General features: G+C 38.3%; 4 protein-coding genes and 1 long non-coding RNA gene across 20 annotated transcripts; 4 read left to right on the top strand and 1 right to left on the bottom strand.

Annotated features, from left to right (window-relative positions):
• Positions 1 to 39121: 39121 nt before the first annotated feature.
• On the top strand, positions 39122 to 89631 carry SCYL3 (SCY1 like pseudokinase 3). 9 transcript variants are annotated; one of them, XM_004464155.5, is made up of 14 exons: positions 39122 to 39579; positions 44896 to 45110; positions 68995 to 69180; positions 71071 to 71184; positions 73083 to 73139; positions 74384 to 74486; positions 75650 to 75761; positions 77645 to 77722; positions 80075 to 80214; positions 81471 to 81655; positions 84691 to 84862; positions 86734 to 86895; positions 87749 to 88431; positions 88961 to 89631. In XM_004464155.5, the coding sequence occupies exons 2-14, from the start codon at positions 44946 to 44948 to the stop codon at positions 89015 to 89017; spliced, it is 2214 nt and encodes a 737-aa protein (XP_004464212.1). In that variant the 5' UTR covers positions 39122 to 39579; positions 44896 to 44945; the 3' UTR covers positions 89018 to 89631. The 9 variants fall into 9 exon arrangements, with proteins under 9 accessions (XP_004464212.1, XP_004464215.1, XP_012382880.1 ...); XM_004464156.5 differs by lacking the exon at positions 39122 to 39579 and adding an exon at positions 39760 to 39867; XM_004464158.5 differs by lacking the exon at positions 86734 to 86895.
• Positions 86707 to 156694, bottom strand: FIRRM (FIGNL1 interacting regulator of recombination and mitosis). 2 transcript variants are annotated; one of them, XM_004464153.5, is made up of 24 exons: positions 156392 to 156694; positions 153120 to 153159; positions 151802 to 151890; positions 144469 to 144573; positions 143100 to 143240; positions 141737 to 141902; positions 135261 to 135345; positions 133537 to 133675; positions 127449 to 127529; positions 126054 to 126118; positions 121052 to 121200; positions 120670 to 120799; positions 119353 to 119539; positions 117769 to 117851; positions 117329 to 117380; positions 115727 to 115816; positions 113016 to 113201; positions 104210 to 104332; positions 95849 to 95944; positions 94112 to 94225; positions 93546 to 93650; positions 92420 to 92500; positions 91186 to 91308; positions 86707 to 89969 (listed from the first exon to the last, which is right to left on the bottom strand). In XM_004464153.5, the coding sequence occupies exons 1-24, from the start codon at positions 156500 to 156502 to the stop codon at positions 89769 to 89771; spliced, it is 2742 nt and encodes a 913-aa protein (XP_004464210.1). In that variant the 5' UTR covers positions 156503 to 156694; the 3' UTR covers positions 86707 to 89768. The 2 variants fall into 2 exon arrangements, with proteins under 2 accessions (XP_004464210.1, XP_004464211.1); XM_004464154.5 differs by lacking the exon at positions 151802 to 151890.
• On the top strand, positions 156661 to 159137 carry METTL18 (methyltransferase 18, RPL3 N3(tau)-histidine). Its single transcript, XM_058310102.2, has 2 exons — positions 156661 to 156794; positions 157793 to 159137. The coding sequence occupies exon 2, from the start codon at positions 157983 to 157985 to the stop codon at positions 159132 to 159134; it is 1152 nt and encodes a 383-aa protein (XP_058166085.1). The 5' UTR covers positions 156661 to 156794; positions 157793 to 157982; the 3' UTR covers positions 159135 to 159137.
• Positions 159138 to 214036: 54899 nt separating this feature from the next.
• LOC111765522 (uncharacterized) lies at positions 214037 to 230639 on the top strand. Of its 6 annotated transcripts, none has more exons than XR_011645489.1 (6): positions 214037 to 214194; positions 218044 to 218186; positions 220897 to 220975; positions 221745 to 223888; positions 226227 to 226339; positions 228194 to 230639. It is a non-coding gene; the product is annotated as an uncharacterized lncRNA (long non-coding RNA). The 6 variants fall into 6 exon arrangements; XR_002797835.2 differs by having other exon boundaries at positions 220897 to 222029; positions 222617 to 223888; XR_002797834.2 differs by having other exon boundaries at positions 220897 to 222029; positions 222591 to 223888.
• Positions 230640 to 239501: 8862 nt separating this feature from the next.
• Positions 239502 to 249616, top strand: SELE (selectin E). Of its 2 annotated transcripts, XM_004464162.5 has the most exons (14): positions 239502 to 239609; positions 239942 to 240025; positions 240648 to 241034; positions 241522 to 241629; positions 242043 to 242228; positions 243004 to 243189; positions 243292 to 243480; positions 244437 to 244625; positions 244735 to 244923; positions 245139 to 245315; positions 245857 to 245967; positions 246576 to 246597; positions 246702 to 246774; positions 247725 to 249616. In XM_004464162.5, exons 2-13 carry the CDS (start codon positions 239968 to 239970, stop codon positions 246757 to 246759), a joined length of 1860 nt encoding a protein of 619 aa, XP_004464219.2. In that variant the 5' UTR covers positions 239502 to 239609; positions 239942 to 239967; the 3' UTR covers positions 246760 to 246774; positions 247725 to 249616. The 2 variants fall into 2 exon arrangements, with proteins under 2 accessions (XP_004464219.2, XP_023446193.2); XM_023590425.3 differs by lacking the exons at positions 246576 to 246597; positions 246702 to 246774; positions 247725 to 249616 and having other exon boundaries at positions 239518 to 239609; positions 245857 to 246339.
• The last annotated feature ends 475 nt before the right edge of the window (positions 249617 to 250091 follow it).

Raw genomic sequence — 250091 nt, 5'->3', positions numbered from 1 at the left:
GGCTGTTTCAGGGGCTTGCAGGGTGGGAGGCGTCTGGAAGCTGATTAGTGAATCTTTTGCAAGGCGTGGAATTTTGGGTTTCTGACACTGATATCAGTGCTTCCGGCTACAGCCCCGCCCCCTAGGCCTGGCTGCTGATTTGCAGCCTCGTTAAATTGGCTGCAATATAGAGGCGCCCCCAGCAGGCTGTTTCGGGGGATTGCAGGGTAAGAGGTGTCCTGAAGGCGAATTGGTGATACAGTGACAGAAGAGACTCTAGTGAGAGGGGGAATTTTGTGTTTCTGACACATAGGTCAGAGTTTGCGGATGTGACCCCCCCCCATAGGGCTGGCACCCAGCTGCGGTGATCCCTGAAGGCTGTGTTGCACTGCGGTGCTCCCAGGCTCCCTGTTAACCAGATTTGAGGTTGCCAGGTCTGTGTCCCCTAAACCCTGGTGACCCACACCCCAGAGACTCACACCTCTTGAGTCTGCAATAGCACAGACTTCCCATTCCTGAATCCACCCACCCCGAGGTCCATCTGAGGTCCTTGATTGTCCTAGCCCTCAATGTTTGCATTTTTTTAAAATTTTTTTAAATTTTTCATTGTCCTGGTTGCTAATATTGCATTATCTCCTAGTCTTTTCTTCCATTGTATCCCCCAAGGTCTTTTTTTTCATTTATTTAGGGGTTTTTTGTTGTTGCTGTTGTTGTTGTTCTCTTTCTTCTTTTCTTTTCCTTACTTGTTTCCCTCCCTTTTCTTTATCCACCCCCCTTTTTCTTTCTTTCTTTCTCTTTTTTTTTCTCTTTTCCCTCTTTTTCTTCTTATTTTATTTTATCTTAATTATACAATAGATGCTGCAGGGAGCACCGCACATTTGTTGGGTTTCCTCATCCTCTGTTGCCTCATTTCTGTGTGAATTGATTTTGGCCACCTACACTATTCCCTTTTCCCCACATCTTGATATCCTCCATCATCTACTGTCTCTCCTATATTCCACCTCCCTTTCTTTGATCCCCAAATTGTCTAACGTTTAATTTCTAATACCTTTGTTTTGTTTTCTGTCTTTTATCCACTCTTGAAACTACTGCCTTTCTTTTCTCTTTCCCTCTCTCATGAAAACACTAGCTTTTTAATTATACTATATTCCTCTCATATTCAGTCGACTACCTCATTATAGGTACTCTACTTACTGCTATAACTCTACACAACTTACATGAATCTAATATCCATCCTCCCAGATCTCATATTGTTGCTCTGTTAACATTTATTACCAATACTACTTTACACATTTTCCTTTCTTTCACAATTGCCTTTCCCTGGCCCTAATATTTTCCTTCAAAGTGAACTCAGCCAGCAACAAGAAATTAGAATAAGAAGAACAAAGTGACAAAGAGAAGATATAACACTTACACAAGAATAACAGCTAATTAATCCCCAAGACTAGACAAAGAAGCTAAGGAACTGATTAAACCCATCAAGATAAAATGATGACCAGACAGCAACAAAAAACTACAAACCAAACCAGTAATCAGGAAAACATGGCTGAATCCAATGAACAAACTAAAAACCAGGACAGGGAGCAGAACTTCACACAATTAATTAAAGATCTCAGAATATTTATCAGAGACAAACTTAATGAAGTAAAGGAAGAGTTTAACAATATGAAGAAAACACTTGGAGAGGAAATTGCAGGCATACACAAAAAGATAACAGATATGATGGGAATGAACACCACAGTTCAAGAAATCAAAAATACACTCAGCAAATAGCAGCAGATTGGGTAAGGCAGAGGAGAGAATTAGCAATGTGAAAGACAGTACATCAGAAATCAAACAGATAGTAGAATCGATCGATAAAAAGATAGAAAAAAATCCAGCTAGGACTTAGGGACATGAATGACAATGCAAAATGCACAAACATACATATTATAGGCATCCCAGAAGGAGAAGAGAAGGGAAAGAGGTCAGAAGGAGTGTTGCAGGAAATAATGGCTGAAAACTTCCCAAATCTACTGAAAGAGACAGATGTACATATCCAAGAAGCACAATGCACCCCAAACATCATAAACCCCAACAGGCACACCCCAAGACATATACTTGTCAAATTATCCAATGCTCAAAACAAAGAGAAAATTCTAAAAGCAACAAGAAAAAAGAAAACCATCACATACAAGGGAAGCTCCATAAGTTTAAGTGCTGATTTCTCATCTGAAACCATGGAGGCAAGAAGGCAGTGGTATGATATGTCAAAGTACTAAAAAAAAAAAAAAAAATTTTCCAACCAAGAATACTCTATCCAGCTAAACTAGCATTCAGAAATGATGGAGAGTTCAAAATATTCACAGATAAACAGAAATTGAAAGAGTATGCCAACAAGAAAACTCCCCTTCAAGAAATTCTAAAGGGAGTTCTGCAGGAAGAAAGGAAAAAACAGGACAGGCAGAGTTGGAGGAGAGTGTGAGAGCAACAAAAAAGACAAAAAGAGAAGAAGAAAAAACCAAACAAAATATGACAAACACAAGTCCAATCAAAATATGGCTAACATAAATAATTCCTTGGAAGTAATAACACTGAATGTCAATGGATTACCTCACCTATCAAAAGATTCAGACTGGGACATTGGATAAGGAAATGTGACCCATCTATATGCTGTCTACAAGAGACACATCTTAGACCCAGAGATTCATGGAGGCTGAAAGTGAATGATTGGAAAACAATCTTACAAGCAAACAATAACCAAAAAAAGGCAGGAGTAGCTATATTAATATCAGACAAAATAGACTTTAAATGTGAAACAATTGTGAGAGACAAAGAAGGATACTTCATATTAGTGAAAGGAACAATCTCTCAAGAAGAATGAACAATCATAATTATTTATGCTCCTAACAAGGGCGTCTCTAAATACATGAGGCAAACACTGGAAAAACTAAGTGAAAGAATAGATTCATCTACAATTATAGCAGGAGATTTTAATACACCACTATCAACTCTGGACAGAACATCTCAAAAGAGAATCACAAAAGAAACAAAATATTTGAAGAGTATATTAGAGGAGCTGAATCTAATAGACATATACAGATCATTACACCCAAACACAGCAGGATATACATTTTTCTCAAGTGCACATGGATCATTCTCCAAGATAGACCATATGGTAGGCCACAAAGAAAGGCTTAATGAATTCAGAAAGATTGAAATCATACAAAATAATACCTCTGACCACAGTGGAATGAAGCTGGAAATCTGCAGGGGCCAAGGGCCCAGATCTCACTCCAAGATATGGAAATTAAACAGCACACTCTTAGAAAAAGAGTGGGTCAAAGAGGAAATCACAAAAGAAATCAATAACTACCTTGAAACAAATGACAATGATAACACAACATACCAAAATGTATGGGATGCAGCAAAAGCAGTACTGAGAGGGAAATTTATAGCCAGAAATTCATACAGCAAAAAAGAAGAAAGAGCAAAAATTGAAGAACTAACTGCACATTTGGAGGAATTAGTAAAAAAAACAACAAAGTAATCCCACAAGAAGAAGAAAGAAAGAAAGAACAAAGATAAGAGCAGAACTAAATGAAATAGAAAATAAGAAAGCACTTGAAAAGATGAACAAGACCAAGAGCTGGTTTTTTGAGAAGATCAATAAAATTGACAAACCTTTAGTGAGACTAACAAAGAAAAAAAGAGAGAAGATGCAAATACACAAAATAAGAAATGAGAAAGGAGATATCACCACTGACCCCACAGAAATAAAGACTATCATAAGAGGATACTTTGAAAAACTATATTGCAACAAAAATGACAATTCAGAGGAAATGGACAAATTCCTAGAAAGACATAAGCAGCTTATATTGATGAAAGAAGAAATTGATGATCTCAACAAACCAATCACAAGTAAAGAGAATCAGTCATTAAAAACCTCCCAACTAAGAAGAGCCCAGGCCTAGATGGCTTCACAGGTGAATTCTACAAAACATTCTGGAAAGAACTAACACCAATCCTGCTGAAACTCTTCCAAAAAAATCGAAACTGAAGAAACATTGCCTAACTCATTCTATGATGCCAACATTACCCTAGTACCAAAGCCAAACAAAGACACCACCAGAAAGGAAAATTACAGACCAATTTCTCTAATGAAGCTTGATGCAAAAATACTTAACAAAATACTTGCTAATCATATGCAACAACACATTAAACGAATTATACACCACGACCAAGTGGGATTCATTCCAGGTATGCAAGGATGGTTCAACATAAGACAATCAATCAATGTAATACACCATATAAACAGATTGAAGGAAAAAAATCACATGATTATATCTATAGATGCAGAAAAAGCATTTGACAAAATACAGCACCCTTTCTTGATAAAAACCACTCCAAAAGATCGGAATACAAGGAAAGTTTTTGAACATGATAAAGAGTATATATGAAAAACCCACAGCCAACATCATTTACAATGTTCCTAAAATCCTTCTAAAGTCAGGAACAAGAAAAGGATGTCCACTCTCTCTCCTTCTATTTAACGTTGTCTTAGAAGTACTTGCTCGAGCACTGAGGCAAGAACCAGATATAAAAGGCATTCAGATTGGAAAGGAAGAAGTCAAAATTTCATTATTTGCAGATGACATGATCCTATACGTAGAAAACCCTGAGAGGTCTACAATGAAGCTTCTAGAACTCATAAATGAGTTTAGTAAAGTCACAGGTTATAAGATCAATGCGCAAAAATCAGTAGCATTTCTGTACACCAATAATGAGCAAGATCAGGAGGAAATCAAGAAACAAATACCATTTACAATAGTAAATAAAAAACTCAAATATTTAGGAATAAATTTAACTAAAGATGTAAAAAACTTATACACCGAGAACTATACAAGACTGTTCAAGGAAATCAAAGAAGGCCTAAATAAATGGAAGAATATTCCCTGTTCATGGATAGGAAGACTAAATATTATTGTCTATCCTACCAAAACTGATCTACACATTCAATGCAATCCCAATAAAAATCAACACAGCATTCTTTAAGGAACTAGAAAAACTAACTATGAAATTTATTTGGAAAGGAAAGAGGCCCTGAATAGCCAAAGACATATTGAAAAAGAAAAATGAAATTGGAGGAATCACACTACCTGACTTCAAAACATACTACAAAGCTACAGTAGTGAAAACAGCATGGTATTGACATAAGGAGAGATACACAGACCAATGGAATTGAATTGAAAGTTCTGATATAGAACCTCATATATATAGCCATATAACATTCAATAAAGCCACCAAACCCTCTCAACTGGGAGAGAATGGCCTATTCAACAAATGGTGCCTGGAGAACTGGATATCCATATGCAGAAGAATGAAAGAGGATTACCATCTCACACCTTATACAAAGATCAACTCAAGATGGATCAAAGACCTAAATATAAGAGCCAAGACCATAAAGACTTTGGAAAGCAGTGTAGGGAAACATCTACAAGACCTTGTAATAGGAAATGGCTTCATGAACATCACACCAAAAGCACAAGCAGCAAAAGAACAAATACATAAATGGGACTTCCTCAAAATTAAAGCCTTCTGCACCTCAAAGGAGTTTGTCAAGAAAGTAAAGAGGGAGCCTACACAATGGGAGAAAATATTTGGCAACCATATATTCGATAAGAGACTTATAACTTGCATATATAAAGAACTCCTATATCTTGAAAATAAAAAGATAAACAACCCATTTAAAAAATGAGAAAAAGATTTAAACAGACACTTCTCCAAAGAAGAAATACCAATGGCTAAAAAGCACATGAAAAAATGCTCAAATCTTTAGCTATCAGGGAAATGCAAATCAAAACTGCAATGAGATACCATCTTACTCCCATAGATTGGCAGCTATGAAAAAAACAGAAGAATACAAATGCTGGAGAGGATGTGAAGAAATGGGAACACTCATCCACTGCTGGTGGGAATGCAGAAGGATCCAACCATTCTGGAGGATAGTTTGGCGGTTTCTCAAAAAAGTAACCATAGATTTGCCATATGACCCAGCAATTCCACTGCTGGGTATATACCCAGCAGAACTGAAGACAAGAACACAAACCGATATATGCACACCAATGTTCATAGCAGCATTGTTCACTATTGCCAAAAGTTGGAATCAAACCAAATGCCCATCAACAGATGAGTGGATCAATAAAATGTGGTATATACACACAATGGAATACTACTCGGCTTTAAGAACAAATACTCTACAAACACACTTGATAACATGGATGAATCTTGAGAACCTTATGTTGAGTGAAGCAACCTAGACATTGAAGGACAAATACTACATGACCTCAATGATATGAAATAAGTAAACCAAGCTGCCTCAGAGAGCTAGAGACTGGAAGATAGGCTTACAGGAAATCGGGGGGTAGAGGAAGGATGTAAGCTGACATCTACATGGGTGAAATCTATGATAAACTGGAGGTAAGTATATGTACAAGGAAGGGATAAAATGGGGGCATAGTGTTACCTTTGAGTGGGGCTTTGTGGGATTGAGGGGGGTAGGGATGGAAGGATGGGAAATATTGCCCAAGAAATTGGGGTGAGGGTGGGGCAACATAAGAACATAGGAGATTGTCAAGTGTTGGTTGAGAATATAATGCTGAGAAAACCTTTTCAAAATATGATTAGGAAAGTTACCTGTTTAAGATACTTAAAGGAGATAATCGAATGTAGGACAGACTCCTAGGGAATATGTGAATGCTCATTTTGCCAGAGTGGGTTATACCATTGGGTAGAGACCCATATAATGAGAGTGAAGGTAGACCCACATCCTGGGGAGGACTAATGACATCAAATAGAGGGAACTGTATCTCTCAAGAGAAATGGTGGCTCCCAGGGCATTAGGGCAGTTGAGCAAGTCAAGCCCTCAAAACTGTTGCAAGTATCTCTGAACATGTCTCCTCAAGAAATGAAGATTGACTGTCACTGTGGGCCCCAAGGGGGGGGGGGGGAATAGATATTGAATAGATGGAAGCAATGTAACTGTGAGGGCAATAGAAATGTTTCACAAGAGTACACAAGGATGGATATAAAACATGTAATATTACACCAAAAACATATAGGGGACAACAGACTAATAATGTAAACCATAATGTAAAACATAGAATAACTAAAAATTTAGAAAACTGTATAGCCTAAAGTATAAACCACAATGTAAACACAAATGTTACCTTGTTTGAAAGCTATTGTCTCAATATCTGTACATCAGTTTCAGTAAATATGATATGAATAAGTTAAAAGATTATCACTGTGGAAGGGAAAAGGTTTTATATTGGATATGTGGGAGTACTCTATTGTATATATGAATTACTGTGATCTATGGCTCCTGTGAAGAGAAGCTCAAAAATTAGGAAAAAAGAAAAGAAAAAGATAGGAGGTAGAATTTTTCCAAATCAATATGTATTCTATATCTAACCTTTAAATGCATCACTATATTCCATTTTACTATTAAGGGAACTTGGCATTATATTGGGCTTCACTTTTCAGGAAGTTTTGGATCACAGAGTCATTCAACAATGGCAGCAGAGGAATACTGGTATGGGATGTTATTGACAGGGGACATATGGTTGACAGGGAGTTATACAGGGCATGTGTCCGGGGTGCATGGGAATGTTTGGATATACTCATAGTGGAAACAAAAACAACAGCTGGGGGGTAGTGGGATCCTGGCTGGGGGGGCTCTGTCATGGTCCCTAGGAGAGCAGCGGCAGTCCCCTGGGTTCAATGGCAAGGACCAGGAAGGAATGAGGGTCCAACAGTGAACCCCTGATACTAATGACTATGCTTGTGAGCCTATACACCTGAAATAAGAACAAGGCCTAGAGCAGCACTATGACTAAGAGTTCCCTCCTGATACCCTCTGTGTTACTCAAATGTGGCCAGTCTCGAAGCCAATCTCAGCATGTAAATGCACTGCCTTCCCCCCAGCATGGGACATGACACCCAGGGATGAGCCTCCCTGGCGCCGAGGGATCACTACCAAGTACCAACTGATGACGTAACTAGAAAATGACCTTGAATTAAAGGTTCAACAGGGACCAACAGAATATCCCTGCCTACATATAATAACAGGAGTTAAAAATGCTTTTTGACCTAAACTAAGGGGGAAATGGAAAGGACAAATGAGTTCATATGGCTATGAGTCTCTAAAAAGAGTCTGGAGGTTGTCAGAAGGATTGCCCTTATGCACACCTGAGCAGAGTCTCAGGGACAAATAAAGTAGATACAACCCCAGGTATTGGTTCTTCTGAGGGCTAAAGAGACCCACAGGTTCTATGGTCATGGCAGATGGAGTTCACTGCCATGTCAGTTGGCCCTTCTCTGGATTTGGTGTTTCTGCATGATGGAGCTGGACTCAGCTGTGATCTCTTTTCACAAGCCTTTCCTGCTACTTTACTGGAATTGTAGTTGGTGCTGGGGTTTAAGATGTATCTAGGGGATCTGAATCTCTGGACTGACAATATGATAGCCTGAGCCTCAACAGACTTTAGCTCCTACACTCTGGTTTATTGGACTTACTCCACTCAGCTAACATGGAGTTGAAGAATGTCAACCACCACACCATGGAGCCTAGAGTGCCTACAACTGAAAGCAGGAGGATTGCATCCAGCATCCATGTGGAATCTAAGCCCCCTCTTGACATAGATGTGGAATGGACACAACCAAGCCAAGGTCCACAGGAAGGAGGAATACAGTAAGGATTAGAGTGGACTTACTGATATTCTATTCATGAACTATTGTGGTTAGTAATCGAGAAAATGTGGCATTGGTGTGGAAAAAGTGGCCATGGTGACTGCTGGGTGTGGGGAATGGGAGGAAGAGATGAGATGTGGAGGCGTTTTTGGGACTTGGAGTTGTCCTAGTTGGTGCTGCAGGGACAATTACCAGACATTGTAGATCCTCCCATGGCTCACTGGATGGAACGTGGGAGAGTATGGGCTATGATGTGGACCATTGACCATGAGGTGCAGCAATGCCCAGAAATATATTCACCAAATGCAATGGATGTGTCATGATGATGGGGGAGAGTGTTGCTGTGGGGGGAGTGGTGGGGTGGTGGTGGTGGGGGTGAATGGGGACCTCATATTTTTTGAATGTAATATTTTGTAAAAAATGAATTAAAAAAACAAAACAAAACAAAACAAAATAATCATGTCATCTTCACATAGTGAAATTTTTACTTCTTCCTTTCCAATTTGGATGCCTTTTATGTCTTTCTTACCTAAGTGCTCAAGCAAGTACTTCTAATACAGTGTTAAATAGGAGCGGATTGTGTGCATCCTTGTTGTCTTCCCAACTTTAGAGGGAAAGCTTTTAGGATTCCACCATTGCATGTGATGTTAGTTGTGGGTTTTTCATATATATCCTTTATCATGCTGAGAAAGTTTCCTTCTATTCCTATCCTTTGCATTATTTTTATCACGAAAGGGTGCTGTATTTTGTCAAATGTTTTCTTCTGCATCTGTAGAGATGATCATGTTATTTTTTCCTTTTGATCTGCTTATGTGGTGTATTACATTGATTGATTTTCTTATGTTGAACTATCCTTGCAAACCAGGGATATGAAACCTACTTGGTCATGGTGTATAGTTGGTTTGATGTGTTGTTGAACACAATTGGCAAGTGTTTGTTGTGGGTTTTAGCATCTAGATACATTAGAGACATTAGTCTGTAATTTTCCTTTCTTGTGGTGTCTTTGTTTGGCACTGGTATTAAGGTAATGTTGGCATCATAGAATGAGTTAGGCAATTGTCCTTCTACTTCTATTTTTTGGAAGAGTTTAAGCAGGATTGATATTAGTTCTTTCCAGAATGTTTGGTAGAATTCATGTGTGAAGCCATCTGGTTCTAGGCTCTTCTTAGTTGGGAGGTTTTTGATGACTAATTCAATCTTGTTACTTGTGACTGATTTGTTGAGTTCATCAATTCTTTCATCAATGTAGGCTGCTTGTGTGTTTCTAGGAATTTGTCTATTTCCTCTAAATTATCCTTTTTATTGGCATATAAGTTTTCAAACTATCCTCTTACAATACTCGCTATTTCTCTGGGATCAGTGGTGATATCCTTTCCTAGTTTCTTATTTTGTGCATTTGCATCTTCTCTCTTTTTCTCTTTGTTAGTATAGGCTTGTCAATTTTATTGATCATCTCAAAGAACCAGCTTTTGGTTTCTTTTCTTTTTTCTAGTGCTTTTTTATTTTCAATTTCATTTAGCTCTGCTCTCATCTTTTTATTTCCTCCTTTCTATTTCCTTTGGGGTTAGTTTGTTGTTCTTTTTCTAATTCCTCCAGAAGTGCAGTTAGGGTTTTGATTTTAGTTCTTTCTTCTTTTTCAATGTAGGCATTTATGGCTGTAAATTTCCCTCTCCGCACTGCTTTGCTTCATCCCATAGGCTTTGATTCACTGTGTTGTCATTTTCATTCATTTCATTTGTTTTGCAGTTTCCTCCTTGACCCACTGATTTTCTAAGAGTGTGCTGTTTATCTTCCATATTTTAGGTGCCTAATCTGCTGCTCTGCCCCTTACTGATTTCCAGCTTCATTCCATTGTGATCAAAGAAATTACTTTGTATAATGTCAATCTTTCTGAATTTGTCAAGAGTTGTTCTGTGGCCTAACATGTGGTCTATTTTGGAAAATGATCCATATGCACTTGAGAAGAATGTATATCCTGCTGTATTTGGGTGTATTGTTCTTTATATGTCTATTAGGCCCAGATCCTCTAATGTATGATTCAAGGTCTTTTTTTCTTTATTGATTCTCTGTCAAGATGTTCTGTCTAATGGCAATAATGCTGTATTAAAATTCCCCACTGTAACTGTAGAGGCATCTATTTCTCCATTTAAATTTTTCAATATTTCCCTTATGTATTTTGAGATGCCCTGGTTAGGTGCATAAATGTTTATGATCTTTCTTCTTGATAGATTTTCCCTTTTATTAATATATAGTATCCTTCTTTGTCTCTTACAGAAGTTCTGAATTTAAAGTCTATTTTGTCCAATATTAGTATAACTACTACTGCCGTTTTTTGGTTATTGTCTGCATGTAAAATTGTTTTCCAACCATTCAGTTTCAGCCTTTTGTATCTCTGGATGTAAGAGGAGTTTCTTAGAGATGGCATATAGCTGGATCATATTTCCTTATCCATTCTGCCAATCTGTATCTCTTGACTGGATGGTCAACATTAACATTCAATGTTATATTACTGTCAAGGAATTACATTAGCCATATTTTCTTTAGGTTTATGCATGCCATATATTGTTTTTATTTCTCTTTTCATCTTTTTAGTTGTTCTTACACTCTCCTCCAACTCTCTTCTGTTTTTTTTTCCTTTCAACCTGCAGAACTCCCTTTAGTATTTCTTGGAGGGCAGGTTTCTTATTGACAAACTCTCTTCATTTCTGTTTGTTTTTTTTTTTTTTTGTGAATATTTTGAGTTCTCCATCATTTTTGAATGCCAGCTTTGCTGGATATAGAATTCTTGGCTGGAAGTTTTTTTTTCTTTTAGCACCTTAGCTATATCACACCACTGTCATCTTGCCTCCATGGTTTCAGATAAGAAATCAGCACTTAATCTTATCAAACTTTCCTTGTATATGATGGATCTTGCTGCTTTCAGTATTCTCTCTTTGTCTTGAGATTTGGACAATTTGACAAGTATATGTCTTGTGGTAGGCCTGTTAGGATTTTTTTGTTTGGGGTGTGCTGTGCTTTCTAGACATGTATGTCCATGTCCTCAATAGGATTTGGAAATTGTCAGCCATTATTTCCTCCTACACTCCTTCTGCCCCCTTTCTCTTCTCTTCTCTCTCTGGGATGCCTATAATGTGTATGTTTGTGTCATTCAAGTCCTAAGTCCCTGCTGGATTTTTCCTATCTGTTTATCTAGCTCTTCTACTATCTGATTTCAAACATACTGTCTTCCACATCACTGATTCTTTCCTCTTCCTGATCAAATCTTCTGTCATGTGCTTCCAGTGTATTTTTTATTTCTTGCACTGTGCCATTCATCCCATCATATCTGTTATCTTTTTATATATGTTTACAATTTCTTTGGTATGTTCTCCCAGTGTCTTCTTAATATCCTTAATCTCTTCCTTCCCTTCATTAATTTGATTCATGATATTTGTTTGGATATCTCTGATTCATTGTTCCATGTTCTGCATCTCCTCCTGTTTTTTTAGTTTGTTCATTAGACTGGGCCATGTCTTTCTGTTTCTTAGTATGGCTTCTAATTTTTTGTTGTTATCTAGGCTTCTGTTTATCTTGATGTGTTTGTTTGTTTGGTTGGTTAGCTTCTCTTTCTACTCTAGGGTTTTATTTCATTGTTGTTTTTGTGTGTGGGGTAAGGTTTCACTTTGACACTTTGTTCCTCTTATTCTACTTCCTTGCTGTTGAGTTCCCTTGAAAAAAATTAGGGCCAGAGAAAAGGAAATTGGTAAGAAGAGAAAAAATAATAGAAATAATAATTTTTAAAAAGATTGAAGAGGAGCCATACAAGACCTAGGAAAATAAATAATTAACACAAGTATAAAATCATAAGTACAGAGGAATAAAAATTAAAAAGTAGAATATAAAAAATGAAATGAGAAGCAAAATAGAGAAAAATATATAGAATGAATTAAAAGGCTGGAATGTTGAAAAGAGAGGAACAGAAAAAAAGAGAAAAAATAGAGAAAAGAGTAAGAGTGAGAGAGAAATAAAAGCAAAAAACTATTGGAGACCAAACAAAAAGGTGAAATGAATGAAAAACAACAGAAATCAGAAAGTCGAAAAATGAAGGAAAGAAAAGAAATAACAAAGGTAGAAAAAATTGTTAAAAGAAAAAAGGGGGGAAACACACACGCAAGAAACAAATCAGCAGCAACTGAAAAAAACAGAACAAAACAAGGAAAGAACAGCCTTCCCTCTTAGACCCCTATGGAGCTTCTCAGGCTGCCAGTGTTCATCAGTCAATCACCCCACAGCATGCCCTTTGCAGGTGATGTATTGGGTTTTACAGAGTAAAATAAGAAAAAGAAAAAAAAGGAAACTTAAAAAAAATAACAGTTCCAAGAAAGCCTAAAACAAAAAGAATGTCTATATATTTCCTCTCATAAGGTCAGCTGGATGCCTGATAACCAGGTGGATCACTCTCTTGACCAATTCTCTAACGAGAATTGGGAGTTGAACCAGGATACTGGTATATGCAAGGCAGGAATTCCTCCACTGAGCTAAATTGTCTCTTTAGGTTAATTAGTCTTCAGAGAGCTACCTGTCCCCTTTCCCCCAGGGATTTTAGACTTCGACAGCTTGCTAGAATCCTGCTGATTAGGCTCCTATCCCTACCCCCTCTCTATTCTAGTTGTTCTCTCTCCCCCAGCAACTGGGCATGACACCCTGCCTGAGCATATCCCCCCTCCCCTCTTCCCATCAGGTCAGGGTCCCTTCTGAGATTCAAAGGGGGCTCAGCTGACCAAACTCACCACAAATAAGTCACTCTTCACCCTCTTCCAGACCCCTCTTCCTCCCAGGGAATGCTCCCTGCCAGTCTGTTGGTAGCAGTGAACCAGCAACACCAAGGCTACTTGCCCTGAGAGTGGGGTATATGTGCAGTTTTCAGCCACAGGGGCAAGCAACTCATGTTTTTCCTTTAGCTTATCTTTCCAGTACCCTCCTTGATTACTCAGAGCACCTTCCTATTCTATATATATCCAAAGCAGCTCCTTTAGATAGCTTCCTGCCTTCTCTCCATTTTGTGTGTGTGTGGGGGGAGGGGCGGGGAGGTCAGACTGCCTACCTACTTCAGGGCCATTTTCCTGGAAGTCTCGTCAGAATTGACATCCTAATATTTAGTCTTCCAATTCACGAACATGGAATATCCTTCCAGTTATTGAGGTCTTCTTTAATTTCTTTTAACAATATTTTGCAATCTTTCATGTACAAATCCTTTATATCCTTGATTAATTTTATTCCTCTCTATATATAGAATGTATATTTCTATTTTATATGTGTGTGTGTGAGTGTGTGTGTTTTTTCTAAATACTGGGACCAGTACTGATGGGAAGCTGACAGTCAACCACTAAGCCACATCAGCTCCCTTGAGTTGGTTTTTTCATTTTTGTTTGCTCATCATTTGTTTTTGTATTTAGGAGGCACTTGGGCCTGAACCCAGGACCTCCCATTTGGGAAACAGGTGCTCAACTGCTTCAGCCACCTCTGCTCCCTAATAGTACATGTGTTTTTTGTTTTTGTTTTTGTTTTTGTTTTGTTTTTGAGGTGCCAGGCCAGGGATTAAACCTGGGACCATATTCAGGGAAGCCATGGCACTCCACCACTGAGCTATATTGGCTCCCCAATTTTATTCCTATGTATTTGACTTTTAGTTTCTATTGGAAATGTATTTTTTCCTTTGATCTTCTCTTTGGATTGTTCATTACTAGTGTATAGAAACTACTCTTTCTCGCATGTCAATCTTCTATCCTGTCACTTTGCTGAATTTGTTTATTAGTTCTAGTAGATTTCTTGTGTAATTATATATATATAGGATCATGTCATATGCAAATAGGGGAAGTTTTACTTTTTTCCTTCCTATTTGGATGCTTTTTTTAGGTGTAATTTATTTCACAGTTTGACACAAAGTTGTATTTTTTTTAAAGATTTATTTATTTATTTATTTCTCTCCCCTCCCCCCCTCCCCCTGCTCCGGTTGTCTGTTCTCTGTGTCTATTTGCTGCATCTTCTTTGTCTGCTTCTCTTGTTGTCAGCGGCAGGGGAATCTGTGTTTCTTTTGGTTGCGTCATCTTGTTTCATCAGCTCTCCATGTGGGCGGCACCATTCCTGGGCAGGCTGTACTTTCTTTCGCTCTGGGCGGCTCTCCTTATGGGGTGCACTCCTTGCACATGGGGCTCCCCTATGCGGGGACACCCCTGCGTGGCACTGCTCTCCTTGCGCGCATCAGCACTGTGCATGGGCCAGCTGCACACTAGTCAAGGAGACCTGGAATTTGAACCACGGACCTCCCATGTGGTAGACAGACACCCTAACCACTTGGCCAAGTCTGCCACCACAAAGTTGTATTTTTAAGAATTACACATTCAATCTTCTATCTCAAGAACTGACTATGTGTATTTCAGTACTTTTTAAAAAATAAATTCAGGTATACAAATACTTAAAGTATAAACAGTACAGAAAGTATATACGGTCTTAACAAAATATTTTTACAGTCATTTACTATTCTTGAATTGAGTCATGTTTCTGTAATCTGCTTTGAAATCAAGACAGTCTTACTTTTAAAAAAAACTATCCTGTATTTTTTCAGCAGAAAGCCCTTGTACATTTTTAAAATTAGATCTTGGTGTATCATATTGTGAAATTATTAAAATCCAAACTTGGTAATTTAATAAAACTGTCACATGCAAGGACTTCTGAATTAACTCAAATTATTTCTTTTGCTGTCAAATTTGTTTTTATACAGATAAATAAAGAATGGAAAATGACAGGTGGTAAAAACTGAATAACAGCTCGTGTTTTCAGATGTACAGGTCTTATAGAGTTTGTGGCTAAGTCCAGACTTTTCTCTGAAAACACAACAACAAATCTCATAGTATCATAATTGAAAGAAAGATCTGAAAGAAGCCTACCCAGAGGTAATGCTTATGCACATCTCAGCATGATCTTATAGACTGCCAAAGTGATACTACACCAAATAGTGGGGCTCCTGACGGCTCTGGGGACACCCAGGTCCTATGGTCATGGCAGATAGCTCCAGAGTTTGGCGCCTTGCCATTGGGCCCTTCCTTAGAATTTGTGCTCCCAAGAGTGACAGAGTTGGACTCAGTTGTGACTTCTCTACACATGCCTCTTCTGTCCCTTCTATTTGAACCTATAGTTGGTGCAGGAGTTCGTAGGTTTACATCCAAGAGACTTGAATCTTTGGGCTGTCCATTTGCCAGCTGGGCCCTGAGCCTCAGTTGAGTTGTAACACTTACTCTCCAGTTCATTGGACTCACCCAGGACAACAAACAATAGAATGATGATGGACAACCACCATACCAAGGAACAGAGATAGTATACAACTGCAAACAAGAGAGTCCCAGCCATCACCCATACAGGATCAAGGCACTCTCTCAATTAGAGGTGAAGTGAACATCACCATCCCAGAATCCGCAGAATTGGGAAATGGAATGTGGACTGGAGTGAACTTGCTGGTGTTCGTGGACTTGTTGTGATTCTAGCAGGAGGAAATTGTGTCCTTGATGTGGAGCCAGTGCCCACTGGAGATGCTGGTGTGGGAAGGGGAGGCATGATATGGGGGCATTTTGGGGACTTAGAGTTGTCCTGGGTGACATCGCAGCAACTGATACAAGCCATTGTGTTCTGCCATGGCCTGCAGAGTTGAGTGGGAGAGAATGTGAACTACAATGTAGACTATGGTCCATGCTTGCTGGCAATGCTCCAAGTGTGTTATCACTTGGATGATGAAGGTGCCACACTAATGAAGGACATTGTTAGTGTGGGGAAGAGTGGGAGGTATGGGGAGTGGGGCATGTGGGAATCCCTTATTTTTTTGTGTGCAACATTTTGTGTAATATAAGCATCTTTTTGAAAAATAAAAAATATATCAAAATAAACAGTATATAACACTTAAAAAAAAGTTGCCTCAAAACTGGCATATCATGAACTAGATGCAGGACCCCCACTGCTTTGTATTTCTTTTTCTTGCCTAATTGTTCTGGCTAGAATTTCTAGAACAATGTTGATTAACAGTTGCAACTGTGGGCATGCTGTCTTCTTCCTAATCTTAGGGGAAAACGTTCGGTCTTTCCCCATTGAGTATGATGTTAGCTGATGGGTTTTTCAAATATACCCTTTATCATGTTAAGAAAGTTGCCTTCTAGTCCTACTTTTTTAGTGTTTTTATAAGGAAGGAGGGCTGAATTTTGTCAAATGCCCTTTCTGCATCAATTATATTGGATGATCATGTGGGTTTTTTCCCTCATGACCTCATGTTATACACCTCACATGATGTATAATAATTCTTTGAACGCTTCATAAAATCCTCCAAATTCATCTAGTCCTAGGCCTTTCCTTGTTGGGATGATTTAAGTTACTGATTTAATGTCTTGTTATTAGTCTGTTAAAATCTTCTAATTCTTCATGAGTCAGTGTAGGTAGTTTGTATGCTTATAGGCATTTGTCCATTTCATCTAAGTTATCTAATTCATTAGCATATATTTGTCCATAGCAACCTATTATAATCATTTTTATTTCTGTGAGGTCAGTAGAAATGTTCTACCTTTCATTTCTTCTTTTAGTGATCTGTGTTCACTTTCTTTTTACTTGTCAATCTAGCTAAGGATTTGACAATTTTATTGATCTTTTCAAAGAACTAAATTTTTATTTCATTGATTCTCTTTATTGTGTTTTTTTCCCTCTATTTCATTCCTCTCCACTCTAATCTTTGTTATTCTGTTCCTCTACTCACTTTGGGTTTAGTTTGATTTCTTTTTCTAGATCCTCCAGTTATGAGGGTAGGTCTCTGATTTGAGATCTTTCTTCTTTTTAATGTAAGCAATTAGAGCTATAAGTTTCCCTCTTTGCACTGCCTTTGCTGCATCCCATAAGTTTTGGTACATTGTGTTTTAATTTTCATTTATTTTATGTGCTTTATGTATCTTTTTTTTAAAAAAATTAGAAAAAAAGAAAAAAATTTTTCATTTGCCTCTAATATTTCCTAGTTTCCTTGGGGATTTCTTCTTTGACCCATTGGTTGTTTAATTGTGCATTGTTTAATTTCCACATATTTGCAAATTTTCCAGTTCTTCCTCTGCTGTTGATTTCTAGCTTCATTCCAGGGCTAGTTATATATATTAAAAATATTGTATGATTCCAATATTTTTAATTTATTGAGACTGGTTTTGTGACCTAATATATGGCCTATCCTTGAGAATGATCCATGTGCACTAGAGAAAAATGTCAGTGTTCTACATATAGCTGTTAGGTCTAGTTGGTTTAGAGTATTATTCAAGTCTTATATTTCCTTACTGATCTTCTGTCGGATGTTCTATCCATTATTGAGGGAGATGTATTGAAATATTCTACTATTATGTAGAACGTCTATTTCTCCTTTCAAATTTGTCAATATTTGCTTCACATATTTTGGGGCTCTGCCATTCAGTGCATATATATTTAAATTTTTATGTCTTCTTATATGAATTGACCCCTTTATTAGTATACAGTGAATTTCTTTGTCCCTCAAATAGTTTTTGACTATATATCAGATATAGCTACCTGAGCTCTCTCTTGGTTTCTATTTGCATGGTATGTATATATATATATATTTTTTTTTTAAGATTTATTTTTTATTTATTTCTCTCCCCTTCCCCCTATCCCCCCAGTTGTCTGCTCTCTGCGTCCATTTGCTGCATGTTCTTCTGTGTCCACTTGTATTCTTGTCAGCAGCACCCAGAATCTGTGTCTCATTTTGTTGCGTCATCTCGCTGTGTCAGCTCTCCATGTGTGCAGCACCATTCTTAGGCAGGCTGCAGTTTCTTTCATGCTGGGTGGCTCTCCTTACAGGATTCACTCCTTGCGTGTGGGCACCCCCTATGTGGGGGACACCCCTACGTGGCAAGGCACTCCCCGCATGCACCAGCACTAAGCATGGGCCAGCTCCACACGGGTCAAGGAGGCCCGGGGTTTGAACCGCAGACCTCCCATGTGGTAGGCGGATGCCCTATCCATTGGGCCAAGTCTGCTTCCCAGTATGTATTTTTTTCTATCCTTTCTCACAAAACAAAACCCCATATTCTCCCATATTCTTTTTTTTTTTTTTTTTTTAGAACAAAGTTCTTAATCTTTTATGTTCCACAGACCCCTTTGTCAGTCAGGTGAAAACCATGGATTCCTTACTAAGTCCACACTATACTCTGTATTTTTTAATAAATATATCACACCCACACCAACACATCCTCACAGGAAAAGTGTTTTTTTGAATTTTAGTTCAAGCTCACAGACCCTTTAAGAACCCCTGCTTTAGAATTAATATAGTACCAACTTTACTTTTGCTACAAAAACTTTACAATGTTGTTGTTAACTACTGTCTGTAAATTACATTGTTATATTTTTCCCATGTATCATCACATTCTTAACACCCTGTAGAAGAACATACGTTTATTTATATTATTAACCACAATCCTCATTTACCTCCAAAATCATTGTTACACATTCCTAATGTTATACTCCAGCTGTCCTCAACTAACATTAATCTTCCCAGGCTACTCATCTCAGTCATAATCACATCCATAAATGAACCATGTTTGTTGCAATCATTATAATGTGTTACCATCAAGTCTAACTATTACCACATATTTACATTTGACCTTATTAAACATGATACATACATCTAGCATCTTCTCTCCGTTCTTATCCCACATTCCATCTCCCTCCAACCTACATGTCATAGTCTAACTCCACAAGTCTACTCATCATATTTAGGTGATAAGGGTGAGCCCAAGCAGTACTTGTCCTTTTATGTCTGGCTTATTTGACATAATATCCTCAAGGTTCCTCCATGTTGTCATGTGCTTTCCCAATTGATTTCTTCTCACAGCTGAATAATATTCCATCATATGAATATAACACATCTTGTTTATCCATTCTTGGGTGATGGATAATTAGGTTGTTTCCATCTTTTAGCAATTGTGAATAATGCACTGTGAACATCAGTGTGCAAATATCTGTTTGTGCCCTTGCTCTCTGTTCTTCTGAATATATTCCTAGTAGTGGGATTGCTGGATTATACGGCAGTTCTATATTTATTTTCCTGAGGAACAGCCAGATTGTCTTCCACAGAGTTTGCACCATTTTATAATCCCACCAACAGTGAAGGAGAGTTCATATTTCTCCACATCCTCTCTAGTACCTGAAGTTTTCTGCCTTTTAATAATAGCCATTCTGTATGGTGTGAGATGATATCTCATTGTAGTTTTGATCTGCATTTCCCTAATAGCTAGTGATGCTGAACATCTTTTCATGTGTTTTGGCCATTTGTATTTCTACCTCAGAAAAATGTTTGATACTTTTGCCCATTTTTAAATGGGGTTGTCATTTTGTCATTGTTTGATTTCTTTCTATAACATGGAGATCAATCCCTTATCAGATATATGGTTTCCGAAGATTTTTTCCCATTGAGAAGCAGCAGTGGTGCTATCTCTTGCACTTTTGTGACACAGGTATCTTTCTTTTCTAATTGGTTGTAACACTGTTGTGGTCTTTACTGCTGATAGACCACTGGACTGATGAATTCAGGCCAAATGAACTCTGGTTACAACATTAAGTGTGGCAAAATGGGGTCAAAAAGAGGTCGAACTTAGACTGGATTGGGGGAGTTGCAGGGAGGAGGGAAGTAAATTAGAAAAGATGGTGACCTGGGAAAGACTCGTGGAGAGTGGCATGATCAACAAGGAATTTTTTTAAGGAAACAAAGCAAATAGCTTTTATTTTTTTATTTTATATTTTTTTTTAGTAAATTTTTTAATTGACTTTGTAATAATATTACATTAAAAATATATATATATGAGGTCCCATTCAACCCCACCACCCCCACCCCACCTCTCCCCCCCCCCCCCCCCCCCAGCAACACTCACTCCCATCATCATGACACATCCATTGCATTTGGCAAGTACCTCTTTGGGCACCTCTGCACCTCATGGTCAATGGTCCACATCATGGCCCATACTCTCCCCCATTCCATCCAGTGGGCCCTGTGAGGATTTACAATGTCAGGTGATTGCCCCTGAAGCACCATCCAGGGCAGCTCCATGTCCCAAAGGTTTTAGATTGTCCTGAGCTAGCAGAGAACTTAGAAACAAGAGGATCACAAGTCACTATTTCTTAGCATAAGTTTGTAACTTTATCTCAACTGCCACTGCATCTCATCAGGAAATGTGCACATGCTGTGCCCCTTGGTCTTTCCTATCAAGTGCTTTGTAGCTGCAATTACATGGCCCCCAAAACTGTCAACACATATTATGTGCAATTATGGACACATGGATGTAAGACTACAAGTTCCAATCAAGGCTTACATTTTTGTTTCTAGTTCCATTATTAAATTATCTTTAAAATTACCAGTAATATATGCTTACTTAAACATAAAAAACATATATAAAGGGAAAAAAGAGCACCCCTGCCCCAATACCAGTGAATAGCTTTCCACACTTCTGTCACTCATTAATAAATATTTTCTGAGCACCTAGAGTGTGCCAGGTGTTGTTCTAGGCACTTTGGATCAATGACCAAAAATACACAGAGATTAATTTCCTTGTGGAACATACATTCTAGCATGGGGGAAAGAAGCCATTAAAGTATAATTTTTTAATAAGATAAAAACAGGCCTCTCAGGCAAATACAAAATGAACACATGTCAAAGATTCCGTTTAAATCCTTCATTAATGAGGGAATCTGTGAAGTGTTAAAACCAGTCCAAAAAGCATTTGAGAAGTTAGACATATTTGTAGACAATTTAATAAAAACATGCTAGGTTCAGTATGCTGGGTTAGATAGAAAACTGGTTAATGACTAAGGAAGCAATAAACTTAACTTTTAGGGTTATTTGTTAAGCCAGACAGAAATATTTATATCTTTGCTAGATGTACATCAAAACGCCTGCCCTTACAAACATAGTAGGGGGCAGAAATAGTACAATAGCCCAGTCAATAAAAAGTCAATTCAACACTGGCCTAAAGGAAAATGCAGAAATCTAGCTTTGCCTATTTCAAAGTGTCAGATAACTTTTCTGACAAAAATAAACAAAAAGCATAAGTAAATTACCACATTTTATTGAAATGATGATGCCATTACTCTCAAGGAGCAGCAGTACATTTGGCACCACTAAAAATCCATATTGACAACTAGATTATGATATAATTGTGCAAGGCATTCTGACTTTAGGGATATCAAAGTGTGGGGGAAAGTGTAGAATTTACAATCCACAAAATGCTGTATCTGACTGACAGAAGGTGGTAAGTGCTGTGGAAAAAGGAAAAGTAAACCAGGGTAAGAGGGGTCAGGATTGTAGCAGGTGAGAAGGTACAGGTTGTGGTCTGAATAGGGTGGTTCAGAGTCGATTTCAATGAGAGGATGGGATTTGAGCAAAAAATGGAAAGAAGTGAGAAACTTAGCCAAATAGTTGTTAGGGAGAGAGAACTGCAGGCAGAAGGAAGAGCTAGGGCAAAGGTCCTAACGTAGAGCATGTCCGGCATGTCAAAGGGACAGCAAGGAGGCCAGTGCTGCTGCACTGGGGAGAGGCCAGGGACAAGAGCAGTCTATGAGGTCAAAAGAGAGAGGGCCAGATCTTGGGGATAGTGCTTCTCAGACTTTCCTGTGCAGGAAAATCACCTGGGGTCTTGTTAAAATGCAGATTCTGACTGTAATTCAAGTGTGGGGCCTGAGATTCTGCATTTGTAGCAAGCCTCCAAGTGATACCTGTATTTCCCTTTTAATGTTAATTTACTAACCCTAAGGGGTAGAGCTAAATTAACAATCTTCTGTATCCCTCTCTAAGAGGAAGTATTTTAAAGAAGATATAGACAACATAATGGACCTATTGTTTGCCCAAAATCTGTCTCTAGACGGGGACCAAGATTACAGGGTGATTCATATGGACTTTAAAGTTGAGAATTCACATTTCAGAGGATGTTAGCATCTGAAAGGTTTCCATCAGAAACCTAAACTACAGTTCAACTGTCTCTAACTCAGATCAATGCCAGTGGCTTTAAGGATACAGAAGTGTATTTTCATTGCCAAAATGAGTCATTTCCAGGTGAATAAAATGGTCAGAATTATTGTCAAGCACTAGCCTCACATGATCAGAACACATGAATCCATGAGCCTAGTAATCTACACACTTTGAAAAGATGCTATAAATTTAGGATTTCAAGCCAATCCCATATCAAGATGATAATTAAATGAATTTGTCATCCAATTTTAATTAGGATAGCTGACTCTGCTCTTAGAATACTAACCAGGGAAGCGGACTTGGCCCAGTGGTTAGGGCGTCCGTCTACCACATGGGAGGTCCGCGGTTCAAACCCCGGGCCTCCTTGACCCATGTGAAGCTGGCCCGTGTGCAATGCTGATGTGCTCAAGGAGTGCCCTGCCATGCAGGGGTGTCCTCCACATAGGGGACCCCACGCACAAGGAGTGCACCCGGTAAGGAGAGCCAAAAGAAAGTGCAGCCTTCCTAGGAGTGTGCCGTACACAGGGAGAGCTGACCCAACAAGATGGCGCAACAAGGGGAAACGCGGTTTCCCCTGCCACTGACAACAACAGGAGTGGACAAAGAAGACACAGCAAATAGACACAGAGAACAGACAACTGGGGTGGGGAGGGGCGGGGGCGAAGGGGAGAGAAATAAATAAATAAATAAATCTTAAAAAAAAAAAAAGAATACTAACCAATCCTCTTGTAGTGAATCTTGGATGCAAGGTGCTGTCCAAGCACATGCAGTACAGAAATAGAACCTCATTGAGTCTCCAAACCAGGGTCTCCAACTGCTTTTAAGCCTTGCTAAATAATGTTTGCACATGCAGCAGAATCCCACCTGAGACTTGCACTGTATCACTGTAGTTATGTATCACTGTATCATTTCACTGTTTCACTGTAGTGGTAACAAGGTGATGGTAGAAACATTTTTAAACACTCATCTACTTCTCACTACAAGAATTTACTGATATCCATACAAAGTTCCTTAAAAAATGTGGAAGACCAAAGTGGCTTAGGTTAAGTCAGTCTTTTATAAAAAGTCTACTACATATATATAATATGCATTTAACTGAAATATTCTTGAAGGAATATTTGAGTTGCAATGAAAGAAATCTCCCCATTTTCATATCCAGATTCTAACTGCAATGGCATAAAAGCAAATATACAAATTACTGAAGTAGTATTGTCACCAGATTTTGTCTATGTTCTTGACTATGCTGCAGAAATGAATTTCAAGAGCACATCAGGTGAGTTAGGCCAGTAATTCATTCTGGTAGGGAAAGATGAAAAACGGTAGAAAATAACAGAGAAGGGGTCCCAGGTAGAGAGGAAGGGGTTGAAATGTGATAAAGAGGGCTGATTTACAGACTACAATTCCCCATTATAGATTATAAATGCCCAGATTTTACTTGTGTGGCCACATGGCAGAGGAAATACCATGAGAGCAGTGAGCAGAGGGAAGGAACAGGCGTCCACAGGTGAGAGAGAGTGCTCAGGCTTCATGCCTGCTTTTTGAATTGTTCATTATTCCACCCCTTTGCCTATGGTAGGGGAGGAGTCCCACCTGTTTGCTGTTTTGATTGATTACCTCATGCATCAATCCTATGAGAGCCCAATGATAAAGTCCTTCAGAAATATCTGGGGGCTTCATCTGGTTTCCAGAAGAAGTCATAGCTCTGAGTGACAGAATCTTGGGGAGGGTCTTCCAGCAGCCATCTGGGGAGGGGGGGAGGTATTGATGTCCATGTGGACTCTGCCAGGTTCCAGATCCATCTATCGATTCCTTATCTTACTAGTCAGCTTCATTCCCAACACAGAGAGTTTACACCTTTATTTTTAAAAGGGTGCTGAAGGGAGATGATCATTCTTCTGTAGCTACTTCCTGCTGGTTAGAGGCAGTAGGCCTACCTGACAAGGTGTAAAACCCTCCTGCTATTCTATCTCAGTCAGAGGAAGATGGATCTGGCATCCTGGGCAAAGCTGGATGAAGTTCTCATATGGCTAACAAGATGTTGATTCTGGAAGAAATAAACTTAATTAGAATTTTGAAAATATACGGTCCTACTAAGAGGACACTGGACCACAGAAGTAGAAAAGGCCAGATGCCTGCAAAGGCTGCATTTTCCTAAAGCTGGTGGGAAAGAGAATGGGAAGAAGTATTGCCTTTTTCAGATAAGTTAAAGGAGATGAAAACAGACAAGGTTTTTTAAGGGATGTTGGGTTTGCCCTCCCCCTAGCAATAGGAATTTGAGCTAGAGTTTGAGGGAACAGCTGACTTTGACATAGACACTACTTAGCTTTTTTTCTTGAAGAGGTATTTTTGACCCTCCAGGGACTAGCATTTGTACATCCCATCAGATGCTTCTGGTAAGCTGGCACTTTTTGGGGTAACTGGCTTCACTTAGGATTAATGCACCAAGCTGGAAATTCCTTTATCTTTAATAGCTGGATCAGAACTACAGAGTAAAGTTCCTTAAATTTTGGCTCTAATTGAGAGTGAGGCCTGTTTTCTTGCCCAATTGTAATTGGTTTGTGGGTCCTGGGTGAGGGAAGATTGTCCATGGACCATCTCAAAGAGGCTAAACTGAAGTGGGTCTTAGCCACCTTATTTGCTTCTGGTGAGAAATGCACTGGGAAACTCCGTCTCTTTTTTGTTGCATCATCTTGCTGCATTAGCTCTCCATGCATGCAGTGCCACTCCTGCATGGGCTGCACTTTTTTTTCACATGGGACGGCTCTCCCTGCAGGGCACACACCTTGCACGTGGGGCACACCTACACAGGGGTGCCCCTGCATGGCATGGCACTCCTTGTGCACGGCAGCACTGTGTGTGGGCCAGGTTACCACACAGGTCAGGAGGCCCTGGGGATCAAACCCTGGACCTTCCATATGGTAGACAGATGCTCTACCAGTTGAGCCATGTCTGCTTCCCTATTCTTTTACCTTATAGGCACAATTATTAACTACTTAGAAAATGAAGTTTTCCAGGACTTTTAATATGTTTAATATTTCTCTGCATATGATCTAATAGAAATATCACCATAATTATCAGGCAAAAATCTAGAATAGTATATAGGTACAGTATTTAATACTAATTAATGTACTACCCAATGCATAGGTTTTTTGTTTTGTTTTGTTTTGGTTTTGAGATGCAATTAATAGATTTAAGTTTCAGGTTTCCAATACCTTACATTTTATCTCTCCATGGGAGCAGGCCATAATGCCAATTGTGTTTAAGTTCTACTCACAGTATCCTTGTGATCATTGCTCCACTTGGTTATGTCCTTCACACAGCCAGCACGCTGTAGCATCGTTGACCCTGGAGGAAAGCTAGGAAAGTAGGCTCCAGTATTTCACTGGCCTGGTGCATAGCACTGTTCAGCACTACAAAACAGTGCCAGTCTGGCGGCACTATCCCTTGTACATTTGGCTGTATCAAGCCATCATGGGCTGCTGCAGAAGTTTGAAATTGTAATATAGTTTTCATTGACTTCAGGAGCACAACCAGAGATGTAGTAGATACCTTTATTGTTTTAGGGTCAGTGATTAACCTAGGCAATACCTCATATGGAGAGGCAACCTGCAGTGTATTGAAGGCCTGGTATGAATGCACAAGAGAGTTTGACAATGCTAGAATCTATCTCTTGACTTTTACACACCTTTTAAACACTTGCAATGCAATGTACAACATATCAAATGGACATTTTTGTACTTTGCTTCTTACTTCTACACTTTTACCATGAAGACATTAATTAGCAGGTATTTTACTTTAGCAGTAGAGGAAAACCTTTTTCCATTTTTAAAATGAAAATGGAAGATTCCCAATGGAATCAAGGTAACTTTTTATTACTTCCACTTGAATATGAACATGAGGTGACTTTTAGAAAGTTTTCACTGCTATTAAGTTACTTTTTGTCATTAATATCAATTTAGGTTTCTAGTTAATAATGGCTTCATAGAATTAGTTATTTAAATGCTTCAGTTTAGAAGATGCTTTTATAAACTCTTTATAATTGACAACAGCCACACAAACTGGTTAATTTACCTTAGATTACAATTAGCAAACAATGGAATTTACTTTGTGTATTTAAAAGAGGGCAGGTCTACATTTCTTTAATTTAATTTCATTAGATACAAACTAGAATTTTCATTTGTTAATTTGATATTATCATCCTGACGTATGAAGTTATGTACTGAGCAAATAGGCAGACATGAATAGAGTTTGACACAGAAACACAGGACTCACTGTTATAATTTTCATTCTCTTACAAAATAAGTTTAGCCATAAGATAACATTTAAAAGATTTGAAGACTCCTTTTAATTTCTCTAATTTGCACTGTGACCGTGCAGTTTTGCACAAGAATTTTGTTCCTTAATGGCTTATAACCAAAATGTCCCCCAATGCTTCTTTAATACAATTCTCCTTTGCTTCAGAACTTTTTTTTTTTCACTTTGACTTTAGCAGACTTTGGATGAGCAAGGCTAATTCTATATATATTCATTGAGGCTATTGAAGTCTCAGGGTAACTTGTTTCTCTCAGAATTGCCCCTTTTAGGAACCCTGACAGTCAAGGCAGGAGGCCTCCTTCACTTCCCAGTCCTCAGACATAACAGGACTCTGGTGGCCACTCGACTGGAAGAGAGGACATTCAATTCCAAGAACCAAGAATTCTACCAGGCAGCAACTTAGTCCACACTTGGAGCCATCAGAGAAAGCAGGGTCACTAATACCAGTAGGGCAGGAGACAGGGATGTCTGAAGTTTGCTTTCCCCTGAGACATAGGCGTGGAAGCTGTTATGAAATAACCATAAGCAAAGGCAAGGCTTGAATTGACCATAAATGAAAGTAAGGTCAGTTTAGAATTTGCACTTACAATAGTATGTTTAGGCTCAATTTACCCAATTATAATTTCAGTTATTATCATTCTATTTCATTATATAAAGGTATTTCTAAATGATCTTAACTCTTAGTTATAGTTTCTAGAAAGTTTTTACCTTTAGGTGAATTGGGTACTTTTATTAACTAAGCCACAAGAATTTTATCAGTAACAACTTTGTGAAGTTTCCCTGCTTTTCTAGCTATTAAATAAATTCCACTTTTCATTTATACATTAAATCCACTCACAAGACTGTATGGACATTTAAAGACTCCTTTTTAGGTTACCTTTCACTGTTATCCATTTGTAACAGGTGAATCCCAAGTCTGATTTTCTAGGCACAAGCAAACTGACAATGTTAAATACAGCTTTCAAAGTTGAACACAAAGTTAAGCACAGATTAAAATAGAAGAATTTTATACCTTTAGCATCTCCAGGAACTCTTTGATGTTAACTGATGGCACATGAGGTTTCTTGTTTTCTAGGGGAGGTTTCGTAACCAGTCTGGATCTTGATCTCTATTCACACCTTTTATAGGCACAACTGAGTTTAAACTAATGGAAGTTTGAGGTTTATTTCATCATTTCTTTAAGGAGATGTGACATGAGGTTTCTGGACCTCAGAAACCTTTTCTCTTCTCACACTGGTGTAATTGGAATTCAGGGTTCTATACAGATGCTCTGTTCCCAGTGTCCTGGGAATTTTAATTTTTAGAGCCTGCCTGGGCTACTAGGTCTTGGGGAATATCTGATTCTGGATATTAGATCAATGTGTCAAGCCAAATTGGTAGGAGACTGAGCAGTTGCCCCAAATCAAAGAGCCTGATATGTCTGTCTCAGGGGATATTTGATTGCCCTCTGAATGGATGGGCCCAACGAATGGGGGCCATTTGAAGTTTACTGCTCTGGTTCTCAGCACCCCTACATTCCAGGGTCTGAGTCTGACTGCACTGTTACCCAAACAGAAGTTCCTGACTTAACACTCAAGAAATGTTTGGCTGCTCTCTGAATTGAAGTGCCCAAGTCTTTAAGTCTTGGGGGGCATTCAGAATTATTTCTCTGGTTCCTGCCACCCCAGGAATCAGAGACCCTGCTACCGGGCATTTCTGGGGCTGTCCTGGTCTTGGAAGACAGATCAAATAGAGCAGATGCACTCCAAGCCAAACACTGCTCCTTCCTTGGAGAAGGGGCAGAAAGCTTCTTTTTCCCATCCTTCCAGAAGTCTTAGTCACAGTCCTAGTTTTATGACTTTCCTGTCTGATAGTTTCCCAGTTAGACCAGCCATCAAATGCCATTAAGTGATCGATTGTTCTAGCTAAGAGGCCTTGGAGCCCTGAGACAATAGCTTCCTTGCTAGCAAAGGTATTTTCCCACAGTTATTAAAACAGTCCAAAGCATTCTAACCCAAACCCATAAAGAAAAATTCAGTAGCAAAAACTAGGAAGGTAAAACATGGGTAAAGTTTAATTATACAAGGGTATCCTGGCCTGTGACTGCCCTGGGGAAAGGATAAACTATGGCATTCATCTTGGCCCTGCATGCCATTTGGAGGGTGTGCAAAGGCATGGCAGTGGGAGGGGCAAGCCCCCAGCTCTTTGCTATTGCTGTGCACCCCCTAGGGGAGAGGGTGAGAGAAGGTGGCAGTCACCAGCCCTGAGGGCAGAGACAATGGCTGTTAAAAGGGACTGAAAGAGTGGCACAATGAGCTCCTGTCCTGTGCCCCAGCCCTCCTGCCTGGGGTCAGATCTAACAAGACTAGGTGCATGGTGTGGATCTAACAAGCCTAGATGCATGATGTGGATGCGGAGAATTCCCGTGCCCCAGCCCCTCCCCTCCTGGGATTACATCCTGTGGGGGCTCGTAGGCAAACCCGTTAAATATGGAGAAGCAAAGGAAGGCATTAAATAAGCTGAAGGCCATAGTTTGACTCACCAATAAGTTCCTTCCTGACTCACCAAATACGTTACTGGATTTTGTCTAGCTTCTTGGCTATGCTGCAGAAATGAATTTCAAGAGCACATTGGATGAGTTAGGCCAGTAATTTATTCAGGCAGGGAGGGATGAGACATGGGAGAAATACCAGATCAAGGGGCCCAGGTAGAGAGAAAGGAGTTGAAAAGTGATAAAGCAGGTTGATTTACAGATTAAAATTTCCCATTCTAGATTATAAGTGCCCAGGTTTACTTGCATAGTGATCCAAGCGGGGGAGAAGGCAGCCAGAGTAGGGATCCAGAGGCAAGAGAGAGTGAATTCAGGCCTCACGCCGGCTTTTTAAACTGTTAATTGGGAAACGGACTTGGCCCAGTGGTTAGGGCGTCCGTCTACCACAGGGGCGGTCCGCGGTTCAAACGCCGGGCCTCCTTGACCCGTGTGGAGCTGGCCCATGCACAGTGCTGATGCGCGCAAGGAGTGCCCTGCCACGCAGGGGTGTCCGCAGCGTGCGCCCGTAAGGAGAGCCGCCCAGCGCGAAAGAAAGTGCAGCCTGCCGAGGAATGGCGCCGCCCACACTTTCCGTGCTGCTGACGACAACAGAAGCGGACAAAGAAACAAGACGCGGCAAATAGACACAGAAAACAGACCACCAGGGGGAGGGTGGGGAATTAAATAAATAAATAAATCTTTAAAAAAATAATAAATAAATAAATAAAATAAACTGTTAATTATTCCACCCCTTTGCTAATGGCAGGGGAGGAGTTCCAGCTGTTTGCTGTTCTGATTGATTACCCCACCCATCAATCCTCTGGGAGGGCCCAATGTTAAAGTCTTTGGGGAATATCCGGGGTTTCTCCTGGCTTCCAGAAGAAGTCTTTGTTCTGAATGACAGAATCTTGGGGAAGGTCTTACAGCAGCCATCTTGGGGTTATTGATGTCCACATGGACATGGACTCTCAGCCAGGTTCCAGATCCATCTATTGATTCCCTATCTTATTAGCCAGCCTCAGTATATTAAATAGAAATCATGGCCATAATTCTTACTAGCCTTATTGGTTCTCAGGAAGAGCTTGTGAAAACTTAGTACAAGTTGGGTGGTTAATGTTTTTGAAGAGTGTTAGGTCTGCCAGGTGCTCACAGTCTTACCTGTGTGCTTAAGTGAGAAACATGAATGAAATTGTATTAGTCAGCCAAAGGGGTGCTGATGCAAAATACCAGAAATTGGTTGTTTTTATAAAGCGTATTTATTTGGGTAGGAGCCTACAGATACCAGGCTATAAAGCATAAGTTACTTCCCTCACCAAAGTCTATTTTCACATGTTGGAGCAAGATGGCTGCCGATGTCTGCGAGGGTTCAGGCTTTCTGGGTTCCTAAATTCCTGGGGCTTGCTTTTCCCTAGGTTCAAGTTTCCTTTCTTCTGGTGCTGGCTTCTCTTTCCTCCGGGCTCCACCTTAAGTCTTCAGCATTAAACTCCAACATCAAAACTCCAACATTAGAAATCGTCAACTCTGTTCTTTGCCATGTCTTTCTTTTTCTTTTTTTTTTTTTTTTAATAATGCTGAGGGAGATTGCTTTCATCCTATTTTTTAAAAATTGATTTTGTAAAAATATTACATTAAAAAAATATGAGGTCCCATTCAACCCCACCACCCCCACCGCACTCCTCCCCCCCCCCAGCAACACTCACTCCCATCATCATGACACATCCATTGCATTTGGTAAGCACATCTCTGGTTATCTCTGCACCTCATGGTCATTGGTCCACATCATGGCCCACACTCTCCCCCATTCCATCCAGTGAGCCCTGGGAGGATTTACAATGTCCGGTGATTGCCCCTGAAACACCATCCAGGGCAACTCCAAGTCCCAAAGGCACCTGCACATCTCATCTCTTCCTGCCATTCCCCATACCCATCAGCCACCATGTCCACTTTTCCCACTCCAATGCCACCTTTTCTCTGTGGTCCTTGGATTGGTTGTGTCCGTTGCACCTCTATGTCAAGAGGAGGCTCAGATTCCACATGGTTACTGGATGCAATCCTCCTGCTTTCAGTTGTAGGCACTCTAGGCTCCATGGTGTGGTGGTTGTCCTTCTCCAACTCCATCTTAGCTGAGTGAGGTGAGTCCAATAAATCAGATTGTAGGAGCTGGAGTCTGTTAAGGCTCAGGGCCTGTTTGCCATGTCTTTCATCTGTGAGTCCCTACCCACCAAGGGGTGGGGACTCAACATCCTAATCATAACTCAATCATGCCCAGATCAGATTACAAGCATAATCCAATATTTCTTTCCCGAATTCATCAATAATATCATACTGCTACAGAAATTAAGCAAAAGAAAATGTAAAAATTAAGCTATAATAAATTTGCATGTCAAATTTATTATAGCTAAATTTTTACATTAAACTATTAACATACTGTCACAGGGAAAATTTATTTGTAATAGAAAACAAAAATTACTTGTTTATACTTGACCAGCCACGTACTAAGTAGAGTGAATCCAGGTTTCTGAAGATTCTTTTCTTTCCTGGCCTTGGACATATTTGAAATGAGTACTGAGGGATCAGTGAGGAATGCAAGATTACTCTGCAAAAGAAAGAAAGAAATGCATAAAGAACTCAGGAGGGGACTCCAGGGGACACAGAACTAGAACCAGAACAAGATAGTGATATAAAACTATTGTAGGGTAGGGTTAGGAAGGGGAGAAATTCAGGACAATGCGACCTGAAGAGTTCTGACAGCAGGCTCCCAATAAATTAATTCATCTGTTTAATATTTACTGAGTTCCTACTCTGCTCCAGGACCCTGTGCCATGTGTTGGAGATACGGCAGTAAACAGAAACAAGGAGGAATTCCTGTTCTCAGGGGGCTGACAGGCAAGCTCTGGGAATAGATACTGAATAGAAAAATAAATATGTGAACTAGCAATAAGTGTTTAAAAGAAAAATCAGGCAGTCATAAGACAGGAAGTGGTAAAAAGGTGCTGTTTTAGTTTCTTAGACTGCTCAAGCAGATTCCATGAAATGGTTTCAGCTTAAACAATGGAAATTTATGAGCTTATAAGCTTTCAGTTTTAAGGCTGTGAAAATGTCCAAACAAAACCATCACCAAGGGGATGCTTTCTTCCCCAAGACTGGCTGCTAGCAATCTTTGGCTTCTCTATCACGTGGCAAGGCATATGGCAGCATCTGCTGGTCTCTCCTTTCCCTTCCAGGTTTTGTTGCTTTCAGTTTCTAGTTTCCATGGCTTTTTCTCTCTGCATTCATCCCATTTATAAAGGACTCCAGTAAGGATTAAGATCATCCTGAATGAGGTGGGTCATACCTTAACTGAAGCAGCCCCTTCAAAATATCCTACTTATAATCAGTCCACACCCACAGGAATGAATTCACCCTAAAGACATGCTTTTCTGGGGTACATACAGTTTCAAATCACCACAGGTGCTATGTTGCCAGGGAAGCTGTTCTCTGACAAGTTGTTTTAAAGTAGAAACTTCAAAAAGTAATCATCACTCTTAGGCAAATATGAAACTAGTTCATTATTTAATGAGGAAATTAAAAAAGATGTTAAGACAGGTTTAAAGAGCATTTGAGGAGGTAGGTATTTATAGGAAATTTAATGAAGAAATATTAGGGTAAGATTAGAGTAGGATTAGAAACAAAAATGAATAATGTCCTCTAGTGCAATAACAATAACCTTTGGGGTTATCTTTTCCACTAGACAGAAATTTTGCTTCCCTATTGGATAAAAATCTACAAGTTAACCTGCGACTTCATTAAGTCTGGAATCTCTAACAACATTCTTAACAGATGACATTTGTTCAGAGACCTGAATGACATCAGGAGCACATAAATGAACTGATGAATGGTGAAGAGGGAAGTGCTGAAGTGCTCTCTCCTACTAAATAAGCAGTAACATATTCTTTTCTCATTAATATTTGGGGAAGTAGGTTTACCTGGGGTAATGAGAAGTATAAGTTCTGCCCTCCAAGTTGGGGAAGAGAGGACACATGCTATTCAGGAGCATCTCTGTACAACGTTAGATAAGGGAGCAAGGAAAGGAATGGTGTGACAGTTTGAATTTTGTGAATCCCAAAAAGATTATGTTCTCTTTTTTTTAAGATTTATTTTTTATTTATTTCTCTCCCCTTCACCCCTTACCTCCCACTCCCCCCAGTTGTCTGCTCTCTGTGTCCATTCGCTGTGTGTTCTTCTGTGTCTGCTTGTATTCTTGTCAGCGGCACCCGGAATCTGTGTCTCCTTTTATTGTGTCATCTTGCGTCAGCTCTCTCTGTGTGTGGCACCATTCCTTGACAGGCTGCACTTTTATCATGCTGGGTGGCTCTCCTTATGGGGCACACTCCTTGTGTGTGGGGCTCCCCTACGCAGGGGACACCGGTGTGTGGCAGGTCACTCCTTGTGCGCATCAGCACTGCGTGTGGGCCAGCTCATCACATGGGTCAGGAGGCCCTGGGTTTGAACCCTGGACCTCCCATGTGGTAGGTGGATGCCCTATCTGTTGGGCCAAATCAGCTTCCCAGATTATGTTCTTAAATTAATCCATGCCTGTGGGTGTGAGACCCTTTTGATTGAACTACATCAGTGAGGCGTGCCTCAGCTTGGTTCTTTGCCCTCTTGCTGGGTCTGATATAAATAGATACACAGAGAAGGGAAACTGCCATATTTGATCTGACCATGTGAAAGAAAGGACTCCAGGTTTGCCCACAGCTGTGTGCAAGGAGAGAAGCACTGAGAAGCTCAGGGAGCTGAGGCCCAGGGAGAGATGACTGATTGGCCACAGCTGAATTCAAGGAGAAAGGTGACCAGCAGACCCATCATCTTGCCTGATCACCACATGGCAGCATGCTAGGATCACGAGTAGCTGATTTTGGTGAGAAAGCATCTTTTAGCCTTGATTTGGACATTTCACGGCCTCAGAACTGTGAATTTTTACCCGAATAAGTTTCCTATTATAAAAGCCAACCCATTTCTGGTACTTTGCATTGGCAGTCCATCAAACTAAGATAGGAATGCTAGCAAGAACTCAGGAAAGAATACTGGGCAGATAAGAGAGAATACTTCTGCTAGGTTGACTGCAGAAGATGTTATATACTGGATAAGAAGACTCCATCTCTACTTCTATAAAAGGAGGCAAGAAAAACATAATCAAGAAATCTCTAGGGACAATGTGAAATGAATTGAGAGTATACATTCCTTTTCTCTTTCAATTCTACATCCTTGGCCTCTTGGCTTTGTCTCATGGTCATTTAGAATAGCTGCTGCTATCTCCACCACATTCATTTGTTTTACCAGAAAGGCAAAGGTCTCCCTAATGCGTGCTCATACAAGCAAAGAAAGGCAATTTATTAGTTTACAATGAGAACTAGAACCAGAAAATATGAATCGTTGGTTGGCTTGTGCAGATTCTGAAAGAATGTCTCCTTTTGAAGAAAAGGAACAGGGAAGAAAACATTGTACAAATCCTTTTGTCAAGTCTTATAAAAAGGAATCATGGTTCAGACGAACTCACAAGAGCTTAGTACTAACTTCAGGAATTTTGCAGGCCACTTATTAAACACAGCCATTATTAAAATTTAAATTATACAAACATAATTAACTAGTCTATATTTTAAAAGGTAACAAAAACTAAAAACTCATCACTTTTAATTATTTCACTACATTTTAATATATCTATGCTCACAAGATTATTTATGTAAATTGTACCTGTATGGTGGAAATACTAAGTAATTATGGAGACTGCACATCTCCTAACTCTACTTTCAGTGACATCGCATTGGTATCTTGAAATCAGTCACGATGGGAGAATTTACAAACAGATACCTGCAAATGTTACAGGTTTGTTTATTGTTTGATTGGTTGCCTAGACTTCAGAAAGTGATGAAGAAATGTTCATAATAATGCAGATTAAACTTAAAATTGCTTCTTGCCAATAGCTGTTACATTGCGATTGCACAAAAAATTTGAGGAAATACTCTTCCAGTATTTGAAATCTGTTACTAGATCAGCATGGGAATCACTCATGTCACTGATGAATGAGTGAAATTCCAACATATATCTTTGAAACTTCATATTTGTCTTGTTAATACAAATGAAAATATTAACCAGCATTCATGTCAGAAAATACACTTATATGTCAATTGCAACCATAGGTTGGCCACGGATGCAAAAGCATGGCAAGAATTCACAAAAGCATTCTCTAAGAACCAGTGGGCTATATATGTAATTTACAATAAAGAATATTAAATGTTTCATCATATTAATAAATTGTATGATTGCATTTTACAGCCTGCATATTCTTTATATCAGTAAAGTTTATAATAAAAACACATACATGTATACACACATACTTTTTTTCACTACAGAGGCAATTGTTAAACATTTATCAGCACATCAGTGAATAACAAAGAATCTTGCACAGAAAATAATCTCTAAAGATAATTTATTCAGATACTGTGTTGTAACTGTTTTTCCCTGCGTTGATGATGAAGCTGAAGGATAGAGGATATTTACAACCTTGTGAGTCCTGCAGCACCTAAATTTATATCTCCTGCCTGACCAACCGAACTTTAGACTTTCTTTTAGCCATCAACTGACTTGATAACTCCACTTGGATGTGTAACAGGTTCTACAAACCTGATATGGTTTATAACAAACACCGGATTGCTCAAGCCAAAAACCAAAGCAGCAAACTTGATTCTTCACTTCACTTCTTATCAACAAATCCCCTTAACTCTATTGCCAAAATATCTTTCTGTCCACCTAACTCCATTCCTACCCCTTCTCTCCTAATCCAAGTCACTACTACCTTCTGCATAAACTATTGCTAAAGTCTCCTAGCTGGACTGCCAGTTGCCATTCTCACTTCTTTATGATTCCCTATATACTAGCTGGTGCGGTTTTTAAAAAAAGTCAATTAGATATTACTCGTTGGGTTAAAATCTTAAATGGCCTCTGAATGCCTTCTCAGAGGCATCCTTGTGAACCACTCCGTCCTTCACTTCCTATACTCTAGCCACACTGACTTCGTTATTCCTTAAATGGATCAAGCGAGCTACTGCCGTAGGGCCTTTGCAGTTGCTTTTCCGTGTGCCAGGAATGCTTTGCCTATAGTTCTTCATATAACCGACTCCTCCTTCTTGTCATTCAGTTTTCAGATCCAATATTATCCTTTCTGCAAGGTCCTATTTGGAGGTCCACTAAAGGAGTAATACCTTCCCCTCCCCTGCCTTTCTTCCCTCCCTTTCTTTTGCTCTCTATCAGAATGGTGTGACACTAAGGCATAGTGAGTAAGAACATGGAATCTACTGGTAAATTCCTCTGTCTCATTACCAGCTGTGTGACTTTGGTCAACTTACCAAATCTCTCTGTGTGCCAGTTTCCCCATTGGTAAAATAGAGTTGCTGTACAGCTTAAATGAATCAACACATATAAAGTGTCTGACGTAGTAAGTATTCAATATGTGTTAGCTGCTATTATTATTTTCAAGTTACCCTGTTTTATTTTTTCACAGCATTTACCATTATCTGAATTAATCTTTGTTCAGTTATATGCTTGGTGTCTATTCCTTTAGCTCCCAACTAAGATGTGAGAGCAGAAAAACTGGTCTTTTTCTTCACTGGTACTCCCCTAGTTTCTGTTCCAGAGAACGGAGACTCGAACATCGCACCTATATAGAATTTGTTGACTTAAGTGAGTAAACAAGGAACTAATGTCAGAGAGTCCTGAGAAGACCCAGGGAAGTGTAGTCATTTAATTCACATCCAGCATCACACACAGTGGTTTGGAACTTATATGTTGGGGTAGGGCACTTTGCAAAATCAAAATAAAATTCCTAGTACTAAGTTATTTACACATCCCAGTCACTTAAAAAAAATTAAGCCACATTTGGGCCCCTCAAAGAACCCCATTTTCTGCAATGATTGTGTCTTCTTCCTTTTCTTATTGTGCAGCACAGTGCCTGACGTGGAAAAAGTGTGCATTAAGTATATGTGGAATAAACACTGTCTCCAACATGAAATTGAAAAAAAACATGAGTATGGTGTTTTACAGTTTACAAAGTAGGCCAGTATTCCTTAGAATAATCACATGGTGTCATCATGTCTGTGACTGTTTTCAAATTACTTCTGCATCAACAGTGAGAGATTCAGTGTGGGTTAACTGGTTGAAACTATGCCCTCAGAGCAACATGCATTCTAGTAAACAGAAGTCAGTTGGCATCATGCCAGAAAGGCCACATTCTGGAAATGGACCTACAAATACTTCAGCCAATTTGATCTCTGATGCCACTAAATGTTTTGCTATTTATCATGGTAGGTGTTGGAAATGGGTTTTTATTGGTTAAAATATCAGCTTAATAATTTACATGCTGAATGTTAGAAATGGGTTCTCACATAAAAGACAGGTGGATTCGTTAAAATAGTTTTAGAGAATGGTCTCCATTCTTGAATAAACTGGGACTGAAAATTCAAGGACGTCTCAGCCTTTCTTTGGGGGATTCCATCCATTGGGGATTTCCATTGGGCATTCCTTCATCCCTGAATAGTCTGGAGGACTTTTGGTTGCTGGATGCTGATGCTATGATGGTAAGAGAATCTTGACTATGCAGCACTTTACCTCTGCTCTCACTTTTTTAATGCAAGGCAGTGGTCAGACCACCCAGAACTACTCACTTCAATATGGTAGTCACTAATCATATGTGGCTACTGAGCATTAAAATGTGACTTGTCCAAACTGTAAAATATCTAGATTGGATTTTAAACACAGTACCAAAAAAGAATTCTAATAGCTCATCAATTATGTTCATATTGTCTCCATGCATCCTTTGGATATATTGGTTTAAATATGAAAACCAACTTCTTTTTACTGCTCATCTTTTTCATTTTACTATTTTTAGTGTGGCTAAAATTTGAATTACATTTTATTTCTGTAGGACAGAAACCTTGGTTAAATTAACCATTGTGCCTATCTTCTAATTAATATTTAATACACTTATGATTAAAATGTAAATTTGGGCTGAAATTTGCTTTCATTTAACCTGGTGAGGAAATTGTAGAGTCCTTATTCCATCTTAAACTTTCCCAGCAACTGTTATCTGCCAGAAAGGACCTAAAAGTTGTACTAGACCAAAAGATTTGGGTCAGTTGTCAACTCCAAGGTGGTAGCAGCATTAAATAATAATCATGAGGACTGCCACAAAGATCCTGAAAATAACAGCTATCATCATCTCTTGGAAGGCTTACTGGGTTCCACGTACTGCTTTAAAACCATTACGCATATTCATTTAATTTTCACAGCACCCTATTAAGTAGGTATTATTAATAGTAATAAGTACTATTAATATTCCCAATTTGACGTTTTGCTAAATGAGGAGTGACTTTGAACCTCCCAGTCTCAGTGTGGTTCAGCCGAATCACCACGGGCTGTGACTTCCGACTTCCAGCGCACCCAGCGCGGCGAATCAGGGACACGGAGGTGAGTAACTTCAGTCCTAACAAAATCCTCGCCAATTTCCTTCTTTTTTTTTTTTCCTCCGCCCCGCCCCTTTGCTTCTTATGAAATGGCGACTGGCGGACATTTTTGCTTAGGGCGGAAATCAAATTAAAACTGCGCTGCTAGGCCTATAGATTGAAAATCAGGACAAATTTTTGCATTCAACTGAAGGCTAGCGAGGAGAAATCTTCACAGACTAACTAGGCTGCTGGAGGAAGTGAGCGAAACCCGGGGTCCTCGCCGGCGCCCTCACTCAAGATGGCACCTGCCTGAGAATCACCTGTGCGGCCGCTCTAGCTCGGTTCCGGGTTCGTTCGCCTTCGAGGTGCGAAGGCTGGCCTTCTGTCCCGTTTCCGGACCCGTCTCTATGGTGTCGGAGGGACCAGAGCCCAGAAGATTGTGGTTGTAGTGACTACAGTCTCGCAGGGGAGGCGAGGGTGGATGGTGTCAGCTGGGGGACCGGAGTCGAGACCCTCCGCCGCCTCCCCCTGCCACCCTCCCGCAGGTAACCGGGCACCCTGCGCTGCGTCCTCCGACAGTGCGGGCCTGGGCGGCGGGGAAGCGAGCTGGAGCCGGGAGAGGAGGCGGGGAGCGCGCCCGGCTCGCGGGGGCGCGCGGGGGCGCGCTCGGCGCGGCGCTCGCCGCCGGTTGGGTTCTGCTCTCCGCCCTCGCGCGCCCTCCCCCTGCTTGATTTCGGGGGCTCCCTTCTAACCTGCGCGTTGCCGGGTGCGGCGCTGGCTGCGGGTCTGGTGGTGGAAGCCGCCGAGTCGGGCCTGGCTTGGAGACGTGGAAGGTGAGGGGCCGGCCGAGCGGGAGCGTGGTCTCCGCCCTTCAGCCGCCCGGGTGGTCGCGGTTAGCCCCGCCGCCGCCGCCGCCCGCCCCGCGCCGCCCTTCCAGCTGCGGCTCCGGCGCTTTTGCGCGCCTTGGCCCCAGCCGTGGGGAGCCGAGGGTCGCACCAGTCCTGGGAAGGCAGCTTCAGCCGGGGGGGGGCTTCATTCTTGCTCCAAAACCCGTGCCAACCCCCACTCTTTGCCGCCACCATCTCCCCCACCCCCTTCCCGGCCAGCTGGCTCTTGACTTTGCGTAATGCCTTTTATTTAGAGTAAAGATGAAATACATTTTTCGGAAGGTCGTATTTAGGAAACCATACGCATACTGAGAGTCGAGCCCTGCGTGTTGGAGTAACTGTTACTGCTGTTTTGAAAGACCCCGTGCATATCCACATAAACTCTCATGTCTTAGCAGAGATCATGCTTAATTCTTTTGATCCATAAAGCCTTCATTATGTACTGCTTGCCATCTAGCAATGCTAGACTAAGTTCATACAGGACGGTACACCTGAAAAGGATCAGAATAAAGGCCCGGGAGTATAGTTAGTAACGGATCACCAGATAAAGTATCAGTCCTTAGAACTCACAGTACAAGCCATTATCTTTGCTACTTCCGGGGTAAGTGAGCTAGGACCTAGACAGTCAAGATTAATTGCTGGGGGAAAGACCTGTATTTCTCCTATAGAAAAGGGGTTTCTTAGTTGAACATGTGAGTTACCCAGCCACCTGGACAAGGGTATTTGGAATGCACAATGGTCAGGAAACTTCATGTGTTCATGTGTGTCCTCCCTCCCCCCCAAGGAAGCAAAAGGATGGAGGGAGTAGACGAACAAAATTTTTAAAGGTAAGGTTGTAATGTCCATTCAAGTTGAAGACTGCCAACTCACTGTTTTTTTTTTTTTAAAGGAGGTACCAGAGATTGAACCCAGGATCTTGTTCTAGGGAAGCAGGCACTAAACCACTGAGCGACACCTACTCCCACTACTGTATTAGAGTGAGATGATAAATTCTGCAAAATACCTATATTATGGTATTAGAATATCCTTTTCTACTTGTGACTTAATTCTAAAGTCAATAGGCAAGATTTGCATTTCCGCCCTCAAAGCAACAAGAAAGAATGCATTTTGGAAGTCCAAGTGTTAGTATCAGTGTTATATTTTAGCAAGTTTATTGTAACTGAATTCTTTTTAAAGCATTGTTTATGTCAACGTGTTTGTTCCTCTTTAGGTACAGTGTGTGACAAAGAATTAAGAATTATTGCTTTTAAAACGTTCTCAAGTTGCAATCATCACCACATGTTTTTATCTCCCCCAATAAAGGCAAAGTTTGCGAAAACAGAAAATAATCCTTCTGCTCTGTCACTGACACTTGTGTTATCAGTGGTTTTCTGTCACCATCAGCCGTACTTTCAGAACAATAAAATGATCCCTTTTCTATCGAACTATCAAGTTCTCTTAAGAAACTGTTTCCCTTTTTAATTTTTAAGTGCTTTTTTAGTATTAGGGTATTCAACAAAATACACTGCAGAGAAAATTTACCAATTTTAACTTCTTCCTAAAGCTTTCATAACCCTAACTTAATTATCTTATTGTAGAATTCATAATATTAAATCAAAGGTTAATAATTACAAGACACATTGTTCCCACAAGGAAGTATTTTGCAGCTTAGAAATGACTAAGTAAATTAAATGCCCTGTGTTGCCTTTTTCTGCCTGCCTTCCATCTTTCCAGATCCTGGTAACCATCTTATCTCCTTTGGGAACTAATACAGGTAGAGTAGAACTAAATAAGTTGGTTTTCTGCCAACAGGATTTTTCGTTTACTTGCAGTTCCTTATTCTTCAATTTTCCTTTGTTGTCTGTTGATTTTGGAAAGCTGTTTTTGTGGCTAAGAGAGAAAAGGAAGTTAGACTAGCTTCAGATAAAAACTTTTCAAAGTAACACTTCTGTAACTCATTCCTCTAGTCTGCCTAGTTTTTCAGGGAAGTGGAGCTAAAGAAGAGTTCAGTTTTTTGCTTATGAAGTAGTAATTGGTTTCAAGGAACTAGACCCTCTCAAGCTACTTCAGATAAAGGGCTAATTTTAAGGTGTCAGGGCAGCAGTGAGGGAAATGAATTTAAAGCAGTGCTTCCTGTGGCCTTGAGATGGAGCGTGATAAATGTGTCCTATAAATGTGACTAAGCCTCACTTTCCCAGTTTTGCTTTTCTTCTGCTACCAGCTGGCTTCTGCTTGCACATGGCTTTGGCTTGCTGTAGCACCAGCTCTATTTCATCCTTTTGCCTTCAGCTATGCTAATAGACAAAAATATCTCCTTATTTGAAATTCCTGGGAGACACAATGCTGTGGCCCATTAGCTCTTCACACCCAGGCCGTGGGTCCTATAAATGTTCATTCTGTGGATTAATTGCCTTTAGCCCAGGGATGGCATCTGACCCATTGACCCTGCCCAAGAAGGAGGGGACATCGGAGTACTAAACAGGAGCCTCCCTCCGCAGCAGGGGGCTGTTGTAGGCCAGGCAGGCATCACATCTCCACAATAGGGGCATTAACAATAGTTTCTCTTACAAATCCTACATGAGACTAACTGGTAGCTCTGTAGTCTCAGTAGAAAGGTGAATGTTTCATATAGTTGACTTTGTGATGGTTGCTTCCTTCATAGTGCAAGCCTCCGCAGGAGGTGGCCTTGCACACACAGTAGGCCCTTTGCTACTTTACAAATACCAGTGGACCCCTGTGCATTACCTGCTCTAACCATGAGTTTGTACCCCCAGATATAAAGAAAGACATGTTTGTTTGTAGAAAACTTGGGTTATCCAGACAAATCTACATATATATGTATGTATATATTTGTATGTCTGTATCTGAAGAAAAATTGCCTATAATCTCACCACCCACAGCAAACTCTGTGTATTAGTCAGCCAAAGGGGTGCTGATGCAAAGTACCAGAAAGCTGTTGGCTTTTATAAAGGGTATTTATTTGGGGTAGAAGCTTAACAGTCACAAGGCCTTACAGAGTCCAACTCCATGTTACTTCCTCACTGAACTCCGTTGCCATGTGTTACAGCAAGATCAGTTAGAGCTGGAGTGGGCATCACCATCCCAGAATGCTTCAGAATTGGGGAATAAAATATGGACTAGAGTGGACTTACTGTATTCTACTATAGACTTACTGGGATTCTAGCAATGGAAGAAATTACATCATTGATGTGGAAACAGTGGCCACTGGAGGTGCTGAAGGCAGGGAGAGGGAAAAAGAGGTGTAATATGGGGGCATTTTCAGGACTTGGACTTGCCCTGAATGACATTGCAATGACAGATACAGGCCATTATATATCCTGCCATAACCTACAGAATTGTGAGGGAGAGAGTGTAAACTACAATATAAACTATAATCATGCTTAGTGGCAGTGCTCCAAATGTGTTCATCAATTGCAGTGAATGTACCAAACTAATGAAAGAAGTAGTTAACGTGAAGAAGGATGGGAGGTATAGGGAGTTGGGCATATGGGAATCCATTATTTTTGTGTGTGTAACATTTTGTGTAATCTAAGTATCTTGTAGAAAAATATGTATATATATTTAAAAAAAGCTAGATGGCGGGCATTGTCTGCAGGGGTTCAGCCTTCCTCTTCCCTCTTAGGGCTCTACGGGTCTGCCTTCTGATCTCAGCTGTAGGCTGGCATAGGGCTAGTCTCTCTTCCCAGGCTTGTTTCTGTCCTGGCTCAGCTGCTGTGGTCTCCTCACAAGATCAGCTGTAGACTTATCAGGTGAATGCTCAACTCTCTTCCTGTTTATTTATATAGCCCACAAAGGGGGTAGGGACTGTTACACTCTATAGACATGGTTGAATCAAGCCCTAATCTTAATAATTTAATCAAAGATGTCTCTTTTGAATCTAATACAGTAAAGGGTATCACACCCAGAGGAATAGACCAGTTTACAAACATAATCAAGTATATCTTTTTGGAATTCAAAAATAATGTCAAACTGCCACAGGCTGTTAACACTTTAGCATTTTTCTTTCATATCTTTGTGTATTTTTTTTATGTGTGCATATACTTGTAAAACAACTATATTGAGGTATAATTGACATGATAAACTGAATATATTTAAAGTGTACAGTTTTATGTTTTGATGCTTGTAATCACCCATCCTCCCCCTCCACCTTCCCTTCCTCCTCCTCTTCCTCAGAAAGATAATGAACCTGTTCATTTCCCCAAAAGTTTCCTCACACCCCTTTGTAATCCTTCCCTCTCTCTTGGTCTTTCCTTCTCTGACCCCTAGATACCTACTGAGCTGCTTTCTGTGTATTTAACTTTTGAGGTCATTCAATATTGCAATTGGCCTTTTCTCTTTAGTCTTACTTGGAAGGGTAGTGAGACTGTACTTTTTAATCTACTTGTTTTCTTATGGTCACTGTCATTTTTATTTCTTCAATGACTTGTCTGTTTCCCTTCCCATTATTCTGGTGTTTTAGTGTTTTACTTGGTGTATATGCACTCTCCATTTATTAAACATGTTTTTCTTAATGATTACAAATATTTTTCAGTTTGTGTTGCTTTGCTTTATAATTTTAAGTTATTTTTAAAATACAGGAGTTTTAACATTTTTGAATAAACAAGTTTTGCAACATTTTCCTTTGTGGAGCAGAGGTGTGAGTGGTATACATGACCGTATTCTCTCTTGATTGACTTTTCTCACTTAAAGTTATAAGTGTGTGTGTGTGTGTGTGTGGGGCAGGGAGTTGGGGCAATAACTGCATGTGACTATTTGGTTGAACGCATCTTCTGGAGCTGTTACTTGATAGTATTGGTGGTAACTTGCTGAACATTTATCAGTTCTGTCGTCAACTTTCCTAGTTTATGAGCATTGCAGAAACTAGTAGGTTAAAATGGCTATGTGTTAGATATAAAATGGCTGAATCTTAGATATATTTCTCTTGGTCATGTTGCAGGCAGATTTAATGTTTGAACATTTTAATATTTTCACTAGGTCTGCTTGGCTTTGAAGAAGAGCTTCAGTATTGCCTTACTGCATAAGTGATGGGATCAGAGAACAGTGCTTTAAAGAGCTATACACTGAAAGAACCACCATTTACCTTACCCTCTGGACTTGCTGTTTATCCAGCTGTTCTGCAAGATGGCAAATTTGCTTCTGTTTTTGTATATAAGAGAGAAAATGAAGACAAGGTTAATAAAGCAGCCAAGGTACCGTAATAGGTGACTACTTTATAGTTATACCTTTTACTCTCTTGTTTTCTGTAAAAAATATGAAATCAATAAAGGTCAAATAGGTAAGGTCATGAGGAGTAGTTTTTATTTATGTCCTTTAGAAAGAGATATTCTTACTTCTTGGGAATATCTCCAGATTCTATGGCATAGTCAAGTCTTCTGAAGCCTGTAACCAAAAGGCTTCTTATAACCCAATGTGATGACTTTTATCACATTTTATTTTTTAGAGGGAAAGTTAGGGAACCTGATTTAAAATGGCTCATATAAGGTAAAGGAAGGTAATCTGGCTTAGCAAAAATGCTGTAAGAATTAACATTTTAATGTTTAATATTTATGGTGGGCATGAAAATGAAGTATTTTCTAGGAACTTTATATTATTTTTTTCTTTGCCTGAGACATTGTGATGCCCTATAAAGAATGTTGGACTGGAAACCAAGGGACTTGGGCTCTAGTTCTTGCTGAGGGACCTTGGAAATTCACTTCTGGAGGCCTCAGTTTCCTTGTCCTTCTGGGTCTCACCTTCTAATTACTGCTTATGGCACAGGGTACCAGTGCATTAGCATGTTTTCTAACATGGCAGGGGATGGTGATGTCCTCTTAGAATGATTCTATGTTGGAGTATAACTCAATGAAATGACCCCAAGTGTCTTTGAATTAGAGAAAAAGGAGGTGTTTGTTCATATTCCCTTAGATAGCTAGCACCTTGGATATTGGGCCATTCAACTCATCTTAAGAAAGTTTCTGAAATAGTAAGTAGGGTTGTATTAGTTAATTCTGCAGTGTTCACCATGGCAAGCACATGAATTTTAGGTAAATTTGTTATCCTTTTTTTTTTTGAGAGTTATGATCTGTATGGAACAAGTATGGAACATTGATATTTATTTCATAGGTTTCTTTAAATGCTTTTCTTTTTTACTTTAAAAAAATGATTATACAACGTTAAACTAGTAATATAATTTTGGCATTTCATTGGTCATACCAGTTAATTTTTTGATACTGTAGTATCTTTAATGAGGCATAAAGTTAACAGTTCTAAGGTGGTTCCTAAGAAAAAATATATCTATAACAGTCCTTTCTGGATGTGTTTTCCAGTAAAGCATTGTGGTAAAGTGTAGTGCGTGTTTTATTGCTGGGTAATTTTGCTTTTTGGTGAAACCCTGTGTTTTGTCTCTTTTCCACCCATCTAGGTATTGTTAAGAATTTCTGTTGTGATATTGCAAAAGATAGAGTGTTAGGGTCATATCCTTATGTGAAGTTAATGTTTGATATAATTCCTGTCTTTTTTCATCTAATAATATTGCACATAATGTTTTTCATAATAATTTAGAATGGCTTTTATCAGCAGAGCACTAGAGATATGTAATCTTTCTTAGTTTTTTTTCCTCAGGAGTATAAGACTTTGTAAACTGTATTGCCCTTTATGGCACATGTACCAAGAAAGTTAAATAACCACGATTATAAAGTTTTTAAAGGAAAAAAACAAAGATTCACTCCCAATGTTTGAGGATTTTTGTGCTGTAGAAATTGCAAAGCTTGAAAGGGAACAAATTTCACCCTCTGTTAAGACATGACTGAGTCTTTTCAAAGCATCCAAACTTGTCTCTTCATGTTCTTCAGGCCATCCTGAAAACCTCAGGCATGAGTCTAGGAAATTTGAAATGCTAATAAGGTGATGAGTTTAGATTATCAGAACTAGGTCTGATGCCATTTGATGCATCAGATTTTGGAACCATGATTTCCTAAATAGGTGAAATACTAAAACGTATAGAGAGTTTGCTTCTCCTTCTCTAGAATGTTTGGACATATTATGCTCTTCTTCATTGTAAATTCATGCTGCTATTAGAAGGGTTGGAGAACCCACATTGGGCATGCCAGAGAAATAGAAAAGGTAATTAATTGCTATGCTCAAAGGAGCTTGCATTTTGTTTGGGGAATGATGTTCTTCATAGTGACGTTTTCTTAGCTCTTTCCTATATTATTTACATTCCTTATTACATTGTAAATCAACTTCCCTACATTCTTCACTTGTTTAGAAATTATTTCCTTCACCTTGTAATAAAAAGAGGTCCTCTTACAAGGACCCTGAGAGTTATCCATGCAGGAGAACTTCAGAAATAGTCCACCATCTCTCTGGTTTGATGGGGTCACCAGATGGTAATGGCCATCTCCCAGGCAATCACCATAGTTTTTAGACTTCACTCTATCATCCTTTCTCTTTTAATGCTCATAACCATCCAGTCATGTCACCTTCTACCCCAAACTAAATATCCACCAAAAGACTTTGTCTGAGCTCCAGATCTGTATTTCCACCTGCCTATTGTATATCTCCACCCAGATGTTCTCCCAGCATCTCAAACACAGGCACTCCAAATGGAGTTCTTTATCCCTTCTCCGTTTTGCATTCATTCCTAGTTTATGGTCCAGTCTCCAGACAGTGGGTGTTTAAAAACAGCATGTGCTTCCTGTGTTCAGATTTGTGTCCTCAGGGAAGAAGGAAGAATACTTCTCCCTGAACCTTTGGGCATCTTGGCTATTTTGTTATATTTGCTTGATAGAATGAAATCATAGTGAAATCTTTACTGTTAAAAGCTTGTGAGTGAGTGTGAGCTATAGATAAGAACATTGAGCCAGTTAACTTTGTGTAGTTAAGTCAAATAGAAAAGCAGGCAGGACAGCAATGAAAAGTTAACCTCTGACTCGAGTTAATTCTTTAGATAGCTGAGTCATAACTGATTCCTGGAAAGTGGGAAAAGTTTATATTCAGGGCTAGAATCTCACAGGGTGTTTGTGTGAGCATAGATTAGCATAACCGTTGATGTATTATATAGTACTATTAATATATAACAGTAAATGACCTTAGAATGTTCTTTCAAAGAGGATTCTTACAAGGGCACATAATACGGTGTATGATATGTACTAGGTATTCAGTAACTTTGGGACAAATATTTTCAAGGCATTCTCATTCAACAACAGTCACCTTTCTCTGTTAGAACACCAGTCATTTATTTGTTCAAACTGATGCTTTTTGAAAAAATATCTGAGTTACGCTTAGCAAGTACATCTTATTGCTCCCTTGTTCTTTTGAGCAGCAGAAGCTTGAACCAAGAAATGTTTCTATTTGATTCTTAACCACTAGCCTTTCCTGTTCATATTTATGTATAATTAGACATAATATTGAGCATGCCAAAGAGGAATGACAGATAAGTTTCTTGCTAAGTTAGTGTCTTATATCAGAATGATGCAATGACTCATTCCTTCTCTCCTTCCCTCGTTAAACAAATTAAAATTTACTTTGTACCAAATATTTTGCTGGGCATGTAAGTTAGAAAAAGTAAGTAGAATAAAAAATGAAGTTTATTATTTCATTTATTAATTCAAGTAAATATCTACTGACTCCATATTTCCTTACCAGCACTGAAGGAGGTAGCATTTCTTCTGATTTACTTGTCTGCTATGGATACTAGATGGCAAATTAAAGAAGGTACATACAACCATAAGAGCCCAAAGACATAAAAGCTAATTGAAGAGTTTTTCCTGAGCGATCAAAAGTGAAATCTATCATGTTTTGTTTGATAATTTGAAATGGTTCTTAAAATGAAAACCTGAAGGCAGTTGAATACTTTTTACACACTTGTAAGAAGTTCTCTCCATTAATCACACTTATTTAACCAACCTGCTAGCACAGTTCTTGCCTTGTGTATCTATGCTCTATTTATTTGCATATATATGGATTATTTAAATGCACATAAACAAATTAATAGTTCATAATTCTAGATTAAGACTTTTGCTCAACATTTTCTTAAATTGTTTTTTGTTTATTGGAACAGTCTAGGGGAGGGGAACAGTTTCCCTTCATAAGAACAATCAACCTGTTAGAACTATTCCTAGAGTTAGCAAAATTTGTGATTCTTAAAAGAAAAGAAATTGGAGAAACTTTAGAAGATCCTCCTATAAACCCTGCCTGAAGTTTGATAGACAAGTTTGAGGTGAACAGATAGAAAATTGTGCCAGTGCTGGGGTTCTGCCTCTATTTTTTCCCAAAGATTTATTTATTCCCCCCCCCCGTCTGTTCTCTCTGTCCATTCACTGTGTGTTCTTCTGTGTCCGCTTGCATTCTTGTCAGCAGCACCCAGAGTCTGTGTCTCTCTTTGTTGCATCATCTTGCTGCATCAGCCCTCGTGTGTGTGGTGCCAGGTAGGCTGTGCTTTTTTCCCGTGGGGTGACTCCCCTTGCAGAGCTTACTCCTTTCTCATGGGGCTCCCCTACGCGGGGGACACCCCAGCGTGGCACGGCACTCCTTGGGCATATCAGCACTGCGCATGGGCCAGCTCACTACATGGGCCAGGAGGCCCTGGATTTGAACCCTGGACCTCCCCATATGGTAGACAGACACTCTGTCAGTTGAGCCAGATCTGCTTCCCAAACTTTTTTTGTCCTGGGACCTTGTATATGGGAAGCCTGTGCTCAAACCACTGAGCTACATCTTCTCCCCTGGACTCTTATACCATAATCTTCTAAGGACGTGTTTTGGAAGGTTCAGTACTACCTGCTTATCTGTGAAAATGAAACTTTGTGTTATATTGAGGGTTATTCCCTTAATGAGATCTTTCTTCTTGTGATTGGTTTAGAAGACTTGCCCAGTGGCCACAGGGTAGACCCTAGAGATTTAAGAAAGACTGAGTGATTTGTAAAAAGCCACCATTCCAGCAATCTTAAGTTTTGTTGAAAATAAATAATAAAATTATTATCTGGAGTGAGAATTTTGGACTATAGAGCTGCCAAGTTACTCAGGTCAAATTTTTCAGAATATGCAGTATGGGTGGGAATTGGGAAATCAGGGGTCTGGTCTGGTTGTTACAGGACCAAGCAGAGAAGAGGGAAACCACACAGATTTAACCTCCCATGTTCAGATACAAAATTGTCTTGTATTTGTCATCCACCTGCATAAACTGTCTGTCTGCCAGGAAAACAGGACAGAGACAAAAGGTGGGAGGAATATTCTATATTAGGGCTTTTATATATATATATGTGTGTGTGTGTGTGTGTGTGTGTGTGTATGTTTGTGTGTGTATAAAGTATAAGCTACTTGTCAAACTTTATTGGTTAGATGTTTGAGCAGAAACGTTTGACGGTCACTGTTTTAGATAATAGAAAGATAAAAGTTAAAAGATGGATTAAAACTGTTTTTAAGGGGATTAAAAAGATAAAAGTGAGAAAACAAGATAAACATTAAAGTTGAGATATTCTGTAAAAGTGAATATTGCACATGTATTAATGGTCTGCAATGAGTCGGCAAACTTCAGTGTGATGACCCATGGGCTAAGAACAGTTTGTACATTTCCAAAGGTTGTAAAACAAAATAGGTTTGCTGAAATTAGTATTTTAATATAGGACAAAAGTTATCTCTGCAGGATCAAGATCAATTTAAAGCTTACTGAGCATGTTTTCAGTCAACAGAGTACAGGAAGTGGGGAGGCTCACAAATCATGCTGTTTTTCCTCTCTATTTTGGAATCAACTGAGAGTGAGAGATAGATTGAGAAAGAAATCTCTGTCCTATTACTGATAAAACCTGGATGGTAGGGTGTGATTACACTTCACCCTGCATTAGAAAGACCTAACCTTCCAGTTTCCAGGCAGTCCAGTTCAGAGATTTCTCCTGGAGCTTCCTCCAGGTTGGGTAGGCTGTTGAACCTGGTCCGGCTGAACTCTTCAGTCAGATCAGCCCCGCCGCTTCCTGCGAGGGGTAACCTGAAGCCTCTGCGTAGCGGCGTGAGGCCAGGGATCAGCACAAACAACAGACTTTCAAAAGGAAAGCGGAGGTCCAGGGATGAAACTTTGCTAGAGTCCAAATGTGTAAAGCAGTATTTTAAATTTAGGGTATGGTATAGGAAATTTCAGAGTTTACAGGCTAGTCCACATGTGACAGATAATTACATGTCCTGTCCCATACTGGTTATTAACTTGGAAACTTTTCCAGCTTTGGTAGGTGTCTTCATTTTCCTGAGCTGCTGTGACAGACAAAGCAAAACTGGTTTTGCTTAACAACAGGAAGTTATTGGTTCAAGGCTTAGAGTTGAAAAGGCTCCCGGGGTCAGTGGCATTCTGGCTGGCCGCGGCCCTTGGCCCCTTGGCCCTCCTGTCGTCGGGAGGTGGCCTCTCCTTCCTCTTCTGGCTCAGGCTGACTTCAGGCTTCAGGTTCCTCTCCCCTCCCGTGGCTTTCTCTCACTCCGTCTTCTGGTTTCCTCCTTTTGTAAGGGCTCCAGTAAATCTAGATTAAGACGCAACTCATTCATTTGGGCCACATCTTAATTTAAAATAACATCTTGGAAAGATCCTGTTTAGAGTGGGTTCACACCCACTGGAATGTGGATTAAGATTAAGAACATGTCTGAACTGGGGTACATAAGTCATCCTCCTGCAGCCGGGTTCTCTTGCCTTTAAGATTAATCCTTTGAATAATAGTGGTACCTGTGAATCCTTTGGTCTATAAAATATTTTGCATACAGTTACTCATTCTTTAATGTAATACACTTAATCTGGGAGTGAAGAGAAAATTATGATTTCTCTGAAATTATATAGCAAGGTTGTTTGGATCTGGTATAGTAACACCTCTTTTGGGTGGTGTGGGGTGTTGGTGCCTGAGTGAGGTGAAGTGGGTGTCTGTTCATAAGGAATATTGGATGTGAGATGTTGGAGCCCAAGTACTATGAGAGGGAGGCCCAGGCATAGGGTGTGAGAACCTGAAAGGGCCAAGAGGCGGTGTCTGTGGGGGTGGGGAGTGGTGGCCATGGCAGTAAGAATTGGTCATACACAAGGGGATTGGTGAAGTAAGTAAATACACTCAGGAGAATTTGAGGCAGGTTTCTTACTTCCAGAGAAGAGAGTTACAAACCTGGATGAAGAAAAAAGTGGAATGAACCCTATGGTGTTAGATTGAAATTGGAGATAATGGTATGAATTTATGGCGATAGCTAGATATAGGTAGATAACAGAAATAAGTATAGAGGTAACTGTCTGTGTACTTACTTATCCTGTACTGAGGAATAAATTTATGTGGCGCCTGGTCAGGGCCTTCTCCCAAAGGAATTACGTGTGTGTGTGTGTGTGTGTTTGTGTGTGTTCGCGTTCCCTAGCTCTGTTCACTGAAAGGTCCATGATCTATTTTAAGTTAATTTTTGTATAAGATGTGAGACTTAGGTCAGTTTTGTTTTTGTTTTTTTTAACCTGTGAATGTCCAAGTGTTCCAGCATTGTTTGCTGAAAAGGCTATCTTTACTGTTTTCATCCCTCTGCCAAATATTACATAGTCCTAATAACTCTAGCCATATAACAAGTCTTAAAATTAGGTAGACTGATTGCTCCCACTTTATTCTTTTTAAAAATTGTTTTAGCTATTCTAGTTCTTCAGCTTTCTGTATGAATTTTAGAATAATCTTGTCTATATCTACAAAATAATCATGCTGGGATTTTGTTAGGAATTAGGTTAAACTTGAATATCAATTTGGGAGAATTAGTATCTTTACTATGTTTGCATCTTCCAGTCTATGAATACCATGTCACTTCATATATTTAGATCTTTGATTTCTTTCATCAGTATTTTTTAGTTTTTATCATACAAGTCTTGTATATTTTGTTAAATTTACACTACAACTGTAATTGTGGATTTGTCTCTTTGTCCATTTGGTGATATCAGTTTTTGCTTAATATATTTTGCAGCTCTAAAGTGCAGCTCCTAAGAGAATACATTAAGAGTTGCTGTATTTTCTTGGTGGATTGACATTTTTATCATTCTGTAATCTCTCTCTTTCTCTCAATTTTCCGTTCTGAAGTCACTTTATCTGATATAAATATAGTCACTCCTGCTTTCTTTGATTTAAGTTTACATATCATTGTATCTGAAGTGAGTTTCTTGTAGACAGCTTATAGTTGAGCCATGTTTTTTGATCCACTTTGTCAATTTCTGCCTTTTAATTGGTGTATTTAGACTATTTACATTTAATGTCATTATCAATATGTTAAGGCTTAAGTTCGCATTTTATTATTTTGGTTTCTGTTTTCTTTGTCTTTGATTTCTGTTTTCATTTTCCTGCTTTCCTATGGGCTCCTTGAACTTCCTATTTTTTTTTAATTCAATTTTTATTTATACATAGTGTTTTTGAGTATCTCTTTGTGTGGCTTTTTAAAATGGTTGCACTAGATATTACACTATGCGTACATAGCTTATGACAGTATAGTACTGTTATCATTTTACCAGTTCAAGTAAAGTATAGCAAGTTTATCTCCCTTTTACGTTCTTTCTGCTTTCCCCATTTATAATACAGTTATCTTAAATATTTCATACCTTTAGAACTATATCACACACTGTTAAAATTATTGCTTCAACCATCAAACAACTTAGAAAACTCAAGAGAAGGAAAGTCTGTGGTATTTACCTGTAATTTTGGTGATGTGTTACCATTAAACTCTATCCATTTCCACACATTTACAGTCAAGATAATTAAAACTTATACATACATTAAGCATCAGTCCTTCTTCACAGCCCTTCTGTCTCTTAATAAGCTATATATTCTAGATTTAACTCCATGTATTTATTCATATTTGGTTCATATTAGTGAGACCATGCAATATTTGTCCTTTTGTGTCTGGCTTATTACATGTAGCATAATGTCTTCAAGATTCATCCATGTTATCATATGTGTCCCAAATTCATTTCTTCTGCCTGCAGCTTAGTATTCCATTATTTGTATATACTACATTTTGTTTATCCATTCATTGGTTGATGGACATTTGGGTTGTTTCCATCTTTTGGCAACTGTGAATAATGCCACTGTGAACATCAGTGTGCGGATGTCTGTTCGTGTCACAGTTTTCAGTTATTCTGGATATATTCCTAGTAGAGGAATTGCTGGATCATATGGCAGTTCTGTATTTAACTTCCTGAGGAACCGCCAGACTGTCTTCCACAGAGGCTGCACCTTTTGCAGTCCCACTGACAGTGAACAGGTGTTCCTAGTTTTCCTCATCCTCTCCAGCACTACTGTTTCCCGGTTTTGTTTTGTTTTTTTAGTAATGGCCATTCTTTGTGGTGTGAGATGATATCTCATTGTTGTTTTGAGTTGCATTTCCCTAATAGCTAGTGATATTGGACACTTTTTCTTGTGCTTTTTTGGCTGTTTGTATTTCTTCTTTGGAGAAACATCTAATTAAGTCTTTTGTCCATTTTTAAATTGGATTGCTTGCTCTTTTTTTTTTTTTTAAGATTTATTTATTTGTCCCCCCCTCCTCATTATTTTTGTACTCACTTTCTGCTTTCTGTGTCCGTTCACTGGGTGGTATTTTGTATCTTCTTGTCTTCTCTTTAGGTAACACTGGGAACCAATCCTGGGACCTTCCATAGTGAAAGAGAGGCTTTCAATCTTTTGCACCACCTCAGCTTCCTGGTCTGCTGCGTCTCTTATTGTCTCTCCTTTGTGTCTATTTTTGTTGTGTCATCTTGCTACACCAGCTGTCTGTGAGGGCCAGCATGCTGCCCAGGCTAGCACTCTGTTTGGGCTAGCTCTCCACTAGGGCCAGCTCCCCACATGGACCTCCTTGCCTTCTCCAGGAGGCCCTGGGAAACAGCATCATCAACATCTACCTCTTATATGGTAGATGGGAGTCCAATCGCTTGAGCCACATTTACTTCCCTACTTGTGCTGTTACTGTTGTATGTAGAGTGGAAATCAAGCTCTTATCAGATACGTGGTTTCCAAATATTTTCTCCCATTGAGTGGGCTGCCTTTTCACTTTCTTGACATAGTCCTTTGCATCACAAAAGTGCTTTAAGTTTGAGGATGTCCCATTTATCCATGTTTTCTTTCACTGCTTGTGCTTTTAATATAAGTTTTAAGAATCTACCACTTATCACCAGATATTGAAGATGTTTTTCTGCATTTTCTTTTAGGAGCTTTATGGTTCTAGTTTTATATTTAGGTCTTTGATTCATTTTGAGTTAATTTTTTTATAAGGTATGAGATAGGGGTCCTCTTTCTTTTGGATATGGATATCCAGTTCTCCCAGTACCAGGTGTTGAATAGACTGTTTTTACCCACCTGGGTGGGTTTGACAGGCTTGTCAAAAATCAGTTGGCTGTAGATATGAGGGTCTGTTTCTGAACCATCATTTCAGTTCCACATGTTACTAGTGTATAGAAACACCACTGATTTTTGCATATTGATCTTGTATCTTGACACTCTACTGAAATTGTTTATTAGCTCTAGCAGCTTTGTTGTAGATTTTTTGGGACTTTCTATCTATAGGATCATATCACCTGTGAATAGTGAAAGTTTTACTTCTTCCTTTCTGATCTGGATGCCTTTTATTTTTCTTGCCTGATTGCCCTAGCTAGAGCCTCTAACACTATATTGAACAACAGTGGTGACAGTGGGCATCCTTGTCCCTGATTTCTACAGGAAAACTTTCAGTCTTTCACCGTTGAGTATAATGTTAGCTCTGGGTTTTCCATATATGGCCTTTATCATATTGAGAAAGTCCTTCGATTCCTATCTTTTGTAGTAATTTTATCAAGAAAGCATATGGTATTTTATCAGAGGCCTTTTCTGCATAAATCAACAGTGCCATGTGATTTTTCTTCTTAGATTTATTTATGTGGTATATTATGCCGATTAATTTTCTTGTGTGGCACCACCCATGCATGCTTGCTGTGAAACTCTTGGTCTTGATAAATAATTCTTTTAATATGTTGTTGAATTTAATTAGCAAGTATTTTGTTGAGGATATTTGCATTCATATTCATTAGGAAAATGGGTTTGTAATTTTCTTTTTTTGTAATATCTTTACCTTGCTTTGGTATTAGGGTGATATTGGCTTCATAAAATGAGTGATATTGGCTTCATAAAATAGCATTCCTTCTTGTTCAGTTTTTTGGAAGACCTTAAGTAAGATTGGTATTAAATCTTCTTTGCATGCTTGGTAGAACTCATTTGTGAAACCATCTGGTCCTGGGCTTTTCATTTTGGGGAGTTGTTTGATGACTGTTTCAGTCACTTTACTTGTGATTGATTTTGAGGTCTTCTCTCCTTTAGGTTCAGTGTAGGTCGTTCTTTTATTCCTAGGAATTTTTCCATTTCGTCTTCATTTTCTAATTTGGTGGTGTACAGTTGTTCATAGTATCCTCTTATGATCTCTTTTATTTCTGTGGGGTCAATAGTAATGTTTTTGTTTTCATTTTTTATTTTATTTATTTGCATCCTCTCTCTCTTTTGATTTGTCAATTTTTTTAATCATCTCAAAGAACCAGCTTTTGGTTTTGTTAATTCTCTCTACTGTATTTTTGTTCCCATTTTCATTTATTTCTGCTCTGATCTTTGTTATTTCATTCCTTTACTTGCTTTGGGAATAGTTTGCTATTATTTTACTAGTTCCTCCAGCTGTGCAGTTAGGTCATTGATTTTAGCTCTTCCTTCTTTTTTAATGTAAGTATTGAGGGCTCTCAATTTCCCTTTCAGTATTGCCTTTGTTGCATTCCATACGTTCTGATATATTGTGTTCTTGTTTTCATTCTTGTTTAAATACTTACTGATTTCTCTCACAATTTCTTCTTTGGCCCACTGTTTATAAAAGAGTGTATTGATTAATCTCCATATATTTCTGCCTCTTGTTGAGTTCCAACTTAATTCCAGTATGATCAGAGAAAGTGCTTTGTATAATTTTGATCTTTTGAACTTATTGAGATATGCTTTGTGACCCAACATATGGTCTATCCTGGAGAAAGATCCATGAGCACTTGAGAAAATGTATATACTGCTGTTTTGGGATGCTGTGTTCTGTATGTGTCTATTAGGTTTAGTCCACTTATCGTGTAATTCAAGCTCTCTGTTTCTTTATTGATCCTCTGTCTCCACATGTTCTATCCAGTGCAGAGAGTGGTGAATTGCCTCTTTATTAATGTTATATCCTTCCTTGTCTCTAATAAGAGCTTTGCTTTTAAAGTCTACTTCATGTAAGTATAGCTACTCCAACTCCAGCCTTTTTTTTTTTTGGTTACAGCATGCGTGGAATATCTTTTTCCAGCCTTTCATTTTCAATCTGTTGGTATCCTTGGGTCTAAGGTAAGTCTCTTGTAGACAGTATATAGATGGCTCATATTTTCTTATCCACTCTGATAGTCTGTGTCTATTAATTGGGGAGTTTAATCCATTAACATTCAATTTCAATGTTGTTACTGTAAAGGGAGTTCTTATTTCACCAATTTTGACTTTTGGGTTTTATCTGTCATATTTTATTTTTACCACTCTTTTAAGACAGTTACTTTTACTGATATAATCTTCATTTCTAGACTCTTTTCCAAGCCTTTCTTTCCTGTCCTTTCTTTCCAGGCTGTAGCACTCCCTTTGGTATTTCCTGCCAAGCCTGTCTTTTGGTTACAAACTCTCAGTTTCTGTTTATCTATGAATATTCTAAACTCGCCATCATTTTTGAAAGACAGTCTTGGCAGATATAAGGTTCTTGGCTAGCAGTTTTTCTCTTGCAGTATCTTAAGTCTATCATACCACTGCCTTCCTGCCTCCATGGTTTCTGATGAGAAATCAACACTTAAACTTATTGAGTATCCCTTCTATGTTATGCATTGCTTTTCTCTTGCTGCTCTCAGAATTCTCTTTTTGTCTTTGGCATTTGACATTCTGATTTTTATGTGTCTTGGAGTTGGTCTATTCTATTTTATTCGGATGGAAGTAAATGTTGTACTTTTTAGACACAGATATCTATGTCCTTCTGTAGAGTTAGGAAATTTTCCACCATTATCTCTTCAAAATTTCTTCTGCCCTTTTCTCCTCTCTTCTTCATTTGGAACACTCATGACACATATGTTTCCGTATCTCTTGCTGTCATTTAGTTTCCTGAGATCCTGTTCAATTTTTTTCCATTCTTTTTTTCATCTGTTCTTTGGTGTGTTCATTTTCTGGAGGCTGCATCTTCAGGTTCACTGATCCTTTCTTCTGCTTCTTCAAATCTGCTGTTATATACCTCTAGGGTTCTTGTTTTTGAGATACCGAGGGCCGGGATTGAACCTGGGACCTATTATGTGGGAAGTCGGTGTTCACTCATTGAGCCACATTAGTTTCCCTGAGTTGGTTTTATCATTTGTTTTGCTTATTGTTTTTTGTTTGTTCTTTTAGGAGACACCAGGAACCAAATGCAGGACCTCCCATGTGGAGGTGGGTGGTCAACTGCTTGAGCCCCATCCGCTCCCTCCAGTGTACTTTTTAATTTCATTTATTGTGCCCTTCATTCCCATAAGATCTGCTGTTTTTCTTTGTATGCTTTCAAATTCTTCTTTGTGCTCACCCATTGTCATCTTCTTATCCTGAATCTCTTTAGCCATCTCAGTGAATTTATTAAAGAGATTTATTTGAACATCTGTGATTAGTTGTCTCAGCTTCTTTATGTTATCTAGAGGCTTACCTTGTTTCTTTGACTGGCCATATCTTCCTGTTTCTTGGTATGGATTATAATTTTTTGTTGTTGTCTTGGCATCTGGCTTACTAGATTTATTTATTCCAAATGCAGTTTCTCTCTTTAATTTAGGGCTTTCTTGCCCTTTCCCCCTTGCTGTTTGTGGAGTAGGAGCTGAGGATGTAGTTGGTATTGTAAGCTATGGAGGCTGAAGCTGTGGTTGCTCCAGGGACTGAGCAACCACCTTTGTTCTCTGCAAGGGGTAGGGACAGAGCCAGTGCCATGTATAATAATCCAAGTTGTGCATGCCAAGACCATCTGCAGTTGCGAGGAGAGACTGATGAAACTACATGCCCCTTTCTGCCCTGCCTAGGTCAGGGATGGAGCTGCAAATGTGGACTACAGTCTATGCCATACAAGTGTACAATGATGGCAGTTGCCCAGGTAAACTGATGTAGAACCAGTCCCCCTTCTCCCCTGCCAGGGAAGGGAATGGACCTTCTGGAATACCCAACAGTCTAATCTTTGTGGGCTAAATGTGCCTGCAGTTGCCCTGAGAGGCTGAGGGCAACTTCTGCCCCTAAAGGATAGAATCACAGGCACCCAGCAGTTCAGTTCATTTAGGCCAAAAGTGCCTGCCATTGCTTGGAGAGGCTGAGGAAATACCAGTACCCATCTATCCTTTTGGGAGGCGTGGATGGAGCTATATGTGTCCCAGTATCCAGTCTGTACAGGCCGAAAGCACCTGCAGTTGCCCAGAGAGGCTAAAGGAACCCCCAACCCCTCCTATCTTATAGGGGTGGAGAGCTGGAGATGGAATTGAAGGCACCCAACAAACTAGTCTGTGTGGACCAAAAGTGCTTGCAGTTACCCAGAAAGGCCGAGGAAGCACAGCTCCTCTCCTATCTTATTGGGGTGTGGGGATGCAGTTCTAGGTGTCCAGCTGTTTGTTCTATGTCAACCAGAAGTGCCTGTAGTTACCTGGAGAGGCTGGTGAGGGTTCCACCAGCTTCTTCCCTGCCAGAGGGGGAGCTGGAACCTAGGCTAGGGCTGCTGTCTGATCTGGGTGGAAAGAAGCTGGTCACTACCGTCACTGATTTTCAGTCAGCTCTGCTTCCCCTCATGCTGGGGACAGAGTTAAAATGGTGGTGACCGGTCTTTTTCCAACTTGAACAGGTTCAATCTTTAGCTGTTCTTATGATTATACTTTAGTCATCTGAATTTACTGATCAGTAGCTGAAGTTGGTAGCCAACCATGCCTTTCTCCTCCATCTTTGGGAAATGGAGCTTCCAACTCCAGCTGTAGAACAGCTCCCAAAACAGCTTGTGCTGCCCGTGGAGGATGAACATTGGCCTCTGCTGTGTGAGGTGCTCTACTCAGCACAACTTCACTGTAGATGGGGAGTCTCCTTCCGTTTTTTCAAGGATGTTGCAGGATACACTTCTGGTCTCCTGGGCCCCCCAAACAGGTACTTTAGATAGCTCTGGGTGATTACTAACTGCCCTGTAGCATGAGCTGACTCTAGGAACTCCTTACTCATTTGCCATCTGAGTAATTTTTTATTTGTTATATTTTCTTTGCCATTCAGTTGAAATTATTTCCTAATCACCATTTTTATATCTTTTTCATTTTTTAAAGTAAAATTTTATTGAAGTATATCATTCATACATGAATATACATAATAAATGTATAGTAAAATTTGTGAATTTACAAAACAGACTTGTATCATCATACAAGGCACCCATACATCTCCCACCACCAACACCAATGTTGTGAAACGTTTGTCACAAATCATGGAAGAGCAGCATCAAAATATTACTACTAACTATAGCTGATAGCTTACATTTGGTGTATTTTTCTCCCAACCCACCTGATTTTTAACACCCTGTATTAGTATTACACATTTTTTATAATTCATGACAGTAAGTTCTTATATTTGTCCTGTTAACAACAGTCCATCTTCTACCACTGGATTCCCTGTGTTGTACAGCCTCATGTTTTATACAGTCTGTTGAAAGTATCTGCTCAGTAGCTCTTGTTTTCATCACAGTTGTGCTGTCATCACCTCAGTCAATCTTAGACCATTTTCATTACAAATGGAAAAGTCCCTTACCCCCTTATACTCCTTTGTTTCCCTTAGATTTGACAAATATCTTCATTGCCATTACTGCAAAAATATTACAATATTACTGTTAACTATTGCCCATAAGTTACATTAGTTGTAACTTTCCCATTTATCACCATATTCTTAACACTTTTTAAAAGAACATTCTTTTATTTATACTGGTTAACCACAATCTTTATCCACCACTGAAATCACTGTAATATAGTCCCTAAATTGTTCTCTAGCTTCCTTTCAGTTAACATCTACATCCACAGACTACCCCTTTCAGTCACAGTCACATTATAAATCTGCAGTGTTAGTTATACTCAGTAGACTGTGTTACCATCTACTCTATTCATTTTCACACTTTAGCAATAAACCTTATTAAAAATTCTATATACATTAAGCATCAGGTCCCATTCTCAACCCATTTCTATTTCCTAGTAACCTGTACTCTAGAGTTTACATTGTATTTAGTTCATTGGCAGTTTGAGATTATTTTATGATTTACAAAAGAGGAGGATTATGTTTGTAAACTAACCTCTTCTGGGTGTGACATCCTTTTCATTATATTGGGTTCAGTTGAGGGGCTCTTAATTAAATTACCTGTTAGGATTAGGGCTTTGATTCAACCATGTCAGTAAGGTGTGACTCAGGTTGAGCCCCTGCCCCCTTGGTGAGCTGATATAAATCAACACTCACTCAGGAAGACCCACGGGAAGAGAGAGAGCTCTGTCATGTTTGATCCTGGGGGCCCCGGGAGGAAATGCACCATTCACCTGATACTTTACAACTGATCTTGGGAAGAGAGCCGCTGCTGATGCAGAAAGCCCAGGAAGAAATGAGCTCTATGCCAAGATGATATAGGAAGCCCTGAGAGACAAGCCCTAGGCCAGCCTGCAGCTGAGATTGGGAAGAAGCTGGGTCCTCAGCCTCAAGAGGAAGAGGACGCCCAGGAAGAAGAGCTACCATCTTGCTTCAGCATGCAGCAGCTGACCTGTGGTGAGAAAGCAACCTTGAGTTGGACTCTTTAAGGCCTTGTAATTGTAAGCTTTTACTCCAGTAAATACCCTTTATAAAATAACAGATTTCTGGTACTTTGCATGAGCACTCTTTTGGCAAACTAGTACAGTTCATATTATTGAGACCATATACTAGTTGACCTTTGTGTCTGGCTCATTTCACTCAACATAATGTCCTCAGGATTCATGCATGTTGTCATATGCACCCCACTTTCATTTCCTCTTACAGCTGAATAGTTTTCCATTGTGTGTATATACCACATTTTGTTTATCCATTCATCAGTTGATGGATACTTGGGCTGTTTCCATATTTTAGCAATTTGTGCATAATTCTGTGAACATTGGTGTGCAAATATCAGTTCACTTCCTTGCTTTCAGTTCTTCTGAATATATTCCTATTAATGGGGTTGCTAGATTATGGAAGTGGTTCTGTATTCAGCTTCCTGAGGTACTTACTGCCAAACTGTTTTCCACAGAAGCTGCACAATTTTGCTTTCCCACCAACAGTGAACGAGTGTTCCTATGTCTCTACATCCTCTCCAACACTTGTAGTTTTTTGTTTTGTTTTTTTAAGTAATGGCCATTCTATAAGGTGTGAAATGGTATCTCATTGTAGTTTTGATCTACATTTCCCTAATAGTTAGTGATGCTGAACATTTTTTCATGTGCTTTTTGACCATTTGTATTTTTTGGAATAATGTCTTTTCAAGTCTTTTGTCCATTTTTAATTGGGTTGCTTGTCTTTTTATCATTGACTTGAATGATCTCTTTATATAACATGGATATCAAACTCTTGTTGGATATGTGGTTTTCAAATAGTTTCTCCTGTTGAGTAGGCTGCCTTTTTACTTTCTTGACAAAGCCTTTTGAAGAACAAAAGTTTTTGATTTTGAGGAGGTCCCGTTTATCTATTTTTCCTTTTGTTGCTTGTGCTTTTGGTATAAAGGTTAGAAACTACCACCTATCATAAGATCTTGAAGATGTTTCCCTACATTTTTTTTCTGAAAGTTTTATGGTTGTAGCTTTTTTATTTAGGTGCTTGATTAATTTTGAGTTAATTTCTGTATAAGGTGTGAGATAGGGCCCTCTTTTTTTTCTTTTGGATATTCATATCCGATTCTCCAGCACCATTTATTCAATAGACTGATCTGGCCCAGCTGAATGGGATTGACAGTCTTGTCAAAATCACTTGACTGTAGATGTGAGGTCTGTATCTGAGTACTCGATTTGGTTCCATTGGTCAATGTGTCTATCTTTATACCAGTACCAAGCTGTTTTTACAACTGTAGTTAAGTAATATGCTTTAGAGTTAGGAAGTAAGGGTCCTCCAACTTCTTTCTTCTTTTTTTAAGAACTTTTTGATTGTTTGGGGCCCTTACCCTTTGAAATATATTTGATATTTGGCTTTTCCATTTCTGCTTAGAAAACTGCTTTCACTCATTGTCTGCTTATTGTTTTTGTTCAGTGTCTGCTTGTTGTCTGCTCATTGTTTATCTTCTTTAGGAGGCACCAGAAACTGAATCCAGGATCCCCCATGTGGGAGGCGGGCGCTCAGTTGCTTGAACCACATCTGCTCCCTCTTCTGGAGTGTTTTTTATCAAGAAAGGATGCTGTATTTTGTCAGATATCTTTCTGTGTCAGTCGAGATTTTCATTTCATTTTTCTTCAATGTATTATTGTGGTTTATTACTCTAGTTGCTTTTCTTGTATTGAGCCATCCTTGCAAACCTGGGATAACACCCACTTGATTGTGGTTTATAATTCTTATAATGTGCTTTTAGATTCAGTTCGCTATATTTTGTTGAGTTTTTTACGTCAATATTCATTAGAGAAATGGGTCTGTATTTTCTTTTTTCATAGTATCTTTGTCTGGTTTTGGTATTAAGGTGATATTGTCATCATGTAGTGTTCCTTCCTGTTCAATTTTTGGAAGCTTGAGCAAGATTGGTGTTAGATCATCTTTGAATGATTGGTAGAGTTCACCTTTGAGGCCATCTGGTCCTGGGCTTTTCATTTCTGGGAGATTTTTGATGATTTGTTTCAATCTCTTAACTTGTGATTGGTTTGTTTGAAGTCTTTTATTTCTTCTGTGGTCTTTGTAGGTTATGTATATTTCTCAGAATTTTAAAATTTCATCTAGGTTGTCTAGTCTGTTGGTGTACAGTTGTTCATAGTATCTTCCTATCTCTTATTTCTGTGGGGTCAGTGATAATATCTCCCCCTTTCATTTCTGATTTTATTTACTTGCATCTTTCTTTTTTGTCAGTCTAGCTAAGGGTTTGTTGAGTTTGTTGATCTTCCTGAAGAATCCACTTTTTGTTTTGTTGATTGTGTGGTTTTTCTTTCTTTTCTATTTCTTTTTCTGTTTATTCTTCTTTTATATTTCTCTCCTATGCATGCTTTGAGATTACTTTGCTCTTCTTTTTCTAGGTCGTCCAGGTGCAGTTAGGTCTTTGATTTTAGCTCTTTTTTTTAAAGATTTATTTATACTCCCTCCCCCCCCCCCCCCCCCCCCCGACTATCTGCTTCCTGTGTCTATTTGCTCTGTCTTCCTTTTTGTCCGCTTCTGCTGTTGTCAGCGGCATGGGTATCTGTCGTTTCTTTTTGTTGCGTCATCCTGTTGTGTCAGCTCTCCGTGTGTGCAGCACCATTCCTGGCCAGGCTGCACCCTCTTTCGCGCTGGGTGGCTCTCCCTACAGGGCACACCCTTTGTGCGTGGGGCTCCCCCACGTGGGGGACACCCCTGTGTGACACAGCACTCCCTGTGTGCATCAGCACTGCTCCACATGGGTCAAGGAGGCCCGGGGTTTGAACCACGGACCTCACGTGTGGTAGATGGACGCCCTAACCACTGGGCCAAGTCCACTTCCCTCTTTGTTCTTTTTTAATGTGAGTAGAGAGGGGCTTCTAATTTTCCTCTTACCACTGCTTTTGCTGTATCCCCCCTTTTTTTTTCAGCAGTTTTATTTATATATAGTTGCATATTATACATTCCATCCAAAGTGTATAATCAGTGGCTTTTATTATAGTATAATCAAAATGTTGTGCGTTGATTAACACAAAAACTTTTAGAACAATTTCATTACCAATAAGGAAAACTCCACACCCTTTAGCCATCATCTCTCAAGCCTCTATTCTTCCCCCACTGTACATAGCTACTAATCTAATTCCATCTTTATAAATTGATTTGTATCTACTTTTTATTTAATTATGCAATATGTAGTACTTTGTGCCTGTTTTCTTTCACATTGCATGTTTTTTGTCTGCTCTTAACAACTTGTCACATTCACATACATTTGTTCAGTTTCAAAAAAAAACAGTCTTATATATGCAATATTACCCATATTCATATTTCACCTGAGGTTTCACTATGCTATACAGTCCCATATTACATTTCTTAGCTTTCCTTCTACTAATATACATTACCTTAGACGTTCCCTTTTAACCCGTCATCCCCAAATAAAAGTACTGCTAGTTATGAACACTATGATGTGTTTTCACCTTTTCCAAAGGTTAGCAAATAGCCTTTTACCAGTTCACAGATTAACCCTCGACTTCCCATTCTCTAACCTCATTCTGTTTTCTCGTGACCTGTATTCTAGTTATTAACTCCATACGTTTATATAGTTCATTTAGTTCATGATCTTGTGGTCCTTCAGTATTTGTCCTTTTGTGTCTGGCTTGCTTCACTCAACATAATGTCCTCCAGATTCATCAATGTTGTCATATGGTTCACGACTTCATTTCTTACTGCTGTAAGAATTTAAATTCACCCTTATTTTTGAAGGACAGTTTTGCTGGAAAAATTTTTCTTGGTTGACAATTTTTCTCTTTCAGTACCTAAAATACATCATAACACTTTTGTCTTACCTCCTTGGTTTCTGATGAGAGATTAGCACTTAATCTTATTGAGTTTCTCTTGTATGTGATGTGTTGTTTTCTCTTGGTGCTTTCAGAATCCTCTCTTTATCTCTGGTGTTTGTCATTCTGAATAGTAGGTGTTTCAGAATAGGTCTATTTGGATTTATTCTGCTTTAGGTTTATTATCCTTGGATATTGATATTTGTGTCTTTTGTAAATAATGTTGGTCATTATCTCCTCAAATATGTTTTTCTGCTTTTCCATTCTCTTCTCTTTCTGGGATGTTGATAATGTGTATGTTTGTGCATTTTGCATTAACATTCAGTTACCTGAGGCCATCTTCAATTTTTTCCATTCTTTTTCTCTTATCATGTCTTTTCAAGTTTAGATACTTGGTCCTCCAACTCTCTAATTCTGTCCTCCACCAATTCAAATCTGCTCTTTTAAATGTCTAGTGTATTTATAATTTCATCCATTATGTCTTTCATTCCATAAGCCCTGTTATTTTTCGTCGCAGGCTTTCAAATTGCTCTTTATGCTCACCCAGTGTTGTCTTAATATCCTCTAACTCTTTTAGTCATAGTTTCCTTCAACTCCTTGAATTAATTTAGGAGATTGGTGTGATTATCATTGATTAGTTGTCTTATTTATTTTTATTTTTTTAAAGATTTATTTTATTTCTTTCTCTCCCCCCCCCCCCACACCGGTTGTGTGTTTTTTGTGTCTATTTGCTGCGTTTTCTTTGTCTGCTTCTGTTGTTGTCAGTGGCACAGGAATCTGTTTCTTTTTCTTGCGTCATCCTGCTGTGTCAGCTCTCTGTGTGTGCAGCGCCATTCCTGGGCAGGCTGCACTTTCTTTCGCGCTGGGCAGCTCTCCTTATGGGACGCACTCCTTGAGCATGGGGCTTCCCTATGCGGGGGACATCCTTGCGTGGCAGGGCACTCCTTGCGCTGCACATGGGTCAGCTCCACGTGGGTCAAGGAGACCCGGGGTTTGAACTGCGGACCTCCCATGTGGTAGATGGACGCACTAACCACTGGGCCAAGTCCGCTTCCCTGATTAGTTGTCTTAAATCCTGTGTCTCATCTGTAATTTTTGTTTATTCCTTTGGTCTGGCCATCTCTTCCTGTTTTTTATCATGGCATGTAATTTATTGCTGATGTCTGGGCATCTGAGAATACTGGGGAATTTGCTCTATGGTCAATTTCTCTCTCTTGCATAGTGGTTTTGTTTCCTGGCTCTTTTTTGATTTTTGGTTCAGTTTATTCTAAGCCTTTAAAATTGCCCAGCTTATGTATCACAGTAGGGCTAGGGCCTCACTAATGGTGTGCGGTTCTGATCTAAGGGGTCCTGGGACAAGATACCCCACAAAGCATTTTTTTCTTATTGCAATTTCCTGGCCAGCCAGCAGATGGCGTTTGTCAATGACTATTTCCAGGGAGATATCTCTTTGAACCTCCACTAGCCCGTGATTCTCGTCTGGTCAGAGCCAAGATTCAAAGCGGGCTCTGCGGGCCAAACTCACTGAAGAGAAACCACTCTCCCCTCTTCACTGCAGCCTCCCTCTTCCGAAGGGAGGAAGACATCTGTTCCCATCTCAGTTGGCTGCAGTGAGCCATGGGTTTTATCTACACTATTCGCCTTGAGGGTTGGGAATGGGTGCCAGCTCCTGACTCCCATTTCTTGTTTAGGATTCTTTGTTTCTCTGTCCCTTGCCCTCTTGGAGAATACGCTCCTTGTCTGCACACCCCCAAAGCAACTCCCTTGAACAGCTTTTTGACCTTCCATTGTTTTTGTGAGAGCCTTGAGCCCTGCCTACCTACCGTGATGTATGTCTCTCTTCATTTATTTAGTTATTTTTTCTCTTCAGATTATATAATTTTTGTTGATCTAGTTTCATAGTCATTGACTTTTTTCTTTTGTCATCCTCATTCTGTTAATTTTTTAAAAGATATTTTTTATTTATCTCCCTCCCTCTCCCAGATGGTTCTCTTATCTTTCTGTTCATTGTTTGCTTGCCTTCTCCAGGAACCAGGAACTGAACCTAGGACCCCCCACATGGGAGGCAAGTGCTCAACGTCCTGAGCATCCACTCACTGTGTGCTGTGCCATCTGCTGGCTGTGGCATCTGCTCATTGTAGTGACTCATTGTAGTCTGCTCATTGTGGTGGTGTGGTGTCTAGCTCATTGTGGCAGGTGTGGCGTCTAGCTTTTGCAACAGGTGCAGCGTCTATAGCTCGTTGTAGTGGGTGTGGCATCTGCTTGTTGTCTTTAGGAGGCACTGGGACCTGAATCCAGGACCTCCCATGTGGTAGGTGGGTGCCCAACTGGTTGAGCCACATCCACTTCCCTCATTCTGTTATTGAGCCTATCTTTTGAATTTATTTTTGTAGTTTTTATTTCTAAATTTTCAGTGTACTTCTTTTTTGTAATTTCCATTTCTCTGCTGAGAACTTCTGTCCTTCCATTTATTTTATAGTTGTTTTCCTTTACCTTTAGGTGAGTGGTTATAATAGCTGCTTTAATTTCTTTCTAATAATTCCATCATCTGAATTATCTTCGAAGTTGTTATTTGTTGATTGTTTTTTTCTATTACTGATTGGTCACTTTGTATGTTGAGTAATTTTGGATTGTATCCTGGAGATTTTCGATGCCATATTGTGTCGACTCTTGGTAATTATGGAGAATGTTGATATATATGATCGAACAGGCATTTGGCTCCATTAGATTCAACTTTTTGAGCTACTCCCCTCACTCCAACTATGGTTGGTAGTTCAAATTGAATTTTGTTGGTATCTGCCACATTTGGGTACCTCATCCTCCAGCTAGCTCCTCTGTGGGATATTTCCTTCATTCTCTGGCCCAACAGGCTTTCTTTCTGTGATTCATCCTGGCTAGAAAAGATGACAGGATTTCTGTCTAGGTCTTAGCCACCTGCGCTGCATTTCTCTGCAGCTCGGGCCTGCCTTCCACACCTAGAACTGAGCAGGAGAAGAAGCCCCATACTGGGCCCCTCTGTGTTGCCTCTCCAAGTTTTGAATCCTCTCCATTGGCCATATACTTTTGTTTACTTTTCAATATTCTCAGTTGATTGTTTTGGGGACTTTGTTTAGAGTTTGTAGCAGTCATCCTTGGGAGTACTGGACTCTAGGGGGCACTGCTGTAGTGGAAGTGGAAATCTCTCTAGAGTTATTTAAATGTTGGTAGATGGAATAAAGCCAGAACAATCCATAGATTCCTCTTTGTCTCATTTGAAATTTGGGGGGGGAGAGGAGGGGAGGGGAAATAGGGTGCTGGAGAGGACTTTGAATTCAAGCATACCTTTTCCAATTTTTGCTGGGATGTATATGAAACTATAATTAATCTGGCTCAGAGTCATTAAAATCCTCGCCTCTTCTGTTTGTTCTTTTTTAAAGCACCTGAAGACACTACGACACCCTTGCTTGCTAAGATTTTTGTCTTGTACTGTGGAAGCAGATGGCATTCATCTTGTCACTGAGCGAGTGCAGCCTCTGGAAGTGGCTTTGGAAACGTTGTCTTCTGCAGAGGTCTGTGCTGGGATCTATGACATATTGCTGGCTCTTACCTTCCTTCATGACAGAGTGAGTAAACCATACACGGTCTGCATTGCAGGCTTTGATGGAGGCCAGAGAGAATGATGTGGTGGTTGTGCTTGTAAATTATGCTGTATATAGAAATTATAAGTTACAGTGATTATTAAAAAGCTTCCTCGGGAAAAACAGCACATTGGAAAGCACAAGAGGAGGCACAGGTGGCTCATTTGTGGAATGTGGTCCCCGCCTCTGGGCAGTTGTTTATAGAACTTTAGCAGTTTGTTGTAGCCTGCCTATAGTATTTGATACCTATGGCATTTGATACCTGTAGCATTTGATGCCTATAGTACTTGATACCTATAGTATTTGCCTCAAAATAGCTGCAGCTGGCATTTGTTATTAAGGTAGAAAAAGGTTTAACATCACTCCTGCTGTAGACCAAAGTTCTGATTTATTTTTAGGCGTTTTGTCCCATTTTAGATTTTGAAGGAAAAAACAATCATTTCTTAGGAAGAGGCTTAGCAGATACAAATGCCTTCTCATTTACGTGGGTAGGGCCCCTTAGCTATGCTGTAGCTGGTGTGCTATGCTCTTGGTGTTGTATGCTGTTATGGGGAAAATGTGGTCCTTGCTATGTTTACTTCGGGTCTAGTTTTGGATAGTTTTATTGAGATACTGTTGCTTAATGAGGTTTACACTCCAGTGTATCAAGGCCCTTGGCAGCTCTCCAAGATTAAATTGAAAAATCACAGTTTCAGAACACCCGTTCATTTTGTTTTGTTTGTTTTCCCTATTAATGAGGGTCACATTCTCCAGATATCAGATTTAATTTATGATCTCTTAGACATATGTTTGAGTGTTCAAGTTATAACAAGAATTATTAATAATACTTCACTGGGGAGAAATATTTTCTTTTTTGGAAAAAAGTGCATGCACATGGTAAAAAGTTCAAAAAGTATGCAAGCATATACAGGGAAAAGTACTGTCTCACCTCTGATTCCAGTGCCCTAATTCATCTCTTCAGAGGCAACCATGGTGATCAATGAATTATTCCAAAAAATGTGTTTTGTGTTTTTAAAGCAAGTATGTGTATATCTATTCTGCTTTTATTTTTTCCTCAAATAGAAACATATACCATATACCATACATACTATTCTAAACCTTCTTTTAAAAAAATACATATATATATATCTTGGAGTGTTCTATATAAAAATATGAACATATTTAGTATAGTAGTTAGAATATTTTAGTGTTCTTTTGTCTATGGAATGATTTCTGGTTTGGAAAAAACTTACATACTTGAACTCTGGTCTCATTTTCTACCTCCCTTTTACTTATTTAACTATACAGTTTTTATACTTTAAAATTTGGCTCTTCTGTGGTTTGTGGGATATTTCTGGTGGTCCTTATCATTCCATTTTCCTCTTCTTCAGGTAGAATTTTTTTAATGTCTTCTGACAAGATTTCAGGTGAAGTGGATCTGGGTTCGTGATAGAATGTAGGTGAGAAAGAATTTAGAGGAGAAAATTAATAAAAATAACCTATGGGAGCAAAAGTAATTTTATCTTTAAAGGCATTGGGCAGCAAACAATACAGGCTTTAAAGACTTGTAAATTTTTGCTTAAGGGCACATGTATCTCCTGACTTCTGTAGAAATGGGGATGTGACGACATCTGTGTAATAGCTTTACTGTCTCTATTAACCTGCCTCACCAGGCAGGAGGAGCTAATGACCATAAACCCTTCCATTGCATTTTTCCTTTTTTCTAACCTCATAATGCTTAAACAGGCTCATTCAATTTGTTGTTCCTTAAAATCATAGTTGCATTTATTATGCCACAAGTGGGAAGACTTGTCATGATCTTTTTTGGTTATTATTATTATTTTTTTAACTTCAGAAATTGGAGTATCAGTCTTCTTCCTCTTCTTTTTCGTGCAGGGAAACCTAACACACAACAACGTCTGCCTGTCGTCTGTGTTCGTGAGTGAAGACGGGCACTGGAAGCTAGGAGGGATGGAGACCGTCTGTAAAGTTCCGGAGGCCACGCCAGAGGTAAGCCGGGGTTGGGCGGCCTTTGGTACTCAGGGTTTGACAGCGTCCTGCTGTGGGGTTCCTGCTCCTCCGAGGGAGGGTGACCTTGTATTTGGAGACTTGACTTTTTTGTCAATGCTCATATTCGATGAATGGTAGGATTTTAATTCCTCAGAGGGGCACTGGTGGACATGTCTTCCATCTCCTCATGTTATGAACTCGGAACCTGAGACCGGGAGATAAAAAGGTTCCGATGTTTTAACTGAATGACTTAAGCGCCCTCCCCCTGCTCCTACAGTGCCCTGCACCTCTGTCCCGCCACTTAGGCTTACGACTGCAGCTCCTTGAGTGTGTCTCCCTTACCAGTGCTGGAGCTCCCTGAGGGTGTGCTAGTCTCTATTTAGAAGACCGACGGGCACATATTAGTTTAGATCTTTCTGTCTCTATTTAGAAGAGTGACTGGCACATATTAGGTTCGCAAGAGATGTCTAGCAAACAGTTGTCCAAGTTGCCCAAAGTTACCTGTTACAGAGGCGGCGCCTTACTTCTCCTAGAGGGCTGTGTTGCTGTTCTCTATGGCACTTCTTAACATTTTTTTCCTAACAGACATCTACACATTTCCCCCTTAGGTGGTTAATGAACCTTCTTATTCCCTATTTGTTTCTTCTTTTGACCATTGTGCATGTTCTGCTAGATTTCTTCCAAAGAAAAAATAAAAAATAACCATCCACTCCTGTCCTAAGACACCTAATGAGGCGACAGCTCACTGTTTGGCCTCTTGGCACCATCGTAATTTCTGCTACTCTCCAGCGTGCTACTTTCACACTTGGGCCTTCTCTGATGTGCACCTTTGTGACCTCTTGCTCACTTCAAATGCTGTCTCTACCATGAAGACGTCTCTGATTATTTCTGCCCCTGTTGATCACTTTCTCCTTTGAATTCCACTTATGTTTAATTAGTATACTAAGGTTACTGTGTAATCGTTCTGGTGGGGGATATTCCACATTCCTTACCACGGCATAGCGGGCCCTTCACAATCTCTTCCCTGAAGTACCTTCAGCTTCATTGGCTCTCACTGAGCCACACTCCAGTTCCATCCTGTTCCACACAGCTCAGCTGTGTTTCCAGATGTGCCCATTCCTTCCTTGCTGCTTCCTCTGTATGCCCAACTGCTGCTGGACTACCTTTCTTCCCCTCAGCTCCTGAAATGCAGAAACTTCATCTAAGATCTAGTTTAAGTATCCTCTTTGTGAGGCCCTCCCGCCCCCCAGGCCTTCCCCTACCCAACAAAATCACCCTTGTGTGCTTCTGTGGCACTCAGCATGATTTATCGAAATTTTTAGTTTATATTCTAGGTTGTGAATACCAGGTTGGGAGTAAGGAATTTATTGCATCACTTTATTTCCTAACTCCCCAAAACCCTAAATCTTTGAGCAAATGACTGTTCTTGTTTTCTGGATGTTGAGCCTGTCTCCTTAGCGTATAAAGCCCTCAACTTTCATATAAGGCTTGGTGGCAAGCCTTGGGATTGCCTGGACTCAGTGCGAAGAGTAATGTTAGATTTCTCCTATGCTAGCCAGACCTCATAATTGTTACTATGTAAGTACGATGAGGAGGAAGTATTTCCAGTTTCCATTTGGGAATCAGATGCAGAGACCCCTCTGAATAGTGGAGGGTGTCTCAAGTCAGTGAAGGCAAAAGAAAGGAAACTCACATTTATTTTTTGCTAAGCTTTGTGCTCTGCCAGGTCCTATATTTGTATTTTTTAATTAGGAAGATTAAATTTGTATATTTAATGTGTGGAGTTGATTTGAAGATTTCATTACTGTTATTTCCATTTCTTTGCTTTTGTAATTTGGCATAAGTGATTCACCAAACACATGTATGAATTATTTTCCTTAATTTATTTCCCTGTCCAGTTTCTGAGGAGTATTCAGTCAGTAAGAGACCCAGCATCTGTCCCTCCTGAAGAGATGGTAAGATGATATATTTTAGATGTAGCAAAGGCTAAGGCTTCTTTGGGTAAATAAATTTGAAACTTAGAACAGCTTTCCTCCACTCTCACTCTTTCTCTGCTGAGTTGTAGGTACCCCGTGCTTCCTCTGATCCTGAAAGCTTCCAAGATTTTTTTTTTTCTTTTTGGGGTACAGGGGCCAGGGAATGAACCTGAGACCTCGTATGTGGGAAGCCAGTACTCAACCATGGAGCCACATTGGCTTCCTTGAGTTGGTTTTTTTGTTTGTTTTTGTTTTCTCAGGAGGCACCAGAACCCGAACCTAGGACCTCCCATGTGGTAGGCGGTTGCTCAACTGCTTGAGCCACATTTGCTCCCTGAGATTAATCTTATTACCACAGCCAGGGAGCCTTTTTTTTTTTTTTCACTCTCAGCATACAGTTTTGGTTGTACAACACCAGTGATGTTTCTTTGTACTTAGAGATATTTCCATGCGAACAGGGTTGGTTCATACCTATTTCATGATAAGTCTTTGTACTTGCTTTGCTGGAAGCCATAATACTTGGGAAAGCAGCATCCCTGGTCCTTTAATGTGCTTCACTTAAGCCATTCATCTGAAAACTTGGCCATTGGTTAGGATTCCTAAGATTCACAGAAGAGTGAGTATTAATAGTATGGCACTGATAAAGACAGTTATGCTTGCTAATAAACTCAAAAGCAGGTGCTCCCTTTAAACTTGTTCTCATAGTCACTATAATTAAATACTGAGCCCCAAAGAATTATTTAGCAAGCAAATAATTACAAACCCATCTTTAAACTTATGTATGTATAGGCCTACAACTTGAAATAAGTCATATTTATCCAAATCTTTATTATGTGTTTTTCAGACTGGTGTTTTGTGGGTTTTAAATCAGTGTAGGGGTTGTGACTAGCATTTTGAAAAGAGTAAAATGAAATAAAATATGTCATTGGGCATATTAGGTAGTAAGGCAACGTGTTGTTTTGTGAAACTTTTTGTTTCCATATGTGTGTATTCTGGGTAATGATGTAAAACAAAATTTTTACTCTGCTTTACAGTCAAAATATTTTAGAAAGCCACCAGTGTACATCATATTCTGGTCTTTTATTTTTGTTGCCCATTTGATGTGGTACAACATAGTTAGCTCTGAGTATATTAATGTAAACATAGGAGAAAGTGCTTCAGAGAAAATTAGGAATGCCTTGTAAGGCAGATCTCCTAGTTTTAATGGTGTTTACTACTTTTAGTCTCCAGAATTCACTACTCTGCCAGAGTCACATGGACACGCCCGAGATGCCTATTCATTTGGAACATTGGTGGAAAGTTTGCTCACAGTCTTAAGTGAACAGGGTGAGTTGGAGCTATGCTTCTGCATGGACAGAATAGTAAGCAGATCATCCGTGGTCTGTTCTGTGTGGAATTAAAAGGACTGCAGCCTTTGGTCTGAGTAAGATCCTGTTGCTTATCATGTAATTCATTTAGGGCAGATGCTAACAAGGGAAAGAAGCTTTGAGTCTCACTAGTTTGCATTAAAAGAATTTTAAGTAGGAAACACTTTCAACTATGGTGTGATTGGCTTATTAATTGGTAATCATATTTATGGTATAAAGCTGCAGTGTTTATTAAAACTAGTGAGTAAATAAATGCTGCCATTGATTTGTATAATCTGAAGAATAGAGTAAGACTGAAAAATTTTTATTGCTTTCTACATCAGGCTTACCATTTCTTTATCTCTTTCAGTGTCCTTTTGAGTTTTTTCTATTTGATGCAATTACTCATTACTTTTTTTCTTTCATTGCCCCTTATTATTTCTTCTCTCTCACGTGTTCTCTGTGTTCATTCTTTGCAGCCTGTGCTACTCTTCTCCATCCACTCCAGGTCTTTATTTTGCACTAAGTTTACTGGGCACATGCCTATTAGGCTCTCTACTGAAGCTTTATGTAGACAAGAGCTTCTTACGCAGTTTCTTCTCCCAGGCTTCTGCAGTGTTCTGATGTTACAAGCACCATTCCACTGTCAGCATTATTTTGTCACAGTCCAAATACTTAAGAATTAGGCTCTAAGGTCCTAAGGCATCCATTGTGTGATGAATTTACTTCTCTTCAAAGTATCTGGAACCATGGCAATGTACCGTCCTTGGGACAGTGAAAAAAAGAGTTACTCATAACTTTCTGTGTTCTGTGGCTCAGATGTAGAGCCCTGGTTGAGAAGTACCCTCAAACCTGCCACTTATTCTTTCTTGGATCTAAGCTGAATTAAACTGACAAGCAGGAAATGAGAGGGTGTAGAAGTGGAGGCTCTTGGGAGGGGTTGGGTGTGTTGGCAGGACAATTTCCAGCACCTGCCAAGGAGTTTGGATTAAGGCAACAGTAAGCTGTTTAGCAACAGTCAGGGCTTTGTTTGTTTGGGTTTTTACAGGTTGGTTTTTGCTCTCCAGCTATACAGTCTCCAGCTGTAGAGGTCCTGAACTGAGGGAGGCGGCTTTGGAAACTAATTGTAGCTCTGGATTTCAGTTTCAGCGGATGTTCTCTCCAGCTTTCAGCAGACCTTGCACTCATCTTTGCTGAATACCATTCCAAAATGTCGGCCCACGCTCTGCACCTTACTGTCCCATGACTTCTTCAGGTGAGGCCATCTGGAGAGATACCCTGGCTGCTTCCCATGGCTGCCTGCTCTCTGGTACATGATGTTCCACTTGTGGGTTTTGAAGGACCAGATAATGCAGTCCCCCATTTTGTTGTTGCTAATTATTAATAGAGACTGAATTCTGTCCACAGGAGTAAACAGGGAAAAATTGGGGTGCCTGTCACAGATAGGAAGTTCTAGAGATCCTTAATTGTCATGAAGGCTTGCATTTAGAAATTAGAGCCTGGTTCATGAGGGTTTCTGATTGTGAAGAAGCTGGCCTGTGCCCAGGGGTTTACATTTGTAAGTTAACTGAGAAAATGAATTAGCATCGCCTCTCCTTTCTGTTGCCTTTGTATTATTGCTACGAGTTTGTTATTGTTAAATTTGGTCTTGTCATGGGAGGTAATGAACTTGCTTTTCTTCAAGCAGAAGATGGTTATCTTTGTTTAATAATGCACAGCGGTTTAGAAGGAGGTATACAATGTAACTGTTAATACCTTTGCTGGATTCAGAGTGTTTTGAACTTCTCTTCAAGGTTAGTTTTAATTACATGCCCTTCATTTTTAACTTCCATGACTGCAGAACTTTCACACAAATTAGTTCCGTATCCATGAGCTATATTACCAAAGGCTATCTTTTGTCAGTTTTGAAATTAAAATCCTTATATGTTTGTAATAGGAGAGCCTGGGAAAAACCAGAGTGAAGAGAAAGGTACTATCATCCCTGAATGGGGACAATTTACCTCTAAGATAGGGTTAAGGCAAAAGGATATTTTCAGTGTAGTTATTCTGGTTGTATGTGTTATTTGTGTTTCAGAGAAACTGTTCAAAACCTTTCCTATTACAAGGGTCTTTGAACCAAGGTATTTCCATGTCCTTTTTTTTTTTTTTTTTGCTTTTTGAAACTTGCATAGATTACATAGATGATTAGATAGATGATTTTAGATAGAAATATTTTATTTACCTTGGTACAAAGTCTCTACAAAGAATAATCCTTTACTGCATGGAAAATCAATTCTCTCATCACTGTGTATATGTGTTCTGTTTTTAAAATTGTGTTTTAAATAGAGGTGAGGAAAGCTAAACACACATACTGTCCCCTTCCCAAAATCTGCTAATAATGTGTAAGGAAACCCAGTCAGAGGCAGAGGGAGGAGCCAGCACCACTCACTGAGGCAACTGGACCAATTTGACTACACTTAAGATTTTTGTGTTTTATATAATCTAGCCTATTCTGTGCTGTTGAGCAGATGGAAATAGGGGTGAACAAAGGCGTGGAGCCCCCACGGGTCAGCTGAGCTTACCAGAGCCACAGCGTAAACCTGTGCAGGTTGCGCACTGAATCATCCAAGAGCAGCATTCCCATACGCTGTGGTGTGTGCTTCGTTCCCTGGGACCCCTGGCAGACCCTGCAGGAAAGGACCGCTTCTCACACTCATGCTTGCCTTACTGATAAAGTGACTTTTACAAGAAATTCCTCTTCTCACAACTCTCTTTAATAAATTTTCCTCTTTCACTAAAGGAGATTAAGGAATCACCTGTTCTCCTATCAATTCCATTTAACTATAACCTATTACAACCAAAATTTAGATGATTATAATGACCATTAAAACTATAAAGTTTGTTAGTGTGTATGTTTAAACTTGTGTCATCTTCACAGATCTGTTTTTGATACTGTTAAAAATGTTAGATTCCCTGTGGGTTTGTTCTACTTCATTTGTCTCATAAGCTACTTAGGTACAATAGCATCTTTTAAATGACATAGGAGAAGGTTTCTTTATTGAAAATTATTATGGTGTGATCTGTGGCTATGATTTTAGTATTGAGCACACCTTCTTTTAATCTGTTGTCCTGAGAATTTTTTTCCTTTTTGGTATTCAGAAATGATTTTCTGGAAGTTGTGAATTTCTTGAAAAGTTTAACATTGAAGACTGAAGAGGAAAAAACTGAATTTTTCAAGTAAGTTTAGAAAATTAAGACCTTATATTTATTAGTAACTTGGACAAAGTCCATTTAATCCCTCAAAAGTATTCTAGAAAAGATGGATCAGACATTATTTTACACAGTCATAGAACATTTCCTATAGATCAGGCTTTTGCTAGGTCCTGGGATAAACATCTCTGGTGTGGGAAACAGAGCTACAGACTGATAATTATTAAACATCGGGTGGGTGCAATGATCAAGCTTGCAGATGGAGTCCTGAGAACAGGATGGGGGAGGAGGTGATTAGAAGAAAGGCATTCTAGGAAGAGGCACTGTGAACGAGTGCACGAAGGCCTGTCACAGTGTGTCTGTACAGGGAAAGACAGGCAGTTGAGTCCTGCTGGAAGGTAAATTCCAAGACAAGGAGGGGTGAGAGGTGAGGCTGGCGAGGTGGGGCAGGGCATGATCACAAGTGCCATGTATGTGGCGGTGAGCAGTGACATTGTTTTGTAAGCAGTGGCCTTCAGGCAGTGAGTCATGAGGGGGGTGAAGCAGGCTATGAAATGGGTAGCTTCTCCTTTCAGGTAGGTTGTTCTGCTGTCTATGGAGGGGATAGGCTTGAACTGTATATGACTTGGACTGATAGTAGACCATGGTAGTCCAGGCAGTTGATGTGAGTGATCTCAACATTGATGGTAGCAAGGAAAAAGACACTGAGAAAAGAAAGATGTAAAAGTTAAAATAGGCAAACTTTAGTGATTATCACCAATTGAAATAGAGAATATTGGAGGAGAGGACCTAATATGCAAGGGAAGTGATGAATTCGGGGTTGGATGTGTTGCATTTAAGGTGTCCATGGGACTTTAGATGGGGATGGACATGGGCATTTGGCCAGGTGGGTCTGAAGCTCAGGAGAGGTCTTAAGGTGAAAACCTAGAAGTAAATATGAGAGAGTCATCAGCCTGTAGGTGGTGACATTTTCCCAGAGAAAATGGGTAGCATGGAAGGGACATTGGGCCCCAAGTTGAAACCCTGGAGCATCCATCCTTGTAAGGGTGGGGAAGGGATGACTGATAAATGAGACAAAGAAGCAATGGTCAGAAGAGATTCAGAGAGAAGGTAGAGAATTTCAGAAAGGTCAGAGGCATTGCAGTACCTGTTCATTTAGCAATCAGGAAGCATTGTGAGTCTTGTCTCAATAAGAGCAGTTTCAGCAGAGTGAGTAAGATGGCAGTGGCTTGAGAAGTGATTGGAAGGTGAGAAAGTAGATACTGGGTAGACTCCTGAAATCTGGAGGAGAGAGGACATATTGCTAAAGGAGGACATGGAGTCAAAGAAGGACTTTTTAAAAGGATATATCAGAGAGATGTGAGCATGTTAATAGGCTGAGGAAAAGGAGCAAGCAGAGGAGTGAAGAGAGCAGCTGAAGCTTCAGTCCCGTTCTCTTGGTGCCCAGTCCTGGAAGAGTGTGCATGTCAATAAAAATCTCGGGGTTTGATCACATGTAAGGAGGCCTGTGTTCTTTAAAAAATTGAAGGCAAACCAGAGGTTCTGAGGGCAGCAAGAGGGAAAAACAGGTGTAATATGGGGGCATTTTTGGGACTTGGGAATTGTCCTGAATGGCATTACAACAACAGATACAGGCCATTATAAATCTTGCCATAATGTACAGAATTGGGTGGGAGAGAGTGTAAACTGCAATGTAAACCTTAATCCACGCTTGGTGGCAATGCTCCAAAATGTGTTCATCAATTGCAGTGAATGTACCTCACTAATGAAGGATGTTGTTAATGTGGGAAAATGTGGGAGGTGTAGGGAGCAGGGCATATGGGAATCCCCTCTGTTTTTTTATGTGACATTTGTATAATCTAAGTATCTTTAAAAAAAATAAATTTTTAAAAAGTTGGAAGCAAGATTATTTGTATAGAAGCATAATATTACTATTAATACCTAATAGTTGTAGTCAAAGTGCTTTTTATACTAACTTCACTATTTGTAGTGAGGTTAGTAACAAAAGCCCATATTTTGTTTGTTATGGAAACTAGATAATCTGATGTCCTACATAATTTGAGAAAGTAACTTTTATTGACTAGAATATCTCTAGTTTATTAGGGGAAAAAAAGGAAGACACTCTTCTATTAATTAAGATTGATTTGTTTGTTGAAACTTTTCCAAGCTGGATTTGAGGTTGTATGTGTGTGACTAGCTGGTCTTGCTTCATGCCTTCTGCATTTTTCTTAAATACCTGGGAACTGACCTGTTCACACTGTCTAGCTAAATTTCAAAAAGCATCATTTTGATAGAAGTGGGAGAGAAGTGTTGTGTGGGTAAACTCTACAAGTAAATTGATACAATATTATGACCCAGGCTTTCCTTATTTGCCTTCAGGTTTCTGTTGGACAGAGTCAGCTGCTTATCGGAGGAATTAATAGCTTCAAGGTTGGTGCCTCTTCTGCTTAATCAGTTGGTGTTTGCAGAACCTGTAGCTGTTAAGAGTTTTCTTCCTCATCTGCTTGGCCCCAAAAAAGGTGATTTTTTTTTTTTTCAAAGTATTATTGGTGATTAAGGAGTTTGATGATTATTAGTCTATATTTGAGCAGAGTGAGGTAACAGTACCGTGTAGTTATATTTCCTGGTTCTAAAGATGGAGAATAATTTTTGGTCCCTGATGTGATACCTTTGACTCAGATCTGGGTACCAAAGCCACATAATAACACTGGAGCACCTGAAAGTCAGATTGACTATAGTGAATCAGTTCTGTGTGTGTGTGGCGGGGGCAGTAAAATAAGACATACATCTTCAAATAACTTTTGCCTTTGCAGTGAATCATATAGGCCTTTGTCCCGACTTCCCAAGAGCAATCCATTTATTTTCTATTTTCAGTGGAAAGACTGAAAAGAGCACTGAGATATTTCACTTCTTGGGGCTTCAGTTTTTGTCTGAATGTGAATTGAGGTTATTACTTTGAAAATTTACAGCACTGTAGATAACACATCAGATTAGAGATTATGGTATTAGTATAATACTATAGAATTTCAAGTGAGGAAGGCCTCAAGTGAGGAAGGATCCTGCTTTCAAAATTTATTTCCTCAAAAGATCTTAATCCAACAAAACTGTAACATGTAACTATGTAGTTTCCTTATATCTCTACCTTGATGTAAATAACTTTAGTCACGCATTTTTCTTATCTTTGTAGCACTCGACCCTCCTGCTAAACAAATCTTAGATAAAGGTGTACCTCCAGATCACTCGGGGAGCTTTGTAAAATTTGTCTGGGTGCCTTATTCACTGATTCTGGAACAGAGCCAGGGCATAATTTCCAAAAGGTCCTCACATAATTCTGAAGCATATCTGTTTGATAACTATTACCGTAACTACAAAGAGAGGAGTATCCAGCATCAAATTCCTTTTGTAGAAGTTAACACTTCCCCGTTTTGCAAAAAATTGCAACACTATCAGTATGTCACTCATATAATCTAATATATAGAACTCTTCATTGATTAAACACAAATTTATAAAAAGTGATTCAGGATTCTATTAAAATACAAGCTTTCTTTGTATTGCATTAGAGAACATCATTTTTACAAGGCAGAGTATATTTATAAATAAGATAATTAAGCCTTGATTAATTCTGGGTCAACAGAAGAACTTTGGTGTGGAGAATAAGGATGTAGAAGAATGCTTCAAGTGTGTGATGCTCTGGACTCAGTTTATGAATAATGCTAGTGCTTCTCTCATTGACTTGACAATTTGTTTTTGATCTGTATTGTGTTTTCTCGGGTAGATAATGCACAGGGAGAAACCCATTGCTTGCTGTCTCCAGCCCTGTTCCAGTCTCGGGTTATCCCTGTGCTTCTGCAGTTGTTTGAGGTTCACGAGGAGCATGTGCGGATGGTGCTGCTGTCTCACATTGAGGCCTATGTGGAACACTTCACTCAGGAGCAGCTGAAGAAAGTCATCTTGCCACAGGTCAGAGACGAAGTTGGCAGTTGGGTCCTCACAGAACCTCCAAAGGAAGGGCAAGGAGAGAGTAGGCAAAGCAGGTGCTCATAATTTGGGGGCTGAATTCCTATTCAGAAGAGGGTTTGGGGTATTCAGATAATAGGCCTCCAGTCAGCAGTTCGGTTTAGAAGCCTCCTGAAATACAAAGGGCTAAAATTCCAATTTTTTTCCATTCCACTTGCATAGGCAAATCAATTTAACCTGTATTTGGTCTTAACTTGGAAGAAACTATAATTCTGTTTGCTAATTATTTGAATTATTATCATACACAGAATGCTTTGTGAACATAAACTCTGAGAGTTTATTTTTGATAATGCCATGAAAAAAATATTAGAACTGAGAGGAACATGAGATTATTCATACCAGTGCTTCTCAACCTGTTTATCAGTTACCAGGAAGTCTTGTTTGTGATTGGCTCACCCAAGGCTTCCAAATTTTAAAAGATTTTGTCAATCACATGGCATCTTTCAAATAATTTGTTTTCCTATGAGTTTAATTTATTTTAAAAATAAATATGGGGAGTGGATGTAGCTCAGTGATTGAGCATCTGCTTCCATGTACAAGGTCCTGGGTTCAATCCCCAGTACCTCGTTAAAAATAAGAAGATAAATTCCAGTTCTGCACTCAGGTACTAAGACTGTAATATTCTCCTGCTCCCAAGGAGCTTACTAATAGAGAAAGGACAGATGTTTCAGTTATGCAGTTATGTTGCTGTGTAACATCCCCCCCCAAACACAAAGCCACACAAAAAACTTAGTACTTAAAACATTTTTAGTAACTCTCAGCATTGTTTAGTTTGACTGGGCTCAGCTTGGGGGTTCTGTTGCTCCATGTCAGCTTAGGTGGTAGTCTTTTGGGTCCTCCTTGGGCTGACATATCCAGGTTGGGCTTGGCTGGTTCATTGGGACTGTCAGGCCTCTCTCTCTCCATTAAGTCTCAGGGCCTGTGTCCCATCACATGACATCTCCACATGATTTCCCTACCAGAGTAGCTGGATTCTACATGTCTGTGCAGACTCTCCAAAGCACAAAAGCAAACACCACGAGGCTTTCTTAAGGTTGGGAACTGGCAGTGTCCCTACACAAGGACATGGATGTTAGAGTTGTGATTCACTGTGGGCCAACTTTAGAACCTTAGCTACCACAACACAGCACTTTGAATTTCCTTCTGCAGCAGTAATTGTTACCCTATGTAGAGTTGTTTGTGTCTGAAAATATAGAAGAGGGATGATACACTCTAACTCTGAAATAGTTGTCTTTATATAGGTTTCAGATTTGGCACTTGAGTTGAGATCAAAGAATGAATAGATGTTCAGCATGTGAAAGACAGTGATGCTCTCATTGATTAGAAAACTGCATTCCCCTCTAGGGGAATAACATGGCTAGTTTCCTTGTGCTAGGAAGTTCATTTTAGTGACTGCAAGACAAACTAGAGACTGGTTAGGAAGTGCTAGAATAGTCCAGGTGAGAGATGAGAAAGACTGGGGGAAATGAGGTGGTAGTGGATATGGCAGAGGGACAAATAAGGGGTAGAAGGGCAAGTCTTAGTTTCTCCTGAGATGAAGGAGCTTGAAGATGACTCTTGGATTTTTGGCTTGGGTGGACTGTTGTTTTATTACCACCATATTCAGTAGTTAGAATTCCAATCATATGCATAAGAAACCTGCTTTAGTTTACTTGACAGCTTTGTCTTGAGAAAGTTCCTGATATATAAACATGGGACCTGATAACTACCTTACTGAGTCCTGTTGGAAACCTTTGATCTTATTTTATAAATGAGGAAATAGGATTGGCCAGAAAAACAAAATCATTGGTTTAAGTCATACTGACAATTACTGGTGGAACTAAGACCAGAACTCATACCTTGCTGCCTCCAGTAGGCAGGTTAGTTACTCTGGTATTTTATTTGGCTGACAGATGCTTTGCCTATCATCTCTTTCCTTATATATATATCTCTTTGTCAATTCAGAGCAAAGTTTCTGACAGTTGGACATGACTGCCTTAGTTAAGTTTCTTTTGGTTGCAAAGAACTGAAACTCACTTTAAACTAGCTAACACACAAATAGAAGCCATGCTAGATTACCTCAAATCAGAGGTTCTTAATAAGGAACCCGTGAGCTTGAATTTAAATGAAAAAAAACCACATTATTCTTGTGGGAATGTATTGGTGTGGGTGTGACACAGTAGTTAAATAATACATGGTATAGTGTGGACTTAATAAGGGGTCCATTGTTTTCACCTGACTGGCAAAGGGGTCCATGGAACAAAAAAAGTTAAGAACCCCTGCCTTAAATGGAAACTAAGTGCAGGTGGGCCTTATAGCCATATGTTCATTTCTTTCATTTCTCTGCATGTTTCACTTTTTGACTCTCTGAAGTCCAGCTTTCATTGTTTTGGTATACACATAGCCAAGCATGGTTGTCCCATAATATCCAAGTTTATAAGTCTTCATTTTAAGCAGATCACAAGAGATTACCAGTTTCTCTAATTTCTAATTCAAATTACTGGGCCAGAGTTCATGATCAGCTCAATTTGAGGCAGGTGTTATTCATATCATGTAATACAAAGAAAGTTTTCAAGATCTTACCTTTTCAGCATGTTAAAGCTCAGAAAAGAGGGGCAAGGGCTGGCAGTATAATCCTTAGTCACCTAGAACAGTGGTTCAAAGTGTGGTCTGCAGAACACTGCTGGTCTGTAAACTATTATTCTGCAATGAGTAGAGATTTAAAACCTTTTATATAAATTTGACAGGATAATTTTGTTCTTTTCTGACGTATGTCTATTTAATTTTATATTTTTAAAAATATCAGTCCACGATGGGTTGGGAAGAAAAAATATTGGTCCTTTACCACAGATTGAGAGGCACGGACAAGAATACTTACCTATGAACATGAAGCTCATCAGAGCAAGCATAATCTGATTCGTAGCCCAATTGCTTGTTTATAGGGGGATAAAAAGATAGGCAGTGTGGCTGTCTGTACTTATTACTTGACTCACTCCTAGGTATTACTGGGCTTGCGTGACACAAGTGATTCCATTGTGGCGATTACTCTTCATAGCCTCGCAGTGCTGGTCTCTCTGCTTGGACCAGAGGTGGTTGTGGGAGGAGAAAGAACCAAGATCTTCAAACGTACTGCTCCAAGTTTTACCAAAACTACTGACCTTTCTCCAGAAGGTAAGGATGATTAAAAAGTCCAGCTTTTTATTGTGTTGCTGCTTTAGCTTATGGGATTTTTAAAATTTTAGAAGGCAGAGTGGGTTGTTTTCAAATGATACAGAAAAGTATTAAGAGAAAGTTCATAATTCCCCCCTACAGAGTAAGGTAACTAATGTTAATAATTTAGTGGGAATAATTTCAAAAAGATGTATGCTTATAAATATATATATGATTTTCTTTAACAGTGAGAAAATACTATATACAATTCTACAATGTGTTTTTTTCATGTAGAAGTATACCAGGGACCTGTCTTCCCAGTCAATACATGGAAAACTAGCTCACTCTTTTTGATAGCTGTCTATCAAAAAAGAGGGGCAAGTAGTCATTGAATATAATGCATTTAGTGATTTTCCTATTAATGGAAATTGCGTACATTTCTAGATGTTTACTGTCAACAATGCTGCAATAAATATCTTTATACATGTATGTACATACTTCTGGTTTTATTATTATAGAATAGATCCCCAGAAGTGGACTTGCTTGGTTGAAGAATATGTATAATTTAACCTTTAATAGATACTGTCAGTTTTCAGAAAGGTTGGAGTAATTTTTCTTTAACACTAGATGCCAAAGTTCTTTTGATTTTATTAGCCTGTTGAGATACTTTAATAAATCTATTTCTGGTATGATCCCATTGGATGTTACCCAGGAGGCTATAAAAATCAAGTTTAAGAATTTTTTATCAATGATGTCATTGCTTCTTTATCCCTTTATATAACCTTGAATGGGACTAGGACCCTGTTACAAAACTCTAGATCTGATTCACTTATTGATATCCTATAGATGGCAAGTAAGCCATTGTTAGGCTTTTCTCAAATTTTGATGCTAAGAGAATTTTTAAAGTAATACTGGCTTCCTGAAGTTTTGAAGTCCAACCCTTTTTTGATGCTAATGAAACCAGTGTCAATATGGCCCCAGGGACCTTGAAAAGGATAATATAGACGTGGTTACCTCATCATCTGCCATGAAATATACTTAACAAATGGGTGAGATCTGTTTCCAATTTTACTTTTAGCAGGTTGCACCGAAGAGCAAGTGATTTATTTAAACATCATGCCAGAGGAATGTTTTTTGTTTTGTCTTTTTGGAATTTTTTCTTTTGGGGGAGTTACAGTTTTGAAGTAGGGCTTAGGGCAACTTTGTTCACTGAGTTAACAAAAAACCTCACACCTAGATGTTTGTTTTATTTATTGAATGGAATTTTCTAGTTGTGTGCATTGTACATACCGAAGATGCTTATTTGTTTACGTCCACATGGGTTACTCTAATCTTAGTAAGAAACCAGAAAGACACCAAAGTAGCAATAACAGATAAGTTTTTCTTAAGACAGATTTCTCTGAAAAGACTTTATAATACAAATCATAGGTCTAATCTCACTGACTTTTCAAGGCTCTTCATTGAAGATGACTTGTGAGCACTGACTGCAGCCTATTGTCCAAAAGCAGCCCTCTTCCTAAGGACATATGGGGGACAGTTGGGGAACGAGCCTAAGGGAGTTATTTAGACAACTTTATTCTTAAAAAGAATGCGAGTAAGATCAATTATAGCTTCAAATTACCACCACTATGTGTTTAAAGGCTATAACTTTTATAACCAGATATCCTAAAAGGTTTTCTACTCCAACTCTTCACCTAACGTGTGAATCCTTTCTATTCCATCACCTCCATGTGGACATTCAGCCTGTGCTTCAACACCTCTAGGGCAGTCCATTTCATAGTAGATGTTTCTTCAAATATTTGAACATGTTCTTTTAACTATTTCTCACTTAACATGTGACAAGAAACAATTCATTATCCCTTTCATTTTATGGAGTTTTTATTTACCTTCAGATTCTCCCATGCACGTCGTCTGCAGCCAGCACAGTCAGCTCTCGCCAATCTTGGAGAACCCCTCCTCTAGCATATTCCCTAAATGTTTATTTTCTGGCAACATGCCCATCAACAGCAAGAAGCACATACAGCGAGATTACTACAATACTCTTTTACAGACAGGTAGAAATATTAAGTTTATATAGCTTTTCCATTGGTTGAATGAATGCTTTTCTGAAAGTAATATGTTTAAATTCTGAAAGTGAAGGATACTTGGGAATTTTGAGACTGATGAGTTATATTATTTATAATTATATAGTCATCTTTGAGCTCATCTTGTTACCTTGGATTATTGGATATATACCCACCCCCTTTCCTCATTACCAGGGAGAAGAGTAGGCTGACACTACCTGAATTCCTTTTTGCGCCAGATACTTTACTTTGGGACTTTTGGTGCCTTAGTGCAATATTTCCAAATGGTACCAAAGAACAATAGTTCTGGAAAATGTTAATAGGTCCATCATGAAAAAAAAAAAAAAGTTCTGTGGTTAAATAAGTTTGGAGAAATGTTGGTAGCAGAACTTTATAACATTTTGCTCAAGGCTTTACAATGCTTTGATTATACATAAGGAAATCTATTTAAATCTAGACTCTGTTGGATTAGGCAAACTTATTTGAGCACACACTTTTTCAAGGTATATGCAATTAACATGTTGAAGGTTTAGATATATTTGTTGATAGATAAATTATGTCAATAAACAGTAAGTTTGAATATTTAGTAAAGATCAGATGTTCCCCTTAGTTGTTATTTGTTGTTTCCAGTTTGTTACAATTCAAATATTTGGGTAACTTACATGACATCTTTGATAATGAATTATACTCTGCTGGAATATCTCTTCTGCAAGTTTATTGTGCATGGATATTTTCAAGGAATTCGATTTATACATTACTTTAGCTTGGGTTGGTACTAACCTTCCCATAAATAGATTGCTTGCTCCTCACCATTTTATTACAATTTTTGTACGTATCCCTCTAGGTGATCAGTTTTCTCAGCCTATTAAATTTCCCATGAATGGAATCTCAGATGTGAAAAATACTACAGGAGACAGCGAAAGCTTCAATTCTAAGAAGTCTGAAGAGTGGCCTGACTGGAGTGAGCCTGAGGAACCTGAAAACAAAGCTGTTAACATACAGATTTGGCCTAGAGAGCCATGTGATCCTGCCAATTCCCTGTTTACTAACTTGAATACAGAGGAGGAGTCTTGGGATGACTTTGAGCTCAGCAGCTTGGATAAAAAAATAAACGCAGGAAGTGGAATCACTGCTACAATACCTGTTACCTCAGGGGAGCAAAAGCCCATTCCTACTTTGTTTCCACTTGCTCAGGAGGCTAAGCCTTTGAAATCAAGCCTGTCCAATCTTGTCCAAAGCAGGGATGACCCAAAGCAGATCAAGTCATCAAAACTGTCGTCACAAGAAAAACCCTTTAAAGTTCCATCAGAACTTGGTTTAGGAGAGGAGTTTACCATTCAAGTAAAAAAGAAGCCAGTGCAAGATCCTGAATTGGACTGGTTTGCTGATATGATCCCAGAAATTAAACCGTCAGCTGCTTTTCTTATTTTACCTGAACTGAGGACAGACATGATGGTTCCCAACAAGGACGATGCCTCATCAGTGATGCAGTTTTCCTCAAAATTTGCTGCAGCAGAAATTACTGAGGTGAGGATTGTGCTACTAGTTTAAGAAGTTCCCTCATAGGTCTCAGTTACATTGTCCCATTTATAATAACCATGCTATTTTCCCAGTGAGAGAAAAGGCTAGCTAATGCACACAATAAGTAAAACTGACGGGGTCTAGCATGAAATGAATAAAATAAGTTCCTATAAATGTTTTCTCCTTCACCAGAAATATGTAGTGTTATTTGGGCTAAGTATTTAAAGGTCCACTTATATGAATAACTTTTTTTGTTGGAAGACAGGATTAAATATGGTGTTAGAAGACTGGTATTATTAAATTATATGATCCTTGAGAAGTTACTTGCAAACTATGTGTTTTTGGTAAAAGTGGTATCAAAATAATGCTTTTACTTTTCAACTTTTCAGCTTTCAGTTACAGCTTTAAGTTATTTTATTTAGCTTGAGAAATCAATGACAAGTGACAGCCCCTTTTGCTCTTAGTTCCTGATTTTTCAAATTTGGATATGATCTGTTACAGCAAGTTGCTTCTGGTGTGCTTTATTTTGTTGCAGGGAGAGGCTGAAGGCTGGGGAGAAGAAGGGGAGCTGAACTGGGAAGATAACTGGTGACAACAGTTGTGAATTAAACTTAAAGAAAAAAAAGATTCCTTTTAAAAAGAAAATTTTTTTAAATCTAATACCTCAAAAAATGCAGGCTTAAAAGATCTAAAAGGAGCCTGTTGATCCTATACCAGTCTGTGCCAAGTGTGTGAGACCTTAAGTGCTGGCTAAAAACCCTAGATGGGAAAGAGGTTCACAATACTGGTTTCTAGGAGGAAGAGCCTGAATCCATTTGCCTGAGGCCAGTTTTTATGAAGAACAAATAGCTATGGAAAGGTTGAATTCTCTGCTTTTTCCAGGATAATTCTGGAAGTAAAGAAAATAAATATAAAAATTCAAGCTGGTTAGCTTAATTTTGTGCCATTTCTTTAACAGAAGAAATAATAGGCTCTATTATGAAATATGACTTAGTGAAAATTTTTAGGTATAAAGTATATAAATGATTTAATTACTGGGCTTTCCTTAGGCAGCTTATTTATTTGTTTACAATTATACTATCTGAGTCAATGGTTCTGTGTGGATGGACCTGGGCAGTAAAAATGTATTATGTTGTACCAAAGTCTTGAGAAATATCCCCAACAATTCTGTTCTCCAAATGTCCAATAAAGACTATTTTCACTAGATTCACTTTACAAAAGCTGTTTCATGTGTTAGAAAATGTACAGACATAATTGCATCAGTATTTTTACTTACAAAATATATTGTAGGTTGACAAAGCATTGAGCCCAATTCTATCTAATGGTAATATGATCCAGTTCATTCAAGTTTCATCCTGGACTATATAACGTTTCAGCCTATCAGTCCTTTCCTGGAGTGCCTCCATTTCCATTAGAAGCCAGTCTGGAGCAGGAGACTTTTGAAGTAATAACTCAACTGCCTCTAAAGCACCTTTTGCTGTATGTAATGCTGACTTGTACTCTTCTTCCAAGGGGAACTCATGACAGGCTCTTTTGGTACAAGGCTGCAAAGTAAGAAAAATAAGTGACAGGAAATGCATTAATACCCATACCAAAATGTAAAAAAAGAAAAAAGAACCTTTCTTTTGGACTACAGCAAAACTTAGAAAAAGTCTAAACTTTTAAGAAAAGTTATGCGGAAACTTCATTCTAGTCTATTGGTTCTCCTTAAGGGCAGGTAACAAGCCCCACTCTGCCTCACCTAGGAAAATTATGTAGTAACTTTTGGTTTGTCACAGTGATGATTCTGGGTGCTGCTAACAATACTGCTCAAAGGCCAAGGAAATTTAAGTGTCTTGTGTGTAACATATGAAAAAGGAGTGTCCTGTGCCAAAGGCCACCAATGAGAAATGCTGATGAGTTTTCTTTAGACATATCTCATAATCTGTCCTTAGAAAAGAAAGCCCAAGTATGAGTTTTCGAAATGCTTCCAGTTTTTCTTTTTAATCCTAAATGTTTAATTGTTGAGTTCTGTAGTTTTCCAAATGCTTTTGGAGCCAGTTCCATATAAATTGTCAGCCCTTCAAATGTCACACAGGGTGGGGACAGGGTATTTGATGCTAAACATCTTCCTAAGGTAGGCTATAATAAGTAAACTCCATGAAGGTTTATGAAAAATACTGTGATATATTTAACTTTAGATTTCAAGCATGAAAGTTATGTATATTGAAAATTTATTAATATATACAAACTTGCTTTCTTTTTATATAAAAGATGTGACTAAAACTTAGCAGAATATTGTTTCTTTTATGGAATACCATTCTAAATTTGCTGTTAGTTTTGAAAATATTTTGGTTATCCTTAATGGTGTCTAATTTTAGACAATGTAAAAAATTATTAGGAGGCTGATTTGATGACTGAGGCAAGGGATCAAACTAAACCCTTGGGAAGGTAAGTTAATTGGTTTTCTTATTCTGCGTTTATAACATCATTGGTACAAATATATAGTTTCTCCAGACTTTACTACAAATCACTGAAAGTTGTCTCCATCAGAGTATCTAATCCCACCTGTGTTCTATGTATTGACAGCCTTTCAAGGAAGAAGAAATGTGGTTTTTAAAAAAACTACTATAAAGTAGAGTTTTACATACCTAATCTATTTGATAGATTTGAAATTTAGTAATGGGCCAAGAACCATACTAATTTCCATTTTGATTATCAGTAATATGGCAGAATTTAAAATTTATTAAAGTTTGAGCTATACTGAAAAGAAGCTCTCACCTGTAAAGATGACCACTCTGCTTCTTCCTCTATTGTCACTGTAGCAAAGGGTTCCCAGAAAACACCTTTTTCCTGTTTTACACGTTCCACCCTGGCAGCTTCAGTTTCATTTATAAACCCAGTCTGCAAGAAACCATGAAAAACCAAGTAAACATCAACATGTTAAGTGTACTCTACTAGATATCAAATAGTCTAATATTCAGAAAATGAAAAGGCCAAGTAATTTGTGTGTCCAAGTGCTGCGTTTATTAAACCTTGCTGGCTTAGCCTGTGCTGGCTTATCCTGTGCTGGCTTAGCCTGTGCTGGCTTAGCAAATTAGTTGGACTCATTTGTAACTTTTGGAGGCTTTTATTAAATACTTCTTAGCATACTTTGGGTAAAATCCCTCTGCAGTGCTCTCCTGTTCTATGGAAAATTTGTAGCATCCTCTTTCCAGGGAAAAATGATAGTTTGTTAACCTTAATATATAGGCTGTGAAATTGGTAAGAGCAATGTACACCAACATGTTCTTTATATCCAACTTATATAATGTATAATTATATCACATATAATATGAAGTGAGATTTGATACGTCTATCATTTTTTAATATAGCCCAGCTTAATAATGGGCATATTATAAAAAAAATAAGAAATGAAGAATTTAAATGTAATTCATTTTCTCCTGGTGTTCTAAATTTGTGCTCTAACAGTTCTGCCAGTGCTTACCTTAATCCTTAATGTATATTCTAACACTGTAGCCACGTAAGTTTCAAAGTATGCATAAACTTGGGGAACAAACAATTCAACATTTTAACTTTAAAAATGGTTTTAAAAATAATGTCATGGTCTTTGGAAAAACATCTTGGTTTCAGTGTAGAACAGCTGTACCTAAATTATATCTGAAACATAGTAATAAAGGTGAGCCTCTCAGACCTCCTATTGTACATGTGCATCTAATTGTGATTAGTAACAGCATAGGGATCAGCAAGAAGTAATTTTCCCCATTAGCAATCTCCCTGCTTGGAATGTCAGTGCTATGCTGCCCAAACCACAGGCCAAGTGACTCTCAGTGTTTCACTTCTGTAACTTGTAATATGACCTCTATTGCTTAATCTGCATCACCACTGTGCCAAACACTGAAAAGGTGAAGGTAAGGAGATACTGAGGTTATTTACAATCATATAATTTCAAAACCAAAGTTAAAATGATACAGAATAAAACATGGAACTACTATTTTGATTCTATATAAAATACCTTCTCCAGAAAGCATACAACTTTGTTCTTAGTTTCTTCAGAACTGAGACACTGGGGAATTATCTCTTCATGATTTGTTCCCTATTAAAAGATAAAACAAATTTTAATATATTTTAACAATTTGCAAAGACAAATACATGAGTTTAAGAGCTATCTTAGGGAAGCAGATTTGGCCCATCAGATAGGGTGTCTGCCTACCACATGGGAGGTCCAAGGTTCAAACCCAGGGCCTCCTAACCCGTGTGATGAGCTAGCCCACGCACAGTGCTGATGTGCACAAGGAGTGCTATGCCATGCAGTGGTGTCCCCCACATAGGGGAGCACCACGTGCAAGGAATGCACCCCATAAGGAGAGCCACCCAGAGAAAAAAAGTGCAACCTGCCCAGGAATGGCACCACACATATGGAGAGCTGATGCAGCAAGATGACGCAGCAAAAAGAAACACAGATTCCAGGTGCCGTTGAAAGAATACAGGCAGACACAGAAGAACACTCAGCAAATGGACACAGAGAGCAGACAACTGGGGCGGGGTGGAGGGGAGAAAAAAAAAAAGCTACCTTAAAATTTTTAAAAGAAAATAACTCAATGGCAGAGGATGCTTGAAAGATGATTAGCTCATAGGTCTTTCCAGATGCCTTAGGATAATGCAATATTAACTTCTGCTAATGCATAGCAATATAAGCTTTAATTTATTTTTGGTCAACCATAATTCCTCTGGACTCCCTTATGGCCAACATGACAGCACAGCAATAGGTTAAAAGTGGAAAAAAACCCAACCAATTATGGCAGAATTTACCTTCTAGGTAGAGCCAAACTAACAGGTTTAGAGCCATCAAACCTAACCCCACAAGATAGTGTGAAATGAATTGCATTATCATTCAACCCAGAAATGCTTTCTGGAAGAAAGTACCTAAGTTAGCAGACCTGGTTTGAATGCTCATTTTGGTCCTTGCTAAACAGAAGACTTTGGGAAAGTTACTTCATTTCTTGGCCTCTGTTGGTAATAGATGATTAGTAAGTAATGTCCCCTCCAGCAGAGAATTCTATGACGAAGATACAGAAGAAACTAAAAAATGTTTTTGGATTATTAATGAAGTCATCTGGATAGACTGGCCTTACGCTTACCTCTGCAAATTGAGTAAATGCCTCTAGGGTATGTTGCTCTAGCAACCAACACTTGTCAGCTAGCAGTAAGGCAAAAATACAAGATAGGCTGGGCAGAATTTTGTCCTAAAAAGAGAACCAAACTTTTATTAAACAGAGAAAAAGAAACCTAAGATAACATCTAATATGTGTAATGTCACAATTTTCATAATTCTATCCCATTGGAAGCATTACAAAGAAGACTGCCTGAGATAGCCCTTTGTCTTTATAGTTCTAAGAATCTTGGCTCATTTACTTTTAAGAAGGCTACTAGCTGGAAGTGCAAATGAAGTCAAAGGACAGGAATGAAAAACAAAACAGGGAAGTAATTCCAGAACAGACAACAATTAACTTTTTATTACAACACTTCTATCTATTTTGGCAAAATCAGACTTTTCCTGTGTTGTGTAAAATACTTTTTTTTTTTCAACTTTCATTAACAGCAAATCATGTACTATCAGATTTTTAAAGCCTAAAATCCTTTAATCATTAATTCTTTCACAGGTTTGTGGTTGATAACACAGAAACAACAGAGTTGAGAGTATTACCTGGATAGCTTGAGGTATAAAAAGTTTCCCTAGAGAAGATACAAAATCTAGGATTGCCAAACGAACATGGTCAGGAGGCCCTAATTTAAGTAGTGAGGTCTGGAAGGTTACCACCTAAGAAGTGAAAACCAAAGAACAGTTATAAATGAAAACAATATTTTGTATAGTCACAATGACTACCTAAGATTTAGATGGGTATGTGGGAGAGAAAAAACAAAACAAAACATGGAATAATCCACAAAGCCTAAACTTGAAACGTGGGGTTTGAATAAAACCACCAAACAACCAAACGAATGAGTCACAGCATTCTTTTACAACACCCTCTTGCCTCCAACCACTGTAAAAAATGTTCTTGGAAAACTATATATACAATCCTTTATAAAAAATTATTTTGTATTTTCAAAGTAGGAAGGCAAATTCATTATTTAAAGCAGGGTTGTTAACAAACTTTTTCTGTAAAAAACCATGCTGTTATATATTCTTTATTTTACAACCCTTTAGAAATGTAAAAACCGTTCTTAGCTATTGCAGAGGGCTAAATTACGCCAGGAGGCCATAGTTTGCCAACCCAATTTAAAGGAACACCGAGGTAAAGGCTTCTTTTATAAAGGAAGCAGTATCTACATGAAGTGAATGCACCTTCTCTTTGAAAAATTTACTGATGTTGAAATTTTAGAATTTCAGTTACTGGGTTTTTTTAAATTAGGTACTTATATAAAAATATTAGTATTTAATTTTTTCAGTAAAGGATATTAGAACCTTTAGAAAAGCAGTGAATTCATATTGTGTTCAGAATAATTTAAGAGACTTATGGTATTCTCATTTTTTATAAATTAGTAATCCATGTTTTATATATAATGATGAACATACCTAATTAAGGAATATCTATCACACCTAACTTCTTGTATATAACCATTAATCAGAGCTACTAAATAAAAATTAAAAAGCTGTTACTAGATTCACTTCTCTTCCTCCAACCACAGAATGTCATCTCTTCCATTATTTTCCTAAATAAGCTTCTCTTAACAGTTGTTTTTTTTTGTTTTAGTTTTCGTTGTTTATTTTGCTATCCAACCCCAAGCTTTAAACCAACTCTTGATTTTGGTTATCAATTCAGGCCAGAATGGACTATAGCAAAGCCTCTGAATCACTTCTGATAAGGTGAAGGTCCTTCCATTTTGGCTCCACCACAGAGGTCCCCCAGACAATGTGACCCCAGCTGTGACTGGCCCAGCCATGTAGGCTGGGGGCCCGTAGGAAAATTCAGTAATGCTCTTCTTTCAAAGTTATTTTATTTATTCAAGAAAACAATGAGATTTATCTTAAGTCCATGCTAGTCAAATTCCACATTCTCACAGCAGTCGAAATACCTTTGAAAATGCTATAAATACATACAGTATAAACTGTGTATAACTCCTAACCTCAGGGATTTTTTGAGTTAACTGCAACAACGAAAATGTTTTAACTGCTCAGTGTCAGGGTGATAGGAAAGAAAATATAAAGGCTGAATTAACAGCCCAGTATACTAACAGGACTCTACTAGAAGGAAGAAAGAAAAGGAAGGAGACATCTTTGAGAAAGACAAACTAACCTGTGAAGCTTGTGTTCATTTCAGTAAGAAAGAGGTAAACTGAGCAACAGATCATTAAAAAATGACTGTCTAGAAAGTTACTTCAAATCATACCAGTTTAACAATTTCTTTAGTAAATAAATTATCAACTTATTCACTCTTCTTACCTGATTTATCACTTGAGGATCTATAGTGTGAATGAAAAATCCCAACAATGGAAGTAAAAGGCTGACTGACTGTTGAACATAAGGTTGAGCAGTTACCTTCAATAAGAAACACAAAAAATAATTTTGGTGAAATTTCTAAATTGCATAATAGAGATGATAATAGCAATCTTACTGAGCATTTATTATGCACCAGGTAATATGATGAGTGCTTTATACTGACTACCTCTTAGGCTTTCTATCAATTTTATAAGGTAAGTATTATCGTCATTTTACTAATAAGTAAATAGAGTCACAAGATTAAATAACTGCTCAAAATCACAAAGCTAGGAAAAAATAGCCATGATTCAAACCCAAACTTGGAAGGAAATCTAATTTTTGTCTGCCACTAAAAACTTCTATGTTCCTCGGTCTTAATTTCTTCTTTTTCTTTATTACCATGGGTTTATGTAACATTCATGTACAAAATGCAGGATACACATAAACCACCCTATTATTAACATCTTGCATTGGTGTGGTACATTTCTTACAATTAACAAAAGCACATTTTTATAATTGTACTATTAACTGTGATCTACAATTTAACTTAAAGTTCACTACTTGTGTTCTGCAGTGCCACGGTTTTATTTTTAAATTTTGATTCTAATAACATATACAACTTCTTTTAACCACATTCAAATATGTAATTCTCAGTGCTGTTTAGTACATGTGTTACCATCACCATATCCATTACTAAAACTTTTCCAACAACCAAAATAGAAACTTTCTATCTTTTAAATATTAATTCCCTATTCCCTAACTCTCTACTTCCCTAGTAACTTATAGTCCAGATTCTGACCCTAAGAGTTCGCTTACTCGATTTCTTATCAGTGAGATTATACAACAGTTGGCCTTTTGTGCCTGGCTGATTATACTCAACATAATAACTTCAAGGTTCATCCATGTTGTTGTTGTATTAGAACTTCATCCCTTTTTAGGGCAGAATGATATCCCATTGTGTGTACATACCACATTTTACTTATCCATTTATTGGGTGATGGGCACATGGGTTGCTTCCGTCTTGACAATTATGAATAATGCCATAATGAGCATCAGTGTACAAATATGAGTCCCTGCTTTTAATTCATTAAGGTATATATCTAGAAGTGGGAAAGCCTGGTCATAACGATAATTCTGTAACTTTTTGAGGAACTGCCAAACTGCCTTCCACAGTGGCTGGCACCATTTTACATTCTCACCAACAGTAAATGAATCTATTTCTTCACATTCTCTCCAACACTTGTAATTTTTCCTTTGTTAAAAAAAAATAGTTGCCATTCTAGTGGGCATGAAATGGTATCTTGTGGTTTTAACTTGCATTTTCTTAATGGCTAACGATGCTGAGCATCTTTTCATGTGCTTCTTTGCCATTTGTATATCTTTGGAGAAATGTCTATTTCTCCAAAGTCTTTTGCCCTTTTTAAAATCGGGCTGTCGGGAAGCAGACTTGGCCCAGTGGACAGGGCATCCGTCTACCACATGGGAGGTCTGCGTTTCAAACCCAGGCCTCCTTGACCCGTGTGGAGCTGGCCCATGTGCAGTGCTGGCCCATGTGCAGTGCTGATGCGCGCAAGGAGTGCTGTGCCACGCAGGGGTGTCCCCGCGTAGGGGAGCCCCACGCGCAAGGAGTGCACCCCATAAGGAAAGCCGACCAGCGCGAAAAAAGTGCAGCCTGCCTAGGAATGGTGCTGCACACATGGAGAGCTGACACAAGATGACGCAACAAAAAGAGACACAGATTCCCGTGCCGCCGATAACAGAAGCGGACAAAGAACATGCAGCAAAATGGACACAGAACAGACAACCGGGGCAGGGCAGGAGAGGGGAGAGAAATAAATCCATTTTTTTTTTTTTAAAAAAGCCCTAAATTCTAAAAAAAATAAAATTGGTTTGTCTTTTTGTTGAATTGAAGAAATTTCTTAATATATTCTGGATTTTAAAGTTTTATTGGTCACGTGGTTTCCAAATACTTTCTCCCACTTCATGGGTTGCCATTTTATTGTCATGATAAAGTCCTTTGAGGCCCATTTTGAAAAAAAAAAAACATTGCCTGAGATGCTTACTTACATTTTCTTCTAGTTTTATAGTTCTAGATCTTACATTTAGGTCTTTGATCCATTTTGAGTTGATATTTGTATATGGTATGAGGTAGAATATTCACCTTCATTCTTCTACAAATGGAAATCCAGTTTCCCCACAATTCTTTGTTCTTTCCCAATTGAGTAGTCTTGACAGACACTCATCAAAAATCAGTTGGCCATAAATGTGAGGGTCTATAATCAATTCTCTTCGTCTATATGTCTGTCCTTGTGCCAGTACCATGCTGTTTTGATTACTGTGGCTTTATAATAAGTTTTAAGATTGGGAACCAACTTTGCTCTCTTTATTTTTCAGGATGACTTTGGCTATTTGGAGCCACTTACCCTTCCATATAAATTTGATGATTTGCTTTTCCATTTCTGCAAAGATTACTGGATTTTCTAGTTGACTGCATCAAATCTGTAAATTGCTTTGGACAGAACTGACACCTTAACAATATTTAGTCTTCCAATCTATGAGTATGGAATGTCCTCCCATTTATTTAGGACTTTGGTTTCCTTTAGCAATGTTTTGTAGATTTCTGTGTACAACTCCTTTACATCCTTGGTTAAGATTTATTCCTAAATATCTGATTATTTTAGTTGGTATTATAAATGGAATTTTTTCTGGATTTAGTCTTCCAGTTGCTCACTGCTTGTGTATAGAAATACTAATGATTTTTGGGTGTTGATCTTGTACCCTGCCACTTTGCTGAATTTGTTTATTAGCTTTAGGAACTTTGTTGTAGATTTTTCAGAGTTTTCTATATATAGGATCATGTCATCTGCAAATAGAGAAAGTTTCTCTCTCTCCCTTTTTTCCCTAATTGTTTTGGTAGAACTTCGAGTACAATACTGGATAACATTTTCTTGTTCCTTATCTAAGAGAGAAAACTTTCAGTCCTCTAGTCTTTCACCATTATAATGTTAGCTGTGGGCTTTTCATATATGCCCTTTATCATGTTGTTGATGTTTTCCTTCTCTTCCTATCTTTTCAAGTGCTTTTATCAAGATGGGGTGCTGGATTTTGTCCAGTCCCTTTTCTGGATCAATTGAGATGATCGTGTGGTTTTCCCCCTTTAATTTGTTAATGTGTTGTATTATGTTGATTGATTTTCTTATGTTAAACCACCCTTGCATACCTGGGATAAACTGCACTGGATCTGGTATATAATTCTTTTTTGACATGCTGTTGGATTCAGTTTGCTAGTATTCTGTTGAAGATTTTTGCATCTGTATTTATAAGAGATGTTGGCCTGTAAATTTGCTTTCTTGTGGTATCTTTGTCTGCTTTGGTATGGCCTCGAAAAATGCATTAGGGAGTCTTCCCTCCTCTTCAATATTTTGGGAAGATTTTGAGCAGGACTGGTGTTAATTCTTCTTGGAATATTTGGTAAAAAACTCCCTGTGAAGCCATCTGGTTCTGGCCTTTTCTTTGTTGTGAGGTTTTTGATTATTGATTCAATATCTTTACTAATTTGTTGAGATCCTCAATTTCTTCTTGAGTCACTATAGGTAATTTGTGTGTTTCTAGGAATTTGTCCGTTTCATCTAGGTTATCTAATTTGTTGGCATACAGCTGTTTATAGTACCTTCTTGTAGTCCTTTTATTTCAGTGGGGTCGGCAGTAATGTCTTTTTTCATGTTTGTCTCTTTTTTTGGTCAGTCTAGGTGAAAGTTTGTCAGTTTTGTTGATCTTTTCAAAGAACCAACTTTTGGTTTCATTGATTTTTTTTTAATACTTTATTTCATTTATCTCTTGTCTGTTACTTCCTTCCTTCTGCTTGCTTTGGATTTAGTCTGACCTTTTTCTAGTTCTTCCAGTTCTGAGGTTAGATCTCTGATTTGAAATCTCTGTTTATTTTTAAGTGAAGCATTCAGAGCTATAAATTTCCCTCTCAGCATTGCCTTTTCTGCATCCCATTAGTTTTGGTATGTTGTCTTTTCATTTTCATTCACCCCAAAATATTTCCTAATTTCCCTTTGTGATTTTTTCCTTAACTCATTGTTAAAGAGTATGTTATTTAATTTCCATATATTTGTAAGTTTTCCATTTCTCTCTGTTACTAATTTCTAGCTTCATTCCATTATGGTTGGAGAAGATACACTGTATGATTTCAAAATATTTAAATTTGAGATTTGTCTTATGACCTATACAATCTATCTTGGAGACTGATCCATGTGCACTTGTGAAGAATGTGTATTCTGTTCTTGTTGGGGGAAGTGTTCTATATGTGTTTGTTAGGTCTAGTTGGTTTAGAGTATCATTTACATCTTGTATTTCCTTATGATTTTCTGTCTGGATGTTCTATCAGTTATTAAAGGAGTTGTAGTAAAGTCTCCTGCTGTTAATGTAGAACCATCAGTTTCTCCCTTCATACCTGTCATTATTTACTTCATATATTTTGGAGTTCTGATGTTCAGTACATTTATAATTGTTACATTCTCTTGTTGAACCGACCCCTTTATTAGTATACTATGACTGTCCTTTCCCCCATAACTGTTTTTGTCTTAAAGTCCTATTTAATCCAATATTAGTATAGCTATCCCAGCTCTCATTTAGTTACTATTTGCAAGGTATATATGTATGTTTCCTATCCTTTCCATTTCAGCCTACTGATGTCTTTGAATTTAAGATGAGTCTCTTGTAGACAGCATGTAGTTGGGTAATGCTTTTTTATCCATTCTGCCAGTCTCTGGTTTTGAGTGGAGAGGTTAAACCATTTATGTTTAGTCACTATGATAAAGTAGGACTTCCTTTTGCCATTTTGCTATTTAGTCTTTTTAAGTCTTAAATACCATTTTTGTCCATTAATGCTTATTTTCATATTTACTAGCATATTGAGTCCCTTTTAATTTCTCTCTCAATATATTATTCATATAATTTCCTTGCAGTTACCATGGAGTTAAAATTTAACATTTTAGGTATTTAACAAGTATATTCGATTTGATACTAACTTGGTTTCAATAGCATGCACATACACTGTTCCTGTGCCTGTCCATCCTCCCACCCTTTTTTTTGTACTTATTGTCATTTCACTGGAGGTCTGTCTTTATGCTGTTTTGATCCACTCTCTACTGTCCTTTCCATTTAAACCTAAGAACTCTCTTTAGAATTCCTCATAGAGCAGATCAAGTGATGAGCAACATCAGTGTTTGTTTATACTGGGAGTGTCTTAATCTCTCATTTTTGATAGACAGTCTTGTTAGATACAAACTTCTTAGCTGGCAATTGTTTTCTCTCAACATTTTAAATATTTCATCCCACTGCCTTCTTGCCTTCATGGTTTCTGATGAGAAATCAACACTGAGAAACGAACACTAATTGGGACTCCCTCATACATAAAATTGCTTTTCTCTTACAGCTTTCAGAACTCTCTCCTTGTCCTTTACCTTTGGCAGTATGCTTAGTATGTGATGAACTTATTTTTAAGTTTACCCTATTTAGTGTTCTCTGGGCTTCCTGGATGTGTATATTCATGTCTTTTGCTAAATTTGGGAATTATTTATTATTTATTTGGTCCCTTATGCTATTTTTGCTTAAAAAAATTTTTTTTCCTGTTTCTCAGCCTGACCCATTTGAACTGTCTTGTATTCAAGTTCACTGATTCTTTCTTTAGCCAGTTCCAATCGATTGTTGAAACCCTCCTGGGAACTTTTCATTTCAGTTACTGTGGTCTTCAACATCAGTATTTCTCTTTCATGCTATTTTAAAGTTTCTGTCTTGATTGAGGTTCTCACATTGTCCATTCATTGTTTCCTGATATCCTTTAGTTCTTTCTCTGTATTTTCCTTCACCTCCTTGAGAATACTGAACATCATTTTTTAAAGTCTTTGTTTGGTGTGTCCAGATTCTGATCTTTGTTAATGTTTTCTGGATTTTTATCTTCTTTCACTGGCTGGGCTATCATTGCCTGTTTCTTTGCCTTGTAATCTTTTGGTGTACAATGAACACTTTAATATTTTAAACTGTTAACTCTAGGATTTATTCCCTGAGGTGGCTGTTTTAGCTTCTTACCAGCTGGTGATATGACAGAGATTTTCTTGAGTCTTAGTCCCTTCTATCAGGTTGGTCCATTCAAGGTGAGTGCAAAGTGCAGGGTTTTCCCTGTCTTTTCTGGACCTATGTCTTGTCCTGGACTTGTGCTTGTTGGTGGCCTTAGGCATTTCCCCATTTATAAAAATTTGAAAGCCCCATCTGCTTCCAAGAGACAGACGTTCTCCATCTTCTAGGTCTTCTACTGCTGGACTTAGAGCAGGTAAGTCTTTGCCCCACATTGTCCAATCCACCTCAACTGTTTTTCATACTGCTTTCCTTGTCTCAAGCTGCTTTTGCTTGGAGGCCAAATTCTGGTGTGTGTGTAGCGGCATGCCAGAGAGGAGTTTCCCAAGTCAGTCTTTCCCAGGTGGAACACAGTCAGGGACCCACAAAGGAAATGCCAGCCAGCTCCAAAATGCTCTGGAGAGAGGATGAGGGAGGGGCTAGGAAGGATACCAGCAACTTCTTCCACATCTCCCCAAAGCTGCCTTCTCTTGACCAGCCCAGTAAATGGAGCCCTTCCACTGTCCTCCACAGCTCTGAGGATACTTATCATCTTTAAGTCTCTTCCACCGCCTTTGTCTGGCACAGGCTGGACCAATGGCCACCCTCAGAGTTTGGATCCCAGTGATCCAAAGTAGTTAACCAAAAGCTGTGACCAGCAATCTGCCCGTGCCCACCCCCGATCTTGGGAAACTCAATTTTTATGTCCCTTTCTGGCACCAGCAAGCTATGCCAAAGGCAGGACACCACTTCTGCCTGCTACAAGAGTGGGAGCTGGTTGATTGTAATCCCTGTAAAGAGAGAGCAATTTACTGATATTTACTAGCCTCTTCTTCCTGTTCTTCCCTGGGTGCTGCAGAGTGTTCTACTGGACTCTGGAGTTTTGATATAGTTGAATGAGACAGTTCCTGCCTGTTTAGTAGATGTTCGGTAGAGGGACTGATTCCTGGAGCTTCCCACAATCCTCCTTAAATTTCTCTTTCCCATAATTACTGTTTATATCATCATAGTGTAAGCTATATCCCTGCATGAAGATACTCAATGAATACTTGCTGAATGATTTTGAACAGAAGTGGAAAGCACTTACTGAAGTCAAGATACTGCAACAGCAGTGACGGACTTGGACCAGTGGTTAAGGCGTCCATGGGAGGTCCACGGTTCAAACTCTGGGCCTCCTTGACCCGTGTGGAGCTGGCCCATGTGCAGCGCTGATGCACGCAAGGAGTGCCGTGCCACACAGGGGTGTCCCCCGCGTAGGGGAGCCCCACGCGCAAGGAGCACGCCCCCTAAGGAGAGCCGCCCAGCGCGAAAGAGCAGCCTGCCCAGGAATGGCGCCGCACGCACGGAGAGCTGACACAACAAGATGACGCAACAAAGAGAAACACAGACTCCTGTGCTGCTGACAACAACAGAAGCGGACAAAGACGACGCAGCAAATAGACACAGAGAACAGACTACCAGGGTGGGAGGGGGAAGGGGAGTGAAATAAATAAATAAATAAATAAATCTTAAAAAAAAAAAAAAGATACCACAATAGGGAAGTCACTGACCACACATAATATAGAAATAATAAAACATTATCCAAGAAATTATTGATATTATTTCCCAAAAGTATGGATGTTGCCTTCACCTACCACAGGCTACCTGACTCAAAGAAAAAAATTATTTCTACCTAGTCAAAGAAAACGAATGATATATTTAGATTTCTAAGCTCAGAAAGTTAAAATTTACTGTCACATGAGACATTATGTATCATTCTAAACCTAGCCTGATCTTCACTCAGCTTCTTGGCTTTGCTAGGAAAGGGGGGTATAAATTAGCCACATCCATTCATTTGCCTTTTAACTTTAAGCCAGATCACTTTCTGTTGCCCCAAAGATTTTATAAACAATCCTAGAATCATAAAAATAGGTGACATAACTCAAGAGTGAACAGGAAAAATTAAGAAGAGATTTGTTATTGCTGTTAAAGTGGGGTCCAGCCTGTCATGAAAATAGCTAAACTATCATTATCACTAGTACTTATATTACTAGTACAGTTCTAACACACTCTGAAAAAGAATAGGTAGTTTTAATTTCTAATCACAAGTTCTACCAAGCACATAAATGAGATAAATTTTAGTTTATAGGGAAATTTCAAAACTTTGTTTTTCAGTAGTCTTTTATTAAATACTTGTTCGTCAAGGAAGTAAGTTGCTTTCCTTACCTGTTTAATATTTAAAAAAGCCCAGAGCTGACTTCCAACTTCCACAACTGCAGTTTGTTGTCCGATAGCCAAAGCTTCACCAGAAGAATTACATACAGCAAGCAAAGCAGATAGTGTAGTGTTCTTAAGGGGAGAGAAAGGGAAAGACCCTGAGTTTAGATACTTTCTTTAGAGAATTTCAGAAGCCCAATTACTCAGAAGTCCTAAGAGTCCATAATAACGCTACACAAAAATCATGTGGAATAGTATTCCTAAGAGCAAAAGCCATCCTTACAGGTATTTCTTTAATAAAAGTATATTTTATTAATTTACCTTTATTAAAGAAATGATTTTCTTTATATAGAACATCATTTGCTTCATTTTTCTAAATTTCTCATCCCCTTTTAGGATGAAAATTAAGTTACTTGGAATGGAAACAGCATTATATTTTAGTAAGTTTGATAAAAATGGTCAGTATGGGAGGGATTGTTGGAAGATGGCATCAGGCTAACAAGAAGAGCTCAGTACTCTCACAAAAACAATGGGAAAGAGCCAAAAAAGCCGTTTGAGGAACCTGCTTTGGGAGTCAGCAGACCAGGACAGTACTACACAACTTCCAGGAGGGTGAGGGACAGTGAGATGAAGAACCTAAAACAAATAACTTGAGTTAATAAGTTCCTGCATTGGCCTGGAAGGGCTTCCCGCCCCCCCCCCCCCCCCCCAAGATATTAAGCTGGGGTAAAATCTCTGCTCACTGCAGCAACAGACATCTCTTCCCGGTCAGCTGTTTGAAGGGAAAAGGGAAGGAGAATTGGGGCTTTTCTTCAGTGAATTAAGCTTGCAAAGTCTGCTGAACATAGGAACAAAGAAAAGCTGAGACTGAAACACCTCCTTGGAAAGGTGCGCTGATGAGTGCCATCTGCTGACCGGTCTGGAAATTGTATGGATTAAAACTGTTTTCTGTTCTCTTTGTATCCTAACCCCTGTGAGAAAATCTGTGCCCCATTACTGAGTTACTGGCCCGATTTTGATAACTTAAGCTGGGCATTTTAAAGACTTAAAATAAGGTAAACAAAGTATCAAAGAGCTGTGAAGGGAAAAAAATAGACAAGAGAGAAATTGGTCATAAGAGTAAATTTATCAACATATTCGGATGTCTAGACATCAGTAAAAAATTACAAGCCATATTAGGAAAAAGGAAGACATGGCCCAGCAAAAGAAGAAACTAAATATCCTAAAGAGATATAGCATTTAAGGCAATCAATGATAATCACACAACTCTCAAATCAATTCAAAGAATTTAAAGGATGTATGACTAAAGAAATGAAAGATACTAATATGAGGGCATTTTTGGGACTTGAAATTGTCCTGAATGACATTGCAAAGACAGATACAGGATATTATATATCCTGTCATAACCTACAGAATGGAGTAGGAGAGAGTGTAAACTACAATGTAAACTATAATCCATGCTGTGTGGCAGTGCTCCAAAGTGTGTTCACCAATTGCAATGAATGTACCATGCTAGTGAAAGAAATTGTTAATGTGGGGAAAGTGGGAGATGTAGGGAGTGGGGCATATGGGAATCCTCTATCGTTTTTAATGAAAAAGTTTATGTAATCTATGTATCTTTTAAAAATACATTAAAATGTGTGTGTGTGAATATATATATATATATATATATATATATATATATATATATGTATGTATGTATATGTATATGTATATAAAAGACGACACTGGGTGAGCATAAAGAACAACTTGAAAGCCTGCAAAGAAAAGTAACAGTGCTTATGGGAATGATGGACATGATGGATGAGATTAAAAATACTTGAGAGGGACATTTGTGCATTAGAGCAGATTTGAATTGCTCAAAGGCAGAATTAGCGATTTTGAAGACAGGACATCTGAACTAGAAAACACAGGAGAAGAGAATGGAAAAAATGGAATAGTCTCAGGGATTTGAATGACAACATGAAACGCATAAACATTCACATTTTCAGTGAACCAGAAGGAGAAGGGAATGGAAAAAGGGCAGAAAGAATATCTGAAGAAATAATGACCAGAAAACTTCTCAACCATTATGAAAGAAATAAATATCAATATCCAAAAAGGACAACACACCCCAAACAGAATAAATCCAAATAGACTGACCAACAGACACCTACTATTCCAAATGACAAATAACAGAGATAATGAGAGCATTCTGAAAGCAGCAAGAGAAAAGCAAAGAATCACAACAAGGGAAACTCAATAGGATTAAGAACCAACTTCATCAGAAAACATGGATGGGAGAAGAAAGTGATATGATGTATTTAAGATACAAAAAGAGAAAAACTGCCAGCCGAGAATTCTCTATCTGGCAAAAATGTCCTTCAAAGATGAGGGTGAGTTCAAAGTCTTCACAGACAAACAAAAACTGATAGACTATGTTACCAAAAGACCAAAATTACAAGAGATACTGAAGGGAATACTGCAGCCTGAAAAGAAAACACAAGGGCGAGATATTTGGAGAAGAGTGTAGAAAAGATTATTAGAAAGGGTAAAGGATAAGAAGACAGCACTAGTACAATATGACAACAGGGAACCAAAAGACAAAATGGATGAAATGCCTTTACAATAACATTAAATGTTAATGGCTTGAACTCCCCAATCAAAAGACATAGACTGATAGAATGGATAAAAAAAATGAGCTATCTATATGTTGTCTACAAGAGACCCATCTCAGACCTAAGGACACAACCAGGTGAAAACAGGAATGTTGGGAAAAGATATACCCTGCAAACAGTAACCAAAAAATAAAAGTTGGAGTAGTGATACTAATATTGGACAAAATAGGTTTCAAATGCAAATCTGTTTTAAGGGATAAAGAAGGTCAATATGTATTAATAAAAGTGGCAATTCACCTAGAAGAAATAACTATACTAAATATTTATGCACGTAACCTGAATACTGTAAGATACATGAGGCACACACTAGAAAAACTGAAGGGAGAAATAGATGTAGCAACAATAATAGCTGGTGATTTCAATACACCATACTCAGTATTGGATAGAATGACTGGACAGAGGATAAATAAACAGAGAACTTGAACAATGATAAATGAACTAGACCTTACAGACATCTATAAAGCATTGCACCCCAAAGCAGCAGGATATACATTCTTTTCAAATGCTCATAGGTCCTTCTCCAAGATAGACCATATGTTGGTTCACAAGGTGAATCTCAATAAATCTAAGAAGATTAAAATTATATAAAAAAGTTTCTCTGATGTAATGAAGCTGGAAATCAAAAATGAGCAGAAATAGGGAAAACTCATAAATATATGGACAATAAACAACACATATAATGAGTGGGTCAAAGAAGAACTTACAAGAGCATTCAGCAAATAGTTTGAGACAAATGAAAATGAGAACAACACATATCAAAAACTATGGGACACTGCAAAGGCAGTGCTCAGAGGGAAATTTATAGCCTTCAATGATTACATTAAAAAAGAAGAGCTAATATTGAAGATTTAACTGCACACGTGGAGGAACTAGAAAAAGAACAGCAATCTAATTCCAAGCCAAGCCAAAAGAAAGAAATAGTAAATATCAGAGCAGATATAAATGAAACTGAGAACAACAAAAAAAACACAAAAGAATCAATAAAACCAAAAGTTCTTAGAGAAGATCAACAAAACAACAAACCCTTAATTAGACTGACAAAAAAAGAGATGAGGCAAATAAATATTAATAAAATCAGTATGAGAAAGGGGACATTATCACTGGCCCCACAGAAATAAGAGATCGAAAGAGGATACTCTGAACAACTGTATGCCAAAAAACTAGACAATGTAGAGGAGATGGACAAATTCCTAGAAACACATGAACCATCTATACTAACCCTAGAGGAAACAGAAAACCTCAACAAACTAATCACAAGTGAAGAGATTGAAACAATCATTAAAAACCTCTCAAAGATGAAAGCCCAGGACTAGATGGCTTCACAGGTAAATTTTACCAATCATTCAAAGATAATATAATACCCATCTCGCTCAAGCCATTAAAAACCTCTCAAAGATGAAAAGCCCAGGACTAGATGGCTTCACAGGTAAATTTTACCAATCATTCAAAGATAATATAATACCCATCTTGCTCAAGCTCTTCCAAAAAATTGAGCAGGAAATAATGCTATCATATTCATTCAATGAGGCCAACATCACCCTAATACCAATATCAATACCAGATAAAGATACAATGAAAAAAGAATATTACAGACCAATATCTCTAATGAAGATAGATGCAAAAATCCTCAACAAAATACTTGCAAAGAGAATCCAAAAAGCACATTAAAAAAATGGGAAGCAGATGAGGCTCAAGTGATAGCGCTTCCACCTACCCTATGGGAGGCCCTGGGTCTGATCCCTGGGGCCTCCTGTTGAAAAAGAAGAATAAAAAGCATGCCCACATAGCAAGCCAGTGCCGGCACGAGTGCCTGCATGGTGAGCCAGTGCCTGCGCAAGTGCCTGAGTGGTGAGCCAGTGCCCCACACAAGTGAGTCACGCAGCAAGATGATGTTGCATCAAAAGAGAGACAAGGGGAGAGTCAAGGTAAAGCACAGCAGAAACCAGGAACTGAGGTGGCGCAACTGACAGGGAACCTCTTTCCCCATCAGAGGTCTCCAGGATCGAATCCTGGTGAATCCTAGAAGAGAGAAAATGAGAAGAGAAGACAATACAGACAGCAAAGACAGCAGGGTGGGAAGAGGGGAAGGGGGGGAAGATGGATAAATAAATCTTGAAAAAAAAAAGTTATACACCATGATCAAGTGGGTTTCATCCTAGGTATACAAGGGTGGTTAAACACAGGAAAATCCATTAGCGTAATAAGCTACACTGATAAACTGAAGAAGAAAAATCACATGATCCTCTTGATTGATGCAGAAAAGGCATTTGACAAAATATAACACCCTTTCTTGATTAAAAAAAAAACACTCCAAAAGAGCAGTACCTGCTGCAATGAGCTAGATACTGCACTTAGTTCAGCAAAGTGTTATGATACAAGGAAATTAATATGGGGGTGCAGATGTGGCTCAAGTGGTTGAGCACGTGCTTCCTACAGGGGAGCCAGTGTGCATCAGTGGTTGAGTGCCGGCTTCCCATATATGAGGTCCCAGGTTCAGTCATGGCCTGGTACTTCAAAAAAAAAAAAAAAAGATTAATATGTAAAAACCAATAGCATTTCTATACACTACTGATATGCAATCTGAGAGGAAATCAGAAAATTTTTTCATTAATAATAGGAACTAAAACAATCAAATATTTAAGAATAAACTTAACCAAAGACATAAGGAACCTGCATTCAGAAAACTAGAAAACATTGCTAAAAGAAACTGAAGACTTAAATAAATGGAAGGACATTCCATATCCATGGATTATAAGGCTAAATATCGTTAAGATGTCAATTCTACCCAAACTGATTTACAGATTCAACACAATCTCAGTAAAAATCCCAAGAACCTTTTTTGCAGAAATGAAAAAACCAATTATCAAATTTATTTGGAAGGTTAAGGGGCACCAAATAGCCAAAAAGATCTTAAAAAAGAAAAAAGAAGTTGGAGGACTCTCCCTTCCAGACTTTAAAGCATATTACTTAGCTACAGTGGCAAAAACAGCATGATATGGGCATAAATATGGGCACATTGATCAATGTGGAACTAAATCAAAAACACAAAAATATACCCTCACGGCTACAGTCAAGTGGTTTTTGATAAAGCAGTCAAGCCCTCTCAGCTGGGCCAGAACAATCTAATCAGCAAATGGTGCTGGGAGAACTGGATATCCATATCCAAAACAAAGAACAGAAACCCCTATTGCACACCTTATCCAAAAATTAACTCAAAATGGATCAAGGACCTAAATATTAAAATGAAAACCATAAAACTCCCAGAAGAAGATGTAAGAAAACATCTTCAAGATCTTGTGGTAGGTGATATAGTTTCTTCAACTTTACCCTCAAAGCATGAGCAAAAAAAGAAAAAGTTGATAAATGGGACCTCCTCAAAATTAAATACTTTTGCACCTCAAAGGACTTTATCAAAAAGGTGAAAAGGCAGCCATCTCATGAGGAGAAAATATTTGGCAACTGCATATCCAATAAGGGTTTAATATCCATGATACAATACCCAAACAGGGTACAACTCAACCATAAAAAGACAAACTACCCGATTAAAACTGGGCAAAAAACTTAGAAAGACAATTGTCCAAAGAAGAAATATAAATGGCAAAGAAAGACATGAAAAAAATGTTCAACATTGCTAGCGGTTAGGGAAATGTAACTCAAAACCACAATGAGATATCATTTCACATCTATTAGGCAAGCCACTATTAAAAAGTAGGAAAACTCTTAAATGTTGGAGAAGATGTGGAGATAGGAATTCTTCTTCACTGTTGTTGGGAATGTAAAATGGTACAACCACTGTGGAGGATTGTTTGGCAGTTACTATGGAAGTTGAATATGGACTTTCCACATGACCCAACAATACCATTACTAGGTATACGCCCAGAAAAACTGAGAGCAAAGACATGAACAGACACCTGCATACCGATGTTCACAGCAACATTATTCACGACTGTCACAGATGGAAACAACCCGGGTGTCCATCAACTGATGAATGGATAAACAAATTGTGGTATATACACATGATGGGTTATTATGCAGTAGTAAGAAGAAATGAAGTCATGAAGCATGACAACATGGATGAACCTGGAGGATATTATGTCGAGCAAAGCAAGCCAGACACAAAAGGACATGTACTGTATGACTGTGCTATTATGAGCAAAATATAATGTGTAAACTCATGGAATTAATAATTAGAATATAGCTCACCAAAAAATAGGAGGGGGGTAGAGAATGGAAAGCTGAGGGTTAATCTGTGCAGAATTGGTAAAAAGGTTGTTTGTAAATCTTTGGAAATAAACAGAAATTGTGAAAGTATATCATGGTGTTTGTAACTAGCAGTGCTCTTACATGGGTATGACAGTGGTTGCAAGGGAAAGTCTGAGGTCATGTGTATTACTAGAATGAAAAGCTAAAAACTGTAATGAGACTGTATAAGATATTAAAGCTCATGTAAAACATGAATATGGGTGATATTGCCTATATGATTGTTTTTACAAAATATATATATCAGTATATTAGAAGGAAACAGTAGTAACAGAATGTAAGGCAGGGGAAGCATAGATAAGAGAGGTGAAGAGTTTTGTTTTATTTTTATTATTATTGGAATAATGAAAGTACTCTAAGAATGACTGAAGTGATGAATGCACAAATATGTGATCACATCAAATATCACTGATTGTACACACTTTGGATGGACTTATGCTTTATTACTATGTATCCTTAAAATTGATTTGTTAAGAAAACAGAAAACAAATGGTCAGTATGGTCAAGCTAATTTATAATATACAGCATCTAAAACTTGTAATTTTTTTCACATTACAGACCCAACAATTTTTTGAAGTTAGTAGATTTTCACTTTTACACTGCATTTAATAATTAAATACAGCACATAAGAACTACAAATATTTAGAACTTGAAACTAAAAATAATCTTTTCTGGATTTACTCTTATCTACATGTGAAATATATTCAAATCTCTCTCTTTGATTGGCTAGGCATAGGGTTGGTTGGAGTGTGATGGGGGTACAGGGAAGACCATATGAGACTGCAATGATGGGTAATAATGCTTTAATTGCATGATACTTCAACAGCTACATCAAAAATTATGTAATTGCTATACAACTTTTTATTTAAGATTTACCTATTTCCTTTACCAAATAAACATGTTCGATGACCTGCTAGACTAAAATTCTGGTATTATCCCAAAATTGTATTCAATTTTAGTAAATTGGTGTTTTTATTTTACCTACTATAAATTTGTCTGTACTTCAGAAATCAGTACACATTAAATGCAAAGCCTAAACAAATCTAATGCATTCCTAACTAGGTAATTAAAAGTTTTTCCAAAATAAAGGCATATAAAAGATTATAGTTTCCTTAATAATTATGGTCAAGGGACATATAGAGTACTAGGACATTTAGCACTCAATACGAAAACCCTGAACTCCTCATTTACAATTATAAATAGGCCCCCAATTCTTGAATACTCTGCTCCCCTTCCTTGCTTTATCTTTCAGTTATTACAAAACTGATATATATCCTGTTTATTTTACTGTACACTGCTAATCTAGAATGTACACCCTTAAGAGAAGGAATTGTTTGGTCACACATATATCCCCAAACCTAGAAAGGAGCTTGACACAAAATATTTGTTAGATGAATGAATAAATGGACAAACAAAAAGTGAAAAACCCAACCACGTCCTATGAGCAATCAATTGCAAAAAATCATATGTTGCATATTTTTTATAGTAAATCAGTCACTTTTTTACTCCATTATTTTGAGAGAGCATTTGAAGTGTAAAGTGTCATAAAGGCTCAGAGTAGTTTTGCACAAAATGGGGGTTACATTTTGTCAAACAGAGTCATGTCTGCTTGATATGCCAGCAAAAATACTATAAATTATTTCATACTATGTTTAATTTTGCTCCAATGTGTCTTGAGTAACAAAGGGACCCTTCCCCATATAATTTACATCACTCAAGATGATAGTAAGTTTTTCATAGATCCTTTTATTACTTAGATTATTATCTGAAAATCCTGCTAAATTTTAACCTAAGAGTAAAGATTGTCCATCCTATTTACAACCTTTTCTCTGTACCTGAAAACACTGCTCAATAAATTATTACTGAATGAATCAAATCAATCAAAATTATAATCTTACCAGAGATTCAAGTTCTCCCAAAGTGTGACTGGTACTCAGCCATTTCTTGCAATATGTGGTACCCAATCTTGTGATTTCATTTGCAGTTTGTTTCCTAAGGTCAGCAGATAAAGCCTGGAAGGAAATATATTGCCACAGAGGCAGATTTTCTGCTTCTTTGGGGGAAAATTTCTGGATAAACTCTACCTGAAATAAATTGTTAAAGAAATAAGAGTGACATGAGACCATATGAAGAGTGCATGCATAAAACCCAAGTACTGGATTCTGTTTCCAAAATAAAAAACACAGTTCCATAAGTAGAACATAGTATAAACCACTAAAAAATGTTGAAAAATGTAATTCATTATTAGTCATGTCAGATATTTTATCACGCTCCTACCACTAAGTCCATTATTTTCCTAAGTATGTTTACTCATCCCCTTGAACAGTTAAGTTAAAAGCAGTATTTCAAATATGCCAGCAAGACTGATTTAGCCAACCTTTGTGCCTTATTATTATCTCAGATGACTACAGCAGAGTACTTAAAGAATCAAAGATCCCAGGTTCTGTTTTCAAATGTGCTAGCTGGCTCCATTCTACTTTAGACTCTTTCGTTGTCTTAGACAACACACCAAATTAATTTCAAAAATGTCAGACCAGTCAAAACGAGTACGTTTGGCAAATCTAGTTCTACCACAAATAAAAATTCAAAGTGCTTGCCCAGTTACCAGAGAAGCAGTACTCTTGGTAAAAGGCAGGCATCAATAGACTAGAATAAAATGGAAAACAAAAGTTCTGAAAAGTAGTTAAAATGATAAATTAGTTTTTGGTGGAAAATCAGCTAAAACAACAGGGGCTTTAGTTACTAAATTATGTATAATCCAACTAGGAAGTATATTTAAGTGTACTTTTAAAGAAGTGGCATAAATTCAAATAACATATCCAAAAAACCACTTGATAAGTTAAAACTTTTCCTGCCTCAAAAACTTTAAAAAAAGCTGCTTTAAGCCTACAACAATCTAACACTATATATAACATTTGACAGAAAACTTTCCTATGTTACACGCTATTATTTATATTTGAATTATAGTTCTTTTGCAAAAAATATTTAACTATGAAAACAAGGAAGAACTCATGTAGCTATCTGCTATGACGGCTACTATACCCAGAAAATGGACCCCTTGATGACCTATATATCTATTATAATAAGCAGCTTTATATGAAACCAAACTACATCAGGAAAGCCAAGAGAACTGGGTCAATTGATATAGAAAAACAAAAAACATTTTTTAAATTAAAATCCAATAATTAAATGAACTAGTTTCCTTCCCAAAATAGGAAGTACAAATAATAATTCCTGGACAACATAAAAGGAGGGTAGGCATCACCAACATTTGCTACATAGAAAGAGTTAAAGATTCTATTTTGAGGTCATAACACAATTTTAAAGATTTAAAAGTGCAGAGCCAACAGCAATACTTCACAAGGAATGAAGTATTAAGGGGATAATACATGGAGAAAGCCGACAAAAGCCAATTTCCTCTGAATAACGGAGGCAGAGTCAACATATCCAAATGGAAGGGGTCCCTGAAATAGCTGCAGAGAAGTAGAGTTGGAAAGAGCAGTGGGAAGAACAAAGACTTTGGAAGAAGACAGATCTCAGTTCGAATCCTAGCTCAGCCATTTAACTTCCTGGGATACTGCTTCTTTATTTCATCTATAAAACACACAGTATCATCTATCCCACAGGGCTGTTGTAAGGACTAAATAAATTAAAAGTGCCCAGGACAAAGCCTAGTCCATATTATAGTCTTGAAAATGTCATTTCCCTCCTCCTTCCTTCAAGGGAAGGGACCATGTCTTAAAGAAAGGAAAAAGAGCTGGGTAAGGCAGAAGAAATAACTTATTTGTTAAATACCTACTTCATGTTATATCTCATTAAATCTCAGTCACTATAATAAGGTAAGTATTAATATCTCAATTTTATTATCAACCCTCCCAAGGACTCTCAGGTAGGAAGGCATGCAAATTCAGATTTGTCTCAATCTTAAATTTTAGCACAGTGACTTATTTACGGAAAGAAATCAATACATATTTGTTGACTGAGAGAACAAATTTTAAAACTAACTCATTTATCTATACCTTGCATATCTATAGCCTTATTTACAATATTTAGAAACCTGAGAAGTAGGCAAAGGAAATCTGTAAGCACAGATTAAGCTTTATCCACTTTATAATAAATATAATTCAATCTGAATATTATACTAAAAAGTTAAAATTTCCTAGCAACCCTGAAAAGATGGTAATTTTATTCCTATTTTATAAATTAGGTAGCTGAAGCTAAAAGGACAGAGACTTGCATAGGGTTGCAAGGCTTGTTTATACTAGACTCACTCCTACCTACCTTTCCCTTCCCCAATTCTACTTCAGGAAGTATCTCCCAGTTAACAAAGTCTCTATGAAGAATATGTAACAGGAACTAATGGCAAGACCCTTGATAGGGGAGTGAAAGGGTTTAAAATTTTAGGAGACCTGAAGTTGACAATGCTTGTGGAGTTCTTGAAGGAAAAATTGCAGCTAAAAGCAATAAACAAATCAATATGTTAAAATTTTATGCTTAGATCATGTCAACATTTAAATTTAGAATAAATAGAAAAAAAGAGGGAGGCAAAGGAGCCTGTACCCACTTCTCAGCAGTTGCTCAAAGAAAATGACAATGAAAATATCCTTGCCTGATGGGATGGGGCCATGAAGAAGAAAAGTCGCCTCAACAGTATTGATAGGTTAGTACGCTGATAGCATTCTCCAGGGCAAGATTTTATCTGGGAAGACAGAGAGAGAGGAGATGTCGAATGATACATTTAACAGTGGCTATTTATGGGAGATGAGACTACAGATAATTTTTACTTTGGGACTTCATTAAAATTATTTTTTTAAGGAGCCTAGATTACTTTCAATATCAAAAATCACATTGTATTTAAAAATAACACTTTTTAATTTCTATTTCCAATGACCATTTTGATGGTAACATGGTATGTTAATCCTTCTACTCAAAGACAATTCATGAGACTTTTTAAGATCTAAGCACAAGCAAATAGCCCATAGTTGGATATAATTCTACAAGATGATGAAAATTCCAGAAAAGATTTTATAAATTCAATTTTCTGGAAATCAGTTCCTATTGTAACACACTAGATTTTTATAGATAACCAGTGACATAAAATATGTAACATAAAAATCACTCTTTCATTTATCGGCTTTGTGAAGTCAGGCTTGTTCAAGATATGTTAAGGATTTAGTAAAGTGGGTGAGTGATGATCAAGACCACTGGCCAGAGATATAGATGTCAGCTGCTCAGGCTGGATTTAGTCTACAAAATCCTAAAAAGGTAAACCAAGAAATATATCTAACAGTAACTCTACTAGGAAACAATAGAGGAATGGAACCACATAAGTTCTTTATCAAAGGCCAAGAATGGGGAGAAGGAAAAACACAAAAAGGTCAAAACCATCTAATATGGAACATAACATTTCTCAATTTAAAGACAAAGAATCTTCTACACTGAAAGGATTTTTTAAAATCACTATTAAATCATTTTTATCTTTGTACCCATTCACAAAGCATTACTTATTTCCCCAAAAGTATCAATTACTATTTGATTTACTCATCCCAAATCATCCCGACTGAGAGATGTACAAAAAAATCAAAAGTTAGCTTATGGGGAGCAAATGTGACTTAGTTGATGACTGCTTCCCATATGTGAGGTCCTAGGTTCAGTCCCTGGTGCCTCCTAGAAAAAACAAAAACAAACATAAAGCAAACAAATGAAAAAAAGCAACTCAGGGGAACCAATGTGGCTCAGTGGTTGAGCACCAGCTTCCCACATATGAGGTCCAGGGTTCAATTCCTGGCCCTGGTACCTACATTCGAAAAAAAAAAAAAAAAGGTTAGCTTGCCTATGTCATATTAAAAGGGAGCGGGGGGTGGGGAGAGATGAACTCTTAGCTTTCAACATTACAACTACCTCTTTCCTTATTTTCTACTTTGCACTTAATTTTAAATTTATTTAAAATTAACCTAATCTTTCTTTCCCAGAACAATTACTAGAGCTCTATAAAACTTTGAAAGCATGAGATGATGTCCTCAGTTTTACACTTACTATTTCCAGTCTGTCTTTCTCAACAGAATCAGCATTAATGCAAAGCAAAGAAAATGTCAAGACAACTTTAGCTACCATGCCATTTCTCCTTGTGACTTTCACATCTTAAAGATTATCAGATCCCCAAAGGAACTGTATTGCAAGTGAGTGTTTTAGGCCTTGTAATTCTACTCACCAAATGAGCCACTATGGTGACATGGTGTGCACAGAGTTCAGCAGTCCCATATCTGAGATATTAAAAGGCAATTAGGCTTTACATAATTATTCAGAAAAGAAAGAAAAACTTCCATAAAGCACGAAATATTCTGATGGAGGCATATAAACTGCAGTTATTTCCATGGCCAAGGAATAGCATAACATTTAAAATTATCTAAGCAATACTCATCTACTGGCTTGGACCAAAGAAAGAGAGAATCATTTCCTAATTTGTGCTATGACATGAAATCAAGCCTTTGGAGGGGGGTGGGGGGGTGGAGGGGCGGTTGGGGGGTTGAAAAGAAAGAGGTATTAAAGGATTATTAAAACAGAATTTTTCTGTAAACTTACAAGTATAAAATCTTATGGTTACTACTGTAAATCAATCCAAAAATCAAAAAAAAGTAAGTTATATTGTACCGAGCAAGGAAGCACCAGGCATCCATAGCTAACAAAGAGGTGATCATTTTAGCACTAAGCACAGCATTCAATAGAGTAGCATCCTAATGAAAAACAGAAAGGTTAAATTCATTTATTTGTAAGTTAAAATTCATGATAAATTATTATTAATATGACATTTCTCAAAATAAAAGAAAGCACTACCAGAATCCAAATAAGAACAGAACCTCTTTGGGAAGCTCTACTAGCCAGTATCAGTAGAACCTATGCAGCCATTTCCTCAATATTTAATGAGCACCAACTAGATGTTAAGTATTGTGCTGAGCTGTGGGGATTCAGTGGTTTTAAATGTGGTCACTCAATCACTAGTAGCCTGAAGTCTTTAAAATAATGTATAAAATACATAAGCAATACTTTTGTTTCTGTCTTTTACCATTCAAATACAGTATTTCATATGTGTCAGATATTATGCTGTGGTAGAAGATCTTAAATGATACTGACCCTCATGTAAATTATAGGATTTACAAATTATAGGATTGTTTTCCAAGAGTTTTCTCAACCTTGTTTCTAATCCAGTTGCATTTTTCTAAAAAGTCTACATAGGGAGCTGATCTAGCTCAAGCAGTTGACCATCTGCTTCCCATGCAGAAGGTTCCAGGTTCATCCCTGATACTTCTCAAAACAAACAAATGAAAAAAACAACTCTAATTGGGGAGTGGTGTTGCTCAGTGGTTGAGCACCTGCTTCCCATGTATAAGGTCCTGTGTTCACTCCCCAGTACTGCCTAAAAAAAAAGGGAAAAAGAAAAAGAAAAAAAAATTCTATATTATGCCTAAGATCTATAGGAGACCATAGGAGAATATAGTACTACATCCTATGATTTACTCCCCATTTTCTTTATAAAAGTGAATTAGGGGAAGCGGTTGTTGCTCAACTGATAGAGCATCTGCCTACCATATGGAGGGTCAAGGGTTCAATACCCAGGGCCTCCTGACCCATGTGGTGAGCTAGCCCATGGACAGTGCTGCCGCATGCAAGGAGTGCCCTGCCTGCATGGGTGTCCCCCGCGAAGGGATGCCCACGCGCAAGGAGTGTGCCCCAGAAGGAGAGCTGCCCCACATGAAGTGCAGCCCACCCAGGAGTGGCGCCACGCACACAGAGAGCTGATGCAGCAAAATGATGCAACAAAAAAAAGCGAAAGTTTCCCGATGCTGCATGACAATAACGCAAGTAGACACAGAAGAACACAGCAAATGGATACAGAGAGCAGACAACAGGGGGAGAGAAATAAAAAAAAATAAATCTTAAAAAAAAAGTGAATTAGGTGGAATTCAACAAATTTTTCTTCTCATACTCATTCCATACTTCCCAACCCAAAATGTTGCACCAAATATTTTAGTTAATATACTTTAATATATTAGTATCTGACTACTACAGGAATCTAGAATTACCATTTTCTAGGACGCAAGTGAATGAAAAGGCAAAATGTGTAAGCTGAGAGAATGACATTTAAAAAGGAGATATATTAGCTTTTCCTACACTTTCTTCCGTTTCTGAATCACAATTTTAATAAAAAGAAAGCAGCCCACCAAGTCATAAGCTTACCAGTTCAGGAAACAGTGAAGGATGAAAGGCAGTGATAAATGTACACAGATGAACACAAATATACTGATACAAGGTGACTGCAACCTCTGCTTGCCCTTTTCTCTTTACTCCCTGTAAATGAACAGGTAGAGAGAGTTCACCAGAACACTGCTCAAAACTGTAGAAAATGGCTTTGAGTAGAGATATCCTGCAGGGAAAAAAGAAAACATTGAACCCAACATTATTAACATTTAATAATTAGCAGGATGGATAATAATAATAATATGGCATTTGGAGGATTACTTTAGCAATGCATAATGCATTGAGGTATATATCAGCCATAGTTTCCAATATGCGTGAATATGCACACATAAAAACAAAATATATTCATTGATAGATAAATGCCTTAGAGTAGACTTTTCTTGGTGATTTTTTTCCTGATCATTTACCATGTGTTTACTACAGTACAGAGCTGTACATAGTCAAAAACAAAATTCTTCTAGGAACTTAAAATATAAATTGCCAAATTAGATATTCATTCATAAAACAGAAAGTAAGTATTGTACTGAGACGAGGAGGGACCATTTTAAGACTGAAATAACTAAGAAACTTTCATAAAGAAATTAAATAAATAAAAAATCGGCAATATAGAAATAGGTAAAAGTGACAAAGCATGAAGAAAGGCAGACCTGATTAACCAGTCAGATAGAAGCAAGGCATATATGCAGAAAATGAGTGAATGGATGATGAACAAAAAAGTAAAAGATGTTGACAGATTGAAATGGGCTTCAAATGCAAAGCTGAGGAGTTCTGACATTCTGCTTTACTTTTTGAGCAAGCAAATAGAAAGTTCACAGCTAGGCTTTAGGGAAACTAAACTGGTAGTGGTACATAAAATATGTAAAGGAAGGGATAGCAACAATCCAGGCAGAAAAAATTAGGGCCTCGACTATAGTGTTGGCAAAGTATATGAATACAAGTAAAAATTTCCCAGAGGATAACTTAGAAAGTATCCAGCATTCTTTTTATCAGAATTCATTCCTAAATGTTACTTGTTTCAGCCACTCTATGAATCAATGTTTATAACACTCACCATTAGGCAATGCCTTCTAACATACTGAACAAAATTAAAATATTTTTCACGTGTATTTATTTTACATTAATCTATTAATTATTATAGAGTAGTAATGTATATATGCGGTCTACACATTAACTATGAACTAGCATGTTTGAAAATAACAAAAAAACTTCACTTCAAGACTAGTCCCAATAGCAGTTCATTCATTATAATAAACCACCTGTAACATAACTGGGTATAAACAACGGCATCTTTGCTACCTGGATGTAGCTTCCGAGGCCTGGCTTTCTGTGCACCACAGAGTCTGCACATCCAAAGGCAGAGAAGGTAGCTTATCCATGATGGCAACCAGAAGTAGACATTGTGGGAACTGTAATTCACACGGCAGGTCTTAGAAGTAATAAAAACACAATAAATAATGACAAATTGGTAGGGGGAAAAACATTTTCAGCAGAAATATGATTGTGATATGTAAAGAAATTAGAGAAATAATTTTTTTTTTAAACTGAGAAGTATGCTCCTAGACAATTAAATCAGTTCAAATGAAAGCAGAAGGAATTTTAAAGCTATATAAGGGAAAATAACCCTCTCTCTAATATTTCTTAATTAAGAGATGATCTAACAAACTGCTCTGAAGCTTACCTAATTTACTGTCCAAAACCACTTGCACAAAAGGTTGGAATGTAAGAAGCTGAGTGATGAGTGGATCCAGTGTCACCAGGAAGGCACCTGCTATTTCTTCCTGCTGTGTTTTTGAAATCATGGCAGCATATAGGCTTGGAGGAAACTTGCTAAAAAGGGAGGGGGAAAAACCTCATACATTTAATGGTTATCTTCTAATTTTAGGTAAAGGTAAGTGACACAAACTAATGTTCTTCTAGTAGTGAACATATTTAAGAAATAAGTACTTTGAAACAAACTTCAACATACCAAATTGATACTGGAATTATATCACAGTTTCTGAACTAAACGACATGGCTATAATTCTATACAATTAAGTGTATATAAACTTAGATTGTTATTGTTCTGATGTTTTTTAATATTACATTTTGACAATGGTGTCCTTAAAAATACAATAAAAATACGAATCTTAAATCAACTAGTAAAACATTAAATTAAAAAAGATTGATTCCGGCTTAATTACTTCTGTTAAGAGTTGGTTAATGACTGAGTGGACTGGGGGAGAGTGTAAACTACAGTGTAAATTGTAATCCATGCGGTGTAGCAGTGCTCTAAAACGTATTTACCAAATGCAGTGAATGTGCCACAATGATGAAGGAGGTTGTTGATGTGGGAGAAGTGGGGGGTTGGGGTGTGGAGTATGGGGGAACCTCTCATTTTTTAATGTGGCATTTTTTGTGATCTATGTATCCTTAAAAAAAAAAGACAAATAAAATTTAAAAATTAAAAAAAAAAAGATTTGGTTAAAAACAGGTAGAATGCTGAATATACCATGAATTAATACTCAGTTTCTCAGAAGCGAGATCTGTACAAGAAATAAATTGTATACTAGCACTGAAGGAGGATATACAGACTTTTTTCATGTAAAAGATCTCTAACTGGAATTGAAACTAAACTACTACCAAAACCTATGTGGGGGAAAAATATACCTATGTGAAATGATATTTATTCGGTATTTTTTGCCATGTTTTCTTAATTGTGGTAAATGTGAGAGCAGAGAATAATAGCATTTAAAAGGATGCACTTGAGATAAACACTTGAAGCCTTTGTAGAGTGATGAAAAAGCAAGTTATGTCAATTACTATTGGCATGACTTTGGGTCATTCATTTGACCTGCCTGAGCATCAGTTTCTTCATTTGTGAGAGTGATTCAAATTGTTACGAGGATTATATTACAGGTAAAGGGAAAACTATATGCAAATAAAATGTAAGCATTGCAAATTTATATTCTAGGTGTTAAAGCTACAGAACTTCAAAGCAACTATTTAAGAATTGTAATCAAATGATGGATTTTTAAATTAATTTCTTTGATAAAATGTTTATTAAGTGCCTATTATATGTCTACCATTGTTTCTGGAGTAAGTGATAACAGCATAAATAAAATACACAAAGTCACTGCCTTTACAGAGTTTACATTCTAGCGATGATATAGTTAACAAGAAAAAACACACAAATATATAATACAGCAGACATTAATAAGTGTGAAGAAAAAATAAAACAAAGTAAGGTAGACAGGTAGTTCTAGAAATTGTATAGTGCTAAAGGCCACTGGAAAGTTTGAAAAGAGAAGTGACATGGCAAGAGTCATGTTTTTATCACTCAATTTGGCCAATGTATGGCAAACGGACTAGAGCAAGGCAAGGGTGGATATAGAGATGGCGTTTAGAATGGTCTTTTGCAAAAATCCAGACAAGAAAATAGAGGATCGAATTCAGATGGTAGTGGCTAAGCTGGCGAAAAGTGGCTGGGGATATGACTCCCAGGGATAAGCCATCCTGGCACAGAAGGATTACTATCAAGCACCAATCAGCAACACAACAGGCAAAAGACATTGGCCAAAAGGGGGAAAGGGTAAAGACAAATGAGTTTATATGGGTAAGAGACTTCAAAGGGAGCTGGGGGGTCTTTCCAGAGGTTATGTTTATGCATGTCAGCAGGATCTCATTGACTGCCCAAGTAAATATTGCCTCAAATACTGAAGACATCCAGACACTATAGGCAGGGCAGTCAGCTCAGGTATTTGGTGCCCTGCCAGTGGGCCCCACTTGGGAATTTATGCTCCCCAGTGTGACAGCATTGGACTCAGTTGTGTTTTCTCTACACATGGCTCTTCTGTCCCTTATATTCAAACCTATAGTTAGTGCTAGAGTTGATAGGTTTATGTCCAAGAGACTTAAATCTTTGGGTTGTCCATGTGCCAGCTGGGCCTTGAATCTCAACAGAGTTGCAACATTTACTCTCCAGTACACTGAACTCACCCAGGACAACAAACAAGGAGATGAGATGGACAATGACCATCCCAAGGAACAAAGAGTCTGCAACTGAAAGCAAGATAGTCCCATCCACCTGCTCCATAGGATTTAAGCCCCATCTCAATTAGAAGTGAAATGGGCATCACCATTCCAGAATCCTCAGAATTGGGGAATGAACCATGGACTAGAGTAGACTTTTGGTATTCTAGTATAGACTTATTGTGATTCTAGCAATGGACAAACTTTTATCATTGATGTGGAGGCAGTGGCCATTGCTGGAGGTTCTGGCAGGAGGAAGAACAGGTGTAATATGCAGGCATTTTCAGGACTTTGGAATTGTCCTGAATGACAATTGCAATGACAGATACAAGCCATTATATATCGTGTCATAACTTAGAAAATTGTGTGGGAGAGAGTGTAAAGTACAATGTAAACTATAATCCATGCTTAGTGGCAGTGCTCCTCAATGTGTTCATCAATTATAACAAATGTACCACACTAATGAAGGATATTGTTAATATGGGAAAATATGGGAGGGTTAGGGAGTGGGGTATACAGGAATACCCTATATTTTTTATTTAACATTTAGGTAATCTAGGTATCTTTTAAAAAAATTAAAAAGCATATATATAAACTTTTTTTAAAGATTTAATTTATTTATTTATGCCACCCCTCATTGTTTGAGCTCACTGCTCATTGTGTGCTTATCTTCTTTAGGAGGCAAGAAAAAAGTATATTTAAAAAACATAAAAACAACTTAAAAAAATGGTTGGATTCTGTTTATGTGTATACTGAAGCAAATGCTAATAGAATTTGCTAAGAGACTAGATGTGTAGTAAGACAGCAAGAAAAGAGCATAGAAGATGACGGTAAGATTTTCATTTTATTTCAAGAATGAAGCTGCCATTTAAACTGTGGTGAGGAAGATAACGAGAAAAGAAGATTTGATGGGGAGTGAGGATAAGTTGGGGTGGGAATCAAGAGTTTAGTTTGGGACTGGCAGTTAAACATACACATCTGGCATTTAGGGGAGAGATATAAATTTAGTCTTGAGACTAAATGCTGAAAGAGAAGAGATCTGAGGACTAAGCCCTAAGGCATACCCAACTTAAAGAAGCTGGGGAGAGGAGGAAGAAAAGACCATGGAGGGGGCAGATGTGGCTCAAGCAGTCAAGCGACCACCTCCTACATGGGAAGTCCTGGGTTCACAAGCAAAAACAACTTGTAGACAACAAGCAAAAACAATGAAGAAGACAATGAGAAAAAAAAACAAGCAAGGGGAAGATATGGCTCAAGCAATTGAGTGTCTGCCTCCTACATGGGATGTTCTAGGTTTGGTTCCTGGTGCCTTCTAAAGAAAAAAATAACAACAAAACACACAATGAACAAAAGAACAATGAGAAAAAAAAAACCAAGCAGATGAGAGAGCAATGGGGGGGGAGGGGGAGAGAAAAAAAATCTATTTAAAAAGATACTACGGAGACAGAGAAGGAAAACCAGTGAGAATAGAAGATAATCAAGAAGGAAAGGTACACTAGAAGGCAACAGAAGAAAGTGTTAAAAAGGAAGGGTCAAATGCTGACAGGTGACAAAAGATGAGGACTGGATGATCACAGGAGGTAGAAATGTGGAAGCCATTGATGACCTTGACAAGAGTTATTTTGATGACATGGTGGTACAGAAAGCCTGACTGGAAAAGCTACAAGAAATAAAGTAGAAACAGTGGTATAGAAACTGTTTTTAGGAGTTTCGTGTAATGAGAGGCAGAGAAATAGAAAGGTTGCTGGAGAAGGATGTAGAGTCAAGAGATTTTGTTTGCTCTGTATTATTCTTAAGAAGGGAGAAATAGCAGCATATTTATATACTCATGAGGATAATTCAGTATAGAGGGAAAACTGATCATGTATAAAGAAAGGGCATAATTGATAGAGTGAGATCCCTGAGTATGCAAGAGAGGATAAGACCCAAAGCACATATGCAAAGGCTGGCCTTAGATAGGTGCAGAGACAGTTCATTCATGGTAAAGAGGAAATACGGGTCTGCACACAGGTAGAACAGTCAACGTGTTAGAGGGAATCAACTGTTTTCATTTTTCTAACTGACACAGGAAGTGAAGGTCATTAATTGAGAATGAAGACTGGGGTAGGGTACTGGAGATACAGGAAGTGTGAAGAGGGAGAGACATAAAAAAGCTTTCTAGGAGTCTAAATGGATTAGGGAAATGAAGGACTGCTAGGATTGCTGGATAAATGAGCTGACATTATTTTAGTGTCAAATTTAGGGCTGTTCTGCAGTAACTGTAAATTTCATATGTCCTTAGCCCCTATCTAAATTATGCCTCTTTGTAATTCAAGTTTTTCTTTTTATAAGACGAAGTTACTACTTCTCAACTCAAATATCATAGTAGAAATATAAAAATAAAGATAAAACGAATTCTGCCAATACAATACACACTTATTTTTCTGCCTTTGATACTTATCACAATACCACATCACTCATGTATAAGGGACTAATTAAGATGACAAAGAATAAGTAAAACTCGCTCCTTTAAAAGCTCCCATTATCTAATTATCTTAAGCAAGCAGATAAAAATTTACTAAAACATTAAGAAAATTTACCCTCCTATTTTATTTTTAAATAATATACACTTAAAATTGTGTGGTACAAATAGCATTGCAGCATCTTAATATTCATATAGCTGTTCTTCTTACCTGTGTATCTGAAGATAAAGCTGGTGCAATGCACAGCAAGAGTCAGAGAGGAAAGGAAGAAATTCCTATAATAAAACAATTCTATTCATTCTCTGTATATGATGTGCCTTGCTAATATATATCCTTTCACCAAGGCAGGCAATAAAAAATCAAATCTTGGATGTGTCATATGAAAAAATAAAGGAAAATCAGGCTAATTACCTAACATTCTTTACTATTACAATTACTACCACAACCAAAATTAGTAACTATCATTTACTGAGCACCTACTACATAACAGTCACATACCAAGTGGCTTTACATATATTACTTTATTTAACTTTAGTCCTTTTAAAAATCTTAAGACATATTATCATCCTCATTACACAGATTAGAATGCTGAGGCTCAAATATTAAGTGGGCCAGGTCAGAAGCTAAACACCAGTAGGACTGTTCCATCCATTTGAGTTAGGCTATCTTTTAGAAAGTAAAAGTTCACAGCAGAAAAGGAAAAGAATCCAGTAGGAAAAAACCAATGATGAATTTATAAAATTCCTGATAGAAAATAATTATTAAAATGGCATAATTAGGGGTAATTTTTCTGCCTATGCACCACGCAAACATGAAATGGATAACTACCCATCAAGTGTGATTGATGCAAACACCTTCCCACACTGTACCACAAGTAGAATATATTCCCTGTAAGCTGCAAAGCATCCAGTATAAGAGCAGCTGATTAAGCAAACCAAGTAAGATGGCAATGCATCAGTCACTGGTGTGCCTGCCATAGAACTCTAATTGTAATCAATAATCAAGGAAGATCCTTATCATTTCATCAAAAAGGAGAAAGACAAAATCAAAAACAAATCAACATTGAAAGCAATTAAAACAGAAATAAGTAATAGCCATTATTAATGATGTTCCTTTCACTGACTGCTCTTCTCCTTCTGTAAGCATTCATTCCTCTTCTTTCCAAAAAATCTGTCTTGATAACTATTCATGTATTTTCAACTATCACTGCTATTCTGATGACTCCCAAATATATAGGTCTTCTTAAAATCATTATACAGCTTTAAAGGTTTGAATCCTTAAATTTTAATAATCTAATTTTGTAGAAATAATTTGCAAACCGTACTTAAGGGCAAGTTGAATTACCCTCTAAAAATTATTTGTTTATGGTTAAATAATTTTCTTCAGAGAATGAAATAAAAACAATGATGTGGTAACATCTTAAATTACAAAAAAAGATGCTCAATATTTAACAATTGATAAATATTATATCATTAAAGAAGCATGAAATATACTCTTGACAAAATAACTTCAAAAGATTGTTTTTGGCAGCAATGATTAAAAATACGATAATTTATAATTTTATGATAGGTTTTACATTCATGCCTTATAAAAAATAGGGCTTACCTTAGTGTAGTGCAAAAGGGAGTTGGCAAAGAAACGACACAATTTGAGTGTTTTATGGAATAATCTGTAATCAGCATTATCCTGTTCCAAGAAAGCAAATAAATTAAGAAACTATACTAAACAAGAATATGAAATTCACTAAACATAAGAGAAGATTTTTTAAAAAAAGATTTCTTAATAAGCATACTGTTAAAAGTTTCCAAGAAAACCTGATTACTGTCTGGAAGTAATAAAAACAAATACCAACAACTATAAATACATTTTGTAAAATTTTATGTAACTCTATGTTACTGAAAAGGAACCTGAATCTATAACAGCAAAAGAGGTGGTGCTTTTGGTTGATCTGAAAGTGAAAGAAATTTAAATACTTTATTGTTTTTTTGCTAAACAAGGATCATGTTAACATCTTTAAAGATGGTCAAAGGAGAGGAGGGAAGTGGACGTGGCTCAACAGATAGAGCGTCTGCCTACTATATGGAGGGTCCAGGGTTTGATACCCAGGGCCTCCTGACCCGTGTGGTGAGCTGGCCCACATGCAGTGTTGCTGTGTGCAAGGAGTGCCCTGCCACGCAGGGGTGCCCCCACATAGGGTTGCGCCACAACCAAGAAGTGCACCCTGCAAGGAGAGCCACCCCGCGTGAAAAAAGCACAGCTCACCCAAGAGTGGTGCCACACACACGGAGAGCTGACACAATAAAAAAGAGATGCAGTTTCCTGGTGCCACCTGGCAATGCAAGTGGATGCAGAAAAACACAGTGAACGGACACAGCAGACAACAAGGGGGAAGGAGAGAGAAATAAATAAAATAAATCTTAAGAAAAAAAAAAGAGGACTTATAAATCAAAGAAAGAATGCTTATGAAAACAAAGGACATGAAAAGACAGTTTACAGGAAAGGAAATACAAATTGCCAATAAACTAACATTTCCAAATTATGACCTAACTAGATATCTTTTTTTGTGGGAAGGGATTATTGGATTAGCAAAGATTGTAAACTGGTAATATCCCCTCATTAGAGAGGAAGTAGGATAAAGCACTCTCTTTTAACATTTGTGGAAGAATAAAATAACATATTTTTTTCATTATTATTAAGATAAAATATTACAATCCCTTGATGCAGTAGCAATTCCACTTCTGGAAATGTACCCTTTAGAAATACTAGCCTAGGTATGCAATGCAACATTTTTTATGTGGTGAAAGCTAGAAACAAACTGAATATCCATCAAGTGGTGAATGGCTAAATAAATTTATGATACATTCATAAACTGGAATGCCATATAGTTATTAAAAAGAATCAGGTAGGGAAATGGATGTGGCTCAACCAATTGGGCTCCCGTCTACCATATAGGAGGTCCAGGGTTCAATGCCCAGGGCCTCCTGGTGAAGGCAAGCTGGCCCATGCAGCAAGCTGGTCCACATGGGAACGCAGCACCCTGCAGGAGAGCCACCCTGTAAGAGAACTCTGCCTCACGCAGGAAAAAGCCACCCCACGCAGGAGTGCCAGCCAACACAGCGAACTGGCGCAGCAAGATGACGCAAGAAGAGACACAGAGGAGAGAAAATAAGATGATGTTAATAGCGGAGCTGAGGTGGCAAAAGAGAATAATAATTGCCTCTCTCTCACTTGGAAGATCCCAGGATCAGTTCCCAGAGCTGCCTAATGAGAATACAAGCAGACACAAAAGAACACACAGTGAATGGACAGAGAGAGCAGACAATGGGGGCGGGGAGAAATTAAAAATAAATAAATAAATCTTTAAAAAAGAAGAGTCAGGTAGATATATCTTTGAGGACATAGAAAACCCTAAAACAGATTGTTAAGTAAAACAGCAACTTGTAAAACAATATATATAATACAGTTCTATTATTATTTTAAAATGTATGTTATGTGTTAATATTTGCTCTCCTCTTCGCCAACCCCCCTCCACCCAAAGTGCATCAAATCCTTACCTGTCGATCTCTCTAGAGGAAAAAGGGAGGAAATCACTTGCCATGTTAGGTATTTACCTAACATGAGTGTTTTCTGAGTATGTACTATATTTACAAAATGATAAAGCAGTGGCAATGCCACAATAGCTATGTGTATACAGGGGAGTTAGTACAGATTTTGGAGTCATCCTGCCTGAATTTAAATCCTGGTCCTACTACAACCAGGTGGTATTTAATCTCTTTGTGGTCCAGTTTCCTCATCTATAATGAAGCTACTACTAGGATTACTGTGAGGTTTAAACAGTGCCTGACACTTGGGCAAAGCTCAAAAATTGGACTGTTATATCATTGAAATGTATAATACACACTATAATCCAAAGAGTTTTAAATTAAATAAAGTTGAATAGATAAATTATTGTTTTCAACTCTGGGAATAACTTCATATGAAATTAACATATCAACTTTAATGGTAATTAACTATGTTTGATTTCTTTTCCAACAATATAGCAGAATCCAATTTCCTTTTCCCTAATGAAAAGGAAACTGGATGGTCTAACTGAATATGACCTTTCATTTTTACCTTTATTAAAAATATTTGAAATAAATTTTCTTCAGCAGAAAAGAGTTAGAGGAAAATTCACCTATCTTTGATAATTATGAACATGAACTCTTATATAGTGCTATACAAGTTTAAAAACACAAAAATTAAAGATGAATCTATACTGAACTTATAATATGCTCAATAAGACATTTTATTCAGCTTAGATGGCTTATCACTGTAATAAATCTTCAAGATTGGGTATCTCCCTTTACTCCCAAGTCTCCAAAGATGATACTATTCTCTAACTATCTGGGTCCCTCCCCCACAAAAAAATGTCTCATTCAATGTTCTCTTTTTGAAACCAAATTCAAGACTTATTGGAGAATAAATATCTTATTGATTTTTATTATGAAACATCCATATGCTTCCAATCTAGGGGTTTTATTTTCATGTTTTCAAAAAGCAAAGTAAAAAAAGCTGCTTGGGAAACTTAAATTTAAGTAACATGAAAAAAAGTTTGATTCCTAAATAAAAACCAGTAGTGAACAGCAGAGGGTGGTGTTGATCAGAATTTAGAGCAAGGAATGGAGAAATGATATACTAGATCTCAATGCTACATTTTATGCAAGGGATAGTGAGTACTGCTGATCGCATTTATCAGTGCACAAGGAAAAACAAGAGAATTTGCTTGAATAGTTAGAATTCCCATTTTAAAGTGTCTGATTTTCATATATAAGCCAATTATGTAAGCTGAACTAGTATATTTTATGTATAAATAGCCACTTCAACTAGGCAACTAGGCGTCTCTAGAACTTCCCATTTGCCCCTCCAGACTAAACTTGTTGCTTGGGCTTTCCCCACTTCATGCCGGTCTAGTAACTTCTGTCTAATCTCACTATCCAAATTCTAGCTGGAGAGTCTGTGGTGTTAGGATAAGCAAGAAGGATACTGGGAAAAAGAGGATGGAGTTGAGGATATAGATGTATGGGATAAAGAGAAAGGAGGAAATGATCTTCCTGCCATTGACAGAAGACACTGAACCAAATAACTACTCCTTTCAGCAAGGTGAAGTGAATCAGAAGAGATACATGATAAATGTGGGGATGGAAAAGAAAAGGGGAAAAAGGAAAAAAGGATTTAAAGGGAGGATAAACAAGAGAAAAAGAAGAGAAACAAGGTAATTTAACCCCACCCTAAAGCTACACCTCATTTTATCACTCACAGAACTCCTTTTCAAAGTTCCACTCCTCTCGGGTTTGTCTTTCAGAGCATCCCTGTCCTGGGTGTTGCTACCAGTGTTTAAGAATTGGATGAATCCTTATATCATCCTCTACAGCAGCTTGCCAGGGAAGAGAACAGGTACAAAGGAATTTCCTATACCAGATTCAGGTCTGGAACACGAGGGTATGGATTACTGTTATTCAAGGAAAGAGTATTTAATTCACTCTTTTCCCCATTAAATGCATTATATATGGAGAGAACTGTGGGAAGATGGCAGAGTAGAAAGCTCTAAGAATTGGTCCCTCCATGAAAACAACAACGGAACTGGCAAAAACTGAATGAACTAGTTTGGAAATCCTGGAGTCTAGTGGAACACTTGAAGCATCTAGGAAGAGCTGGTTGAAGAGGCTGGTCAATTGTGGTAAAGATGGGTGAAATTCATCTTCCCTGTAGTGGTTACCATACACCATTCCTCAACCATGTGGAGGGTACCTGTGAGGACAGCAGCCCAAGTTCCTGCTGCAGCTTTCTGGTACCAGAATAGGCAATAAAGATCTTGTCCCCCCAAAACTGAAGGTGTATGGTCTAATTGCTAATTGCTGCTTTTAAACATGGGGACCAGCACAGAAGGTGGCCATTATTTCAACCCCCTACTGGCAGAAGTAGCGCAAGAGTCTTAAAGGGACAGTAGTCTTTTTCTTTTTCTATTTCCTTTTCTCTTTTGCTACGTTCTTTCGCACAAAAATAGCGTGGAAAAGTCACAATTTGTATGTCCAGAAAAAAAAAACAAACAAACCCAGCAATCCCAAAAATATAGATTCCCATATTTAACAACATAATACCCAGAACGTCCAGTTCTCATCAAAAAATTACAAAACACACAAAGAAACAGGAAAAAAAGAATTTGACAGAAACCACTGCTAAGAAAGCTCATGCACTGGAAATACAAGTCAAAGAGTTTAAATCAACTGTCTTAAAGATATTCAAGAAGCTCCATGATCTCCAAGCAGGATAAACTAAAAAAAAAAACAAAAAAAAAACACACCAAGACACATTAGAGGTGAAGCTGTCAAACATTTCAAAGACAAACAGAATTCTGAAAGAAACATGGCAAGCAATTTGTCATGTCCAAGAGACCTTCAGTAACATTAACAATGTATTTCTCATCAGAAATCAGGAAGGCCAAAGGACAATGGGATGACACATTTGTCTTAAAGAAAAAACTGTCAACCAAGATTTCTATATCTGACAAAATAATCCTTCAATAATGAAGGAGAAAGTAAGACATTTACACATAAATAAAACCTGAAGGAGTTCATTACCAGAAGACCTGCCCTACAAGAAATAAAATAGATGAACCTGATGATATCATGTTGATTGAAATAAGTCAGACACAAAAGGACAAATGCTGGATGATTTCTCTTATATGAAATACTTAGAATAAATAAATTCATAGGGACAGAAAGCAGAACAGTGGTAGCAGAGGCTGAATGGAGGAGGGAATGGGGCAATATGGCTTTATGTGTAGTTTGGGATGATGAAAATATTCTGAAGAGGTGAACATTAGGCAACATTGTCAAAATACTTAATGTCACAGAATTGTATATTTAAAAATGGTCAAAATGATTGTTATATTTTATAATAAAAATACATAATTTTAAAAAGTTACCATATATGACTATTTGGTCTTGATACCACTAATCCTTAATTTAGAGTTAAGTGTTAAATAGAATATGGAGGGCCAGTCTAAGAAAAAAGGCATTATATATATATATATAATTTTTTAGGAAAATGAGCTATAATTCCCAATAATCATATTACAAACACATTTTAGAGCACATTCTATTTCATAAATAGGATGAAAATTCAACACTACATTCAACTTTTTGAAGTCAAAATAGAAGATAAGTATATATTCAGTTTTAAAAAACTGATGCATATACATACACACTTATACATTACATCACTACAAGTTGCAATGGATTGGTGAAGAAAAGACAGAAATTCATGTAACATTTACATAAACTATATATCTTTTTAAAAATATAAACTATATTAAAAAGAGAAAAGACAGAAAGATGGATTTTGGCTAGATTGAGAACACTTTAAATAACTTAAGGTCTCATGAGTTAGAATTTTATTCCGGGGTAGAAAAGAATTAAAGGATTCTTAAGAATACCTTAACCAATCAGTATGTGAACTCTAGAGATATTGAGAGTAGTCAGGAGTCTAACATAGTGCTCTGGGTGAGTAATGATAAACTGAAATGATCCAAAGATAAACAAAAGAAGAAACAAATTAAAACCATTTTAAATAGACTGATGGACAGATTCAAATGAGATTTAGTAACAATTAAATATGAGCAATTGTTTTAAAGTGCTGTTAGACTATATTTTACCTGTATATCTGTCTGTGTCATCTGCTCAGCTAACTGTAAACAAGAATGGAAGGAAAAAAGAATGTCTTCACACAAACTAGTAATTATATCTTTGTGTTTCAACTGGCTCTTTATAACCGACTGGTGCTTAAGGCTCTGCCTAAATGAAATAAAAAAAAAAAAATCACCATAAACAACAAAGCAAGTAACTTAGGGCCATAAAATATTTCTTTACAGAATATACAAGAATTACAATGCATCATATAAACATGGTATAATTAAGAGGTCCCTACTTTATAGCCGAAGATGGTCTGATTAAATGCAAATTATTTATTTTTTCTTGTAAAATTCTAACTGAACTACCACTATGTGCCAGGCACTCTGCTAGGTGCTAGGGGTAGAGAGGTGAATTAAATGGACACAATCTGCCCTGTCTGCATGGAGACTGTGGTCTAGCATGAAAGAGAAAATGAAATAATTATAAGAATAATTAAGTATAGTTGTGATGAATGCTTAGATAGAAAAGTCTAATGTGTTATGGGAGCATACAACAGGAAGACCTAATTTATTTGTAGAGTGAGAATGGCACAGAATGCTACCATAAAGATGTGACATCAAAAATGAGATAAAGAGTTAATGAGGTGTGGAGTTGTAGGGGAAGGAGTACATCCCAGGCAGAGGAAAAAGCCATGAAACAATTCTGGGGCAGGAGATTGTGGTATGTTTGAAGAATTAAGAACTGGAAGAGGAAAATGGTATATGTGAGGAACCAAGAGCATATCAATATGCTGAAGTGTAGAGGCAGGAGGCAGAGAGGCATTAGGTTGTTACTTAGTAAAACAGGATCACTATTAAGGAGTAGAGTAACATAACTTGATTTACATTTTTAAAGGATCACTCTGAATGGTGGGTAGAAAATGAGTTGGAAGGGGGCAGAAGTGGAAGATATTTAATAATGATAGCAATGTTGCTAATTTATTGAGAACTCACTACATGCCAGACATGGTTGTAAGCATTTTACACTTGTAAACTCTATTCATTCTGACATTCAAGAAGGAGCTATTAATATCACTCTCATTTTCAGATGAACTGAGGTTCAGAGAAAACCAAACTGCCCAAGGGGGCAAGACCAGTGATTTTAGAACGGCTCTGAAATGATAGTCTTAAACACTACACTATTACTGTTGAAAACTTAATGACCAGGTGATCCAAGAAAAGCACCTAACCTAAAAATTAACATGGACCTTTAATATTTTATGCATGTTTATAAAATAAAGATTCTTAACCATTTTTACATCTTCAACCATATATCCCCAACCCTAAAAATCTGATGAAAGCAATGGTACCCTCCTTAGTAACTCTCATAAAGCTCCAGTTTCACAATATCAAAACTCTTATTTAATTGTAATGAAACTTGACCTTTAAAGTATATAATCAATCGATTGAATATGGCTCTAATTTTAATTATTAATCACCTACACCTGGAAATAGACTACTTGATAGTCAAACAAAAGTGGCAACAAATAGTTAAGTCTATTCCAGAAGTAAGAGCTAACTTGGTAGAATATTTTATAGGCAGAAGGGTAAGGAAGTCTAATTTGGCCTTGAATTATCAGAAAGTACTATCTGTGACCATTACACACACCTACAACAAAATGTTTCAAGTGTTATTTAAGAAAAATTATAAGTAAAAATATAGAATATAGAAAATATCCTATAAAAAGTAAAAATCAAAACCAACTTACTTTATTATAAACTTCCAAGTATTGGCATGAAATGCATGGTCCATACTGGAAATAACACAGCAGATATCCAACAATGAATGAATCACTACAAAGAAAGATAACAGAACTCTTAGAACTTTCAAATGTACATATGAAGTGAGTGTCCCCTTTATTTAAAAGTAGCTACTGAGCATATTTGACATTTGATTAAATTAAAATAGGTAGCACAATTTGAAAACAATTTATAGCTGCAATTTCTGCCTATTTTTGCACAATTATTTATCTCCTAAGCAGTTTACTCAGCTATAGTCACATACCCTACAATCTATCTAAAGCGAATAATCAATGGCTTTTAGTATCATCACAATGTTGTGCACTCGTCACAAAAAATTTTAGTATTTCATTACTCCAAAAAGAAAAACTCGACACCACTTAGCAGGCTTTCCCTAGCCCTATATACCACTAATCAAATATCATCTTTATAAATTGATCTATTATTTACATTTTATATAACTGGAATCATACAGTATGTTACACAATAAATTTAGTTCATAGTAACACAATCTTATTATTTGTTTTTTTGTGTCTGGCTTGTTTCAGTCAACATTATGTCCTCCAGGTTCATCCATGTTGTCATATACTTTACAACTTGATTTCTTCTTACGGCTGCACAATCGTCCATTGTGTGAATATACCAGTTTGTTTATCCATTCATCAGTTGAAGGACACCTGAGTTGTTTCCAGCTTTCGGTAATCATAAATAATGCCATTATGAACGTAGGTGTGCAGATGTCTATTCTTGTCACTGACTCAGTTCTTCTGGGTATATACCCAATAGTGATATTCCAGAGTCATGTGCAAATCTGTATTCAGCTTCTTGAGGAAACGCCAAATAGTCCTACACAGTGGCTGTACCATTCTGCATTCCCACCAATAGTGAATAAGTGTTCCTAACTCTCCATATCCTCTCTAACACTTGTACTTCTCTGTCTTTTTAATAGTGGCCATTCTAATAGCTGTGAAATGATATCTCATTGTAGCTTTGATTTGCATTTCCCTAATCGTTAGTGATGGTGAACATTTTTTTCACGTGATGTTTTGCCATTTGTATTTCTTCTTTGGACAAATGGCTATTCAAGTCTTTCATCCATTTTTTTAATTGGGTGGTTTGTTTTTTTATAGTTGAGTTTCAGCCTCTCTTTATATATCATGGCTATTAAACCATTATAGGACATGTGATTTCCACATATTTTCTCCCATTGAGTTGGTTGTCTTTTCACCCTTTTGACAAAGTCCTGTGAGGTACAGAAGCGTTTAATTTTGAGGCAGTCCCATTTATCTGTTTTCCTTTGTTGCATATGCTTTGGGCATAAAGTCCAAGAAACCACCAATTACCACAAGGTATTTAAGGTATTTCCCTACATTTTCTTCTAGTAGTTTTATGATCCTGGCTTTAAGATTTAGGTCTTTGATCCACTTTGAGTTGACTCTTGTATAGGGAGTGAGACAGGGGTAGTCCTCTTTCAATTTTTTGGTTAAAGCTAGCCACTTATCTCAGCACCATTTGTTGAAAAGACTGTTTTGTTCCATTACCATGGATTTGGTAAGTTTGTTGAAAACCAGTTAACCTTAGAAGTGAAGTTTTATTTCTGGACTCTCAGTTCTATTCCACTGATCATTGTGTCTATCTTTATGCTAGTACCATGCTGTTTTGACTACTTTAGCTTTGAAATATTTCAAGGTCAGACAGTGAAATTCATGTCATGTTGCTCTTCTTTTTTAGAATGCATTTGGCTACTCAGGGGCATCTTCCCTTTCAAATGAATTTGGTAATTGCCTTTTCAATTTACGTGAAGTAAGTTGTTGCAATTTTTATTGGTATTGCATTGAATCTATAAATCAGTTTGGGTAGGATTGACATCTTCATAATATTTAGTCTTTCAATCAATGAACACGGAATGCCTTTCCATTTGTTTAGGTCTTCATTCATTTCTTTTAGCATTACTTTGTAGTTTTCTGCATATAGGTCCTATACTTTTTTGGTTAAATTGATTCCTAGGTATTTGAGTCTTTGTGTTGCTATTGTAAATGGAATTTCCCCCCTGATTTCCTCCTCAGATTGTTTCACACCAGTGTACAAAAACATTACTGATTTTTGTGTTAGTCTTGTATCCTGCCACTTTGTTGAACTCAGTTATTAGCTCAAGCAGCTTTGTCGTAGACATTTCAGAGTTTTCTAAACATAGGATCATGTCATCTACAAATAATGAGAGTTTTACTTCCTCTTTCCTATTTGGATGCCTTTTTTTCTTGTCTAATTGCTCTAGCTAGAAATTCTAGCACAATGTTGAATAACAATGGTGACAGTGGGTATCTTTGCCTGTTTTCAATCTTAGATGGAAAGCTTTCAACCTTTCCCAATAAGCACAATGTTGGCTGTGGGTTTCTCACATATACCTTTTATTATATTGAGGAATTTGCCTTCTATTCCTATTTTTTGAAGAGTTTTTATCAAGAAAGGATGTTGGATATTGTCAAACACCTTTTCTGCATGAACTGAGATGATCATGTGGTTTTTTTCCCCTTCAATTTGTTAATGTGGTGTATTATATTGATTGATTTTCTTATGTTGAATTGGACTTGCATACCAGGGATAAATCCCACTTGGTTTTGAAGTGTATGTCTTTCGATATGCTGCTGGGTTCGATTTGGAAGTTTTTGTTAAGAATTTTTACATCTATGTTCATTAGAGAGATTCGTCTATAATTTTCTTTTCTCTAGTGTCTTTACCTGGCTTTGGTATTAGGGTGATGTTGTTGGCTTCATAAAAATGTGTTGGTAATTTTAACTCTTCAATTTTTTGGAAAAGTTTGAATGAGATTGATGTTACTTCGTTTTGAAATGCTTGGTAGAATTCACCTGAGAAGTTATCTGGTCCTGGATTTTCTTTGCTGGGAGATTTTTGATGAGGGATTCAATCTCTTTAAATAAGATTGGTTTGTTAAATTCTTGTAATTCTTGTGCATTTCTAGGAATTTGTCCATTTCATCTAGGTTGTCAATTTTGTTGGCATAATATCCTCTTAAGATCCTTTTTATTTCTGTGAGGTTAGTCATAACTTCCTCCCTTTCATTTCTGATTGTATTTCTTTGCATCTTCTCTCCTTTTCTCTTACATAGTCTAGAGCTAGGGGTTTGTCAACTGTATTTATCGTCTCGAAAAACCTGCTTTTGATTTTGTTGATTTTCTCTCTTGCTTTTTTTTAATCTCATTTATTTCTGCTCTAATCTTTTTTTTTTAAAGATTTATTTTTTCTCTCTGCTTCCCGCCCCTGCCCCAGTTTTCTGTTCTCTGTGTCTATTTGCTGCATGTTCTTCTTTGTCCACTTCTGTTGTCAGCAGCTCAGGAATCTGTGTTTCTTTTTGTTGCGTCATCTTGTTGTGTTAGCTCTCCGTGTATGCAGCACCATTCCTGGGCAGGCTGAACTTTCTTTCGCGCAGGGCAGCTCTCCTTATGGGGTGCACTCCTTGCGCATGGGGCTCCCCTACGCAGGGGACACCCCTGCGTGGCACGGCACTCCTTGTGTGCATCAGCGCTGTGCATGGGCCAGCTGCACACAGGTCAAGGAGGTCCAGGGTTTGAACCGTGGGCCTCCCATGTGGTAGACGGACGCCCTAACCACTGGACCAAGTCTGCTTCCCTCTGCTCTAATTTTTATTATTTCTTTCCTTCTGCTTGCTTTGGGATTGGTTTGGTATAATTTTTTTCATTTCTCTAGTTGTTCACTTAAATCTTTGAGTCTAGTTCTTTCTAATATAGTCATTTAGATATATAAATTTCCCTCAAGGCTGCCTTCAATGTATCCCATAAGTTTTGATAAGCTGTGTTTTTGTTTTCATTTGTCTCAATATATTTAATGATTTCACTTGTAACTTCATTTTTGATCCACTGATTATTTAAGAGTGTTGTTTAGCCTCTACGCATTTGCAAATTTACTTTTTTCTTATCTATTGCTGATTGCCAGTTTCATTGCATTATGATCTGAAAAGGTGCTTTGTATAATTTCAGTCTGTTTATATTTGAGAGCTGCGCTGAGCCCTAACATGTGGTCTATCCTGGAGAAAGGGCACTTGAGAAGAATGTATATAATCTGCTGAGTTTCGATGCAACATACTGTATATGTCTGTTAGGTCCAACTCCTTTATCATATTGTTCAAGTTCTCTGTTTCCTTGTTGATCTTCTGTCTAATCATTCTGTCTAATGATGTGAGTGGAGAACTGAAGTCTCCAGCGATTATTGTAGAGATGTCTATTTCTCACTTCAGTTTCCCCAGAGTTTGTCTTATTGTATTTTGGGACACCCTGGTTAGATGCATATTTATTTGTAACTACTATTATCTTCCTATGGATTGTCCCTTTTATTAATATATAGTGGCCCTCTGTACCTCTTATACCTTTTGTGCATTTAATGCCTGTTTTGTCCAATATTATTATAGCTACCCCCGCTATTTTTCGGTTATTCACATGGAGTAAGGCTTTCTGACCTTTCACTTTCAGCTGGTTTGTATCCCTGGGTATAAGGTGCGTTTCTTGTAAGCAGCATATGGATGGCTCACGTTTTTTTAATCCATTCTGTCACTCTATATGTTTTTATGGGGAGTTTAATCCATTCACATTCAATGACATTACTGTAAATGCATTATTTACTTCCACCATTTTCTTCTTTGGTTTTCATATGTCATATCGTATTTTTGTCTGTCTCTTTACTCTTTTGGTTATTCTTCCTACTATTCTTTTTTCTATACTCTCCTCCAAGTCTCTCTCTCCTTTTTCTTTCAGGCTCTAAGGCTTTTAATATTTCCTGCAAGGTGCATTCTTTTTTTCAAAATCTCTTAGTTTGTTTGTGAACATTTTATACTCACCTTCGTTTCTAAAGAACAGTTTTACTGATAAAGAATTCTTGGCTGGCAGTTTTTCTTTCAGTATCCTAATTGTACCACTTGTCATTTCGCCTCCATGGTTTTTTTTTTTTCCATGAAAATAAATTTTATTATTACAAAATCAGTATACATTCATTGTATAACATTTTTAAAAATCAACTTGGTGGAGGTATGATGTATATACAATAACACTCACACATTTCAAGCAAACATTTTTGACAAATACTATCTTTTTTTTATGCTTGTGATTTTTTCTGCCCACTTATTTTTTAAAAGATACTTCGATTACATAAATATTACAGAGAATATATAGGGGATCCCCACATGACACCTTGATGGTTTCTGATGAGAAATCCATGCTAAGTCTTACTGGGCATCCAGACATGTGACCTTCTTAGTAGTATGTGTCTTACAGTAGGTCTATTCAGATTTATTCTGATTGGGGTATGGTATGCTTCTTGGACATGTAAATTCAGTTCTTTTTTGAGAGTTGGAAATTTTCTCCTATTATTTCCTCAAATATTCTTTCTGCTCCCTTTCCCTTCTCTTCTCCTTCTGGAACTCCCATGACACATCTGTTGTTGCGTTTTATGTTGTCTTTCAACTCCCTGAGCCCCTGCTCAATTTTTTCCATTCTTTTCTCTCTCTGTTCTTTTCTCTTTCTCCCCTTTCCTGGGGCAGTGGATTCCTGGCACTCCCTTTGTCTGTAGCCAGCCCAAGAGCTTGAGAATTCTAAAGTATCTTAGTGTTGGGGAGGTTGATGGCAGTAGCATCAGCTGGTTTCAACTTACAGTTTTGCTGTCGTCATGATTCTCCTCCCTTGTTCCTCTCTATTCTGGGCAGTGTTCAAATTTTGCTGGGTGTCCTAAATCCTAGAAGAACTTTTCCAGGCCATTTCAGGCTGTCCTCTAGCTATTTTTCTGGCAGAGAAGAGAGTCCCACGTCTTTCTAGTCCACAATCATCCTGGAAGTCCTCTCTTATAATTTAGAGGACTGTTTTTCAAACTCTGGGTAATAATCCATTAGTGAGGGATGAAATCAGTTTGGTAAGTTACAATCAGTAATTTTTTAAAAATGAAAGAAAATACAATAGTGTACATCACATGTAGAAAGATATTATTTCATGTACAATAATTAAATGTGGATGGGCATGTATAAACACACCTTTTAAACAGACACATACATAGATATTTGTGTTCTGTATAGCAATATAAAATGCACTTCTTACTAAGGGTTATGATTAAAAATATCTGAAAGCTACTAGCTCAGATAGAGGATATAAAATTGCATACCTTTATTTTGTTAACAGTTGTGGGGAAATTACCTATGAATGTTGAACGTTAAATGAATATATAAATCTATCTTAAGGCATCAAAAATAAGTTTTACAAATTCCAAAATTTAAAAGACTACTATCCAGTATGATTTAAATTATTTTTGTACTCATAATGAGTAACTAAAACATCACAAATCTTAGAACCATGTAGGCCTCAATAATTTTATAACATCATAGACAATGGGCATTATAGCCTAACCAGGTTAAGTTTTTTTCACTTACCCATCACCATATCCAAAATATTATCATTCTCATCTATCAAAGGTTCCAAGCAAACCATATCCAACAATTCCATTAGCTGCTTTTGAAGAGAATAGGCCTCCTTGAAAAGAGCCTGGAGAAGGTCTGAAACCAGGTGTAAACGCCCAGAATATACAGATTCACTGTTCTGGTCACAAGCACATAAAAATGAGAGAAAAAGTAAACCATAAAAAGCTGAAGAGCTAAATTTATTTTAGTTCATATTATCAAAGATCTTAAATTTAATGCTCATTACTGAATCACATATTCATTCATTAAACAAATGTTTAGTGACTTCATTATGTATGGTGCACTTAAAAAAAGATGCAAGCATATATAAAACATGACTTCTGATTTCTATGATTTTGCAAATAAAGAACTAAAAGAGAGCTAAATAACATTAGCTATCAGTTGCATGACACTATAGTACCCTCTTCCTAAAGAGAAGCAGTAATTAAAAGGTGATTTTTATTCACCCAACAAATAGCAATATCAGAACTGCATGAGAGCATAAATCACAGGCCATCTTTTACACCTTACAGCTGCCTCAAGAATGCAGGGATTGACTAAGTGTTAACTTTCCTTCACAGGCACCAAATCATTAATGAACTCCTCTGCTCCACCAATGCCAGACAGAACTACTTCAGGATCCCTGTGACTCAACACAAATTCCTATCATCTTATTCTTTATAGAGGGGAAATAAGATTTTTACAAAAACAAATCTCTACTCTTTATGACCTTTCTTTCTCTTCTTTTGGAATTATTTAAATATATGGTCTTTGCTCTATGGAAGTTATATTCCAATAATATAGGTTAAAATGTAAAAAACTTATAAACACTACTTAATTTGGCCCCTTTACCAATGGATTCTAGGCCTTTTAAAAACATGCTTTGGAAGTGGACTTGGCCCAATGGACAGGGCATCTGCCTACCACATGGGAGGTCCGCGGTTCAAACCCCGGGCCTCCTTTACCCGTGTGGAGCTGGCCCACACGCAGTGCTGATGCACGCAAGGAATGCCCTGATACGCAGGAGTGTCCCCCGCACAGGGGAGCCCCACGCTCAAGGAGTGCACCCTGTAAGGAGAGCCACCCAGCGCAAAAGTGCAGCCTGCCCAAGAATGGCACCGCATACACAGAGAGCTGACACAACAAGATGACAAAACAAAAAGAAACCCAGATTCCCGGTGCCGCTGATAAGGATAGAAGCGGTCACAGAAGAACACACAGTGAATGGACACAGAGAGCAGACAACTGGGGTGGGAGAGAAAGGGGAGAGAAATAAATAAAAAAATAAATCTTTTTTTAAAAAAATAAATAAAACATGCTTAAACCCATTACTCACCTTACAATGTACAAATGTACTTTTAATTACATGAAGGACTGAGGAGGGGAGACTATGAATATTTTCTAGAATGATAGATTCCTGGGTGGTACAGACATGCTGAACACATCCTGTAAGAGCTCCTAAGACCTGCACCATTGTCTGGAAATAAGGAAAGAAGTTTCAAATATAAAAGGTGTCAGACATTATGCAAGGTGCTAGGGATACAACAATCAAGAAAACATGCTATATTTCCCCTTTTATAGAGCTGCAATCTATCAGAACTGTAAATATTGGAACAACTGGCTAGTCAGTAGAAAAAGAAAAATAGTTGGAATCCTATCCCACACAACAAAGCACGTGGCAGGTTCTACACATATGCCTTGAAATGACATACAGGGCATCCTATCTTGATTACTTGTCTTCCTGTAAGGGTTCCATAGACTCCTCTGCCAGTCAGGTGAAAACCACAGACCCTTTTTCAGGATGTAGCAGCAGATAATTTTAAGACACTCGACATCAGCATGTCTTTAAATTAAATTTTAGGATTACTCAAAATTACGTTTTATAACTTTCCCATAAATTCAATACCTGATAACCTAACACAGTTCAACATCTGCTCAAACAGTCATTTTTGGCAAACATTTAGATATCTGAGTTTTCCCAAGGTGTCATAAAACCATCTCCGCCATCCTTACCAGCCTTTTTGCAGGCAGTTCTCCACTGCATTCAGAAAACAATACATCAAAATAAAAATCATATTAAGTCCATACTTCATTGTGAGTTATTTGGTAAATATATTACACCTGCATCAACACAGCCTCACAAGAATGTTTTTAAATGCATAAAATAAAATTACAAAAGAAATCAGTTATATATATTGAAATACAGTCATTAAAGTAAAAAACATGTAATACTATACATATGTATTTCTTTCATAACACATTAAATAATAATCCAATACATCAAAAATATAGGAAAGTTAGAGTTAAATTTTATTTTTTAAAGACATGTCAATGTGCAGACTGTTGTTGTTCATCTTAAAAAAGAACATTCAACTGTGGTGTAGTATTTGACAAGGCAACACACAATCATAATGAACATCTAATTGAGTTGATTTTTTTCAATTCAAGCTCACAGACACCCTGAAATTTTGCATGGACGGGGATCCATGGACCCCTGGTTAAGAACTCCTAGTTTACATAGTTAAACAGCACGAAATAGTACCAAAAACCCAGAATTTGTGCTTCTATATTCATATCTTTAATTCTATCAATTTAATTCTGGCATTAACTATTTACATAAAAAATATATGGCTAATTAATACCAGTAAAAAAGTTCCCACTTGCTTTAAAGCTCTTCTCTCTCTCACTCCAATTATTTGACTTACTTTTAAAATATTCCTTAGTGTGCTCTGGATTTCTGAATTTTGGCTGGACAGTTCTCTTGCTTGACTGGTTAATTCATAGGTCATGCCATCAAATAATTCCACAGTCTGTGAGAACAAAGCAAAGTATAATAGGAATAACTGAAAAAGAAACAGAAAAATAGCTAGAGGACAGGCTGCAACAGCCTGGGAAAAAAATCATCTAGGATTTAGGACACCAGATGAAGGCTGGACACCACCCAGAGGAGAGAAGGACAAAGGAAGGGAATCACAACCACAAAACTGTGAGGTGAAACCAGCAGCTACTGCTGCCAGCACCCTCCCCCACACTAAAGACCCTTTAGAATAATCAGGGCTCTAGGCCTGTGGCTACAGACATAGGGGTCTCCAAGGATCCAACACCCCATGAAAGGGGACAGAGGAGGACACAGCCTAAAGCTGACTCAGTTTTTGACTCACAAATTTGGTCTGCAGTGTCCCAGACCTTCCAGGCTGTGTCAGGCCATGCCACTGTTTGCCTCCAGAGCCACCAAGGGACTAAAGACATATGACCTCCTAATCTCCTTCTCTACTAACCAGGACTGATTGTTGAGGAAGCAGAGGAGAGTGTAAATACTTCCTACCCTCGAAAAGGGAGGCAACTGCCAATGAAAACTGGGGAACTGTCTAAACTACCTATGAGAAAGTTGGAATTACAAGGCTATTAACCTTCAGGCAGGAAGCTCTATCACACTGATCCAGTCTGTGTTGCAACACACACTCCAACCAGGTACTGAACTGAGAGGGCTGCCAAAGAGCGCCATCTGAGAAAATTAAACATAAGAAAGAGGCTTTTTCCAGCCTTTACAGCCTCCCTCCCCAATGCCCTAGGAAGTTGGTCAGCAACCAATTACTGGGTTCACAGCCCAGTTTTGGACAACTAGCAGGGATAACCATAATGATCCAGGTGGAGCCAAGAATCAAAGAGCAGTGGTAACACACAGCCTCCTGCCACTAAATCCCTACAAAAGAGAAAGAAATCTGAGTAAACTACATCCTAACCAGATGTCTAGACATCAACAAAAATTTATGAGCCATACCAAGAAAATGGAAGACATGGCCCAAGAAAAGAAATATATCAAAGCCCCAGAACAGACGCAGGATTTGAGAGAATTAGCAAGATGCGCACAAACTTGAAAATCAGATTAATGAGTTGAACGACAATATGGCTAAAGAGATAAACAACATCAAGAAGACACTGAATGAGCACAAAGAAAAATCTGAAATCCTGAAGAGAAAAATAACAGGAGTCATGGGAATGAAAGACACAATAGGGGAGATCAAGAACACATTAGAGGCATACAACAGCACACTCCAAATAAGAGAAGAATAAGTGATACAGGAAACAGAACAGTTAAAATTGAAGAGAGAAAAGAAGAGAGAGAAAGAATGGAAAAAATTGAGTAGGGGCTCAGAAAGTTGAATGACAACATGGAACAGAACAACATACATACCATGGAAGTTCCAGAAGGAGAAGAGAAAGGAAAAGGGGCAGAAAATTCCCCAATTCTCATGAAAGAACTAAATTTACATGTCCAAGAAGTGCACCATACCCCAATCAGAATAAATCTGAACAGACCTACTCTAAGACACATACTACTCAGAAGGTCAGATGTCAAAGATAAAGGGAAAATTCGGAAAGCAGCAAGGGAAAAGCAAAGCATCACATACAAGGGCCCAGTAAGACTAAGCATGGATTTCTCATCAGAAACCATGGAGGTTAGAAGACAGTGGTATGATACAATTAAGATACTGAGAGAAAAATTGCCAGCTGAGAATTCTTTATCAGCAAAAGCTGTCCTTCAGATATGAAGGTGAGTATAAAATATTCACAAACAAATAGAAACTAAGAGAGTTAGCAAAAAGAATACACCTTTGCAGAAAATATTAAAGGAAGCCTTAGAGCCTGAAAGATAAAGACATGAGAAACAGGCTTGCAGGAGAGTATAGAAGAAAAGAATAGCTGATACGATCATAAAAGAGTAGTAAAAGACACAAATAAGATATGACGTATGAAAACCAAAGAAGAAAATGATGTAGGTAAATAATGCATTATCATTGAATGTGACTGGATTAAACTCCCCAATCAAAAGATAAAGACTGACAGAATGGATGAAAAAACATGAGTCATCCATATGCTGCTTAAAGGAAACTCACCTTATACCCAGGATTACAAACCAGCTGAAAGTGAAAGGCTGGAAAAAGATACTCCACACAAATAGTAGCCAAAAAAAGACCAGGGGTAGCTATACTAATAACGGACAAAACAGATGTTAAATGCAAAAAAGTTATAAGAGGTATAGAAGGCCATTATATGTTAATAAAAGGAAAAATCTACCAGGAAGATATAAAAGTCATAAATATCTGAACACCTAACCAGGGTGCCCCAAAATACACGAGACAAACTCTGGGAAAACTGAAGTGAGAAAGAGACATCTCTACAATAATCACTGGAGACTTCAACACTCCACTCAAATAATCAGATAGAACTAGACAGAAGATCAACAAGGAAACAGAGAACTTGAACAATATGATAAAGGAGTTAGACCTAACAGACATATACAGAATGTTGCATTGAAACTCAGCAGGTTATATATATTCTTCTCAAGTGCCCGTGGATCTTTTTCCAGGGTAGAACACATGTTAGAGCTCAGTGCAGCTCTCAATAAATACAAAAAGACTGAAATTATACAATGCACCTTTTCAGATCATAATAGAATCACACTTGAAATAAACAGTAGGAAAAAATAATTTTGCTAATGTGTGGAGGCTAAACACCACACTCCTAAATAATCAGTGAGTCAAAGAAGAATTGCAAGTGAAATCAGTAAATACATTGAGACAAATGAAAACAAGAACACAACTTATCAAAACGTATGGGATTCATCAAAGGCAGTCCTGCGAAGGAAATTTATAGCCCTAAATGCCTAAATTAAAAAAGAAGAAAGAGCTAAAATCAAAGATGTAACTGAACTAGAGAAAGTAGAAAAAGAAAAGCAAACCTCTCCCAAAGCAAGCCGAAGGAAAGAAATAGTAAAGATGAGAGCAGAAATAAATGAAAGTGTTAACAACAACAACAAAACAATAAAGAAAATCAACAAAACCAAAAGCTGATTCTTTAGGATCAATGAAACTGACAAACCCCTAGTTAGACTACCAAAGAAAAAAAGGAGAGAAGATGCAAATAAACACAATCAGAAATGAAAGGGAAGAAGTTACAACTGACCCCACAGAAATAAAAAGGATCATAAGAGGATATTAGGAGAAACTGTATGCCAACAAACTAGACAGCCTAGATGAAACAGACAAATTCCTAGAAATGCACAAACAATGGACACTGATGTTACAAGAAATACAAGAACTTAAACCAATCCCCTTTATACAGATTAAATTCATCATCAAAAACCTCCCAGCAAAGAAAAGTCTAGGACCAGATGGCTTCACAGGTGAATTCTACCAAGCATTTCAAAAAGAATTAACAATATCATTTAAACTCCTCCATAAAACTGAAGAGGAGGGAAAATTACCCAACACATTTTATGAAGCTAACATCACCCTAATACCAAAGCCAGATAATGATAGTACAAGAAAAGAAAATCACAGACCACTTTCTCTAATGAACACAGATGCAAAAATTCTCAACAAAGTCCTTGCAAATTGAATACAGCAGCATATCAAAAGACATATACATCACACCAAGTGGAATTTATTCCTGGTGTGTAAGCTAGTTCAATGTAAGAAAATCAATGAAATACACCACATTAACAAATTAAAGGGAAAAAAACACAATTATCTCAGTTCACACAGAAAAGGCATTCAACAATATTCAGCACCCTTTTTTGATAAAAACACTTCAAAAGATAGGAATAGAAGGTAAATTCCTCAATATGATAAAAGGCATATATGAGAAACCCACAGTGAACATCGTACCCAATGGGGAAAGGCTGAAAGCCTTCCCTCTAAGATCGGGAACAACACAAGGATGCTCACTGTCACCATTGTCATTCAACATTGTGCTAGAACTTCTAGCTAGGGCAATTAGACAAGGAAAAAAAAAATTAAAGGCATCCAATTGGAAAAGAAGATGAAATCCTACTTGTGGATGACATGATCATATATTTAGAAAATGCTGAGATATCCACGACAAAGCTCCGTGAGCAAATAAATGAGTTCAACAAAGTGGCAGGATACAAGATCAACATGCAAAAATCAGTAATGTTTTGTACACTAGTACTGAACAATCTGAGGAGGAAATACAAGGAAAATTCCATTTATGATAGCAACAAAAGACTCAAATACCTAGGAATTAATTTAACCAAAGAAGTATAGAATCTATATGCAGAAAACTACAAAACAATGCTAAAAAAAATCAGTGAAGACCTAAACAAATGGAAAAATATTCCATGTTCATCAATTGGAAGACTAAATATCATGAAGATGTCAATCCAACCCAAACTGATCTATAGATTCAATGCAACACCAATCAAAATTCCCAACAGTCTACTTTACAGAATTAGAAAAGGCAATTCCCAAATTCATTTGGAAAGCAAAGTGCACCTGAATAGCCAAAAGCATTTTAAAAAAGAAGAGCGACATGGGATGAAGTTCACTGTATGACCCTGTGCATATTACAAAGCTAAGGTTGTCAAAACAGCATGTACTGGCATAAAGAGAGACACATCGATCAGTGGAAAAGATTGAGAACCCAGACATAAAGCCTCACCTATATGGTCAATTGGTTTTTGACAAGCCTACCAAGTCCATGTTAACAGGATAAAACTGCCTCTTCAACAAATGTTGCTGGGAGAACTGGATATCTGTAACCAAAAGATTGAAAGAAGACCCTTATCTCATTCCCTATACAAGAATGAACTCCAAATGCATCAAAGACCTAAATATAAAATCCAGGACCATAAAACTCCTAGAAGAAATGTAGGGAAACATCTTCAAGATTTGTATTAAGTGGCAGTTTCTTGGATCTTGCACCCAAAGCACAGGTAACAAAAGAAAACATAGATAAATGAGACTGCCTCAAAATTAAACACGTTTGTACCTCACAAGACTTTGTCAGAAGAATTAAAAGCCAGCCAACCCGATAAGAGAAAATATTTGGAAATTACATTAAAAAATAGGCAAAACACTTAAATAAACATTTGTCCAAAGAAGAAATATAAATGGCAAAAAACACATGAAGAAATGATGAACAACACTAATGATTAAGGAATGCAAATCTAAACTATAATGAGATATCATTTCACACCTATCAGAATGGCCACTATTAAAAAGACAACTACAAGTGCTGGAGAGGATGTGGAGAGTTATGAACACTTACTCACTATTGGTGGGAAGGCAGAATGGTATACCAACTGTGGGGGACTGTTTGGCAGTTCCTTAAGAAGCTGAATATATACTTACTTGCCATGTGACCCCATAATACCACTACTGGGTATATATCCAGAGAACTGAGAGCAGTGGCACAAAAAGACATCTGCACACCTATGTTCATAGCAGCATTACTCATGTTTGCAAAAGCTGAAAACAACCTAAGTATCCATCAACCAATGAATGGATAAACAAACTGTGGTATATTCACACGATGGACTATTATAGAGCTGTAAGAAGAAATGAAGTTATAAAGCATATGACAACATGGATGAACCTGAAGGTCATTATGTTGAGCAAAGCCAGCCAGGCACAGAAGGACAAATACTGTATGGTTCCATTACTATGAACCAAATAAATTGTGTAACAAATTGCATGATTCAAAAAATAAAAATTTATATGTATCCACCAGTACATTTCATTGAGAAATGTTTTTATCTAACTATATTTTTTATTTTTAAATTATTGTTTATATTTTCAGTTACTAAATGCACAAAATAAAGGTTAAAAAAAAAAAAAGGAAAGAGATCTTTGAAGAAACAAAATACAACAGGATGATTGCATTTTGCATTTGTAACACCCGTGGTATATTGTCTACCTTAACAACAGCACCTAAAAAAGTAAATACAGTGCTCGCTTCAGCAGCACATATCTAAAAAGTAAATACAGATAAGGGGAATGGGTGTACTTCAGTGGTTAAGCACTTGCTTCCCATATACGAGTTCCTGGGTTCAATCCCTGGAACCTCCTGAAAATAAAAAAAGCATAAATATAGATATAAGTATTCACACAACCCAATCTCTTAAAAATATAAAGCCCCAGGCAGAAATTGAATCACCTATTTACTTATTATATTCTAACCAATTCTCCTTTTTGACCAAGATACCTTCCTGGGATAGAGGTACATTATGTGGCCTCAGAACTAAGATTTTTTTCATTTTGTTTTTTGTTTTTTAGGAGGTATGGAGGATTGAACCCAGGACCTTGTACATGTGAAGTGCATGGTCAACCAATAAACACCTGCTCCACCAGAACTAAGTTTTTAAGTGTGAAAAGTTAGCACACTAGGATGTTAATACTCAGACCTTTCTACATAAATTAAATGGCTTAAACTGCAAAAATAACAACACAGCGAACAATTCAATGTAGTTAAAGAGGTTATTTTTTCCCTGTTTTTATCAATATGACATCTGGACCTTTTCCTGGCAGCCAAGAACAAATTCTAACAAATGGTTCAGCATAATCAAGTGGCTATGAGTAAAAGGAATTATGATAATTATTTGTTTAAAAGCTAAACATGGAAATCTATTCCAACAAGAGATAAGCTATCACAAACTTTTTTCATTTTGGCACCAAAGCACCTTTAGTTCTTTCAATTAAAAAAAAAATGCATGACTGTACTCTTCAAAGAAAAAGTATACTATAGTTCTAAATAGTAGTATAATAAGGTTTATGAATTGAATATTTTCTCTTGGTTACTTGATTTTGCCCATATTCCAGTCTTTTTTATTCTAAGATTTCATTAATAAAATTTGGCTTCATTTTTCCAAAGTTAGCAATTATTAATAATATAATGAGAAAATCAAATGAATGGACTTAGCTAACTTCACCACCCATTTCAAATTTTCACCGAATAGCTTTAAACACAAGACTATTTAAAATTAGCTACAAATAATTTAAATTCAATTATTAAGGATCTGCACAATCTGAACATACATGTTTTTAATTACCTAATCATCACCCTAACACTATCATATTCTCACATAAGACCTATCTTTTACTACTTTGTTATTTTTATTTAACAATATGTTTGATACATTCAAAAAGCAGAGCCACATTTAAGAATAATTTAAACCTGAAACTAATTTTAAAAACCTTTAAGACATGTAACTTGATTAAAATAATACTACTATACCTTTGGTAGTACTTTAGAAAAGAAAGTCTGTTCCAGTGTCAGGTGGTCCATATGAGGCAGAAACATTTCTACAATAATTTTTAGAATTCCTATAAAGCAAAATTTTAACATAATTTCTGAAAATAATAAGTAATCCCAGCCAAGAGAGGTCATTGTTATCAAATGCAAGAATACACATATATTAAAAAAAATAGGAAAGAATACATACATGCTCTTGATGTAAAGCTTTTTTCAGTTTCAAAATGTTATACTCTATGAAGGAAAACTATTAAGAATCTGAAATAACAGCCTCTCTCCCAAAAAGCAAGCACACACTTCTAAGTTTCACAATTGGGAACCTGTTAAACAGATGTAGGACATCTCTCGAACAGGATATTCTATTATCATCAAAATATTAGAGATTATATTAAAAAATGGGAAAAAATGTTCACAATACTTTAAGATTAAATTTAAAAGTTTTCAAAATAGTATGATCCCAATTTTAAAATACATAAACATGTACATATAAAGATTACACATAGGATGACTGAAATGCATAAAAATGAGATGAGAATGTTCTATATCAAAATGTTAACACAACCCTTTCTGATTAGTGGAATTTTTAAAAATCTTTTGTGCTTTTCTCCATGTCCAAAATTTCTACAATGAACATGTATAATTCTTATTCTCAGGACAAAAAACAATTTGTTATTTCAAAAAAAATTATACACCAACACGCAACATAGAATCGAAATTAAAATAATATATTCCACAGCCAAGTGAAATGTCAACAATAAAAAAACTCTAAATATATGAGTAATATGAGCAGTCTACAGTCTTTAGTCTCTCCTGCCTAAATGAGTAAGTCATATTAAGTAACACTAATGAAAACAGCTAAAGACAAGAAAGTCAACTTTTTCCAGATTAAAAATTTGTCACCACTTGAAAAATCAGCTTTTTTAACTTAGAAATTATTTTCATTTGTAATAAGACTAAACATGTTAAAAGATGAAGGTTATTAAATAGACTGCAAATTATGTCTTATATACGTTTAATCAGTTTAACAATATTTAAAATCCACAATGTGCTTATACATACATCATCAAACAGAACACTCTCGCAGTCTACACAAAATGGAATTAAAACTTTTTTTAAGTAGTGTAATTCGAGGAAATGTGCTCATTTTAAGTTCAATGAAAATTACAGAGGCTGCACTATAACCAGAAATGATTAAATTAGAAAGGAATACAAACATTTAAAGTCATATCCATTGAGACATGAGGGACTCAGACCTAAATGACATCGAAGTAAATCATACAATTAAGATAATTGTACTTACGAATATGCTCGATCCAACTGTCACAATGTTGATACATAGAGTAAAATAATTAAGGAAGACTAGTATTGTAATAAGATACCCACTAATGAGAATAAAATCACAAAAAGACCCTTCATTGGATTTAATCAATGATCTGTAAGAGACTGAGATTAGACTTAAATTATTGGCTTATCTCTATTTTTAAAAACCTAATGTTAATTAGGTTAACAATATTATGAAAATACAAGAGAAAACATTTTCAAAATTGCTCAGGGATAAGCATGCCTTTTCAAACCACAGCTACCAATGAATATTTTTGACAGGTGAGAAGCTATACTAAAATAATCTGTGGATTATTTTACAGGAAAGAAATTTTGCCCCCTGTACCTGTCTTAAATCACCCATTACTTACTCTTTTCATGTTACCTGTAGACATAAATTACCAACCTTATCAGACAGAAACTTTTCCGTTTGTAGCATGAGCTTATAAATATGTGGCAATAAATCCTCATGTTCAATACAAAAGTTAACACCAATCATTTTATAAACTATCATTTGTATACCATCAAGAACAATTGTTAGAAACGTTTTACTATAAAAACATAACAATTATTAAAGAATATCAACAAATAACCCACCGCACTAATGTAAGAATTCCCTTTCTGAAATTTTACTTTTCATAAATATTTTTACAGCAGCAATCAAAATGAGATAGTCATTAATTAACTCATTTGAGTTCAGTAGGACAGAATTTTCCTTAAGGAAAAACTTCAGTAAAGTTCAAAAAAGCTCTAACTACTTCCAAGATTAAACAAAAGCTACAATTAAGTAGATAGGAGAGTAAAGACTAGAAAATAATACGAAGAATACAAACATGAATATGTTATGTGTTAGGATTGCGAATTTATTGCAAACTTTTCTCTCATTTGCTGAAAATAAGATACTACCATAATCTGAAAAAAAAAAAGTTCTAATAAGACTTCTAAGCATTTTTCAAATGAAGTATTTTACCATTTACTGAGTGGTTACTATGTGCCAGGCACGATTCCTGGTGCTGGGGACAATGCAGCGAACAAAACAAAGTTCTTGACTTGATGGACTTTACAGTATAGTGAGCCAAAATGGAATAAAAAACAAGTCAACAAGATTACTTCAGTTAGTGATAAAGTGCTATTTAGAACAGGACACTTTTGTGATGAGAGTGTGACAGACTGAGTTTGGGAGAACTACCTGAGGGCTCTGGAAAGGCCCCTCTAATGAGATGACATCTGAGCTGAATAATAGGAGACGTACAAAAGGATAGAAGAGCAAAGAGCAAACCAGGCTGAGGGATTAGCAAACAAAAAGATTCTAATGGAGGTGAGCTTGGTTTATTTGTGGCTAGAACATAGCAGCTAGGTATTACAGAACGTCAAGCGTTAGATCATTGGGAGACTTGAAGGAAAGTTTAGATTTTATTCCAAATTTGATAAGCCATTGAGGGGAAGGAGACTATTAACAATAGGCTAGGGAAGTGGACTTGGCCCAGTGGTTAGGGCGTCCGTCTACCACATGGGAGGTCCGTGGTTCAAACCCCGGGCCTCCTTGACCCGTGTGCAGCTGGCCCACGCGCAGTGCTGATGCGCACAGAGTGCCCTGCCACGCAGGGGTGTCCCCCGCTTAGGGGAGCCCCATGCACAAGGAGTGCGCCCCATAAGGAGAGCTCCCCATCACGAAAGGAAGTGCAGCCTGCCCAGAAATAGCGCCACACACATGGAGAGCTGACATAACAAAATGACGCAACAAAAAGAAACACAGATTCCCGTGCCGCTGACAACAAAAGAAGTAGACAAATAAGAACATGCAGCAAATGGACATAGAGGACAGACAACTGGGGGAGGGGGAAGGGGAGAGAGGGAAATAATAAATAAATCTTTAAAAAAAAACAATAGGCTAGGTGAGCATTGATGAGGGTCTAGAATAGTGTGATAGCTTTGGAGATGGAGAGAAATGGATTCATGATAAGTTTGGAATTAGCATAGAACTTGCTATGTTCTATGGGTGAACTACGGATGAAATATAGAGGACTCAAGGTTTTAGCTTGTGAAACCATTTACTAAGATAAAGAAAACTGGGGATGAAGAGATTTAGGTTGAGTATGTTAGAGATGCACAGCTAGCTGAGAATGTTGCATTTCAATTTACTCAAGTCCTCTACAATCTTAAGGGGAGAAAGAGGAACCATTTTCCTTATCTTTACTCCCCCAAAGCCTAGCACAGAGCCTGGTATATATTACGCACCGAATAAATGTTTTTGAGTATAACAGTGGCTGTTTCCCAAGTCCAAACTCTTTGAGGAAAGCAATGATTTCTTTCTTACTTTTTTATCTGCACAATGACAAAAAAGGGTTCTGATACCTAAAGAAATTTTGCTAATGCCTAGATGAATAATTTCTACATGACAGAAATATTTAGTAATATTTGGGCGTAGTTGTAAAAAGTTATTTGTGCATTGGTGAGATGCTCTCAAATGAAAGTCATTTTTTCCTTTTGATCATAAATTTTATGTTCAATGTGAATTCAAACAAGTGTTCTTTAAAAATTACCTTTTAATATGAAAAGAGCTTAAACTCCAGGTACATTTAGGACCACAAACGTCTGAGACTACTAAAGAAAAGTCTGCACCTAGACATTGGAGGTATTAATTCAAATTCAGCAGCAGATGAAAGCCAACAAAAGGAAGCAACTCCTAACTGCCGTAAAAAGAACTCAGGGAGAGAAAAAGAACATTTTTGTTTTTGAACATCTTTTACGGGTTTGGTACTATGTTAAAACTACATACTTTAATTCTCACAACACTAAGGAAATTATTATTTATATTAATCACCCATTTTAGAGATGATAAAAGCTCTGCATCTCTCTGGCTCTATCTCATCCAGCTATTAATAGCGAGAACTGGCCTTACAACTCAGGTTTAAGGCCTTTCCTCCTCCTCCTACGCATGTGTTTACACTTAACTGAACGTAATATGTACAGAAGACCTCAAACACACAGAGGAATGGAAGAAAGAACCATATCCACTGTCAAAACCTTAAATCAGAACACCCTGGCGAGCCTCCTCCAGTGCCAAAGCCAGGCATGCATGATCCCCATCTCAGCACCCACGGTTTCGTTCACCTTCATGCCCTCACTTGTTCATCCCAATGACCTACGCGGAGAGAGGACGCAGACCGCAAGAATACCGCCCGGCCTAGGGAAAGATGTAAAGGCACTTCTTTCCCAAACCCTCTAGCCGAACGTGGCAACCAAGGATATAAGGAGCCGGGGAAGGACGGACGACACCTCTTGGCGACATAGCTCCTCGGGCCAGCTACTTAATTCTTCCAGGGGAACTGCATTTGCCCGGGCCGCGCGACCCTGAGACATCCTTTAGCTAAGGAACGCGGCTTCAAACCCGTCCCGCCACAGCCAAGGCCGGAAACTCCCACCGTCCCAGCAGGCCTTGCGAACTCTCTACCACCACGCAAACCATAGAGAGGAAGCAAGCAGGGTTCCTTAGCGAGCCCGGACATTCTCCGGCTGGGGTCGGTACCCGGGCTTGTCTGGCCGGCGGAAGATTCAGCTCGCTGGTGCGCGCTTTCATACGGAAGGGTCACGCGTGGCGTGGGGTTTCTCACCGCTGTGATCCGAGGACTCGTCCGGCACCAAACAACCTCAGGTCTGGTTCGCAGTTTACAGTGTTTTATAGATCGGGCGCTTTGGAGAGTTTAGGGCCGGAGGCTTCCACGTTTGTTGCCCTCAGTCACGCAGGAACGGTTTTGAATTTCCTGGGACCTGGAGCAGGAAGTGACTTCTTCAAGTCCCTCAAAAAGGTCGAAACAAGGCATGTCCTACCCATTTAACTGTGTGACCCTACCTTCTACATCTTGTGTAATGGAAATAAAGATCACAGTTTTATTGTGAAAATTGAAGCAGATGGTATATATTGTGTCTAGCACAGTGCAGATATGGAGAAGATTCTCAAGAAAGTTGCTTCTACTTTAAGCTGGCCTCTACGAAGTGTTAGTTCAGTACCTTTACTTCACGTCTGGTTTGCCACCAAACTAATCTTCAGTTATTACTACAAAAAGTTCCCCATTGCCATACCCCTTAGAGCTGCTAATCTTGACTAAGTGTTTGGAATTAAGTCATCACCAGAGCACACCTGTGCATGTTTTTAAAGAGATGCTCACCAAAATAAAATCTTAAATTCCTGATATTTGAGACAGTAACAGACTAACGTGAGGAAATTCTGGCAATGTAAAGAGTAAGTATGTTTGAGCATGGTCAAGACAGGTGAAAAACGCCACGTAGCTAGGTTTATTTCCTGTCTGAAAATCTTGGATTTTATCTTTCTGTTGTTGCTGCTGCTTCTGTTTATACCAGGGTTTGAACCCGGGACCTCATACATGGGAAGCAGGCATTCAAACCACTGAGCTTCACCCACTCCTGCTGTTTGTTTTTATAGTTTATTCTCTTTTTTTTAACCTCTGAACCCTTAAAGTTTTTTGTGTGTTTTTCCCCAAATCACAGTCTCTCCTTTTTTTTTTTTTTTTTTTTAGAAAAAGCAGCTATTTTGCCAAGTGGGGATATGGTGGAGGGAGGAGAGGTATTTAATAGTACTTGTAGTGAAATGTGTCATTTTGTTTTACTAATCATTTTCTTTTTTTACTCTAGAACTAAATTGAAAAAACCGCAAAGACTTCCAAAAGGTCATTTGGAAACATCTCTAATTATTTGTAACTGAATATAAGCAGCTAAAACCAATTGAATAATTGAGGCAGGTTTGTCTGTGTGTCCTCAAATTCCATCCAGAAATTGAATGATCTTCCTTTGAATTTAAGGAGTATGTGTATTTAATGCAAGGATGACCTTTCAGTTTAATTTCACTATAGAAGACCATCTGGAGAATGAATTAACACCCCTTGAAGATGAAGCTTTGACTGTGGATTCCTCAAAAGAGTCATCAACCTTGGAAAGTCAAAAAGGGAAAGAGAGGGGCAAAAAATGTTCACCAGACCAATTTGACTTGCCTCAGGATCACTTGTGGGAATATGAGTCAGTGGGAAATACAGCTCCCTCTCAAGACAGAGACTGTGAATTCAAAGAAGCTAACAATTCAAGTAAGTTGGAACCTCGTGAAAATCATCCCTGCCTGAGAGCTGCCAAAGAGCATGCTATGCCCAAAGATTTAAAGAAAGTTTTAGAAAATAAAGTCCTAGAAACTTTACCAGGTCTCCAGCATATTAACATATCTGTAGTGAAAACCATCTTGCTGAAAAAGAACTTCCCTGGAGAAAACATAATTTCAAAAAGCTTTGCTTCTCACTCTGATCTGATTACAGGTGTTTATGAAGGAGGGTTAAAAATCTGGGAATGTACTTTTGACCTTTTGGCTTATTTCACAAAGACTAAAGTAAAGTTTGTTGGGAAAAAAGTGTTGGATCTTGGCTGTGGATCAGGGTTGCTGGGTATAATTGTATTCAAGGGAGGAGCCAAAGAAATTCATTTTCAAGATTATAACAGTATAGTGATTGATGAAGTAACCATTCCTAATGTAGTGGCTAACTGCACATTGGAACCTGAAGGCAATGATGTAAATGAACCAGATGTGAAAAGATGCAGAAAATCAAAACTAGCACAGGAGCTGGGCAAATGTCACTTCTTTTCTGGGGAGTGGTCTGACTTTTGTAAGCTTGTACTAAGCAGTGAAAAACTCTTTGTAAAATATGATCTCATTCTCACCTCAGAAACCATTTACAATCCAGATTATTATAGTACTTTGCACCAAACATTCCTTAGGTTGTTGGATAAAAATGGACGGGTGCTTTTGGCTAGTAAAGCTCATTATTTTGGTGTAGGTGGAGGTATTCATCTCTTTCAGAAGTTTGTAGAAGAAAGGAATGTATTCAAGATTAGAACACTTGATATAATTGATGAAGGACTAAAGAGGTACCTAATTGAAATGACTTTTAAGCACCCTACTGAGTATCCTAACGGAAATAAACAGAGTGACTAAAAACTTTCTTTGGAATATTGAATTTCTTTGCTGTTATTTTTGTCTGAAATCTGCTGTTTAGTTTTGTTTATCCAAATAATAGACTGGCTGTATTAGCAAGCTTGTACCTGCTAGATGAGATGAAGAAAAAAGTGTCCCTGACCTTTTTTTTTTTAAGTGTGGTAGTACACAACACAAAATTTCCTGTTTTAACTACTTATATGTGTACAATTCAGAGATATCAGTTATATTCACAGTGTTGTACTCCCGTCACCACCATCCATTACCAAAAATTTTTATCACCCCAAACAAAGTCTTTACCTATTAATAACTCTCCATTTGCCTCCCACCACCTCCCTTAGCCCCTGGGAACCTGTAATCTACCATATGTCTCTATGAATTTGGTTATTCTAAGTACTTTATATACGTGAAATCATATTTTATTTGTCCTTTTGTGTCTGGCTTCTTTCATTTATATAATGTCTTCGAGGTTCAGTCATGTCACATGTACCAGAACTTCATTCCTTTCTATTACTGAATAATACTCCACTTATTGTATATACCATATTTTATCCATTTTTTTGTTGATAGACACTTGGGTTGTTTTCCACCTTTTGCTACTATGAATGTTGGTGTATGTCCTGAGCATTTTGATGAGATCTGGAAAGTAATTTTGTGGGCTAGTTGTCTGTTTTCCATCTTTTTTTTTTTTTTTTAGATTTATTTATTTATTCCCCCCATCCCCACTCCTGTTGTTTGAGGTCACTGTCTGTTCTCTGTCCATTTGCTGTGTGCTCTCTGTACTCATCTCTTTAGGAGGCACAGGGAACCAAACCTGGTATCTCCCATGTAGAGAGAACTCAGCTCCCTGATTTGTTATGTCTCTCATTGTCTTTCCTCTTTTTGTCTCTTTGGTGCATTATCTTGTTGCATCAGCTCGCTGAGCCTGCCAGTCGCAGCAGCTCACCTTCTCCAAGAGGCATCAGAAACTGAACCTGGAACCTCCTATGTGGTAGGCAGAAGCCCAATCTTTGAGCCACATCCTCTTCCACCTTTATTCTATTTGACCCTTCTATCATCTTTGACTATATAAAACTGTACCCAAGAAATCTGCCTTTTCTTACTTCATGTTGGGGAATTGCTTCCCAGTCTTTTGTAATGGTATTTGCAGGAAATGCCTAGTTAGATCACCATGCCCTTAATTCTAAGGGCATGTATAATATGCATTACCAAATAGTACTGAACCTAAGATAACTAGGAGTATATTTTTGTTTTATTTTTAACATGGTTAACTATAGTTTATTGACTACGACATAAATTTACATTTGGTGACCCCTACCCAAAATAGAAGCTCCACCCTTGCATCCCCAGACTTTCATTGCTCTTGCTGGCACCACTTTTACTCTAGTTACACAGGAATGAAAATTTGGAGAGACAGCATGAACTCCTTCCATCCCCTCATTCCCCAGCCTGTTATTTACAGGTTCTGCCACCTTCCCCTCTCCACGTATCCTATTTCAAATTCAGCTATCACATCACCTATGCTCGTCTCTCCACCTGTCTGAATGATAAAAAAATCTTAATAGCCCCCCCTCTTAACAAGCAAATACCGTTCCTGCTCAGCTAAAGAACAGAGACAGGCCCCACATGGAGCCCAGTGGGAACCTGGAGGATTTTCTGGTGCTTAGCTCCAGCAGAGTGACAAAAGACAGATCCGAGCCATTGTGCTGATGTGCTGCTTCATAGCTGGGAGGAGAGCAGAGGACTCTGGGAGCAGAAGATGGACCATTCACTTGAGTCAGAGGTAGAGCAGAGCCCAGGGGCTTTGGCCAGATGCTGGATAGCTTCATTTCTATAGGCTTTCAAGGAAAAAGCACAGCTCGGTCCTCTGGAGCAAAGAAACCCTGGTTTGACCTGCCTGTATCCACCCTCATGGGTTCAGGGCTGTGGGCTCACCAAGGAGTCAGAAACCCTCCTTTAATAATTACCTTTTAAAATAACTGGCCAGGTTTGGCTCGGATTTTAATGTGTAGCCAGAATGGGGCAAAAGAGAGTTCAGCCTCATCCTATCCTCTCCCCTCCCCTTCCTTGCTACTTTGGCTCATGCTTTGAGCCAATTTTTTTAATATCAGTTACTTTGCAAAGTAAGACTGAGATTTGAGCAGTTGAATTCACAGAGATGAAGGAAATAAAGAGGACTCGATGATGGAGTATAAAGTCGTAATGAGCACTTAATCTTTAGGTTAATCTTCAGATTATCCCTTAGTTGTCAAAGGAGCAGGAAACCCTAGGGTCTTGGCTGGAGTTAAAAAAAAAAAAAAAAAAAAAAAAAAAAAAAATAGGAAAGAGAATTCCATGTTCTGGGGTGAATAGAGTACTTACCAGTTTTTAAACGGGGGGAGAAAAACACCATTTTGTTTATTCTAGAATGGAAGCACTTGCTTTTTAGCATTTCTGAAATTGGGATTGGCCCTCCTATTTATAACAATAATATAATTGGCGCATTTTTTTCTTTGAGGTCCTTAAAATAATGTTACATCTTTAAGTCAATGAAATTTGATATTTACTGGATATCTACTATCAACCACATGCTTTATGTATAGCATCTTGCTGAATACTTTAACTTTATACAATACATACTCCCATTTTAGAAATTATAACAACTAACACTTTTCGGCATTTACTGTAGGCTTAGAAGAACTTTATAATATACTAACATTAATATTTACAGTAGTCTTGATTGGTTCTGATTACTGTCTTCGTTTTAGAGATCAAGAAATTGAGGCTAAAGGAAGTTAAGCACTTTGCTCCCAATCACATTCCTCACCTTGAACCAGAATCAGAACTGAGGTCTTCATTTTATTTTTAAAATTTTTAAAAAGAAACTTAGACTATACAAATGTCACATAAAAAATATAGGGGTTTCCCATTGCCCTGTTCCCCACCCTCCCACATTTTCCCACGTTAATAACAGCCTTCATGTAAATAAGGGGGCAAAAGAGGAGTTATGTGAGAGTACACGAGGATGAATATAAAACAGCTAATATTACACCAAAAACATATAGGGGACGACAGACTAATAATGAAAACCATAAGACAAAACATAGGATAACTAAAAAATTTAGAAAACTGTACAACCTAAAGTATGGACCACATAGTAAGCACAAATGTTACCTTGTTTGAAAACTATAGTTTCGGAATCTGTACATCAGTTTCAGGAAATATGATATGAATAAGTTAAAAGATTATTGCTGTGGAAGGGAAAAGGTTTTATGGTGGATCTGGGGAAATACTGTATATTGTATATATGAATTTTGGTGATCTAAGACTCTTCTGAAGCTGACATTATGTTGGGATTCACTTTACAGGAAGTTTTGGATCACAGAGTGGTTCAACAATGGCAGCGGAGGAATACTGATATGGGATGTTATTGACAGGATATATATGGTTGACAGGGAGTTATACAGGGCATATGCCCAGGGTATATGGTAATGTCTATATATACTCATAGTGGAAACAATTAAAAACAACAGCTGGGGGGGTACTGGGCTCCTGGCCGGGGGGTCACTGTTGTGGGCCCTGGGAGAGCAGCGGCAATCCTCCAGGTGCAACGGCAAGAACCAGGAAGGAAGGAGGGCCCAACAGTGGGCTCTTGATACTAATGGCTACACTTTTGAGCCTATGCACCTGCAATAAGAACAAGGCCTAGAGTAGCATTGTGCCTGGGGGTTTCCTCCTGACAGCCTTCATGTTACTCAAATGTGGCCACTCTCACAGCCAAACTCAGCGTGTAGATGTGATGCATTCCCCCCAGCGTGGGACACGACACCCGGGGATGAGCCTCCCTGGCACCGAGGGATCACTACCACATACCAGCTGAAGAAGCAACTAGAAAATGACCTTGAATTAAAGATTCAATGTGGAACAGCAGAATATACCTGTCTACATATAATAACATGACTTCGGGAAGCGGTTTGACCTAATGTAAGGGGGAAATGGAAAGGAGAAATGAGATTATAAGGCTGTGAGTCTCTAAAAAAGAGTCTGGAGGTTGTCAGAAGGAATACCCCTATGTACAACTGAACAGAGTCTAAGAGACAGATAAGGTAGATACAACCCCAGGTATTGGTTCTTTTGAGGGATAAAGAGACCCACGGGTTCTATGGTCATGGCAGAAGGGGTTCACTGCCATGACAGATGGCCCTTCTTTGGAGCTGGTGTTTCTGCGTGATGGAAATGGACTCAGAGGGGATCTCTTTTCACAAGACTTGCATGCTACTTTATTGGAATTGTAGTTGGAGCTGAGTTTAAGATATATGTAGGGGATTTGAATCTCTGGACTGATAATATGACACCCAGGCCCAGAGCCTCAACAGACTTCAGCTCCTACACTTTGACTTATTGGACTTACTCCACTCAGCTAACATGGAGTTGAAGAAGGTCAACCACCACAACATGGAGCCTAGAGTGTCTACAACTAGAAGTGGGAAGAGTGCATCCAGTACCCATGTGGAATCTAAGCCCTCACTTGACATAGGTGTGCAATGGACACAACCAATCCAATGTCCACAGAGGAAATGTGAAATGGGTGTGGGAACGGTAGCCATGGGGGCTGCTGTGTGTGGGGAACGGGAGGAAGAGATGAGATGTGGAGGCATTTTCGGGACGTGGAGTTGTCCTGGATAGTGCTTCACGAACAATTACGGGACACTGTAGATCCCCCCAGGGCCCACTGGATGGAACGTGAGAGAGTCTGGGCTATGATGTGGACCATTGACTATGGGGTGCAGTGATGCTCAGAGATGAACTTACCAGGTGCAATGGATGTATCACGATGATGGGAGAGAGTGTTGCTGTGGGGGGAGTGGGGGGCGGGGGCAGTGGGGTTGAATGGGACCTCATATATTTTTTTTAATGTAATTAAAAAATAATAATAATAAATAAATATTAAAAAAAAATAACAGCCTTCATTAGTGAGGTACATTCATTGCAAATGATGAACAAATTTTGGAACACTGCCACTAAGCATGGATTAAAGTTTACGTTGTAGTTTACACACTCTCCCACACAATTCTGTAGGTTATGACGAGATTTATAATGGCCTGTATCTGTCATTATAACATTATCTAGGACACGAAGATAAAAAGCCAGATGCTTGCATTTAGAATGCCACAGCTATGATTCCAAACCTATCTACTAGGAAAAATAGAACAAGTCTTGACAGCTGGGTTTGCTAAGGAAGAAGATAGGAAGTGTTGGCTAGACCCTATGATATAATAGTATCTATGACTTAGAGGCAAATAGGTGTCTCTCAGTCTGCAAGATGAAGTCTACTCTGATGGGATGTCAAGTCATCATTCAGGAGGCCTGTGCATGAGAAGTAGAGTCTCACTCTTCAGGGAGAGCATTCAGCAAAAACGGAAGAAGTTAAAGCGGAAGTCCAGTCATGGTGATTAGATAATTCTGGGCATTCAAGATAAAGCTAGGGGTAACGAGGAGCCCAATCACCTATCCAAGACACTGGCAATAAGAGATGTAAGATACAGATTATGGCTCTAGAACCAGGAGAAGGCTGCATAGTAAGCTTTCTCATGTACATAGTTTGACTTTATTTAAGGAGGCATATATATTAAGGAGACGGACTTTGAAGTTCAATACCTTGGGTTAAAATACAGTTTTCTGGAACAACCAGCAAGGTGGCAGTGGACTCAGGGCTCCTAGAGTCAGCTCCTCCTACAGGGCAGTTAGTAAACACCCAGAGCTATCTGGAGTACCTGTTTGGGGGCTCTAGGAGTCCAGAAGAGCATCCTACAACAATCTTGAAGGAATGGAAGGAGGAGACTGCCCACCAGCAGAGAAGTCTCGTAAGTAGAGTGCTCCATGCCACAGAGGCCAGTGCCCATCCTCCACTGGAGGCACAAGCCAGCTCTGGAGCTGTTCCACGGCTAGAACTGAAAGCTCCACTTCCCCAAAATGGGGGAGGAAGAGATGCTTGGGCACCAACTTCAGCTACTGATGAATAAATTCAACAGCCTAAAATATAATCCTGAGAACAGCTAAAGTTTGAGCCTGTCCAAGTTCATGCCTGGTATGAGGGGAAGCAGGGTGGACTGAAAATCCCAGTGCTGGTGGGGACTGGCTTCTTTCTATCCAGGTGAGATTGCAGCTCTAGCCTAGGCCCCAGTGCAGGGAAGAAGTTGTATGTACCTGTGCCAGCCTCTCTGGGAAATTACCAGCCAAGTCACAGAGGCTGGTGATTATCTTACTCTGGTGGCACAAGCCTCCCCAGGAGCTCTTCTGTGGCTAGAATTGGAAGCTTCATTTCCTAAAAACGGGGAGGAGGAGACGGTTGGCTGCTGATTTTGGCTACTGATTGGTAGACTCGGCTGGCTAAGGTATAACTCTGGGAACAGTTGGGGTGAGAACCAGCCCAAGTCAGAAAGAGGCCAGTGGCCACTATTTTGACTTTGCCCCCAGCCTGAGGGGAAGCCTGGCTGACCAAATATCACATTTATGGTAGGAATCGGTTTCTTTCACCCAGATCAGACCACAGCCCTAGACTAGGCTTCAGCCCTGCCTCTGGCAGGGAGGAGGCTGGCAGGCCCTATACCAGCCTACCCAGGCAACTTTAGATACCTTTGGCTACCACAGACTGATAATCAGAAGTCTACCGGGGCAACTGCGGTCATCTTGGATCCACACTACATAGATTGCTGCCCACACCTGCAGCTCCATCTCCACCCTAGGCAGGGGAGAAAGGAGCATGAAGCTTCATCAGTCTCTCTGGGCAACTACAGTCTAGGCCTGCAGGACTTGGATTATTCCACACGGCTGTGACTCTGTCCCTACCCCTGGCAAAGGAGAACGTTGGGAGAAGCTTCATTAGTCCCTGGAACAATGAGGGCAGCTTGAGCCTCCACAGCTTATAGCACCAATTACAACCTTGGCTCCTACTGCACAACCAGCAAGGGAGAAAGGGCAGGAAGCCCTAAACTAAAGAGAAAAATTGTACCCAGAATAAATACTCTAGTAATCCAGATGCCAAGACACCAACAAAAAATCACAATCCATACCAAGAAACAAGAAGCTGTGGCCAGTTAAAGGAGCAAGATAAGCCTCTAGATGACATAAAGGAGTTGAGGCAACTAATCATAGATGTTCAAACAAATCTTAATAAATTCAATGAGATGACTAAAGAGATTAAAGATATTAAGAACACTGGATGAGCACAAAAGAATTTGAAAGCATACATAGAAAAATAGCAGATATTTTTCTGAAAGGTGCAATAGATGAAATTAAAAAGTCATTGGAATCATATAATAGCAGATTTGAGGAGGCAGAAGAAAGGATTGGTGAGCTTGAAATTGAACATGCAAAAGAACAGATGAAAAAAAGAATGGAAAAAATTGAACAAGTTCTCAGGGAACTAAATGACAACAAAAGGCATGTAAACATGCATTTCATGGGTATGCCAGAGGAGAAGAGAAGGAAAAAGGAGCAGAAGGAATATCTGAAGAAATAATGGTAGAAAATTTCCCAACCCTATTGAAGGACATAGATATCATTGTCCAAGAAGCACAATGTACTCCCATCTGAAAAAATCTGAATAGACCAACTCTGAGACACATACTCATCAGAATGTCAAATGCCAAAGGCAGAGAATTCTGAGAACAGCAAGTAAAAAGCAAGGCATAACATATAAGGGGTACCCAATAAGATTAAGTGCTGATTTCTTACCAGAAACCATGGAGGCAAGAAGACAGTGGTTTGATATATTTAAAATACTACAAGAGAAAAACTTCCAGTCAAGAATCTTATATCCAGCAAGACTGTCTTTCAAAATTGAGGGTAAGATTAGAATATTCAAAGATAAATAGAAACTGAGAGAATTTCTAAATGAGACCAGATTTACAGGAAATACTAAAGGGTATGCTAGAGCCTGAAAAGAAAAGACAGGAGAGAGATGCCTGGAAGAGAGTCTAGAAATGAAGATTATATCAATAAAAGTAACTAAAAGTGCCAAAAGGGTGGTGAAAATAAAATATGACAGATAAAAAATCAAATAGTCAGGAATAAACTTAACCAACAATGTAAATCCCTTGTATTCAGAAAACTGCAACTCAGTGTTAAAAGAAATTTTAAAAGCCCTAAATAACTAGAAGAACATTCCATGCTCATGGATTGGGAGACTAAATATCACTAATATGTCAATTCTACCCAAATTGATATACAGAGTCAATGCAATCCTGATAAAAATTCCACCAGCGTTAAAAAAAAAAGGAAAATATGATCATTAAATTTATTTGGAAGGGTAAGGGGTCCTAAGTAGCCAAAAACATCATAAAAAGGAAAAGCAAACCCTCAACTCCAGACTTTAAATCATATTACTGAGCTATAGTGGTAAAAACAGCATAGTACTGGCATAAAGACAGACACATAGACCAATGGAATCAAACTGATGGTTCAAAAACAGACACATGTATGGTCAATGATTTTTGACTAGCCTGTCAAACCCACACAGTTCGGGCAGAACAGTCCATTCAACAAAAGGTGCTGTGAAAATTGGATATCCATAGCCAAAAGAAGGAACGAGGACCCCTATCTCACACCTTATCCAAAAATTAACTCAAAATGGATCAACAATTTAAAAATAAAAGCAAGAACCATAAAACTTCTAGAAGAAATTGTAGGAAAATATCTTCAAGACCTGATGGTAGGTGGTGGATTCTTAAAGGAGATAAGAGGAGGACTGAGATGGACTACTGATGTTTAATGTATGTAGAAGTTTTAATTAGTTTTACTGTAAAAGTGTGGAAATGTGTAGAGTGGATGGTAACACATAGTGAGTAACAGCTAGTTTATAAATGGGGATGTGGTTGAAAATGGTAGTCTAGGTATGTAAATGCCAAGTGACAGAATGCTAGAGAATAATCTAGGAACTGAATAGCACAGTAAACCAAGAAGTGGATGAGAATTGTGGTTGACAGTGTAGATGCAAGAGTGTCCTTTGTGAGCTAGAGTAAATGTACATCACTATTTCAGGGTGTTGAGAATGTGGAGAAGCATGGGAAGAATACAACTGGAGTAACTTATGGACTGTGGTTAGCAGTAATAATATAATATTCTTGCATCTATCCAAAAGATGTACTGTGTTGATAATGAGGCAGTATGGAAAATGTGAGCTACATGTTCACTATGGACATGGTAACAATCATATGATATCATCTTGTCTGTAACAAATGTTCCACCACAGTGTGGTGTGTTGATGGGAGGGTGTTGAGAATTCTGTACATGTGCCTGATTGCTTTATAAACTTACAACTTCTGTCATAAAAAATGTATTTAAAAAATAATAATAGGGTGCGTTGGGAGAAAAACACACCAAATGTAAGATAAGGACTATCATTTGTAGTAGGATTTTGACAATATTCTTTCATAATTTGTAACAAATGTCTCATGACAATATAAGGTATTGTTGGAGGGTCGATGTATGGGACCTTTGTATGATGTTATGCATGTTTGCTTTTTAAGTTCACAACTTTTACTATACACTTAATTGTTTATGCATGTTCATATATAAATGATGCAAAGATAATAATAATATAGTTGGTTGAGATAAAATACTTTGGTTAGTAGTAATATTTTGACAATGCTCTTTAATCATTAGTTAAAAAGATTTAACAACAATGCAAGTTATTGGTGGTAGAGTGAGTTATGAGAGTCCTGTATGATGTTATATATGTTTGTTTTGCAAGTTCACAACTTATTATACACTTATTGTTTATATATGTTTATGTATGAGTGATATACTTCAATAAATTAATTTTTAGAAGTTATAAAAGTAAAAAAAATACATTTTTCCCATCTGAAAACAGGGTTTATAATAGTATTTCTCAAACAGAGTTCTTGTGAAGAATAAGAGTTAATATTGAATGCTTATCATGGTTCCTATCATATATTCCTGTGTATAAATGTTAACTGTTACAATTTCAAAGAATTCTCATAATATTTTGTCACCTTGTTTACTCAATCATATAGGAAGCCCCAACCACTTTTGTTGAAAATGGGGTTGTGTCTTTAAGGTTTACAAATCTTAGTGTTGAACTTGGTGAAGTAAGTATATTTCAGACCTTAAGCAAGGCCATCCTTTTTCCAAAGTCTATAGAGTTCTGGTGATGCAAAACTCCCTCACATGGAAAAAGAGCTATAATATAGGGGCATTTTCAGGGTTTGGAATTGTCCTGAATGACATTGCAATGACAGATACAGGACATTATGTATCCTGCCATAACCTACAGAATGGAATGGGAGAGAGTGTAAACTACAGTGAAGACTATAATCCATGCTGTGTGGCAATGCTCCAAAATGTGTTCATCAGTTGCAATGAATGCATCACACTAATGAAAAAAGTTGTTAATGTGGGGAAAGTGGGAGGTGTGGGGAGTGGGGCATAGGGGAATCATCTTTATTTTTTATGTAACATTTTATGTAATCTGTATATCTTTTAAAAGTAAATAAAAAAGATATTTTAAAAAATTTATTATAACACCATCAAAACAGCCCAGTACTGGCACAAGGACAGACACATAGGCCAATAGAACTAGTGGATGTGGTGGGGTAGGGAATAGGGAACTAAGGCTTAAATTGTACAGAGTTTCTATTTCTGACGTTGGAAAAGTTTTGGTAATGGATGGTGGAGGTGATAGTATAACATGGTGAACATAATTAACAGCACTGAATTATACATTCCAAAGTGGTTAAGGGGAAATTTTAGGTCTTATATATGTTACTAAAATAAAAATTAAACAAAAATTCATGGAACCGTACAATACAAACAGTGAACTCTAAGTTAAACTATGGACTAGAGTTAATAGTACAATTCTAAAAATGTACTATTTGTTTCATCAATTGAAACAAATGTACCATGCCAATGAAAGTTGTTAATAAGTGTGATATATGTAAACCCTGTATCTTATGCATGATTTTTTTTCTATAAACCCACAACTTCTCTAATAAAGCAAAAACAAAAAAACAAAATAAAATAACAACAAAAACTCCCTCACCTAGCAATCTCTCTCTCTCTCTCTCTCTCTCTCTCTCTCTCTCTCTCTCTCTCTCTCTCTTTCTCTCTCTCTCTGGCTTCTCTTCAACTTGCATGTCCAATTTCCTTCACTTGTAAGGACTTCATCCGTCTTGGATTAAGGGTCACCCTAGTTTGGCAACACCTTACCTAATTATAACATCTTCAACAATCCTATTTACAAATGGGTTCACACCCGCAAGACTGAACCCATTTGTAAACATGTCTTCTGTGAGGGGGTATGATTCAATCTCTAACACTTCCATTTTGTTTTACCAGGTGCTTAATACCGATTGGAAAAAGAGGAATAGCAAGGAAACTACCTGACACTATGAGTTTGTTTCTTTATCTCCACTTCAGGCAGAATTTCCTGAACTTCTCATCTATGTTTATGGTGGCCTTGGACTTGCTGATATTAAGGCATTACTTTGGATAAAAGCACACATTTAAAATTGCCCTCATAACTTCGTTGCAGCCCAACAGAGAAGCTGCCCTGTGTCATAAAGGAATCCTTTATCATATCCAAGTGGTGCAGCTTCCATTCAACCAGGATGGTCGGAGGAAAGCACATTACATTTATCACTGCTGGATATTCTCTCACAATGACAATGTGTGTCTTAAGAAAATAAAAGTGACCCTTAAAAGTAGGTTTATCTTCTATTAGGGAAATGGACTAAGAGAAGTGCTTTTTCAGATTGAAGGTTAATTAGGAAGAAATTAGGAAGAAACTATGTAAAAATTACAACAATGAGAAACAGTTTGGTAGCTTAAGTATTACCAAACGACACATGGCACTTTACTCCACACAGAACAGAATAAGTGACAAATAGAGTTACAATCTGCAAGCATGTAATGAAGGTAGCGCTATAGCTATCCTTTCCCCTGATGTATACTCATAGAATGGGAAAACTGAATGCAAAGGCTTGCTTTTGGCAGTCTATCTCATAAGCTTTTGCAGTAGAATCAGGTGTCCTCAGTCTCATGAAACCCCCAGGTAACTCTGTGCCTTAACAATGCTGCTACTGGTCTAAGGGGTACCTCCAGACAAAGAAAAATAAACTCCTTCCTTCAGGCAGATTCAGCACCAAGTTAGGGAACATAGCTGGGCAAGGAGAACAAAGACTGTATTTCAGCCCCACTTGCTGCCTCAGCTTCTCTTATTGGCCCTGTAGCTTAGTCTTACAAATATCCACAGTTTTCAGACTGATCAGGCATAGGTCAATGGACAATAAACTGATGATCATCAAGAGCACCATATGAGACCCACCAGGTCCAGGAAGGGGGTTGTAAGAAATGGGTTTTCTCACAGTGATTTAGTGGCTTGCAACAGGATTTCTGTTGGGGCATCCAGCCTGGAGAAATGGAATAAGGTCTTATCTTATTGTGCAGTAGGTGAATTCAAGAACATGTTTGAACTGGAGGGTTAGAGCTAAAGAGACAAATATTCCCATATGAGCTTCCCCCCTGCAAATCCAAAGTAAAGGTATCAAGTGATAGTCAGAAGGCTACTGAAATCTGTCCCCATCACTCTAGCCAAGACTCTTGGAGGCTCTTAGGCTATCCTCACCACACAGTAGCCAGGAGCCACCCAGTTGTGTGTGTGAGTTGTGTGTGAGAGTGTGTGTATCAGTAGCAGCAGCAGAATTCTGGAAAACCTCCTAATATATATCCATTAGCCATATAGTAAGGATGTAGCGTTAGCAGTTTTCTCAACCTACTTTGAAATCTCCAACAGGAACCAAAGAGTAATTAGTCAAGACTGGACCATTAGTCGTGGACCATTTAATATTAGTCCTGGACCATTCAACCAACCCTTTTAGATCAGTAAGGGAAAGTCAGTATGCCTCTGAACATGCTTGACAGCAAACGTGCCCTTTTCACTCTTTCTCACTGTGAAATCCTGAGAAATTTATTTAGTCAAGGAGATAAATATAAAAATTTACTAACCACATTCTATTCATTGAAATTTGAGGTGGGAGGTCAAGGCTTGTCCAAACTCTTAATGTGTTCTAAAATGTTCTAGAACTCAAAATTCTTCTAGATCTCTACAATTCAAGGCTAAATCACATTGATAAACTTGATTCTGAACTTGTTTTAAGTAGAATGAAAAGAGTGTTTGGGAAGGGGGCGTTTTTTTTCTTAAGGGGAGAACACGTAGAAAGGGAGAATAAAGCCTAGAAACTCAAAGCATAGCTCACTGGCAATCACATTTTTATTAACTAAACTCTATGCCAGCTTTTTAATTATTATTGCTTTCCCTCCTCTTTGGTTTTAAGAATCTTCAGATGGAACCACATTTTCTTTCATTTGCTTTTCTCCCCTGAACTTTCTAGAAATTGAATTCTGTTTCTTGTTATCCAGTTTTCTTTGCTGTTTTCAAGCTTCTCCAGAATTTTTACAATGAAAACCAAGAAGATTCTCTCTTCTAAGGAAAACACTTCATAGAAACATTTTCTAGGAAGAGTGACACAGATGTTTCTAATACTCTGCATTTTAGTTCTTTTAACAGGAAATGTGTTCAAGCCTGCATTTTAAGCATTAGAACATCACTCTCTTAAATTTGTGGCTGGTTTTCATTTTCCCAGAGGGAGAATATGATCTTTTGTAAACTCTCCCCAAAATACTTCAGAAACTCTATGGTCCTAAAGTAGTTCAACATAAAAAGAAATAGCCTCAATTAGAGTAAAAATCAGTAGAGATTGTTATGTCTCTGGTAATTTAAATTAGTTTGCTATCATCTGTTACTATCACATAGGTATTTAATCCAATTGCTTAAAAATGAACAACAAAGCCAAATGTCAGAGCCTGAGTGCAAATTATTTTACCCGTAATAGGTCTAAAGAGATACCCTGCTATTTGGTCATAAGTAAACATACACACTAAGCTTTCTCTCTCTCTGGAGATAGAAGAATTGAGTATCTCTTAAGTTTCATGATCTAGGTACAACTTCCTTCATGTTTAACTTTCTCCAATTTTCACAAGTCAGGCTGAATCCCTTTCTACTTTAAAGCCCTAACATGTTCTCATTCCAACAAGAATTCATCAAATACTTACTGTGTGTAGAGAGAACAATTTTCTGTCTTCAATAATTTTTGTCAAAGAAATTTGATACTTGGAAGAAATGAGTACTCTTGTGTTCTATAGTTGCTCAGCACACTTCCGGTTATATGCTGATTTCTCCTGCTCTTTATAAAAGTAGTGTGATGAATAAAATCCCTAAGTATATTTGTGTTCTATGTGCCCCAACTATGGTGACTTGTGTATTTCCTTTGTTAAGGAACTTTGTCAGATTTAATTTATGAAAGGTCAGAGATTAACTAACCGGAAATAGAACAATAGATAACTCACAGCTTTTGACCCAAGCCTACCCAGATGAAGAATGATAGAGAGACAAATATAGATTTATATTAATTAAAATTTAGGAAAAAAATTTAGAGGAGCAGAAAGAGAGTTCTGGGAAAGGTAAGATGGTGGAGCCCAAGGAAAAAGACCAGCAGTCAGAGAGTCGAGGGGTTGCCTGGAATTAACACAATAGTAATGTCCTTTTTTGAACTTTTAAACAAGTGGCTGAGCTTGGGATTGCTGGTGACTCATGCAGAAAGACAATAAGGGGTCAAGTTATGTGACTTGGGTAAGAGGTGGAGGAGCATTTGATGACAACCCAAATGCCTTTGCTGCTCCCCAGCCATTTCATCCCAGTTGGAGTGTCAGATTGTGGGGCAAAACTGTTGAGCTATATACTAGAATGTCCATACATCCCAGTTTGTCTGCGACGTATCAGGTTTTGCCTGTTGTCCTGGTGTCCCATCTGGATTAACATTCTAGCACTACAGTTCGAATGAAAATTGTATGGTCAGTCTATTCATACCAATTTTTACCAATCCCATAGCACTACCTTAACTTTATAATTTGGTGGAGTAAGTTATGATTGGGAAAAAAATTACTCGGTAAATAAATGTTAACTCCCAATTGCATAACAGGCACTGTGCTTGAAAATAGGACCCTTTCCCCCCTTGCTAGGTATGTAACTGTGTTCTTAGAGAGCTTCCAGTTTAGGATGGAAAGAGTAACATAATGAACTCCTGTTTTGGCCAGTATGAACCTCATGACGATGTTATACATAAAATGCAGGTTTCTGATGAAGTTGTCCTTCTGAAGCCACATAGCCATATCCTTGTAATGTAGGCAAGGGGGAAAGCTGATGTAGAAGAGAATGGGTGGATATTTCCCATTATCAATCATCTGATGTCTTTGGGTAGCTTTTCAGACAGGAAACCAGAACTTGGAATGTTGGCCACTGAGCTAGAGAATCTTGCCTCTTTTCTCTTGATTCTGGACTTCAAGAATTAAGGCAGTTTCTGATGGTTGGGGGAAAGATGGCCTCTGCCATGTGGATGAGTAAACTAATCTGATAAGGGGAATGTTAGGGGAGCACTCCTGCCCCCTTCCCAATTGCTAACCCTAAAGGCCAGAGATTTTATTTTATTAGGGGAAAGAATAGAAATATTTTCTATAAAAAGGAGAATAGCAATATGGGAGTCAGTGTTTGGGACAGTGCTAACATAGGGGAGAAATTCCTTTGGGCCAATGAGGGAATACTTCTCAGAAGGGATAACACTTGTAATCACACTCAAAATCAAGTAGATTTACACCAGATTGATAGGGGAGTTGGGTAGGAGGAGCGGCAACTTGAGATTTTAACAGGCAGTTCGCTAGTCTGTGAAAAACCATTTGTAAAGGTTATCAAAATCCTTCTACAACTTCCACAACAGCTTTGGACATGAACGATTTAGGTATTAGAAACTTCAGTCAGTTAAATTCTAACTCTAGCTACCTGGGGTCAGACCCCACAGGTTAAGGGCACAATCCTCTATAAGATTGTCCTTCAGGTAAGAAGCCGCCTGCACTTTGGGCTAACTGGCCATAAATTCAGGGACTCCCACCACCCTCTAGGATTCAGTAATTCACTAGAACAACTCACAGAACTCACCAAATTGCTATACTTATGATTATAGTTCTATTATAGTAAAAGGATACAAACAAGAAGAAGCCAAAGGAAGGATGCATATGGTAAAGCCTGGGAGGCTCTTACATGGGGTCTCAGTACATAGGCATGATTGATAGAACCAATGTGCATGTGGCGGAACTCAATCTGGAGCCACCTGTCCCTCCCAGAGGTTGGGGAGGTAGGTTGATGTGATGTGGCTCAAAGCTCCAACTCCCTAATTACATGCTTGGTCTTTCCGATGGGGCCAGCCCTTACTCTAAGACTGCAGGTGTGGCTGACCCCTCCCTGTCACTTCAAGAGCTATCAGACATGGTCCTGGGCTCACCATGAAGAACAAAAACACTCCTATCATAGGAAATTACAAAGATTCAGAGATTGATTTCCCAGGACCTGAGGGAAAAAAGAATAGCCACATTTTTCATTATACTGCAGCACTGAACCCTGAAAGCAAGTTAATTCATTGATTCATTGAATGTTTATTGAGCACCTGGTATATGCCAAGCACAGGTCTAGCTGCTGAAGTAGAGGAGATTCTTCCTTCCTAAAAAGCTCCCAGGTGATGTCGATGCACCACAAGAAGCAAGGCTCCAAAATTGAGCCGTAAGACCTCAGTCGGATGAAAAGCTGACACAATTCATTAGTTTTCCTGTTAAAATTTGCCATCAATTAAATTTCTTCAAAACTTCATTTTATCGATATAAATTTTATGATGTATGAGCACTTTTAAAATTGGCACTTTTAAAAACTATCTCACACAGTTTAGCACTTTAGTTTTAAATTTTATTGAGAAATGCTTTTATAAAGGGTAAATACAGTCTTTTAAAAACCTACACCCAAGATTCAAGAAAAATGCCGCTCTTCCTATCTGTTAAACAGATAAAGATATCTGGAGCTTAAACCCTTGTGTTTTACTCACCACACCGAATGATCAGTCTGTGAAGTATGTCAGTGTTTTGTAAGTAAGTATTTGTGATATATTGTAAGTAAAGTAAAATGACCACTTGCATGGGACTTTTCTGAGAGACAAAAACAAATAGACCTCAGAGGTTACCTGAGAAAATGGAATACACCCTACAGGGTTGCTAAGTGATACCTGGTTATAAAACCAGCAGAGAGCTTATCAGAATCGACAAGCAGACCATACTAATCAATGTATATCTGCTCCTCACTTTGAAAGACCCCACCAGGTAAAACAGAAACAATCTCAGCCAATGAGAACGTTTCCTCACTTGCTTCTGCCTTTGCCCATATGAGTGAAGCTTTCTACCCCCTCGTGGAGCTCCCTTCTCCCTTCTGGACGGGATGCTCTCTCATTCTGGACTAGCTCAATAAAGCTTTGGGATCCTAAATCGCCTGGAGAGTTTTCCTTTTATCAATTTAACATGGAATTTAGGCTCAAGCACCCTTCTTTTTTTAGCTTGGCAGACTGTCTACAAAACCCCCAGGGAAAGTAGTAGAAAGCTTATAGGCCCGAATACTTCTTGTGGGCAGTGCTAGACACATCCTTTGCTGCCCTTCACACTAGAGTGTTGTGACTCTCTATTACTACTGAAGCATGAGCCACATCTCAGAACCAGCAGCACAGAGCAAAGAGAAGCATCTGAGACAGAGGCAGGTAATGGGGGTGGGGGGGTGGGGAGGGAGTGTAGAAAGGGCACCAGAGTGGACGTCAAACAGACCCGAGTCCTAAAGCTGACTCTTGCACTTGGTAAGATCATCCAGTGACCATGATCTCTCCAAGTTTCCTCTTCAGTAAAACACAGGATAATGATGCTTCCTCTGCCTATAACCGAGTTGTGAGTACATTAAAATGTCACATAAACCCAGGGCATAGTATTATTTAAAGCTATTATTCTTGATTCACACTTCCTTTATGTCCCCATATTTGACTATAACAAACAGTTTTTCTAGTGCCAACACTGCCAATGTTTAGCTAATTGCTTCCTTTATTTATCTGTCTCTAGCCATAGATTCCTGCAATTCACCTTGTGCACTACTAATCTGTTCAACCCCTGACACCAGATGATAGTATTCATAACACACAAATTTCATCTCATCTCTTCCCCCAGGTAAGCCTTGAACAGCTTCCCATTTTCAAAAACTGTGGTCTTCAAAGTGGATGCATAAGGCATTTTGTTGTAATACAGGGGGAAAAAATTAGACCATACATTTGTATCAGTTTTAAAATTTAAAACCTAAGAAAGAAACTAATTCTTGATTCATCACTCAAAGCCTAGGATACTCCAAAAGGTTAACAAAATCTCCCAAAAGTCTGCCACCATAACTGTCACTATCTTTGTTTACATTACCTCAGGACTTGAAGGGTCATGTCTGTAGGGAAGAGGGCTCATGTAGTCCTCATAAAGGGATGAAAGTGGGGTCATCACGGAACAATTTCCAGGGGAAGTTTTGAGAAGGGTCTTCCCTGGCACTGCTGACTACTCCAGGTGCACCCTGCCCCAAAGAGAGGTCTGAAGAAAGGCCGAGGTACCATCTGCCTGAGAAAACAGTCAATGGTTGAGCCCATCATTCCTTTACTCTAAAACTTTCAATGATTTCCAGAAAATTCTAAAACGGTTTTCAAATTTTTGGTTTGTTTAAATTTTTTAGATTCTCAAGTGAGTGCTATTAGACAGAGTTTGTGAAATCCGCAAGATAATTGCAGGCTATATTTTAAAAAGAATCAAAGAAACAAACAACAAACCAATGCCAGGAAGCACACTTCGCTCAGCTGATAGAGCGTCTGTCTACCATATGGAGGGTCCAGGGTTCGATCCCTAGGGCCTCCTGACCCATGTGGTGAGCTGGCCCATGTGCAGTGCTGCCATGTGCAAGGAGTGCCATGCCACCCAGTGGTGCCCCCACGTAGGGGTGACCCACGCACAAGGAGTGCACCCCTCAAGGAGACCTGCCCCGTGTGAAAAGTGCAGCCTGCCCAGTAGTGGCACCACACACACGGAGAACTGACGCAGCAAGATGATGCAACAAAAAAGAGACGCAGTTTCATGGTGCCACCTGATAATGCAAGCGGATGCAGAAGAACACACAGCGAATGGACATGGAGAGCAGACAATGGAGGCAAGGGGAGAGAATTTTTTAAAAACAAACAAACAAAAAAACCAAATGCGTTGTGCCCTCCTGGCATGTGGGCTAGTGATGGGACACAGGATTAAATTTGGATAATGTGCATGAAGTTATTTGCAAAAGTGTCAAAAGTCTCAATTCCAGGCTCTTTATGAATGTGAAGTTGGGTTAGTGGTCCCTGTGATATGCCAGAGTGGATGTTAGTCTTAAAAGGATTGGGCTGGGTTGGAGACTAGTTTTTATTGGATTGGGCAAATAAGAAGATCTGGAGACAAGGACAAGGTTGTGGAAGAAGATCAAGGTCACAGTCTTTGTTCCCAAGATGCTGGTGAGAACAAATGAGAGCAGGCAGGTAATGGTGCTATACCTATCTCCATCTTCTGAAACACACACACACACATACACAAACACAAAAACCTTGGCTCTCTATTATCTCAAGGATAGAGCTCAAGTCTGTTCATCTGCATTCAAGGATCTCCTTCGTTTAGTACAAACTGCCATTTCTATCTTTTCTCAAGATCATTGCTCCAAGTCTTCCTCCTTAAGCATCCTCTGTCTTTCATTATCATTATCAAAGGTTAGTTTTATTAACATCGCCCCCCCACCCCGATGGTTCTCTTGTCTATCTGCTCATTGTTTGCTCTCCATCTCTAGGAGGCACACGGGAACCAAACCCAGGACCTCCCACATGAGAGGCAAGTGCCCAACAGCCTGAGCCACATGTGCCCCCCCCACAGGCTGTGGCATCTGCTGGTTCGTGGCATCTGCTTGTTTAGGTGTCTGCTCACTGTGGCAGGCGTAGCATCTGCTTTAGGAGGTGTCTTCTTTAGGAGGCATCAGGACCTGAACCCAGGACCTCCCATGTTGTAGGTGGGTGCCCAACTGGTTGAGCCACATCTGCTTCCCAAAGGTTACCTTTTTAAAAAAGATTTATTTATCCCCTGCCATTGTCTGCTCTCTCCATTTGCTGTGTGTGCTTCTGTGTCTGCTTGTCTTCTCTAAGCAGCATCAGGAACTGATTCTGGGACCTTCCAGAGTGGGAGAGAGGTGCTCAATCTTTTGTGCCACCTCAGCTCCCTGGTTTGCTGTGTCTTTTATTTTCTGTCCTCTGTGTCTGTTTTTATTGTGTCATCTTGCTGTGCCAGCCCTCCACTCAGGCCAGCTTGCTGAACGAGCCAGTACTCCTGCACAGGCCAGCACTCCACTTGGCCAGCTCATTGCACAGGCCAGCTTGCCTTTACCAGGAGGCCCCGGGAATCAAACCCTGGACCCCCCATATGGTAGACAGGACCCCAATTGCTTGAGCCACATCCACTTCCCTCCAAAGTTTACTTTTTGATTTTGAAATTTCTGCCCCTCGTTTGACGCCCATCTCAAACCCTACCTCTGTGAAGCCACCCCTGACCTGTTGATTCATTGTGATGGCTCTTTCCTCTGAACTTTTCTAGAATGTCATTATAACTCTTTTGCCATTTAAATAAAAAGCTTTGTAGTTAGCATGACTATACAATGTATCATCAAGGCAGGACACTTTTGAAAGAGAAATTCAGTGGTGTTTATATGTTGCCAGGACAGCAGGTATAAACCAGGACTATTTTGGGTAAACCAGAAATGGTGGTCACATTGATTATAATGCTTATTACAATGGCAGAATTGTATATCTTATGTTCTTTTATTAGCTGGTGCTTTACATATACTAGGAGTTTGCTAAATACTGATAGTTTAACTGATGTTTGGATATGTTCATAACTACCAGATTAGGTATTATTTCTACAATCATTAACATTTACATGCAAGAAATCAGCTTGAAAAGAACTATAGTACTTTTAATGCAGAAAAGAACAAAACCTTGAGCCATGGCACAGAAAAAGTCCTCAAACAGCCATCCTTCTCTCAAATCTTGTAAAGTTAATGAAAAAGACTAAAAGGTATAAAAGCTGATATGTGGTGACTTGAGCCATTTTTGCTTCATGTGTATGTGAGCTCTCTTGATCTGGTTGTGTTTCCAGGACAGTTTGGGAAGCCACACTGTGGCCGCAGTGAACTTTATCTCAGGCCAATGACACAAATACACAAAGCAGTGATTCTGTGCATTGTTGCCCTTAGGTCTTTTGACCACTGGATTATTCAGTTGTGCCTGGTGTAGGTCATCCAAGTATACTTTTTTCTTAGGAGACTTTTCCAAGCGCTATACTAAAGGAAGGTTGGCCTTTTCTGCATGATGTCCCTTAATTGTTTATTTCATGTGGAATCAAATAAAGATTCACTGCTCTTACCGGGCATCACTGCTTCCCTTCAGGAGTCACTCTCCAGGTCGGGAACTGGCAGTGCTTCCAGTGGGCACCAGGGGTCCTGATATCTTTTATTAATACCAAGCACTGCCACTTCCCATAGGGCACAGCTCCAAGATGTCAAAACTGCTCTGATGTGAAGTGCAGACAGAAGTCTCTCCTGCTTCTTTTTTTGGGGGGATTATATTCTATTTGTGCAAGAGCCCCTTCGGATAATTTTTTTTCTTTCCTCCAACAAGGCATCCATTCTTAGTCCCTCTAGACTCTGTCATGAGTTCATTGCAGAGCTGGACCAGGAAACAAAACTGGGAGAAAAACACACTCTCTAATTTGAAATGCAATTCCTTTTTCTCCCCTAAAGGTTTATTACAGAGACAAGCTTTTCCTTGAGGATGGACCAGTTCTCTCCCAGATAGTCTTGCCAGATAAAAGTAGGAATATTTTATGGGACATACTTAGAGCAAAAAATTATGAGCTGTATGTCTGAAACTCAAATTTAACTATACATTCTGAATTTTTATTTGCCAAAGGAAGCAGTCAAGAAGCATAAAGGATGACATAAAAGAATCAAATTGCAAGTAAAATTGTTAAGAATCACCTTCTTCCTAATAAAGGACCTGACCACTTAATATTAATTAATATTAAGTGGCCACAGCCTGTCAACATTCACTGGGTAGGAAAATGTAATATACGTCCAAATCAGCAAAGGAAGCTATGACTGGGAGAGTGTCTAAGAGGGAAACCAGGAAAGTGTGATGTCCTGGAAATCAAATGAAAGGTGGAGGAGATTGGCAGTGTCACATGCTGTAATAGGTCAGGTAAAATGAGGGTCACTGGATTTAGCAACATGCAAGTCAGGTGATGTAGCTATGCGCAGTTTTGATGAAGTAATAGGGGTAAAAGCCTAGATAGACTATGTGCAAAAGTAATTGGGAAGAGGAGAATTGGAGAGATAATTACACATAACTAGTTTGAGGAGGTTTTCCACACATACTCAAAAAGGAGCAGAGAAATGAGGTGACAGCTAGAAGGAGAAGTGGTACCTTGAGAGGGTTTCTTTTTTTTTTTTAATTCTCACTCCCCTCTCCGCCCCCCCCACCCGTTGTCTACTCTCTGTGTCCATTTGCTGTGTGTTCTTCTGTGTCCGCTTACGTTCTTGTTAGTGGCACTGGGAATCTGTGTCTCTTTTTGTTGTGTCATCTTGCTGCATCAGTTCTCCCTATGTGCGGCACTACTCCTGGGCAGGCTATGCTTTTTTTTGTGTGTGGGGTGGCTCTCCTTACTGGGTGCACTCCTTGCGCATGGGGCTCCCCTAGGGACACCCCTGCGTGGCACGGCACTCCTTGTACGCATCAGCACTGCGTGTGGGCCAGCTCACCACACAGGCCAGGATGCCCTGGGTTTGAACCCTGGATTTCCCATGTGGTAGGTGGACGCTCTATCAGTTGAGCCAAGTCTTCTTCCCTTGAGAGGGTTTCTTAAGCTGGGGTGCGAGTAGGGGAAACCCAGCATGCTTGTGCCATGGATGGAGATGAAGGAAAGAGAGAGGAGAATTGCTGGAGCAATGGCCTTAATTGGCAAGAGCTGATTGTAGTTAAAGCTCAAGTAGAAGGGTTGGCCATAGGAGTTATATTTCTGGTAATAAGAGGGAAAAGCAAAGTCCAGGGAAAGAGGGGGGTAGATAAGGAAGTGGGAAGTTCTCTTTCGAGGGCTTCTATATACTCAGTGAAATAGGAAACCAGGTTATTAGTTCAGACTGAAAGTAGTGGAGGAGATGGGGGACTGAGGGGAGAGGGAATGGTATGGAGCCGTCAAATAAGAGAATGTATGGAACTTGGGAAATAGTGTATGACTGCCAGACAGCAGTGAAGGACCCTCTTGACGACGGTGGTTATGAATTTAAAAGGTGACCAGAGAGCAAGGTTTTGTGGTTTTTCTCAGTCATGATCAACCATAGGGGGTGCAGATCCAGAGTAGGCAGAGTAGACTTAAACAGGCTTGGGCTTTAGCCAAACGAAATTAATGACAGAAGACTTGAGAGTCCAGAGACTCATCTGTAGGATAACAGTGGAAAGTACCTATAACTGGACCACATCTTCTCCCCAGGACACGGGAAGAACCTGGAGCAGTGGGCTGTCAAGAGACCCCTGCTAGTAACACTGGGTAGAATCCTTGCACTCTCTGTTGCCTAAGGTAAAGGATTAGTGTGAACACACCTGTCTTGTGCCTCCTGCTGTGATAAAAAAAACAAAACAACAACAAAAAATGTGGTCTAGTCGAGATAATCTTCTCAAATTTCCACACATTAGGGGTTCATAAGCGTCATACCTTTTGCATTTTGCTAACTTGGATCAAGATGAGAAAGTCATTTGGCTCCTGCTGGGGGAGTTTTTCTATGACACAATTAAATTTTTTTGTGCTTTCCTGTATTAGAGCATTGCTGTATCCTTAATGTTGATTGTTGATGAGAATAGAAATAAAATGTTGTCTCTGGTGACTTTGAATGTTTCCACACATTAATTAATTCATCAAACACATTTATCTAACTCTGACTGTTTGCAAGACTTTGGCCTATGAGTGTAAGCTGCATAGTTCCTGACTTTGAAGGCCTTAAAATGTTATTGGGTTAGTAATAAACACCAAAAACCATGGCAAATGAGCAGTATAAACACATTCTCTAGGAGTTCAGAGAAAAAGCCAGGATCTAGGTGGTTAGGACAGGCTTTATGGAGGTAGTTCTTGAGGTGTAGAATCTGTGAAACCAGGGAAGAAAAGAGAATCAGTGCAGGAGAAAGTACTGGTGTGGCAGATTTGATAAGGAAAGGCTGAAGGTGCTCAGGGCGTGGGCACATTGGCCTAGTTGGAGCAGTGTTCTTGAAAATGGTGGTTTGAGCCAAGTCATAGAGGGCCTTAAAAGCAAGCTAAGGAATTTTGCCTTTATCCTTGACACTATGGAAAGCCATTTAAGATTTTCAGCAAAGGAGTGGTGTCATGAAATATTGACGCTCGATAGCTAAACTCTCATGGTACTTGGGCATTTGTATAGAATGTTGTTAGGGCAGGCTGTATTTTGAAGAGAGTTTGGAAGGAAACAAACACCCATATAATCATTGTATGAACATGCCACAATTTACAATCTTGAGCTGTATTTTATTTTATTTGTTTCCAATTTTGCAGTATTAAAAACAATATTGCAACAGACATTCTTGTATGTAAATCTTTGTGCACACCCTAAATTATGCCGGCCAAATTACTAGGTCAGAGTATATAAATATTTTGAAAGATTTTTGATAAAAATTGACAAATGACCGTGTAAAAAATTTGCTCCAATTGTAAGAGCAACCATGGCATATAGAAATATTTTATTTTTTTCCAGAAACACTCACCATTCAATATTCTTATATATTTTTGCCTATTTGTTGAGGAAAAAAGGATATTTTCTTGGTTCAGTATGTATTTCTCTGGTTGTGAGTGATGTTGAACTTTTTCATATATGTTTATGGATCATTTAGATTTCTTTTGTTTTGAACTGCCTTTCCAGCAGTTAATTTTTCTATTTGGGACATTCATTGTTTTCTTACTGCTTTGTAAAGGCTCTATATATATGTGTGTGTGTGCCTTTGTGTGTATTTACATAATTTCCATATACCATAAATGTTACCAATAGGTTTCTGTTTACTGTTTGCTTTTTAACTTTGTTTATGGAAATTTTTTATATAACTTAATTTTAAGAAATCAGTATTTTGAAAACTTCTTATTTATGGCAACATGGAATTATGTTCAAAAACATCTCATCGAAAGATTATTTGATTGATAATCCACATTCCCTTCAAGTAGTTTGTGGGTAGTTTCCTTTTTTAAAAAATGACATTTAAATGTAACCCATCTGGAATTTATTTTAGTGTAAGATGTGAGGTCAGAACCTAATTTATTCACATTCCTCCCCCAGTGATTAGCTAGCTGTCTTACCCCTATCTAGAGCTATCCTTTCTCTACTGATCTGAGATGCCCTAGTGATCTTATATTCAATCCTCTTGCATATTTCGATACACTTCTAGACTGTCTATTTTATTTCATTGATTTGCTGTCTATTTCTGTGCTATTATTAAACTGTTTTAATTATCTTTATAATGCAACTTTCTATCTTTTGAGCAAGACTCCTTGCTCTCTTTTTCAATCCTCAGTGGGGGTGGAGGGTGGTGCTATTCACTACTCACATCTAACTTTTCCCAGGTAACCTTTTTATTCATTCGACAATTTGTAAACAATTCATTTGGTATTTTTGACATTATATTAAATGTATGGATTAATTTTGGGATTTAAAAATTGGAAATTTTAGAATATTAAATAATTTAATCTAATAATATGTCATCTCTCCTCATTTATCCATGTCTTTTTTAAAAAAATCCTGTTAAAGTTTTTCAGTTTGATTTCATGTCCTGAAAATTCTTGACTTCATATTCTGTACCTTATTTTTTAAAAACTTTTAAATGAATGGGAATTTTCCCACTATATTTTTAAGTTAATAGCTTCTGGTAAATAGGAAAGCTATTTATTTTAGACATTTCCCTTTCCCTGAAACCTTGTCTTCCCTAGCTTTGTGACACTTCTCTTTCCTGAGATTCATCAGATATTTCCTCGGGAAGTAGTACAGAGTAGTACAAAAGGCTTAAATTGAAACCGTAGTTCTGTACCCTACTAAATGCATGATTTTGGACTGGTGTAACATCTCTCTGTGCATCAATTTCTTCATCTGTAAAATGGGGATCATAAAATCAACCATGGGTTTGTTGTCAGGATGAAATGAAATAATATTTGCAAACCATTTACAAGCTAGTTGCTATCACTCTGTACATAATATATGCTTGATAAATGTTTGTAGAATAAATACTGTCAACAAAGAGTCATAGTTCCCAAATTCAAATGACAGCCCCTGAATATATACTTTGAATGGATTATACAAAGCATGGGACTAATAACACAGGGAATCCTGTGATGTAAGATAGACTGTGTGGTTAACAGAACAAATATGAGAACATTCTCTCATGAACTATAACAAATACATAGTGCCCCAAAGCCAACCATGAGTGTTTTCCTACATTTTTTTTAAGAAGATGGTAATCCAATATTAATGAAGGGTTATAAAGCAACTTTTGATCTGAAACCTGGTGTCGAGGATGAACAAACTCATTCCTGAGTAGGGAGGTGTAATACTTGGATGATAGAGTTGACTGCATAAGCAAAAAGTTTCGAGGGGTATTAGGACCCCCTACTAATATATGCCTCCCAACCCTTGGCCCAAGAGTATGCTGTTGGGCCAAATAGTGTTCTCCCCTTGGGATCCCTTTGAAAATATAAATACGTTTAGATGCTATTATTTTCATATAACATAGTTTATGAATTCACTTTTCTTTTCTTGTAGAGGTGAGACCCAGGGACCATGCTACTCCTGGTGCCTATGGAGGGAGAAGACAAAGCACATGGAAAAGGAGGACTCCAAAAACTGATTCTGCATGCATGACATTTTCCCCAGTCATTCCCCTAAAAAAGGGAACTCATTTGCTGTTCAGGGTATTTCCTGCTGGTTACCATCATGACTTAGAAATCTGTCCATGGTGAGTTTACTTAATGAACAGCAATCTCCCAGAAGCTGTTGAACCCTTGGTAAGTTTAGGACTTTAACAATTTCAGGAACCAAGGGTTGAGAGGTAAGGTACAGCAAGTTATGAGATTGGGTAGGAACAGCTAACACCATGTTAGTCACTGAAGACTGTTGTCTGCTATGGAAAGTGTCTTCTTAAAATAAATCTTGGTTGAGAATTTGTCATTCCATTGTCTAAACCAATGAAGAGTACTAATAATTTTCTTGTTAATGACAGAGTTTTGGAAACAGTTCATTCTATGATCCTGGAAGACCTCGAACCTTCTAAATGGGGCTCCAACTTTTCTCCTAAACAGGAAGCAACTTTTCAAGATTATTAGCTGCAACCAGTGAAACACCAAAAAAATGTTAGAAATATGTCAGTATCGACAATCATGTTTAAAATTCTAGGCAAACAGTTGTGTCCAATTATCTGGGAACTCTTCTAGAATTTTCCTTCAGGCCTCACTGTCATCAAATTTAGAATAAAAACCTAAAGCTTCCTATCTCCAATATTGTTTTATTTCTTCTACCAGTGCTCTCTTCAACAGAGAACCGTAGTCCCCCAAAGTCAAATGAGAGCCACTGAGTACACACTTTGAATGGACTGTACAAAGCATGGGACTGTATAACACAGGGAATCACATGTCTTCCATTCATCCATCTATCTAGTCATTTTGCCATTAAGAATTGAGAACATACTTAATGAGCATAGCCATATGCTAGGTAGTATAGGGGTATAGAGAAAAGAATAAAATACTGACTCTAGTCCAAGACAAGACATGCTGACTTCATGTGTTATGGATTAAATCATGTTCCCCACAAAGATATGTTCAAGTCCTAACCCCAGATCCTGTAGATGTGTCTCATTTGTAAATAGGATCTTCGAAGATCCTGCTAAGATGAAACCAAACTGAGTCAGGGTGAACCTTAATCCTGTCTGACTCGAGTCCACAAAACCAGAAGAAATTTAAAGTAGTAGGAGACAGAAGGAGACAGATTGCCCTATGATGGAGGCAGATTCTGAGTTACAGATTGCTAGCAATCACCACCAGAATGTTACAGTTTTCAGAAAAACCATGGCTAACATCTTGATTTTGGACTTTTAGCCTCCAAAATTATGAGATGTCAAATTCCTGTTTAAGCCAACTCGCATATGATTCCCTTTACAAAAAAAGTTCTCTACTCTAAAGAATTGTCTCTGTTTATAGGACTTATTTTCTCATTTCTTACTCTCTCCTCAACCCACTCTAACTGGGCTTCTGTCTCACCACTCCCCTTCAAGTGCTCGGCAAGAAAAACTGTAAATTTTTCAAAACCATGAGATTTGGACCCAATGGACCCAATTCGCTGTGATAAGGACTTTTCCATCTTTATATTACTTGACTGCATCTCAGTTGACGACTGCCTCCTTGAAGCCCTCTCTTCTCTTGCCTTTTATGATGCTACACTTTTATGGTTTTCCTCCTACATCATTGGCTGCTCCATCCTAATCTCCTTTTTAGTCCCTATATCTCTGATAACCCACTAAATATACCATGGAGTTCTAGGCTTTAACTGCTTCTTTATTTTCACCAACTCTGAGTATTCCATTTATTCCTGTGGCTTTAAATACTATACATATGCCAATGCCTCTCAAATTATTTTCTTTGTTCCTTGCCTTTCTACTGAGCTCCTCTCAGATATAACCATCTGCTAGAACTCTCTGCTTGGATATCTAATGATAGCCTCTCAAAATGAATACTGGCGAAACAGAGAGTGTGATCCCTATTTCCTCTCCCAACCTCCTTCATCTCAATATTTAGTACCTCTTATTCATTCAATTGATCAACCACAAACATAGGGATCATTATTAATTTCTGTTCCTTACTCTCATGCATGACACATAATCAAATCCTATTACATATACCTTCAAAATAGATCTAAATATTTTCTATTCTTATTTATTTCTGCTGCTACCAGACTAGTTCAGCTACTGTTATCTCTTGCCTGGGCTACTGAAAAAGCTCTTAACTTACTTCCCTCTTGCCACTGCATAATTAATTCTCCAGAATTATCTTTTAAAAATATATATCAGACTTGTTATTCCTGCTTAAAGCATCTAACGATTTTCAAATGCTCTTGGAATATATAAGAGACTATATTGTCTGGCCCACTTATAATTACAATCTACATACATGCCTTTTTTTTTCCTTGATCACTACACACAGACCTTTTGTTTTTGTTTTTGTTTTTTGAACAGATCAAACTTGACATTTGTACTTGCCATTCATTCTGAAAACTTTGTCCCAGATATTTACACAGCCAATGTGTTCGTCTCCTTCAGGTTTCAGCTAAAATGTGGTCACCTTCTCAGAAAGGCCTTTTCTAAAACCATCCAAAGTTAAGTTGACTTCCTTTCATGTTTGTAGCAGTTAGATATAGTTATGAATTCCAAAAATAGATATTGGATTATGTTTGTAATCTGGTCTATTACTGGGCATGATTGCATTATGATTAGGGCTTTGATTGGGCCACATCATTAGGGCGTTGAGTCCCCACCCCTTGGTGGGTGGGGATTCACAGGTAAAAGGCATGGCAAAGGACAGAGTTGGAGCTTTATATATAAAAAGGTTTATTATTTATTTATTTATTTTCCCTTTCCCCTACTCCAGTTGTCTGCTCTGTGTCCATTTACTGTGTGTTCTTCTGTGTCCGCTTGTATTCTTGTCAGTGGCATTGGGAGTCTGTGTCTCTTTTTGTTGCATCATCTTGCTGTGCCAGCTCTCCATGTGTGCGGTGCCACTCCTGGGCAGGCTGCACTTTTTTCACATGGGGAAGCTCTCCTTATGGGGCATACTCCTGCATGTGGGGCTCCTCTATGGCGGTGACACCCCTACGTGGCATGGCACTCTTTGTGCATATCAGCCCTGCGTGTGGGCCAGCTCACCACATGGGTCAGGAGGCCCTGGGTTTGAACCCTGGGCCTCCCATATGGTAGGCAGAATCTCCATCCATTGAGCCAAATCTGCTTCCCCAGAGTTGGAGCTTTTGATGCAAGTGTTTTTGATGTTGGAGTTTTGATGTTGGAGTTTGATGCTGAAGCCTTAAGCTGAGCCCAGGAAGAAGCAAGCCCTGGGGAGAGAGGAACCCTGAAACCAGAGAGAAGCAAGACCCTGGAAGGGAGGAGCCCAGGAAGCCTGAACCCTTGTAGATGTCGGCAGCCATCTTGCTCCAACACATGGAAATAGACTTTTGTGAGGGAAGTAACCTATGCTTTATGGCCTGGTATCTGTAAGCTCCTACCTCAAATAAATATCCTTTATAAAAGCCAGCGATTTCTGGTATTTTGCATCAGCATCCCTTTGGCTGACTAACACAATGTTGTTCTATTTTCTTTTTTACTATAAAATTAAAAAAAAATTTTTTTAAATATTCTTTTTTTTAGTTCTATTTCTTTACAATACATACCACTGTCTGAAATCATCTTGTTCAATGATATGCTTTCTTACTTATTGTCTATCTCTCTCTCTTTCGAATATAAGTGTGCTTAGCATAGTGCTCTGTACATGAAAGGTTCTCAACCAATATTTGTTGAATGAATGAATAAAGGAAGGAAAGAAGGAAAGACCCTTCCACTGCTCCCCTGTGTATTTATGCTAGGGTCCAAAGTACTTCACAGAGTTTACAAACCCGTCTCTGTTTCTTTTTCTAGACTCACCCTTCACTGCTCTGATCCCCTCTGAACTCTTCATGGCTTTGAACATTTACTGTCACTATTTACCACTTTAGGACTTTTGCATATGTTGTTCTCTTCCCTGGATGCTCTTATCTATCCCTCTGTATCCATTTTTGCTTAGGCAACTTCTACTTATCCTCTCAATCTTAGCTTGGACTCCGTTTCCTCTGTGATGGTGGTTGATAATCTTGCTCAGCTGCTTCCTGTTCAGGCCGAGAGTTGGAGTCTCATTTAGAAAGTTCAGAGGTCTCCTTGAGTTCTTGGAATTAGATGCTTCCATCAATAACAAGGAAAATTTTGGTTGTTTAAGACAATAGGAAGACAATTCTTAATGAAGTTTTTTTTTAGGTCGTCTATTACCATAGCAATTAGAAAATAGTGACTAATATGGCAATAAAAATGTAAAAGGTTAGGTTTGACAAGGTGTTTCCTATGTGAATGAATGACTTTCAGTTCCTTATCCTTCTGTCCTGGGACCCCTCAGCTTTTGATGGCATATGTTTTCCAGGGAGTGATCTCGTTACCAAGTTCTGTCAGCATATTTCTAAGTCAAAGTCAGAAGTCTGATTAACTTAAATTGGGCAATACTCTTGAACTTGAGAATGGTAGCTTGTCATCCACAAAAGGCCTTCCTTTCTTCAGGGCAGACAACTGAGGAAGAAAAAAATGAGCAAGTACTACTTCATTTACAATATCATCTTGATCTTAAAGTGTCATGCCTGAACTCCCATACTGGATTAAATTCCCCCTGCTATGTGTACTACTACTTCTCCTATCCCAAAACTTACTACATTATAATTATCTTTGTATTTGTCTGTGAGAAAATAGAATCTCATACATTTCTGTAATCTACTTAAAAGGCAATAATCTTCTTCTAACTTGGCATTCAGTACATGTTAGTTGAATTTATGGAATGAATAGGTAATTGGTTGAAAATGAAAAGGAAACAAGCCAGCATGAAATAAGTGAGTCAATGTAAGTTATGGAGTCATTAACATGTCCTGAAGTTTAGAGTTGGTAAAAATCACTGTGGCTGAAGTAGTCACGGGAGGTTTTGTAAGAGGCAGGACAAGAACTGAGCATTAAAGGTTGGAGACAATTGAGTAACCCAAATTAAAAGAGAACACTATTCCAGAAACAAGTAGTGGCAGAGAAGACAGCTTGGTCAAGAGATGCACAGGGCCAGTGAGTACCTAAAGTACTGCAGAGGAATTAGTGCCTCAGTTTCAGGTTGGAGTCTGATTAGGGAGAGCTTTGATGCCTGGGCTAAGGAGTCTGAACTTTTTTCCTGTAGACAATGGGAAGACATTGAAACTTTTAAATTACTCAAATAATATTCTGCAAGGTTGATGTAAGGAAAGTGCATCTTGTCATGGAATGCAGGATATGGTGGAAGGAGAAGGAACTGCAGTCAAGAAAACTAGTTTGGAGTCTTTCATGAGATGTGAAAGGAATGTTTAGATTAGGCAAGTGGTTTGGTAAAAAGTAGTAGGATGAGACAAAAGGTGATGTTGCAAGCCATAAGGAAGATCATGATCCATAAATTCTTTCCTTAAAAGAGAATTTGACTTCTGGGAAGATGGTGGACTAGAAAGACATGGGACTCTCTTCTCTCCCAGAAAAATAGCAAGAGGATAGGCAGAAATGGCCTGGAAAAATCTTCTAGGGGTTAGTACACCAGGGGAAGCCTGGACACTACCCAGAAGAGAGAGGGGCAAAGGAAAAGAATCACAATGGCAAAACTGTGTTTAAAGCCACAGCCCCCAGCTTTCTCTTCCACCTTATAGACACTTTTCAGTTCTCAGCCTTGGAGCAGGGATAGCGGCTACAAGATCCACCTCCCTGGGAAAGGGGAGATGGAGTAATACAATCTAATGCTGATTCAGCTTTTGGCACACAAGTTTGGTTTGCTGTGTCCTACAAGCCCTTCCATGTTGGATGAGGCTGTGCCATTGTTTGCCTGGAGAACCAGCAAGGGACTAAAGAGATCCAAACCTCTCAGTGTTCCTCTCTACTGACCAGGATTGGTTGTTGAGGATGCAGAGGGGACTGGAATTGTCTTCTACCTGGGAAAAGGAAGGGGACTGCCAGATAAAGGTTGGAGAACTGCTTCTGAGAAAGTTTGAATTACGAGGCCCTTAGCCTCCAGGCAGGAACTTCTGTCACTGCTGCAGTCCCTGTTGCAGCAAATACACGCTGACTAGGCATTGAACTAAGAGGGCTACCAAAGAGTGCCATCTGCTGACAGACCAAGGAATTATACATGAGGAAATTAAAAGTAAATAAGTAAGAGACGCCTTTTCTGACCTTTACAGCTTCCTTCCCGAAAGCCCTAGAAAGCTGGTCTGCAACCCATTACTGGGTCCAGTGCCCAGATTGAGCAACTAACAGAGACAATCCTAAAGACCCAGAACAGGTTGAGCCAAGAATCAAAGAACAGCAGAAATACACAGCCTCCTGCCACTAAATCCCTATGGAAGACAGAAATCGAGCATCTGAGTAAACTCACCACCCTAATTAGATGCCTAAACATCAGCAAAAAATTACAAGCCATACTAAGAAAATGGAAGAAATGGCCCAAGAAAAGGAATATATCAAAGCTCAGAAGAGACACAGGATTTGAGACAACTAATCAACAAGGCCCATGCAAATTTTCAAAATCAAATTAATGAGTTGAAAGACAATATGGCTAAAGAGATAAAGGACAGCAAAAAGATACTGAGCAGGGAGCAGATGTAACTCAAGCAGCTGAGTACCTGCTTCTCACATGGGAGGTCCCAGGTTTGGTTTCTGGTGCCTCCTAAAAACAAAACAAAACAACAAGCAAGCAAACAAAGGAAGAAAACAACTCAAGGAAGCTGATGAGGCCCAGCAGTTGAGCACTGGCTTCCCATTTACAAGGTCCTGGGTTCAATACCTAAAAAAAAAAATGCTGAGTGAACAGAAAGAAAATTAGAAAATTTGAATATAAAAGTAACAGTTCATTGGAATGAAAGACATGAGAGATAAGATCAAACACATTTTAGAGGCATACAACAGCAGACTCAAAATGGAAGAAAGAATAAGTGATACAAAATACAGAACAACTGAAAATTGAGGAGAGAAAAGAACAGAAAGAGAAAAGAATGGGGAAAAAATTGAGCAGGGGTTCAGGGAGTTAAATGATAACCCAAAATGCAAAAACATATGTTCATGGGAGTTCCAGAAGGAGAAGAGAAGGAAAAAAGGGCAGAAAGAGTACATGAGGAACTAAAGTCTGAAAATGTCCCAATTCCCCTGAAAGAAATGAACTTATATGTCCAAGAAGCACAGCATACCCCAATCAGGATAAATGCAAATAGACCTACTTCAAGACACATACTACCCAGAATGTCAGCCTTCAAAGATAAAGAGAAAATTCTGAGAGCAGCAAGAGAGAAACAAACTGTCACAAACAAGGGATGCCCAGTAAGACTTAGTGCAAATTTCACATCAGAAATGATGGAGGTGAGAAGAGAGTGGTATGATATAATTAAGACAGTGAAAGAGAAAAACTGCCAGCCGAGAATTCTTTATCCAGCAAAATTGTCCTTCAAATGTGAAGGTGAGTTTAAAATATTCACTAACAAACAGAAACTAAGAGAGTTTGGAAAAGAGAATCCATCTTTGCAGGAAATATTAAAGGAAGCTTTAGAACCTGAAAGAAAAAGACAGAGAGAGAGGCTTGGAGGAGAGTATCGAAGAAAGAATAGCAGAAAGGAAAACCAAAAGAGTAAAATGACAGATGAAATAAGATATGACATATGACAGGCAAAGAATAAAATGATGTAAGTAAATAATGTATTTATGTATTTACAGTAATATCATTGAATGTGAATGGGTTAAATTCCCAACTGAAAAATATAGGCTGACAGAATGGATTAAAAAAACATGAGCCATCCATTCACTGCCTACAGGAGACTCACCTTAGACCAGGGGTTCTTAACAAGGGGTCCATGAGCTTGAATTGAAATACAAAAAAAACATTATTCTTGTGGGACAAGTACAATGCACCTTATTGTGTGGACTTAGTAAGGGGTCCATGGTTTTTGCCTAAATGGCAAAGAGGTGCATGGAACAAAAATGCTTAAGAACCCTTACCTTAGACCCAGGAATACAAACTGGCTGAAAGTGAAATGTTGGAAAAAGATACTCCATGCAAACAGTAACCAAAAAAGAGCAGGGGTAACTATACCAATATCGGAAAAAAGACTTTAAATGCAAAAGTTATGAGATACAGAAGAATATTATATATTAATAAAAAGGACAATCCACCAGGAAGAAATAAAAGTGATAAATATCTATGCACCTAATCAGGGTGCTCCAAAATATATGTGGCAAACTCTGGCAAAACTTCAGCGAGAAATAGAGATCTCTACAATAATGGTTGGGGATTTCAACACACCACTTACATTATTAGATAGAACAACTAGATAGAAGATCAACAGAGAAACAGAGAACTTGAACAATATGTTAAACAAGGGAGACCTAACAGACATATACAGGATGTTGCACCCAAACTCAGTGGGTTGTACATTCTTATCAAGGGCTCATGGTTTTTCCTTCACAACAGACCACATGTTTGGTCACAATGCAGGTCTCAATAAGTATAAAAAGATTTAAATTATACAAAGACCTTCTCATATTATAATGGAATGAAATAGGAAATCAATTACAGGAAAGAAGATAAATTCACAAATGTGTGGAGGCTGAATGACACATTCCTAAACAATCAGTGGGTCAAGGAAGAAATTTTAAGTGAAATTAATTAATATATTGAGACAAATGAAATGAGAACACAACTTATCAAAGCTTATGTGATACAGCGAAGGCAGTCTGGAGAGGGAAATTTATAAACCTAAACACATTTATTAAAACAGAAGAAAGCTAAAATAAAAGATCTAACTGAACAGCTGGAGAAACTAGAAAAAGGACAGCAAACTATTCCCAAAGCAAAGAGAAGGAAAGAAATAATAAAGATAAGGCAGAAATAAATAAATTGAGACAGAGAAGTCAACAAAACCAAAAGCTGGTTCTTTGAGAAGATCAATAAAATTTACAACCCTCTAGCTAGACTAAGGAAGGAAAAAGGTGAGAAGATGCAAGTAAATACAATCAGAAATGAAAGGGATGAAGTTACGACTGACCCCATAAATGTAAAAAGGATTAAAGAGGATAGCATGAGAAACTATATGCCAAAAACCTAGACAACCTAGATGAAATGGGAAAATTCTTAGAAAAGCAAAAACCACCTACACTGATGCTACAAGAAATACAAGAACTTAAGAAAGCAATCACATTTAAAGAGCTTGAATCTGTAATAAAAAATCTCTCAACAAAGAGAAGTCCAGAGCTGGATGGCTTCACAGGTGAATTCTACCAAGCATTTCAGGAAGAAGTAACACCAAACCTGTTTAAACTCTTCCAAAAACTTGAAGAGGAGGGAAAATTAGCCAGCACATCTTATGAAGCCAACATCACCCTAATACTAAAGCCAGATACAGTCACTACAAGAAAAGAAAATTATAGACCAATCTCTCTAATGAACAAATATGCAAAAATTCTGAACAAAATACTTGCAAATAGAAGTCAACAGCATATCAAAAGACCGGTATATCATGACCAAGTGAGATTTATCACTGGTATGCAAGGGTGGTTCAACATAAGAAAATCAATTAATGTAATTAGAGCACATTAGCTAATTGAAGGGGAAAAAATGATCATTTCAATCAATGCAGAAAAGGGATTTGACAAAATTCAGCATCGTTTCTTGATAAAAACACTTCAAAAGGTAGGAGTAGAAGGAAAAATGCCTCAATATAATAAAAGGCATATTTGAGAAACGTGCAGCCAACATCATACTTGTGGGACAAAATACAGTGCTTACTGGGACATGGAGACTGATTGACCATAAGCAAAGAATTTATTGAGAAGCTCTTCCAATGGAGGGCATCTGCAGAACAGACTTCAGCATCCCCCAGCATGGTGGGGGTTTGAAGAGAGACTTCAGCCCACTCCTGGAAGGGGGGGATTTGAAGTTATACAGAACTTTCCTAGGTGGGGAAATGATAGTTGGTGGGAGGGTGTTCAGGGTCCGAGTGCAGGGCAGGGACCAATGGGAAGCCCTAGAGGTGAAAACTTTCCCTAAAAGTGACTAGAAGATAGTTGGAGTTATGGTTTCTTGGAATGCTGCAGGAGCAGATGTTTCTTTGTTCTGTAGGGATTTTATCTCCCTCTGAAATGCAGGTAGGGAAGGTTTCCATTTTCCTTTATCCCATCTCTATGTGGTTTCTTTATTTAACCTGTGGACATGCAGGCTTATGGGGGATGGGTTAGCCTTTCCCCAGTGCATATCAGGGGAAACTGAGCTACAGCTTGTTAATTATTGCAAGCCTCTAACAATACTCAATGGGGCAAGTTTGAAAGTTTTCCTTTTAAGATTGGGAACAAGACAAGGATGCCCACTGTCATCACTGTTATTCAGCATTGTGCTAGAAGTTCTAGCTAGACAAATTAGACAAGGGAAAAACAAGTCAAATAGGAAAAGAGGAAGTAAAACTCTCACTATTTGCAGATGACATGATCCTATGTTTAGAAAACTCTGAAATGTCTATGACAACAAAGTTACTTGAGCTAATAAACGAGTTCAGCTAGTGGCAGGATGAAAGACCAACATGCAAAAACCAGTGATGTTTCTATACAGTAGCATTGAACAATCTGAGGAGGAAATCAGGAAAAAAATGTCATTTACAATCTCAAGAAAAAGACTCAAATACCTAGGAATCAATTTAACCAAAGAAGTGCCAGATCTATATGCAGAAAACTACAAAACAATGCTTAAAAGAAATTAATGAAGACCTGAACAAATGGAAAGACATTCTGCATTAATGGATGGGAAAACTAAATATCATGAAGATGTCGATCCTACCCAAACTGATTTATAGATTCAAAGCAATACCAATCAAAACGCCAACAACCTATTTTACAGAATTAGAAAAGGCAATTACCAAATTCATTTGGAAGGGAAAGTGCACCTGAATAGCCAAAAGTTTTCTAAAAAAGAAGAGTGCTGAGGGAGGAATTTCACTGCTTGACCTTGAAACATATTTCAAAGCTACAGTGGTCAAAACAGCATGGTATTGGTATAAAGATGGACACATAGATCAGTGGAATAGAATTAAGAGTTCAGAAATAAACCCTCACCTCTACGGCTAACTGGTTTTCTTTTTTTAAAGATTTATTTATTTACTCCCTGCCCCCTGCCCCCTCCATTGTCTGTTCTCTGTGTCCATTCGCTGTGTGTTCTTCTGTGTCTGCTTGTGTTCTCATCAGGTGGCATTGGGGATCTGTGTCTCTTTTTGTTGCGTCGTCTTGCTGCATCAGCTCTCCGTGTGTGGCAACACTCTTGGGCAGGCTACAGGTTTGTGTGGGATGGCTTTCCTTGCGCAGGGGCCACTCCTTGTGCAGGGGGCACCCTTATGTGGAGGCATCCCTGTGTGGGCTGGCACTCCTTGCATGCAGCAGCATTGCACGTGGGTCAGCTCACCACATGAGCCAGGAGGCCCTGGGTATCAAACCCTTGAACCTCCAATATGGTAGGTGGATGCTCTATCTGTTGAGGCACATCTGCTTCCCATAACTGGTTTTCAACAAACCTACCAAAGCCATGTTAATGGGCCAAAACAGTCTCTTCAACAAATGGTACTGGGAGAATTGGATAACTATAACCAAAAGGAAGAAAGAAAACGCTTATCTCACTCCCTATATAAGAATCAACTCAATGATTCAAAGGCATCAATATGAAAGCCAGGACCATAAAACTACTAGAAGAAATTGTAGGGAAACATCTTAAAGAGGTTGTGGTAGGTGGTGGTTTCTTGGATCTTACAACCAAAGCACATGCAACAAAGAAAAAATAGAAAAATGGGACCTTCACAAAATTAAACACTTTCGCACTTCTCAGGACTTTGTCAAAGGGTGAAAAGGCAGCCAACTCAATGGGAGAAAATATTTGGAAATTACATATCCAATAAGGGTTTAATATCAATGATATAAAAAGAGATGCTAAAACTCAGCAATAAAAATACATACCTGATTTAAAAACGGGCAAGGAGTGGATGTGGCTCAAGCACAAGCGCCCACCTCCCACATGGGAGTGCCTGGATTCATTCCCGGCTGGAGCCTGTTAAGGAAGACAAACAAACAATGAGCAGACAATGAGCAGACATTGAGCAAAACAATGAGCAGACAATGAGAAAAAATAAAGAAAAACAATGAGCAGACAACGAGCAAAAACAAAGGAACAGGGAGCAGATGTATCTCAAGCAATTGAGTGCTGGCCACTGTGGAGGACTGGTTGGCAGTTCCTAAAGAATTTGAGTATAGATTTGCCACATGACACTGCAATACCACTATTGGGTATATACCCAGAAGAACTGAGGGCACTGACACAAATAGATACCTGGACATTGTTCATAGAAACATTATTCATGATTGTCAAAAGTTAGAAGCATCCCAGGTGTCCATGAGTGGATAAACAAACCATAGTGTATTCACACAATGGAATATTATGCAGCTATAAGAAGAAATGATGCTGTGAAGCATATGACAACATGGATGAACCTGGAGGACAATATGTTGAGTGAAGCCAGCCAGACACAATAGGACAAATACTGTATGATTGCAGCACTGTGAACTAAATATTGTGTAATCTCATTGAGTTAAAAACTTAAATATGGGTCAGCAGAAATTAGAATGAGGCTAGAGAATGGAAATGGAAAGCTGAGGGTTAACTTGTGGAGAATTGGTAAATGGATGTGTGTTAATCTTTGGAAATGAATAGAAAAGGTAAAAACCCAATATAATGTTTGTAACTAGCAGTATTATTATGTGGGTATGAAAGTGGTTTAAGGGAAAGTCTAAGGTCATATATATTACTAAAATGAAAGTTTAAAATGTAAAATGTAACATGACACTGTATAGCATAGTAAAATCACATGTGAAATATGAATATGGGTAAAATTGCATATATAAGACTATTTTTCTTTGAAACTGAACAAATATATGTTAATACTACAAGATGTTAATATTAGGGGGAAAAAAACCATTATGCTAAGTGAAAGAAACCAGACACAAAGTACTACATATTGTATCATACTGTTTATATAAAATATAAATATAAATCAATTTATAAAGATGAAATTAGACTAGTAGTTATATAAGGCTGGGCAAGGACTGCTAAGGAGTGTGGAGTTTTTCTTTTTTGGAGTAATGAAATTGTTCTAAAATTTTTTGTGTTGATGAATGCACAACATTGTGATTATACTAAAGCCACTGATTATATGCTTTGGATAGATTATATGGCATGTGACTATATCTCAATAAAACTGCTTAATAAATAAAATAAATGTGCAAGAATAGCCAGAAATAGCAGCTATCTACAGGAGAGGAAGCATAGAGAGATTGAGAGGTGAAGAATTTTCTTGTTTGCATGTTTGTTTGTTTGTTTATTATTATTGATAAAATGAAAATACTCTAATAATGACTCATTGGATGAACGCCAATTATGAGATCATACCAAATACCATTGATTGTATACTTTGGATGAAATGTATGCTTTTTTAATACTTATCAATAATATTGATTTGTTTTTAAAAAAAAAGGGTGTTCATACTGGACTTTGTGCTGATCTTTGCAGTCTCGTTTTGTTTTGTTTTGTTTATATGCAGTCTCAAATCCATTATCAATTTTAAACCCAAACTCTAAAATCCTTACAATTAGGGTTTCTTTTCCTTTCTCTCCCTTCCTTCCTTAACAATTTATTGAGTTATAATACATACATGATAAACTGAACATTTTCATTTAAAGTGTACAATTTGATGAGCTTTGAAATGTGTATATACTTGTGAAAGTACACCACAAACAACATAATAAATAAATCCATCACTCCTCAGAAGTTTCCTTGGGTTTTTTTTTTTCCCAAAGGCAAGGGCTTTTATTGATCACAGAATCCCCCACAGGTATAAATAACCACTTTCAGTGTGTGCAGCACCCAATTAAAATTGCGTAACAATTTGGCAGACACAGATTTTCAGATTATGAGATACAATACAGGTCCTGTTTGGCACTTTTGCTTGCCTGTGAAAGAAGTGAGCACCTCAGAGCAGAGCAGGGCGGGACCAGGTCACGTGGAGGGCACCGCAGAGGGCCTGAGGGCAGTGGGGAATAACAGTGTACAGCCTGGCGGCAGCAAGCACAGCCAGACACAGCTAGAGATTCCTTCCAACCGCAGTATGTCTGGAGGCTCAGCTGGCCCTGGGGGAACCAGGCACCCCGTGGGTAGCGAGAGGCACCTTGGTGGGGAGGGGGTAATTTGTACATCCTTTTTTTTTGTAAATTTTTTTTCGGGTTTTTAAAAAGAAATTTTTAGTTTTTTTGTTGTTGTTGTTGTTGATTTTTTAATAATAAATGTGTGTTCTGAGCCTGGAGTACACACTCCACACTCTTAGCACTATCTGCCGGGGATACAGCCTCATTGTGCATCTTTTAAAATCCATTTTTCCCTCCCCACACACCTTGCAACTCCCTCCCCTGCTAGGCAACCACTGATCTGCTTTTTGTCATTATAGATGAATTTTTGTTTTCTACAATTTAATATATATGGAATTATTTGGTATGTATTATGTTTTTGTCTTACTTCTTTCATCCAGCATTATTCTTAGACTCATCTTCATCATTTTTGAATCAATAGTTTGCTCCTTTTATTGGTGTGTAGTATTCCATTTTATGGATATACCACAGTTTATGCATTCACCTGTTGTTAGGCGTTTGAGTTGCTCTAGTTTTACAAATTATAGATGGAGCTGCTATACTCATTTTACATGGTTATTCCATTTTACATTCCTACTAGCAGTTTATGAAAGTTCTACTGCCTCCACATCCTGAACAAAACTTGGTTTTGTCAGTCTTTTTAATTTTAGACTAATGGGTATGTATTGGTGTATCATTATATTTTTAATGTGACTTTCCCTAATATCTGATAATGTTGAGCATCTTTCCATATACTTATTTGCTATCTATATATCTTATCCAGAGAACTGTTGGTTCAAATCTTTTGCCCATTTGAAAAGTTCAGTTGTCTTCTTATTAAGTTGTAAATGTTCTGCTTATATTCTAGTTACAAGTATATTGTCAGATATATGTTTGTTTTTTAAGATTGATTTATTTATATATTTATTTATTTTATTTCTCTCCCTTTCCCCCCCTCCAGTTGTCTGCTTTCTGTGTCCTTCTGCTGTGTGTTCTTCTGTGACCGCTTCTATCCTTATCAGCAGCACCAGGAATCTGTGTCTCTTTTTGTTGCGTCATCTTGTTGTGTCAGCCCTCTGTGTGTGCGGCGCCATTCTTGGTCAAGCCGCACTTTATTTTGCACTGGGCAGCTCTCCTTAGGGGGCGCACTCCTTGCGTGTGGGGCTCCCCTATGCGGGGGACACACCTGCGTGGCAGGGCACTCCCTGCACACATCAGCACTGTGCATGGGCCAGCTCCACACGGGTCACGGAGGCCTGGGATTTGAACCATGGACCTCTCTTGTGGTAGGCGGACACCCTATCCATTGGGCCAAGTCTGCTTCCCAGATACAGATTTTGAAAATATTTTCACCTAGTCTGTGGCTTGCTTTTTTTATTAATAAGAGCAAAAGTTTTTAATTTTGATAAAGTCCATTATATTGAATGTTTTCTTTAATAGATTATGCTTATGTGTGTGCTATTTAAGAAATCTTTGCCCAACCCAAGGTCACTAAGATTTTCTCTTATGCTTTCTTCTAGAAAGTTTAGGGTTTTGTCCCCTACTTTTTTGTCCCCATCTTGAGTTCATTTTTGTATATGGTGCATGGTAAAGGTCAAGGTTCATTTTATTTTTGTATCTGGCTTGCCAGTTTTAACATCATTTGCTCAAAAGATTATCTTTTTGCCATTCAATTGCCTTGATATATTTGTAAAAAATCCATTGACCATATATATATGAGTCAATATCTAGATTCTCTTGTCTCTTCTATTGATCTATATGTCTATCTTTAATCTAATAGCACACTGCCTTGATTATTATGCTTTATAATAAGCCTTGAAATTACAGTAGTGCACGTCCTATGACTTATTCTTCAAATTTGTTTTGAAAAAGATAAACATTTTAGAAGCAGCTTTTCAATTTCTACCAAACACAGCCTGCTGGGGTTTTGATTTGTAAAACTGACTTCTTAACAACACTGAGTTGTATGATCTATGAACATAGTGTATTTTTCCATTTATTTAGGTAATTTGTAATTTGTCTTTACAGTGTTTCCTAGTTTTCAAAGATCAGGGCTTCCACATATTTTGTCAAATTCATCCCTAAGTAATGCATATCTTTTTGTGCTATTTGAATAGTATTTTCTTAAATTCCCCTTTCTGAATATTGCTATTATATAGAAATACAATGGACTGGAGAGCATAGAACAAGTCCTGGCATGTAATATCCTAACCCCCATAGCAAGTAAATTTACCCATACATTAATTTTTTTTTATTCATTCTTTCATCCATTAAACAAACTTATGATGAGAATCTGCTAGTTACTGGAACTGTGATACTGATTAGTATATGGTTCCTAATCTCATGGAGCTTATAGACTGTTGATGGAAACAGACAAGAAAACAGATATCTATAATATTAAAATATAATATGACAAATGCTATGATTTTAACATAATGTGCCAAGTGCTTAGGATAAGGAGAAGAATAAGTAAGAGGATGAAAAAACAGTCTAGGGGAGATCAAGGAATATTTTTAGGAGAAAATGACTTCTATGTTGAAAATTAAGCTACTGGTATGAATATCTGTAGAGAAGAGGAAAGAGGTAAAGAGAGGATGAAATGTTCAAAGAATGGAAGGGAAACGAGGACATGTAATATTCAAGGAGTTGAAGGAGGTTTATTGAAGTAGAGCATCGTTTGAAATAGAAAGGAACAAAGATAAATTTGAAGAGCAGAGAAAAGTCATGAAGGACTTCTTGAACCAAGATAAGTAATTTTGCCTGGGGGCAATGAGAAGCTATTGATAGGTTTAAAGCCAGAAATTGTAATACTGTCTGTAAATCTGGCTTCTGAGAAAAGAGGATATATTGGAAGGGCTCTATATTACCTGAATCCTTATGTATTTTAGAACGTCCTTCTATTAACTCTATATATGAACACCAACAAAGCATTCTTTGATCATACTAGAGGAACTATTGTAGTTTGATATTGTTTATGAATTCCAAAAATAGATACTGGATTGTGTTTGTAAACTGGTCTATTCCTCTGGGTATATTAGATTATATTGGATTCAGAGGTTTCACTTTTACTTGATTAAATAATGATTAAGCTTTGATTGGGCCATGTCAGTAGGACATTGAGTCCCCACCCCCTTGGTGGATGGGGACTCACAGAGAAAACCATGGGGCAGTGGAGGGAGGCTAGAGTTTTTGAACTGGAGCTCGGGGAAGTAAATACACAGAGAAGCAGATACATGAGGAAAGAGAGAAGGCTCCATTAGACATTGAAGAGGCTCTGGGAAGAGAGATGAGCTGTTCACCAGACAGTTTACAGCCTGGACTTGTGGAGGGAGCAGAGCAGCTGAGCCTGGAGAGAAACGAGCCACAGAAGACAGACAAGACTTGTCTCAGCCTGCATTTGAGATTGGAAGGAGCTGGGACCACAGAACACTGAGAGGAGGAGAAACTGAACCCTCCCAGACATCGCCCACCATCTTGTGGCAACAGACTTTGGTAAGAAAGTACATCTTATGGTACCTTGAGTTGGACTCTTTAGGGCCTCATGACTGTAAGCTTCTATATTCCAAATAAATACCCTTGATAAAAGCCAACAGATTTGTGGTAATTTGCATCAGCACCCCTTTGGCTAACTAATAAAGAAACTATAGACCTTGTGACACTATTTTTTGGCATCCAGTGTTTCTGTGAAGAAGTAAAAAGTGAGCTTAATTTTTTCCCCTTAGGAACTTACAGTTTCTACTGATAGGATACATCTAATTCCATCACCAATAGTTTCTTTTTTTTTTTTTTCTAGTTTATAGTGAGTTTTTATTCTGAAAAGTTTTCTTTAAGTTTTATCTCAATACTTGTTTCATTCTCCTCTATTTTTTGCTGCAGGGAAATCAGTTGTTTGTATTCTGGATCTTTATTACATGTTCCCCATATCCTTTGTTTACTATCTAATTTTTCTTCATTGTGATTTAAAGTGTTTTACTGAGGTACATACAATAAATGCACTTTTTAAAGTGTACAGTTCAATAAGCTTACAAAAATATTGTTTTAGTTTAGTAGGTTGCCAAAATGTAATATACCAGAAATGGATTAGCTTTTACAATGGGGATATATTTTATTTTATTATTGTTATTTTTTTAGGAGGTCCCAGAGATTGAACTGGGGACCTCATGCACACTAGGTAGGCCCTCAAACACTGAGCTACATCCATTCTCCTACAATGGGGATTTATTCGCTTTAAAGCTTACAGTTCTAAGGCCTCAGTAATGTCCAAATCAAGGAATCATCAGCTGATGCTTTATCCCTGAAGACTGGCTGCCTGTGATCCTGGACTCCTCTGTCACATAGGCACATGGTGGCTTCTGCTGGTCTCTCCCTCTCTCTCTCTGGTTTCGTTGCTTTCAGCTCCTTGGTTCCATGGCTTTCTTTCTTAGCTTCTGTGGGTTTCTCTCTCAGCTCCTGTGGCTTCCTCTCATTCTCTCCATATTCATCCTGTTTATAAAGGACTCCAGTAAAGAATTAAGACCCACCCTGTGTCATGCTCTACCAAATAATCTAGTCAAAATGGCCTACCTGGCAGCAGACTTGGCCCATTGGTTAGGGCGTCCGTCTACCACATGGGAGGTCCGCGGTTCAAACCCTGGGCCTCCTTGACCAGTGTGGAGCTGGCCCATGCACAGTGCTGATGCACATAAGGAGTGCCCTGCCACGCAGGGGTGTCCCCCACGTAGGGGAGCCCCACGCGCAAGGAGTGCACCCCACAAGGAGAGTCGTCCAGCATGAAAGAAATTTCAGCCTGCCCAGGAATGGTGCTGCACACAAGGAGAGCTGATGCATCAAGATGACGCAACAAAAAGAAACACAGATTCCCGTGCTCCTGACAACAGCAGAGGCGGACAAAGAAGATGCAGCAAATAGACACAGAGAACAGACACCCAGGGTGGGGGGGGGGGAGAGAAATAAATAAATAAATAAATAAATAAATAAATAAATAAATAAATAAATAAATAAATCTTTTAAAAAAATGTCCTACCTATAATATGTTCACACCCACAGGAATGGATTATCTCTAAGGTCCTGATTTTTCTCAGACTACCAAAAATATATTCACCCATGTAACTATACCACCAGTCAAGATACAGAACATTTTTCTTAACACACCAGAGAATTTCCTCATACCCTTAGTAGGCAACTGTCCTTACATCCCACCCCAGGTAACAACTGCTCTGATTTCTTCACCATAGATTGATTTTGCCTAATCTAAAATTTCATATAAATAGAATCATACTTCTTTCAGGCAGGCTTCCGTGTTTCAGAAATTTGCCCTTTTTATTGCTGAGCAGTATTCCATTGTATGAATGTACCAATATTTGTTTACCCATTCACCAGTCAATGAATATCTAGTTTATTTCCAGTTTTTATCCAATAAGGGTAAAGCTACTATGAATATTCACATACGAGTCATTTTGTAGAAATACATAAATATAATTTCAGTGTTCTTGGGGGTAAATTCTGAGGAATAGAATTGTAGGGTCTTATGGTAAGTGCATATTTAACTTTTTAAGAAACATTCAAAATGCTTTCCTAGGTGTATGTACCATTTTATATACCCACCAGCAGTAAATGAGAATTCCAGTTGCTATACATTATTGATAACAATAGGGATTGCCATTCTTTTTAATTTTAGTCATTTTAGTGTGTGTTAAATGATATCTCATGGTTTAATTTGCATCCTTATGATAATAATGTTGAACATATTTCATTTGCTTATTGGCCATTCTTATTTCTTCTTTTGTTTAGTATTTGTTCAAAAGTTAACACTTCTAAAAGTGCAGTTGCTTTTCTTCTTCTTATTGACTCTTAGGTATAATGTATATTAATCTATCTTTTGCATATTATATCCTCTTTCTTCACTTTATTTAGATGTGATATTTTCATGGGTTGCATGAGGTTGTTCTATATGGGTCATTTATATGTCCCAAAATAGTCACTAGATTCTCCAGGATATCTAGCCCCTGGTTTAGCCTTGCTCTGAAAATGAGCATGAGAGACACATGATCATGTTTCCTCTTGTATGTTCTGCCTCTCTTTGTTTTGTTCTTTAGCCATCTGGGAATGAGATAGCAGAGGATTCAAATACTGAGCCGCTGGATTCAAGTACTGAACAGCTGGAGTTTGTGAATTTTGTCCTTATTCTAACTACAGTTTTGCTAAAAGTCATAATTAGAGCAATTCTATCTGGATTGGGATGTGTCTGGTTCTATTGAAGGGACATCTTCAGGCTCTGGTTTATTTCCTGCCTTCACTCTGATCTGACCCTCTGCTGGCATTCAATATTTTCACTTTCGTTGCTTCTTTCAGTTATTTTACCTGCCCTTATTGTAGATACTTGGAAGTGATAAAGTCATCCATTGCTCAAAACACTTCAGTAAGTTTCTCTAGAACAAGAACAAGACTCCTTAGCATGGACCTCAAGGCCATTCATGACATGAGCCAGACTAACTCTCAACCTTCATTTTGTACCCCCTTCTTTACTCTCTGCTTTGCAACCACACTGACTTCCTTTCAGTCCCCTAAAATCTCCATGTAATTTTTGCACATTCTTATTCATTATCTACGTATAGTCTTCCCACTTTTTTTCCTAGTTAACAACTACTCATTCTTTAAATCTTAGCTCAAGTATCATTTCTACATGACCTTCCTTAATCTCCCACCACAGGGTATGCCTGGTTTCTTTGTTAAATGCTTTCTTAGGAGCACATACTTTTGCTTCTTATAACATATCTCAGTATTTCTTTAGTATCTATCTCACTCCCCATTATATCAGAAGCTATGTGAGACAATGAATTTTGCTCATAGTTGTATTCCCAGGGCTCGACTCTGAGTGTGGTGTAAACTAGGCACTTGCCATATGATTGAGAAAACAGCATTTGTTTATGTCAAAGAATGGTAAGAGAGCAGAAGGAATTTTTATTTTTTGGCTGGGGTGCTAAAGCTCACTCAAGCTCCTTTAATATAATATTTTATATTATAATAAATAATATACTTAAAAATTTTTTTGGTTTCAGTTCCAAATGGTTTTGGCTGTAGTATAATAAAATGTCTTCCACCCCTTGCCACAGTCTTGGTTAATTTGCCTACTACAAATTTGAACTAGGATAGTTTTCTCCACACTTTCAACTAAGCTCTTAGTGGAAAGAACTATACAATGACTTTTTTTTAAATATACTTAAATTTTTAAAAAAAAGATACTTAGATTATATAAATGTTACATAAAAATATAGAGGATTTCCATATGCCCTGCTCCCTACCCAACCCCCCCACACACACATTTTTTCACATTAACAACATTCTTCATTAGTGTGGTACATTTGTCACAATTGATGAAACATATTTCGGAGCATTGCCACTAAGTGTGGATTATAGTTTACATTGTGGATTATACTCTTTCCCACACAATTTGTAAGTTATGACAAGATAAATAATGGCCTGTATGTCCCATTGCAGTATCATTCAGGACAATACCCAACTCCTGAAAATGCACCCATATTACACCTCTCCCTCCCCTCAGAACCTCCAGTGGCCAGTGCTTCCACATCAGTGATAAAAGTTCTTCTATTGCTAGACTCACAATAAATCTATAGTATAATACCAGTAAATCTATTTTAATCCATCATTCATTCCTCAATCCTGAGGATTCTGGGGTGGTGATGCCCACTATACCTCTAATTGAGAGGGGGCTTAGATCCCATGAGGCAGATGGATGGGACTATCTTGCTTGCAGTTGCAGACTTTCTGTGTTCCTTGGAATGGTCGTTGTTCATATACGATGATTTTTTAAGTCTTCTAGCTAGGGCAAAGGCCGTGTTTATCAGCAGTGTCAATTCCAACAAAATAAGGAGGATTTTTTAGTGAGATTTCCCCCAAATTTTATCTTACCCTCTCCTCTTTTGGAGGGAAGAAATTTGTACTGACCTCCAGAGTTTCCTCTTAGCTGGTGCAAGCTGCTTTGTTATTGGATGAACATAGGGAAAGGAAGCTGCCATATTGATCTTGCCATGTGAAAGAGAGAACGGAAGGAACACAGAGAAGCCCCAAGAGGCTGAGAGTGGTCCTGGAGTCTGGAAGCAGCAGAGCACAGAGGCATAGAAAGAGGCCCCCAAGGGGTTGGGCCGATGGAGCAGCTCAAGGCTCAGTAAATGAGTCCTGCTCTATGCCCGATTGCCAGGTGGCAGGACACCAGAATCACCAGTACCTGATTTTGGTGAGAAAGCATCCCTGATGGTGCCTCCATTTGGACATTTCACAGTCTCAGAACTGTAAGCTTTTACCCCAAATATACCCCTTTATAAAAGCCAACCCATTTCTGGTACTTTGCATCAGCAGCCCTGTGGCAAACTAGGAAGACATGCACTCTGCTAGCCTGGATCAACTGTCAGTTACTAAATAGGTAGAAATATCCCTGCAAGTCACCCAGGAATCTAGTGAATAACAATTGCGCCTTGGGGTCTTAGTTACAAAGTGCAAGCATTTAAGACTTCTGAAGACATTTTTTAAGTATCTTGTAAGATGTTGTGAGAGAGGCTTTGTTCCTGGTCAGTCCTTTGGGTATTCAATAGAATTTGAGAGTTGTGACTCACCATTGTTAGTACCTAGGTAGACCAACTGCTAAACTCCAGACCTCAAACCAGCTCCTTCCTGTCTGAGGAACAGATTTCCTTGAATCTAATTCTTAGATATATGATTTTATACTCATCAAATTGGTATTCTGAAACAAAGGTCCTGGGCTTGTGCTGAGAAGTAGAATAAGGAAATGTCCAACTTGGAGTCAGGTATCAATCTTCTTAGTGTCTTCCTGGAGATCATCTGCTTCCTCCTGTTTTCCCTTCCAGATGGGTAGCTAATTCTACTTTTGCTGGAATATAGGCCATTGACCTTTTCCTCTTAGTATAAACATTTATTAAGGAGTTACTTGTGTTGATCAAAAAGCACTGATATCCTGTCTCTAGAGACTGTGTAGTGTGACTGCTTGGCATAATTTTAAGTGGAGAAGCCAACTGGGTTTCCTAACAATAGAGCATATGTTCAGGAAATTCCCCATTTAAGCTCATTTCCAACTGGCTTTGTTCAGCGAGTGTTATGGGATATTGAAGTCCTTGAAGTCAGGGCCATTGACTCTACTATTTTCTTCATTATGATCCAAGTTCCATCAGGTTACTATGACCATCAACAACAGCCTCAAAGGGGAAAATCTCACAAGACTGCAGCTTGAGAAATGTGAGAGAGGCCAGTATCCTACCACTTGTCTTCTGGCTTAGAACATGACTCACTTCCAATCCCCAGCTCCTCAGGGTCCATTATTGATTTTCCTTTGCATACAGTGGACATATAGTGAGCTTTAAGGAGTGTGGCTGGGGAACTGGGCACCATAGGTTGCTAGAGAACCAGTTAATCTTCTATAAAGTCTGTCCAACAAAGGTCCAGATATCTGCAAAATATCAGTAAAGAGTGCACTCTCTCAATTCTACAGGTACTTCATTACTGCAGAAACATTTTACCACAAACCTAGTAGTTCACAACACATTTTAAAAAAACTTTTAGTACTATAGGTCAGAAAGCTAACTGGGGTTTCACTGGGCTAAAATCAGGGTGTCCACAGAACTCTGCTCCTTTCTGGAGGCTTAACAGGAGGATTTGTTTCCTTGCTTACTGGAGTTGTTGACACAAGTCAGTTCCTTGTTGTTGTAAGACAGGTTCCCATTCTTCTTGCTGGCCATCACATGAAGGTTCTTTCCAGCTTCTCAAGGTCACTCTCATTCCTCGGCTCATGACCTCCTTCCTCCATCTTCAAAGCCAGCAATGATGGGTTGAGTTCACATTTCAAATCTCTTCTCCTTCCATCTCATCTTTTTCTAACTCAGCCAGGAAAGGTTCTCTGGCTTTAAATTCTCAAGTGATTTGATGAGATAATCCCCCTGATAATCCCGGATAATCTCACTATCTCAATGTCCATACCTTTAAGCAATCTGCAAAGTCCCTTTTGCTATGTAGCATTACATATTCACAGGTTCTGGGCATTAGGATGTGGGCATCTTTAGGGGGCCACACTACTACTAAAGGAATAATAATTTATTCATTGGTCTGTTCATTTATCAATCAAGCCTTTATTTAGGGCTTACTGTTTAGTGCCTACAGACATTTGCAAGGACTGGATACTCCACCCTGCCACACTTGGCAATTTTGAGTGGTGAAAAGAAGTTGCTCATCGGGTAAATTTTGACTGTTGAATTTTCTCTTGAGCCACAGATCATTCATAAGGAGAAGAAGTCTGGGAGGAAACTGATGACACAGGAGACACACAGACAACACAGCATTTGTGCATGGCCACTCATCTCTAACTTTCATGCAAAGCTGCTTCACATTTCACAGATTAGGAGCTGGGCACAAAACGAGGAACTATGAGGTGGAGGTGGCAGTGTTACCGTGAAGTGCAATCAAGTAGGAGCTAGCTTTTTTTTCCAATTTATCTTCAAAGAAGCTTTAGATTACAGGAAGGTCATACAGAAAATATGAGAGATTCTCATATAGCCAAGGCCTTCCCTCTTTTCCACTCTTCCCTATTAATAACATTTTACATGTAGATAGTACATTTGTTACAATTGTTGTACAAATATTGAGGCATTGCTACTAACCATGGTGAATGGTTTACATTTTGCACTGTACACTTTTATAGGTTTTTTTTCCACTCTAATCCATATTTTATTCACTCCATCCTAAGGACCCTGGGATGGTGATGCCCACTCTACCTCTAAATTGACAGGGGGCTTAGATCCCACATGACTGATGGATGGGACTTTCTTGCTTGCAGTTGTAGACTCTCTCAGTTCCTGGGTGTGGTGGTTGACCATCCTCACCTCCTTGTTAGCTGACCTGGGTAAGTCCAATGAACTGGAGAGTAGGTGTTCCAACTCTGCTGAGACTCAGGGCCCATCTGGCACAGGGACACCCCAGAGATTCAAGTCTCCTGGGCATACATACACCAACCCCAATACCAACCACAGGTTTAGTAAAAGTGACAGAAGAGCCATGTGTAGAGAAGTCACATCTAAGTCCAACTCCATCACATTCAGGAGTACAAATTCCAAAGTAGGGCCAATGGCAAGGTACTGAACTCCAGAGCCATCTGCCATGACCATAGGACCTGGGTGTCTCTGGAACCCTCAGGAGCACCACTAGCTGGGGTTGTATCTACTTTGGCTGTTTCTGGGATCCTGCTGAGATGTGTGTAAGCACGACCCCTCTGATCACCTCTGGATTAATTTTGAAGTCTCTTAGCCATATAAACTCATTTGTCTTTACCATTTACTCCTTTTATTCAAGATCTTTTTCTAGTTGCATCACCACCTGGAGCTTGGTAGTAATCCCTCGGTGCCAGGAAGTCATCCCCGGGAGTCATGTTCCACGCTGGAGGGAAGGTAATGCATTTATATGCTGAGTTTTGCTTAGAAGGTGTCTACATTTGAGCAACATGGAGGCTCTCAGGTAACTCTTGGGCACCCTGCAGCTCTAGACCAAGTTGAAATTTCAAGTGCACAGGCTCATAAGCATAGTCGTCAGTATCAAGGGCCCATTATTGGACCATCCTTTTTCACTGGTTTTTGCCCTTGCACTTGGGGGATTGTTGCTGTTCCATTGGGGAATGTGACAGAATTCCCCAGGTCGGGAGCTCAGCACTCCCTCAGTTGTTGTGTGAAACTCTACCCACCACATCAATACCCAAAGTACATCTGAACATATCTATATACCTTATATGCATGCCCTGGTGAACTCCCTCCCACCCATGCATCCCCCATCAATGACACCCCACACCAATTCTCCTCTCCTGCCATAGTTGAAACCCTCTGTGATCCAAAACTTCTTAAAAAATGAAGCCTAATATATTGCCAAATTCAATTAATAGGAAAATGAAATAGTAATGATATGTTTAAAGATGAGAAATAAAATACATAATAATTTTAAAAAGCTAAAATAAAGTAAAAATTTAATTGGGGTATTAAAAAAAAGAAAATTATTATAAATTTTTTTTGACGTTTTGCCTTTCATCACTGTAATAGGTGTTGTCCTGTATGTACAGTGGCAACTCATTGCCTTACATCTTTTTTTTTTTTGTTATGTCTTCAAAAAAGTTTTCGGTCACAATAAAGTCACATTTAGAATATAGGGGACTCCCATATATCCAACATCCTCCCCCCTTTTCCCCTTCACTAGCAATGATCTTTTTACATGTGGATGTTACATTTGCTGCAACTGATGTACAAATACTGAAACATAGCTACTAACCATGGTTACATTATGGTTTACATTATGGTTTACAGTTTAGACTATATACTTTTATACATTTTTGGTTATATTTCAGTTTACATTATGGTTTACATTTTAGACTATACACTTTTATAAATTTTTGGTGAAATTTAACATGGCCTGTATCCATCATTGCAGGATCATGCAGAACACTTCCATTGCCCCCCAGTTACCCCCTCTTCCATCTATTTTATTCTTCTCTCCCCCTCCCTTCAGGGCCCACAGTGACACCCAAGCTTCACTGTTTGAAGGACAAGATTCATAGCTACCTGCATCAATGCTGAGGGCTTGACACACTAGACTGTCCTCTCCCATTGGGAGCCACCCATGCTCTCAAGAGACACCCTCCCCTCTGAGAATATCAGGCCTCCCCAGGATGGGGATACAACACCTTCTCACTCATTGTATGGGTCTCCACCCAGTGATATAACACAGTATAACAAGATGAGCATTCACACACTCCCTAGAAGCCTACCCCAGGAGCACCCTGTGCCAGATACTCCCCCATCCAACACCTTAAACCAGTAACCCTTCCTAAGTCAGAAAGAATCAATTCATGCAAAGTATGTCAGGGCTTATGATGTATGGCTGTGCTATATCAGGCACTCCCATAGAAAAATACAGTTTTTGCTCTGCAGGCGCTTACATGGTAGTCTGTGAGATGTGACACTTCAAGAAGGTAGATAACAATGCAGAGCAATATTTCATATGATTAAAGCAAGAGTCAGGAGTCGGACTACAGGGAGTCAGAGAAGGGCCTTCTCAGGCCTGTTAGCAGCAACCGTGAAGGCAGGGGAAGATCAGAGTGAAAACGATTGTGCGGCTAGAGCACCTCATTAACTGACGGACTATAGCTAAAAGACAACCTTGTCATTAGACATCTTTCTCTAATATCTGTTATCTTACTGCCTTGAAAGAAAATGCAGGGCAAATTAGATCAAATGCTCTTCCTACTATTTGTTGAGCCCCTATTTTGTGCCAGATACCATGCCAGGCTGAGTATATCAGTTATCTCTAGTCCTCACAGCCACCCCCATACGATAGGTGGCGTTACCTTTGTTCTACAAATGAGAAACCTGCTAATGGAGATGAAGTGTCTTCCTCAAGGTCACTCAATGAATAAATGAGAGTCTGGGATTTTAACCCTGATCATCTGGTTCCAAAGTCCAGGCAATCTTTTACTATATTGAATCATTTTTCACAAATAGGCAAAAATATTTTTCTTTTTATAAATAGAACTATATGAAGGATGCTTGATAATAGCCACTGAATCTTCAAATAGGAAAGTTGATTAAGGAAGTAAGGGGAAAAAAAAGAACATGGGTGTGCTAAACAGGAAATATGGAAATACACAGTAAGTAGCTGAAAGACCAGTTCAGAGAAGAATGCTGCTTAAAGGTCAGTTATGCTCTGGAACTTCCAGCTTTCAGTCATACAGGAATAGTCTCTGTTAAACCAAGTCTCCACAACAACAACTATAAACTCTGGACTCCCCCACCCACAAAACTAAAAATACCAGAAGGTACTGGAGAGTAACCAAAGGCAGATAGACTTCCCACTTGGAAGAAGGGAATGGCACCAAGGTGAGTTTCCCATTTTTTACAGCTTTTTGCCTAAGAGCAAGATAAAACTCAGATAGAAACTTAAATTTACAGTCTTACTGCCTTGAAGAACCAGAGGACAGGATTCAGGCAACCAGAGCAGCTGGAGAGTGAGGGAAGAAATCCAGAAAAGGAGAAAGCTAAAGAAAGGTGACCCACATTCTGTATATATGCTGCCCAAATATCTAGCTGATCTGTGGACTACTTATGTGCATGGCAGACTTCAAGCAGTATAGCTAAGGCCGAAAGAACTGATTAGAGATTTCTGCTGCTGCCCATCACAGAGGAGTTAAGAGTTTGGGGTCTGAGTCTAGTCAAGTTACCTGCATGGTAGAAAAACATTCAATACCCTTCACAGAATCCAAAGTCTCAACAATGTGTAATTCAAAATGTTCAGCATGTGATCAAAAATTATAAGGCATATGAAGAAACAAGAAAATGTGACCCATACTTTAAAAGAGAGGCAATATAACAGAGACTGGCCTCACCCCACCCTAAATTCAGATGTTGGAATTTGCAGACAAGGATTTTAGGACAGCTATTATAACTCTGCTCAGTAATATAGGGAGAATATGCCCATAATGAGTAAACAAATAAGAAATCTCAACAAAGAATAGAAACTATTAAAAATGTGGAAATTCTAGTATTAAAAATATAATGTCTTCAATTTAAACATTCACTGGATGGACTTAAATTAATCAGAATATGAGTCAGTGACCTTGAGGTTAATGCAAGAAAAATTATCTAACCTCAAGAACATAGAGAAAAAAGATGGAAAAAACTAAAAGAAAAAAGAACACCTCAGAGACATGTAGAACTGATAATGTGCATTGGGGTAAGATAAGACAAAGACGTTTTTCCTCATTTCATACATTCTTAGGGCATTTTTTCTGCCTGTGTTAAATCTGTTGCTTTTCAGGATGCTGCCATTATCTGACTCAAAGTTCTCTTTCCATGAAATCTGCTGTTCTCATCCTTTGTGGCTTTATTATTGCATTTACCAACTTATTTTTTTAAAGATTTATTTCTCCCTTATCCCCTTTTCTCCTTCCCCGGCTCCCTTCCCTCTCCTCCCATTGTCTGCTCTCTGTGTCCATTCACTGTGCATTTTTCTGTGTCTGCTTGTCTTCTCTTTAGGCAGCACCAGGAACCAATCCTCCTGAGACCTTCCAGAATGGGAGAGAGGTGCTCAATCTCTTGCACCACCTCAGCTCTCTGGTCTGCTGTGCCTCTTATTGTCTCTTCTCTGGGTCTCTTTTTTGTTGCATCATCTTGCTGCACCCACTTGCTGTGCGGGCTATTTGCTTCACCAGGAGGTCCCTGGGAATCAAACCCTGGACCTCCCATATGGTAGATGGGAGCCCAATCATTTGAGCCACATCCATTTCCCATCCACCAACTCTTAATGAGCAGGGTTTTTTTGGTGTTAGCCCCTGTGCTGATTGCTGTAGAAAATAAAGAGATGAAATAGCATGACCTGCATGTTACCCTATAGATGTAGGTAAAAGGCTGGGAGGGTTATTATCATAGGAGGTCCACTAGAGTAATCTTTTAAGCCCCTGTCAGCCCCATACCTTGGAGGGCTCAAGAGAAAGAATTAACCACACAGTATCTCAACCCCTTTCTTCCATTTCCTCAGATTTGCCTCTTTGTAGTGAGTGTGTGTACTGTTCTGCTCTGTGATATGTGGTATAACAGATTTGTCCCTGGAGAACAAGCTCAGGCTGCCCATGTGAGTGAGTGAGTCCAATTCTGGGGTGCAATATTAAGAAGACAGTATGCTGAACACCTAAGCCAAGTTCTCCAAAATTTAATATTTTTAGTGGTGGTATAGTATTTCTTTGGCTCAGATGTACCGTAGTTTAGGTCGTTTCTGATTTTTTTTCCATTTTGCTGTCATAAGCAATACTTCAATGAACAACTTTTTGTGTCTTTGAATATTGACACGGATATTTTAAGAAAAAAGTCCTAGAAATGGAATTTCTGGGTCAGTGGTTATCTTTTAAAATTCTGATAGCTATTGACAAAATTTCTCCTAGAACATATCCTAACAATTTTTACTACAATTAAGAATCTTTTATTTCATCTTTTGGACCATCCATCTGTCCTCACAAAACTTGCAGAAATTTCATTGTGACTTTCCTATTTACATATCTCTAAGCACTGTGAGTAGCTATAAATCTCTGGAGCCTCAATAGTCTGGAAAATTCTGTATGAGATTCATTATTTGCTGAAAAATGTGTAATCCTCTAGCTGCCTGATATCTCCCCAATCTAGATACAAACAATGTTCAAATATATGGTTTGAACATGTGAATGTCAAACTCTTAGCAAGATTTCTTTTTAATTATGGAGAGTTTGTTGCTTTCTGAGGGCTTGTTGATAGAGAATGGAGATGAGAAAACTAGGATGGGAGTTGTGAGATGTTGAAGCTAAAATGTTTTAATCTGTGCTCATTGAGGTTAAAACAGAGCAGGATTAGACCAAACAGTGCTGCTATCATGATCTTGGAATGACTTCACCAAAATAATGATAATAGCCACATGATGTGTTAAGTCTATAGAACTTACAAAGCATTTTCTTTAAATTTTTACAACTTTGTAAAAGCAAGGGAGTGTGGAGAACACAAATATCTTGCCCAGGGTCACATGGTAAGTGGCAAAACAAAGACTTAAACTTGGGTCTACCCTCTATCTTGAACCTATACGAACTGAAGACAGAGTTGCCCGTGCAGTGAATGGCTGAGGAAACTTGGTTTCCTTTCCCCTGACTCCATTGATGTGAGGGTAACCAAAGTGCGGCCGACAGGGAAACCTTGGGTGGAAAGGAGCTAGCAAGCAGCTAGTTCTTATATAAGTACTGATCCTGAGTGCTCACCTTATTGTGTGCTCTGGAACTAATCTGTCTTCCCAAGACCTTCTCTACCAGGGATCGGCCCTTTCACCTCTACAGTGGACCTCTACAGGGCACTGATCCCTCCCCTACTCTCCTCTCCCACCATGCCCTGGGTGTGAGAAAACACAGTCAGTAACAACCTTGTATTAACTATCTTCCATGTGCCAGTTACTGTGCTGGATTCTTTTACTTAGTATTATCTCCAGATTGGAATTTGCATCCCTGTTTTTCACCCAAGGAAACTGCCAAAACTCCAGTAAGAACAGAATAATCAAACAACTCTCTTCCCCCTTAAAGTGGCAAATTCTTTTGCATTTTAAAAATAATATGTCAAAATATTAAAGATAAAACTCAAAACAGCAAAATCTATAATTCCACTGGTATAACACTATTATATTTTCCTATCACATTATCCTTATGCACACTTATTTTTCTAGAAGTTGCAGTCCGAGCGTTGGCAAATCCTCTATTATGCTTTTATGATTTAGCATGATAAACATCTTCCACGTTGCCTCAATCTTCATTATGAGCATTTTAATGGTTGCATAGTTAGTGATTTCCCTAATGGACATTTAGGTTGTTTCCAGCACTTAGTGGCCCAAATTGAGCTGTTGTTTTGTGCTAATTGTGTTTTGTTACTATTAAATTATTTCCCTGGAATAAATTCTCAAGAGTCGTATTATTGAATAAGAGGGTATAAACATTTTTATAGCCCTTGCCACATGGTACCACATTACTAGGCAGAAGGGTTGTCTGAATCTAAATGACACACACAAAAGAAACCATGCTGGTTTCTAGCTCTGGCAATATGATGAGTAAGAAATCCTGAAAGACAACCAAAATCTTGAGTAAAATATAAAAAATCATCATCTTAAATACATTAATAAGCTGACAAGAAAGTAAGGAAACTAATATCCCTAAATTGAATTCAAACTAGGAATCCTGAGGAGTAAGCAACAAGGCTGGCCTTCACCCTGACGAGTGTTCTGCCCTGTTGGTGTTCTGCCGAGCCCTGGAAACCCTTACTGCTGCTTGGAAGACTGTGGGAGGAATATGCAAGAAAGCCAGGACATACCCAGGGTAAGAAACCCTTAGAGGTAGGGACTAGAAAGTCCTAAATATGCCTTATAAAGGAAAATAAGAAATAAACCCTTTATTAGAGAAGGTGACAGCAAGGAAAGCTGTCTCTCTTGACCCTGGCACTGAGGAAAGGGAAAAAACTCAACCTGAGAACGCATAATGACAAGCCTGCCTTTGTGTGAGTTTACAGTCCGACTCATACTAGGTGGGTCATCTAAAATATCTTCAAGTGGATCATTTCATGAGGTGGTTCTATGTTGGTAGTATCCTTATGCATTGGAAAAAGCCAGTGTAAAAATCCCCTCTATATCAGGGCTGTTCAAGATAAATACAGTGCAAGGGCCACATATATAATTTTATTTTTTCTAGTAACCACCTCCAAAAAAATAAAAAAAGAAACATAAATTCATTTTAAACATATTTTAGCCTGATATTATTAGTCTTCAAACATACATAAACATTTTACATACTTATATATGTATGATAAACTTCCCACACAGGGAAGCTCTCCTTTAAAAAACCCTAGACCTCTACCTTCTAGAGTGAAGAAAACTAAAAGTACAATAAAGAAAACACAAAACCATAAAAGGTGAACAGGTTTATTTAGCACAGATTTCTTACCCCCACCTAATTAAATTCTAAGTAGGCAATTGCTTTATTTATTTTCTTATCTTAAGCATGCTTACATCACATTCTGTTAAAACTCAGACTGGGAAGCTTTAGACTGACACCACCACGTGGATGACTAGTGTCCTCTAGCCTCATCTGCCCCTCGCCTAGTTGTTAGTCTCCTCTTTCATCATGGGCTCCAGCTTCAGCTCCTCTAACTTTGGGTGATAGTGGTCTTCCACTGTGCAGCTGCTCTGGTCTTTGGTTCCAACCCTGATCCATATCCCTTCAGCAAAGGAAGGTTCAATCACCAATCTTCCTTGGGATGCTTTGTGCTGATCTCGAGAGCACCTCCTCCAGCGCCCTCAAGTCTGGAGATTGACTCTAGTCCTTGAAAAGACTACTTTGATGTGGTGCTTCCATTTGCCCTCTTCAGTGTGACTGAGGAACATTCCATTGCTGATTAAATGTCACACTATTGATTTATTTATTCCGTTCTTCATTCAATAAATATTGGAAAGTCTCCAAGTGCCAAGTGCCAAAGTTTTGTTTCTTCACCTTTTGGTCATGGTCTTCACATGTGCTATTTCCTCTGCCTGGTGCACTTCTCCCTTCTCCAGACATGCCTTCCCATTACCGATGTTCATGTAGCTAACTACTTACTAACCCCCACTGAAGGGTCATTTCTTCAGGGAGCCTGCCTGACCCTCTTGGTCAGGTTAACCCCTTTGCTTCACACTCCTATAACTCATATAAAAATCTTTCCCTCTGTCTTGAGGCTAGACCATCTCACATTCATACCAGCAATGTATGAAAGTGAATGTTTGTCCTCAGCTTCATTAAAAGTGTTGCCAAGCTTTTGAAGAGATTTCTCTTTAAAGAGTTTGTCCTTGTATGGCATCTTTATTCCTCTTCCTTCCACTCCCCTTATCCCATCATTTTTATAATTTTTTTTTTTTTTGCCTTCTCAGAACTTTCTTTGCTTCTATTGTCTCCAGAAATAGTGCGGAATAGGAATCTTATATTTGCCTTGCAATTTTTACATTTGCAATGTTTGAGAGAAGGTGCTTATTGGTAAGCAGTCTGTTCTAAGGCAGGAAGATTTTACTTCGCATTTTGAAAACACTTAAAGCAATAAAAACAGATCTAAACACGATTTAGGGAAGTGGACTTGGCCCAGTGGTTAGGGCATCCGTCTCCGCAGTTCAAACCCCGGGCCTCCTTGACCCGTGTGGAGCTGGCCCATGCACAGTGCTGATGTGCACAAGGAGTGCTGTGCCACGCAGGGGTGTCCCCCGTGTAGGGGAGCCCCACGTGCAAGGAGTGCACCCCCTAAGGAGAGTCCCCCAGCATGAAAGAAAGTGCAGCCTGTCCAGGAATGGCGCTGCACACACAGAGAGCTGTCACAAGATGATGCAACAAAAAGAAACACAAATTCCCATGCCACTGACAACAGAAGGGGACAAAGAAGAACATGCAGCAAATAGACACAGAGAACAGACAACTGGGGGTGAGGGGAAGAGGAGAGAAATAAATAAATAAATAAATAATAAACATGATTTAATCTGAAAAATTTATACACTAGCATGCTGAACTTTGCAAAAGCAAAGCCAAATTCTTTTTAGAGACTCATCACTCAGCAAAACAAATTTCAAAACAAGTTTTCTTACCTTGAACTTTACATGGCCTCTTGCAAAAGGGAAAATAAGTGTCCAGGCCAGTACCAAAGGTTGTAAGATAATGGAAAAATTATGGGAAAACATCTTACATTTTCATGAATATAGGTAGCAGGCTAAAGGATCTTATTCTTGTACAAAATGTTTTCTGTATTTTTATCAACAGATTGTTTTCTTTGGAGGAGAACCAATGGTTATAGAAGCATTTGTCTATACAGTGCACCCTTGGCTTACAAAGACTTAATGTTTGCAATTCTGAGTATCAGATGGACATGATGCTTGGTAATTTACAATTTTGCCAAGATTGGACTTTAAAAGGGAATTGTATGCATAGCACACAGAAAGCACTTGTTGAGATAGCTCCCTCATCTGTTTGCTTATTGTTTTTGCTCATTGTCTTCTTGTTGTTTTTCTGTCTTCTTTAGGAGGCACCAGAAACTGAACCTGGGACCTCCCATGTGGGAGGCAGGTGCTCAACTGCTTGAGCCACATCTGCTCCCACAGGCAAGCATATATTGGTTAGAATATTCCAGCTAGTGGGTGAGCCATCTTCCTTAGGGCTTTATTGGTCTTAATTATACAAACATAGTTTATGGAGAAAAGTTAAGAACCATATATTGACATTTAGATTGTTCCTAATATTTTGTTATTATCCATTTGTTACCATAGTGGATAACTTTGTGTCTATATTTTTTCATTTTGTTGGAGGTATTCCAGAGAATGGTATTGTAGGCAAAGTCCCCATAAATCAAGGTAGATTGGGAAAATATGGAGTTAAAGAGAGTTAAAGCACATTTCTATTCTGCAGGACTTCCTAGAGTCTTTAACATGTAAAGTTGCATTAAGACTTTTTAGGAAGGGAGCTACACTACGCAGCTATCCTATGCAGTTTCCAAAACTTATTCAACGTGGTATTCTTTTTTTCACTGAGCATCTCTGGAAAGTAGTGTTCTGTGGGAACATATTTTATAAACCATTGTTTTGGTGGCATTTATAAAATTGGGGATTCTGGAAGGTCTTGCTACCTGTCTTAGTTTGCCAGACTGCTATGACAAATACCACGCCCATCTATGAAGGTAAGCTTAATCAATACATTTTCTTTATGTTTTGATTGTTCCACCACCCAGCAGTTTTCATATCCCTCCCTCTTCTCAGGCCACCCTATTCCCTGAGACACAAAAATGTTGAAACCAGGCCAATTATTAACCCTACAATGGCCTCTCAGTGTTCAAGTGAAAGAAAGTATCAAATTTCATTTTTGTCTTATTTTAAGAAATTGCCACAGGCTCCCCAGTCTTCAGCAACCACCATCCCCCTGATGAGTCAGCAGCCATCAGCTTCGAGGCAAGACCCTCCCTTGGTAAAAAGGTTATGAATTACTGAAAGTTTAGATGACGGTTAACATTTTCTAAAATTGTTTTTTTAGACATAATGCTATTGCACACTTAATGGACTACATTTTAGTATAAACATGACCTTTACTTGCACAGAGAAACCAAAAATTCATGTGACTCGCTTTACTGCAGTGGTCTGGAACTGAGCCTACAATATCTCTGAGGTATGCCTGTGCAATGGATTTACACTCACAGGAATGAAAATTAAGATTAAGAACATGGATAAACTGGGGTACATAATTCAATCTACCACAGTACCCATTTCATGGGAAGGTCAAGTATCTTCTCTACTTCACCTTCCAGAATTCAGTCCATCTTCTCCAGGCTTCTCCCTTTGGAGGGGCCTTGTCCCTTTACCATGGACAACATTTTTGTCTCTTTCACCTTCACTCAATCTAGGACCTGTTGCTCAAAGGGTTTATAACACTAGCCTACTATCCTGGCAATCACTCCTAGAATGATAGAGCTTTCTTTTTTGGGGGGGGTGGGGGGGTGGGCGGTTCGAGGTATTGCTGTCAGTTATTTAATCCTGTTCTAAAGGCCAGGTAAATGCATAGTTGCCCCTGGCATAGCCAGTTTTGGCTGATCATCTCTGAATGGTTAAATAGAAACTTAGTATATTTAATGGTATCTTTACAAGCTAATATGTATTTTGTGGCTATATGTGCCAAGTGCTTTTTAAAAATCATTTCATCTATTTTTATTTTGTTTTTTTTTAACCACAGCATTATGATGTAAAAAGTATTCTCAGTTTTCCAGAGATTATCCTACTTTACAAATGAAGAATCCCAGACTGAGAGAGATGAAATGCCTTGGTTTAGCCACACAGCCATTTGTGGCCGAGCAATTTAGCAAGGTAGAATACTGAGCCCATTGTCGATTGGACAGAGCAAACCCAATAGAATGTCCTTTTCCTTCAACTCTGAATATTAATGACTCATTTCTGACCACTCCAGATAACTGTTTCATTTCTCCCAAGTGCTTTATGAGCTAGATTATGGCCTTTCTGATGTGAGAAAGTGTTTCATTTCCCTGAGTCAGACAAGGATCTTTTAATTAAGGAAAACATTCCACTTGTTAGAATCATAGATAAAGAGGCTCCCCAGCCGGTTGCCTTTAGCCAGACTGACCGGAGACATCTTTTCATGAGATGCAGCGATAAAAGCTGAGCTTCTTAAAAAGGTATTGTTCATCTCTTCCTCTCTTCCTATCTATTACAAGTAGAGGCGAGGCTTTGCTGGCTCTGTGAAACTGCCCTCTGTATTCCTGTAACATTCCCTGGGGAATGACCTGTGGGTTTTTGAGCTCTGTTTTCTCTCCAAAGCCAACATTGTTGAACAACTAAAGGAACCTCGAAAGTCAAAGGTCAAGTAAGCCAACACCCAGAGAGCAAGGAAATTCTGTTTCAAAATTCAGCCAGAAATCTTCTTCCACTATTCCTTCCCTTTCTTGACAAGGCATGCATGTTACTCACTGTCAGAGTAAACCTTTCATCGCCCTGGATGCTGTGCTCCACATAAGCACCAACTTTTCAATCTGTAACATTGGCAAAGAAGGGGGCACAGGCTGACCATTCTGACTCGCGTATCACAGGTAGATGGCCTTTCCGTGACAACAGGCACTGATGCACATGTGCGTGAAGGGCTGGGTGGTAGCTGGCTCAGGTGGGGCTTCCAGGCTAGGACTCACTGGGCCTGCTGCCCACTCTTCTTTCTTGACAATCTGTTCATAAAAGACACCAGTTTCCTACATTCATGCGAGCATTGTTTGGTTTTGATATGAAGGTTATAACTTCCCAGAATTAGTTGGAATGGCTGAATTCACTCTTCTAGTAGAATTTTAAGCTATTTTAAGGAGTGCTTGTAAATGCTGTAAGTAGGAGCTTGTCCTTATTGAGCAGATCTCCTGCTACCTGTTAGCTATGTATATAATATTTGAGTCTCATTCTTTGCAGTGTGGAAATGTGTCCCTAGCAGGGTGCTACCTGCTCTCCTGTGATCTGACGCTAGGGTGAGGGATGTAGGTAAGGCTCACTAATCCTTTCATTTAGCTTCTCAAAGTCCATACTCAGTTTGGTATTAGGAGATAGTAGGTCTGAGAGCTTTCCTCAGATGCTTTTCTTTACATTGTGAAAAATTAAAGTAGGAAGAATAGTGTGCATGCTTTCTTTTTAAGATGCCAAGAATTCTGAAATCCATGAGGACACAGGAATAAATGCTTTATATGTCACAAGTGATTTCATTCATTTATTCATTCAACAAAAATTTTTTGGTCTTTACTAAAGCTAGACTGAGTTGGGGGCTGGGGATACAACAGCAAATAAAACACCCTATGTGAAGGAGACAGCTTAATGATTTGCAAAATTACCCCCAATTTCCAGTAAAAGCTTGACCACCAGAAAGTAATGGATAATAAGTAAAACTGGGTTATAGCAAGCATCACACATGGGAATGACACTGCATAGTGAACTGGCCCTTCCATAGCTTTCATACATGTGCTCTCTATGCTGCTTGTGCTCTGCTTCAGGCAGACTCACTGGTGAAGTCAAGAGGGTCTGACTATTGAAGTGAAGCCTCAATTTAGTTAAAGCAGAGGCACTATGGTAGCCAAGAACATTGACTTTGGAATCAGATAGACCTGGGCTTGGGTCCTAGTTTTACCATTTACAGCCATTCCCTGAATTATTTAAACCTCTAAGCCTCAGTGTCCTCATCTGTAAAATGGAGACAGTAATGAATAATTCCTAATCACATTATAGTGATCAAATGAGACAGTATACTCAAAGTTTTTAACACTGTGCCTGGTGTGAAGTAAGTGATCAATTAAGGGTATCTGCTACATTAAGAATAATAGTAAACATGGTGATGAAAGCATAATTTTGTTATTCTACGGAGTGCCATTTATTGTACACTTTGGATTGATTGTGTGGTGTGTGAATAAAACTGCTTTTTAAAAAAAAAGGATAAAAAAGAATAATTGTAATATTCAAGTAGAAGGACTGGCGAAATGAAGTGTCTATGTGTAGGATATCAGTTCACAGAGGGAAGGGACACGTGAGATATAAAAACTACTATCGGGGGAAACGGACTTGGCCCAGTGGTTAGGGCGTCCGTCTACCACATGGGAGGTCTGCGGTTCAAACCCCTGGCCTCCTTGACCCGTGTGGAGCTGGCCCATGCGCAGTGCTGATGCGTGCAAGGAGTGCCCTGCCATGCAGGGGTGTCCCCCGCCTAGGGGAGCCCCACGCGCAAGGAGTGCGCCCGGTAAGGAGAGCCGCCCAGCGCGAAAGAAAGTGCAGCCTGTCCAGGAATGGCACGGCCCACACTTTCCCTGCCGCTGACGACAACAGAAGCGGACAAAGAAACAAGACGCAGCAAAATAGACACAGAGAACAGACAACTGGGGGAGGGGGGGAATTAAATAAATAAATCTTAAAAAAAAATAAAAATAAAAAAAATAAAAACTACTATTGTTGGGTTGTTCAGGAAAGGTGAGTGTTGGAAACTGAGGCACAGTGATCTTGCAAGGAGAGATTTGCTGTCTCCATGGCTACACTTGCAACCTAAGGAATGCGGTAATTCAGAGTTCCCGACAAATAGGACGAAGCTGTTAAAGGCTGAAAGAAAAGATGAGCACATACCTTTTGTAGTAAATAGAACACTCAAACTTTGTACCTTGAGATAAGATTTTTTTTTTAATTCCTTAGACCATAAGTAATGCTGATAGTTAACTGCATGTTGCTGCTTGTTGTCACATAGACTGGGATATACAGAGAGCCCCTTGTAAACAATAAAGTTGTCTGAGGAGTCATTACTCACAGACCCCCTGATCCCAGCTCTCTTGCTCATTCTTGCTCTTTGTTTCCTTCCCCCTTTTCTCTTTCTTTCATTCCCAATACCCTTTGGGTCCAAATCTCCAACATCTAATGCCCAGTGTGGGGCCGGAAGAAGTCAGTGTGTTATAGACCAGCAATATTGACCAGACTCAGAATTTGAATAAAATTTCAACTGAGAGCTTTATTAGTCACACGGTGACTGCCTCATCCTACGCAGAGGAGAGAGCAGCCCTGAGTCTCAGGGAAGGGGTGGTTTTATAGCCTTTTAGGAAGGGGGGCATTTGTGAGCAAGCAAGTAGGCACAGAAGCAGAACACTGCGGTTAGCTGAAGATAGCGTATCTATTTTTTTCTTATTTTAAAAGCCCCTTTTTGTGAGCATCCCCATGTTATTTATTGGCCCTTTTCTTGGGGACAACCCTAAGTTATTTATTGGCACTCTCCTTGGAGGCAGCCCTAAGTTACTTATTTACCTGAAGGCACTTGTAATTCCTATTTCCTAATGTAGTTCTATTCCTATTTTCCCAGTGTGGCCTTACCCTTACAAGTGAGTCTTCCAAATCAGCATTGGGAACTCAGAAAAGACCTCATCGAGGGTCAAGTGAGACGTCCAAAGCTGAGTGACTCAAGTCTTCTTTTAGGTAAGTAGCATTTTCGCGAAGCCATCATGGTAATGGGTAATCAAAGGGGACATGTGGAAGCATATTCACAAGTGTTAAAAACTTTATTGAAAGTTAAAAGGGTGCCTGTAAAAAGTTATGAATTACTAGAATTGTTTACTTTAATACAAAAGTATTGTTGATGAGTCAATTGTAAACTGTATGTTTGTATTGGTGTGTTTTAATTGTTTTGTGTTTGTCTGTTCAATGTCAGTATATATTTTGATACCTCCAGATGGTGATAAAATTAATAAATAAAAGTTTTTAAAAAGAGCCCTATTCAAATGGCCAAAAATTAAATAAGTGCTTATATTAATACATAAGTTTAAATGTTAATAAGATCTCTACAATGATAAAAATTGTAAGTCTTGATTAACAAAATTACTATAAGTCTTTTCATAAGAAGTTGTTCTTGCCTAGATTGAAATGAATAGTTAATTTTTCTTCACAGGATAAAATGAAGGATGTAAAACTTAAGTGAATATTAAAAAAGGAATGCTGACTGAAATTTAATAAGTTTCTTCTAAAAGGTGTGTTTTGTCCTAAAATAGGATGGCTAATTTTCACAAACTCTTGGGACTTAAATGCATGTGGCAAGTTGTAGAAGGTATTGTGGTAAATTTAAGTAAGGGAATGTGTTCTCTGAAGGTAAAATTTGTCTTAAAATTATACATAATTGTAAGAAGTTTAACAAAGCATTGTTTAAATTAAGGTATTTAAATGGCTAATTGCAAAAAGTCATTATTAAACAAAAACTGAATTGATGATAATAAAGGGTAATTTTATAACAGGAAAACTTGTCGGCAGCCAGCCTCCCCTATCAACTTGCTTCTAAAAGACTGTTTCTGGTATTGCATGCTACTAAGTATTTAGAGTGAAGAAAAGTTCATTATTTTAACAAGCTTGTTTAGTGTTGATGGCAATTATATGTTTTAAGAAGTTTCCCTGGTAACTTATGTATGTGGGATGTATGGAATGTGTTTTTATTGTTAAGGAAACAGGAGATGATTTTGTCTGAAGATAAAATGATTGATTATTGGGAAGGAGTAGAGGGTGGGACAATACCTGAATGAATACTGAAAGTGTAGAAAGTTTGTGGAAAAGAAATTTTTATGATTAAAGTTGAGTAAGATTTGATGGGTCTGTCTATAAAGTTTTAAAAGGTTTAGTATCAAGTAGTATACTGATGCAAAGTTAAAAATTTTGGTCTTACCTCTCTCAAGTCATTAGTTTGTTTTGGTAAAAGTTTCCTGAATAATCAGTATACAAAGAAAGTCTGTTTTATCAAAATAGCTTCTTGTACTTTAACCTCATCATATCCTCTATGTTTGAAGAAGAAAGGGTCTTATCTCTTTTAAAGGAAAATAATGTTCAAACCTGCTTTCTAAAAATCAAATCCTGAAAAGTAGCTTTTTATTTCAAATTAATTACAAGAGATTTGTTCTTTTACCATGAAAGAAAATTTGAAGTAATAGTTGAGTTCATCTAATATATAAGTAGAAGGTGTTTAAAAGTGTTATAAAATTTAAGTTTTTTTAACCCTCTGTTAATTAAAGTTGTATGAATAAAAGGTTCATATGAATGCTTAAAAGTGTATAAATTTACCAATATTTCAACATAATATTAAACAAATTGTACAATATGGTTAATTATGATTTTAATTAATATAAAAAAGTGTGTCACAGAAACCTCTTATTGTAAATTGAAGTAACACTATTGTAGTATGCAGCAGTCCCAAATATTGCTAGTTTGTTGCAAGAAATTAATATCCAAAATAGTGATATCATGATCACTTTACTTTAAAATGTGCTAAGACTTTCTTTTGTGTCTTCTTAGACAGGTCAAGCCAGCCTGCATTCTCCTACCTGTAGAAAAACCCAACAATGGACTTTTGCAGTGCTTCCCCAAGGCTGTGTGTATAGCCCAACCATCTGCCCTGGCCTTGTGGCAAAGAATCTGGCTGTGTAGAAGAAATCTGTGGCTAAAACCCTACAGATGACATTATGTTAACCAGTAATCCTCTTTTCAGAATGAAAAGAAACATCAGAGACAATGGTATCTTATCTTAAGAGTCTGAACTAGGCAAACAGTTGGGACAGGCTGCAAAGTCCCTGCTGCTTTATCAAATTTCTAAATGTGGTTTGGTTGGGTGGTATAAAACTATGCCTTCCATTGTAACTGATAGAGTGCAATGTCTTCTCATGTTAATAGAGTTCGTAATATGGTTGAAATGCTAAAAATCTTTCATCACTCATTTAGCTCAAATATTAAAACCATTGTATGTATTAATTGGGAAAAGTCCTTCATGGAAGTAGGAAAACCTCCAGAAAGGTGCTTTAAATAATAATAAAAGAAAAGTAAATTATGGACATTAACATAATCTATGAATTGGATGTAGCAAGCACCAATATTGACTTTGTGGCAAAAGCAAAATTCTAAACAAGTAACCCTTGGGTTTTAATCACAATTCTGAAAAGAGGCCAAAAGCAAAATATAAAAAAGCAATTGTGTGCAGCATAGAAGGTCCTGCTAAAGTGAAAGACTTAACCCAATAGTGTTTGGTCACTCTAAAGACTGCCATCCCTATCCAGGGGTGGATTGCAAATACTAAATGCAAGACAGAAATGATGGCATCATAGTACCAAAGGACCAATAGGCAAAAGCTTTATTCACTTTAAATTTCCTTAATGTATATGATTCAATACTGCCTGCTGAATGGCATTATGCATTGAATAAGAATAAAGAAAAGGTATTGTGTGACTCAGCTGAATATCAGCCAATATATTGGAAAGATGTACTAATTACACTTGGCAAAAGAGAAAGGTTAATGTATGGAGGAGAGGATATGCTCTTGTCATTACAGAAGATGGAGAACAAATTTGGCTGCCAGCCTGATGGATTAAACCATGGAGAGAGGAGAAGGAAGATTTTTAACAATAATTTCTCCTCTCCTGATCATATTAATGGTAACTCTGGGTCATGCAGGTGAAAATCATACTTATTGGGCATATATTCCTAACTCACCTCTAGTACGTGATCTAATATGGAGAGACCCATCATTTCCTATATTTTTAAATAAAACACATGTGCTTCCTGGGCCTATAGATGACAGACTACCCTTAAAACCTGATGAAGAAGGGAAGGAAATATATAATCTTATCCTTCCTTTTGATCATAGACCATTATGTATTGGAAAAAGTCCCCCTTGTGTGCAAACAAAAAATCAGACTATGGTTATCATGAAAAGTTATGGTACAAAATTATTAACTTTGTTTCCTTCATATAATTCTTTGGTGACTAAAAAGCAAAATTATAATTGTCCACCCCAAAAATGTGAAAAGAAAGAGGGATGGCAGGAATGCCATATAGGAAGAGGATCTGTTTTTTTCAATGATTCCTATAGAATAGTGTGGGAAAGTGCTCCTATGGAGAACCCCCCAAAGAATATAACAGCAGATTTATATGGTATGGACTTAACAACAAGTGTCAATGAGTTAGTGATGTGCAATATCCTTTTTCAGAATCTCTATTCTTGGGTGAACAAGTGGTATATACTACCAATTTTACTATTTGGAAATATAAAGGAAAATAGTTACCAACCCCTTGAATTAATGACACCTATAATCTTAGTATACATAAAAACTTGTGTAAAGTATTTTTTGGAATTGCCCCTACTTATGAATGGAATGGTAATTACAGTCAAACAAATCAATATCTACAATTAAATCAAACCTATCAATTAAAAGCATGTGTCAGGGATCCTTTTGTATTCATTACTGGAAAAATAACTATAAAAGATAATGCCTTGTTTTATAAAAATGGTGTCTTGTATACATATCTGTCAGAAAGTCTGTTGCAGGATGGAGACACTGTCACAATAGCCAGAAGATGACGAGGTATATGGATTCCCATCCAAATGAACCAAATATGGCAGTCATCACCTGAAAGTCAGATGTTGCTTCACATGGCACAAGAAATCCTGAAATGGACAAAAAGATTTGTTGGACTCCTAATAATTAGTATAATGGGACTAATTGGAATTATCACAGCTACTGCAACCGCTGCTGTCACTTTGCATGAGACTGTTCAGACTCAACAATATGTGCATGATTGGCATAAAAATACTAGTGATTTGTGGCATAGCCAAGAACACATTGATGAACAGTTAAATAATCAGGTTAATGATTTAGGATCAGCTGTTTTGCATATTGGAGATCATTGTATAATTTAAACTTGTTAAGGGGATTGAAATGTGATTGGAATGAAAGCAACTTTTGTATTACTCCTCTTGCCTATAATTCATCTAATATAGAATGGAGAAAAATTAAGAATCATTTGATAGGCCATAAAAGTAAAATCTTTCTGGAAATAATTGAATTACAAAGGAAAATATTAGAAATGTCTCAAAATCAAATTCATGTAGGCAATGATAAGGATATTGTCTCAGATATGATTTCACATATTACAAAATTTAACACAATTAATTGATGGAAATCACAGCATTTCCTGTCAGCTTTAGGAATAGGGCTAATCATATTTTTTCTGTTGTTCATGATTCTCATCTGTGCTGGACAGTGCTTTTGAAGAAAATTGAAAAGCGTAACAGCCATTGGACATACGAATAATCTGGTGCTAACAAAAGCACTTTAATAACTTCCCCTAGTTGAAGAGCTTGGCCGGTAGTCAATGACGGGTAAGACTCTCAGGGAGGGCAACCTAAGACAGGCACAAAAAGGGGGAATATATTGGAAACTGAGGCACAGTGATCTTGCAAGGAGAGATCTGCTCTCTCCATGGCTATGCTTGCAACCTAAGGAATGCAGTAATTAAGAGTTCCCAGCAAATAGGATGAAGCTGTTAAAGGCTGAAAGAAAAGATGAGCACATACCTTTTGTAGTAAATAGAACACTTAGACTTTGTACCTTGAGATAAGATTTTTTTGAATTCCTTAGACTATGGGTAATGCTGATAGTTAACTGCATGTTGCTGCTTGTTGTCACATAGGCGATATGTTGCTGCTTGTTGTCACGTAAACTGGGGTATACAGAGAGACCCTTGTAAACAATAAAGTTGTCTGAGGAGTCATTATTCACAGACCCCCTGATCCCAGCTCTCTCGCTCATTCTTGCTCTTTGTTTCCTTCCCCCTTTCTCTTTCATTCCCAATACCCTTTGGGTCCAAATCTCCAACGGGTGAGTGCTGAGGGTTTATGGGTTAGGCACTCCAAATGTCTGCTGGACTTTGTATATTTAATTCCCACTGAAAGGTCTGAACCATCCCTGGATTCCAATATCAGCTTAATTCCTATGCAGAGAAGATATAATAAGCACCAACTCAGAAAACACTATACCACAGAATTGGCATTAGCACCATTAGCCTAGTTTCTGTATTGTGTCCCTGTATTGAAGTCCTTGCTGCTGTGAAGGGACTTTGTTGATATAATAAAGGTTATAATCAGCTGACCTTAAAATAGAAAGACTAGGAAGTGGATGTGGCTCAAGCGATTGGGCTCCTGTTTACCATGTAGGAGGTCCAGGGTTTGATTCCTGGGGTCTTCTGGTGAAGGCAAGCTGGCCCTCCTGGCGAAATGGCCCTTGAGGAGAGCTGACCTGTGCAGAAGTGCTGGCCTGCGTGGTGTATTTGCCCATGTGGAGAGCTGGTGCAGCAAGATATGCAACAAAAAGAGACACAGAGGAGAGACTATAAGAGACACAGCAGACCAGGGAGCTGAGGTGGTGCAAGAGATTGAGTACCTCTCTCCCACTCCAAAAGGTGCCAAAATCAGTTCCCAGTGCTGCCTAAAGGGAAGACAAGCAGATACAGAAGAATGCACAATGAATGGACACAGAAAGCAGACAGTGAGTGTAAACAATGAGGTGGGAGTAAGGGGGATAAATAAATAAATCTTTAAAAAAATAGACTATCCTGGATTATTTGGGTGGGCCCAAATAGGTGATAGGTGTTGAAAGTAGAAGAGAGATGCTGCAGAAGAGGAAGTCAGAGAGATTTGAAGCACTAGAGGGACTGGACTTGTCACTTGAAGGTGAAGAAGAGCCACAAATCAGAGAATGGAAGTGGCTCCTAAAGCTGAGAATGACTCCTGGTTGACAGCTAGCAAGGAAACAGGGACCTCAGTCCTAGTACCACAAGAAACTGGATTTTGCCAACTACCTGAGTAAGCCTGAATGTGGATTCCTCCCACAGCCTCCCAGGAAGAGCCTAGGCACCTCGATTTTGGCAATGTGAAACCCAGGGCAGAGAAACCAGCTGAGCTAACCTGGACTTACAAAACTGTGAGATAATAAATTTGTTTTGTTTTCAGCTACTAAATTTACAATAATTGTGGCAGTGATAAAAAAAGAAAACAGCTAATTAATTTACCTTGTCCCAGTGCAGCATGCAGATCATCCTTTTAAAACTTGACACATAATGTCATTTCCAACCATGGCACTTGCAACTATTTGTGGAGGACTTTTTCTGGCCATAGGAATACACTTGGAAGGAAGCGGACATGGCTCAATTGATAGACAGTCTACCAACCGTATGTAGGGTCCAGGGTTCGACACTCAGGGCCCCCTGACCCGTGTGGTGAGCTGGCCCACACACAGTGCTGCTGTGAACAAGGAGTGCCACGCCATGCACTTGTGCAAGGAGTGCACCCAGCAAGGAAAGCTGCCCCATGTGAAAAAGAAGAAAAAGTGCAGCCTGCCCAGGAGTGGTGCCTTACACACGGAGAACTGATGCAGCAAAATGACGTGACAAAAAGACATGCATTTTCCTAGTGACACCTGCAAGCAGACACAGAAGAACACACAGCAAGTGGACACAGAGCAGACAACTGGGGGCAAGGGGAGAGAAATAAATAAAAATAAATCTAAAAAAAAAAAAAAAAGGAATATACTTGAAACTGCAGAGGGAACTAACCAGGTCATCTCAGGATCAGCCCTCAACCAACCATTGACTGGAGTTGGTGGATAAATCCCCAGCCCCCTAACCCCAGCATGGAGATAGTCTGAGCCATTTTCTAAGTCATCTCCCAGAATTCCGTAGTGAAACTCGGTCCTACTTTCCCACAGTGTTCCCTGCTTGTTAATGGACCCGTTATTGAATTCCTTCTCTCCTGTCTCATTTCCTTATTCCCATCAGCTTCCCAGGATCACCTTCCAAGTAAATGGCTTGCACCCACATTGTTGTCTCAAAATCTGCTTCAAAGGAACACAACCCAAGACCTTAACCTTACAGGTTTGGGATGTGGGGTGGGCACCGGAAGCCAAGCAGGCTGCTGTAATGTCTTGCCATGCAAAAACCGAGGTCTGCTACTCTGCTGAGGTTTAAATTTGAACAGGCATGGAGTCAAGAAAAAGAATGTGGGCTTTACAATAACACATTGAATATCTACCACTTAACTGAAAAACAGAGGCAAGTTATTTAATCTCCTAGGTCTCCATCATTATCTGTATAATGGGACTAATAATGCCCACCTTCCATTTTGTGACGTTTGAATGAAATAATGTTTGTAAAGTACGTGGCACACAGCGGGTACTCTCTGTGATTTCTTATTATTATTTAGTTAAAAGCTTCACAGCAAGGAAAAATAATGAACATTGCCATTTTAATTAGTGTTTTTCACTATTTATTCATTATACCACAATATGTCACAGCTGGCAGTGACTGTAGTCAAGCACCTTTGATTTCCAGATGGGAAACCTGAGATTTAAAAGAAGCGAAGAAGCTTGCTTCAAATCACAGAGCTAATTTGTATAAAATAGCAACCCTTTGTATTGAATTATCATATTTTAAAACTCTATGGTTTATCAGACTAATTTCCAAATATAAATGTTTATTTTAACATTATCAAGTATTAAGCTATTAAGAGATCTAGAAAATTCAGGTTGCTCTATTTTCTCTGAAAAATTTTTGAAAAGGAAAAAAGTGACCCTTTTCCTCACTACTTGGTATCTACGATTGTTACATTTTTTTTTCTGATACAATAAAATCAAAATGCAGTTTTAAAAAGTGACCAGGCAGGAATTTTTCCAGTGTGAGACGCTGAAAACAAAGCTAATAATAATCTTTAGGAAACTTCTGACTTACAAAACAGACACAAGTGGCCAAAGAAAACAAGCAAGGGGCTTTTCTAAAATCTAGAGGCATTTTTCCCCCTGGTAACAACTGCCGGCAGACTGGCTACATTCAGGAAAAGCTCTGTAAATTAACCAGCCGACGCACACTGCTTTGGGAATTCACCAGCTTTGGCCCGTATTGAAGATATTCCCACTAGTTCGTAGAACCAGCACAGTAAGAGGAAACTTCAAGATAAGGTGCTGCCAAATAGGAAGCAAGGAAATCCATTAAAATCCTAAGACTCAAAATCATCTAAGAAAGCACAAAAATCTTGAATCAAAGTGAAAAGAGAATCAATTAATATATATACACCTATTTTAATTGTTTAGCAGTTATTCCCTCTTCTTTGGTTAAAAACTATTCACTTTTCATGTGCAAGAATTCAAAACATGGACTCATTCTAAATATTGCTTATATTTTGCAGGCAAAGACAGTGTCAAGATTAACAGCAGAACTAGAATAAAAATGAACAATAATGATTAAAAAGCCACAAGGGGAGTGGATGGGGCTCAAGCAGTTGAGCTCCCACCTCCTACATGTGTTTGGTTCCCTGGTGCCACCTGAAAATACAAGCAACAAGCAAAGCAAACTAACAAACCAACTCAGGGGAGCTGACGTGGCTCAGTGGTTGAGCACTGGCTTCCCACATACAAGGTCCTGGGTTCAATCCCAGATAGATCTCCAAAACCTCAAAAAAAAAAAGAAAAGGGTCTGTACAACACAGTGAACCCTATGGTAAACAATGGACTATATTTAAAAGTATAATTATTAAAATGTTCTTTCATGAATTGTAACAAATGTACCACAATAATGCAGGATTTAATAATAGGATGGTATATGGTAACATGTATTTTATGCATGATTCTGGAAATCTTCAACATCTCTAATGAAAAAAGGAAAAGATTGCAGAGAAATTCTCTGCTAATTTAGGGTCACTCTGGGAGGTATCTCAAAATATGCTTGAGCTTGGACATTTGCATCAGAATCACCTGAGTGTCTCATTTAAAAGGCAGATTCCTGGGCCTCTCCCCAGAATTCTTCTTTAGTCTCTGAGGGCTGAACCTGAAGATTTGAATTTTAAATGAACTGTCAAGATGATTCTTGTTCACACTGAAGTTTGAACATTCAGCTCTTTCTTCTGGCTGTGGGAGGGCAGTCAGTAGAACCCTGGGCTCCTACCTGACTAAAATGCTCTAAAATTTCTATAAATCCCAAGTCATGAACATGACTTCCTAGGGACCGTATTTAGGGAAAATAGACCAATTTTCCATTAAAGGTGCTTATAATTTTGATCAAGCAATAAATGCCATTCCACACAGTGATGGTAGATTGAATGTTAATTTTATTTTACAATTTGGGATGTGCAATATTTTTTACATTTCTATTCTCTAAATTGAATTTAAACTTCATTGGGACTTCCTTGCTCTCCCTAAGATTCTGCAAAGGAACTTTAGATGCAAGCAGAGTGGGATTTGGGTGGGAGGACCTAGACTTTGGAAAATAGTTCTCCCCAGAGGAAAGGGAACGGAGCTCCTCAGGGTGGTGGGAGGTGGCCACAGCTCGGGCTTCCCGGTTACGTTCAGCAGTGAAGACCCGAACATGAATTCACACCTCCATAGGTGACCTGCCACACGGGGTTATAGATAGTGCTGTTTTCCACTAAAGCCAATAATCTTTTGCCTATAGCTTTTATTTGTTGCTGGCTGTTGAAGGTGAACAGGGTGGCCTTGATTTAAATGGTAACACTTGTCTTGTGGCCTCAACTTCCTCTTTCTGGCTCTTTCTCCCTGGCTCAGAGATGGTCCTTCCCCGTGAAGGTGAGAATGAGTCGGTGTGAACACAGAAGCGAAAGTGGTTAGTCTTCAATGCCCCGTTACAGGGTGTGGAGGAGAGGGCCGGGAACATCCAGGAAAAGGGATGATGAAGCCAGGAAGTGTGGCGCCTCAGAGACAAACCACGCAAGTGGTGGAGCCCGGGGCGTGTCTGGGTTTGCACTGCCTTCTTTCCTTTTCTGGGTCTAATCCACTTAGGGACGCCTTCCCCAGGATAGAAATTGTAAAGAGGGTCCATATGAGCTCCAGGGTTGAAAACCAGCTGTCAGGGGACACCCAGCTACATTGTCAGAGTTTGAGAGACTCAGTGGATGGTAGAGTCACCTCTAGTCAGACTGCTCCTTGGGGACATTTTAGGTTTTCTTGTGTGTGTGTGTGGGGGGGAGGATACTGTTCAACTGTCACTTCAACTTCCTATTCAAACTTCCCATCCCCAATAAGTGGGGGCCCCTCATCAAATCCTGAAAGGAATACCCAAGCAAAAAAGTCACCATCAGGCTGTAATCCCATTCCTGCCCCCTACTGTCTGGTGCTTCTCCGTGAGAGGCAAACTGGTCTGTGGTAGCCCGTTCAGCACCTGCCGGGAGCCTGAAGGAACTCCTTTAGTGCCTAGCACCCAATACCTGATTTGTGGTCCAAACTCAGGAGCAGGGATGTATAAAATTTTCTGGGAGAATGCAAGGTAATTGCGAGTGTGAGTGGGTTTGGAATAACATGTTTCTGGTAAATTAATAACAGTAAAAATAAATTACCTTTATTGTGCCACCCTTTTCCACTCCTTATTTCTCTTCCCTCTCTGGTTATTGGGTTTTCTCCTTGAAGCTTTCTCAATGTAAATTTAAAGTAGTAATTTTGCCTGTTAGCCTTAGAGTGAATTTGCTTTTGAACCAGTACCTTCTGGACAGTGTGACTTAGGGGTCAACAACTTTTCCTGTCTCACTGCATCCTTTCTGCTCTGCTTACCACCCCAGGGTCCCCTCCCTGCTCTCATGGTACAGTACGTACATCCACAAACCTTCAGAATCTAGTATATAGCCCTCTCGATGGAAAGTGGGGATGATCAAAGATCTCTTGGGAAGAAGGCAACAGGAGGATGGAGATGGGTGGAATGAGGGGTAGGGTGCTCAGAATGGGGCATAAAGCAACTAAAGGGACAGGCTCTGGAAAGTAACTGTTCTTGGATGAGAAATGTAAAACCTTTGGTTTCTCAGTTTCCTCATCTGGGGATAATAAGAGTACTTATTTCAAAGGGCTGTGGTGGGGATTAAATAATCCTATAGATGAACATGCAAACTGTTCAGAACAGGGCCTGGCACATAGGGAGTGATCAATAAATATTAGTGATTATAACTGGACATCTATTTTTCAGATGAAAAAGGGACTGTATCAACATTGGGGCTATTTTTAGATGTCTTTGAACTACAAAAGAAAAGGAAGAGGAAAATTATAAACTTAGTTATGGAAAATGTATAATAGATGTAGTGATCTAGGGTCACTTATGACTAATTTCTACTTGCAAAATTACAGGCACTTCATTAATGTATCAGATAATTTTTTAAAAAGATTCAATTACACTATACATTTGGCTATGCATTTTTAAAATGATAGATCATGTATTTACAACTTAATGAAAAAATAAAATATAGAGGGATTATCTATTAACCCTGCTTTATAACATTCCCTGAAATCCAATCATTGCTGACTGATTAGTCTTCTTCTGCATTTATCATGCAACAGAACCATGTCTGGCTAAATAATGTGGGATAAAGAATTGAAGCAACATTAGTAACCTGTAAAATGTAAGTGAGTGGGAAGGTGGAGGTATGTATCCTCTGTTAAAAGTTGGACTTCTTGAGAGCAGATTGAATTAAATTAGTTAATTTGATGTGTTTTGTGGTTTTTTTTTAATCAGTTATAGCCACTGGAATTTTTCTTCTCTTTCCTTGTTTAGCTTAGATCCTACCTATCTTTGTGTATATAGAAAGATCCAATGGTGACAAGTAAAGAGAAAAACAAGCCTGTTACCCATCCCACCACTATTCCATGCCTCTTGTGAGTAAGTTTTTAGACCCTATTTTAAAAGCTGTAATCCTAGAATATTAGATTGGATTGAACTCTCAAAACCTTCAGAATATGAAAGAAAATGATTCTCCATTCATTGTTTTTATCATTTAAATTAGATAAGATGCAGAAGTGGATCATGCAAAAGAAATGTCAATATGAGGAAGACCAGGAATGCATTATTATATACACACCTGTATATATGAAAATATGTGTAGATATATCTTACAGTTGTATTTGGACAAAGCACCCATTAAAATGTATTCTTTGGATTAAAAAATTAATAGAAGATCATTACAAAAACAGGAGATGCTGAAAATGATAATGAAGGATATAAAAATTACTCAAAACCCTGCCACCCAAAGATAGCCACTGTCAACATTTTATTACATTTTCTTTCAGTTTTTCTTCTCTTTATATCCACACCTTTTAATTTTTAAATAAAATTTGAGTCAAATATATGCATATATAGTTAATCTTTATTTTTTCACTGAACAAGTCATGAACGTTTTCAAGATATGAACATCTGGGGCTACCAATTTTCTTATTCTTGAAATCAGTCATTATTTTAAACATTTACATGGAAGATATTATTTTAAGTAATTCAGTCATAATTGGCACACAGAATCTGAGGATTAATGGATACCTGTGATGTATAGTTCTGTGAGGCAATGCACCTTAAAATGTGTTGAGATGGTAGATGAGAGAGATTAGAAAATGAGTGGTGATACATTATTGACAGCTATTGAGAGTAGTTAGTGTTTGAAATAACTATTTTTAGTTATTTTAATGAATTTCTTATTACTACCGCAATTACATGACAGATACTGCTAATAATCAGTCATCACACTTTTTAAAAATGTAGATTTTGAGTTATTCGACTGAAAAATCATACATTTGTGCCATATTAATAGAACTGCATATAAAATATAAAGGAGCAGACAAAGAAGAATTCGCTTTGAGAGACAAGGTTGCTGACATCATTGTAATTTTTAGCCTTATGGATATTCCCGGGAAACTTTTTGGATGCTGTTGGGGAATTCCTCTTTACTTGGTTTGGACATATCCTCCCATTATTCACAGGAAGTTGGCCTTCCTATAAAGGGACTCCAGCAGGAGCAGTGTTTAGCTGTTCTTGGCTGACTACACACCAGAACTGTCAGAGTGGTGTGAGACAGAGCGGCAGCCTCACAAGGGAGGATTCTGACGCCAGAACAGTCTTACTTCACGAAACGGTAAGCACAGAAGTCTTGACAAGAGCAGGCTTGGGACATGAAACATAGATTATAGCTGTGAATAGACAGGCAAAAAGCATTTTGACAAAAGATTTTGTGCAAGCTCTTAATGCAGTCAGACTAATTTAAACCTGGTTTTTCTTTTTGACCTAAATGATGAAAAATTTAAATTTTGTATTTTTTCTTTCAAATACGTCTTTGATATAGCAAACATAGTGGCACTAGAATCCTTTACCTAAATCTTACGTTACTGCCATGAACTGTTACTGTCCAGTGATGTAACTGGCTACCTCAAATCATTGTATGATTAATTTTGTACTTTTTCTCCCCAGAAAAATCATTCCAGTCTAAACGTTTGATGAAAAAAACTTTTGAAATCATGGTTGCACCACAGTTTCTATCCGCTTTCACTTTTGGTAAGTCAGTGTCATTAGTTACACTAGAATTTCTCATCTGTAGCACTATTGAGATCTTGGACCACATGATTCTTCATTGTGGGTGTTTTCCTGTGTACTGTAGGGTGTGCAGCAGCATCTCTGGCCTCTACCCACAATGTTATGCCCTCAGTCAGGGCTATTTACTTACCTCTTTGTTTCTCAGTTTCCTAATGTGTAAAATGTTGATCATAAATGACCTATTGCCAAGAGGCATTGTGAGAATTTAGTGTGATGATCCTTGTAAAGTGCTTCGGGCAGGACACATATTAAGTGTGCAATCAAACTTAGTTATTCTGATCATTATTCTCCTGCGCACGGGATGGACTGACAGATGATGGTGGGAGAGTGCTGATGAAGCATCTGTTGGAGGACCAGTTACAAAGGAGGTACACAACAGATGGCAGTTCCACCACATAGTCCCCTTTTTACTTTGGAAAAATGGGAATAGTTTGAGTCATTCCAAAAGCTACAGTACTCAATCGTACATTTTTGGTTTCTGGGAGAAAAACATGTCAAAATTAAGAAAGTAAAAAGCCCCATCAATGGTGTCAAATCATATCAGGGCTAAACTCTACTATTCTCTTCACGTTTTTCCCCTTAGCATTTCTCCTGATTAAAGAGAGTGGAGCCTGGTCTTACAACGTCTCCACAGAAACTATGACTTATGATGAGGCAAGTGAGTATTGTCAGCAAAGGTACACACATCTGGTAGCAATTCAAAACAAGGACGAGATTGAGTACCTGAACTCCATATTGAACTATTCACCAAGTTACTACTGGATGGGAATCAGAAAGGTCAACGGTGTGTGGATCTGGGTAGGGACCAAGAAGCCCCTGAGCAACGAAGCTGAGAACTGGGCCCCAGGTGAACCGAACAACAAACAAAACAACGAGGACTGTGTGGAGATCTACATCAAGAGAGAAAAGGACACGGGCATGTGGAATGATGAGAGATGCAGCAAAAAGAAGCTTGCCTTGTGCTACACAGGTAAGGCGTTGGAGGCAGCAGAAGGAGGTAGTTTGAAGACCTGGGTATCTTGACAAGCTGTTTATAGGATGCAAAAAGTGATCATTTTTATGGCAATTTTATGTTCTAAAAGACAGGGTTTAAAATGTTCTATTTAACTGATAAAGGATCTCTTTTTACTTCTTTGTGTAAATTTAGGCTCTGGAGAGTGTGTACACACACTGAAGAAATATTTTAGTTGCTTGCTTATTTTTGATAGAGAGTTGAGTTCAGAGTCTGTAATAAAGTGAATTTTCTGTGGTTGGGTCTAGCTACAGCTGTCCCTGACTGTAATATGCCATACATTAACATCAAGGTTTAAAAGAGATGAATCTAAAACTCTGATGTGGCATTTTGTAAAGCACTTCAGTTAAAATCTCTGGCACTCTGTGCCATTGATCCTAAATTCAAATGAAATTGGTACAAGCATGGTAATAATCATCCTCACCATCGATGGTGTTTTCCACAGCTGCCTGTACCACTAACTCCTGCAGTGGCCACGGGGAATGTGTGGAGACCATCAATAACTATACTTGCCAGTGCGACCCAGGCTTCAGTGGACTCAAGTGTGAGGAAGGTAAGTGTTTGCCTCTCTTCTTCCTTCACTTGAGATGGTCGTCCCATCTCATTTCCTAGGTGACTTAATGGTGATTAATGACTTAATGATTTGGTGATTAAGAGATGAGGTGATGGAGTCAGACCCCTTGGGTTCAAATCCCAGATTCATCACATATTAACTATGGGACAAGGTACTTAAACTCTCTGTGCTCCAGCTTATAAATAAGGAAAATAGTACTAGCTTTATAGGCTTACGAATAGGATTATGCGAAAAAATGCCAATTAAGTGTTTTTATAGTACCTGGCACATAGTAAGCACTCACTGAATAGTAGTTCGAGTTTCCAGTGTTCTTCCTACAATATATAATATGTTGGATGAGCAGAACTGATTTGGGTTCTTTCTTTTCTCTTTTTTTATTTTTATTTTTCCAGTTGTGACCTGTAATGCACGGAAAGACCCTGAGCATGGACGCCTGGTTTGCACCCATCCTTTGGGGGACTTCAGCTACAATTCTTCCTGCTCTGTCAGCTGTGAAAAGGGCTACATCCCAAGCAGTCCCAAGGCCACGCAGTGTACTTCCTCTGGGGAATGGAGCGCTCCAAATGCAGTCTGCAATGGTAAACCTCGCTTGGTTTTCTGTACAGCAGTGTACAGAAAACTCTTTGACTCATTCCTAATATACATAGTTCCTTTTATCCCACATATACCATGTTCAAAACTCTAGGGAAAGTTCTTGATATTGCTGTTAGTAATAAAATTTGTTCTCTCAGTTAAAATGTATAGCCAAGATAAAACCTGTTTGCTCTGAGAGAGATTTTTATTCTGTGTTCCAAAAGGGTCTTGCTGACGCTCTAGTGATTTATAAGGGAATACATAAAACAGTGAAGCCCCACTACAGAAATTCTAATGACTTCATCTTCTTTCCCTGTTCAACTTCTCTTGTGCAATGGACTAATTTAAGACTATGAAAACCAAACAGTCCTAATATCTCTTTTTCTCTCTGGACCTCATCTTTCTGGGCCTGAGATAAAAAGTTTCTTTCCTCCAAGTCTTGCTAGGTTAAGATAAAGAAATATCCTGTGTGCATATCAGTAAAAAGTAGTCATAAATCTTGATCTAGAATCTGTTTTTTCCTGTGTGATTTTTTTAACCTTATGTAAATGATAAAATAGATAAGAGTTCACTCAGTGAGGTCTTCTTTCAGAGAAGATAAATGTATCAAAAAATGAAGAAAAATCTTTACTGTAGATGTGTATACCCTGAAAACTTTTCATAATATTTTGGAACCTACCTTTCAAGGGCAACTTCCTCACTCTATCATTAACTTCAATTCTATAGGAAATTAAAACATCATTCTTCTGTAAAATTCATGTTGTTCTTTCAAATCCTTAGTGGTTGAGTGTGATGCTTTGACAAATCCTGCCAATGGATTCATGGAATGTTTCTCAAGCCTTGGAAGCTTCCCATGGAACACAACTTGTGCATTTGACTGTGAGGAAGGATTTGAACTAATGGGAGCCCGGAGCCTCCAGTGTACTTCATCTGGGAAATGGGACAATGAGAGGCCAACATGTAAAGGTAGAGTTGCTTCACATTAAGACTTACTGTAAACACTCTTGTTCTCAACCTGTACCTGAAATGGCTAAATCAGACCTAATGTAAATGCATATCTGTTTATAGCTGTGACGTGTGATGCCATCGGCCAGCTTCAGAACGGCTCTGTGAGCTGCAGCTACTCTTCTAATGGGGAACTCACCTTTAAGTCATCTTGCAACTTCACCTGTGAGGAAGGCTTTGTGTTGCAGGGACCAGCCCAAGTTGAATGCACTGCACAAGGGCAGTGGACACAGCAAATCCCAGCTTGTGAAGGTAAGTGTGAGATCTCTCCTTTACATTTTCTCTTCCTTGAAGAGCACCAATTTTCAAACTTGTGTGGTGGAAATGAAACAAGATGCCTACTTTAACTATTGAAATCAGATTTGATGGGTAACATTCATCTCACATATTTGAGAATCATGCAAAAGAACTCACGCTTGGCCTGAGAAAGAACTGTACATAATAAGTAGCTGATGCTTTGCATGTTTCTTAACTGTTCTGGGCATAACGTTTTACACATTGGCATGGAGTGGGCAGAATTCTTAATCTAAAGGGAAATCACATTAGAAAATTTTAAAACTAGGATTCTGAGAACATGACTTGAATCTAAAACTCCTGTCAAATGTTTCTTCAGAAATTGCTCTTAAGAAGCAGTGATGAGAATGTTTCAAGCACAGGGCCAGATACTGAGACACACAATACATACATAAGCACTAAATTTAATTCACCCTAAAGCAAAAACTAGTATACTGAAAAAGTAGGTCTCCCTATCAAGTCCTGGCATTCTTGTAGCCAAGTATAGCATAAGATTATTTCCAGTGGCAAAAAGCCCCAGCACCAAAACCAAATGACAAAGCAGATCAATTGTATGTGGCTACCTTCTTATCTTACTTTCCTTTTGGCATCGTCTGTAAGTATCCAGGACTCATAAGTTGCATTCTAGCTGCATAAAATCTTTCCCATGACCCTAACTTTTCTTGCATGACAGAAGAACAGTGCTCAGGAACTGCTGTTCTTGTTAAAGACTGTTCTTTAATTAATGCCACTGTCAATGAGGAGATTGGAGTTCAAAGAAAACAAAACCATCTTCTTAGTTGTTCAAGGAATAATGAAGAATCTTTTGTTCTCCATGTATTGCTTTGTCCAGAATGAACTGGGTTTACTTATCAAATGTCCCATTCTTTCCAGTTTCACCGCAATATTTTCTAACTATCATTTTGATGTCTCAGCTCTCCAGTGCAAGGCCTTGTCCAGTCCAGAGAAAGGCTACATGAATTGTCTTCCTAGTGCTTCTGGAAGCTTCCAAAGTGGGTCCAGCTGTGAGTTCTCCTGTGAGCAGGGATATGTGTTGAAAGGATCTCAAAGGCTCCAGTGTGGCCCCACAGGGGAGTGGGACAGTGAGAAACCCACATGCGAAGGTAGAGTTTTAATCTGGTTTTCAGTTATGGTTTGTTGCTTCATTACTTTGAGAAATCTGTTGTTCTTTGATGCAGACAAACCTCTAATATGCTTTCTGGTGTCTTCCAGCTGTGAAATGTGATGCTGTTAGCCAGCCCCAGAGTGGTTCGGTGAGGTGTACCCATTCCTCTACTGGAAAATTCACCTACAAGTCCTTCTGTGCCTTCAGTTGTGAAGAAGGCTTTGAATTACATGGATCAACTCAACTTGAGTGCACAGCTCAGGGACAGTGGACACAGGAGGTCCCCTCTTGCCAAGGTAGGGCTGAGTAATTAAGACTTTCAGGTGTACATATCTAGGACCTCCTATGTTTCTGGACCTAGATTGCCCCCAAGAGGTTTGATAATAACTTCCTGCATCAGAAAATTAAGTTGTGCTTATAAGTTACAGTAATTGGTGACTTGACTTGTAGACCAGTTTTACAAGTTTTTCGTAGGTTTTTCTTAACCTCTACCCGCTTCTATCATTTGCAGTGGTACAATGTTCAAACCTGGCGGTTCCTGGAAAGATGAACATGAGCTGCAGTGGGGAGCCTGTGTTCGGCGCCGTGTGTACATTTGCATGTCCTGAAGGGTGGATGCTCAACGGTTCTGAAGTTCTGACCTGCGGCACCACAGGGCACTGGTCTGGGATGTTGCCCACCTGTGAAGGTGATGCATTGTTGACGGTGGCTTTTTGGGGAACTAGAGAGAAAAAGGCTCTGTATCTGGTTACAGTAATTAGCTATCCAGTTTGTACAAACAGAAAGGTTGCCCAGATTAACAAAGTGGGCTTTCAATTTCATGGGTGTGGAAAGAAAACATAAGTGACATTTTGAAGATTGGGGAGAATTCTGTTTATTATTAAAAAGGAGAGCTAGAGGGGAAAGGCAGATGGAAAAGGACAGAGAGACAGAGAGACAAGAGACAGAGAGACAGAGAGACAGAGATACAGAGAGACAGAGCCAGCACAATGCTAATCAAGGTTAGCAAGGTTGGCAGGTTCTGCCTGGACAGTGGTGGGACAGAAGCCTGAAGGGGGTTGGGGCAGATCTCAAAGGCCTTTAATGTCGTGTCTCTACCTTACACATTGGGCTAGATGGCTTTTCTGCTTCTAGTATCAACGTGCAGTGGTAAAGGTCAAACGGAAAGGGCAGAAACACTTTAAAGTCAATTCCTTCTCATTACAATTCTCCCCCTCTTGTTTTCTTAGCCCCTCCGGAGTCCAACATTCCTTTGGCAGTTGGACTTTCTGCTGCTGGAACTTCCTCCCTGGCATTAGCGTCATTTCTCCTCTGGCTTCTGAAACGCCTTAGAAAGAAAGGTGAGGGAGTTCACGAATGTACTCCAAATATGTTTAAATGGGAAAAGTTTACTAGGAAATATGTTAGTGGTGCTAACATTGTACAACTCCAGGTGGTGCTATTGACCTTAAATTCTATCTTTCCCCTGGATTTGTGCAATGAGGTTACCATGATTCATGCTCCCAGGAAGATGGGCAAAATGTTTACTGAAAAGATTTATTTGGAATATTGTCTTAAATTTGGGAGTATCTCATTAGGGGATATGCAAATTCATACTCCGCACTCTTATGGAGTATTTAAAATGTTCTTGAATTAAGTTGATGTTTACAAAATAGGATATTTCACATAAAAAATCCGATTTTTGACTTCTCATGAAAAAACTGGAAAATGAATCTGGCAAACGAAACCTGCAATGATTTGCTAGAATTAGGTACCTGCTGTGTCATTTGGGGGCGGGGGAGGGGGGGTTCACTTGCACTTCACCCCAGGGACCACCAAGCTGTGCTTGTGCCCTGATAATTGTAGAGGCCCCGAGGCAACCCCTGATGGATTAAACTACATTGTTTCTGGGTTTGCTGTGTCCTTAAAAGTCATTTAGTCCAAATTAATCGTTTTCTTTCTCTTGCAGCAAAGAAATTTGTTCCTTCCAGGTAAGGTATATTCTTTTACAGAGCATGCATTGAACATTCCATTAACTTTTCTCTCTTTGTGTCAGAAAACAGTACTTTACTTAGTGTTCTAATGTATTCCACAGCAGCTGCCAAAGCCTTGAGTCAGAGGGAACCTACCAGATTCCTTCTGAGTTGATTTAAGTCCAAAGGAATCAGGTAAGACTTGATAATCACATATTATGGTGATCCTAGAGAGTGATAGCCTCTCTGCAAACTCTATTACTCTTTATGCCTTCCCTAGCCTGCCAATTTCTGGGGGGGGTGGCGGGGGGGGGATCATCACTTTCAAAGTATTTTCTGGAAAGTTGTTTCTTCTCTTTATTAGAGGAAAGGAAAGGAATAAGAGATGTGGCCTTTATTGAGTCATTTCATGTATAAAAGATGATGACAATGATAGCTAACTTTTATATAGTACTTATTGTAAGTGTGCCTTACTACTGAATTTCACATTATGCAGATGAAGAAAATGGGTCACATAGAAATTCAGTAACTTCCCCAAATTCTCAAAGCTAGTAACTGGTATAATCAGGATTCCTACCCAGGTGGTATGGTTCTAGAATCTGTGTTCTTAACCACTCTGCTATGCTATGTGAGAATTTGAAATTTGAATAATATTTTGTCATCGTTGTTGTTGTTGTTACTTAGCATGTATTGATTTAAAAAAAAAGGATAGGGGATATTTTCGATGTCATTCATGATAATGATTTCCTGGTATAAACAGACATTATTCTCAACAAAAACTTTCTTAAAGAATACATCATATAATAAAAGTTTTAAAAAGTTTCACTGAATGTTTCAAACCTCTGGGAACAAATTATGCAGTAACTGTTTTGACCAGATTTTGCCTGAGTAAAGGATTTTGGAAGGGTCAGTTCCCTCTGAATAGCATTTTTTTAAAAAGGAGATACTGGGGATTAAACCCAGGACCTCGTACATGGGAAGCAGGTACTCAACCACTTAAGCCACATTTGCTTCCCTCTGAATAATATTTTGATGTTTAGACAGCAAGAGTGTGCACAGCGGTTTGTGCTAAAGCTGGATTTTGTTATGGCTACTATTATGCTGAAATGTTAGGTGTTCTGATGACGTGCACCTTTATCTTGCAGGAGCAGAGCTGCCTCCAGGGATCTAGAACAATCCTCCGAAGATGCAGACAGAGAGCTTTCCTTTGGGTCTCTGACCCTGCTCACTTACTGTACCTGCTGCTTTTGAAACTGGGCCCATGGCACCCACTAGGAATTTGATAGATCTGTATCCAGTGGATAAGGCCATCCTTCCCAAGAAAAGACTGTTTTCTCTTCCCGAGTGTCAGAATCAGGGAAGTGTTGGGTACTGAAAGGAAAAGTTACTCTCTTCCAGGCAAAAGTGAAGAGAATGAGGCTCTAGAGTCTCAGAATTTATTAACTCTAACTTGCCCTTGCTTGCTGTGAAATCTTGGTGATGAAACACAGTATTTTGTGGCTTTGTTTCTTTCTTTTGCCCCTCAAAGTGTTTCAACTTCTGATTACATAGCTGCTGTTATGGGGTTGAGTAATAATTATCTAGCATTTAGAGGAAACAAATTGGCCAAAAGTGTTCTATTACTAACGTGAAAAATATCAACGTTTCAATGCTCCCAGCGAACGGTATGGAAAGGGTTATAAGGGTGTAAATCTACTTCATGCCCTGTGCTCAGATCATGGAGCACAGTCTCAATCACTTTAATCCCTATGGGAATCAGTGCTTTCTCCCAAGTGTTCTTAGAGATTGTGCTGTTATTACTTGTATTGAATATAGTTTAACTTTCCATAATCTTAATTCAGTAAAAATGTCATAGGCAAATGCTCTAGTAATAATATATTTTTTTAAAAAAGCATTGTAGGGATTTTAAAGATATGTAAATGTTATAGATTATGATGGAGTAAAAACCAGTTTTCCTATATCACCACCACATCTGTAGTAAATTTATTTCAAAAAAGGCCAAATATTGTCCCCTAGAAACACAAAATGTTAATCAGTATAAAGGACTGAATATTTTTCTACAGTTGCTTTTTAAACCATGCATAATATTAAGAGAATAAAAACTAAATGGGAGGTTTATCCACAGGAATTTTTTCCCCAGAAATTTGTGATGCCATGATGAAAACTTTCATGGGACTGAATGTTCTGATTTGATAAAAGCAAAAATGCAAACAAAAGAAGGTACAGTTTTATGAATGCCATTGTTGAAAAAAGAAATATGGATGTGTTTGTGTTCCTATGATGATGTTTTTCAGCTGTGTTGTGTAATATGCTATTCTTGTATATTATATGAGATTTTTTAAATGCACAATAGTCATTTACCAAGTAAAGGAACTGGCCAGTGGATTTTTAAGAAGCGAAAATGTCTAATAATGATTTCCTAGTTGTTTTATTCTGTATATTAGGGTGAACTTGAAGAGAGGAAAGCCTCCATGACCACGTATTTATGTTTATTTATAAGAAGAGTTTAAAATTTCCGATGAATCCCCAGTTACCAGGTGATCACTGACAATGGGGAGTTCTCAGCCAGTAATTGCCAACCTTGCATCAGCCTTGGAAGGTGAGAGAACAAAACTCTCCCATTCTTCCATTGACTTAGCATGTGTTGAAAAGCAGAGTTTCAAAGAAGTGCTGGCTGCATCCTGGCAATGGGAAAGTCAAAAGTAAAGGGAGATGTGATAAAGAGCAGAACAGTGGAGGTTTTTAAAAGGACAGAACTCTGGGAAATAAGAAAAAAACAACTATTGTGATCAGGGTACATATGGAATGAATGATTATTTTCTCTGAAATTGTTCAAATGCTGTAACTATATATATATATGCTGCATTGTAAATAGTTGTATGGAATATAATTGTGCTCTGTGTTTGGGTTTTATAAAGAATTTTAAATTATGCTTTAAAATATTGTATGGTTTTCAAAATATTTATTTATGCTTATGTCAGACCTATTGTATCTGACACAGCACTATAACAATTAACAATAAACATGTTTATATCTACCTCAGCATTTAGGATCTCTTTTTTATTTTATTGAGATAAAATCCACATACTATAAAATTCACCCTTTTAAACTGTACAATTCAATGGTTTTTAGTATACTTATATTTTCAAAGTTATGCATCCATCACCACTCTCTAACTCCAGAAGATTTCATCACTCAAAAAGAAACCTCATACCCATTAGCAGTCACTCCCCATTCCTCCCACTGATCTGCTTTCTGTCTCTATAGATTTGCTTGTTCTTGATATTTCATATAATGGAATCAAAAAATATTTTTTTGCCTTTTGTGTCTGGCTTCTTTCACTTAGTATAACGTTTTCAAGGTGCATTCATGTTAAAGTATGTAGCTGCACTCCATTCCTTTGTAAAGTTGAAAATATTCCACTGTATGGATATATTAAATATTGTTTAGCCATTCATCAGTTGGACATTTTGGTTGTTTTGCTTTTTGGGTATTATACTAATAAGTAGTGC

Source organism: Dasypus novemcinctus, chromosome 13 (assembly GCF_030445035.2).
Source record: "Dasypus novemcinctus isolate mDasNov1 chromosome 13, mDasNov1.1.hap2, whole genome shotgun sequence".
NCBI lineage: Eukaryota > Metazoa > Chordata > Mammalia > Cingulata > Dasypodidae > Dasypus > Dasypus novemcinctus.
The sequence above is the reverse complement of the archived record's forward strand: the minus strand, read 5'-3'. Positions and strand labels throughout refer to the sequence as shown.

What these genes read in the sequence shown, in the direction of transcription:
- SCYL3 (XM_004464155.5), top strand. Translation starts at nt 44,946, where the DNA reads ATGGGATCAGAGAACAGTGCTTTAAAGAGCTATACACTGAAAGAACCA. An exon ending in TTCCGGAGGCCACGCCAGAG is followed by an intron (nt 71,185 to 73,082) that starts GTAAGCCGGGGT and finishes TTCCCTGTCCAG; the next exon opens with TTTCTGAGGAGTATTCAGTC. An exon ending in CTGCAGCAGAAATTACTGAG is followed by an intron (nt 88,432 to 88,960) that starts GTGAGGATTGTG and finishes ATTTTGTTGCAG; the next exon opens with GGAGAGGCTGAAGGCTGGGG.
- FIRRM (XM_004464153.5), bottom strand. Translation starts at nt 156,502, where the DNA reads ATGTCTCAGGGTCGCGCGGCCCGGGCAAATGCAGTTCCCCTGGAAGAA. An exon ending in CTTCACTGTTTCCTGAACTG is followed by an intron (nt 117,852 to 119,352) that starts GTAAGCTTATGA and finishes GTTTTTCATTAG; the next exon opens with GATGCTACTCTATTGAATGC. An exon ending in TCATGGCCCCATCCCATCAG is followed by an intron (nt 113,202 to 115,726) that starts GCAAGGATATTT and finishes AATTTATTTCAG; the next exon opens with GTAGAGTTTATCCAGAAATT.
- METTL18 (XM_058310102.2), top strand. Translation starts at nt 157,983, where the DNA reads ATGACCTTTCAGTTTAATTTCACTATAGAAGACCATCTGGAGAATGAA.
- SELE (XM_023590425.3), top strand. Translation starts at nt 239,968, where the DNA reads ATGAAAAAAACTTTTGAAATCATGGTTGCACCACAGTTTCTATCCGCT. An exon ending in TGGACTCAAGTGTGAGGAAG is followed by an intron (nt 241,630 to 242,042) that starts GTAAGTGTTTGC and finishes TTATTTTTCCAG; the next exon opens with TTGTGACCTGTAATGCACGG. An exon ending in TGAGAGGCCAACATGTAAAG is followed by an intron (nt 243,190 to 243,291) that starts GTAGAGTTGCTT and finishes ATCTGTTTATAG; the next exon opens with CTGTGACGTGTGATGCCATC.